The sequence below is a fragment of the Halichoeres trimaculatus genome, unplaced genomic scaffold (assembly GCF_033239565.1).
Source record: "Halichoeres trimaculatus isolate MK-OKI-2021-1 unplaced genomic scaffold, fHalTri1.1 fHalTri1_scaffold_3, whole genome shotgun sequence".
In the NCBI taxonomy this organism is placed as follows: domain Eukaryota; kingdom Metazoa; phylum Chordata; class Actinopteri; order Labriformes; family Labridae; genus Halichoeres; species Halichoeres trimaculatus.
This window is the reverse complement of record NW_027437181.1, coordinates 11,885,619-12,149,958: the sequence shown is the minus strand read 5'-3', so window position 1 is coordinate 12,149,958 and position 264,340 is coordinate 11,885,619. Positions and strand designations below refer to the sequence as shown.

The 264,340-nt window shown below is 41.1% G+C and overlaps 1 long non-coding RNA gene across 1 annotated transcript; it reads right to left on the bottom strand.

Moving 5' to 3' along the window:
- Positions 1 to 133,080: 133,080 nt before the first annotated feature.
- On the bottom strand, positions 133,081 to 264,105 carry LOC141787878 (uncharacterized). Its single transcript, XR_012598096.1, has 4 exons — positions 264,017 to 264,105; positions 135,805 to 136,137; positions 133,437 to 133,496; positions 133,081 to 133,333 (listed from the first exon to the last, which is right to left on the bottom strand). It is a non-coding gene; the product is annotated as an uncharacterized LOC141787878 (long non-coding RNA).
- Positions 264,106 to 264,340: the final 235 nt, after the last annotated feature.

The window sequence follows — 264,340 nt, the reverse complement described above, 5'->3', positions numbered from 1 at the left end:
ATGGAGCTTCTTTACAAACTTAAATAATTAAATCAATGCACACTGTTTGGATGCTGCTGGCAAAGAGTGGCTAAATTTATGATGTGAGTGCCTTTGTTTTCTGTCACAGCAGCACATATATTCTGATACCAACAACAGAGCGAGCACAGCGTGTCTTTACTTGAGGCAAGAGAGAACCTGTTATTAAAACTAGAAAATTTGTTCTGGGGAATCATTTCATCTCATTTAGGGACCAATAAATCTACTATTCATGCTGCTCTATGGTTTTGGCTACTTGTGATTACTGGCATGTTAATTTTTATTGTCACTGTTTCAACAGAAGAAAAAAAGATTTGCAAGAATTATTAATCTCTGGTTCTCTGGAAATGTGGTAGTATTGAAAAGAGATGTGTTAATGACAGAACGCACACATTGTAATGTTTGAACACACTGCTAATGGGACCCAGGAGAGCAACACAGAAGATCCATTATGTTGATTATTGCTGCTTTGATGTAATATGGAGAGAGAACAGGGGAAGAAAAGATCCAGGGTGGCATTGAGATCAACTATTAAATCACATCCTTAGCTCTTAGCCTGGAGAAAAAGACAATCTTATGGCAGCTGTGGGTTCGAAGAATTATTTAGCTGTCTTTCCATGAATTCTGATCTGGTGACATTTGTACATTACACCCAACACGGAAAAATAGTTGAGTACCAATTGCATGTCATGCATGCAAACACAAGAATGTATGCAGCACTGTGCTTTTGCAGAACATATGCACTCTAATTTGCAAGCTGGTTGCAAATCGCAGTGCATAGATTGGCTGTTTTTAATTATCTGCTCAGAAAGAAGGTGGAAAGTGTCATTCTAATTGCAGAAGAGCAAAGCTGCTTTCCGAGGAAGAGGCCTCTTGAGCAGGATTGGGCTCAATTTTTATCCATCCATCCACTTATGTGAGGAAGCTTGGCTAGAAAAGGACACTCAAGTGTTCATCCATCAACCATTCATGAGCAGATGTGTGCTCCATGCCTCCAGCTTTTGATCGCACTGGATACAGTCACTCCAGCTTTATCTTCTTACACGAACATTAGTGATATATCTGTGTCCATCTGCAACAATTGATACCAACGATGACCACCTAAATGAAACACAAGACTCATTTGTTCTACACAAGAAGCCTTTCAGAAAGGATTGAAAGCAGCTGACACAAGCTGGACTGCATGGCCTTTCTAAAAATACATTCAGATACATTTATACCTTCCATAATGGATCAGCATGAAATCCAAGCTGTGGTTGAGGTAGAGAGAAAGGGTAGATGTTTGCTACATCAATGAAATTCACGTCACTGCTTTAAAAATATTAAATATATACAGCAAGAGGTTGTGTAAGAAATACATTTTTTTTTGTTCAATCTTAGTTTAAATTTAAACACTGTTTTTAGGCTAAAGTCAAGCTGGTTTAACAGGCAAACCCTAGATAGAAGTAAAAGATTTCATAAAAGTGTGTATAAATCTTTTATTCAGGTGCAGAGATGGCCCTTAAATTTTAATGCCAGGTCAGACCTTTTACAGCCTGTAATGACACTTAACTGGGCTGTACGGAGGTTTGTGAAGTTCAGACTGAGAGCTGTGATCAGGGGCAAGGTCTACCACCAAGGAAACTGGAGACTTTGGACATATTTTTTTAACCTTGATGGCCATATGTGTGTGTGTTTTTGTGACATAATGACAGCTGCTGTGTCACTGACATAGGTCAGCAAACACTCCTGGATATTCAGATGTGAACAAGTTGAGTGAAACTGCTGACAGTCAAACACAGGGGCTCCCAAACTTTTCACTTTGCAACCCCTAAAATAGTTGGGATGAGATGTGAATACACTAGTAGGCAAATCCAAAATCAGACAAATAATAATAATAATAATAATAATAATAATAATAATAATAATAATAATAATAATAATAATAATAAAAATAATAATAATAATAATAATAATAATAATTAAACAAACAAATAAATAAATAAATAAATAAATAAATAAATAAATAAATAAATAAATAAATAAATAAATAAATAAATAATGCTATTAAAAAAGAACTACAGTGAAACTGGTCACCATAAAGTGTGCACAACTTGCTGTGTTTCCTAAATTAATCTGATGTAATTGATATTGTTATTATCCTGGCCTTGCTCCCTTGAGGGTGTTGGGGAAACAAAGAAATGTAAAAAAACAGTTGACACATTCTTCTGTTTGCAGAGTTTTAAGTCAAATTTAACCCCTATTTTTTATTTATAATTTTTCTACTGGTTAAACCTACACTGTTTTAATTAGCATTAAATGCTTAACTGTACCTCCAAATCACGGGATTCCATGGTTATAGTATATATTTAAAAAAGTGGAAAGTGGTTGTTCAAAGATTTTAACCTCGTCATACGTGGTTCAACTAGAATTTGGATTAAAAAATTCTTAAAACGTGAATTTGGACAGAGTATTATATATCTTAATGTGAATTTTGGTTCCAGATGGCTCCAAAATGACATATGACTGCAAGCATAATCCTTAGGATTATGTAGAGGAGCACGTGTGGAATGAAAGGATGCTTGATATGGATGATCTTGAGCTTGTGCTGATAACCAATAACAACCTGCCCATTATAGCTGCATCTGTTTTGCTTTTTTTTAAATAATGATGGATCACAAACAGCCACCTACTGTGTCAGAATGAGTCAGCCTGTTGATATGTGAGTGAAAGCAAATTGCTTTGATGGGATAAAATGATGTTTTATCCAAATGATAAACAATAAAACATTCCTTTTCCCAGCCAAATACACATAACGCAACTCTTATGGAATATAAAGTGGGTTAAATGCTCCGAAACTTTGCCTAACATAACAACAAAAACTACTTTATCAACAGCAAATCAAATCTGTAGCACAGCATAAGGAAGCATGTTTCTCAGAAAAAAAACGTCTCTTATCTTCTGTCAGATCTAAACTGCGACAAAAGGAGGCCTTCATGTGTGTTGTTGTTGCCTCCTTTCCATTTCTGCTTTTGTGTTCTCTGTCATTAAACCTTCCAAGTCAAAGCAGCGCCACCAGACTTAAGGTTAAGCCTGCATACCATAAGCTTAATGCACATAGTTCCACTCTGAGGCTGGCAGACCGGTAGAGCATGTCTTATCCCTACGCTGACTGTAACTGAAAAAGCACAATGCCATTTATAGATTCACATATTTCACCATACAGTGAAGAAATACAGCAGATACTGTTTAATGACAGAAAAGTAAAATCATTCAGAAGAGATGGATGCTGATTTATGATCTGATTTGACCCACCACCATGTTATGAAGTTTTGCATTGGAGGACAATTAACTGCACACCCACTGTATCCTGATATTGCTGATTTACAATTTTCTGCATTTTCTTGTGTTATTCTGTTGCTACTGCATCATGTGCAGCTTTTAATGCTGTAGTTTTGTGTGGGACTAACTTCACAAAACACATTTTTGTATCTTGGTGGTGTTATGCATGTGTAAAAAATATTCATTCTACGTTAATGGATCTTTAAAAGCCTGCTGTATCCTCTCTACCCTTGGTATTTGCTTACAGTATCTCCTAATAAGAAAGAACTGGAGTAATTAGATGGCAGGGAGGGCCTCTGCTTGGATGGATGTTAATAATGTTTCTTTCCTTGAGGAAAAATTACAACCGGTAACAATTTGTGATTCTCATAACAGGTTTATTTGGTCCTTTATCAGCAGGCACTTTCTTGCAGTGGCAGAGTGTTATTACCTCTCCTCATCCCCCTTCATCCTCCTGTTATTTATTCCTTCACATTACAGTATTTGATCACAGGGTTGATGGTTGTTGCCTTCATACAACCTGCTTTGCTCTTACACAGCCAGTCTCGTCTGCTCTCGCTTTCTTCCTCCCTCCTCCTCCTCTATCTCTGTCTCACACACGCTGCAATCCCGCTCGCACTCTCACAGATTTCTGTCTGCAGAGATACTAAAGATTGATGACAGCTATTCCAGAGCCTCGTCTCTGTCTTTGACACCGCCCCTTCCCTCTCTCCACACTCCTGTCGCTTTCCCCTCCTCACGGCGCTCTGAGGAAGGTCAGCCTCGCTTACTGTGGTTTAACCAGTCCATCTGTCTCTCCGGCTTTCCTGTCCAGCCAGCCTTGGGCAAACTGATGAATCTCTCTCACCGGCAGTTGTTCCAGGGATTATTTACTGCCACTGCTGATGTGTGTGAAGGCGCGCGTGTGAATTATTTCCTTTCCTATTCAGGGGTTCTGAGACCTATTCAGGTCTGTCCCTGTGTGCAGTAATGTAATTAAATTTTGTGTGAGTGTGTGTGGGTTTTCTCACTAGAGTGCAATTGTGCTGCTAAGTTTCCTCTGCTCGTCTCTCTCCTCTTTTGTGCTGTAACAGGATTATCTGTTTTTCATCTCCACATTATCAAGCTTTATTGCCTTTCTCTGGCTCATTCATATTTGGACCACATGCTGCTCGGTTCCTGGCAGGTGCTTGTGTTCACAGTGTGTGTGTCCATGTATCTTTTTTTTCCTCCAAGTACCTGAGTATGAGTGATATACTCAAGTGTTTGGTGTAATTAGTCAGACCCAAATATGAGTTCTTCTATGCAAACTACAGAGTATGATCAAGGAGCAGATGGGAGGGCGGGAGCAGATCTCTGCAGCAGCTCTGAAGTGTGAAGAGAAGATCAAGGGCTTGGCACACAAGCACTCGTGCACAGACACATGCAAACACACAAACAGACCAGTAAAGCTTATAATCCGAGCTGAGATGCAACAGGTTACTGAATCACTGTGACAGACAGGAATGAGCTGAGAGGGAGGAGAAGGGAGGTGAGGGCACAATAAGCAGAACGCTGCAGCTGTGTGGTCATTCTGTTTTATGCACAACCTGCTGACTTTGCCTTGGCGCTCACTGGTGTAAACAAATCTGCTAATTTGCATGTCAATTTATTGCACAAAATTGTCCAAGATTTGCATAGAGAGAGGTTCATAATACTTCTATTTAACATATCTGAATCATGATGCTTCTGCTGTTTATTGCTTTGTTACTCCTGCCCACATTCCTTAATGTGAAATTCCTGTCATGACTCTGTGCTGCAATGAAGTTTACTAGATGGTAAGGTCATATTTTGAGTTGTGACTGGTACATTGTATAAGGAGTAGGGATGTACAGATGCACTTAAACAGAGAAATATTAACTTTGATTATGCAATGCAGGGTCAAAGGTTAAAACCCCCATAAAGGGACCAGTCCTTGACCTATAAAGACACAGTACACTGTTAAGCAAAAACATCCAACAAAGCAATATTTTGAAGTAGTTCTGAAAACATCTCCAGAAATTCACCCCATGACTCTCCAAAAAAGTGCTGACTTTCATTGTAAGCTAAGCCTGAATGACAACAAAATGGAAGATTTCCACAGCCATCCACTAGAGGCCGACAAAGGATCATCATTTCACTACAACAGAAGGAAGGAGGAAGCAGTGTCATGTGCACAGCACAAGACAAGCTTTCTATTCTTCTCTCACACTTCCAGGGACTTCCTCCTTTAACATGCAAACTGCTTATTTTCCTTTTTTCTTGTTTTTCTGGGAATCAATTCAAGTGTCTCACATGAGTCGTCTTGTTAAAGTGAAGAGATCAAAGGTTTGTTTCTATCACAATGTTACAGTGAAACTGTGACAGGGACCTTTGTCCAGAGCTTTCTCTTTCTGTCTTTGTGTTCTCTGACTTTCTTCAATGACAGCTACCCAGTTCAGTCATTTTCCCAGCTATCCAGTCATTTTTATATCTCTCACAAAAGTACATTTGTTTTGAAAAAAAAAAAAAAAGAAAAGAAAAAAAGATGGCCTTGGTGTATAGTTGATCCCTATATTGTTCAGCGTTTGTGAACAACAATTTCACAGTCCCTCGAACTGTCCCTGCAACCCCAGTTTTTATAATGCCCATTTAGACCAGGCCTCCAACTTTACGTACTGTATTTATCAGTTTCAACGATGTGCTATCTAAACACCTTTATCTGTTTGGCGCCTTCGGAGTATTGCTTTATGTTCAATCAGACCTTGGCTTATTCATACAGAAAGATGGAAACCTGTGAAATACAGGAACAAACAACTACAGTCCAGTCAGGCTGTGGCAGTCTAGCCACTTCTCTACTTCTAAATGTGATAAGTTAATCCAGCCAAACAGAGTTGTTTATTTCAGGCCAAATTCAAATCAGAGAACTGTTACTGACTGCAAAAAAAAAAAAAAAAGATATTCTCTTTTTTTCTTTTGTGTTGGATTTTCTTTGAAGTTGCGGCAGATGTTACTATTTTATATTTATGTGTTGTTTGTTACTATTTTTTTGTTGTTCTCATTATCTTGTGTAGCACTTTAGTAAAAGTAGTGCAGTAAAAGTTAACATTTTATTTTTTAGGAAAATCCTGTAGACTCAACCTTGAAATAAGATAACACATTTTGAACAAATATATGTAAAAAAAAAAAAAAAGGCAATTCAGCTTTATTCATAGCACATATAGAAACCCCCTCTTCTGTCTGTATGTTGAAGTCTTGCTTGTTTCGGGACGTTTCCGGGCGGAGAGTAAACATTGTTATATCAGCCAATCACAGAGCACCTAGTGTGCAAGTGACTTTGCTTGTTGATTAGCGAGTGGAAGAAGCTATCTGAGCAGCTACGATAGCGGATGTAGCACGGTGGAAGAAAAACGAAAGGAAAAAAAAGGCCCAACAGATAAAACTTTCTACTAAATGAGGGTGAAGCTTGGCTCAACTTTCATTCACATTCGGGCTGTTGGAAAGAAGCAGAAGACATCAAGCGCTGTGAGTTAGCTTTCTACTTAGCAGGTATGTGTCAGATACCTGTGATTAGCTTGTGCTAACATGCTAAGTCTGCACGGCTCTCAAGACTCTCCCACATAGAAACGCGACTTTGCAGGTGGTCACACTTGGAGGCTGTGGGTGTGCGGTGCTGCTGGCACTGATCCAAGGTGAAGGGGCCCAGTTTGCATTTGTGTTTACTAACAAGTAAAAAAAAATCCTGCAGACCCTACCTTTAATGTTTCATGTCAAGTTTTTAACGGCATATTTTCACAATTAAGTCAAATGAATGAGTTTTTTCCCTTTTCTGTCCCTCCTTTATGTTCTACTTTATTGTATTGTATTCTACTCTGCCATGACAGAAAGTGACTCAGAAATCTCCATTAGTTCGATACAATAGAGCAGCTTGTATATTTCATTTCAAACAGAAATTTTTTCATCACACAGTTTTCTTCTTGTGACTTGGTCAAAGTAAATGTGTAGATATTTTAGCTTGTTGCCTCAGTTTGCTCCAAAAAGACAGCTGATAGTGTAATAACATAGATTAACCAAGAGATGGCACTGTTGACTGCTGGGAAACTTACCTCGGACTTGCTCAGCACTGATATGAGCTCATCAGTGTAGTTGTTAGGAGATGCCTTTGTTATGGGTCTCTTCAAAACAAAGAATAACAGTTATTTGCTTATCTTCTGACATATTCCAAGTTTGTTTGTTTATTCGTCCTCAGGGAGATTTTTTACACGGTGAACTCAGACAAAAATATAAAATAATAACACAAGTGCAAATAATAGAGTGAGTTTAGAAATATATCCCGCCATCCTCATCATACTTTCGCCTTTTGGAGGGGATTCATTAATATGGAGATGGCTCTGTTGAGGTTTCTCCTCTTATATTTAGTTATGACCCTGTAGTGTTGACCTGGTGGGTGCAGCTCATATTGAAAGTACGGGACATGCAAAGGGCCAGCAGTAACCTCAAAGAGCTGTTCCAGCATCAAATGATTCTCTTCTCTGATTTCAGTTTATCAGATTCCCTAACTAAGCTGTGATTCCATATCTTTGTTTGCTTTCTATCACAGCATGATGAAATACTGACAATAACACCATGAGTCTTTACAAAATGTAAAGTCGCTGTTGGTTTTGTACGGCAAACAGAAGTCACCTGGGCATTCCAGGAAAGGTTTGAGTCAATATGTACTCCTGAGTATTGGTAAGACTGAACCTGAGTGGTACAAACATTAAGAACAGGAGGGTAAAGTTCTTCTACGTGACCTGGATCACAAAAATTCCCAGTGTTTAATGGATAGAAAGGATGCCCACAAAGGCTTTTTGTGATTTTTTAAAAAATATATATATTAAAAAAACTAATGAACAGACACATTTGAGGATTTTGAATGAGGAGTAGATGCTAAAGTTTTTCAACTAATTTAATAGAACTAACTTTGTAGGAGAAGGCTTGTCTTACACAATCAGTGTTCCTCTTGGTCATCCATTCCTCCTTTTATCCAACACTGACCCTGTCTCTGAAAATTTCTTGTACCAAGGATGAATCTACAGACATGATGTTAGACCACTTCACTACTTAGTTCTGTAGTTTTATTGAGTCTGTGGAACTGATTATGTGTCAATAAACAGTGGTTCAAACACGATACCTGAAATACACAAATGCAGTGTGACAAGAAATGTTGATTACTAATGAGTTCACTGAACAAATCTGATTAAGTTAGCTCATCAATTGCCTTTTTATTATATATATATTTTAATTGTAAAGAGACTTTGAGGACATCCTGTATGATTAATGTCACAGGGGGAGTAACATGTCTTTCTGTGCATGTGTGTGAGTATATTCTAACTGACATGCTCCTAATCTGCATAGAGAGCGAGTCTCTGTATGTTTGTAAAGTTGGGTTTAAAATATTTGTACTGTAAGGCTTTGTGCATCTGCTTGAATTAATTTCATTACATGCACATATGCAGTGTGTGTGTCAGAGGCAGACGGGTGAACCCCAGGACTGTCGAGGCCTATCGAGCAGGAGGAAATTGTTGTACCGCAGGGTGCCACTACTGCTGCTGCTGCTCCTCCCTGCCTCTCCCTCATTCAAGTTTACATACGGATCTTTGGGCTCAACCGGCTACAGTAAGATTATCAGGATTATATCAGGACACACACCAGTGTGGTCAATAAAAAAAGAAAGACAAACAGAAAGAAAGATTAGGAAGCTAAGCCCACCAAGACAAATGTTTGCTCATTGGTTTAAGATTAATAAGAACATAATACCTCTGCATGAACAATGCTGCTTTTCTTTAAAGCAGAATACATTTCAAAGTTTTTCTTTTTGTAAAACTTCATAGAAAGGAAAATCAAACATCAAAATGACACCACTATAGAAGAAAATATGGCACAGATTTAGTTTCTTTTAAACCCTCTGCAGTCCACAATGTGTGGACCACAGTATTTAACAGAAACTACTTTAGAGTTGGATTGTATTGAAGTTTGAAAAGGTGCTATTTGTCCAATGAGATTATATGTTGGAGAAAAGTGCTGCAAGAACAAATGGTGTTTTTGAATAGTGCCTGATTGAAAAGTGGACTCCTATAAATGGTTCTGTCTGTGTGTGTCTTTGTATTCTGGCTGATCATTAATCTGAGCCATCAGAGCTGATAAGATGGCTCTAACGGGAGAGGAAACTAAAAGATCACTCTTAGCCTGATAGGTGTGAGTCTGTGTGTGTGTGTCTGAATGTGTGTAACTGAAAGAAGGGAAGCGTGTAAAGCTGAAGCACTTTAAAGGACCTTGAGTTTGATGATGGTCATACAGCAGCCCTTGTAAATTTTAGAGGAAGCTCATAATAGACTTCTTATCTGAGCAGAGGAGACAATGAAGGCTGTGAAGAGAGGAGAGCAAATAAAGGTCTATGAGGTGGAGAAATAGTGAGGAACAGCATCCTTACTTGTTCAAACAAGACTTGTTAAGCTTTGGCAGTGAGTTGACACTGAACACAGGGCCGGAATTTCAATTAATAAGTAAATGCATTTAAGAACAGTCAGAACTGTTTTTACAAACATGTATAGTTTAGAAAGGTAGAAATCCTCCAAAACAAGCGTGTTTCCTAGCACTCTGTTCTGAAGAGGGCAATGATTTCTTTATTCAAACACAGATAAAATGAAAAGACATCATTAAACTCAACACAGTCTCATTATATGTCACTGCAGATAAAACAAATGAAATGTTGTGAGTAATTTGTAAGCGACACACTGTGGCATTCAAAAACTAGTTTCCCTAAAATAGATCAATTAATGTTTTCATTGTAGAGCCGTTACCAGTTTAATTGAGATTAAATGATTGGGAAGAAAAGAGGATAAAGGTCGACAGTTTTAAATGCCACTGTTATGTATTGAAAAACAGCATCATGTCAATCATCTCTAGTAAGATGAAAACACAGGGCTTGGTTAGATCATTCCCCCTGATGGTGCACAAGTGACATGACATAAAGCTAAGGAGTCAAAAACAGCTTCCCCCTTCCCAATGCATCTTTTAATAATGCACACACTTGGTGTTTTCAGATTATATCTTGTTCCTCTCCCAAAAAAAGAAATAATAATTACAGTGAAGAACTAAAACTGGCCTATGTGTTTGTTTTTCCAACAGCATGCCACTGTGGGTTCACCAAAAAAATCACTGAGATCAGAATATGTCATCCTCCAGTCAATAGGGGGCAGTAGAGACCAAGAAAAATCTGGAAATACCTTGAGCAAACATTTTACTGTTACTGTAATTTCTTTTACCTGACATTCCTCTGAAGCCACTATGTCATCACAACAGATAAAACAGTATTATGCATTTCAAAAACATCCGTTCTCTTCTTTAGTCACAGAACATCAGCTGATTAAAAAAGCAACAAAAACAGAGTAACATACTGACCACAAACAGAAACAATGAGGCAGACATGCCGTGTGTTTGTAAGTGTGTATGTGTGTGTGTGTGTCTCAGCAAGCAGGTTGGCAGCCTCTTCAGCTTTGTGTTTATGTCCTCCTTGTGTGCATTGAATGACACTGTTATGATTGTCTGTAATGGTTTCTGCCAGTGATAAATGAGGGAGGGATTCAGCTTGCCCAGGACTATTCTCCACTGAGCCAAATATCACTCCTCTGCTCTAAACGGCGGCTGTCAGACATGTTCTTCAGTGTAAATATGTGTGTGTAATAGAGAATGTCTTGTGCTTGACAAAGTGTGTGATTCTAGATGGGCGGTTTAATAAGAGTAAACAAAGGCTGGCAGTCATTTGTTTCTGCTATTACACTGTGTTGTTATGTTAATCCTTCCGTGGTCATCACCCCTTCCTCCCCCTCCTCCTCCCCCTCTTCACCTTTTAGCCTCCACACATTTTGCTCCCTGTCACGTCACCCACTTGCTTCGTGTCTGTTAATGTTGCATCCTCTCACCCTCCAACCTCCAGTATGCGATGTGTTTGCACCTGGCCTATAAGAATGAGCAATGAGTGAGAGGAAACTGTGGAGCGTGTAGTGGCTCAGGGCACACGGTAGCCATTACGGGGCTAAAGCACTGCCAGCGTGCTTGATGAGGGGGAACAACGGAGCCTCGCCCTGGGACACTCCATTAAACCTCCCCCTCTTTGTCTTTCTGTCTCTAGCTTACAGGAACTTACACACAATACACACACACTCACACACACACTCACACACACACACACCTATGGCTCCATAAGGGTACGTGATTTTCCTGTACATGGCCAAGAGTGATGGATTTCACCTGGTTTTAGAGGATAACTCGTCACCTGGACAATGGTGTTGGTAGCACCGTTTCCCCCAGGGTTACCTTTCCTTTTTTCTTCCTCAGACCACTTTGCCTTTACAAGCGAGGAGCAATATATCCAAAACTTTTCTCATATGAAACAGGGGGAAAAACCAGCTTTGAACTTTTTGAGGCAGACAAAAATACTCACATTCTTTTCTCCAGCAGAGGCACAGAAACTTGGTTCAAAATCATATAAACTGATCAATTGGTCAATCCTGTTATGGCACAAAACTACTTGTATTGTAATGTTGAGCATTGTAGATAAAAACAGATCAAGTGATCAGTTGAGTTAAAACTTGGATGGTGGATGCCTTGATGTTGGCTGGCACACTGTCATCCATTTCAAAAATAGGCCCACAAGCACACATTTCACATTTACCAAATTCAAAAACAATACCAAACTGGCAAGGAAAGTTTTTGGAAGAGGGGTAGTGTACCTTGCTTCTCCTCCAACGCTATTTGTGTTCCAGTGAAAGCAACACACTTCTTCATAGCTAAGCTAACTAGCTGACCTCCAAGTCTTCTTCTTCTTTTCCTTCCCACTGTTTCTTCTTCATATGTTCCCTGTTTTACAGTGGGCTCCCCAGATTGAGAAACACCCAACCCCACTATGACCCAATGGTCACCAAGCAGTCCGGGGTTGGGTCAGAACGGTTTGGCTCGGTTCGGTACAGTTAAGCCTGATCCCGTTTGCATTTCCACAGTAAAACCGTGCTCTCTCGTGGTAGGCGGCGTGTAAGCTGGATGCCGCAAGCCCCAGCTGTTAAACAATAGCGTGACGCCGTAGCAGCGCGACACCCCGCTAATAAATCAAATGAAGAAGAAAAACGCGACACAGTAAACAGAGCATAAATGGGAGACATGCAGCATTTCGTCCTCTCTGTGATTGGCATGTAGCTCTTTGATACAAAGTGCAATCAAGCTTTGTTTCAGAGAAGTCTGTGTGCCGCCAGGAGAAATGCAGCCACTGTTGGTGGGTAAGTGACAATTCTTTTGACCAATCAACGGTCTACAGTGTGTTGCTCCACCTTCCGAAAGCGGATCGGTTCAACCCGGCACCCATACGGAAGGGTACCAAAAAAGTAGGCCAGTTTGCCCTGGTTTTTGGGGATCTGTCCCAGGATAAGTCAGTGGAAACGCCACAAAATGCGTGCCGTACCGAGACGACCCAAACCAGGCTGCTTGGTGGAAACGCTGCTACAGAGTGTATGTTTATCAGGTCACATTTTCGTGAAAAATAAAATAAAAATGTGACTGTCAGATCTAAAATTAATGACTTAGGGGTGAAAAACAGCTTCAAATGTGTAATTGTCAAACAAGAAAATGTGGTCAGTCATTTGAAAACTCAATCAACCAATCCATCAATCAATCACTCAATCTTTATTTATATAGCACCAAATCATGACACTTGAGACACTAAGCCACAGTTTTTAAAGTGCCATTCATAGGTACAGTGTTGTTGCTTTTTTTCCATAGAGCAGCATCAGGAAGCAGGAAGATACCGTGGCAGCTTATCTACAGTGTGCCAAATAAGACAAAATAGCAGTTTGAATAAATAACATTAATTCCATTAGCCTGCTACATCTGAACACATAAACATGGTAACTCTAACTGATTTTTTTTTCTTGTGTTTCTCCTTATTTTATGTCTTCTGTGAGTGACAAGTGCACAAATGGATGATGAACCAGTTCTCAGTAGTTGGATTGTATAAACTGCAAAAAAAAAAAGAAAAAAAAGAAAGAAATCTTATTTGTCTTTTTTTGACTTAATATGAGCCACATTCACCTGACTAAGTTAGTTATTTAAAGACAAAAATTAGGTCTGAATTGCTTGTAACAAGTAAAAAAAAAATCTACCAATGAAACAAGAGAAAAGTTGCTTGAAATAACACATTATAATTGTTTCAAGCATTTTTTTTTCTCGTTCCAATGGCAGATTTTATTTAAATTGTTACAAGCAATTCAGACCTGATTTTTGTCTTTAAATACCTTGAAAAAAAAAACTTTTTCTGTACTGATCAGATGAGTGTGGCTTATATTGAGTATGACAAGACTTAAAAAAAAATGTAAAAAAAAATTATAACTATTTATTTAAAATAGGACAAAACACTTGATAAGATTTCAGTTTTTTTTTGTAGTGGTCTGATGTTCAAATGGCTGCATTAAAGGATGTACTTCAAACTTTTTAGGTTCTCATAAATTGATTAGAGGTCAAAGTTAAAAGTATTTTTGAAAAAAATAAATAAATAAGTAAATGATATATATATTTATGTAAAAATTGTGAATTTTGGTTAGTAGGGGTAAGAGTATATGTCTTGGAAAAAAAACACTAAGTAGTGTAAAGATACCTTAGAACCTCACTTTAGTATGGCATTTGATTAGCTGTACCTCACTGTGGATTAATCAAACAAAGTTGTCCATTATGTATTTCAAAGACGAGGATAAACACCAAGACATCTTTAAAAGAGACAGCTTTGTATGGCACTCAGCTCTCCTCATAAACCTGAGACATAAGACAAAGTAAAAATCAATGGAGCTTCTGAGAAAAGCTTGGAGGATCACCTTTCATAGCTGTGGATATTGATCATGAATGATGCTTGTTTGCAAACAGTAAAGCCGGGACTGTTTAATGTCTCCCTCATTACTCTGACAATGTCATTTTTCAGCTGCGACTTGCACACATTTCCTGCAATTTGTCTCAATGAAGAGTGGGCTATGAAAATATGCCTCAGCTATTTCAGAACACATTCCTTGCAGCTAAAGTGACCTGGTGGGCTCCAAAAACAGCCATCTCTCCTTGCGTTGCAATTCTTCTGCAGTAATTAGCATGCTAATGGGTTAATAAAAGTCTTCTGGTCCCTCTCTGCCTTTGGAGTTGAAATATGACAAAGCACTCTTTAATGAGGATGTGCCGGTGTTATTGCTTTTTATTGGACTCATCTTTCATGCTAAAACTTTATCGAAAAACTTTTGCAGAGGATTCCTATAAGTCTATTCGGGAGGATAATCGAGTTTGACCAAGGAGTGATCACCGATTTGAAATATGCTGTGTGAGGAAACTTCGACAAAGATAACACAGGAGCGGATGTACTGCAGAAAAGTTTATCTTTCACTTTTTCGTCCTTTAAGACTAAATTTGACATGGAAAGACTTGAAGCTCCATTGAGTAATTATAAAAACTGTAATTTTTCAACAGCTATAAAAGATAACCTTTGAGACTCAGCAAATAACCTCATGCTGAAAAAACTCAGGTCTTTACAAGCCAAGAAGTTGAGTTAGGCATCCTGACTCTGCAGACTCTGTCTCTGTTATCGTAAAGTCCTGTAAGAGGAACTGATAGATGAATAATAGGAGGATGCAAAACAAAACTTTAGGGTCAGATTAAAACAGTTCAGTCAAAGTTTAAAGCTATACACACTATTTATGATGAGGTATAAAGATAGGTAAAGTTTCAAAGCTACATTAAAAGTCACAACATGAGTAAAGTATCTAGAATCCATAAAGAAAGAAATACTTTAAAAGCTCATACATCACACTGTGCCAGTACCCACAGACCACATAAAATGACACACAGAGATTTTATATCATCATTTATGTCAAACACATAATGTATTTTTCATATTCTGAGCCTCCTGTATGAAAAATATCATTAGGATGTTACAGCACAAAATAACAGAGGGTCAATGACGGGAAAAAAAGAGATGATGATCTCCTTACAGTCAGCATGGAAAGACATCTGAAATGCAAATTTGTATTGACTCATACTCAAACACATCTCTGTAAACTGCAAAACAGATGAGACTTGAAAGCTGGAGAAAAAAATCCCCCATTCAATATGCCGGACAGCTCGCTTCCCTCCGGAGGGTGACAGCCTCAATGTGATACTCATACATCTGTGATCTAACAGCATTTGGCACGAAGAAATGACTTTTCATGAAAATCAGGGAGCTCTGTGTGGACCAGAGGAGCACACCCTGAAACAGAAAGAGCAAACCAGGCAGAAAAAATGTGCTGTTAATCATCATAAGACCGGCTTTATTGATCTGATGCTGGAGCTGCGTTGTGTTTGTGTGAGCTTGTGTTCCTCTGCTTACTGTTGCACTAATTGTGTGTGATAAGGGGATGTGGATGTGTTGTTGGAGAGCTGGATGAAGTAGAGGACATCAGAGGACATCAGTGTGATATTGCCAGCCTAATAATCATGCTAGGCTCATGCTACACATGGGCAATCACCAACATCCATGTAGTAGCATTTTACTGTGCACTAAATAATACAAAGTCAGCTGGTTGTCAGTAAACCACCAGCATACGTTTTCAGTTTTTTAAATGAGTTAGCAAACGAGATATCAGTGCACCAAATTAGGCCAAAATTTGAAATGCTCTTCCTCTGACACGGGCTGAACTTAATATAAAATTATTACGCTCCAGAGAGAACACATGATGAAATATCTGACCTCAGCTCGGCAATAAACCCACAACAAAGAGCAGAGGTGCTATCTCCGCTCCTCCTCCCTCCTTCACACGCTCACTCACACTCCTTTCTATTCACATCCTAAATAATTCTCTATCATGAGTCCTGCACCTGAGTGAGGTTAGGGTGCTCTGGGAGCACCCAGCTTGACTCAGAGTTTCTCCCCTCATGGAATATTAACCAGGGGTTAAGAGCTGCTGAACAGTTGATCCTGACCATGGCTTTGAGAGTGCCGCATTTAAAGCAGCTCTGCTGGAAAATCATGACATGACAGGCATGTTAGCAAGGTTTGGTTCAAAGGACGCAAAGGGATTTGCATGGTGAAGGATGGCTAGTGGTTTTTCTCTAAATAAAGGAGAACAAACCTGAGTTGGTTTACTCAAAATGACAGCTCAAGGAGAGCCCAAGGAATTCTTGTTATGTGTGTCAAGAGAACAAGAGCCAAAGAGGTCCTTAGTGTGCTAACCATGCTAAAGGGAATAGCTTTAGAATACTTCCTCCCTATGCTGAATGTCCTACTCTGCTGTTGCGGTTGATTCTCCTTCTGAGCTTCTGGTGCCCCCAGGAAAGTGGAGGTATGAAGCCAATCTCTGATAGATTTTATCATCTAAGACATGACAGCCAGCTTGGATTATATGATTTTCTGGTTAATTTGGATCGAGGATGATGTCAGTCTGAAGGGCCTTATACACATCTAATTTCTTATTTGTTCCTCTCAGAAGACCTACATGTATCTGTGACCTAAGTTTGACTGTGCTCATCCTGAAGCGATGTGTCTCTCTGTGTTTGGCACTTTTAATGTTCTCTTAACTCCGACCTGTGAATTCCCATAGCTGAATGCTTAACAAGTAGGCGGTAGGAATGGCAGAGCATGTGATCATGAAGAGGAGTTAAAGAGAAGCCTCTTTGGGCTGTATTTCCAAAGTTAATACGTTTTTAGAGTCTTGCCCTTTTGGCTCAGAGAGGAAGTATTTCATGCCCATTTGCAAAGATTTGTATCATTTGATGCACGTTTGTGTGGTGAAAAGTAATAAAAACCATCAGCTACATTTTGTTAGCAGCAACGCTCCATCTCAGATGTTTTCTCTTTTAGAGACACCCACACACAGCTTGTAAATTATGCATGAAATTTAGTGTTTATAATCAATATTAAGCATACAAGCCCCCAGGTTTTATGAGCTCTTCACAAAATCCTATTAAAAGGATGTTTTTTCCAAACTCAGTCAAACTGATTCGGTTATATTGATCCAAAGTGCTTAAAGTCACACTAAGTCCCTTTTCTCATTGCTTGTTAGCCCATACATGACCAGAAAAATGATGTCTGTTTCTGATTTAATCTCACTTTGTAAGTTCAGTTCTTACAGATGCAGCAAGTATAACGAATATTTAGCATTTTTGATGATACCTCCTGTCAGGGCATCACGGCAGCTCATGAGGAAGTAAAGCTCCCGATAAGTGAGAGGAACTGGAAATATTTTAACTATTAAACACAAACTAAAGACTTACCTATTTATCCTGGCTTTTATGTCTTTTCCTTTTAGGTGTTTCTATAACTTTGAGTCCTTGAATTTTAATGTTTCAATGACTCATTTATTTTAAAATATTTTTTTTGAATTATCATTAATTTAGCATTTTAATATTTTTAGTGCTTGCAATTATCTTTAACCTTCATCCTTAAGTTCATATCAATGTAGTCTTACTATTCATAATCTTATTGATTTTTATTTAACTTATTTTAAACTTTTTAACTCTTTAATACACACCTTTTATAAGTCTGCATTAGTCTTTAATTTTCTATCTTTATCCATACTTAAAGAAGTTTGCTTTGTTGATATTCTATTTCATACATTTTTATTGTATTTTTTTTTCAGTCACTGTAAAACAATTTGAACTGTATTCTTTTTTTATGGAAGGTGGTGTCTAAAGAATTTGATTGACTGACTGAAGTCTGACTACAACAACAGCTCTATTCTTCTTACCGAAACAACCAGTTCACTTTTGACTAAATGCACATGGCTTGTCCATTCTGAGCTGCCGTAGGGGACCTGCTCCTTATGTAATTATAAAACGCTCATTATAATTAAACAAAAGCCTAATAATATTTGGATTAAGGTGATAACACACTTGATTAAACACACTCATGAATATAATCTCTACCACACCTGTTTTTGTAGATGTGGCTAAATTTTACCCATTGCACCTTTAATGCATTATTTACGCGGTTAATGTGTTTTGGTATGAGCAGACTTAAAATTTAGGGTGGACTTCTTTTTATGTTGATGTCCTCACACACTCAGATATTTGTGACATTTTGGGAACATTTCCTTTTATTTTACTCGTGGGTTTGTTTTGACGTCAAGGACCCAAAGTCGGCAGAGTAAAGAAGCTGGTAAAGCATAGGAGGTTTTAGCTTTAATGATCCACCATCAATTGATTTATATTTGAATATTTGAAGAGCTGTCTTTGAGTTGATAGTAACAGAATAAAAGCGTGTGTTCCATTGTACCCTAAGAGACATATCCTTATCTACTGAAACAGATGTATCAACAGAGTCTTTGTTTATTTCAGGAGCATCTTTAAGAAACATGAGTGAACTTCAAAAAAACAAGTGTTTTCACTGTGATGCAATTTGTGTTTGTTAAATGAATTACCGCTCTTATGGAAAACATTTATATCAAAGTAATGAGCTCTGAGGAGGCATCACAGCATGATAATAATAAAAGCTCATTTTAGTCTCATTTAATGATATTTCTAATTGAAATCATGGTAAGGAACAGTCCCGTGTTGGTTTAAGTACAAATGATTTTGTGGCTGTAACAGAGGTGTGAATGTAGTGTGTGTTTTGGTGTGTATTTGTGTATATTCTTGCATAAACCACTGATAAAATCCTCCTTCTAATCTCTCTATCTGTGCTCTTGTTCCTCTTTATCTTCTATCAGGACTCAACCGCACTCACCGTGTGTACTCTTGTACTTGTGTGTTAGTTTATTCAAACACACACAAGCACACTGTTTCTCTCACACACACCTTACAGGATGCTATCAGCCAGGTGTCGGTGGAGTGTTTTATTGTGTTTTTCTCTCTAATCTAAACCATCTGGTAATTGTGAAGGCGACTGCTGGCAGCAGAGCAGAGTGCCTTGTAGTGAATTTACAACTTTGTGCATTAGACATGGTTAAATACACCGTGAGCTGCAGCCTGCGAGATAAATGAAGGCTGCGGGCTATTCATAGGTTAGGAAACAGTCTTTTTTGTGTTAGCTGATTTCTTATCTGCTCGAACAGAGAAGGTGCAGGTCACAGAGCCCCAATTTCACCCTTGAAGGCAAATTTGTAGGAACAGGAACCAAACCTAGAAGGAAAATGTTGGGTAAAGAGATTTATCTTAACGAGTCAGAGGTGAAAGAGTTTGGAGGCTGTTAATAGAAATGGCAGATGTTTTCCAGACATTTGAATATGGCTATACTCTCAAGTTATAATTTTCTCCTCAAGTATGATGTGTTATTTTACCACAGCTCGTGCTATAACATTTTGAACTTTATCTAACAGTGGTGTGAAGTAGACTGGAAAATGAACTGGGCCTGTGAGACAGATCATGGCTGTACTGAATATCAAACTATCTTGGAGTTAGATTTTCTCATTTATATCATGATGAATTTGATAATTATGGGCTGTCAGGGTTGTGTTTGTTGTTCTCAGTTCTGTGAAGTCTGAATCAGGGCCCGTAGTCATAAAGCTTCTGTGTCTTAAAAGTTTCACCTTGTGATGAAACGCTGAGGAAATTCTTCGGTCACAGGACCCCCCTTCAAAGTTAAGACTAATTCCCAGAAAAGATAAAAGTTATTCACAAAGCATCTTAGTCCTTAAAGAAGAGTGTTTCTGTTTTCAAAGCAGAGAAGTAGAGGTATGGGTCAATTGGAAGTGTACCCACAGGGGCCAGCTCTACCACATATTTCAGCTAACTTCAACTTTCTCTGACCAAAACACTATTCTTTGTACCATCTATTTAGAAGATTTCCCATTTTTAGCTTTTGCTTCACTCTTAGACACGACTCGTTTGTGTTCTTCAACCTGCAGCTCACAAATCAGCTGATAAGCATCTATTATAGATACCATAAATATTGCTGACATACCTCATACGATTTCTTTCAAAGTTACCACACTACCTCTTTATGAAAGTTGTTAGTGGTAATTCAGAGAACTGTTGAGAAGTGGAGGAGAAAATGGCAAAAACATCTCATTAGAAGTGTTATTTTTACTACTTTTGCTCCTGTGTTTGTCTGAAGATCCTACATGTAACCATGGCTGTATTGCTTCACGTGAAATCAGCTGTTAGCAGCCTGTAGCATGTCAATGCTAACTAGTGCAAAGCCTGATGATTTTCCATAATTTGAGGAGGAAGAGGTGAGGACAACAGGCTGGTTCTCAGGTGTGAGGTAGGAAGTGACGACATCAACCTGTCCTTCCTTCCTTCCATTATTGGGAACGTAAGATCTATCTCCAACAAGATGGACAAGCTAGCTGTGCTAACCCAGTGACAGAGGGAATACCAGAGGGCAGAGTAGCATCATGCTATTCAGACATGGCTAACAGAGCTAACATCAGACACCAAGTATTTTCTATTCTGTTCTATTCTATTCTTTACTATTCTATTCTATTCTATCCTTTGTCACATCCCAGCCTATGGGAGAACTAGACACAACATGATGTAAGCCCCAGTCTTCCTACTCTCAAGAAAATCAGCAAAACAGGTCAAATTCGTTGCCACAGAAAAGGAGTCAGTCTCCTTTTGGTTTGACCTTTTTTTTGCTACAATCTGAATGTTTGGACCTAGAAACAGGGTCAACCAAGTTTCATTCAAATAAAATAGTGTGTCCCCCCCTTGCTCAAAGATCCACTGGGATTGTTTCCAAAACACTCTTAAAGATAGAACTTCATAATGCACTGTTTTAAAGCTGAGTTAAGAGATCTCTAGTGATTCTCTGTGCTGTTCGTGAATACGAGCGAGTGTTAAAAAAAAGTATGTGTAAAATTAATTACGGATACTGCTGAAACATAATTAAAACACTATGTCAAATCCACCTACTTTTTCAGGAGATTAAACCTAAACCAGAAAGGGTCATTAACCTTTACTCCCTTCAGGTCAAAGGTCACTCCTGTGATTAACATCAGTCTTAAACACAGGTCTGGCTCTGAGTGTGACAAACACAAGTTTGCTATAAAGGAGAAGTGCTTAGTTTGAAACAAATGATCTGCTGGGTGACAAAACCCAGAATAAAACCAAGCCTGTGTCACCTCTCCCATCACCTCAATTATTTTCCCTCCCAACCTCCTGATTGTGCATGCCAACACACACCCAAATTCACACACTCACAGACGTACTTACATGCAATTAGTTTCTTCAACACATTTTCTCCTGACCCTTGACCCCTCTCTTTCTTTCTTCTTTGCTAAAAAAAACAGCGTGACCCAGCAGAAGTTCAAAATCTGATGTAATCACGAGCGAGACAGCAAAAGTGTCTGCTGTGTGAGGAGTTTAACCGAGAGCAGCGGGAAGGGTTTAATCAGGCAACATTAACATTAGGCTGAGAAAATACAGACTGAAATATCTACTTAACCTCATTTCAGCTCTCATGTGGTTAGACGATGAACTTTGCAGGATTTTTCATCCTTTGAAAAAATTAATCAAACATATCTGAATGTAAAATGTCAGGCTGTAGTCAAAGTTTTTTCTTAAATTAAAGAAACGTTGAGGAAAAGCATTTACGAAGATAGAAAAAGCTTTTCTCTGAAGGAAGCTTAATTTGTTTTTGATAAATCTCATTTGATGTTGTACAAGTAACAAGACAGACACTTGTTTTTCAGAACTATGTGTGCATGCTGGCAGTCATACAGCTAAAAGGTGTTTTTACCCTCCAGATGCACTGTGCGAGGAGCTGCAGAGGAAAGCTACAAATTACTCTACCTCCTTGTCTCTGTCTTTCCAAAGCTGCCCAAGTGGAAAATAGGAGTCATCTGTCTAAAATATTAATATATTGAATAAGCATGCACACTTCAGGGGTCAGCTACTCTGTGTCTCTGGAATTAGAGGTCTTTATCTTCCTGTCTTTCCATCACATGCCCACGCACACGTGTATCATCAGACTCTACTTTGTAAAACTTGACTTTGTTGTGAATCTTGTTCACAATGCTGCAGGTTATGTGTGCTTGTTTGGTCAGTAGAACAGTATTAAGGCCTTCATATTAGATCATAAATAACGAATGATATGGCGTAAGCAGCCGGCTCAATAATTTATCCGCCCGAACGTCTGAAAATGAGGCTGACGAAGCAGAGGTTTAATTTTAGCTTGCTATAATTTGCAGGGTAAATGGGAGGTTTCTAAATAGCCAAACCTCATTAGGAAACACCATCATGACTCACTGTGGAAAGAAAAAGCCACAGAGGCAGAAAGTGAAATATAAATTGGTGCCATCCTATAATTTTCTTCTTGTACCTGCTGCTGCAATCAATGGGGCCTTTAGAGAGTAAATTAAAATTTTATTTCAGAAGCTTCTTTTAACAATGTGCTTCTGAGAGGGAGGCCATCTCACTCTGAGCACCATCATAATGTAGCTTCAGCTTTCCTCATATTATAATCTGCAGCACTGAAGTATTGTACTGTAATCAAGAAACACAGCTCTTATTTACCTGTTAGGACTCAATCCATCAAAAGCAACTCGCTGAGCTAGCTACAAACTCCATCCAAATTTTCCAAGGTTTCTGGCTCAGCCATCGCGTTACACATGCAGTAGCTTGAATCTGGCAGAAAGGCTGATGGCGTCAGAGCTGGGGGCATTCAGGGTTCAGAGTCCTGCCCAGATTGTACTGTTTACATATAACTCTTACAGTAAGGCTTGTTTGGACAACAGAACTGAAACTGAAGATGTTTCTGGTGAATTTATACAAATGTTAACAATTGAAATCCTGGTTAGCAAAGCCCTGTCCACATACCGTGGTTGTCCTAAAACCACCACTCCTTCGCCAACAATAACAACTTATTCAGTGTATGACCTGAATGATTATAACGCAGACAGAAACAAACTTATAAAACCTCTGGAGGACTCTCCCTAAGGTTTAACTTGATGTATGAGACGGGTTTTAATGGAGCACTTTGGGAAATGGTGAGGGTTTACTTTCTCCTCAATTTTTACAAAGTCAGCACAACAACACTCAGCTATGAGAGCTTAGTGGCTGGGGCAGAATTGCAGATTATTTGGCTCAGAGAGAAGTCTTTCTGACTTATCCTTGAGAAAGAAACCAAAGCTGTAGATGTTGAAATGTGTTTAAAAATGACTCCTTTGGACTCTAGGTGGCTCTCCATGCAACCTAGAGCAGCATGAACCTCTTTTTTTTGCGTTCTTCATTCCTGCTGGCAGCCGGCCTGAGAGAGATGCTAATGTGAGTGCATTATGGTTCTTGACAGCAATATCCAATGGCATGAATGGGACACCATCTTGGAACACCTTATCCAAATCTCATATGACATCCATTATTAGGACAGCAGTTCGATATAGATAGCTGGCTACTTCCTGGAGGATATTAAATAATGAAGTTACCGTCTCAGCGTTTGGCATTGGCTGATGTTTCATCACACAATTATAGCTTAAGGACAGATGAAGAATGCCAGCTTGGGTTTTTAATGTTACATCCCCCAGAACAACCTTGTGTTGTCTGCATGCATGCACTGCTGGAGAACGTCCAAGAATAATTAATTCCACCCTCAAAGACAAAAGGAACTGTTTTCTGCACATAGGGTATCTGTGACTGTAAGGCATTTATCAAAAGTAACTATTTCTACAAAGTCCTTTCACATAAATGAAAGGACACGTTGTTTTAGTGACTTCTAAAGAGGACTATATGACTCACACCGTAAAGCCTGCCAACGGGGTGCTTGATCTGCCACTTCAGCTTGGACTAGAATACCAAGAGATCAACAGGACAGACTGTTCGACACTTACTGCAGATATTCATTAATCAGTGTGAGAGGTGGGTACACCCTGGACTGGTCTCCAGTCCATCACAGGGCTGACAAGATATTCATCAATAAGACTGTTAATCCACTGACCTGAGGTTCACCATCAGCTCAAAAATGAACTTGACTGTTGCTTTTGTTATGGCCAAATGACTCTTTAAGGTAATAATGTCTTTAATGCTAATTAGCACATTAGCATTCAGACATGCAAAGCTTTGATGATGATGGTAAACGACATACCTGCAACCATCAGCATGTTAATGCTGAGTGTCATGTTAAGAAGCTAACATAGGAAGAACTCTACTCAAACCTTCTTTTCACTGAAATAACCCAAAAATTGACACTATTTTCCCTCTCTGAAAAATATGCCTGAAAAAAAAGTGTCATTATGTGATGAGCAAGAAATTGTTCTTTGCTTTTTTCTCATCAATAATGTTTAAAAGAACGAATCGAAGATGTGATCTTTCTTCTATACAGGTGTAGACAAAAGCGATAGATTAACATTTGGCTTAGACTACTCAAAAGATCACGGATAAACCTTGCTACATCTTATTTTTGATGAAACAGAACATAAGGAAGCACATATAATACACACATTTAGCAGCTTCTTTTTAATTTTTTCAAGGGAATTTTCAGAAGCTTTGCACAGGAATTTATGGGAGTAAACAGGGAATTCAAAAAAAAGTAACTGAAATAAAGTTAGGGTATATTGTGGCTTAATTTTGGCTAAAACAACCAGATTTAATGCAAGTTCACTTGAGTATCTTTGCTATCCAGTGGTGGTTGCTGGTCAGTCAAGGAGGGGAACCTACTTTTTTTTTTCCGGCCTACATCATAAATTTGTTTATTTACTTAAATGTAAATTCTACCCTCCGTGTCAGCTTGTTAACAGCTGGAGCTGCTACACGAGACTACGACAGGCTGTAAGTGTGAGTGACAGGAGGAGAAGCTCCGCAGCTGTAGCTGTAGCTGCTTATTGGTGAAAAGAGAGAACATCTTTAAACACAACGCTCGTCATTTTTAAGAAAAGTAAACTTGCTTGGGATCGATAAAGCCTCCGGATCAGTCCAGAAGGGATTCAGCCTCAGACAGATAATCCAATCATCAAGCAGAAGCCCAGCGTCCAGGCCAGCCCACTGCCTCATAGACCCCCAGAGGCGCTCAGCGTCCGATGGCGGGACAAAGCTCAGCATTTATCCAATGACCGTCCAGTTTCCACTGAGGAACAACCCACTCTCTACGCTTCCCGGCTGAAGTCAGAAGACGCTTAGCGTCCAACTGTGTTAAATCAGTGAGACGCTGCGGGGATGAATGAGAAGGAGGTCGAGCCAGTTACCTGTGATAGGTAGCTGATTCTGCACAAAAGATGAAGGAATTCTAGCGAATATTTTGCCAATGAAACGTACCCACAGCAGAACATATCACCACTTTTTTTAGGGACATTTTAGGGGAAGCTGAGCTTCCCTTGCAGTCTTAGAGCAATCACCACTAATGCTATCCCTTCACCGCAAAGCAGCACTTTGCCGACTGCAGGACTAATGAGGCCACACTCCCCTGATGCATGATGCCCACAGCACAAGATCATTAAAGGCACTGCCAACAATTTATTTCAAAGTTTTTCAGAGTTTTACTTTCTGGAAAATTTCATTATCAAAATTTTCCGAGCTTAACTTTTTGAAAGTTTCTAGAAATTTTTCAACCCTTTATGATCTTAGCTTCTACTATATAACAGTATTTTTTTTAGCATTTAAATTATTTTAGTCACTGTATGAAATCTTATGAATTTATTATGTTTTCATCCAAAATCTAGTTTTTGGCATTACAGCTGTATAAACCACAAATTACTTCTTAGCTTGTTACACTGATGATTCAGTAACTACAGCAAATATTTTTGACAACAGATGGGACCATTTATCTGTATTTGTGGTGTACCCCAAATGGCTGAGGCCAGCTGTTACTCACCACTGCCAACTGAGTTAGTTATGATGCTGTTTTTAAGAAAAATGGTTATTAGAGCAATAGAGACTTTTATAACAACGATAAAGCAGCCAAGAAATGTCCAACCAACAGACTGCAGGTAACCTCAATCTTTATTGCATTTAAAGATCAATACAATAAGTGCTTTGATGACACAAGTGGTCATGTGTGATTTAAATGTGCCAATGGGATTTTTAAAATGTTGGATCTGACTTCGTGTAAAACATATTGATGATGTTTTTAGTCTTGTATTCAGGTCAATACACTCAGTAAAGCAGGAAGAAGATACCAAACTTGTCTGCTGACTGCTTTGTTTACCAGGTCCAATTAAATGTAAGACAATGATAGTGAGTTAGGTGAGGACACAGGCGGCTTGACCTTCAGCTTGAAAGCAACCAGTGCAGACTGATGGTGGTGACAGGATTTAAGCTCGAATCTTTGGTTTCTATGCACAGTCATGTGGCCAGCCCTCCTGCCTTATTTGTTATGACAGCACAAAACAGTCTTATTTTCATGTTTCATAAAAGCACAGTCATTGTTTGCTCTACCACAAGAGATCACTTCTCAGGAAGAAGTAAACTGAAGTGATTTCATGCTACTGCTGTAGTGTTTCTTCACAGTATTGTCTGTTTGTCACGTTCAAAACAAAGAAAAAACAATAATCAAGAACAATGGGGCTCAGCTTACAAAGAGTTTCACACGAAGCCAACATTGTGACCGAGTGACTCATTGGAGAAACTTCGAGTGATCCACCCTGTGCAAGAGGAAAGAAACAAATACATTAGATATTCCCAGTGGTGCACACCACCACGCTCCCATCCGTTGAGCCCACACATGTGTGAAATTAAAGCTATCACGACCTTACATCTGAGTGAGAATGCTATTTCTCTTGATAAAACATTTCTACTGCAGAAGTATCAGTGAGGACACATTTTCCTGCTCTGATGACCCACAAGTTGCATGGGTAATAGTCACAAGATGCATCTGCATGAACTGTAGGAGGTGTCGACTGATAAAAATGGAGGGAGAGCTAATGTGTGTGTGTGTGTGTGTGTGTGTATGAATGCACATGTACACGAACTCGCCTATGTGTGTATGTGTATCCATATTCATTAAATGTGCAGGGGAGAATCCAATAACGGTTGTGTCAGGAGAGATTAAAGAGATTGACCTTTGGTGACTTCAAGATGGTCAGTTTGGTGTGTGTGTGAGTGTGTGTGTGTGTGTGTGTGTGTGTGTGTGTGTGTGTGTGTGTGTGTGTGTGTGTGTGTGTGTGTGTGTGTGTGTGTGTGTGTGTGTGTGTGTGTGTGTGTGTGTGTGTCAGAGAGACAGAGAGAGCAAGAGACAGGATGCTGGAAGTGTGCTGGTTTGAGAGTCAGCTAAAGGAGCAAAGAAAAAGGGACGATAGTTCAGGAAAGACGAGGCAGAGATGTTGGCGCCACAAATGGGGTCATTTTGGCGAGCTTATAAATCTTGTCTGCTGTTAATATGATAATTTTCACAAGCTCAGCTTACAACTAAACGCTTAAGAAGGAGAGGAAAGAATATATTTCATATTATTTAAGTAAACAAGTCCTTTAGCCCCCTTGCTGAAAGATAGAGCGTCAAGTCAGCCTTGCCCTTAATTGAGCAAAACTCTTAAGTTTATAATCTTCAAAAATAACAAGTTGTTAAATATTGTGCAGATAAATGAGCATTCCAGACTTACACCATTTTTGATCCAGAATGTAAACATGTTTATTTATGCTGTAAAGATCAGTTTTTTGTTCCTCTATTTCTTCTTCTTCTTCTTCAACTACATGTGCTACTTCTACTACTTTAACATCTACTTGCTGTACTTCTTCTACTACATATCACTACTACTAATGTTTGGCTTCAACTTTTCTCCATTTTGTCTTTAATTTCACATTGTCCATGTTTTCCGGTTTGTTTTACTACTTTCAACAATTTTATTTCACATTTCTTCATTTTAAGCCTTCAGCTTCAGCAACTTACTGCATTTTCTGACAGAAAGAAGAAATGCAGTTTTTGTAGTTTACTTCCAATTCTGCTATTTCATACAAACGGTATTCTTCTTCTTTTGTTTTTAGTGCAGTTAATGATTTGCTCATGGGTGTGCTACAGCTATTGTCTGGCAAAAGTACATTTCATCCAGGCACCAGTGGAAAAAAGAGACATTTTATTTGTCAGGTTAGAAAATATTTAAATTAACTTGTTTATTCTTTATAAATGTAATAATAATAATAATAATAATAATAATAATAATAATAATAATAATAATAATAATAATAACAATAAAGACTTTCTTGCCATCAAGAGCGCACATTTTGCTGTGTATGTTGGCGTATCTTAAAGACTAAATGCAGAAATTTGCAGCAGAATAGGCAAGTTGATGCTTCGTAAATAAATAATAAAAAAAAAAAAAACAAACAAACAAACAAAGGACTGGAGAAACTTCCTTCTTGGGATGTTACCTGTCCTTTTGCAGTCCATTAACAGACTGGGGTTAGAGTGAGTCTATTCTGGTAGTGGAGGAGTTAATGGAGTTCCAGCTTGGATCCCACACACACAAAATGTCAAAATGACATTTGTCCTACTTAAGAAGCACTCTGGTGCTCAGGTGGTGAAGGGGTCTATTTGTTTGTCAGAGTCAGTTAAGGTTGTGGTCATTATTTTGTGGTTGTTGAAGTGGAGGGGGCAGGGAGAGATTCAAATGGGAATCCACTTTCTCTACAGCGTGGAAGCAGGAAACTGTGCTGTGAATGGTGCTCCTGTGAGCTTTTGCACTAACACACACTCACACACACACACTTTGAGACACCTTGAGAGAGCAATAAGATCCAGTGTCTGCTTGTGAGGTGATTTGCAGAGTGTGCTTCTCCCGTGAATGGCCTTTGTTGCTTCACTTAAACGCTGTATCCGAGCTGACTCTCCTGTGACCTTTACCTGCCTCGCTCCACCACTGCAGACTGAAAGTGACTGCAGGGAATCAATGGTCTCCCCTCATCAGACACACAGAAAAGAAATCTCCATGCACACTCTAGTGACATGACCATCATGCTGATATTGTGTGGACGTGTAGTCAGCGCTCGTCTCTTTGGCGTCCCTCCAGTTGCCGGTGTGTCCTCTGTCAGACAGGCTGACATTCAGCACAGCGGTAACTCATCGATCCACATACAACAGGAGAGTGAGGGGGCTGAGAGAGATGTAGGGGGGGTCAGGGAGGTTGTGGAGGAGGAGGGGGGCACTCTGTGAGGCTGATGGCATGATAGCATGCTGGAGCAATAGATAGCATCAGAGGTTGATAGAGAGCTATCAGGAAGAGAGTGGGAGTAAAGAGGCAATGGAGAAACGGCTGAATGATAGACTGGTGAAAGCGGGATCACCTGCCAGAGCTGACAGGAAGTCAGTCAGCGCTGAACGGGAGAGCTCTGCCGCTTTGGTCCAAACTACTATGAACTCTAAAACGGTTCCTGGCTCTTTTTTTTAGACCACTATGATGCCTTCTGTTGGTACTCTGCACTTTGTGTTAGTAAGCCAGGGATATTATTCTCTGAGGGTTAGACTTCAAACTTAAAGGTACCCTGTGGAGTTCTTCTGTAAATAAACACGGGTTTGTTTATAGGCTGGGTTTCTCAGCAAAATAAAGAGCTGTGTGCATCCTTCAGGCCTAAATATGTTGAACACTTTTATTTTTTCTTTTCAAAAAGCTTATTTAATTCAAAAAAGGCTTTTAATTCAAACTTTGACTAAGAAAAAAAGAGACTTGTTTCCATGTTTAGCTCTCGATGGATGAAGTTTGCTGAGCTGCATGAAGCAGTCTGCCATTACCTCATGACAGAAATATTTCATGTCAGCCATGGATTACCAATCAGATGTTTTTTTTGTTTGTTTGTTTTTCAAAACTCAGAATGTTTTGTAATGGTTTTGGCAAGCACTGGTCAAAGGTCAAGTCAACATATTCTCAGAAGATGTCAGCTACTCCCAAGAACTTGCATGCCTTTTATGACACATTTATCGACAAAAACAAAGCATGCTGTAAGAGTCAAAAAACATTCAGTGAATATAATCAACTGCACATGCACACATTTAGTGTTTACACATCACAACAAGCTGAAGTTAAAAATAAGTGAACAAACAAAGCCAGAGGACAAAACATGATCATCAACAGCCTTGAGGTTGACAAGGCCAAGTATTAGATCCAACTGCTAAATCAGGATCATCTTCACTCCCACATGGAGAGGGTGTGGCCCAGTGTTGCCAATTTCTCAGTAAGTAAAGTTACTATTGGCTGTCCCAGAAGTTGCTAAAAGCTGCTAAATGGCGTCATTGTCATTTGCATAAAAATCCATAAGCATATCATTGTCATGGATGCTGTAGAAGAGAGTAATAGCATTGTGGGAGAGAAAGAAAGTGTGTAAAATATGTTGAGGACATGTTTAGGACTTTTATCTGTTGATTCTTGTTTTTTTTTTTAAAGGTAAAAAATATCAACACTACTTCTTTATCCAGGGTTGGGTCCAGCAAAAAATAGACATGGGCATGCACCATTTATTTGTATGCAGGCACCTGCTCTGGTTGCAGCAGGGAGAGACTGCTGTGAGTGAACAGGACTGATTGGCTTGCGATTGTTCTGGATAGGGGAGGGGCCCACGGCAGCACCTGCTGCCTGTTGAAAAGAGTAAGATCAATACTTGCTTTCATGCTAGATTCTCCAAACTCCAGAGAAGTAGCTAGATTTGGAGCTATTGTGGATGGAGGGGTCTGAAAAAATGCTAATTCAGGTGACTTTTGGTACCTCCAGGTGCTGCCAGTCAGATTCCTGATTGACAGCTGATTGTCAGCACTGGACTGTCACAGTGGTAGGTGGGTGTGTTTGCACTGTGCCTCTATAAACAGACAAACCAGGCATTTATTTAGCCCCTGATTTACTTTCACATATGATTATTGCATTGAGGTGCTTTGTTTATTGAGTGTCTGATGGGCCTTTGTGCATGAAACATTTGCAGTTTGATTCAATCCATTGTTGATCTGGTCATGACAGCATTAACCACACAGGAGGTCAATACCTCAGCCTAGCAGTGAAGAGATGATGTAGAGCAATGTCTGAACTGTGCTGAGTCATTTTATGCACGCAATCAAAGCAGCGTCATAAAAGTGTGAGCAAAGGATGTGTTAAAGAAGCTTCGTCTCATAAAGTCCTCTCCTCACTGTGTCAGAGCCAAATCTCTATCCTTACACACACAAACACACACACACACACACACACACACACACACACACACACACACACACACACAGACACACAGACACACACACACACACACACACACACACACACACACACACACACACACACACACACACACACACACACACACACACACACACACACACAAACAAACACACACCCCTCGTCATGCATCACCAAGCTCACATCTTGTTTTGTTTTCTTCCATGGTTAGTGTGATTTTATTTAACTTTATTGTATTTCCCCTGATATCTTACTCGGTCCATTGTTGTTAGAGTGTTTTTTAGGGGCTGTAACTCAGTTTGTCTTATCCGTGCTGTCGTGTCTTCGCCTGTCACCCTGATGTTTTTTATTACTGTTTTGTCTGTTTGTTGTTAGCGGTGAGATTTTTATAGACCCCCTTTGGGTTTTTGTCTCCCACACTCTCTTTTATTGATTACATCTTTCACCTCGATGGTTTTTACAGCCATGATTTAGCGCCATTTTTTCTATTTCTGTCGTCTGACATCATCCAAACACACTAATTTGCACCCATTCTCAAGAAATGTTCAATAACTGTTATTTCTCTTGCATTTATTTTGAAGTTCCAACAAATGTTGGTAACTTTAAGGGTAATGTACATTTTTAGGATGTATTGCTGTGGTTGGTTTTTTAAATTAGATCCAACTTGATGATTTTCTTTTAATCTTGCCTTTTCATCATACTGCCGAGCAGACTCTGTATTTGATCTAGAGCTAGACTATGTTCTTGTCATCCCTTTTTTTGGTTCCCTACCAGACAGAGTGCTGCTAATGACTGCTGCTGGTTCCGTTCACAATCATCCAGGATGATTAGGACTGTGACCTTTAGCAGAGCCAGATAATTCAGAGCTTAGTGATTTTTATCCTCCTCTAAACTCTGACAGAGAGACAGGGAGAGAGACTGGGAACAGATCAGAGACACAAGGTATAGAGGAGAGGATGAGGAGAGAAATGATGAGGAAGAAGGTGTGGAGGCACTGATGGGGAGGGGATCACACTGTGATGCTCACCCTGGAGGCACTGACATTATCTGGAAGAGACAGGCATGGATAGGAGGGAGGCGATGAAAAGAGAGAGCAGAGGAAAATAACGGAATAAAGAGGAGTGAAATGTAGCTTCTGACGTTCCTCAAAAACTCCTGACATTTACCAGCTTTTCATGTGTTCAGGCTAGACAATTGGAGTCCGGTAAAGGCCACCAGTCCTCGCTCTCTGCAGCAGCAATGTCGCCTGTCTGCTGGGTTCCCTCCAATTTCGTCATGACTGAAAACTGCCATGAATACACTGGGAAGAGGAATTAATGGAGGGGATGAAAATGTTGCAAAAGAGGAAGAAATCAATGCCTGATTTTGATTTCTGATTTTTCTCCCCAACAGCTTTTGTGTTATTGAAATTAGATGGAAACCAAATGTGTGTTTAATGTGAAATTCTGAGAATACTGACATGAAAGTTCTGCCTCATTAAGCCTGAGCTGGTTTTCTGTGTTTATCTGGTTTCACTGAGCTGACCTGCTGTTACCTAAGGCGGCCGAGGTCTGTTAGAAAAAGTTAGCTGTGGCTCGAGGGGAGAGTGAGGTTTATCTGTTCAATTCCCTTCTCCTCCAGTTTCCACATTTAGGAATTTCCTGAAAAGATACTAAGCTTTAAACTGCTTCAGAAATTTAAATATGTTAAATATTATAAGCTCCTGTGAGGAGTAAGACTAGGGATGCACAATATCAATGGCACATTATCGGTATCGGCCAAGATTCTCTTAAAAATAAAATATAGAACATCTGCCAACACAGTGAATTCGGCTGATATAATAAACGGATAACACAATGGGCTAAAGCTGCATAAATTTTCTTTTAACTTATTGTGTTTTTTTGCCCATTTAGATTGAGTAGTGCCATATTTGGGTCTCGTTTTACAGACAATTGGACTCGAGTCATAGAGACTTAACTCTAAAATAAATCTATCTGCTGTTTAAAGACTGCACATGAAGCAGAAGAAGTGAAACCAAGCTAACGCTATTAGAAGTATTTGAGTGTGTGCATGTGTGAGTGTTGGTGATATGTAGCAGACTAATCTGCATGGTATTTTTTGACATTTACTTTAGGAAGGTAAGGTTTTTCTCTTCAAGATATAAACCTGAGATATAACCACTAGCTCGACTCAACAACCTTTGTGACAAAACTTGACTTGACTTGCCCACAACAGAAAAACTTGAGACTTGCTTGAGACTAGGACCAAATGACTTGCTACTTGCTTGGGACTCGGATTGAAGGGACTCGTACAATTGTCTGCTGTTTCAATTTAAACTTGTTTTTAAGCAGCAGTCTGTAAGGTACATGTATCTGACTACTTGAGGCACATTTACCATTTACTGAAGTCAACCATTTATTTAGTGTTTCATTGCTGTACAGTTACACTTCTCATATTTTCCCTGTGAACAGAGGTCATGTTTACTCACTCTCAATTATGACACTGGCCAAATTTGCTCTGGTTGTGGGTAATGTTGTGTTTTTCTCAGGAAGAGTGTCATCAAGCTTTTAAGTAGGATTTATCTTCCTTAACATGCAGTTTCAAGTCTATATTTTTCTTATTTTGCTCAAGAAATGAATGTTACATAACAAATGTGATAAGAGTATGTGCCATCATACAATACACTACTTCCAATAGAGAAAAGAGATGATAATCTCTGCAAGTATGTGCACAGGAAAAATATCAGTATCGACTAAATAAGTTGTTAAATATCGGCATATTGGATATCAGCAAAAAAAAAAAAAAAAATGATATTGTGCATCCCTACTTAAAACAGATCTCTTTATGAGCCAATGAGATGATGATTATCATGACATTCCTTTTTGGTTTTGCTATTTTGTACTTGAAACTATTGCTGCAGGGTAGCTGTCAGACTTAAATAAACAACATCCTGCAAAACAGTCTTTGAACCCAAACAGTTTAGAGACTAGAAGAGACACCAGTCTGTCCACAGGGAGTGCCAAAATCAACCCAAACAAAAAGTTCCTCACTGGAGCTTTAAGATAAAAATAATGAAGCTTGCAAGCTAAACTAATCAGTATATTAATGATAAGTTTACATCAGACTTTCACCAGATCTGTGTTTGGTCCGTCTCTGCTATGCTGTGGTTCGGCACCATGCCGCCTCGCTTGTCAACACCCACCAGCTGTGCTTTCAGAGTAGCATGGAGCACCACAAGACAGATGGAGTCACAAGACCGAGGGTTTCTTGGAGTAATTACAGAATCAATGGTTCACCGCGTCCATGATGAACTACTTCTCATCTATGTTTTCGAAAGTAGCTTCTGGAAATCTCTAACCTGTTGAAGAGAAATTTGATCCAAGCAGAGGTTTTAATGTTGATTTGGGGTCTGGCACGACTCATTAAACCCTGTGCTAATACATTCATTAGGTTGGCTCGAGGGTTAGCCTGTTCTGCCGTCCAGCCAGGTCCAAACCTTTTCTTACCCTCTGTGACTGATGGTCACAAAGTGCTGTATTATAGTCATTGTTCAGAGACAATATATTCTAAGTGCTGTGGTATGGTCCAGAGTTTTTCTTTGGGTCACAGTGAGGTTCTTCCAGTTTTTGATTAATTTCTTCATGAAAAGATTTCATTCAAACATTTACAATTTCTTCTCAAGTTATTATTTCTTTGGTGATCTCCCAATCTTTAATCTTGTGCTTTTCTGTGGGCTTCATTACAACAGGCATTTTTAATGGATTCATGGGTTTTCAGGAAAAAAATAAAACATAATACCATGCATTGATGGAGTATAATGCATTAAATCTAGAGAAAATCAGAAGCTGAGGTGGAATAAGTTAATAATTAGTGCTTAAGTTTGGTCGTTGAGTTACACCCATTATCATGTTTCCAGAGGGTGAGTACTCAAGCCTGTGCTCATCCAGCTGCTCATGTGGAAAACCTGTTGGCTTTGCAGTAATGTCTCCTTTCCATTAAAGCAATTTGCATCACCATGAACCAAATGTGGGAAGGGATGCTATTACAGCTCACAAGAAGGTTCATCATTAATTGCATGGTTAAGTCGAGAGAGAGCCACCCGCTGACCCTGCACCGAATCAACGACAATGCCGCTCAGATTCAAAATACCCTTTATTATAAACAGCCGCAGTCAATCCCCCAATTAACCGCCGTACAGGTCTGCTGAATCAGCACTATGCTCAGATCTGTGGGGGAAAAGCAGCTCTACCTCAACGTGCTGGGGCAAACATCATTTCATCATGATTAAAGCTCAATGGTTTGAGACCTTGTCAGATGCCACACAATTAGCGGACATGGCAAACTGCCAAAGCCCAGCATGTGTGTGTGTGGGCACAACTGTGCATGAAAGCGTGTCTCCCATAAGGAGAGCCTGCACTTTGCAGATAAATACTGTTTATCAATCTCAGATGTCAGAGCAGCAAAAGGACACACATGTTTTAAAGAAATCACAGAGAAAGAAGTAATTAAACTCAGTTTTACATATACTTTGTTCAAATCATTCATGTATAGTGCATAGACACTTCTCAGTAATTATATAAAACTGTCACATAAATGCTGCAGAAGATATTCCAGTCACAAAGATGGTCAGACAAATTAAAGCTGAGGTGAACACTTTCCCACTGTTATTGCTGTGGAGTGCACTAAGTGCAAATTGCTGCAGCTACATTATTTGTCTTCTTTACAAAAGAACAGTATTGCGATGTACAGAAATAGCTCTGAGGACCAGCTGTTCTGCAGACACTAACATTAATTGCCAGAGACATACAGAATTGAGTACAGTTGATTTCCCTTGTAGCACTGCCTTCCTGATGAAGAGACAGCTGGAGAGAGTTGTTACGCATTTGACACACTTGAAAGTTGTCATCCAGGATTCATGCATTTGCACTTTGACCTTTTTTTCCCCCAAAACATAAAAACTAATAAACATGGATCTGTGGTGAATCTGCTGCGCTCTGGGAGCGCTCCTCTCCTTCCCCCTTCCCTCCCTGTTCCTCTCTCCCGCGGCTGCAGCCTGCACGGCTGCAGCAGATCTGCAATCAGGCGCCGGCTTCTTAAGACGCTCTTCAGGTGTGGACCGGCGCCAGTGGATTCCGTCTTGCTTCGTGGTAGTTTGGCCTCCTCTGTGATGAGTATACCTGATTTCGCGTTTTTGAGTACCTTTTCTTGTGAAGCTTGTTTACTGATCCTGTCTTTTTGCTGCTTTGTTCTAGTGCCTCCCTCGAGTCCCTGCTACAGCCCTTGCCACCTTCCACAGCCACAACTCTCAGTGTTCAGCGCTCTCAGGAGAGAGCTGTTAGTTACCGGACTCTCATACTCCATTACATTCTCTGTGCAATAAAAACTCTCTAAACCGCTTCCTTGCCTCCGCCTCGCTTTTGGGTCCAGCGAGTCCCTGCTAGTTCTGCTCAGAACTGTAACAGAATCCACTGGCCAGAAGTATGGATCCAACCTCTCCAGAGGAGTTTAAGGAAGCCCTCACCCACCAAGGCATGCTGCTTGGAAGGCATGATAAGATGCTACAGGGGATTTTGGAGACTCTACAAGGCCTGCATCTTCAGATCAACCAGCTCACCCCACAGGCTCCTTCCAGTGAGGTTAGAGTGCCCTCTGCTGACGGCAGTCCTGTGCAGCCTGTCCCCCAACCCTCTGGCTCTGTTAGAGAGCCTTTTGTTCCCTCTCCCGAGCCTTTTTCAGGTGATTTAGGAGCTTGTGCTCAGTTTTTGTTAAACTGCTCTCTAGTTTTTGATTTGCAGCCCTCCAGCTATCCCAGTGATAAAGCTAAGGTAGCATATGTAATTAATTTACTTCGCGGCCGGGCCGCTAAATGGGCCACTGCCCTTTGGCACAGTAATTCTTCTGTGCTTTCTTCTTTTTCAAGTTTTTCATCCGAGTTAAAGAGAGTATTTGATCACCCCGTTAGAGGGAGGGAGGCCACCAGGAGACTTCTAGCTTTAACTCAGGGTTCTCATTCTGTTGCTGACTACTCCATAGAATTCCGTATTCTAGCCAGTGAGTGTGGGTGGGACGAGTCAGCCCTGATGGGTGTTTTTGCTAAGGGTCTCTCTGATCAGTTAAAGGATGAGTTGGCTACCAGGGATGAACCAGTCTCCCTGGAGGATTTAATTTCACTCGCCATTAGGATTGATAATAGATTGAGAGAGAGAGTTAGAGAGCGGGGTGCTAGATCCCGCAGACCAGCCCTGCTAGTTGAGCCTACAGCCCCAGAGATCCCGTCCTCTGCCCCCATGGTCAAGTCACCTAATCCCCAACCCCTGGAAGAACCCATGCAGCTGGGCAGAGCACACCTCCATCCACAGGAGCGCAGGAGGCGCATGAGCAACAACTTGTGTATCTACTGTGGCGAGGCCGGCCATTACATCGCCTCCTGCCCTTCATCGGTAAAAGGGGAGGCTCACCGCTGAGAGAGGGGATCACGGTGAGCCAGATCTCTACCCCTGCCAGTTCCATTCCTCGCATGTTGGTACCTGCTCAGATCCTGTGGGGACAGGAGTCCTCTTCCCTTCAGGCTCTTATCGACTCTGGTGCGGATGACAGTTTCATCCACGAAGGTCTGGCTCAACAGCTCAGGCTGTCACAAGCTCCCCTTTCAGAGCCCAAGAGGGTCACCGCCCTGGATGGCCGCCTCCTCGCGATGGTAACTCATCAATCCGAGCCTTTCACCCTCATCATCTCTGGGAATCATAGAGAGACTTTTCAGCCCTTCATTATCCACTCCCCCACTACTCCTCTGATCCTTGGTTACCCCTGGCTGAAACTGCATAACCCCTCTATAGACTGGTCAACCTTATCCATAACAGGCTGGAGCGCTTCCTGTCATGCAAACTGCCTGCAATCTGCCGTCCCTATTACCAGAGCTCCTCCGTCTTCCTCTCCACCTCCGGACCTGTCTGCCATTCCTCCCGAGTACCACGATCTCGCTCCAGTCTTCAGTAAGGACCGTGCCCTGTCTCTGCCACCTCACCGCCGGTATGACTGCGCCATCAACCTTCTGCCTGGTTCCCCTCTACCCTCCAGTAGACTGTACAACCTCTCTCGTCCCGAGAAACACGCCATGGAGGCGTATATCAAGGACTCGTTGGCCTCTGGATTTATCCGACCATCCTCTTCCCCTCTCGGAGCAGGATTCTTCTTTGTTAAGAAGAAGGATTCATCCCTGCGACCCTGTATTGACTTCCGGGGGCTCAACGAGATAACCATTAAGGATAAGACTCCACTTCCCCTCATCGACCCCTCGTTCGAGCCTCTGTGTGAGGCCCGGGTCTTCTCAAAACTGGATCTCCGCAACGCCTATCATCTGATTCGCATCCGGGAGGGAGATGAATGGAAGACAGCGTTTAATACACCTCTAGGACATTACGAATACCAAGTAATGCCATTTGGCCTCACCAACGCCCCCGCTGTTTTCCAAACCCTGATGAATGACGTTCTTCGTGACATGCTGAACCGCTTTGTCTTCGTCTATCTGGATGACATACTCATCTTCTCTCGCAATCTCCAGGAACACAAGCAGCATGTTCGTTCTGTCCTCCAGCGTCTCCTTGAGAACAAGCTCTTCATCAAACCCGAGAAGTGTGAGTTTCATGTTTCGTCTGTGCACTTCCTGGGCTACATCATCGCCCAGGGTAGACTCCAAGCGGACCCAGCCAAGATTCAAGCGGTTGCAGATTGGCCCCCTCCCTCCACTCGCAAGGAGTTACAGCGCTTTCTGGGATTCGCAAACTTCTACCGGAGATTCATCCGCAATTTTAGCCTGGTGGCTAGCCCACTCACCCGTCTAACCTCTACCTCCTCTCCCTTCCTGTGGACCCCGGAGGCTGAGGCAGCCTTCCACCAGCTGAAGGCGCTGTTCACCAATGCACCCATCCTCCGCCATCCTGACCCGTCTCTCCAGTTCATTGTGGAGGTGGATGCTTCGGACACAGGAGCAGGAGCTGTTCTCTCCCAACGGGATCCATCTACCCAAAGGATTCATCCCTGTGCCTTCTTCTCCCGACGCCTCTCTCCAGCGGAGCGCAACTACGACGTGGGTAACAGAGAGTTGCTGGCTGTGGTATGGGCTCTGCAGGAGTGGAGGCACTGGCTGGAGGGGACTGCTGTCCCCTTCATTATATGGACTGATCACAAGAACCTTGCTTACCTTCGCTCTGCCAAGAGACTAAACCCCAGGCAAGCTCGGTGGTCCCTTTTTTTGAGCAGGTTTGAGTTTACCCTCTCCTACAGGCCTGGCTCCAAGAATACCAAACCTGACGCGCTCTCTCGCCTTCATTCCCCCTCTACGGATTCAGAGGACCCGGATTTTATCCTTCCTTCCTCCTGTTTCGTGGGAGCTGCTCAGTGGGAGATCGAACACGAGGTTAAAAAGGCCCTCAAGGCCCAACCGGATCCAGGGACAGGACCCAAGGATCGGCAGTTTGTTCCCGAGTCCGCCCGTGCCAAAGTCCTCCAGTGGGGACACTCCTCGAGGCTGGCCTGCCACCCCGGAGTGACCCGCACTCTCGAGTTTCTTCAGCAGCATTTCTGGTGGCCCAACATGAGCAAGGACACACGGGAGTTTGTCCTTGCGTGCTCTGTCTGTGCCAGAGGCAAGGCTTCTCACCACCCGCCTGCTGGTTTGCTGCGCCCCCTCCCTGTGCCTAGTCGACCCTGGTCCCATATCGCTCTGGATTTCATCACTGGTCTGCCACCCTCCGAAGGTAACACAGTTATACTCACCATTATTGACAGATTTTCCAAGATGGTTCATTACATTCCCCTGCCCAAGCTCCCTACTGCTTTAGAGACTGCCAACCTTCTTGTCCTCCACGTATTCAAGCTCCACGGTATCCCAGTTGACATTGTTTCTGACAGAGGACCCCAGTTCATCTCGCAGGTTTGGAAGGATTTTTGCTCCTCGGTGGGCGCAGCAGCCAGCCTCTCCTCGGGGTATCACCCTCAAACAAACGGCCAGACAGAGCGGGCCAACCAGAGTCTCGAGTCTGCGCTCCGGTGTGTGGCGGCCCAGCATCCTGCCTCTTGGAGCACCTGCCTGCCATGGATTGAATACTCCCACAACTCCTTCACCAGCTCGGCCACAGGTATGTCCCCCTTCATGGTCTGTTACGGTTTCCAGCCCCCTGTGTTTCCCGAGCAGGAACAGACTGTGGCCGTGCCGTCGGTGAGGGAGCACCACCGCCGCATCAGGACCATCTGGCGGGAGGCGCGGGCGGCGCTCCTCAGAACAGCAGACCGAAATAAGCGTCTGGCTGATGCCCATCGCTCCCCCGCTCCTGTGTATCAGCCAGGCCAAGAGGTGTGGCTCTCTACCCGGGACCTCCCCCTCCTCTCGGATGCACGTAAGCTCTCGCCACGGTTCATCGGACCCTTCCCAGTGGTAAAGGTCATCAACCCCTCATGTGTAAAGTTGAAATTGCCTGCCTCCCTTCGGATTCACCCCACATTCCATGTGTCACTAATCAAGCCTGTCTCCTCCAGTGACCTTAGTCCTCCAGCCGTCGCCCCCCCTCCCCCCCGGATCATCGATGACCATCCGGCCTTCTCTGTCTCCCGGATTCTGGACGTCCGTCCCCGGGGGAGGGGATTCCAATTCCTGGTGGACTGGGAGGGCTATGGTCCGGAGGAGAGATCCTGGATTTCCCGTAAGTTGATCTTGGACAATTCTCTCATTGATGACTTTTACCGTGCCAACCCTGGGAAGCCTGGAAGGACGCCAGGAGGCGTCCGTTGAGGGGGGGGTACTGTGGTGAATCTGCTGCGCTCTGGGAGCGCTCCTCTCCTTCCCCCTTCCCTCCCTGTTCCTCTCTCCCGCGGCTGCAGCCTGCACGGCTGCAGCAGATCTGCAATCAGGCGCCGGCTTCTTAAGACGCTCTTCAGGTGTGGACCGGCGCCAGTGGATTCCGTCTTGCTTCGTGGTAGTTTGGCCTCCTCTGTGATGAGTATACCTGATTTCGCGTTTTTGAGTACCTTTTCTTGTGAAGCTTGTTTACTGATCCTGTCTTTTTGCTGCTTTGTTCTAGTGCCTCCCTCGAGTCCCTGCTACAGCCCTTGCCACCTTCCACAGCCACAACTCTCAGTGTTCAGCGCTCTCAGGAGAGAGCTGTTAGTTACCGGACTCTCATACTCCATTACATTCTCTGTGCAATAAAAACTCTCTAAACCGCTTCCTTGCCTCCGCCTCGCTTTTGGGTCCAGCGAGTCCCTGCTAGTTCTGCTCAGAACTGTAACAGGATCATGGGTTTGTATAAAAGATACAGAATAATGTATAATGATGTTGTTTGAAGATGGTTGTGGAAATTCAAAGTCACAGGCCCATTGCTGTGAGCAAAACATGTATGCATGATTGTCATGAGATACCATCACTCCATGTGATTTGAGGGCCACCTTTAAAGGGAGGTGATCTCGATTGTAAATCACTCCTGCATTTCTGATATAATCCATTGTTGGAGCCTTTATACATTTATACAACAAAGGTAGGGTCTGCAGGAATTTTTGTTACTTGATAGTAAATACAGCAACTAAAGTGTAAACTTGGCTCCTCCTCCTTGGATCAGTGCCAGCGGTAGGGCACACCCACTGCCCCCAACCTTGACCACATGAACACACTCACTAGCCTAGCAACCACCTGCAGCATCCTGTATGTACACGAGAGAGACTAGAAAGCCGTACACCAGACTTGTTATGTTAGCACAAGCTAATCACAGGTATTTGACACATACCTGGTTAGAAAAAAGCCAACTTGAGTCACTCTTTGTCCTGTGCTACCCAAAAGGGAGTGAAAGCCAAGCTTCACACTCCTTAAGAAAGAAACTTAATCTGTTGCCGTTTTGGTTGCTATTGTAGCTGCTCTGATTAGCTTCCATTCGCAATCATCAACACCCAAAGTCACTGTGTGCTCTGGGATTGGCTGCTGTTACCACACTTACTCTCTGCCCGAAAATGTCCTGACACAACCAAAACATCGACATTCAGGCTGAGGGGGTTGAGGCAGACACAGACACTGACACACATGTAAGGACCCGTAAGAAGGGATTGAGCAGGATTATTCCTGTAAAATTTCACATTTCGTGTTTTTTTTTAAGGAAAATCCTGTAGACTGTACCTTTAAGTCTTCTGCAATGTTGTCACTTCCACAGAAAATAAACATCTGTTATATCACAAAGATGGTAATGAACATGTCTCTCAGTTTGTCAGTATATATTTTTGCACCATTTAGCCTAAGTTTCTATTTAAATAGCATGCAAAACAACAATGATTAAATTAACCAACGCACTGTTGCACACTGAAAGGATACAAGTAAAAAACATACAGAATCTCAAAACACTGTGAAAACGAGTCTAGAGGAACACATGACACCTTCAAAATAAATAATTAAAAACACATAGAAACAACAATGAAGAAGAAAGGAACAGACCACACAACTCATTTACTTAGTTTAAAGCCACAAAGTTAAACTAAGTTTTAAGATGGGATTTAAAGATTCTTTGAGGCTTGGAAAAATCCTACAAGAGGGTAACTTCATGGTGAGAAGTTCAGAGATGTATCCCGGAGCTCCACCTTTGAAATATATAAAAACAAACAACAAAAAACAAAATCTTAAAATGAGAGGTAGCCAAAGGAGGGAGGAGAGATGGGATAATGTACTTTCACTCATACGTGCCAGTCACAACACAGGCAGCACTGTTTTGCAAAGGAAGCCTGGTTCACGCCAACATAAAGTGCATTATAATGGTTCAAACAAGTTGAAATAAAAGTACATAAAACCCTCTCAAAGTCGTTTAAAATTAAAACAGATTTAATTTTAGATAAAAGACCAAAGTACTAGGATATTTTGAAGAAAACATTTTAATTCAGATGTGCATCAGAGACGTGTGACACCGATCAGCTTGTATTTGTGATCACTGGGAGCTGCAACATCAATAGCAGTCTTTTGCTTTGATACCTCCGGCCCAGCCTCTCCTGTCCCCCTGAGTCACTGAAGCCTGTGTTTGACCCAAACAACAAAGTTACAAAGAAGATGAGAGACTAAGTTAATTGGAACACATATTCAACAGTAAAGTCTTTGGAGGATTAAATACACCGCAGTGCAAAATAACAAAAACTTTCTCCTGTTTGGCTCTGCAGTGAAGTGCTTCCTGAAAGGCCCTTTGCTTTCTGATAGATGTGTTCTCTGCTGGTGGACAAGTTTCATCTTCAGTCTACATACTGATGTGTGTGTGTGTGTGTGTGTGTGTGTGTGTGTGTGTGTGTGTGTGTGTGTGTGTGTGTGTGTGTGTGTGTGTGTGTGTGTGTGTGTGAGTTCAGGAGCCTTTAAAGCTCCTGAAGATCTTTTAGCTGCTTATGACACAGCCTGAAATTAAAACTGATGCCTCTCCTCTGAGTGACCTTAAAAGATGCAGAAGATGCCATCAACTATATCTTTATAGATGTCTATGACGTCTACGGCCCTAAGTAAGGGTTAGACACCAGATGAAGTGGTTCACTTAAAACTTAAAACTTAAAACTTAAAAAAGAAAAAAAACTTTTCTAATACCTTTAAATAAGATTTTTTTTATTTCTAATCAGACTATTAGAAATAAAAAGTTTCTGACCAAGCTGTAGCCTCCAGTGCGAGAAATGAGGCCTGTGCAAAAGTGCTAAAAACTTCAGTTTGTCAAATGTCCCTTTGAAGCTGGCTCTGTAAATACTGGAAATTTGTTACATTTATCAAATCAGAAGCACAACCCACCTGACAGAGAGGCAGGCATCCTGTAACTGTTAGTGAGGAAGCACCACCTCTTTTCTTTGCCACTTGAGTTTAACACTTCCAATATGGCTACAGATGATTCTAGGCTTAAAAACTCTGTATCAGAAACAGATGGGTGACATCATAGACACGACATCCATTGATTTTAAAGTCTTTGTTTCTTACATGCTTAACACAAAAAATGCAAAGGGAAAAGAAATATGACTTGGTCCAAAGAGGGCTCCAATGTTGGAACTAAACCAACCAGGCTGAGACATAGCAGGAAAAACACAGAAATCATTTGTTGGTCTCCAGTTCCAAGAAAATCTTAGTAAAAACTGAAAAGAGCAGGGGCCACTGCTCTGCTCACAGCCCACAGTGATGGAGCAGACACACTCAGACGCTGATGAGCCAAACGATTCATGTGAGGCTATCTGATTACTGGCCTGACAGGCAGGAAACTGCAATTACCTCAACTCAGGTGGCATAATTACCACTCACCTGGAGCTCAACTGGACTCAATAACTTACATGATAATAAGCTTCAGAAATGAACCCCTCTGAGAGGTCAATCAAGCCCACTTTACTAAACAAGTTACCGTAATTTTTTTCTTTCAATCCAAGGAGAAAAAAGAAAAAAAGATATTTTCACCCAACAAACCTTTAAACATACAAAGTAAACACTGAAATGAGCACCTTGAACAGGAATGTTAGACCACAGAGAGTTACAGATATAAGACATAAATCTACTCCGAATACTGTTGCATGTTATTTCATGGGAAAGAAATGGTGTGGAAAGATTTTTTTCCCTTTATATTTTGTTTGGAATAACTATGTGAGCCTGCTCTTGGCCTGAAAGGTGACCTCAGTTTTAATCTCAGTGAATCAAAGCATTAAATATCTGTCTTGACCTGGATATGTGTGTTGGATCTGCTTGGGGTCTCTGAATGCTGGCCCGCAGCCCACAAAGTGAAATCCTATGATTGCTGTGAGTCCCCACACAGATATCGCCATGCCTATAACACATAAATTATACAGTCAAATCAATCCTTATTGACCTGGTGATCTAGTGTCCCACAGTTGTGATGTGTCACTTAGTGGACATGTAAGAGCCAGATAGAGATTCACTTAGTGCCACTTGTCTATCTTTGTCTTTCTTTCATTTCTTTCTGCCTAAAAGTCACAATAAAACTCCCTCACCCCCTCAGCTCAAGCTTAACAGTACAAGAACAGGAGCTAAAGAGACAGTGTGGGAGTGACAGATATGCCAACTCTCCTTACACCAACTCAAGGTTCTTCAAAATTAATGAGAATTTGTTATCTTAAGACTTACACTTAGCCCTCTTCACCTCTCAAAATTAGATTGGATTTGAAAGGGTCGGCTGGTTCAGATTATAAAAAAGGAAGAGACCCTAAATATATTCCTTATGTGTCTCACATTCAGGGGCTCTACCCTGGAAAGTTTCCAGAGTTTCTCACACCTCCCATTGTAATTCCCCTGTCAGAGGAAAGGGGGGAGTCGGTCCATGGACAGGAGGCAAGAGATTAATCTAGAGAGACAGGACACGACCCAAAAACATGACACTCATTTGCTGTCATATGTATAGTAGAGATAGACCAGTGGCAATTGCTTTAAGACTACAAGGGAAGCTCAGCTTTCCCTAAAATGTCCCAGAAAAAGTGGTGATATGTACTGCCGTGAGTACATTTTATTGTACACAAAGCAGTACATATCACCACTTGTACCAAGGGTAGAATTTATGTTTAAATAAATAAACAAATTTATGATGTAGGCCAGAAAAAAAAAGAGCTTCCCCTCCTTGACTGACCAGCAGCCGCCACTGAGATAGACTGATTTTTTTTTTTTTTTTTTAGGGCTGCTACTGATACTGATTATTATTAGTCAAGGAAGCTGATAATCATTATATTAATTTACAGTAAAAGTGAAAATACTGGCTTCACAATTTTGAACGATACAAACCCCAACACCCAACTTTGTTTAAATGCCTTTTAGCAGATGTTTATTAAACAGCTCCCAGGCTCAGCAGCATGTTTTACAAAGTTAAATAAACACTTTAAAAAATGAATAAAAAATAAAGTTTTTACAAGAAATATCTCTGCATGTAACTAATCAGAGGGTGGGTGACTGTGGGTAGGACAATGTTTGAGACAGTAGTGACTACAGACAGAGAAGCATGGCTTGATATCTTTTAGGCTGGTATTAACCCCTTACTGCCTGAATTAATTAACAATTATAGAAATAGATTGTTTTGTGTGGTTTCGCATTCTCACAGATGCTAAATTATGTGAAGATGATAAATTTGAGTATAGTCCACACAATATTTATAACTAAGATATATAATATGACTCAATAGGTAATGATGAAATACATAGGTCATTTCAGCTGCATCAAGACCTGATAGGGTGTGTTGCAAATTTGCAACAACAGACGTCAAGGGGTTAATGGAAAAAGTCCAAAGCAGATGTTCCTCAAAATGTCCAATATCAGCACCGATAATCAGCCCCACCAATTATTGGTCTGTCCCTGATGTATAGTCACTGGCACCTGCAGTGTTCTGCACTGAGAGTCTTTGCTGATGCTCTCCCTGCCTTGGCTTTTCATGTTTGCAAATAAACATGCGGGGAGGTGTGCTCTCCCAAAAGCAGGCTTGGCATTCCACTTATCATTAAAGAAGGGGGAAGCTCTTAGAACAGAGCTACAGCACCAAATACTACTGTTGTGTCATGTTGTGCTGTCTGAATGGATATTGGTGTTTACTACTTGCTTTTATTTTGAGAAGTAGGACTCCCTGGGAAACCTTCCACTGTGTGTGTCAGTGTGTTGGTTTCTGAAGGACTAAGCAAAAGACAGTGGACGGGTCAGTGTAATTGACACTGTTGGAATGGCTTTGTCTTGGATCCAGTGACATATGGCTCGTTAACCTTTGACACATGATTGGTTAAAGATGGCTGCCTGCTGCTTCATTAGAGCCAATTTTTTCCCAATCAGAAGCTGGTAGCCTCTTTTCCAGCAGCGCACTTCGCTGTCGGGGTGAGATTTCGCTGCTTTCTGCTCTGATCTCAAACCTTGCCCATTACTGATAATTTGGATAATTAGTTGAGGGATAACATCTGGTGATTTTCATTATCCCCTTCTGTTTCCCTGCTTCCTTTTACTCTATTTAGTCCATTCCTGGACATTTTTTCTCTTATTTTCAGCAGACGAGTAGATCCGAGAAGGGATAAAAGTAAAGGAGAGCTGAAGATGAGAGACAGAGATGCATATAGAAAGAGACTGAGTGCGGTGGAAGAAATCATATATAAGGAATTCCAAATGAGAAGATGAAACTAATCATTTTTACCCTTTACCTTGTTTCCTCAGGCTGCCTGCTCTGTTTGCTTATAGCTCGTCAGATGATATGCAGGGTGCACACACTTCAAACTGTGCGCTTCCTCAAGTGCAGGCACTGTGATTAAACACTACAACCTTCTTCATTTAAAGTGAGCCTTTCATCCGTCTTTAATGGTTTTAATCAAATGTTTGTTTCACTGAGAAAATATCAGTCTTTGCTCACACTGACTCCCAAAAACACACACACACACGCACACAGACACAAGTAAACAGAGTCAATTAGTATTTATCTGTGTCCTTTGCTCAAAATGGCGTGCAGACAGCTGGGTGAATTGTCAGAGCAAACAATTTATTATGTTAATTATGAAACAAATAACAAGTGTTAATTTCAACAAACATTTGAGGGCAGTGCTGTCGATGGGGAGCACTTTGGTATCAGTACAAACTGTACAGCATGTGATAGAAGACATTCAAGACATTCAAGGTGGTTTTTCCATGTGACTTTTTCCTGTTGTGACCAAGTGCTCATGACGGATTCATATCGAGTCCTTCCAGACAAAGATTATAGTCTTAATCTGCTTGGATGATTACATTCACCAGCCACTTTATTAGGCACAACTGTCCAACTGCTCTTAACGCAAATTTCTAATCAGCCAATCACATGGCAGCATCTCAAAGCATTTACAAATGTAGACATGGTCAAGACAATCTGCTGCAGTTCAAATCAAGCATCAGAATGGAGAAGAAAGGTGATTTAAGTGACTATGAACATGGCATGGTTGTTGGTGCCAGACGAGCTGGTCTGAGTATTTCAGAAAGTGCTGATCTACTGGGATTTTCACACACAACCATCTCTAGGGTTTACAGAGAATGGTCAGAGAAAAAGAAAATATCCAGTCAGCGGCAGTTCTGTGGTTGAAAATGCCTTGTTGATGCCAGAGGTCAGAGGAGAATGGACAGACTGGTTGGAGCTGATAGAAAGGCAACAGTAACTCAAATAACCAATGGTTACAACTGAGGTCTGCAGAAGAGTATCTCTGAATGCACAACACGTCCAACCTTGAGGCAGATGGGCTACAGCGGCAGAAGACCACACCGGGTGCCGCTCCTGTCAGCTAAGAACAGGAAACTGAGGCTACAATTCACACAGGCTCACCAAAATTGGACAATAGAAGATTTTTAAAAAAAGGTTGCCTGGTCTGATAAGTCTGGATTTCTGCTGCAACATTCAGATGGTAGGGTCAGAATTTGGCGTCAACAACATGAAAGCATGGATCCATCCTGCCTGGTATCATCGGTTCAGGCTGCTGGTGCTGGTGTAATGGTGTGGGGGATATTTTCTTGGCTCACTTTGGGCCCCTTAGTACCAATTGAGCATGGTTTAAAGTCCACAGCCTACCTGAGTATTGTTGCTGACCATATCCATCCCTTTATGAGCACAGTGTACCCATCTTCTGATGGCTACTTCCAGCAGGATAATGCGCCATGTCATAAAGCTGGAATCATTTCAGACTGGTTTCTTGAACATGACAGTGAGTTCACTGTACTCAAATGCCCTCCACAGTCCCCAGATCTCAATCCAGTAGAGCACCTTTGGGATGTGGTGGAACAGGAAATTCTCATCATGGATGTTCAGTCGACAAATCTGCTGCAACTGCGTGATGCTATCATGTCAATATGGACCAAACTCTCTGAAGAATGTTTCCAGTACCTAATCTTCACCATGAAGGATTAAGGTAGTTCTGAAGGGAAAAGGGTGTCCAACCCGGCACTAGCAAGGAGTACCTAATAAAATGGCTGATGGGTGTACAGGGATAACTTTGCCACCAAAGTGTAGCTATCTTTGCTGTGTTGTAAAAGCTATAACTTTCATGTGTTTAAAAAAGTCAATATCTATAAGCTCTGTTCTCTCCTCACCCTCCCTCTAAGATTTATTAACTCCCCTTCTCTCACCGTGTCTTCACTTCCTCCTTTAATTGTGAGCACAAATTACACAGCCCAGTGTGAAATACCCAACACTTCAAGTTACTGTACAGCTTTACTCTCTTTGCTTTGAGGAGCACTTCAGCTGTAAGCTCTGCTCAGTTTTTATTCACATGAATAAATAAAAAAAATGTAACACTGATTCAAAATCAAGGTGTCTCTCCTCAAACACAGAGCACTCTGCCCTTTCTCCTCAAGTCCAATTGTCTGTTTTACAGATAGATGGATCAGGGCGAGAGGGACGCTGTGGATCAATGTGCTGTCGAGAAGAAGGAGTGGAGAATAAAAGAGATGATGGTAAAAAGAGTACAGGACACACACACACACACACACACACACACACACACACACACACACACACACACACACACACACACACAAAGCGATTCTCTCAGACCACCCTCTCAGCATGCCTCACTGCAAGTCTTGCTGTTCTTTTCAATCACACACACGCATACTGACAGCTTGTCTCACCTAAACAACCATACTCCTAACATGCACGCACACGCGCATGGGCATCGGCACGGGCACGGGCACGGGCACAGGCACGGGCACAGGCACGGGCACGGGCACACACACACACACACACACACACACACACACACACACACACACACACACACACACACACACACACACACACACACACACACAGAGGGGGTTTCACTCTTGATTTGAGACACTCCATCAGTCTCTCAGTGGTGATTTTTATTTCAGTTTTTAAAAAAGGCGAAAAAAAGCTTTTTTGTGCTTTTTTACTCTCTCAGACAAACAGCTGCCTGTCAGACACACACATGCATGAACACACACAATCCACTGATAAATCCCTCGCTTGAATTATTGCACCTGTCAATCAAATTCCCCTTCATTCTTTTGAGATTTGCATTTTGTGAAGGTAGGATTTCTTCCGTGTGGGTGGACGAGGCTATAATGTTGGTATTTCTTCACGTTTAACTTTATTTCTGATTTAGCTTGACTTTTAACCCTTCAACTCATATATAAATAAACTGTTCTACTCTTCTGCTGTTTTCTTGTCTTTTCTTTTTTTTGCAGGGAGTTTTCAGCTTTAGTTATTTAACTGCAAACACTGGACTCTTTGTAGATTGACTTGTTGGTTCACCTGATTATATTTTCCTGTCAAAGCTTCACAGTCTTATCAGAAGAAGAAGAGGCAGTCTTTAAGTTAGTGTAATGGAGCTTGGGTTCAATTCTATCCTTTTTTTTGGCTTTTTTATGGCTTTAAAAGTTTCTATTCAGTCACTCATTTCCTTTGCAAAACTATCATTCATTCATTCATTCATTTTCCAAATCACTTATCCTGTTCAGGGTCCCAGGTGGCTGGAGCCTATCCCAGCTGTCATTGGGCGAGAGGCAGGGTACCTCCTGGACTGGTCGCTAGTCAGTCACAGGGCTGACTCATAGACAGACAACTTTTCTCCCACACACTCACACCCAAAGAGAGAGAACCCATGCATGCATGATGAGAACATGCTAACTCCACACAAAAAGGCCCACTGGCCAAGCTGGGAATCAAACCGGTGACCTTCTTGCTGTGAGGCTGCAGCACTAACTGTTGCGCCACCGTGCAGCCCTTTGCAAAACTATAAAGCTCCATTTTCAGCTTGCACTTGACGTGTAATACGTGATGCTCTCTCTTTCTAGCAACCCTGCACACAGTGACAAGATCCAGGCAGAGTTTACCTGTCTGCCCAGTGTGAGAAGGTCATGTACATTTATGAATCCTGTTGTGCTTCAGAGTGTCCTCTCCTAAGCCACACTGTCATCTCATTGTACCTCCCAGTATGTTTGCCTTTCTGCTCGGTGACACAGGTGACAGCCCCAAAAGACCTCCTGTGTCAGAGCTGTGCTCTGTCTCTGGAGATCCCTGCGTAGTTTGGCCTTTTTTTATTTTCAAAGTAGCAGGTCACAACATTTCCAGCCTGCCCTTGGATCCTCAGAGCATGACTGACAGTCGCAGCCCCCTGCCTGCTCTTTATCTCTCACACACATCCCTTCGCTGCTTCTGTTATGTTATACAAGCAAAGAAGCGAGGTGGAGGCTGGGTACAGTAAGAACTGAAAAGAAGACAGTGAGTGGGTTTCGGGAACAAAATTGTCTGCTGATCCTTGAAGCAGACGACACACAGAAAGAGAGCTGTGTCATCTGCAAAGAAAAGCGTGTGTGTGTCTGTTTTTAAGGTTTGACAGCTTCAGAGTGTCTTTGTATACCTACAGGACTCATCTACTCCCTCTGCTGGGCCCGTTTTCACTCTGTGTGTCCACATGGCTCCTCCCCGAGGGGGTTGATTGCATCTGTTTATTTACAGCACCAGGGATGAAGGAGAAGCTGATACTGGAGGCTTGATCAGAGAGGTGATGGTGGTTTCTTTTAGGATGACTCTCCCTAAGGATCTGAAGCCAGGGGCTATTTCTACTGTAGCAGGAGCCCTGATGAGCTCCTGGGGCCAAAATGGTGTGCAGGGTGAGCAGGATTAGGGGGGAGGGAGGAAGGGGATAGCCAGAGTTAAGACAACAGAGGTTTGGAAGAGGTAAAGAGAGTGAACAAGCTTTCTGGCTGACTTTGAGGATGAGTGCGATGGTGGGAAATGTGGCTCTGTGGAGCTGTGTTTGCGGGGGAGTGTGGTTTATTAAAATGGGGGTTGTGAGCAGAGTGTGGCTGTGCAGACCAGCAGATAGAGCCATATCGCAGGCTCTCAGCTTAAAGAGGCATGTTTCAGTCATTGCCACTGGCTGCATCACCCTGCCAGAACACACAGCTGTTGGCATGTAGGTGTGTGGGAGATTGTGTCTTTGTGTGTGTTTATACGTTGATTTCCGAGCCAGACAGTTTGTATTTTTGGCAGCGCGTGTATGTGGGTCTGGCAGGAACGGGGATAACCATACTGTTAGTGAGATTTAAAGCGTCTCTTGAGCGGGGTCATGAAAACAAACCTGCACATTCGAGGGCAGTGTTAAGAGACTGATTCTGTTTGTTTGCAGCTCCACGGTTATACTGTATCTGCAGCAGAAATGTAATCAGGGTTATGTCTGTCCTCTGGGGCTCTTAGTGAAGGATGTTGTCATTCAGTACAGAGCAGAAAGAACTGGTTTTGCCTGAGATGGCCTGATCATTTACATTGACACTGATGACGCCATTAGCCAGCTGCCAGGAAGCCTGTCAGACATGTTTCACTCAGCGATGCTGCAGACGCCACACAGACAGTCTGAGGCACTCTAGCTCCTTCTTTCTGCTGTGAGTATCTTCAACGTTATCTTATCCAACAACTTAAAGGTCAGGATTTCACTGAATGAACGCAGCTAAGAACAGCCATAAGCAAGGTATGGCATTATTAGCAGCGCTGGTCGATTTGCACACTTCGGTGAAAGCAGATGTGTCATTTGCAAAATGGCAGGAGAAATTAGAGATGTCCCATCATGTCTCTAGGCATCTTCAGATGACTTTTAAAGCAGCAAACAGCAATTTATCTGTTTACTTAATACAGACAAATTAAATCAGAGTAAACAGTTTTGATTTAAATAGACAATGAAGTGATGAATGTGGTCATAACGGTATAATCTTACTCCAACACTGCGGGCTGATAGGTAGAAGATGAAGATGACATGCTTTATTTACCCCTGAGGGAACTTCCTTTTTTTCCACTCTGTTACTGAGCATGCTACTCATACATAAGCACATAACGCAAACAAAAACCTATGGACATGCCCTGTTGGGGAGATGTCAGAGTGAGAGGCATGCATACAAGCCAGCATCACAAACAGTTGAGGCCTATTGGTGCCTTGCTAAATAGAAGCTCAGCAGTATCTAGGGTTGGCACTCTTCAAGCAAACAGTCCTAACGCCAATTCTTTAGTCCGGACCATGCACTGTAAAAAAAATGGATGTCATCTTGCTTGGCTCCGAGTGAGGTTGCCACAAAAATTGCCCCCCCTGGTGGCTGGCTGCAATATAGGTCAAAAAACCCCAGCTCCCCAGGCATTCCAGATGGGCTGTGGTCAAACTTAAAAAAAATTGATAAACCTTGTAGAAATGATTCTCATGAGCCGCTTGTTGTGGTGACTTAAAGATAACATTTGGCTGCCTTGTATTCAAGTTCAAATTTTTCTAAAAAGTTTTGTTTTCATGGCTGAAAAAGACACAAACTATAAAATAATGAAGGTAGATATGAATAAATATGAAACAAAAAACCTAAACTACTAAAATAAAAGAAGATAAAATTAATAAATATTAACCAAAAGCTAAGCTTAAAAAGTGTCTTGAGTCTGGTCTTAAAAAAGTGAATGTTCTCTATGGCTCTGAGGTTCTCTGGCAGACTTTTCCACAGGTGGAGGCCATAAAAGTTGAAAGACGCTTAACCATGAGTGTGTGTCCTGACCATAGACTTTATATAGAGTGGACAGTGTGGCTCCGCCATTTATCATTGTACGTATTTGAGGCTAAAATACCCCGGTCACAGGCGCCGCCATTGAAGCAGTTGTGCAGCCGGAGTCTGTGCAGCAGAGACTGTAAGGGATTCTGGGAGAATCTGAGTGGAGCCGGGTGACAAAACTGATAACTTTTTATTTTTTTCGAGAGTCTAAACACTTCTTGACTCTACCTCCTGACATATTTTAATGTCCCCGAAAAAAATACATGAGAACGGCAGCTGTCAATCATCGTTAAATGTGACGTAAAACCTTGTTTTCAACCTTGTATAACTAATAAAAACAAAGCTTTTCATGAAAAAGAGGACTTAAATACAAGGCAGCAAAATGATATTGCCACCACAACAATCGGACCTGAGAAACATTTCTATGAGGCGTATTAATTTTTAAAAGTTTGACCACAGCTGGAATCTGGAATGGCAGGAGAACCGGATTTTTTTTAACCTATACTGCAGCCAGCCACCAGGGGGAGCAGTTTTTGTGGCGACCTCAGCTTTAGCCGAGCAAGATTACATCCATTTTGTTTTACAGTCTATATTTCCTGACTTTGGGAATCACTAGGAACCTGCTACCAGAGGAGCACAGGGTCCATGAAGGTTCGTCAGGTAAAAGCAGTTCCGAGAGGCAAGAAGGGCCAAGACCATTGAGACATTTAAAAACAAGTAGTAAAACCTTAAGATGTCAATTTGATTACAACTATTGACTGCATCTATAGATATCAATTATGTTTTTCAGAGAGGAAGGCAGGGTCTGGCGGAGCTTGTTAATCAATATGAGGCTTGTAAACTACCATAGGTGGCATCGGTGCTCTCTTTGGATGAGAGATCAGCAGACATAAGAAGAAGATGCAAGATGACCAAGTATTGGCAAGAAGTTGTGGGTTGGAAAAGTTCAGGCAGCTTACACCCAAACAGAGACTGTGTGGTGGTAGTTTGGAGAGAAAGAGTGGCACAGTCTTGAGAAAAGATGACTGAGATGGAAGGATGGAGCTTCCAAGATAAGCTCTACAAAAAAAGGGGTGGGAATTAATAAGTTTATACTTCATCCCACTCCTTTTCGAATATGTGATTACATAATGTCTGTTTGTTTGTATTTGTTTCTGTCTTTGACAGAAATTTCACTTTGACCTCAAGTTCGAAATAATAAAAAAAAGTACTTTTTGGTTATTTTTATTTTTGGATAAAAAACAGGAAGCGAGACATGAAACAAGAGAGTCAACTCTTTTTTGGCAGTTTCAGTGTTTACATAGTCGTATTGATCAAGATGCTCTGAAAATTTCTGGCAGCTAATCAGTTAATGACAAATGACAAAGTTTCTCCATCCTAAATGACCACTTTCTCCAACTTAAACAGTCCCTTACATACAATAAGAATCTCAACGTGATTTGCTCCATTTCTTGTATGTAATGCACCTGGTTGGCTGACGCTCACTTCAGCTCCAGCTTTGTGTTAACTTGGTCCCATTAACTCGTCTGCTGAGGTAAGACTGTGTTAGATGGGTGGAGCGAATGGAGTTGAAGTGACGGACAGAGCTGTATTTACTGCCACAGCAGCTGGAAATCTGATGTTAAAGATTGGAGCCTCGACAGAGTGACTGAGCGCACATTGTGGGGTTGTCTGAATCACTTAGGATCTGTCAGATTGTAAATGGTGTGCCAGAAGTCCCACAAATTTACACTTTAAGTTGTCATTGCATGTTAGTCACCTCAGCGGAGGAGATGACATTTTCTCAGATTGTTTTAGCGCGCAAAGAGAGACAGTGGGATTATGACAGTCTGTGAGGGCAGACAGATTTATGAAGAGCTCGGTGGTGCAGGCCTAGAATACATTAGTGATCCTTTTATAGAGCACAGAGCATCCAGATCACAGGGACAGGTCTGTTTTCTGTCCCAGGAGTCAGGACCAGACATGGGGAAGCAATTAATCGCAGGTCTGTAGAAACTCTAAATTACTTTAACTCAAGGCTGATTACCTTTTTTGTACAACACTGAACACTGTGACTCTTTAATGTTATCTTAACACTTTAACATTATTTTCTGTCCTTTGTGCTGACTCACTATTATCTTTACCCAGATATTTGTTAAATTATTTTAGTGATTTTAAAGGTCCTGAGAAGAACTTTGGGTTTGTGTGGGTTCTTGTGTCCCCAGTGGTCAAAGTAGTACCCCTTATATCTTTACTGAATGGGTCCTGTTTCTGGTACAGTCATGTTTGTAACTAAAAGAACCATAGCTATCTACTTTATTGTGACACTCACACACCACTCAAAGAAATTATTTGCTGTGGAAAATAAAGAGAAAGTATATCTCTACACTAGTGGCAATTGCTCAAAGACTACAAGGGAAGCTCCTCTTCCCCTAAGATGTTCCCCAAAAAAGTGGTGATATGTGCTGCTGTGTGTACATTTCACTGACAAAATATGCGCTGGAATTCCTTCATCTTTTGTTCGGAATCAGCTACCTATCACAGGTAACTGGCTCAACCTACTTCTCATTCATCCCCGCCGCGTCTCAGCGCTTTAACACAGTCGGACGCTGGGCATCTTCTGACTTCAGCGGGGAAGCGCAGACTGGGTTGTTCCACTGTGGAAACTGGACGGTCATTGGACAAACACTGGGCTTTGTCCCACCCATTGGATGCTCAGCGTCTCTGGGGGTCTATGAGGCAGTGGGCTGGCCTGGACGCTGGGCTTCTGCATGATGATTGGATGATCTGTCTGAATGCCGAACCCCTTTTTGATTGACCCTGAAATGAGCCAGTCAACGATCTTTAAGTATAAACCTCCACCAGAGCATCTTCTCAGTTGTTTCCAGCAAGTTCACATCTCTGAAAAACGATGAGCGTTGAGAGAACACTGGTAAAATCCCTGGTTCAACAGGGTCACAGATCTTTTCTTGTAAAGGAACGGAGGGTAGAATTTGCGTTTAAATAAATAAACAAATTTATGATGTAGGCCGGATAAAAAATGAGCTTCCCCTCCTTGACTGACCAGCAGCCGCCACTGCTCTAAAATGTGTAGATGGTCACTTTTACTGACACTGGACCCCTGCAATGGTTGAATACAAACAGTTAGCCTTTATGTTTTTAAAGACTCATTTTCTTTCATAAGCCGCGTTTCCACCAAGCAGTCTGGGTCGGTTCATCTCGGTGCGCTTTTAGCGGCGTTTCCAGAGACTCATCCTGGGACGGATCCCTAAAAACCGAGACGAGCCGTCCCACTTTTTTGGGACCCTTTCGTATGGGTGCCAGACTGAACCGATCCGCTCTCGGGAGGTGAAGCAACACACTGCAGACGGTTGATTGGTCTAAAAGAATCGTCACTCACCCCGACAGCGGCTGCATTTCTCCTGGCGGCTCACAGACTTCTCTGAAACGAAGCTTGATTACATTTTGTAACAGAGAGTTACATGAAAATCACAGAGAGGACGAAATGCTGCATGTCTTCCATCCGTGCTCTTTGTTAACTGTGTCGCGTTTTCTTCTTTGTTGGATTTAATCACGGGGTAAGCTGCTACGGCGTCACGCTATTGTTTACCAGCTGCGGCTTCCGGCATGCGGCTTACACGCCGCCCACCACGAGAGGGCACAGTTTGCTGTGGAAACGCAAACGGGATGAGACTTTACTGTCCCAAACCGTCCCAAACCGTACTGAACCGACCCATACTGCTTGGTGGAAACGCAGCTATAGTTACTACAGAGGCATCAGAATTGACTGCAGTCTGTTTTGTAACATGCTAAAAACTCCCTTCTTGATTTACTATGTGAAGCACTGTGAATTTCCTTTCTGCTGAATGGTGTCATAGAAATAACCTGGACTTGCCCAGCTATCCTTTCAGTGCTTCAAAGTGGTAGAATGTTAAGTAGATGTAGGCACTGGATGTTCCCTACATTTAAACTGGTGTTGTTCATTTTTTTTTTTTTTTCCCCCAAACTGTTCGAGGATCACAACAATCACCACTGGGGTTACTTAGAATTTGAACTTCTCTGGGGCGCTGCTGCAGCTTCAAGCGTGTGCTCTATATACGGAGGCTATTGCCCACTTCACAGCGGTGGCTGGTTCAGCCACTGGCTACAGTCATTTGCTACAGATTTTCTTTCACTGTCCCCTATCCAAAAGGCCAAAAATGCCCTCTAAAATATGAAAAATTAATAAGAATTTGCAATTATCTTGCAATAACAGGGCCACACATGCTTTAATGTTGATAACTTGGTTGCTAAATTAATATTAAAGCGCACTTAAAAAACATGTCTTCAGTATAAAACAGAGACAAAGCTGAATGTCTTTTAACCCACTCATTGCACTTTTCAAGTTTGTGATACCAAATGTTCAGCTAAGATTGACATTTTTTTTGAAAACCTGTCCCAGCTGTTCAAAAAGTTGCAGCATTCACTTTCAGTTTCATCTAAAGCTCTAAAGATAAAGTGAAAATGCCTATTTGTAAACCTCACAACCCTTTGACTGTGAAGGTGATCATTATTCAAAATGTACTGAATTATTCAGTCACTGGTCCTGGCCCAGAGACATTCAGGTGTATAACCCTTCATATTTCATGGACACCCCAAGAGGTTGTTTTCCAAATTCATAAATACAAATGAAAAAACAAAGTTGTAAAATGAAAGTAATTGGCTTTATATGGTGATGGTTACAGGGCTTTAGGTCAGCTGTTAATACAGTTGCAGTTATTTCCATCTTCTTCATGGTATTCAATTCTTTATGGTATTAAATTCTTTTGTTAAGTTAATGTCAGTCACCTCCCCAACACTGCAAATAACAACTCTTTTAATTGCAATACTGCGACCTTTGTGGGGGGATTTATGTGCGGGGGAGTTTAATTTAAAAGAGATGAGTCATACACCTCATTAGAAAAAAAACATGTGAGATGATAACTTTGAGCATGAAGTAGACTTAGGCCGGATTTAAATGTAATGGTTTTTCATAGCTCGGCAGCAGAGCGTAGTGCTCCATAAGACTGTCGGCTTCAAAAAGGATTGATAGGAGTCTGAGGCTTATCATAGAGTGCAGAAATAAACTATGGAAGAAACTGTGTTTAATAATCAAACATGAGAGCACATTGTTCTTCTGGGTCACACTCAATGGGATATTGTGTTAAGTTATGACACGTTTAAAGCCTCAGTTTTTTAACCCCTGGTCAGGTTTGGGATCAGATCCATCACCTGGTTTTGTTGTGGTCATTTAAACTGCTACTTGCCCTGAGAAGCACATCACCTTACGTGTAAGTTTATGTCTTTTTACCACAGACAAATGGACAGTCAAGCTACATAGTATATCTCTACATGTATTATGCATCTTGGGTGACCTCACATTACTAAGATCTTCCTCCTATGGGAGCCTGACTTCCTCCTCTGGACTGCGTCTGTATATGTAAATGGAGACAAAGCCAAAAGATGTCCATAAGGGCACCAGGGAGATCTCTGGCCCATTTAACCGGGCTCCATTATCTGCACTCTGTACAACACACACACACACACACACACACACACACACACACACACACACACACACACACACACACACACACACACACACACACACACACACACACACGGCAGCAATGCAAACTATAGCCACATAAAGTAGTCCACCTTAAGTAGCTCCCCTCCACGCCAAGCCATGCATATTTTATAACAGCCAGCATTAAAAGCCAAAGGAATAAGGAATGCCTGGCTTAGCAGCTGGGTTAGCTCTGCGCCCTACTTTTTTCTAGTTCAGTTGCTTTTGTTTTTTTTTGTCACAAACATGAAGAGAGCTGGACTCAGAAAGTGTCACGAGAGTGAAAGAGAGATACAAAAATAGAAAAGAAGGATTAAAGACAGAGAGGAGGACTGCTGAAAATTCCTCACTGGGCCCAGAGTGCACTGCTGACCAGTGATGCCTGAACCAGTTTTATTTCCAACCTTTCCTTTCCTTCCTCCTGTTTCTTCTGTTAGCAGGTTCAAATCAGAAGGGGTGTAAATACGGGAGATCGACCAGCCCATAAAGCTGAGAGACCCATCACTGCTGAGCCAGGAGTGTACAAATGACAACCCCAGAGAGGGGAGAATGGCTATCAAACTGGAAATCCCCAAAACTGCAGCTCCTTGAGTGGCCACTTGAGGCTGGCTTGAAAAGTGAGTCGATTCCCATTTGGTCCCATGTTTAAAACACAAACTTCATAACAAAAACAAATATATTTATAGCTTGGTACAAAAAGTTACAGTAGTTATTTTCAAGTTTATCCAATTATGACAAAAAAGAAAAGAGAGAAAAAACCCTCAAAGGTTTAAAAATCTGCACAATTATGTTGTGTTTTTGGGAGAGTTTGTCTGTCAACATATCTCAAGAAGTAACAAACGGATCTTAATGACATTTTTTGGTAAATGTTCAAAATGGGAAAAGGAAGAAGTAATTAAATAAAGGAGGTGATTCAGATCCCCATCTTGAATTTTTTAAAGGATTCTTTATCATTGTGAGATTTTAACCATGTGTGTATATAACTCCACAATAAATGGTGGGATTGTTTTGCAAAACAATACAAGACAAGGTCATCATAATTTCTGACGGATGTAAAAGTAAAATGCAGATCCTGGCAATATTCTGGATACTCAGATCCGGAATAGGAACTGACACCAAATTATAGCAGACAGTCTGCTGAATGGGAGTATAACATTAAAGTAGGACTTAAGTGTTGCGTGACAATCACAATATGCTTGGCAGAGGTCTGCGCTCTCAGAATGCTTTTCTAGTTGAGATTGTGCTCACTGTTAGTAAAAACGGTTGCTGCAGACTATCTGCGATGAGACATTCCAGCTAATCCAGTCACCAAGTTGAAGCCTGTTGATTTTTGAGACATTTAAACTGAAACATCAACAAATTTCATGACGTGCTGTAAAATGCTTTAGAGATACCAGCCCAAAAAGATCATCTTTTTTATTGAGGTTATCTAGGTGAGTTTGTCATCAATTGATGAATGTGTCCATCACAGGAAGACAAGGGCTAAAAATTACCAGCTAATTAATTAGCAGTGAATATAAAATGAGTTAATTGAATGACTTAGCATTAACCCAGGCCTCTTGTTCTTCTCCATGTTTTCAACATGACTATTGTTAAACTTGAGGCTTCAAAGCAGAAGTCTGCTTAACCCGAGGATGAGGTCACCACAGCTTTATACAGTTTTTTCCAGTCAATGAGAATACATCAAAAATGTCCTTTAGCTAAAACACACTGATCCTGAGAGGGGAAACACACATCCATCACTGCGTGAGGTTGGTAACAGCAGCTGGAGGGCATCTTCAGGGTTGGTTGGTTTTTGTTTGAGTGCGTGCCAGCGTTTGATTGGGTGATTACAGCTCACTCTGCTGAATTTGCCCATGCTTTCTTGTTTGCATGTGCACATCAGGCAAGGTGTAACACCCTGGTTAGACAACATCCCCTCCTGGCAGTGTTGAATATTCTGTCCCTCGCTAGGCAGGTTTTTTCTCTTTCAGTGTGACACTCCAGAGGGCAGCGTATGTGTGAGCCTGTCCCACCATCTCGCTCTTGATGGCGATGAGTGGTGGAGTTTGGGGTCAGTTAGGAGTCAGGACTGTCACACACACCTTAAAAACTCAGGACCTGCTCTGTTCTATTTTTTCCAGCGCTGTTTTCCCCTGTGGATAACCTCTGGAAATTAATATTTCATGTTGACCCTTACTTCATCTTACAAAGCTCTTACCAAATAGAATCTAATATCCGTCTTAATGTGTGAGTGTTTGTGATGTGATGTACAAAGATTTGATATTCCTTTATTTTGTTTTAATCAATTATTAAAATTCAGGAAAAAAAACTGACCAATTAGACAAAGAGTCCATGTTTGAAAAAAACCTTTGTACCAATGATTGTCTTACAGCTAGGTTGAATAAGCTCTACAGCTTTACATTAATTAAGAAAAAGTTTGTGACACTTTCATTAGCTCTTTTTTTTTTTTTTGCTGTTTTTGACACTCTGCCTTTAATGTTAAATAATGTTGCAGTCATTATTGCTACAATTTCATTTCTGCACAGAAACATGCTCACTGTATAACCTACAGGCCTACGCCATCCAAGTGCTTAAGATAAAACCTACACCTGGTCACAGCCCTGATAAATTAATTCCATTGTTAACTAATACTCAAAAATCTCTCTTGATTTATTCAGTCTGCCAATTCTGGCAGGGAATTATAAAAGCAATTTTTAATACAAAAGAGCAAAAAGTTTTTGACAACAAACATATTGAAGAGTGTTGAAGACAGCATTTGTCTGCAAAGTCATAAAATACATGAAGAGACAAGATAACAGAAGTCTTTCTCCTAATCTCCCATTACACAAAATTTTCTTCTTCCTTGTCCGTAGCTGGTCTGGCCCCTTAAACTGCAGTGTTGCAAACTCCTCAGTAAAAAAGTTGCTATTGGCTGTCCCAGAAGTTCCTTAAAGTTGCCAAATTATGTTAAAAACAAGGTTTTGCGTCATATTTAATGGTAATTGACAGTGGCCATTCTCACCTTTTTTTTTTTTTTTTTTACCAGGTTAGGAAAGTACGTCGGGAGGGGGAGCCAAGAAGAGATTAGACTCTGGAAAGCAAAACATATATATCATTTTTGTCACCTGAATCCACTCAGCCACACAATTGTACTGACTGTGATGGGGTTATTTTGGCTTCAAACAGTACAATTGTAAATGACAGAGCCCCACGGTCCATTCTATAGTCAGTCTATGGTCAGGCCCATGGGGCAACCATGAAAATGAAGCTGATGCGGAAGTGCTGAAACTGCAGTTCGTTGAGTGCTCGTCTGAGGCTGGATTCACCAGAGTCACATAGCTGTTAGTAAAGAGGCTACAAGCTTGCCTCAGCTCCACCTCAGAGCCTGTAGTTAGACCATTTAAAAGTTTGCTTTTCCAACATGGCAAGGGATAGTTCTCAAAATTCTTCTTCAGAAACCAAGTGATGAAGTCACTGAGACAACATCCCTGTATTTTACGGTCCATGGTCTGGCCCTAACTGTGCTCAACACCACCCCAACAACTTCTGGTGTTACTGCAACGATTGGACTGCTTTCTTAAGCTTCCAGAAAACTCGCTCTCAATAAGGGCAGAAGGCTCTGTCTGTATTGGTGGCTGGATCAGGCAGATAGAATTTAATATGTGACATGCGCCCATTTTTGTAGTTTATTTCCAATAAACCTACACTCTTGCGCAAGTGAAAAGAACTACACTTCCCAGAAGCCAACAGTAATCTGAAAAAGAATGGGAAGAAAATCAAATCAAATTCAATGTATTGCCTAAAAATTGAAAGAAGGGGAAAAAATGGGAGCATACAGGAATAGGAGTCATTTTACCAGAAGTGGGAGGGGACAGGATTTTTTTTATGCTCTGACTCGGGATTGGGATGGGATAGGTAATATTTTTTATGACTTGTTTTTTTTTTTTTTTTACAAAAGAATTCTCACTTATGAACATTCCAAACTACCTATCCTTTTGCTTTCTTTCTTTCTTTCTTTCTTTCTTTCTTTCTTTCTTTCTTTCTTTCTTTCTTTCTTTCTTTCTTTCTGTCGGTCAAGCGCTCAGAGTTTTGGTCACACTATCTTCATTGGCTTTCTTTGTAAAGAAGCACAGAAAGCCTCATCCCAGTTTGAAGAGGTTCTGCAGAGATCAGGAAGGAGGCGGAGCATCTTGGAACACCTCACCGTCCAAGAGAGCTGTAACCTGGCAGCCTGCACCTCCAGGCTACAAGGCCTCGACTCCAGGTTGGCTACGGAGGTGTGTGCGTGCACATGCGTGAGTGAGTGTGTGTGTTGCTGGCATGCTTCACTACCATCTGCAAGCCCCAGGGATCCTGGCTATGGTGGGCGCACACATGCAAGCATATGTACACATTCTCCAGCACCCCCATGCTGAGCCTTGTCAAAGTTTGGGCGCCTGCATGTGTGCACCAAGTGAACTATAATCACTCTGAATGCAAAAGATCAAAATCCTATTTCCAGAGAAGGAGGGAACGCTAAGTTGAACAAAGCCTTCAGGAAAAGCTTGCTGTGTTTCTCAAGAACACACACACACTCACACTTATACACACACAGAAGTATGTCCTTTAATATTAAGAAATATGAGTAATATCACTGTAGGCACATCAGTTTTATTGGCCAGCACAGATCTAAGATGTTATATTATTCACATCCTCTGTGCCTCCTGAGATCAGCTGGGAGTAAAATCTATAAAACATGAAGTACCAATGTGTGGGATGGTGATGTGTTTGAACAGTTGGTGCTGGGGACATAAAGTTCATTAGGAACATTTAAGTGATTTGGCAGAGATCAATGCGAGGAAACTTGTTTGCCAATCCTGTTGCTGGAAAGTCCAGATGAGCCTCTGAATGCTGCAGGTCTGTTGAAAGTGATTATGGGCTTAACTGAACAAAGAGGTTGGTGATTATACAAATTTAGGTGATGAAGATGATGCCAAAACAGGTCAGGCGTTCAAAGCCATGGACCACACTGATTCTTAGAATTAATCCACGTTCTGCTGTCTCTGTGAAAAGAACATCTTTTTCATGAAATAGTCAAAAATCCCAGTCTTGTTTTGGAAGAGAGTCTTGTTTGTGTGCACAGATGCAAAAGGAAAGAGCAGTTATAGATCATATTTGTTGAATACTCTGAAGCTGATTAGTGAGGACGAGTTGAAGGCCCAAAGCTGCTTTTCCTAATCCAGAGATTAGTAAAATAATAAGAGGCCCGTCTTTCTGCTCACACTCACACAGAGACAAAACACTGCTTTTGGCTCCGTCCTGCAAATAGAGCTGGTATCTCCGCTCGCTCAGAACAGTCCCTTGGATGCTGCAGTGGCAGGCCTGACTGGGGGGAGCCACAGCGAGCCAGTCAGGCTTAATGCCAGACCATCATTTCCAGTGTGAGCCGTGCCTTGGAACCTGCGAGTGTGTTGGGTAATGTAGACCAGCACTGTCTTGAAGATTAACCTAGTAGCACAATTGAGGAAGTTCCAGGCTTTTCCCTCAGACACAGCTGCTTTAAAGCTGAAATATTTTCTTTGTCTACTTTGTTTCACTTGCTCAAATATGCCTGGGAGCCTGCACACAAACACTTGCACCACTACACATCTTAACTCACACACAATTCAAGGCCTAATTGCAGACCTCGAGGGACACTATTTAGCCACACCATGAAAAAAACCACGACAAATTACAAAGACTGCATTTTAACTCGTGATTTCTTCATCAGAATCCCAAACATACCTCACTTTTATAAGAAATATAGCATAAAAAGAGCTCATCTAACACACTTAACTGTGAAAAATGAGACACCAAACATTAAGATGATCAACACAACTATCAAAGCAAGGCTCATGCATAAGAAAAGAGAAAAGCAAAGCAGAGAAAATGGGAAATACAATTATCTGCGTCTGTCTGACCCCGAGGAATTCACGCTATAATGCTGCTGGATCTAATTCACTTGCAAAAGAGTTGAGCAGGATGCAAAAGCTTGATTCACCGTGGACTCAGACCATGAAAAAGCTTCTTTCCCTGCAACCTTTCACACAGACAAAGAGCTGCTGCATCTCTACTCCATGTGAGAATCTCAGCTTTGAATCTGCATATGGGGCAGAGGCGCCCTGGGTGAAAACAAACACTCACCATGAATGAATATATACGTTTGCTTTATCCTGATTGTCCTTTCATGCAAGCAGTGAGAAAGAGGACGGGCTGGCATACGGTCATAAGGACTGTCCAACATAGAGACAAACCAAGGAGCGCATGTATTAATGTATTCTTTTTAAGGACAGCTACTCAGTGGAGCATGAATTGAGCCCTTTCATAGGAGCCCGTCTCATACTGGTGTGAAATGAGGTGAAAATAAGCAGACTTTAAAGAGACAGCATTGCAGGAAGTCTTCCCTCAATGTCTGAGGAGGTTTGCTGAGGTGACCCAAACAAATCAGCTTTTGAAGGGAGTCAAGGGTGAATTCAGCACACTGGGGGAAAAAAACACACACAAGCAGGCTTCAGTAGCTGTCAGCGGATGTGCATGTCAGAGCTTGTGCTGTCATTTTCTCATGGCGAGGCTTTTTAATCACGTGGTTTGCTGCCTTCTGGGCCCTGCTCTTGCAGAACTATGCTAGTCCCCAAACTGCAAACTGTGACCACAACATGCAGCAGGCTGACAGGCAGAAGAACGAAAACACAAGGAACACCAGAAGCACTTTTCCAAACTCGAAATACACAAAATATTTATCCAACATAGATCAACTCAGAGGAGCGCCATAAACTAAATGGCTCCTCTATCTGCTGCAGAGAGCTGTTGCATGCAGGGCATCTGTGTGCTGCATATTTATCAAAGTGACAGCAGGCGTCAGGGATACAGGGGCTCCAACATAACCACTTACTCACTAATGGCTTACACAGCCACGGATCATTATCCCTCACAGCATAGCACAGCACAGCACAACTCAACACAACACAACACAACCCTGAGTTGCAAAGCACCACTCTGCACAGCAACCCCCTCAGTCCCAGCATTACACTGGCTCCACTGCGGTACAAAGTGTGGAGGAGGTTGATTGGATATTTTCCCAAAATGTTTCCCCAGTTTCAACAACAAATGTTCAGATGTAGTACCTGTTGATTTCATAGTTGGAAGTAAGAAACATTTCTTACAAATTTTTGCCCTGTGTGGAGTAACTTCTCCTGTTTGTCCAACTGAGTGTGAAGTCAAACAGAAATATAAACACCAGATCATCAGTCAGGATGAGTTTTTCCTAACATCAGTGTGCCACTGACACTTTCTTGCCACTCACTACTCATGTGTTTATTTTTTGGCCAAACAAATTGTAATGAGATGGACTGGTGTATCATGGGTTGAGATGATCGCATTCAATTTTGGACCAGATCCTTACCTGGATTATCAACATGTAGTGATTAATAGAGTTTGTTAAACCAGATTTTTAGAGACAAGAAGGCTGAGATGTTGTGGACTTCAGTGTTATGCATGTCCTCCTAGTTTTTGAAGTGGAAATGAGGTGTTGCACAGTAACAGCTTTACTGTATGCAACTACAACTTAGCATGAAAAGAGAAGAAATGTGTGATGGTAGATAACATCTTTGTTGCAACAATGATTGGCATTAAGTCTTATACTTATACTGATAAAAAAGCCTGTTTATTTCTCTTTTAGATGAGGCCACATTTATAAGGAACGTGTATTTGATGATGAGCAGCAGAGCTGAGTATGTGGCTTGCGTCTATGAAGGATTTGCCAGATCTTCTCTGCCAAAGCCAAACAGCTCATTCTACTGTTGTTGGATTTGATGACTGAGGTCCGAAGAAACAAGATGTGTTTGAAGCTTAATTATTCAACAAACAGGAGCCTTAAAGCTACAACAGTCTGGCCTCACTTCCTCATCCTGGTCACATGTGTTCAGAGGAGTAAAGGTCCAGACTAAGGGTACCAGAAACCAAAACAAGAGTCATTAGAAACTGCAGAATGAGATGTTTGGCATTGGCAGAGAAGATTTGGCAAAAATGGGAAAAACCCACATGCTCTGCTCTGCTGCAAATCACACAAATACATTTTTCTTACAAATAGTGATGGGTACCTTTCACATTTTAAACAATATGGTACCTGGCAATCAGTATCGGTACACAATGGCACCAATTTTTGATACTTTTGTGTGTTTATGTGTTAAAATATTTCAATTTGTTGAATAATAAAATGTAAATTCTTTGCAATATAACATTTTAATTCTTCAATATATACCCTAGTAATGTTCTGTTCATGTCAGGCATGGAAAATTACCAACTCTTTCACACTCTCACAGTCACAAGGATGCATTTAGGTACTTAAACATGGTACCTTTTCATTGTATGTGAATCGGTACCTGGTACTTTTGACAGAATTTGGTTGGTACCTACAGACGTACCTAATTAGCTACCCATCCTTACAAATATGGGACCATTGAAAGGGAAAAAATGGCTTTCCAACTAAATAAGGTTGATTGGCAAGTATCATTGCTATAAAAAATGAAGAATCCACCAAACCCACCTTTCCTTAATTTTGTGCCAAGTTGATAATGTAAATGGGAGGTGAAAGTTGAACCAGACAGTCATAACTTAAAACTCCAATATTTTCAGCAGAGAGTTTGTGTGATAATTTTACTGTATACCTCAGTGCTTTGGCTAACTCCATAGCTTGTTTTTAAAAAGTATAATCACCTGAAAATAAGAACAAAGTCAGAGACACAGCAGAGTACAATGATAGGGGTGGGAGAAAAAAAAAGTGAAAATCATTCTATCGGGATTTTTTGTTTGACAATATCAAAATCGGGATTGTTTGACGATTTTTTTTTTTCCAAATTCAAATTCTATATTCCAGTCTTTTTTTTAATAAACTGGATAAGATAAAAACCACTTTTCTCCAGCAGAGGGTGAAATGTTTCTCTTTGACTCACTTGATGTGCATTTTATGGGAAAATATGGCTCCTGCTTTAGTCTGTAGACATTATCATCATCATTTAACTTTTTTACAAGGTCTGGTGTTAAAGGAAACACAAAATCGCAAAATGTAAAAATCAAAGAATTGCATTTTAATCGAATGGACACCACAAAAATCATAATAGAATCTAATTTGGAGAATTGCATATTGTCCCAGCCCTGTTAAAAGGTAAAACGAAAAACAGTCGAAGTTGAGCACGATTTACACATGGCTAAACAAGTGATCTCAGGATCTGTAGGTACCAATTATTCTGCAGAATGGGGGTAACAATAGCAGAGCTAGCACCACCAACCTTCAAACTTGCAGGTTATTTTCCAAACCCTTGTGTTAGTTGTGTATTTCTCCAACCAAGAGGTTTTAACTAGTTGTATACAGGGTATATAAAGGGTGTGTTCAGCTTAGCAGCTGATATTTTTGTCACTGGAGTGAGGAGACCAAACGCAGAGGGCTGCCGTGGACACTGAGAAAGAGATAGACTCTGAGAAAACAATTTGATTTGTGAGTTGTTAGAACAGGTGAAAGAGGGACGGTCTATGCCTCACAGGTAGATTGATGATGCAGCAGCTGTGACAGGGTTAGATGTATGGGGGCAATGAAAATGGAGAGAGTAGCGGTGCCCCATCTGTTTGCTACAGGCGAGAGAAATAATGATGGATTCATTGTTCAATTAGAATTCAAAGAGAGAGAAAGAGAGAAAGAGAGAAGAGGGAGAGTGTGTGGCGTGTTGAGGAGCCCCTGTGAGCAGAGTGTGATTTCACAGGCTAAGTGTGAATGGCTAACACAGCTGAGAGAGGGAGGTGTGAGCAGAAGCTGAGGCGACAGAGGGATGGCCTGTTGGAGGGTTGAAGCAGGATTGGGATGAGTCTTGTGCATCTTTTTGACCTGCCATTCAAAGCAAAATGAAGATTTTCTCTTGCTAAAAAAAACTCTGTCCCTCTGCCAGTTTTCATCATCAGTCTCCCATCCCGCTTCTCCATATCTCTCCAGCATCTGTTTACACAACACATGGTTGTACACGAACAACAAAATGACACTGTTTCCTACCATGTGAACATATCTCTTAAAAAGACATTATGTTTACACTTTTCATGACTGGAAGTCAAAAAGCTACAAGCACCAACATGATAAAGTGACTTTTGTTTGCCATAGTTTAGATTTTGTTCTTGGGTTTCAGGTGACTTTAACTTTGAGTATTCATCCAGTTGTTGTGCTATTTGTATTGTAGCCTTTGAAGCTTTGGTAAGCAGGGGAAACTAAAAATAGCTTTCTCACAGAAGTATTGACATGCTAGACTAAAGCTATTTTTAGTTTAGTTAGCTCTGCTCGGTGAGGTTGGAGTTGGTAGATGAGCACTGGACATGGACATGACAAGGATTCTCTAACATTACAAGTTACAAACATGTCTCAGAGCCCTGGGCTGTGAGTAGTGCTAAATATAGCCTACGCTATAATACTACGCCACAAACTGAGTTTACAAAGTTTGCTTGTTGTCACGTTTTGAACAATGGTGCTACGTCATTGTAAACACAATCACCTCGTTGTTTTGTAGCTGGTAAAAGTTATAACAAAAAAGAACATCTAATCTCCATTTATTCGCTTCAACACAAAAACACTACTCAGTAAGGGTCACATCTTTACAGCTGGAAACTAAAGCCCTGTTACCACCAGGCAGTCTGGTTTGGATCAGTATGGTTTGGTACGGGTTGGCTTGGTCCTGGTTGCGTTTCAACAGCCAAACGTGCCCCCTCATGGTAGGCGGCGTGTAGGCTGGATGCCGATAGCCCCATCAGTAACATAATAGTGTGACGCCATAGCAGCGCAACACAGTGTACCCCGCTAATAAATCTATCATAGAAGAAAAACATGACATAGGAAACAAAGAGCAACGATGGAGGACATGCAGAATTTTGCCCTCTTTTTGATTGGCATGTGGCTCTTTGATACAAAGTGCAATCAAGCTTTGACTCAGAGAAGACTGTGTGCCGCCAGATTCTTTTGACCAATCAACGGTCTGCTGTGTTGTGGCTCCATCTGAGAGCGTATCAGTTCACTCCTATGGAAGGGTGCCACAAAGTGGGATGTCTCGGTTATTTGGGGGTCTATCCGGGGATTAGTCAGTGGAAACGCCACAAAATGCGTGACGTGCTAAAATGAACCGAACTGAACTGCCTGGTGGAAACGGGGCTTAAGGTCCCTCAAAGGTTCCTCATCTCTGGAGAAAGTTCCTGAAATGGGACTGGGGCTTTTGAGGACAAAAAGAGGGAACTCTGGAAAAGAACAGGGACAAGGGGTGAGGAAAGGAGTGTGAGAAAAAGGTGCTTGTAAAGAGTGAGAACTGCGATGGGACGTTGGAACAGGGAGAAGTCACGGCCGAGCCTTTTTCCTCACAGCTCTGCCCTCCCAAAAGGAGAGACATAACTATTTATTTGCCCCAACGGGCTGACTGCTTACGCTTACGGCTGCACTGCTCTGCAACACAGGAAGCTTAATGCTGGTGAATGCATGTTTCCGCTGAGACTGTCAGTGCTAATTTAATTAACCAGGCACTTTGTTAGGGCTCTGCAGTACACATCTGTATGCAAATCAACCCTCTTAAAAAACATATGAATTCTAAATGATTACCTCAGCATGCTGCTGAACTACAGAAGAGTTCGCCTGTTATAAAAATCTTAATCTGGTTGTGGCGTGTATATTTAATGCTCATTAAATTTGCATAGCACAAACCAAAGCCTGGAGGAGCCCTGCCGTGAAAAATATTTAACCTTATACTACATTCAGTTGTTGTCCACAACAGCTGAGAAAGGAAAAGCTGATATGTGACTTTGCTCTTCGTCTCTTCTGCCATAAGGGGAATAAAGTCGTACCAGCCCTCAGTCCTTACAGGTCTTTGAGGCCCCAGTCTGGTGGGCAGTGAGAACAGATTCTTTTCTGAGACCAATGAGCCTTGAAGAAGAGAGAAAACGACCACCGAGAGCTTCTGAGATAGACTGAGGACAGAGAGAGGACAAGGAAGGGAATTTAAAGTTACAGCGGAGGAAAGTTAAAATGATCTGAACTGTGTGAAATCCAGCACAGAGGGGAGGAGATGTGACACACACTGAGTCACTAATGAGACTTGTCATGCTGATGATGGCTGGAGAAAACGGGAGAAAAGATGTTTCAATAAGAGGGAAATATTGGAAATAGCTGAGGTGCATTTGGTTGGGCAAATGCTTTGCATATTTTCAAAATTTCCCAGAACGCATCACAGTCATCTTTTGGATCTGTAATATTTCCACTGAGATACACAATATTTCTGACAGGGGAGTCCAGGTGGGCACATAGAAAGAATAAAGAAGTTTCACATGAAGGAACTATGAAATAATTAAAAGAGCAAAAACTACATCAAATAGTAAATTTACAAAGTACATCATCAACCCAAGCTTTTACCGGTCAAATAATCCTCAGTCCATTTCTTTAAATCCCCCTTGGAGGGAGTCTTAGTAGCTCTAACCAAGTGGAGGATCAGAGAGAAATGTCAAGTGCCGATATGAAAAAACAAACAAAAAAACCCCCAAAACCCTGCAGTACCTCAAGTGCCCACTTGAGGTTGACTCCAAAACCACTCACAACCCAATAATAGTCTATGTGAAAATGGGGATAAAATATGTTGACAGTCTGATTTAAAAAAGCAAAAATTGATCTCCTTACTGTGACAGGGATGAATTTTTTTTTATTACTCTTAATTCACTTTTGTTTGATGAGGAAGTACTTCACAGACTGAAGAGTCTGAACTGTACATGGGGGCTGCTTTAATGATTTGCCATCTTCTTAGGATGGTCTGGTCTTAAGAATTTACCTCCGAGAATATCACACAGAATGAATAGTAGGCTCTCTTGGCACTGTGAGGATATTAGTTTTAACGATCAACATATGAAGCACAGATGGACAGCCTCATGACTGTGGCAGCACTTTCATTCATAAGCGTCAAACACAAACTTGTGTTTCCTCTGGTGGGATATTTGACTTAGACGTCTTCCGGCTTGAAGATATTTTCAATCACTCACTATCGATATGCTTTTATGACATTTTGCACCAGGGAAGCCTCTCTTTCCTTTGACGACCAGGGTCGGAAAGAAATAGAAACTTAACCGTACTTACTGTAAAATAGAGTACAATGTGTGTCAGTGACAGAGCTGCACCTCTTGACTTATGGCCGCCTGTGACAAGTTTTTGGCTTTTGTGAAACAGACCTAAAAGAGACCTTTGACAAAGAGAGTCTGTATGTCTATACAGTGAATTTCAATGTCCGAAAAATAGAAATGATTACCAGCGTACATTTCACAGTAAGAAGAGAGCAGGGTGAGATTCTTTGTCAAGAAACACTGAAAAACATACAAGAAAGCAAATACCATTTTTCCACTGGGGGCACCGTAGTCAAATAAACTTAAAGCCACTTAAAGGAGCTGTAACATAGAAAAGGAGTTACATTCCAAGCATCAAATGCAAACCAACCTGTGCTGCTTTTTTAAGCTGTCAGTTGTAATAAAAAACATCAGGCCACATTTTTCTCTGATGAATGATTTTCTGTCCTGATGGTTTGCGAGAGACCTGTGGTTTACTGGTTACTCTCTGGGACATGAAAGCAGACAGACAAAGACAGACAAGGACAGAGACAACAATAGACTGAGACACCAGAGAAGGAGGAATGGAGCAACAGAGGGGGGGGATGTCACTCCGCCCTGCCGTCCTTGCATGAGGCTGAAAGATCATCCGTATCCAGTAGCAACAGATGAGAAGAAGCGGGATAATTCTTCATCCTTTGCACCCATTCTATCACCCACACTCATTTTTGTACGGGCACAGTGCTCCATCATCATCACACAGACATAAAATGAACAGTGGATCAGCTTCATATTCACTTGGTCTATGAATGTGGTGTTCACAGACACATGCCATGCTTGCTAGATATGTCCGTCCCCACGGTGACTGCCATGGCAACCAAGGTTGACAGGACATGCTGGATGGCTGTGAATCAAATCACTGAAAGCCTGATCAACACCCATGTCATTCAAACCCACTTATATACATCTACATACAATACATGCTCTGGTATTGACTGATAGTGTGTTTAATGTTCAGTGTTTACATACGGATTTCATCAGTGAGCTAGACGCATAGAAACTATCTTTTTAATATCAAGTCTCACTTCTATATGGCACTATCTTTAGTACTTGGTATGCATTCAAAAATACAAATGAATGGAGTTAGGATAAGAACATTTCTGTATCAATCTTGAACATATGGCTGCTTTGGAAATGACTTTCTGACAACAGAGGATCAAGGCCACTTTCATAAAAAGGTAATTTTTTAAATTAAGTCTTTCTGCATGAGAATCAAGACAAAACAAAGTCTTAATGTACAAGATTCAAGTCCAAATAAGGTGAGAAATATGTAATAAGCGGTTGAAGTTGAATTAATTTTAATGTTAGAATATCAAAGAGAAAATGGACAAAATTTGTAATATATGAAGTGTTCAAGCTTAAAGTTGAATAAAAGATGTAAATTTGAAAGCCTGTATGAAATTAAAGTAAAAATAAAGTTGTGTTTCCTGTTCAAAGTTAGAATTAAGTCAAAATATTAAGAAAGTAATGACAAAATTGAGCTGTAAATAACTACGATTAAAATGACATAAAGTCTTGTTAAAGCTGAAATAAAGCTGTGAAGTACGAGTATAAAGGTGACACTAAGTAGTAATGTTATGATATTAAAGTTTAAATTTAGTTTTTATTTATAAGATTTATATTCATTAAAAGATGTAATGTAATGAGATTTAACTGAAAAAAAAAAAACTGTTGACACCTGAGGTTAAAGTTGAAGTAAAGCTGTAAATTCTCCAGGTCAAATATTAGGCCCCATTTACACGACAACGTTACATCTGAAAACGCAGTGAAAAAAATCTTTGTTTTCACGAGGACTAAAAACGCTGTAGCAAGCATAGTAAGTGGCGCTATAACTGTCTTGTCCAGAAGCCGCTTTTGGGAGATGTCCACAGAAGAAGAGTTGAGCTGATCATCTGATGGGCAAAAGCTCACTTGATCTTGATTATCAGTGTGAACACGGACCGTGAAAGCGGGGCCTCACGAGCCTTCTGACTTTTTGGGTTTTAAAGCAGGAGGTGTCAGAAAAGTTACCACAGGTTATTGGGGAATACTAAGTGCAGAAGTTCTGCAACAGATGCACATTTTGTTGTAAGGCAGTTAGCAGATTCAGCAGATTGAGAAGCACAAGCACAACACAGTAGCCTGTGACAATCGTAACAACATTACTTTTGTAAGCGCTTGCGCAAAGTCCGTCCAAAGTGGACCGTGACGTCAGCGTTTCCACTGAAAACACCGGCTTACTGTTTACATGGCAATGGTGTGCGCAGCATTTCAGAAAAAATCCACTCTGGAGGCCGTTTTCAAAAGTTTGCGTTTTAGGTCGGCTTCAACACCGTTTCCGTGTAAATGCGAGGCCGAAACACAACAAAACTTTTGCGTTTCACCCTAAAACTGTTGTAAACACCCCCTAAGTTGTAATGTTACAAGATTTAAACCAAATAAAGCAGTAACATTATGAGATTAAAGATGGAATAGAAGTTATAATTTGTGTAATTAGAGTCGAAACAAAGTGGTTTGTTATGTTTAAATTGCAAAGTTTGAAATTTAAGGTCAAATAGTCATAATGTATGAGACTTCAGCTGGAACCAGGGAATATTTCAAAATTAAAGCTGAAATAAAGTTTATTGTACAAGAATGAAATTGAAGTCATATTAAGATTTCTTAATGTTTTTTTGTAGTTGTTGTCTTAAAGCACCTTGGATCTCCAGGTTAAGGAATGATTCTTATTATCGATGTTACAGTATCCCATCATCATCCATGTCTGCTGAACATTTGACACACTTACGCACTGATGTGGAAACATAAACATCTACATGTTCACATCCTGACGCCACACTGAAGATTAACACACATATCTTCATTCATAATGTTGACACATGAACAGCAGCACAATGTAACTCAAGCTTACTTCTTCACATACACACATCACATCCTCAACCCTTTCAAAGACTCATCTTACACACCAACACACACCAACACACACTGGAGCATCTGTTTATCTGGAGCTTAATCTTAATTAGAGCTGCTCTTCATGTCCAGTGGGTCCTCCTCTTGTCTCCGCCCTCCCCACCTATTCCTCTTCTTCTTCCTCCTCCTTCTCTTCTTCCTCCTCAGTCTCACAATCACTCCTGTCTCTTCTTTTGTCCTCTACACACCTCCTTCAGGATTCTGTTTAGTCTGTGTCGAGGCGACCTCTCGCTCTTTCTTTGGCTATCTGCAGGAGATCCAGAGTTCTCATCAAACATGACCTCTCAGCATGGCCTCCTCCTTGTTCTCCCCCTCTCTCGTCTCACTGTCTTCTCTCTCCCCTCCTCTCCTCTGTCTGTCCTTCTCCAGCCCTCCTTTGTTCTCCCCCACATCAAGTGAGAGGGACAGAGGGTTGGGACCTGCAGCGGCGAGCTCTGCTGAGTGGAGGCTTTGATCAGACGGGAAGCCAAGAAAGGTCGCTGACAGACTGTTAGAGCTCATCCTGAGCTGCCTTCAGACGTGAACTGTAGCTCAATCCATTAAATGCACACAGTGGAAAGTGTGTATCATGAGGCAAACAAGGTGCTATTTATGTTAGCTGACATACTCAAAAATAGTTTTGATAATGATGCATAGCTGCCTTCTTTGTGACTAAAAGTAAGTCTCATTTTCAGATGAGCTCTCTCTTTCTTCTCCTGTTGAATGACCAATTTTCATGTTTTGCTACAGATTATATAAATGTACTTTCTATAACCTATAAAAAAGCCAAATAACAGCACGTCAAGAACTAATTTTTTGTTACCCCGTAGCTCCAAATCATTTTGAGAAAGTCTGTTGGTAGCACTTTATTTTAGAGGTATGCAAATGTCATCACACTTACGTAACAACTAGACATTTTTTTCTTATTTCTTTGAAATTAGCACATAACTTCTTTAAATAATGTCCAAATTAATTGTCGCAAGTCACAATTGGTAGGTTACTGTTTCTTTTCCAGTTTCTTTGAAGTTAACTCCAAATTGCAAGGCAACAATTAACAAATAATTCAGAAGTATCCCGATGTTTCTGATCTGCCCTGGTTCATTGTTTCCTCTGATAACTACCTTTAAAATGTTAGGTGAATAATTCCATTTTCCAATAAGCAGTTGATAGTTTGCTATTTGTTATTTAGTTTCACCAAGTTCCTTGGTACCGAGATTGTTGATATACATAATTGAGATCACATGCAAAATGATATACCTTTATGATTAGGCCTATAATGTTTTACATGATACAACTGAAGGCTTGAGATGTGATATTCACCAAGAGTGGGGTCGTAAATTGGCCTTACCTGATTGTGACAGACACTTTGAGTACAGGCGCACTGCAAAACAGAATCTGGCCAGAAGCAATGAGCTAATTTTCCCAAAATTCTCATAAAATTTCGGGGGTAATTTCAAAGAAACAAGAAAAAACTTTGTCTAATTATTACCTCAGTGCGATGAAATTTGCGGGCCTCTTAAGTAAAGTGTTACCAGTCTGTTCAACAAGGACATTTCCAAAGAGACAAATACACTTTTACAACTTAGCAACTTGAGGTCACACACCAGGGTTTCTCAGTATGGAGAGAGGAAAAAACATAACCTCTGAGGTAAAGTTTTGGAAAACAGAACTTAACTTCCCACAAAGACATCTGCTTGGTGATTTAAAGAATAGTTTTCTTCATTCAGACTGAATCCTGCATGACTTTATGCCTTCTTTCATCTACAGTCTATAAACCCTCCCCACGGATTGTTGGACGTCTTTATTTGACATTGTGAATAAGTGAAACACAATGCTATGTACAGCCTCATTGTATTCCCGCAAGCTGTTTGATAATGCGATGTGAACATTCATACAGTTATTTAAAAGTGCAGAGGGCCAATCTTGAAAGAGAAGCAAACTTTCAGTAACACTGGAGGAATCATTAAATGTGCAGTTACAGCCCACCCAAGTTAATTAGTAACTTCATTAAGATGAGCAGCACTGAACTGGGATCGTTTCCTCCCAACATAGAGATGCAGAAGTTGCACTTTGAGTTTTTTGTCTTGTTTAACCTTTTTTGAAGTGGAAGAAATTCAGACTCAGGCATGTATTTCAAGAATAATGCAGATTTTTAAACTCCCAAGTGGTTTTAAAGAAGCCCTGATGCTCTTTTATTTCCTATCACACATCTCAGAACACCTGCTTCTGCTACAAGTTTGCATCCGAGTCAAAAGTGCAGCCGATCACATTGAGGAATTGCTCTTTCCTGTAATAACCTCATAAATATGTGTTAAAGTGAGGGTTTCTTTCCAGGAAAAATAAGGAAAACGAAACATGGAGGTTTTAGCTGATTGATATGGAGTCATCATGTTAGGTTTATGTTAATTTATGTTGAATAATCAGTTCCAATGCACAATAATTATCAGTTCAAAATGTCTATTTTATGATATTATACAGGCTAAATTATTCTAAGAGTGTTAAAAAGTAGAGATATACCAATATGTTTATCAAACAGCTACCAGGCTCAGCCGCATGTCTTATAAAGTTAAATGAAAACTTGAAAAAAAATTGCTTCCTAATGTTAGCCAACCATAGCACCAAGGCTTATTAAACATTTGACATTAGTAAGCTACAGTTTGTAGCCCATTGGTACATTCATGTTAGGTAACAAAAAGAGAGTATATTCAAAATTTGTATTCAGGCCTCCTACTCTCTGAAACTATGAACTAAGTTATTATCACTTTTTTATTTTCAGATGAAAAAACATCTGAAAGAAATATAAGATTACGCTTTCATTGTTGTCCTTGAATGCCAAAGTGATTAAAGTAAATATTCCAGACCTTCTGCAGTAGTTGAAAGGATTTTTTAAATCAATATCAACAACTCTGAGGTTTTATAAAAACTCTTTGTTTCAACTTCTGCCCTGTAAAATAAAACCTGTTGCACAGCCTGCAGTCAAAGCTAAGATTAAAGCAGGATTCAGGATTTTGCATCATCAGTTGTTAAAGCTCCTGTGAAGAGTTTTAAGATGGTTATGAAATAGACTGAAAGTGATGCTGATGCCTCTTTTTGACTGAAAAAACAAGACAGTCAGGAACAAGCTTGTCAATTTTCATATCGTAACACTGAATTACTTTAACAACTGTGAGGAGATGGGTAAAGTTATTTTTCTGTTTTTAATTTGTCCTCATTGAGTCATTCCATGAGTAAGAAATCATTTTTGTGGTTCAAGAGAAAAGTAGTCCAATGTCTGCTGTTGTCTAGAAACTTAATCTTATCTCCATTTCACAGACTGAATATGTGAAGTCGACATCATAGACAGGATGCAAGAGTTGGCATCTTTAGCTCTCACACAGAGAGGCGTTGACTCCACACACCTCTTACAGCTCCAAGGTTATCTACGCATCAAATCCAGAAATACCTGCGCGCTCTGTGTGCAGTGCTTTAGAAAGAGTGTGTCTGTTCAGACATTAGAAATGCTGACTCCAGTAAAGGAAGAAGGCCTGCTGAGACCTTTATCTGCTGCTTTAAAGGTGGGAATGTAAGGATGCTAAGAAAAGCTCCAAGAGAAAGAAGGAACGGGAGAACAACTGGAAAGCAGGAGAAGGGATAGGAGAGGTGTTTATGCCATAAGTGTTGCGGAGGGTTTCCCTCCCACAGGGCAGCACGGGCTGAGTCAGGATTGAGCACAGGTGAGTGCTGGCCCAGGTGAAGCTGTAATTTCCTCTTCATGGTGTGTGTGGGCTTTGCACCTGCTGAGAGACATCCTGAAACACAGCTGCTCATCCTCACCAAGGCTCAGTTCTGTTAGGTAATAAAGATGCTAACGGTGTGACTAACACACACACACCACACACACACACAACCACAGATTTAGCTTCAGTCTGGACTTTTCATCTGAACCGACCGGTTTCCAGCGTGTGTTGACTTCACAGAGCTGGTGGGCTGTTTGGTTCAGCAGGCTGGGAAGGAGGAAGAGGAGGTGCTGGGCCAAATGTTACGCTTGTACTAAACAGCACAGACACATTGGCCTTTTGGTGAGCATTAAGCAAATGCTTCAAACAGGCGGTGGAGAAGAAACCAATCACAGTTGGAGGTTTGGAGAGAATACTAATGACTGGGGTTGAACATCAGAGAATGATCTGTAGAAATCAAATGAAGGAACACTCAAAGTTTGTCTTTAACACAGGATGAGCATTACGACGATTTATGGGATTTTCTTCATCTCTCTATCACCTTTTGAATATTTTAACTGAACATATGTCTAGCCAGCAGCTGTATCTTTAATGGGCTGTGATAGTGAATTGCTGATGTTTTAGCCTCTCCATCCAGAGTGAGCTGATCACTGGAACATCTGGGAGAGAATATCAAATAATCACTGCAAACCCCTCTTTGGTTTGGCATGAATATTAAAACAGACACGTGATAAAACAGTGATGATTGAGGGGGGCTGTTGGATGTGGCGAGTGTCAGGGTTGTCAGCTGTGCATCGGGGAAGTATGTAGAAACATCAATAGACAATGGCCCGAGGTGGGACTGAATAATTCACCGAGTGGGGAAGCGGCGTGTACTGTTTTTTCTCTCCCATTAGGGAGACACACAGAGCGAGAGCTCGGCAGCATCAACTTTGATCATTTCCTCTTTCTGAAGGGGAAACAATTAAAACAATTAATTAACACAGAGTCATTCAGCTCCAGTGATTTATGTTGTTTTGTTCCTGTCAAAGATTTACGATGTGATGGGGTTACAATAAGTGCAGGACAAATCTGACAAAGATCCGCCAAGACAGACAGAACGGAGGGACCGCGGGACACACAAATGTTAGAAGGCCGAGTTGGGGAAAACCAAAAACAAACCACGACAAGCAGCAGCCTCTGGTCTAAAAGCATGAAGCCTTTGTGGAAGTGTTACAAATGGCAGCTCTTCAAGATTCTGCTTGGGGCTGGATGCAGAAGCACAAGAGACAGAAACCAAGACACTTTTAATCAGCAATGTGCAGTTTTTGTGCAGCTGTGTAGCACTTTCAAGAACCACCTGTTTCTTGCTATCCAGCCAGACTACAGTACAGTCGATAAGCTCTACCAACAGAACTGTTGATAGCCCGAGTCACTTTATGTCAGCCCCTTTACTTATTTACTTAAACTGAGCAGTATTTTCAGTCAAACCACACCGGAAACATCTGTGACTAAGACAAAACTCACATTTTAGATGACAATGAATGCATCAGGGTGTCTTCATCCACTGAATCAAATGGTATTTTCTGTGTTATGATACCAGCTTTGTTGTTGCCTCTTGAGAACTATTACAGCTCACTCTTCTTCAATTTACTTCAGGCTTGTAAAAAAGCATCTCAGATAAGAGGACGACATCATTCTCCCTGCACTGATTTCCATCCAGTCCATCTTCTGGCTGCAAACGAAAGCCTTTTTGTGTTTGTTTTTTATTATTTATTTATCAAACAGCCCTCATCCTATTTTCTGATGACAGCCGTTTGTGTTTGCATAGGGTCAGCATTTTTATTTCACTGCTGGCTACATTTCTGACTGCTGCAGGCGGACAACTCCATTGTTTGATCTGCCTTAAAACGACTCAAGTTTTCTCACGCAGAATGCTTATGAGGATCCCCAGCCATCAGCTACAGCATACAAAGGCTTTTGAGGGCTCATGCTCATGCAAACACAGGAACTTTTAACAAGGTGAAAATGCTAAAAGGGCTCTCTTTAGTGCACTTAAGCACTTTTATGTTTATTGCCTGTTTTATTGCTTTTCAAGTGTAGTTCAGCCTTGACTTCCTGTTAATTTCTGCCCTAACTTGTGCACAAATTCACATACAGATGCACAAAACCCCACTCAAACCTACAAGCCTCCTCAGCACACAAAGGAAGAAAAAAAGAAGTATGAATGGAGACAGGCTGAAGGTAGGGGGGTGTTAACAGGCACAGGTGACAGACAGTGCATGAAAGAAAAAAACAGCAGGAGGAGGAGGAGGAGGAGGAGGCTTCACAGTGAAGAGGTGCTCCTGCTCAGAGGAGGTGTGGAGGGAGGTCAGGAGAGGGTTAAGTGGGGTAATTGGCATAGGATGCAGGTGCAGGTGTTTTCTCAGCCTCTCGACTTGAAAAGCTCAGACACACATGCACACATGCACACACTTATTTGACTACAGTCTTTTAAAAGCAAAAGCCTGACTCTGCCAATTAGTTTGTGGTGAAGGTCAGCGTGTGTTCCAGAGAGATAAGTTTCCTATTAATGGGTGAGTACCTCTACTTGACTATATAGGCTATGAGTCATTTCCAGTCCCTCCCCCTCTCACACACACACACATACACACACATACATCGGCACAGACTGGAACACTTATTCTAGTTATTCACTCTGAATTACAGCTTCTTATATTCAGACAGGGAAGTGCTACTTCTTACATTTTTCAATATATCTGAAACTGTACTAATGGCGAAATTAACAAATCTGTATTTATAACTGTAGATAAGTTTCATTTGTCTTTACCATGATGCTCATTTATGTTACATTAACATTATACTTGGATGATTTATCTCCTCAAAACAAAAAAAGAGGAGATGAAACTTCATCACAGTTTGAGGAAACTGAGATTAAATAAAGAAACTTTTTCAATTTAAACTGACGAACTTATTTGCTCTCATTTTATGAAGCTGCACGGTGGCAGCATTTATTAATGTAGGGGAATAGCAGGATATGGGTGTTGTTTAAGTCTGTGACATGATTGGGTGAATGTTCAGTAAAGACTGATGATGCTTTTAGAGCATGAATCATAATAACCATGGAAACTATACTTCCTTCCTTAGGAATCAATTTCCTCTCCATTATAAAGAAATCAAAGAAAACATATGAACACAGATCTTTCAGTGTCACCACAGGGATCCTGATTGGGCTATAACATATAATACATGGCAAATATTTTGTACAGGCCCCAGGATCAGATATTAAATCTATGTCTGTGAAAAACTCTTGCTTTGGTTTTAACTCTGAAGTTTGCATGCTTTTGTGCTTGTTTTTTTCAATATTTATTTTTGGAAGCTTTTAAGCCTTAAATTGGATAAGAGAGAGAAAAGTGGATAGTGAAGGAAACAGGGCAAGAGTGGGGAGTGACATGCCACAGACTGGATTCAAACCCAGGCCACCAGCCTGAGGGCGAACCTCATGGACCATGACCCTAAACCACCAGGCCATCTGCGCTCTGTTTTTGTACTTGTTTTGATGGGAATGGACAAGTGTTCAGATTTAAGGTTACCAACAGTAATGTGACAAATATCTAGAGTCTCACATTTGAGAGCTCTTATGGTTAGAGCCCTGGGTAGTCTTTACAATCTGCAAACTGCTCAGAGAAGAAACCGGTTGCTTTTACGCTTTTAAATACTTGAATGAAAATCCAATAAATAGAAGAGCCATCACCCTGTAAGAAGTTTAATTTTACTAAGATTTGTTTTTTAACCAAACCACCTTTAAAACTAAAAAAAAAAACCTGTGAAATGTAATTATGATACAAAGTCTTTAAATTTTAACATTTAAAAGTAATTACTATCTGAACTAACATGTTCAAGACCAGGTAATATATTTCTTTGCAAAACATCTATTTTAGTTCCGAGGTATATTCAGTATTTGTAGCTTGGATAACATGCACATGTCATTCAGTGGACTGACGTCTGGCAGAATGAAGCCATGTCCAGCTGAAGTGCTTTGATTCTGTTTTTTATTTGATGAAACTTAATATAAAAAGTCAGCAAAAATAAAAGTCTTTTTTGTGACCAAGCACGCTGAAAGCCAATATACAGATGCAACATTAAAGATGATGCATTGTTAATGTATATCCATGTCAAGTCCCCAATTCCTGCAGGTTTATGCAGAGGGCTGCTGTCTCACTCTGAAGCTTGAGTACTGTGTGTTGTGCAGAAATGCACCATGGGCTTCTTTTAATAGGGTGATGCACTCATCAATACTGAAGCGGTGGGATCACAGCAGGTGTCTCATAAACTCAACGTACATCCAGCCCACCTGAATGTTAAATGACCAAACAACTTGGACCCTGTGGCTGAGACACTTGGGAGAAGCATTTCTCTGACTTTTCTGGGGTGCATCCTGATTAGATGTCTGTTCTTCTTTTTTAACAAATTGAACCTGTTGCACTGCTCTTCTTGAAATTACTGTAAAATCTGTGAGGGTAACACAAGCAGGATTTGTGGAAACTCTCTTGGCATTCAGGCAGGAACTAGACTTAACAAGATGGCTCATGAGCACACATGAAAGAGGACACACGTGCCAGCACTTGCTGAGTGAATAAGTCACCAGGCCCTTATACAAAAAGGATTAACAATGACTATTATTGAGTCAGAACGCAGTCAGTATTCAATTTGTACCACAAGTCATCATTGCTTGAGTCCTCCAAGTGCTGAGCTGAAGGACAACATTGCCTCTTTATGAAATGAAAAGTAATCATCAAACAATGATCCTTGTTGTAAGACCACCAAATGTGATCCAGCCATGAAAATGTCACAAGACAGCCAGGGATGTAAGAAGCTTCTGAACCGAGGATCTGTTCAATCACAGACTTTAGAGAAAAACAGAAATATAATATTGAATACCTCAAAAACTCATTTGAACTCCCAGATCATGCAGTCAAGATGTGTCACATAGGTACAATCGATACGCTTACATGAACCACAGACCTGCACAGTGCAAAGCCTCTATCAAACAAACGTCACTCCTGCTGTAGTTCTCTCTCTTCCACAGCCATAACAAACATAATAACACCATTTCCACCCATTTTTGTTTTATCCCTCTTTTATGCATCCTGCCACACCCTCTTTCATCTCCTCCTATCAGCTAATGTAGCTCCAGTTTGCACCAGCTGGTCAGAAAGCAGTGGAAGGGGGGAATCAATAGACTCTTTACCCTGCCCTGTGGCAGGGCTACAAATCAATGGCAAAGGGAAATTAAGCTGTAGTCTTTGAATAAATTGAAGACACTGGAGGATGCTGAAAAAAAAAAACAGCTCTGTGCAAAATGAGTAAACCTGGTGAGATTAAAATGTAAAGGATGTTTGTTGGGCTGCGCTCTGGAAGGACTTTGATTGTGAAGAACTTTATTTTTCTTCGTGTAATGTCTGAGGAGAGATACTCAGGTCTTTGTAGTGTTGGTGTCCTGGAATAAAATGATAACCAGTACAGTCAGTCTCCAAAGAGGACAGAGCTGCACGAATCAAATTTTACTTTGTAAAACACAAAACAGCATTTGACGATACAGGTAATGTATGCCAGCAAAGAGAGGCCCATTTACAGAGAGGAGAAGACAGGTTTGTGTTTTGACTGGGCTGTTTCTCACCTGCTGTACTGACAACCCAGACAAGCTTAAAAGAGAGAAGAAGAGTGTTCGCAGAAGACAAATAACTCCCTCTGGGGTTTGTATTAGTATGATCGAGGAGTGTGCAGTTTGACATCGCTTCAAGTGCAGAACACAAAAATGAAATAACAGAGAAACTTCTGCAAGTAAATATTGTCTCGTTATGTGTGAAGAACAAAGACACAGGTCAGAGACTCAGTCAAATAAGCAAAGGAGCATGGATTAAATGGAGGAGTGTGGAATAAAGTTGATTGTGTAGAAGTCAGGAGAGGAAATGGAGCATTGATGATTTGGTGTGGTCTTTTCCTTTTTGCTAATTAAAAGATAACTGTAACCGACTGCAAGGCGTGATTAACAGGACTTTAACTGTCCTCTAAAAGTCTGCACCGTGATCAATAATTCATTTCAACCCTGGCAATTTATTCAAATCAGTCAGCTTGGAAAAACAACATAAACAGAAACGGGGGAACCAGAAAGAGACAGAGGGAGATCGAAGAAGAAAGAAGGAGATGAAAAGACCAGAATGAGAGGGAACGAGAGAGAGACGGGCCGTGATGAGAAGAAAGTGAAAGTCAAAGCGAGGAGCTGACAGCGTGTTGAGTGAGACAGAAAGAGTTTAGAGAGAGGTAAGCTCTGTTATTTCTCTGAGGACCCGAGTGAAGTAGCTCATACTAAGGCCTCTGGCACCACATCACTCCATCCAGCCTAATTGCAGTCCGACGGGAGTGAAAAAGCCTTGTACAGACCCAAAGGAGTTCTGCATAAAACACAACCAGAAACCAGCAACCTTGTGTTGCATAACCAAGTCAAACTTCTTTAGCTTCCAGGATTTTGATCATTTTTTCTGCCTTGAGTTTTTCAAAGTGATGTTGGCATTGTTTACTGGAGATGGCTGAGGTTATAACGGAATATGATCAGAAAAGTTAATACAGGCGGTGGTGCTTTGACGACAGATGTTTGTATGGAGGGGAGGGATGGGGTCAGGAAGGGCAGGGTTTTATTTTTTTAAGGTGATAACCAGAGAAAAGGTTAAGTCTTTCTGATTTCATAGCAACAGAAACCTGTGATGAAATCCAGGGAAACAAAAAGTTAGAAGACCCAAATGCAGATGAAAATAAAAAACGATTTATTGAACTAAACTCAAAATCCAAAGTCCCAACCAAACAGCATACATAGACAGCAACAATGAACTGACAGAGAGCGCAAGGAACACAGAGACTATGAGAGCGTCTCAAAGTGATAAAGTTCCGTCCTTCCTTCCTCCACTTGCCTTCACTTGTGTCCTAGTCTCTCCCACCAAAGATGCATGAGAGAGACATGAGGAAATGAAGAGAGGAGAGAGGATGGAGGAGATTCTTTTTAGAGCAAAAGGACATCCTCTCCTCTGAAGCATCACATGAAGCGGCGGGTTTCACTGATGACGACGTCAGCTGATCACCTCTGGATCATCTGTCAGTCAGGTCTAACAGCTGTTTGTGTGTCTGCACATGTGCACTGTAATAACTCTAATAAAACATAAACAGTAGCAGTGATTTGTCTGTTCCTTTAGCCTCTTTAACAAGCACGTTACAAGAAAACCTGCTCTCTGTTTATTCTGTGTGCTGTTTAGAAGCACACGGATCACTTTACCAGTAAAATGCGAAATTGTGAGATTATATATTTATGTCAGTGAAAAGACTTCCGGAAAGCCAGCTTTCATGTTTCCTCGATCATAGCTTCTCCAGTCAGTCTCCTCAATCCTCTCTCCTCTGAGCACAATTATCATTTTGGGACATTCTTCAAAATGGCGACTCTGAAAGTACTTCCGGTAACGCGGAAGAGAGAGGAGAGAGGACACATGAAATAATAGCTTTGAGATGCACCCTGTATAGAGAGGGGAGTGATCAACACAGGTGTGAAACAAAACACAGGTTAAACACAGGAGGAGCAGTCAACTATCAGGGAAACACAAGGGGAACTAAACCAAACATAGGAAAAACTCAAGGCAGACTAAACACATCTAAAACACAGAAACACTAAGGAAAATCATAAAAAGACATATACATGCCAATAACTAAATCAAAACCACAAGAAAAACAAACTAAAGACCAAAACAAGTAACACAGGACACTCAACAAGAATAACTAAGATAAACACAATACAAGAATCACAAAAAAAAACCAAGAAACTCAAAATCCAAACCCCAACACACACCAACACACACCAACACAACTGAAAACCCAAACCATGACAGGAACCAGTCAACGCGTTTACATACAGTTAGTAACCCTTTCATATTCAGAATATTAGCAATACCCCTTTGAAAAACACCCCTTGGGTACTCCTTTTCTTACCTGAATATTTGGTCATGCCTATCGGAATATCCCTATCGAAAGGAACATTACATTGTGTACTGTGCTGTTTGCAAGGAATCTTGGTCTTTTGAGTGCAGGAAGTCCACCATGCTGCTGCTGTTGTTGTTGCTATGGATACAGCAAGACAAAGTGAGATGACGCTTACCATCCATCGAGATGTTGCCCATGCATCGCCATTTTGATCGGGATACCGTGTAGACAGGAAGAACTCTGTTTGCTCATGCATGTTAACGGGTTACTCCAAACGTTCCAGAAACCGTAATACTGACCTTAACCTGAATGTTGACTGCATATAAATATAGTCAGTGATACAGCCCTAGTAACAGCCAGTTTTGAACTACTGTGTGAGGGTTTTTTTTGTGCTTGGAATGCAATAAAACCCATTTTCTCAGCAGTGAGGATCATAATCCTTCAAGGACTCACATTCAAAGGACTGAAGGTGGTCATCTGCAGAGGAAGACGACAGCTTTTGCTTTGATTGGGGCGAAGTGCTGAAGAGGAAGAGTGGGAGGCAATATGAAATAGCAAAGTCATCACCCCAGTTACTCAATATTCATTACTGTCATCCCCCCACATACAGACATCTGTGACCTGTGGGCTACTGGTCGCAAGCCAAGGTCTGAGGGTGTGTGAGGGATTCGTGTGGTTTGATGGATAGCTGGGGTTAGAGATGTGAGTCTGGATCAGTGACAGTGTCTCAAAGGGGGGTGGAGCCATGATGCACAGGCGTAGATATGATCATGTGGCACTGTAAGCTCATTAACATAATGATCAGCTGAACAGCTTCATCCAAAAACAGTGTTTTTCTGTCGCCAAACAACAACACCTGCAGCACAGAGGTCAGCTTGTTCACCAGCTGGAGTTTTTCCTGGCTGCTTCATTCTCGTGGGTGAGAATCTCAGAGTAACAATCATGCAGCAGATGCCTGCTGAGGAGTTATCTAATATCCATTTTGAGCTTCCCTCCACCCACAATATGATACCATTTTGAAAAATGTGACACAGTGGGTGTGAAGAGCGGGAGAAAGGAGGGGAGGGGGTCTGAGCCTGGGACACATTAAAAAGAGGAGAAAACTTTGCTGATTTAACGCAGTGACATAGCACCACACACACACGTCCCCTCCTGAAATATGGATTTTGAGAAGGCGTGGCTATATTTGGATAAAGAACCTAACACCAGACTGTATCTGCTCAGAATGAGTGTTTTTTCTTCTTGGCTCTCAATGAATCCAGTCTCTGAACTCTTCAACTCTTTCCAGGATACTTTGGAGAAATGTGACACAATAAATACTTGTAAGTGTTGGATGCTGTGATCTGATGGATGTTGGTGTTGTGAGGTGACAGCAGGTGTTTGTAGAACATGTCCTCGATATCTCTAGGTCAGCTGAGATCATCAATACGGCAGACAGAGGATTAATTCTGCTCTTTATTGATTTCTCTGAAGGTTTCTGACACCTCTTCATCTGCAAGAGTGAAATTCTTTACACAAACATACGCTCCCTATCTCTCTTTTCTTTCTCTTTTTCCTTTCAGCCCCCTCCTTTTTTCCTTTCTCTCACTATCTAACACTCTATCACACATATGTCTCTCTCTGTTCTATTCTTTCTTCCTCTTCCTTCTTTCTTTTCCTTCCTTCTGCCTTTCTTCTCTCATCTTTTTCTCTCCCCTTTGTCTGTTCTTTCTTTTTCCTCTTTCTCTTTCCCCTTATTCACTTTCTCTGTCTTCTTTTTTCTTCTTTCTTCTTCCTTCCATGGCTAATCTTGTGATTTGGTTGAAACTGTGGAGTTTTCAGGTCTGAAGTCAAACTGATTACAGTGATTAAAAGTTTTCAAGAAAAGCAGCAGACATTTCATCATCTTAAATTATGGTCTGTCAAAGTAAGAAATTAAAAAATTAAAATTAGAAGCAAAAAAAAAAATTATGAACAGTGTTTTAAAAAAGTTAACTTGGGGGACTTTGGTAATAAAGATTGGCAAACTGTGAAGATACTGAGGGGGATCTTTGAAATGAATACGGTCTCTTTATGGGCTACAGACATGAACACCACCATGACAACAGACTTTTTCTTTTAGACTACTAAACCTGTTTTTACCTGTCTTTTAAGTACTGTAGCAGGGTCAATGCAACAACAAGATGATTAACAAAGAGCTAAAGATGAAGCCCTCAGTTACATTTCCAACAGCAAAGATCAACATACGGTAGCAGAATGCAAAAACACAACATTCGTTTCAGAGAGCGCAAGACTCCGCCAAACATATTGTGATTGTCACGCAACACTTTAGTCCTACTTTAATGTTATACTCCCTTTAAGCAGACTTTCTGCTACAATTTGATGTTAGTTGCAGGTTTGTACGATAATTTGTTACTTGTCAGAGTTGAAAATTATGATGACCCAGTACATATTTCATACTCCAGATTTTAGTATCCAGAATCTTGCCAGGATCTGGATCGTACTTTTACATCTGTCAGAAATTATCGTGTCCTTGTCTTGTTTTTGTTTTGCAATCCGACCATGTGTCGAGGAGTTATATACACATATGATGAAAACGGCTCTATCTCACAATGATAAAGAATCCTTTAAAAAAACCCTGGATCCAGACAGTGATCCAGATCACCTCCAAAATGTAATCAGTTCTTCCTTATCCCATTTTGAACGTTTCCTGAAATTTTTTATCCAGATCCGTTTGTTACTTTTTGAGTTATGTTTTTCACAGACAAACAAACCAGCAAACTCCAAACCGAAAACACAACTTCCATGGTGAAGGTCATAAGAGCACAAATCATTAAAGTATTCATCAAGGATTCTTTTCTTAATGTGGAAAAAGTTTTGACAAAGTAAACGGTTGTATCTTGTGAGAGTCTGAATGCCCTTGAGGTCGAGAAACTTCTCAAAAGTGTTTCTACTGTATACTTCAAGAGTGCTACCGCCTGCAGGAAAGCACATATTGCACATGCACATTGAAGCCAACATTAACTGTATCATTAATTTGAATGTAATTAACAGTGATTTACACATACATCCAGCTCCTTATTTGAAATTCAGTGACTTACGCTTAACAATATGTAAAACCTCACCAAAGCCAGTCACTTGACCTGCAGATCTCTAGCCTGTAGAAAAATTCTACGAGGAAAGCCCAAGAGAGAAAAAGTGAACTCTGCATAATATAGGAAAAAAAAGATGACGGGTTTCAGATGAGGACCTTTTATTCAGCAAGGCCGCGCTGCTGACCGCTGAGCGCTCAACACTGCAGCAGTGTGTTTTGAGTAAGTATTTGAATAAACACAAGTTTGAACTTGGTGTCTCTCCTGCTCCAGCTGTCTTTATACCATCTTTATTTTAATATTTTATTTTGACTTTTTTTTTTGTCCAAACTCTCACAAAGAGCACTGAACTTTCACGGTCAACCACTCTTTCTCACTGTATCTTAGTGTTGCTTGTTGTCTTGTTCTTTTATTTATTGCCTGATGCTTGTGGCCGTATCGTCCTCTTTTTCCTTGAGCCCTTCCACCAGCAGGCTCACTCTCTGTCTCACCATGTCTCGACCTTTTTGAAAAAGAAATGGAGCACTGCTCAGACCCTGCCTCTGTCCTCCAGCCAGTGGTGACCCTGACTGTGTCTTCTTTACAGAGAGACTCCAACCAGAGGGATTCAATGTTCTTTGTTGTTACCTTTCTTCTCCAACAGCAGTCAAACAACTCACATTTTTCTGAAAAGTTTAATGCAGCTGCAGAAAATTGTTTGTGTTCTGCGCCTGGCCTCTGAACCGAGTTCTCTTTACAGATTTATTTTGAAAGCAGATATTTTTAAGGTGCAAGAATCTTAAAGCCCCTTTCTGGAGCTGGCAGGTGGATGCTGGGAGGTGGTTGGGGCTGAAGGTTTAAGCTACTGTGGGAAAAGGTGGCAATGGCAAAGCAGAAATAGAGCCTGGAAATCTTGCAGCTTAAATGTGTCTTCCCAAATCTGGAGGATACATTTGTTTAGTGACATGAGAACACTTCAAGTGGGAAAAACAGCACTGCTCCAGTAGCTTTCAGGTGTTTGTTTAGCTCTTTGACCTACCTGGAATTGTGCTCTGCAACTGGATGTGGAGCATGTTCTGCATGAACTATCAAATATATATCTGTTTCTTCTGTTCTTACAAGCAAACATTGACTTCAACACCTGTTTTAGGTCAGATTTGGATTCTCACACCTTTATTTGACTCATTTCCTTCTACACTTCCTTGCCTTGTGGTTGGATTATCCCACAAAAACCAATAACAGTTTCTACATTAACTTGTGATTCATTTTTTCATCAGATAAACAATATGAGTTTCAGCTTGGATTTCATTTGTTCTGTTTAACAAACGTCATCTCATATTTGTACGTATCACCCAACGGTAGAGTAGAAATGATCATAATAACTGAGACACATTATTGCAAGACGCTAACACATTTGTGAGGTTGCATCTACATGACTGTGTTTGTAAATCAGTTCATCCTGGGAGTGGCAGACGATAATGAAATGCTGTTGTACGTAATCTGTGTTTCTGCCCCCTATGCACATATGCATGTACATAAATTACATCTCCTTGGGTTGTTTGTGTGTGTGTGTGTGTGTGTGTGTGTGTGTGTGTGTGTGTAGCATATGTCCACGTGGGTGCACATTAGAAATGTCTTTCACTGCAAATTATGGAGGAGAAAGTTAATTTAGTTAGAAGCTAATTAGTATGAATAAAAGATAGCTGGAGTCCCTCAGGCTACCACACACTGTCAGCTTTTCCTTCAGACTCACTGCATCTCACACATCCCTTCTCTCCTCCTCCCCTCGCTTCCCCTCCCCAAACTGCTTCATTCAAATTCATTTTGGATTGTTTTATTGTGATTATGATTATGGTTAAAAGGTGTGTTACATCTGGCTGAGAATCATCACACACGTTATCTGGCTGCTGGTGTTATTGTCCTTCAATGGACCAAATGAAGAGTCAATCACACCATCACACGTTTTAAAATGTCAGGACACTGGTCTTTGGTGGAAATTTAGTTTTAATCAAAGCTGCACATCTCACACTCTCTCTGTCTCTCTCTCTCTTTTGATTAGGGGTTCTGCTTTGTTTTAGGGTTTATGCTGTCCCTCAGGTAGGGATGGGTACCTTTCACATTTGAAACAATACAGTACCGATGCCTGGTACCTGGTAATCAGTATTGGTACTAAATGGTACCAATTTTTAGTACTTTCTGTGTTTATAGGATATTAAATATTATTTTTTAACAATAAAATCTCTCTTTCTTTCAATTTAACACTTTTATTCTTCAGTATATAACCCTGCAATGCGGTGTCCATGTCCAGCATGGAAAATCGCCTACTCTTCCACTGCCTCACGGTCACAAGGATGTGTTTAAGTACCTCAACATGGTACCTTTTAGCCGCCACCAAGCAGACCGCTTCGGTTTGTCTCGGTGCAGCATGCATTTTGCGACGTTTCCACTGACTTTTTTTATCACTTAATTATCACTTACCCCAACAGCGGCTGGATTTCTCCTGGCAGTGCACAGACTTCTCTGAAACAAAGCTTGATTGCACTTTGTGTCAAAGAGCTAAATGCCAGTCACAGAGAGGACGAAATGCTGCATGTCTTCCATCTATGCTCTTTGTTTACTGTGTCGCGTTTTTCTTCTTCGTTGGATTTATTAGCAAGGCAAACTATGTCGCGCTGTTACGGCGTCACGCTATTGTTTAACAGCTGTGGCTTTCGACACCCGGCTTTCACGCCGCCCTACAACGAGAGGGCACCGTTTTGCCGTGGAAACGTAAATGGGATCAGGCTTGACTGTACCAAACTGTGCCAAACCATACTGAACCAAATCGGACTGCTTGGTGAAAACGCAACTTTTGATTTTATGTGAATTGGTACCCGTTACTTTTGACAGAATTCAGTATAAAAGTACCTACTTTGGTACCGCTCCCTCCCCTCAGGTACCACTATAGTAGCTCTAAATGTTTTACAGCTAAACAAATCTGTATATTTCTCATGCTGGTATTTAAGGAACTTCTATTTCAGCCTGAGTCTGAAACTATTAGTTTTAGATGCTGTCTTTTTAAGACTCCCTGCTCCACAAACCCCCTTCTTTCTGATTGGCCAGCCATCTGGAGGCCTGTGAGAAGCAGAGCTATAGGCAGGCCTTGGTGTTTGAGGCCCACCATTACAACTTGCCATAAACCAGATGAGTCTTATGCCATAACCATTTTAAGCAGTTTACAGAAAAAATTTAGGGATATATACAATCTATAAAAATGTAGCTGTTCGAGGATCAATACACATTTATCATGGACATCCAGTTTTGTAACATCACATCCATGTTTAAAATACAGGAGAACATGATAACCCCTCTTTAAGTGAGAATTATTTAGAAAAAGTTTTTATCCAAAGAGATGTTTTCCCAGTTCAAACAGACTGAGACCAAACCTGATGCTTCTTCATGACCTACTCAAGCAAACAAGACCATGGAGGATAGTTTTTTCCCTTTAGTAATTTATAACATCCATTATTGCTGCCACCATATTAGTGTCAGACTGAGCAATTTACCACACCCAGACAATTTCCGAGGAAGAGATGAGGTAAGTGATATGTTTGACTGCTGAAAGACAGCAGGATGAGACTTTCTATAGAAATCACTATGAATGCATTTACAGGGCGAGATCGGCAATAAGATCAGGTTTATTGCTTTGTCCACAGGAGTCACTAAGACTGGCACACATACAGCTCCTTGAAGGGGCCTTAACAACAAAACTGAAACAGTGAATTTTGTCTTTGGACAAAAATGTGTTTGAGTTTGCGTAAGTATCTTGATTCCTTAACTTAGCTGGATAGTTGAGCCAAGACACTCCCCCAATTCAATGGTGCTATCCTGTTCCTGCTGGTTTAAGGTAAGAGGATATTTCATGTGTGTCTTTAATGAAAAAAGGTATTTCTCTTTCTGAACCATACCAAACTTCAGTGATTTAGAGTTGATCAAACCCATGAAAGGTCTCACTGAATATCCTCTCACACGTATCCTCATACAGGGAAAAATTGAGGTTGTGACACAGGTTTTAAAGCTACGAAAATGTAAATGTAAAATATTAAACTGACATCTTCCTGGAAGATGGTTGTACTTTTTTCCACAAACATGAACTAGGAAAAGAAATCATTGATGAAATTGAGAAAGCTGCATGGAGGAAGAGATAATTTGTTCCAGCCGTGCGCTTGTTGCAAATAAGTGACAAAATGAACACTGCACCCCTAAACCAATTCAGCTTGTTACAGGAGTATAACGCTGGACAGACAAATCAGATGCACAGTCTGGGAAATAATCATAGATTTGAATGTTTTCCACTTACGTTTCAGTCCAATCTCATCTTGTTCACAAAACAGAACTGATGTTTGTCACAGTAAAAATGATCTGTGGTTTATTTTCTGCTCGTCTTTGTGTCGTCTTTTTCTTTGTCCAAGAACAAAAGGTTTTCTGGAAACGTTTACCGTCATGATTTTACAAAATAACACTAACTTTCAACAACAGTGCATTGGGGTGCAATGTTCTGACAAACCAGGAAATGTTAACAGCTAATGTTTTCCTTTTGGTTTACAGATAATTTTGGGGGGGGGGAAGTTTCTTTGAATCTTTCTGTCCAACAAAGAAATTTCCGTCTGTTTTTACATTATGTGACATATTTATCCAACAGCTCTGTCTGCTTTGTGTTGATCTATGTACCGCTGATGAGGCAGAGGTCACCTAAACTGTGGAGTGAAAGCCCTACCTGTCAGTCATGTGACTTTGTGTTTACAGGTCATTCATTTGTCATGACTCAGTGTAGAGACTAAATCAACTGAAGGCAACAATGAGTCTTTTTTTTCCTCTTTGCTCTGACCCAAAGGAGACAAACTACAGGTGTCAGCACAGTGGCCCAGAGTGTGTGAGCGCAGCAAATTGAGGGGTTGTTCCCAGCAATGAGCCTTTCATTGTTCATGTTACGAGTCAGCAGGAAAACACCTCCCTCTATCAGCCTCTTCCTTTCTCTCTGAGTTTCTCTCCTCTCTCTTTAAGGTGTGGGTGTATGGACACCAAGACCAGGGAGTACTGTCCTTTTGCAGACATGAAACTGCTCTGATCTTTTAGCAACCCACCCCAGACAAGAATCTGAACGCTCAACAATTACTGATGCTCTCATGTCTTTTTCTTTTCATGAAAATGGTCACTACTAGTAACAAACCATAAAGTAATACCATCCGACACAGCATTTCTCCTCATCAGACCAAACTAAGGGCTGACTTAGTTTCATGAACGGTGTAATGTCTGCTCTAAAGCAAGTGTGCTTACGTTCCCACAGCTCTATGTTCCCACTTTTCAAAGATTTCTTGCAAAAATCAGGTTTAGTTTGTTTAACTGAAGGAAATGAAATCAAGGGTTTTGCATCTATAAGCTCGGTCTATCTCTCTTTTATTAAATCTTATTTTTTCTTATAATGATTGTGTTTGTGATGATTTCTGGACAGTGGGAACATAGAGCCTAAATGTCCTTGGAAATAAAGTCTTAGGAATGTGGGAATATAGGCTTGTGGGAACATAAGGCTGATCCCTGCTAGAAAAAGCACTGACTGAAGGAAACAGGCCTTGAGAAAAAGGAAAGTTACTATCAGAAACATTGTAATACAAGCCCTCAAGTTCATTTTCACATCTGTTCTGTTTCTGATGTATGTCTTTTAGCTCATATCTTTAGTTTCATGACTCAAATCTTTAGTGACCATGTTCATGAAATGGCCATTTTCTTCTGACGTCACTCTTGGAGTGGGGAGCTTAAACGCAGTTGCAATGTGAAACTACTCTATCCTTAATTGTAAGACCTTTCATGGGCACTAGTTGAATTCTGATTGGACAAAAGTTCCTATTTAAAAGAAATGCTATTGGTTTTAAAGTTTAAAATATACTATAGGAGGATCGCTAAAGTTAGCGCCTGAGCTTTCATTAGGCAACACATACAGAAAGCATCTAACTCTACTAGATACACATTATTATGATGGATGTAAATTAAACTTTAAAGATGCAAGGAGGAGGATCTGTTTTAACTGGACTGCCTCGCCACCTACTGGCCGGAGTCTCGCGAACACTGTCGTAAATTACTTTTAGTGAGGCGTGTGTTTGTTGTGGAATTAATTGGAGATCGGCACTTATCAGAACAGTTACGTCGCGCTACAGTTTGAAATGTGACATCAAGCAAATGTTGTAGTAGCTGGCTATATGTAGCGCTGCTAGCAGCCTGGTGCTCTAACATATCTGTAGGCTAATGTGACAACAAGTCAGTTTGTAAGTAGTTTAGCAGCCATCAATATTTAGTACAGCTGACCGACCAGTGCTCTAAAGCTGCGTTTCCACCAAGCAGTACGGGTCGGTTCAGTACGGTTTGGGACGGTTTGGGACAGTAAAGTCTCATCCCGTTTGCGTTTCCACAGCAAACTGTGCCCTCTCGTGGTGGGCGGTGTGTAAGCCGCATACCGGAAGCCACAGCTGGTAAACAATAGCGCGACGCCGTAGCAGCTTACCCCGCGATTAAATCCAACAAAGAAGAAAATGCGACACAGTAAACAAAGAGCACAGATGGAAGACATGCAGCATTTCGTCCTCTCTGTGATTTTCATGTAACTCTCTGTTACAAAGTGCAATCAAGCTTCGTTTCAGAGAAGTCTGTGAGCCGCCAGGAGAAATGCAGCCGCTGTTGGGGTGACTGACGATTCTTTTGACCAATCAACCGTCTGCAGTGTGTTGCTCCACCTTCCGAGAGCGGATCGGTTCAGTCTGGCACCCATACGAAAGGGTCCCAAAAAAGTGGGACGGCTCGTCTCGGTTTTTAGGGATCCGTCCCGGGATGAGTCTGTGGAAACGCCGCTAAAAGCGCACTGTACCGAGACGAACCGACCCAGACTGCTTGGTGGAAACGCGGCTTAAGACATGCCCATAACATGTACATCAGTGAATCCTGGTTATGTCCTGCCAGTCATCTACCAAGCAGAGCTAACGTAACCTCACTTTTCGTTTTATTGATAGACTCTCAAGTTTGAACAGACCACTGCAGAATAACTGCTTCATGTGGGTTGGAATAAACATTATCACAAACAGCTTAGCCCCTGTGTTAGCCTTTAGTCCGTGTGCTGTAACTCTCCTGTTTAGCTTTCCTCTGCTCTTCTGTCCTTTTATTGACAGTTAGGCTCCTGTGTCCATCATCACTACAAAATTAACCAGAGAAATAGTCTTCAGCAGAGAAAAACACAGGCTTCTCTTTTCACTACTAAACTTTGTCAGCTGGCATGGTGTTGCCATTGAGACCTAGAGCTAAGAAGTAGAAATTTAAGATAACCTGTAACCTGTAATATTGGGGCTGATAATCTCATTATAAAGTGTGGATTACAATGAGGAATATATATAGAGGGGAGACTTTTTCAAGATCACTTATAAACTCCCCACACCCCCTTTAAACAAATCACATGTTGTTCTGTGATTGCTAGATGTATTAACAGGGAACCGGCAATAAATTTGCCATAAAACCTGAAAGGCTGTTAATTTGGCAATAATTTTCTTCAGCTTATCTCTTCTACCCCAAAATGACAGTAAAAATAAATTAAAAATCTGTGATCACAGATTTTTCCAATTGAAGGCAAGAGTATAGTTCAGAGGCACACTTGTTAATTTAAGGAAACAAATAAAGTAATTAGACATGGGCTATTTATTTGGCCAAATTATGCATGAGAGACTACAAGAAACATGGAGAAGTAATGATTATGAATGAAAATCCAAACCATGTGGTCTCACCACAGAGTTACAGCCATTCTTCAGCCATCCAGTGAAGTTTGTTCTCTGATCTGTCCCGACCTTGGTCATCAGTGGGTTAAAGATCTGATATAAAACTGAAAGCTATCACAGCTATCACAGCAGCTCAATGAGTGGTTGTAATTCAACACTTGTTTTATAACTATGTCAAGCCATGCTGTGATACTCTAAGTTGCTCCATATCTAGAACAAACTACCGCTTCATTATTCGCCAACAGTAATACAGTCAGGCATATAAATGCTGATTACAGTTCTGTATCACCAGGGGGGTCATGCTAACGGACTTGGAGTAAGTTTTATGAGTCTAATTACAGCCTTGTAGCTCCAGGAGGGTAATGTTCCCTAGCGTGGGGAAGCAACAGCAGATGTGTGGGGTTTCTGCCATCGTATCTCATGTCTTATACGACGATGTGCCTGATAGATGTGATTTATCTGAAGCATTGGGGGAAGAACACTTCTCCCCTCAGACATTCACACCAACCGCACTCATACCAAACACGCGCAACACCACGTACGCGCTCCGCCGTCTGTTCGCAATTCCCAGCACTGACATTTTGTTTCCGCTGTTTCGCATTTTCTGAACTCTGCAGAGATAATTCTCGCTCTCTCCTCCCTCCTGCCTTCCCTCCATCCCAGCAGGGACACCACAAGGTGACAGCATCCATCACCCATCAAGCATCACATATCATCTGCTGACTGCTGTCTCAGAACGAAGACTCTTAAATAAAAAGTCACATTCATTTCCAGGAAATGGATTTGAAACTTTGGGTCCGTGTGTGTGTGTGTGTGTGTGTGTGTGTGTGTGTGTGTGTGTGTGTGTGTGTGTGTGTGTGTGTGTGTGTGTGTGTGTGTGTGTGCATAAATATCTCTATGAGTGTGTATGTGAATGCACACCAATCAAAGTGTGTTTTGGTGTTTTATCCCCTGATAATCTCCCAAGATACTCCAGTTAACACATGCCAGATTCTCTATCTCTTTGCCCTTTCGCACACACACACACACACACACACACACACACACACACACACACACACACACACACACACACACACACACACACACACACACACACACACACACACACGCCTGCCCTTGTCACTTAGCTGTCAATTTTGCCATTGCTTGACCTCCATGTCTGCTTGCATACGTTGTTCTTTTGCTTCATTAGCATGATCAATACAGACACATAATGGCCTTCTGCATGAGAGGATGAGCCAAAGTGTGTATCCAGAGTGTGTAACCCAGAGATGATAAAGGTAAGAGCAGAAGCACTGTGCCTGGAGTTCAGTGTTTCAGAAGTTTTGATTCTCCCTGTGTCTCACACACACTTGACAAACAAATATAACAACCTTGTTGACTGTTTTATGAAAATAAGTATGATTATACCTTCAAAATTACACAAAATTGTGGCTTTTAAGTGTTTCTGACAAGAAGCAATCAGGAAACTAGGACTGTCCAAATGCCTTTGGCGAAGAGGCTGCTGCGTCTAAGAGAATTATTGTGTTTTTGTCTGCTGCCCAGATGAAACAACAGCCCCCTGACAGGCTGAATGGAGCAGAGAAAGACAAATTCTTACCTTCAGTGAGAAGCAGACAAACAAGACCCTGCTCTATACAGAGCTGAATGTGAAGAAGCCCAGAACAGAGTGGAGAGAAAGAGGCTGAGCCAAATGAAGTCAGCTCAGAAAAACGACAGAGACAAGGTGCACATGACGGCTTAATTAGCCCCTTCAGAGACTAAGTGTCCCTAACCTGGCATCATGGAGCCCAGAGATACACACGAGAATGATGTGTACAATAGACAGGCAGATGCAGACCAGGGAAGAGTTATCTGTAGATCCACTGAGCCACACTTCTGACAACCTTTCAGCAATGCCCTAATGTCGCACAATAAAAGTGAAATACACACAGGAGTCTTCCTGCTGAACTGAACGACTCTACGACTAAAACTAATGGTTCAAACTGCAAGTTTAGCAACAGTAAACACACACAGTCTCTTTTCCAATAGTATCCACACTAATTTTTTGTGTAAGTCTGGGTGATACGATAGACCTGGACAGGTCCCTTCTTGTTCATGGGACGTGGTCTATGAAATCCCTGTGATATTGTTTGCAGGCGTAACTTCATCTTCTTAGTTTGGCGGCTGGACCCTTTTAAAGAGATTCAGTTGAAGGTTTCAAGCAGGTTTGATGGGAAAAGCATGGAGGTTCAACTGCTTTGGAAAGAAGTTAAATAAACAAAACAAACCTTGGCATTGGTAACCCTGACTGAACAATGATAATGCTTTTTGGTCAGAAACCTTGGGAAGAAAACTCAATTTTTTTTTTCTGTTAGAGCTGGTAAAGGGTCAACAAAAACACAACTTTGATGCTGTTCTGGCTCTAGCTTAACAAGCACAACAACAAAAAACAAACAAACAAAAATCAAAAATGGAAACAGCAGCACAACTTAATGTTTTAAAGGTGCAGTTTTTCACAGAAAGACAAATTCTGAAGCTACCATCTGTAGAAATCCAGACTAGTCAGCCCAGGCAAAGTTTCTCAGTCTTCTATTGTCCAGTTTTGGTTAGTCTGTGTTAATTGTAGCCTCAGTTCCTTTTCTTAGGTCTTCTGCTACTGTAGCTCACCTGCTTTTAAGTTTGACGAGTGGAATGTTCACAGATGGTCTTCTGCAGACCTTGTAATGAGTGGCTATTTTTACCACTTTTTTTTTTTTATATCATCTTCAACCAGTCTGGCCATTCTCCTCTGACCTCTGGCGTCAACAAGGAATTTTCGCCCACAAAACTGCCGCTCTCTCTGGATATTTTCTCTTTTTTCAACCATTCTCTGTAAACCCTATAGATGGTTGTGTGTGAAAATCCCAGTAGATCAGAAGTTTGTCAATACTCACACCAACCTGTCAAAGACTAAGTCTCTTCAACCACCTTTTTTTCCCCCTATTTCTGCTGCTCAGTTTGAACTTCAGCAGTTTGTCTTCACTGTGCTTACAGCCCAAAATGTACCAAGCTGCTGCCTTATGATTGGCTGATTAGGCATTCACCCTAACTAGCAGTTGAACTAGTGTTCCTAATCAAATGGCAGATAAGTGTATATTCTGTATTTAGTGACTAGCTGCACAAAATGTGCCAGATGGAAGGAGAAGAAGAAGAGATTGTTTTTTTAATGATAAAAACTTGGCAAATGGAAGATCACAGAAGCTTCTTGTCCTTGAAGGCCACTGTAGCTTCACCAACAGGTGGGATGAGCAACAGAGCGTTCCGCTCTGGAATGTAACAGGTAGATATTGCAGAATATTTTCATTTCTGAAAACTGTTCCCTTGGAAAAACGTTGAAATTTTAAGCTCTTTCATGTTTTAACATTGTTCTGCCAGCTGTTCAGCTGAGTTGGAACCAAAGTCTCACATTTCAAGTGAGTTGCTCAGAGGTAGAATCTAGGATTAGGGTTATTTGGCCACAAAAAGGCTCATTCCATCTTGCCTTGGAGATGTGGGAGGGATAGAAAGATGAACTGGAAGGAGGCTTCAAACTTGGATAGCCTTCGACACAGTCACTCTTAAAAAGCACCCTCCTGTGCCCCTTGATGAGGACACAGCTGTTGTTCACATTTGCTAGTGCTTTATAAAGTTGTTGTGAATGTTCTGGTATTGTCACAACCCTAAGCTGGAGTTTCGTTTACTTGGTTTGAGTCATGTCACTTCTTTGCACCAGTACACTGTTCAAGAGCTGAAGCTGCACGCTGCTCCTTTTCACAGAATCTAATACATATGTAACCAGTTGTGCATTTTCTCCCTGCATGCGTATGTTCTTTGAATCTTTGTGAATAAATCTAGTGATATATATACACGTGTAGAGCGCTTCATGAATAAAAAAAGGTACCAATTCGTCTTTAATTCAATGCACTGGCTCTCACGCTCTGTTGAAGCTGTGTCTGTTTGTGTGTAACTTTCAAAAAGATTTTTTTTTTATTGTTGTGCTTGAAGCAAACTGTAGCAAGAGTATGCCTCATTTAAAGTGACTGTGTGTGTGAAGTGGATGCCCTTTAATGTGTGTGTTTGTGTGTGTGTGTGTGTGTTTTTGTGAGGGACTCTCTGTATCAGCTGGAAGGCCAGTGCAGCCTCGTTTCCCGGCCCAGAGATGGGGAGTTACCCAGAGGGATCACCTGCTCTTTAAAAACAATCCACAAACACACAATCTCTGTCAGTGGAACACAAACACACAAACACAGGGTTTCTGATTAGAGAAAAAGGGATACTAAAAATGGGATGAAACTATTGAGAGGGAGAACTGAGAGATGGCATGAGGAGGGATTGAGCTCAGCGCTGGTATTCCCAAGTGTGTGAAAGTGTGGAAATGGAAAAAAGATTAAAATAAGAATTTGACAATTTGCTGTCCCCCTTTCTGCTAAAATGCCCACTGTGGAAACATCACATCACTTAAAAAAGAAAAAGGAAAAAAAAGACAACAGAAAAAAAAGCCTTCACATAGAAATTAATCAGAGAGCACATACTGTTTCATTTTCTAACAAATCGACTCAGGTGTTGTTGTTGGCATCCACAGGAGATTTAAAAAATCTGCTTTCTCCTTTTTGATGTGTTGTATTTTAGACCCTTTACTGCAGGGAGTTGCTTTCTCTAAATTAAATAATTATTGTCTGTCAGCCTACACCAGTCCCTCTTATCCTTTACCTGCATTCACACAGCCTGTTAGCCATCAGGGGCTGTGAAGACTCAGCTGAGATGGAAATGAATGGCCCTCACCTCCTGTCCTATATTAAGGTTCTCTTCAAATCCACTGGAGAGTGACGTTCCCCGAGAAGAATCTCAACAGCGGGCTAAATATAACCATGATTGTTCTTCTAATAAGCACTCAGAGAGGAACCATGAGCAGGTTGTGGAGTGGGGATGGTAGTGAGTGGAGTGGCTGGTGATGAGGGACGAGGCAGGGGTTGTTTGGAGGAAAAATAATGGTGAAAAGAAAGGAAAGAGTTTTGTGTTTTCATACTACTTGTATGACACATTGTTTTAAAGGGGTATAAAGGCAAAACTACAGTGGCTGGGAGACGATTTGCAAAAACCACAATAGAACAGAAGTTTGGAGGCTAGCTATTTTGATGGACGGAAAATTTAGTGATGTTAATGTTATGACATGAATGATTCATAAAGCTATATATAAAATGACACTCTAACAGTAAATATAGGAATAAATGAATGAGTATTTTATTTCTAGTACAGAATACAAACGTATGTGTTTGGGTTGTTTTTTTTTAAATGAATGAATGAATGAATGGAAGTATTATGAAGGATAGCAAGGGGTGAGAATGAATTGTGAGCTAAATTTATTTACTGAAAGTGCATCACTCCACAGTCCCATGCTATTTTGGCTAATTCCAAGGGATGACTAGTGATATGTTCTGCTTTTATTTTTGTGATCATACGCAATTTCACCTTCTGACTGAGCCTTTTTAGGCTCCATTTCACTGATCTGACTGCAGCTAAAAGAACATCAGTGACGATTCAGACGCATTTAGATGGTGCAGATGGTTTGACTTGCTGCTTGCTTGATGCAACCGGTGTGAACTACATGTTACTGTCAGGTGCTGTCAGAAAATACAGAAAAAAAAGATTCCTCCACCCCCACTTCACCTGTCAGTCAGTGACACAGCCTCTCAAAGCTCTCAGATCACAGTGGGCTTCAGTGGGCTTATAGCACCACAGCTTCCCCTGGTGACTTTCATCAAGGCAGCCAGCTGCTGACATCCAGCCAATAATCTGCATACATTAATATTTTCATAATGCGCATATGTAGTCCCCCTGCAAGAGGGCCTCTGATTAAATTACACATCCACACATAGATCACTGTCACATATCTTGGTGAAACACTGTCAGAAGAGAGCTGGCATCTCTGTAAAGTTTCTCCTATTCTCTGCTTTGGTGTGGTGGAAACCCTCCAATCAAATCAACTCAAATATCAACACGAATTAGCATTCATTAAAAGAAAATCTACCCCGTATTACCGTCTGCCTCGAGCCTCCAAACATGACATATTCCACTATTTAGCAGCAGCTCTTTAGCAAAGAACACGTACAATTTCTCACTGCACACAGGAGCTAAACTCAGAATAATTACCCAAGTCAATGGGTGCCTCTATCTCTGTGATTGGTTGAGTGCTCAGGCGAAAGCTATTAAGTTTTCTGTCTATTTTTTTTTCATAGGATTTCAATTAAATGCTGTGTGAAAATGGCGGGCCTATCTTAAAATGATAGACCAGTAGAAATCCCTCCCTGAGGGAGGACCTATTGTAGTGTCCTCATCAACACTCCAATTAGAGCCTGCCTATTATCTTTTATGATAAAAAAGGGTATTAGCACAAAAGCACCTTATCCCCTTCTCTTAGAATAACTCTTTAGCTTTTCACCCCATAATTTCATTACAGGGAGATAGTCATTCATCAATTAGAATGGTAATTCTCATTAATGTGGCCTGGACTCTCTGAATATTGAATAAATGGCCCATTCGTTTGGATATGCAGCTTTGGTTCAGTAGTATCTCATGAATATAGTATGAGATATGAATACAAACACTGGAACATCTCTGTGGATATGCAAGGACAACTGAGGGAAGACTAGAGACAGAGAGAAATGTGGAAACACACCCTGAACAGATCCTTCAAAGTGCTGATAATGTATTCTTAGCAGGGTTAGCTTAGAATTCCTCCTCTAGAAACATCAGTCTAACAAATCATCCTGTTGTACCAAATGTTTTCATTAATATGGTTTGACCTTAAATGGTCTCCCTCTCTAACACCTCCTGAACGTTGGTAAGTGCATTACAATTTAGCAATTAAAACTCTCACCTCGTGTGTAATTTTCTCAATCACTGAAGTTGATTAAAAGGGCAGCTGGTGCTCAAGTATTTCCCGCTTTCGTGCCTTCAGTAGTCTGTAATGTAAAAAATGTTTTAATCACAAGCTTCTGACACATGGCTCTCAATGGTAAGAGCAGAGCTGAATGTGGAAAACTTGTGACTGTTGAGAAAAGTGTGTGGTGATGCTGTGAATCAAGCTTGATTGTTCTGCAGCCAAAGATTTTAACATATTTACTGCTGCTTTGGATGAAATGTCGTGACGCTTATAAAAAGTTTAGAGAGGTTTGAAACGAAGAACTGTGCATGTTTCACCTCACACTGTATGTCTTATTGCTACCTTAAGGTACCTTAATCTCTTGTATTCAGGAGTGATTGTGTAAATATCTAGCATTACAAGTCAATGACCATGACTGTTAATACTTGTTCATATAAAAGGATCATCCAGCTCAACTAGCGCACTTTATCAAATTTAGCTTCATGTAGATTTTCAGGTCACAGAAACAAAAGCTGAACTACTGAAGGAGAAGACGTCAAAGGGGAGGCATGAATCACGTTGCTGACGACTCAATAAATACAGTCAACGAGTTAAGGATTAATGAAGGACTGCTGCCTCAGACACACACACACACACACTAAAACAAGGGGGTGTGTGTTATCAGCGGTGACACACACTGCTCATTTGTTTGTCTCTAATAATGTTCAGCTCAGCTCTCTATTCATCCGCTCTGATTTTCCTCCACGCCGCTTGGATTTTATATGCACATGTATTCATCTGTTTTTGCGTTAATGGGTGTTTGTGTGTGTGTCCTGCTGAGGCACCAGTCTGGGTGTTTATTGGTTTCCCAGAGCTAGGCTGTGATTCCCTGAATCAGTCGCACATCATGTCCCCAGAGCAAACTTACTGTCCCCATCGAAAGCCACAGTGAATGGCTACAAGTCCAAGAGTTTAGAGGAAGAGTAAGGAGGCACAGAACTCAAGGTGTTTTAAGTCAAGAGCAAAGTTTCTGCATCCTAAGCTAGCTTGAGCTGTCATGTCATTGGCTGATGTTGATCCACTGAGTTTATTAAGTCCAGAGTTAACACAGCTGTCCACCAGGAGAATCTAGACCACTTCATACTTTTATCTGCAGGCAAGCTTCAGGTAGACGCTGACTTCCATCGCCAGCAGGACAGAGCACCTACCCACAACGCCAAAACTTCAATGAAATGGTTTGCTGACCATGATACTACTATGCTGGATTGTCAAGCTTAAGAGGATTTGCGGGTTGTTTGTCAAGAGGACAATAAGAAACACTTGGTACAAATATGAAGACAAGCTAAAGGTTGCTATGCTACAAACACAGGCATCGATAACAATAAAGCAGTGTCACAGGCTGCACCCCAATTTCACGTAACTCAGGATAAAGGGGCCCTGACCAAGTAATATGTGTATAAACCAACTTTTCACTTGCTAGATATTTTTTTTTGTGTATTAAATATCCTAGTATTATTAAATTTTTGTTTTTTCCTTCTTGTTCTTACAAAATATTCAAAAATTGAAATTCTGGATACTATTTTTAATTTTCAAGAGCTACAAGCCAAAATCATTCAAATATATACAAACTAATTAAAAATATTTCATTTTCTGCAGAGACTTTCAAACGGTTACATGATTTACAGTTTGCTTTGCTTTTAGGAATGGTGGTTGCTAACAAACTTATTCTTCTCACTTGGAAATCCACCTCACCACCTTGCTTTTTGCACTGGCTTAAAGACATGCTTTACGTTATTCTAATGGAGAAATTGCGTCTGCACAAACCCAACACAGGGATTAAATTTGAGAGAGTTTGGAGACCTTTTTTGGCATATTGTGACACCAGCTTGCTTTCATGAGATCGTTTTGGTGGTCCCGAGGTTGTGTCTCTTGAACCATATCCTTATGTCGCTTACCTCATTACTGAAGTGTTGCTCTTGTGTTAACAACTTTAAAACTTTTTGTACTATTACTACTATGTAGCATGAACTGGCAGCCACATTGTTTTTGTTTTTGTTTTTTTTGTCTTGGTTGTTTGTTTTTCTCTTTTTCCTTTAATGTCTATGTGTCCTGGATCTTTGTACTTGTGTTTATTTGTGTATTTTATCAAATGGGTTTTTGTGTATTCTACTACCAGCATATTGATTTTTGTAAATTAAAATATCTGTAAATTAAATATAAAGAAAAAAAAACATTTTAAATGAGAAATGTTAGAAATTTAAGAATATATATAAGTTTACTTAAATCAAATAGTGAAAAAAATGTTTTCTTTTACACTTTTTTCAATTTGTTTAGATGCACCTAAATCCTAAAGAAGTCTAAGCCAACAGATTTGACTTTGTCATGAAAAACAAACAAGCAAAACATTTTTATCATCGTGCCAAAAAATTTGAATGTATTACCTCTACGCAGCTCCTTAAAAAAGTAAAAGCCACAGAAATGAAGCCAAAATGAAAATCTTATCCCTCCACTCCTGATTTTCAGATAAAAATTTGAGCAAAACTCAATTTTCACACCTGTCACCGAACCCGCCCCAGCGTGATCCTGTGATAAATGTTGCATTAAGACAAGTGCTGGCACAGCCCCTGACCTCTATGACACCTCAACCAGTGCAACCACACATCTATCCATCACCTCCATGACATCCTCCCTTCACAACCTCAGAAGAGAAACACCTTCCCCACCTGCTTCTATTTCCCCGGAGAGTGTGGAGGAGAGCCCACAGTGGAGGAGGCTTGGGCTGAAGATGTGCTACTGGGAAGAGAGAACTATCTTCCACACATCCATCCCTGTGCTGTCAGAGAGCATCTTAGTGGAACGCTGACGATGGAAACCTCGGTCCCTCCCCACCTCGACACCTGCTGCTCTTCCATCTGCTGCAGCCTCTCGCTTCTCCTGTTTATCCCCCCACATCTACACATCCATCCATGCACTCATTCATCCTCTCTGTCCATAAAAACAAAGAAGTTCTGGTCTGCAAAGAAGTTGTTGTCTTCTCTAGAGTTGTCAGAAAGCTGATATTGTCAGTGTGAAACTCTTCAGCTGCTTCTGCAAACTTTTAAAGGCTCTGCTGCAGCTGCTCCGGGATCAGGGTGCTTATTCAGGGAGTGTGACACCCTGAATTTACAAGTAGTGAGTCATGCATTGAATTTACACACGGTGTGGTCACACACTGATGGTGAGACCCAGGTACCTGTCAGCTGCAGCCATTTGCATCACTGCTGCCATCTGACGCAAATGAGGAGGAGGAAGAAGAGGAGGGGAAGACTAGGTCAGCACATAGAAGTTTGTGTGTCAGCAGAGAGGAGGGGGCTCCTAATTTTGGAAGGGAATATTATAGCAATGATGTCTCAGAGGAACTGCTGAAATGTTCATCCTCAAGGGAAAGAAAAAAAGAATTAGAGCTTTTTAGAAACACGCTTAGCACTCTGAAAGCTGCCTCAAGAAACCCACTGTTTGTGAACTTAGCAGCCCCGAGGCTTTAGAAGAACAAATGGCATTTTTTATGTCTTCGCCTGTAGCATCTGCTCTGAAAACAATCTGGGTCCCGGTCTTCCAATATCGAAACATCAGGTGTAGCCAGAGCTTCAGTCCATCACAGGCCCTAACAAGCGGGTGTATTGTGGGGGAGACAGATGTGAAAGTGCTGCTGTTTGAAGAACATAGAATCCATGAAGAATATGCCGTCTCAGCTGAACAGGGGCAATAAGAGTATCAAAGTTTCTTAGTGTTTCTGTTAGTGGCTGTAAAAAGCTGCATGGCTTCAGTTATCGTCCATTAAGTCTGAGATTCAAGGATCTAACAGAGGCAAGATGGAGGCCATCAAGGAATATCATTACAGAGAGGGTGTGTATCTGTTTGTGTGTGTGTGTTTCTGACAGGTCTGGGTCCCCCTGGGTTGAAAACTGTAATATCAGGCCTGAAATGTGAGAAAGAAACAATTAGAGTGATTAATTTTATAACTTCAGGTGGTTGTTTTTGGACCAAAGCAAACAGCAGGAGTAATTTTCTCATGAATAATTTGCAACGTTTTCAGACAAGCATTCCAGATTTTTTACAACCGAGAAAGTCACAATTCATTATTAAAGTGAGATTAAAAATTCATCGCAACCTTGTGTAGAAAAAGAATGATTCTGTTGTTAATTATGAGCTTTAAACTACATCCTGTTTGTACAGTAAGTCCAGGATTCATTCTGAGTGGAAATGTTGTCTCTAAAAACCTGATTTATTTGCTCTTGAATGTTCTCACAGGCACAAGAGAGGTGCTTGAGATGATGACAGTACTGGCAGTGTGAAGTGTGTAATTTTTTTTAAAAACTTTCTGTTTAGTCTGTGTGCCATTTTGCTCGTCGCAGGGAAAATAAGTCTGAATTTTTTGGCATGGGGTCTGGCTGAGGTCACCTCTCCTGACTGCGTCTGTCTGAATTCCTGCTTTGAGGTTCCTGAAGGAGAAACTGATCAGCTGATTCTGTTTCCCTCAGGTTGGTCTCACTGGTTCAGGGGTACACACACACACACACACACACACACACACACACACACACACACACACACACACACACACACACACACACACAAAGGGGCAGTGACAGGCAGAGATGCCCTCAGTTTGACCTGGGAGCATTGCTCCATGTAGAGTTGTCTGACAGCCTCGCTGAGCCTCCTCGTATCATGGCTGGATTATTTAGCAACACACTTCCAACTGCAACCACACAAACACATGCGGCCGGTTCATTTCACAGCAGCACTTGTAACTCTTTTGAACCCCACAACAGCTTTTTAAGCAACCTGCTAATATCAGCATAATATTAGCTTATCATGACAATGCTGACTGCATTCACTGTCTGCCTGCAAGCCTGCCACTTTGAGCATGGTGACTTAAATTTTAAGCTCACAATGGTTCATGGGAAAAGTCAGTGTTGACAGAAGAAATATATTTCCTGTCACACAATCGCAGAGATTTGAACTGAACAATTAGTGCCTGCACCAGTATGAGCCATCCACTGCAAGCAATTGAAGTCTAAAAATGTAGGGATCATTTTTTTCCAATCTTTAGAAAATATGAGTCAAAGCTTTCGACAATACAATTCCATACATACATTTTCTTTAGCGCTTATCCTGTTCAGGGTCACGGGTGGCTGGAGTCTATCCCAGCTGTCTCAGGGTGAGAGGCGGGGTAGACTGTGGACTGGTCGCCAGTCAGTTGCAGAGCTGACACACAGAGAAATAACCTGTCATGCACGCAATGATTGAACAAGTTTGAAAGGGTTTGGAAATAAGTCCACATTACCTGCAAAAACTAATCACAAAGTTAGAAACAAATAAGTATGTAACTGTTGAAATTTATTTGATTATGTCCTTGTGTGTGTGTTTATCATAATGATAGTGGATTTGCTAATACTCCTGGAACTGGGTTGAAAAAGTGTGACCCTCTTATAATCCTTCACAAATTTTCAGCTCTTGAATGCAGATTTTGTTCAAAATTTGTTCTTTTTAAATGAAACTTTGCTTGAGCCTGGCGGTAATGACTCAGTGTTCAGAGAGAAGGCACATCAGACTTCTTCCATTTAAATATTTTACTTTAATGATTTTCATTTTGAATACTTTGTGGTTTTACAATTTCATTTTTAGTCTCTCACCTCAACAAAGTTCCCCTAGAACACTTCATCTTCTTTTTCTTCTTCCTCTCCTTACTTATCCAAATTCACCTTGGGGGATTAATAAAGTACATTCTATTCTATTCTATTCTATTCTATTCTATTCTATTCTATTCTATGTCTTACTTAGATTAGAGGGACTCTTACCAAGGAGACCTGATGTCACTTAAGTTACTAAACCACACAATAAAATTAGATCTCACATTTCTAATAATAATAGCTAGTAAGAGCCATAAAGTGGTTGTGTAATCTGTGTTTTTCCTTTCTTTCTTTTTTTTAAAATTTATCTGACTGGTCCGTTTATCATTTCTGTAACCAATGACTTGTCAAGTATCAGTAAAGCTAAGGAGCTGCAGCTTTATGCAGTTTAATATTTAATATTTGCTCAAACTCAAACTTTTGTTTTTCAGCGATCCTTCAGTTAACCTATTTCTGTGATGGACTTGACAGATAGTCCAAATAGTTTTGTCTGATAAAGGCCAGAAACTTTCCTAGTAATAGTAAAAAAAAGGTAGATTACAGCTGAGTTCCCTTGTAATACAGCCATTTGAATACGTCATCATCACGATCAAACCTACCCTTCTCCTCTGCTGGCTCGGCTGTTTTTCCCTCTCACAGTCCAGATGCTAAGTGTGATGAGCACCACTCTAATGACTGTGCTGATTATTGTGCTGCTGATGGCCTGGAGGTCACAGGCAGCAGGTGCGCTGAGGAGCTGGAGCTGTGCAGAGCTAATGTTTGGTCTCAGTTTCACACGAGGATGTGTCAACATGACCGGAGAAACCCACCGGCCCTTTCTCAAACATCAATAGCCTGTGTCAGTGTGTGTGTCCCAGTGTGTATGTGCAGGTGAAAGTGTTGAGTGGGGGTCATGTTTAAGTCAAAAAGACTTTGAGCGATTGAATTCAGGACCATTTTTGTGTCCTTTTGCTGTTTTTAAACCAAGCATTAGGCTCTGCTGGCTAAATATGCAGACAAAATCAGAATTTTGCATAAAATAAACTGGTGCTTTCTGCCTGTATTGTGAGTAATTCCTTGAATCTGCCTCCAAACACGAAAAATGTGTTGTTTATGAAACACTGATGTGACCTTGCCTCAGTCTGACTGTGTGGGTGCATATCACCGCACAGTTAACAGTAGCAACTTGGCATGTGACACGCGGCTTTGTCTTCATTAGAACAACATCAGGCCGTGCACCATCCTGCACAATGGCTTCATTTAGCCAGCGTTCTGCAGAGAGCTGCTCTGTAATAACACGGGTCAGGACCTGAGTGGGAGCAGAGCGTCGCACTACCCCTGCCCTCTCCTGTGATGAAAGACACTGTCAACAATCCCCTTTTGCTGCTGCGCTAATCTACGCCTCTAATACAGCCGTCTCCATCCCTGGCTCTAAGCTGTCTCTCTTCTTTGCACTCCAGACTCTGCCTCTTTATTTCCTGTCTCTATTTTTCTGCAGTTTTACCCTCCTCTCTTCTCCTGATCTGTGGTGCTTTATCACTCTTTCATACAGCAGTACTAAACATTCCCCCATCGTCTCCTCATCCTTTTCTCATGCTTTTTTTTTTACCCGTTTTCTTTGTGTTCTGTTTTATTTTGTGTTCAGTCATTCAAAGTTGCTTTTGCAATGTTTTCCCCCAAAGCCTGTAAGTTTTTTTTTTTTAAGTTTGCTCTTCAGGGTAAGCAGGAAAAATAAGGCTTCAGCAGTAGGTAGGTGTACAGCTTCAGGCCTCTTTGTAAGTATACTTCTGTTTGGTCTGTTTTCTATGTTAACCTGTATGACTCCTGTACCCTACAGTTGTACCATGATCTTACAACCTTGTGTCTTTTAGTCAGCCTCCATTTATCTGCAGCCTTCAGTGAATTTCCTGCCACACAAACACCGGTGTAAGTCTCGTGCTTCATGATAGCTTGTGGTTCAGTGAATGTATTTCCCATTTGATGTGAATTAAATGGGCTGTAATCATCAAGTAGGACTCTGTGGCTTGTAAAGTTCGCCAATCAAAGGTGAGTGAGACGCTGCAGACTAGAGAGCATCTTCCACATCTGAGGAAGCTTAGAAAGATTTCCTCTCTACCTCTCCTATCTTTGTGGTTTCAAAGTAGTGAACATTTCTCTTAACTGTCTACTATCAACTCCTTCAGCAAATTGACATCTGTTTTGCCATATTTGGTGCTGTCATTTAGATACCACTATCACACAACTCAGGACAAAGACATATTGCTCCATCACTATCTGCATTTGTTCCTCACACCTGCTGTAAGTGCTGTCATGAAAATTAAAACACAAAATGTGTAATTATGCTTCTTATAACTCAAGAATATGTCTTCCTCCTACTGCAGAAGTGAAGTCTAAGTGTTTGAGACTGTACGTCACACCATATCACAGTCGGCCTGGCAAATCCATGTTCTTCCTCTAAAAAGAAAAGTCCTGACTGGGTTTGTTTTTTACTCAAATGCTGCCCAACATCCAAAATCCGCCTGACAAAGTAAGTGAAGCGTTTAGACGTGATGTACGACTCCCCTCTCTGCTCCTCTGGTATGATAGGTCCGGTCTGAAAATATCAGTCCTTTTGTCTGCATTAATTACCCAAACTGTCTGTCATATGAGTCTGCGCCGTGTGTGAGGCATCTATCATCGTGCATCTCTTTGCTCAAATGTGTGTGTGTGTGTGTGTGCACCTCCAAAATCGTGCACATGTACATCAGGCTGGATTGTTTCTACTCCCTGATGGATTAAAGGGTTTCATCCCAGATAGTAGCTTTCATGGAGATTTATGAGCATGCACACATGGACACACACTCACACACACACTGACAGTAGGAGAGATGGGTGAGCTTGAAAGGCAGCCTGGGTGTGGAGGAGAGACGAAAGGCAGAGGAGATTGGAGCAGAAGGCGACCTGTGAGCTTCGAAGATATAACCAGGTGACTGATTTTCTGCTCCTTCTCAGATTGTTTCCTCGTCGCTCAGCCTGGCCCCGCTCCTCAGAGAGACGGGCTGGAACTGCAGCTCCTCACTAAGCAGGCCTGCTCGACTATCTAGCTCAGACATATACCTCAGCTCAGCTACCGTCGCTGCTTCCTGCACTGCTGGCTGCTGTGCGCTGCTGGCCAAGCTGTTAAAATGCACAGCCTGATTCTCCACTCTGAATCGCATTAGCTGCGGGGCTGTCGTAACCTGATACAAGCAACGGTCCTTCAATGTACACACACACAAGTAAAACACACTTTTAAAAGCACACACTCTTTCACACACACACACACACCCACATGCACATTTGCTCTCGGGTAATTTTGCCATGGACAAAAGCAAGTAGAACCATGAGAAGTATCCTGGAGAAGCAAACGCTCTGACCTTTAGAGATATAAATCTTTTCCCTCTAAGCACTTTTGTTTCTTCTCCTTTTTCCATCTGATTTGTCAGGGGGAAAATTCAGTCAAGGGATATTTAAGAGAAATTTAGGAGTTTCGTTCCATATGGCATGTAGATCATATCAGAGAAAACCATCATGGGCTGTCAGGGAAACACCTGCTGGAGGTTTAGCTACCACATGGACTGAATGATTTCCTCTATTCATCTCACCTGTTTCCCTTCTTTTATTAATATTAATATTTCAACTTTTAGTTTTTTTTATGTCTCCTCTACTCCTGGAACTTCCTTCTTATTCTGCTCTGATGTGTAACCAGGAGATATTGCTCCTGTGGTGGCTGTAAGCAGAGCTGTTAGTTGGTTTCACTTCATTAATATTTGCATTTACTGTAAAGAAGTTATTCTGAAGACAAGTAAACAAGATCAAACTGGTTTACAAAATGTAGCTAACATTAGCAAAGCTAGTGCTAGCGTGTGGTCCAGTTTCATTCATTCAGTTTCATTTCATTTAGCAGACGCTTTTGTCCAAAGCCATGTACAACACAAGCAAGAATTTAGACAGAAGGAAAACCTAGTTGGCGCAACAACAGCGTTACAAGTTATTTGGCTGTACGTGCTGCCACTGAGTGCAGGATTTTTATTTTTTATTTTTATTTTTATTTATTTATTTATTTATTTTGGGGGGCAATCAACAAGCCAACAAACCACAATTAATTGCTGCAACAGTATACTTCAACCTTTAACAACATTCAGTAATAGTGCTAAAAAATCACAAGAGCTGAGTCTTAGACCTTCTGACTCATTCGACACCTGAGGGCAAAGAGGAGAAGGGTTTAGCTTAAGTGCACAAGTGTTCCCTGAACAGATTAGTTTTCAGACATCTGTTACAAGTAGAAAGGGATTCTGCAGATTTACAGTTAGGTAACTCATTCCACCATTTGGGCACAACAGAGGAGAAGAGTCCGGCTAGTGATTTAGAGCCGCACTGGGCTGGGAGCACCAGGCGTCTTTCACAAGCAGAGCGCAGTGGGCGAGACGGAGTGTAGACCTGGATGAGGGACCCCAGGTATGCAGGAGCCATTCTTGTTAATGTTTTGTACGCCAGAAGAAGAGCTTCAAATTTGATTCAAGCTGCTACAGGAAGCCAGTGAAGAGAGATGAACAGCGGGGTGATGTGCCGTTTTGGGCTGGTTTAAGACCAGATGTGCTGCTGCATTCTGGATCATCATCAGAGGCTTAAATGTAAACGCACGGAGGCCTGCCAGGAGGGAGTTGCAGCAGTCTGTGCGTAATATCACAAGGGCCTGTACCAGAAGCTGTGTGGCCTGTTGTGTCAGGTAAGGTCTGATCCTTCTGATGTTATAGAGGGCATATCGACAAGACCATGAAATTCAGGCTACATGAACCTTGAAGGTCAGCTGGTCATCAATCATGACACCTAGATTTCTGGCAGAGTTTGTGAGCACAAGTTGATTGGAATCAAGCAGGATACTGTTATGTGGTTGAACCGAGGGACAAGCAGGAAGGACAGTGAGCTGAGTTTTGGACAGATTTAGCTGAAGGTGGTGTTCCTTCATCTATGTGGAGATATCAGCCAGACATGCTGATATCTGAGCTGAAACAGTTATGTCATCAGGTGGAAAAGACAGGAAAAGCTGAGTGTCGTCAGCATAGCAGTGGTAGGAGAAGCCATGAGTGTGGATCACTGCACCAAGTGAGGTAGTGTATAAAGAAAAGAGTAGGGGACCAAGCACTGAACCCTGGGATATCCCTGTTGATAAGCCATGGGATTTAGATACTTTTCCTTGCCATGACACTCTGGAGGATCTGTCTGTGGGGTAGGACTTGAACCACGAAAGTGCAGATCCTGAGATGCCAAGTTCAAAGAGTGTGGGGAGGAGGATTTGATGGTTTACTGTGTCAAAAGCAGCAGATAAGTCAAGCCTAAGTAGGACAGAGGACTGACCGGCAGCTCGAGCCAGTTGCAGCGATTCTGTGACTGACAGGAGTGCAGGTTCAGTATGAGTTGCCAGTTTATCCAGACTAAGCCTATGTTCGCCATTTGTCATCTGTTTACATTCAAGTAGCCACAGATTGTGGTATTGTGGCAGAAGCCATTAGCTGAGCTACAGCCTCAGGTCATGGCAGATGGAGCACAACATATATCAATCACTTTACACCAGCATTTATAAAAACATCAATTGTATGTTAAAACAACTAGTTCTGGTGTGAGAGAGATCTAATTATATAGTGACATGAATGGACTGAGAATTAATTGTATAATAAATAGTTTCATCTTGAGGAACTTTCTGCTTATTTTCAGGCAATTATGACACAGATCCATCTTCAGCTGAAGATTTATTGACTCTTTAAATGAAAAAATACAATGAACTTCTTAAGTCTTTTTAGCTTTTTAAGTTCTTAAGTACTAACAATAAACACAGCAAGGTCTTTCAATGTTTTCATTTCCAAGCTTCGACAATTATTATTAAAAAAAAAAGAGAGAAGAAATGCTTAGAGCAAAAATGTGTTTTTAATTTTAAGGAGATTTTGTTATCTCTTCATTGTATTATGCCAGGCGCTACCAGAACCATTTATCTCTTTCCTGGGCTCATCCTGGTTATTTTTTTTTGTTTATTCTCTGACCCCCCCAAAAAATCTCACTTTTTTGATTGTTCAAAGTTGTGTTTTTAAGCATTTTCATTTTCTTAACTGGATAAGTCAGAAAAGGGACAGGAAATGTGGGGAATGGAATGTTGAAAGACAGTTGGTGTCTCATCACCCTCCCTTTATTCTTCACAAGACCATGAAAACTTTACAGAGAGAACCTTTGAGCAGTGCACAACAAATGTTCTCAATAGGCACTTAGCAGCATTTGGATGCATTAGACATGACTGTAATAGAATAGATCTGTTTACGAGGAACTCTTATGCTACGGTTTATCATAAAGTCATCCATCTTAAGATCTCCTCATTGAAGCTTAAAGACAAGTAGATCGCAAGGATAACACTCGCCACAAGTCAAGCGACAGCAAAAAATAAAACCTTTTATTTTCCTTGACGATCAAAGACAGCATGCTTTATAATACCCTGGCATAAATCCAGTTGATGTGTGTGATAAATGGCACTTTGAAGGCATGTTAGATAAAAGTTTGGCTATACAGCTGTAGCTACAGCTGCTCGCACTCCGCATGTGTGAGTGTGAGTGTGTGTGTGTGTGTGTGTGTGTGTGTGTGTGTGTGTGTGAACATGGTTGTGTGTGTCCTGTGTGTGAGCGCATGCTTGCCTGCATATATTTAGTAAATCCTTTTAAACTTGTGGGTGTTTAATCTTTTTTGTGTTTCTCAATTAAAACTCCACCTCAGGGATTACATCTGTTAAGAGGAAAATAGATGTTTGTTTCCAGGTAAAATCAGAAGCTAACAAATACAAGATGTTTGAACAAGGATTTGTGTTGAGAATGGGTGCTTTTTACTCTCTCAGTGCTGTCTACAGGAAGCCACAGTGAAAAGCCTGAGTGAACAAACAGGCTGGGACAACAGGCAGCCTTTCAGACGGAGTGGCAGTGACACCTCTCTCAGCCAGTCTCCGAGCTGTCAGTCCCAACCGGGCCGTCACCTCCCCCCTCTCCATATCATTGACTTTCCACTGACTTAATCGCACTTTTGCCAAGCCCCTCTGAAATGATGCATTGTGTTGAAGGAGTTATCTCAGAGGACAATATTCTCCTGAAACACAGCCTTAAAGTGGGCCTGAGAGAAAGGAGCTGGCTGCTTTACTTTCTCTCAGTGGTTGCTAGGTTAGCTCTCCACACAGAATCAGTGGGGCCTTTATTGGCGGCTGGCACCGTCTCACTATGCCCTGCCTCCGACTGCTCCCTGAATGTGTGTGTGCATGTGTGTGTGTGAGAGAGGCAGAGGGAAAATCATTCCTCTCACTCAGGGTGGCGTGCTAGGACTTCCAATACTCCTGCCACCCCTCGTGCCCCCCGTCTCTCCACCGGCTTTCCCACAAGTGTGCCTGATGTGGGTTTCTGCGGCCCCGCTCTCTGGCTCTGACCTCAATCCGTCTCGTTAAACCGTAATTGGAAATGAGCGAGACATTTACCTCTCTGGATATATATCTGTGAACTCGCCCTCCTCTGGGAAATCTGTACCTGCTTGCCCCCTTTCTAAATCAAAGGCTGGGATTTCTCACCTACAGCAAAAATCATTTAGGCAGATCTGAGCTGAGGTGAAGGTTTGCACTGTCACTGAGAGATATTTCAAAGAGTTTGCCCCAAGGCGCTACTTTACAGCCGCAGAGACAGAGGGGCAAAATGACACTGGCTAACACACTGTACTCTTTTGGATGACAAATTGAGGTGTGATGCCACACCCTGCACTGCAGCTGTTAGCCATCGTAAATCATTGGTAGGAATGATGTGTAATCAATGCTCACTGGTTTACTGCTCATTCTGCGACAGCAGTCGTACTGCTGCTGCTCAATATTCTGCTCTGCTGCATATTACATGAGGAAATGTCCCATTGCAAGAACAAAGGGGGATTCTCATTACCCTGAAGGCAACACTCATACCAAAAAGCACACACTGCAGTATCAGACCTCTGCTTTTTAGTGGTCATTAGGTAATCTTTACTGAAGTGGGTCTGTGTTTCACAAGTGTGCAACCTCGTGTCATGAATGCATAAATATCTCTGTGGCTAATACTCTAAGCTGAGGACTAATGATGACTAAGACACATCTAATAAGCTCTTTCAATGCCCATGCATGACATGCAGTACATTTTCAGTGCTGCTGCCTCAGACTAATCCAGCATTTACCTGCAAGCTGACCACCTCCACCAGGGGATCGATGGCAAAGTCCTTGGAACTAAAACCACAAGGTTAGTTCTCCTTATCTCTCCTAGCTCTGGCTCAGAGCTGTTTGTATATGCACACTATATGCAGCTTCTCCAGTCATGTATGTATGTATGTGCAAACACACATCCATGTGCCTTCTGAAGACTCGGGAGCCAGCAAAGCTAACCTTTGCACCCCTCTTGCTCTCTGACTTACAGTAGTGTTCCTTTGAATTTTTAAACATACTCTTATATGATCTGGCTTTCCTGAAACAATATGCGGAAAGTGTAAATGTTTTATCCTGAAGGAGTAGGTATAAAGCCCATGATGAAAAGGAAAGCTATAAAAATAATCTAGAAATTCTTCTATGGGTAGTAGTAGTTTTGTGTTTCTGAACTCAAAATGTGGAGACAGTGAAGTGCCATCTGAATGGAAGAATCTCTGAGAGCTAAATCAATACTCGAGTATGAAGAAGGAAAAAAGAAGAAGCAATTCTGCTTTCTTCTTCTGCTCCACATATTTCCTTTCCATCTGTTGGAACAGCTTCTAAAAATCCACCTTTATTGAAAAAAAAGGGAAAACAATGGGTAATTGTCAAACTGCGAATAACTGATATTGTTTCATGGGCATAAAAACATAAAACAATGACTCTTTTATCCTGATCTGAACATCAAAGAACACTGCTTTCTATCAGGGTGAAGCACCCTGAGATGAAGCTCATGCTTGAATAATAATCAGCACATTTTTCTAAATATACGGACCTGTTTATCCCCATGGCTGAGGAAAATACATATTTATATGCACATTTCCCTACACTCATTCACAGTGTATGATGAATTCATATCCAATCCATATTTTGTCTCTATTATTATTTAGGCCGTAAAGAATGCTATTCAGCCCAGAAAATCCCTATATAAGCCACAGTGTGAGCATTATCAAACAGGTGGAGTCAAATAAAGCCATGATTGGTACGTGAAATGAAATTTATGTTTGCTCCCTCAGCACCTTTACAGTCTCCAAGAGCATGACATATCTGAGCTGTGTTTTACCATGAGGGAATAGCTCGTGTGGGTATGGTGGTTGCATATAAATGGACTTTTATCATATCTTAGCTCTCTTGTGGTCTTTTGTCATCTTAGTGAGCGCGCAGCACCACACAAACACAGGGGCACAAACTGTTATACAACAGCTAATTACACAGAATCTAATAACTGCTCCCGGTTATTAAAGCGATCAAGGTTTAATTGACAAATTTGCGTTCAAGTGATTGCTAATGAATAATCATAAACCGGGAGCATTAATGACCACAAAGATCTCCTTCCTCCTCCATCTTAGAGGCAGTGGCTGACCTATTTAAACCTCATAATGATGATGACGCTGCCAACCTAATGACCATTTCCCCATTGCATTAGAGAGTACTTCCCCTCATTGTGGAGTGACGGCGTCGGCTAAATGCTCGGGCCAGCAGCAGCTGTCTGAGACAGTCATCCACCCACAGGACGGAGTATGAAGGCTACTTAAAATGACTCACAGAAGATCATTCTATAGGAAATAAAAGTGTGTTAGTTTCATCTCATCTCACTGTTTGTCCTGCTCTGCAGACTTCTTGGATTGGGATATAGATACTGACATTTCGTAGTACAGAGCCAACACAAAGACAAGAACAACAGATTTCAGGATAAAAACTGAAAAGAAGAGATTTCTCTTGTGTTTTCCATATTTCTACACAGTGGCTTCTGTCTTCTATCGTTACTGTATCAGTAAGTTGGTGGTTTGATCCCCAGCTCCTGCAGTCTGTGTATCAAAATGTTTTTGGACAGCACTTATGAACCAAAAATGCTTCTTTGGTACAAAAACAGTTTGGGTGTTATTGATGGGCATCTGAGGTACTGGAACCATACATAGCAGCTTCTTCATCAGTGTAAGAATATGTGAACAGAGAGTGAGTTTGAGATAATATAAAAAGTGCTTTGGGCTCCCAGAAGATGTAAACAGTTCTGTTTAGTTGCAGTATACTATCTCTAAAAGTAGAAAAAATTCAGCACCCCTTTGAGAGAGTGAACATATTTTTGTTTTTGCTGGCCAACTATGACTGGAAATACAGTTGTAAATTATAAAAATAAAGTTAAAGAGCAGGATCTATTTTAAACGGACTGCTTCACCACCTTCTGACCTGGAGTCTCATGTACACTGTTGTAAAGATGAGACTTTGAACCAGTCGCACTTTGTTACCGGATACAAAGCAACAAGGTAAGGTATTTATTAGTACAGTTACATAACAGTGTTGTCAGAAACGTGACAACAAGCAAATGTAAGTTTGTATCAAACGTCAGTAGCCTGCTTTATGTAGTGCTACTGACAGTCTGGTGCTACGACCTATCCGTAGGCTAATATGACAACAAGCAAACTGTCAGTTCATACAGTAGTTTAGTAGCTGTCCATATGTAGCGCTAACACACTGTTGCCAACTTAGCGATTTTGTCACTATTTTTAGTGACTTACTGGACTTACTGGAGAAAATTAGAGAAAAGCAACTAGTGACAAATCTAGCACCTTTTTTGGTGGTCGGAGGCTCCAAAATTAAAAAGCGCTTTTTTCTCTCTTTCCCTATCCGTGCATGGCGAGCTGTAACTACAGGCACAGCTGTACTGTACTAGACGGGCCTATAGCTACTTCTGATGCTGAGGAGTTGGCAACACTGCGCTGACAGCCCAATGATGTGAGACATGTCCGTAATGTGTAATGTTAGTAAATCCTGGTCATGTTCTGTCAGTGCTCATCTACCAAGCAGAGCTAACATAACCTAACTCTTCATTTCATTGTTGGATTCTCAAGTTTGAACAGACCACTGCAGAATAACTGCTAATTGTGGGTTGGAATGAACATCATCACAAACAACTTGGCCCTTTTAGCCATTAGCTCAGGCTGTATCGCTCTCCTGTTTAGCTTTCTTCTGCTTTTCTGTCCTTTTTCTGTCTGACAGTTAGGCTCCTGTGTCCACCACTACTACAAAAGTTATTGAAGAAATCATTTTCAGCAGAGAAATACTGTTGCTTCATTATGACAGAACCAAACTGCTATAGCCAATTCTTGGTGTCCACTGCCAATCTAGTTATGAAACGTCAAAAACACAACTTTAGCAGTCAAATAAAGACAACTGAAGTAGACATCATCAGATTTCGTTAGCAGCCTGCCAACAATATGTGGATAAAATACATGTAAATAGTTTATCAGGCTGAAATTGCACTAAGTTGAATTTCTCAACATCTGACTCACAAAAATAAGGCGGCACAGAAGGGGATTCAAATTGTCGTGCTCATAGTCTGTACAACTCAACTGGTCCACCAGACTTTAGGGAAGGTGAGCTGCAGAAATGCATAGAAAGAAGGCAGATTCCAAACAAAACTTAACAAGACAAAATTTATTACATGGTGAGATGTTCAAAAAGTACAGTCAACATTCTACAAGATCACCTCTTGCTAACTGGTTTAGGTGTGTGATGTAATAGGTTGACTGGGTAATGCTTTAGTACCTTGCTGAAAGGTGGCATAATGAAAATCGAGGCAGAGACAGATGTACTTTTGTCAATAAATTGGTTCTTGCTGGTGCTTGTAAGGAGAGTGGTCCATTAAATTGCCTAATCGAGCTCTAACCATAGCTCGACTTAATGGTGCTTGTAAATGTTCTGAATGGTTTGAAAACAGACAAATAGCCACCATGAGACTTTTCTCATGATTAGATAGAAGGATCAGTTCTGTAAAAGAAAACAATCTACGTATTTAACCATGCTCAATAAAAGCCTAATACCACAACAGTCAAGGGAGAAACTGATCAGTTGGTATGAAGATCATTTCTTACAATGTTTACATATTCAGTACAGTGTACATAAAACTGGGATATAACATAACCACGCTTCAATTCTTTCTGATTTACATTGCTCCACATAACACTCCAGGAAACTGGAAAAAAGGCTGACATGCCCAATATGATGTGATACTTCACTCTTTGAATAAAAATATGTTTCAGCAGCAGAGCTGTTTGTCATTTGTGGATTGTATCTGATCGTGCCGTTAGACACTGTCACTGTCAATCTGTTGCTGCTTTCTCAGTTTCCTCGCCATATTGACAGCTGATCTGAAGTCCTCTCATCCAGAGCACTTCAACTGAGCGGAGCATCACAGACGTGGACAGACAGACGTACTACATCTGAAGTGACGCAGACTGTCACAGCTAGAAGAGCAGACACAGGGGCCTGAATCAGATTATTCCGTTTTTATGTGTTTAGCTACTACGCAAGGGATCAAAGTGGATGACATACGTATACCCAAATACTAAGGAATGAGTGACAGAAACTGACACTTTCGAGGAGGAAGTGAATGGGTTTTTGTTGAAGGGGACCTGGATAGGGTGAGGTGAGGGGCAAACATATTGATATTTATTTGGCTTTGTGTTTGTTTTGTGCTGTAATTATAATTTGAATTATTAAAACTTTTCATAAACTAGCAGTGTGGATTATTTCAAGTTACATATTCTTAAAAAGGTTTAGCAAACAATAAATAATTAATGAAATAATTCTGTTGGAATCACTGACAGACTAGAAAGAGTAAAAGGTTTCATGAGGTCTCTTGGGCTCAAGGGACTCACACTATGAGTGCAATCAAATACTGGACAAAAATGTTGCCTCTTGAGTCCATTGACCATTATAATCTATTTTTCAATTCTGGCTTTTTGGAACAAGTATAACTCAGGTTTGGATGACATGTGGCGTGACATATGGTAAATTTTATCCATACCTGTGCCCTCAGTTTGACACAGAGGCTTAAGACATGGGAAGGTCAGCTGTCTTTGCCAAGAGAGGGCACAGTCACCCTTTGATCACTCCAAAGTATACGTGTTCACATGTTATGTATAAACAGGATATTTCTGTACATCTGACTGAAGAACCAGGAAGCAGAAGATGCAGGGCTCATGCTATCTGTGGAGGACTTTCAACTCATCACAATATAACACTTATTACCTTACTTACAGCACTTTAAATACAGCTTTCACAGGAAAGGCTACCTGGAGGACACTTTCACCTTTTTAAGTGGAACAGCCATCATACAGATCTATACATAGAGGAACAGTCAATAGTAAGACACACAACAATCAGGTTAACTAGTTCAATTTTCTCTACCATCTTGTATCTTGCACCCTTGAAGATAGGATGTGTATCTACTCAAAGACCAACCTGTCAACAATGTGTTATGTTTTCTCCAATAACATGCGCTTATCAACAAGATGATATTTGTCTCTGTCTTTTTACTCATTAAGGCTCCCATCTGGATAAAAGGGCACTGATTGAGCATCACTAACCCATAGTTACCTTTCTTTAAGCCAAACAGGAGGTCTAACAGAGGACAAACTGTTCCCACCTTCCCCCATCAGTTTCTCTCTCCATACTAACCATTACTTATTCCCTTCAATCCCAAATGTTCACACAGTCTCAGCCCAGACCACTGGGACGGTTCTGCATGCACATTTCCCTGACGGGAGCCATCTGCCTGCTTCTCCCCTCCTGTCATTAGCCCATCTCTGAGATGATTCCCAACACATATCATTGGCTGCAATCTGTCTGTCTGCCTTTACCGCCAACCAAACATCTGAACAGCTGAAATCTCTGATGGGTGGAGGGCTGGAAACTTCTCCTGCCCGTCTGCCTGCGCTGCTTTACCTCCCCCTTCCTTTCTTTATTCCACCTTTTCATCTTTTACCATCTCTGGCTGAAACTTTTTCTATCTTTGTTTCATCTTTTTGGTTGTCTTCTTTGATCCTGTTCATTTTACTATCTCTCTGTGGCCCTCCCCACTTCTGTTTTCTCATTCCTCCTCCTCACCCCCTCCTCACCCAACATCCCATTTTTGTTCCTGCTGGCAGGGTGCAGCCATATATTTGCCCGCTCCTGCGAGGGAGTGAGCGATGTGCGTGTCGCCCATGGTGGCAGAGGGAGCAGCAGAGCCTGACGTGAACATACGCTGTGAGAGCTCCCATTTATAACTCCTTCTCCTAATGAACAACGCGCTGAATGCAACACGGATGCAATTACCTTCAGGAACTCATTTTCATAAGGATAAACAAAAGTGTTGCTCTTACCACGAAGTGGAAAAGTCAGAATGGATGCTGATGGGCTCCTGGCAAAAATAAAAAAAAACTGAGGAAATTGAACTTTGATGCTAAAGAGGCAACACTTGGACAGCAGAGCATTTTCAAGTCTCCAGCTCCAAACCTGGCAACCTGAGGCCGGGGGAGTCGCAGCCAGTTTCGCCATCTGCATCTCTGACCTCACATTGTGTGTCGGCAGGGAGGATTTCACCAGCGTCAGTTTCTCCACTATCACTGCCATATTACCTCTGCTGATATGACGTACATGAGATTACATGTGATATGATCAAACACTCGAGATAATGGCCGAGGGCTATCTTGCGCAATACTCCTGAGCTTTAATATGCTTTACGTTTTATGATGATGCTTGAACTGATAATTGGAAAACCCACCTGCTGTGAAAAAATAGGGCTTACTCATGTGATGCTGGTCATGATCCACCGACTACAGAGCCCTTACCCAAAGAATTATTGTCCATAAACAGCTCTAACTCTAAAACTTTTCAACTTCATGTTCAACTTGATAATAAATGTATGTTTCATCAGGAGCTCTTGAGTAAAGAAGCTTACAGTGCCACAGGGTTAAAACTGATAAACAAGAGTTGAACAGATATTCAAAAAAAAGCCACGCTCTCCCTGCTTTCTAAGGAGGGATTTTGAAGCCAAACAATGACAGTCACAATTTTCAAAATGCTGACTTGACCTAACTTTAGGCCGTAAAAGAAAAAACAGGTGCAAAGGGGTGAAGTTTAAGCTGGTCTTAAGCCTCCTAGCAAAAAGCTACAGGATGCACTCCTGTTACTGAACTTTACTGACTCCCTAATTGTGCAAATCTATGCATAAATCTTTGACTTCATATTGGAATTGATCCCCTGTGTGCAGAAAAGGTATATTTTGAGCCAGGTAATAGACACGAAATATCCATCTTTGCTAAAAAACATTTTAACACAGGTGTTAATGGGATTTCCTGGGCTCTGGGAGCATCCACCTTGTGGACACAGAAGGAACTGCAGGTTTTTGCACATCTGCATCGGCTTCATTTTTAAATACTCAGGAGGTTTGCTGCTTTTAGATGCATCAAAAGACCTCATGAATGGAACAAAGGGAATGGAAAATATTCCATCATTATATAGTACAGGAACCCATTGTCTAGCTCTGATGAATCTTTTTAGACAATTTTGCATGCAAGTTCAGCTAACAATGCACTGAACAGCGCCAACTCCAACCATGCTCTCTTTTTTTGAAGCTTCCAGTAGGATTGTAATCAATGGCAACCCACAGAGAAGGAAGTCTAGGTTTGAAATCCTTCATTACTAACCTCTGGCTACAGCAGAGACCCCAACAAGTTGGCTCTTATTCCCAGTGGCTACATTGTGGTCAGGCCATAGTCAGTGGACCCCAAGATAAATGACAACTTAATGTATCTAGACTACAAAGCCTGGACTTTATTTTTCACATTTTTATACCCTGGAAGAATTTGGAAATAACAGCGCTCCCAGGAGCTATAGTGAAATATTGAATGGATGCTCTGAGGTAACAAAGGTCCAGTGAGTTGTAAAAAGTATGTTGTAAAATGTAAGTAAAGAGTAAAAAGTTCTGCAAAGCCAAAAAGGTAGATTTGCATGTGTGTAAATAGATGTAGCCAGGAAGAAGACAAAGCGTTAATGATCCTTCAGCTTCAGAGCAAGATTGGCCAGTTGTCAGTTTTCCCCTCTTCACCTCCAGCTGCACATCTACCCCATCCACCTTCTCCCAAAATTTACACAGTAAGGAGGCGTCAGCAGGTTAATTAGAGGGAAGAATATGGTTGGGGGCTTAGAGACGGTGGAGACAAACAGGAGGCGCTCTCTCCCTGGCTCTTCCCTCACTGGCAGATGCTGCCCCTGCCAATGCCACGACCCCACTCAGCACACTTCTGGAGAGGAAAATCAGACACTCAGAGGGACAAAGAGATGGTTGGAAGAAAAGTAGCTCTGGCTGCGTCATAAATGGCAGACTTAAAATTTTATCCACCCCTGAAATGGAAATTGTCTTGCAGTCAAGCTTCTCTGTGGACTAGTGTTGGTCTACGAGTCATCACCATATGGCTGGTTTGCTTTGTGGGATACTCTGCTGAGATACAGGGAGAATCCCCAGATGATCTCTCACACTGAATGCGCCATAAGACTGGATCATACCAAGGTCATTCAGTGGAGAACATGCCAACATGGTCGGGGACAGCAGATGATTAAGTGATGGAGCAGCAGAAGCAGAGACGGCTGTTGGGTACATATTCCACGATGATAGTAATGAGCCACAGTGAGCTATCGTGTAAACAACACATTTCATACAGAAGGTACAGTAAGATCGAAGGTTGTCCTTAAGCTGTGCAGTGTAGCTCAACCTCAGCTTATTTCTACTGTCTTTTTAGGGAGGAGCTGGGAGGTGGGCGGCAGGCAGTCGGAGGTCTGTGATAGAGTGGCTTCATTACCTCAAGTGAAGGGCAATCTGGCTTCATGTAGAGAGGGGCAACGAGAAGGAGAGAAAGTAAGGAAGGAAATAAAAAGAAAGGGAGGGTGAAGAGATCAATATGAGAGGAGATGAGGTGTGATCTGTATGACTTCATTTCGGGTTTAAGATATTCCACCAGCCAGCAGGCACAACTAACAGAACCTGTCCTTGTGATAAACAAAATGCAAATGCATACAAAGTAAATCAACATAACCCTTACCTTTAAAAATGGGCAGATGTCTGCACACTGAAATTTAAACTTAAAACAATGTTTCCCTCTGCTGATGACCTTGTAGGTGCAAACTGAAACATTTGTGGAGCTTAGATTTATGTTTTGAATATTTCCTCTCTGTTGTGTTTCTTTCACACTCACACTCAAATGGGTTTTGAAGCACACACCATCCACATTTACTGTTTGTGATGTTTTAACACCACACTCAGGGGATGCTGCATTCATAGATCGCTGGTTCAAATTGCAAACTATCTAAGGTGTTCACATATCCATTGGATGCCAAGCAATACTGGCTTATTTCCTTACCAAAATTTGTTCTGTCCCATTTTATTTCCCTCCATTTCTTTTTCATCTGTTCCATTCCATTTTTTCCCCATTTCATTCTGTTCCATTCTTTTCCTCGCCGCTCTGTTTCATTCCAGTATTTCTACACCTAACCATTTCATTCTGATCCGTTCCATTTGTTTCTTTTTTGTTAGAATTAGGGATGCACTTTTTAAGTCCTGATGCTAATACTTATCTGATCTGATACAAGTATTAATTTATCATTCTCTATTCCTTTATACAGGATGAGACTGAGCAGTTTTAAAAACTCCAGGCTTTTCCTATTTTAACCAAAATCTAATGAAATTTTAATTTAACAGACTATCATTATCTTATGGGATTATGAATGAATAGGTTTGTGGTGATTAGATCTCAAATGCTGATGGGAATCAAAATTGTGTGATCTTTAAACTTTAGCAGTGGATGAGTGAGAAATTAAACTTGTAATACTTGTAAGTATAAAATACATTCTGTTGTAATCACTTTCATGCTAATTAAACTATACTGAGCAAAAACAATGCACGGATAAACCAACCTGGTGAACACAGAGGAGCATAGCAATGAGTGAAATAGATCAGACCAATGGATCATCACTTTTTCATCGTTACTTTTTGAGTCCGTATTGGGCTGATACCGATGCATCCCTAGTTTCATTTCATTATGTCGTGTTCTTTTTTTGTTTAGCTCCATTCCAACTCATTCATTCCCCCCTTTTAATTACGTTCAATTCTGTTTGGCTTGATTCTATGCTAACTCTATTCTTCTGTCAGTTCCAACAAGTTTCACTGTTTTTCCATTCCATCCTGCTCTTGGCAGTTGTATTCTATTCTATTTAGTCCTGTTCCTGAATTTCCTTTTGGAGATTAATACATTCTATTCTATTCTATTCTATTCTATTCTATTCTATTCTATTCTATTCTATTCTATTCCAAACCATCCCATTTGATTCCACTCCACCCTGTGCGTCTTTGGTTCTTTTTCACCATGCTATTCTGTTGTTTCTTTGTGGTCCATTTCATTTAATTTGATTTCATTCAGTTTTATTCTATCTTCTTCTGACTATTTTTGGTTTAATTCTATCTCATTCTGTCCAGGTTTTTCATCAAGCCCAACATCACTGCTGCTGATCATTGCTATCTTTGAAGTTTATGCTCAAAAATATCTCAGTGGAAGCAGTCCAGAGTTTTTCCACAATGACTTGGCATCAAGGATTTCTCAACAGGATATGATTAAAAAGTTACAAACAAAAAGAAAGAACTCAGATTATAATTATTCTACCATGACAGAGCAACTTATCATCATGACAATAATCACATCCCACTGTCTTGAATTCCTGCAAACAAGAATTGATTTTGTTACAGGCATTACCCACTATAACTGTAAAGGTTCCGTTACATTATCATGGGCGCACACACACACACACACACGTAAAATGGAAAAGTAAAGCTATACCTCAATGGATAAAGCTCTGTGGATGGAGTAATGGGCTTTCCTGATGGCAAGGGACCATAATATCCTCTAAAGAGGTTAGAGCTGCAGCCTGAAGAATGAAGAGTATAGTGAAGAGAGGGGGGATGGGAAATACCAAGACAGACTGTAAAACACCCAGAGACTAGCTTCAGTTTAGCATTTACAACACGCTGATGTCTTTGTCTTTCTTTCTACTTACTTTACTGCCTGTCCTTGCCATTAAAAAGGAAACAGCTCACTTGGCATACTCAGCAGAGTAATGATCTGTCCATCATTACTCGGCCAGTGGCCACAACTCAGTCAACCAGAGAAACAGTTGGACGCTGGAGGATAGGAGGGAGCGAGGGAGGAAGGCAGAAATCTAATGGGAATAATCAATGCCATTATATCTGATGACTTCATCTACTCTGCCTGTTTGCTTTGATTTAACAGTTCATAATTCTAACAGTGAATACAGTAAATACAGCAGTGAATCAATAAAACTACAAAGCATGCTGAAGAAAAGCAGTGTGGTCAGCTGGAGGGTACACTTGGGTGGGATACGAGCAGAGGTGGGCAGGGGAGAGCGATATATGAGGGCGTTCTCATCTCTGCTGGGCTCACGCTCTGCTGAACATCATCAGTGTCGAATTACACCTCAAACTGAATCAACACACAGCACACTGCTCAGGACCTGCCTCCACCTGCCCGCTTTGTTCCTGCAATATCAGTCATTATCACTGAACAGAGTGAAAGTCATCTGAGGGAGATGACTTACACCCACAGACCTTTTCAATGACGTTTTAAAGCGGGACGAGTTGTAAAGAATATGACACTTCAAGTTGTTTAATTTGTATTCATTGTTAAAAAGTTTGAGATGTAACACCATGTTTGACAGCTCTGATGACAAATGTAGACACCTGCAGGTTTTTTAGGGAATTAACAGAGAAGAAGAGATATGGAAACACTAACACAAGAGTCATTGAACCTTCAATGACCACGAGTATCTGCTTCAAACCAACACAAGAGTCTGTTCTCCTGTGAACTCTGCCAGCCTGACAGATCTCTGGTGACTTTTCAGTGAGTTAAATGTGTGTTTGGTGTTCATCTATACACTGCCCCCAGAATACTAGCACTAAATATCAGCTCCTATCGGGGAGGTATTTGGCTTCACTTATTTTCTACAATGAGAGGAGAAAGTGTTGTGCCATCCAACCTACCATCCAACCGTCCATTATCCATACCACTTATCCCATTCAGGGTCAAAGGGAGGTTGGAGCCTATCCCAGCTGTCACTGAGCCAGAGCCGTGACATCAATATGAATATACAGCCAATGTTCCTGACTGGCTAGTGGATGGTGTTAACACTGTAAGCCTTGGAGGCAAGAAGTACACTTATTAGCACTGCTAAGCCAGCTCTGGGAATGAAGAAACCTTTTGAATAAAAAGTAATAGGTGGTCAAAACTTAACCAAGTCCAGGTACTTTTTGGAGTAGACTTTTAATTTGAAAAATGTCTATAAATGTGTGATGAGTTTATCTAACTACTAAAATAATACCAGAACCATCGTCATATTTGCCAAGTATCTCCATAATATATGGAATTTTATGCCATTATTTTAGAATGATTATTTATTTAAACTACGCTTTCTCTGCACAACATAATAAACAACACTAAAAATCACTACTTAAACAGACTAACTAAACGAAAAAAAAAATATCAAAAAAATAAAAATAATAATAATAAATATATGTCAGTTTAGTATTGATTGTGCAACTAAAAAAATGTGCAAAAAAAAAAATTGGCAAGGAGAAGAACAGGTCAATGTGACCACCAAGAAAGTGGTCAGTATAACACACAACTAAAAAAAGCATCAGACATTGACACTTAGGATTTTTTTTTCCAAAACTGTTAACTCACACTCAAAACAACTGCTATCAGGTTACTGAGGTGAGATTTATCAGAATACACAACCACAGGAAATAAGGTGTGAGGGTGACTGAAAGGAGGTATCCTTTTATTAAATAATGAAACAACAAAAGACCAGTGAAAGGGTGTCTTGGATGAGTGTTGGTGTGTGAAAGTTGTTTTTGCACAGGTTATGAAACCTTCACCTCAAAACAGAAATGGGTGGCAAAGAAAAAGGACAAAATGATGCTTCAGTTTGCTTAACAGTGGAACAAAACCCATGACAGGGCTGATGAACAAACCAACATTGTGATGACGCTCTTTTCAAGAGCTGCAGTAACTAAGACTAAATGACTGCTCTGTGTGGCTAGAGCAACAGCGTTAGGAGAAAAGTCTTAAGTGGAAACTTCAATAAGATTTAAATGTTTATTTGTTCATTTCTTTGAGACGGCCTGAGTTAGGCAGGAAATGTGGGGAGGAGAGGCTGGGATTCAGTCTTGAGGGCTGATAGCCATAGCGTGCACACTTTAACCAGTAAGCCAAACCAGTGCCCTGTTCTGTGTGTTTAAAGTTTTTTTTTTTCTCTTTTACTACCTTAATGTTTCTAGAGATGATTAAAAGGCTGAACGGCTGTTAAAGGGTCTGAATTTGTCGGCTGTTGAACAGAACTTCACTATCCAAATGAAAACTTCGTGCCCTGACCTAATGACATTTTGGAGTGTATAATTTTTTGGCTGTAAGTGAAGCAGAGTAATGATGCAGGCTCAATATGGCATCTTCTGTGCATCTAATTTCACAATGGATCATAACAAAATAACTGAACCACAGACAATATGAAATCCAAATCTTTTGTGGAAAGCTTTTTTTTCCACCATGCTCAGTGGGAAGCAGGAAGTCCCTAACCATGCATGGCATTTAGAAAGAATAATAGTAACGTGGTGTGTTCTCCTTGTGAATCTCGGGGCTGGTGCGGTACAATTCCATTAGCCGTCCTCCTCCAGCTGAGAGCTCTCTGTCTGTCATTCATCAACAGCTGCAACACAATACCGAAACAACAGCGATGGAAATTAACTTTCCCCGCCCTGCTCCTCCATTCCTCCATCTCTCTCCATCTCACCTTCTTTTCCCCACACGCTCGAACTTTCTCCATCTTAATTAACCTCTAATTCCAGCAGTTTCTATTCAGTGTGTGAATAACAAATGGGAAACAGTGTCTTCCCATGACATCTGGCCACAAGCTGCTGTCTCTTGATAGTAAAATTGCAAAGGGGAAGGACTGAGTATCAATACCAACAACACCCGCTCCAATCTAATCCTCTCAAACTGTGCTCTACTCTTTTTTTTATAAAAGTTTGACTCATATAAGTAATTTCAAATAGCTTTTTGAGAGACTCATTTCTCTTTGTGAAATTCTCAAACAGTAGAGCTGTGCTTGTGAGGATGGAAAGTAAAGTGCCTTTCACTCTTACAGCTTGAAGAGCCGCCTGTTTCTCCACGCAGAAGAACACGCAACAGAGTGTAACTCGATGACAGAGTACCATCACAAACAGCTTAAGTCAAAAACACTCTAAATTCTCGCGGCTTATGTCGGAATCAGAGCTCATTTCGTGTTACCATCCTCTCTCAAATTCACATTTCCTCTTTGTAGTGGTGTTTCTTTTTCCTACTCACCATCTCACACCTTTCTTTCTCTCTCCTTGTATCTCTCCCCTTACCTCTCAGTGTCCTCCATTAGCTGTTTGAGTGACAGATTTGGTTCGTGGTTCAGACGGTGAGAAGCCGGCTCTATTTCACAGGTTTCCGTCTATTCCAGTTGGGTCATGACTCTGACGGTGGCAGTGTGATCTGGGTGTCTGAACCGCCTCTGTAATGTTGTTTTAGAGTACAGTAAGAGCCTGTCTGGTCGCCTGAAGGCCATATATGCTAGTGCTGCCCCAGGCTGCAAAGATGTCACAGCATATGCAATGAGATATTCTGCAGACAAAGGAGGAACAGCCTATTATAGCTAATAGTCCCTGGGAGGAAACAGAGTATCACTGACTCTTTATTCTGTTTGTTGTTTTACATAAGCGCTCACCTGTATTAGGCCCTTCAGGGTTTTGATGGCTTTTTCTTTGATTGTTGCCACATGAAATGCCTGATGAAAAAACAAACAGAAAAAAAAAAAGTTTTACAGTTTGGTTGTTAAGAGGCTTCACTTTCTGTGTACCAGATTATCCAGCAACAAAGACAAAATAATCAAACTTGGATGGCCATGATCTTTGGCCCTCAGTCAGTACTGCATTAAAACTGACATGACTCTGAGGTGGAAATCACTGCATGGGGTCACATTCCTAACCTAATTAGTCCCTGCAACCACATATAGGTCACAAGATACACAATTCACAAAAAGGATTTACCTGGTGGCTTTTTTTCTGAGCATGAGCACATTTAGGATGAACTGAAGCGGTGATGAAACTTTTATGGGACCTACTCAGTTAGTTTGGTATTTTTTTTGGAAATTATCAACAACAAACCCTCCATTATAAAGAGGAGAAGGACAGCCAAGCTTGTTTTCAATTTTCCTGCACAACTGGGAAGGCATACTGAATGCTAAACATAGAGGTTTTGGAGATACATATTGTATGGATCCATCCAGACATAGAGGACATAGGTTAATTTAGCAAGACGGAGCCAAACCACATTCTGATAACACTATGGCTCTTCTATGTAGCAGAAGAGTCCAGGTAGTAAACTGACCAGAAACTGTTGAGCAGCTGAGATCTGTGCAGTTTTGTATGGGTCGGATCGGATAAGCCTGACCCTGTTTGCGCTTCTGTAGCCAACCGTGCCCCCTTGTGGCAGGTGGCGTGTAAGTCAGATGTCAATAGCCGCATCAGTTACGTAATAGCATGACGCCAAAGCAGCAAGACACAGTGTACCAATACCAGTGTATCCAATGAAGAAGAAAACGTGACACAGTAAACAAAGAGCAACAATGGGAGACATCCAGCAATTGGTCTTCTTTGTGATTTCCTGTGGTTCTTTGTTACAAAGCGCAATCGAGCTTTGTTTCAGAGAAGACTGTGTGGCGTAGGGAGAAATACAGCAGCTGTCGCACAGTAAGTGACATTTAATTCGACCAATCAACGGTCTGCAGTGTTGTAGCTCCACTTTCTGGAATCAAATCGGTTCAGTCTGGCACCCCAATGTGGGACGGTTTAACTTATTTCACTTATAAAACTCTGGTATCTGGTCTTTGTTATAATGTTACACAATCACAAACAAACCCTGTCTCAGCTTTGTGTTTAGTGTTAGCTGTGTTTTAATTCAGGGGCTGCAGCCTTAGAGGGCTGGTGGTGTGTCTAAAGCTCCTGTCCTTCTTTTCCCGGCTTCAGAGGATACCACAGGAACATCATTCATCGCCCAACATATCCCATAATTCTTTGAGCCCTTGTTGAAATAAAATGTTAATACAGTCTTAGAAAATGTAATTAAAAAAAAAAAAAAAAAAGCTGTTCAAATGTTGTAAAAAACAAACACATTGTTCCTTAAGATTCTTTTGACAGTGTTGGTGATGGTTGTAATATTTATGTGACCCTAATGGCGAGGTTAGCCGTTGCAGGGCAGCAGTGTTGCTGCTATGTGACGCCAGCTTACAAACTGTAACATTTGATAACGTCGACTGAGAATCCTCTGTAGACTGAACCGTCTCAATGCAGTTAGGCTTTAGTGATCTCTCTTTCCCTACATGTTTACATTGGGGCTGTAGTAATTGCTTTCTAACTCCTTGATTCAAACATGAATTAAAAAGAGTTTGTATTGAGCATCTGTTAAAACAGCCATTAACCCTTGCCACATCTCTGAGTCATTATCTGTGTAAATGATGTGTAAATGCAAAGATAAATAGTTTGTTAGTTATGTACTTACACTTTATAAATGATCTTATGAATCACTGTCACCTTCTAGATAACAGATTTGTAACTGTTATATTTATAAATGTGAATTCATCATTTTAGAGTAAAAATACAATCGTTCAATGGAACATAGTTATTTATAATCTAAATGCAAAAATAATTAATTAGCAACAGCATTTTAGATTATTAATGAAGTAAGTTTATATCATCATTTCTGAATGCTCAACAGACAGGCTCGGTCTATTACACTCTCTAAGGTCTATACAACATGGGATACCTGAGGGGATCATTATTTTGAATATCAAAGATAAGGACTTGCTGGAGTGATTGATTTTGTTTTTAGAACTTCAAGGTTGTGAAGTGTTGATTTTGAAATTTCTGAATCACATTATTTCCACTTCCTGGAGGGACTGTTTCTGCACAAAGACACACACACGTCTGTGAGTACCCATTCAGCCCACATCAAGTGAGGCTTTCTTTCTTCATAACATTTCCCTTGTTTGGGTTTTATTGTGAGTTTTATCACTGGAATTCATCTGTTTTACTCACCATGTGTGTTTGAAGAGCGTAGATGACCACTGTGTGTGTGTTTTTGTGTAAACCCACAGCTATAGACCTCACTCGCTCCCTTATGGGCCACTGGATAGCCATAAACACAAGGACACGTTAATTAACAGTTTGAATGTGTGTGAGGAGGAGTGTGGTCCCAGAGCGGCCGTGCATCCATGTGTGTACGATGGGGAGGAGGGCCGCCGTCTCTGAAGGGCAAGAAGCAGAGCGCTCCCTGGCATCTCAGGAATGGAAGTGGTCCAAACAATCCTTTGGCCCTTTGTTGTGCAGGATAATCCAAAAACTGGCAACCAGCAGCAGCACCAGGTGGTCCTGTCGACACACAGAAGAAGATGGACTGAAAGCAAGAATGGAGCATGCTGGGCCAGCCCTGGGGGACTGAGGGTGTCTGGGCAACATCAGCTGACACCGGAGGACTGATGTGTGGAGGTTCAGTGTGAAATGAGATGTCACATATTGTTTTTGTTACAGAGGAAAAGCACATGGCTCTGTTTGTGTGTGTTGTTGTTTGGATGTACAGCAGCAATGGGACACTGAGAGAGCAACCTGGCTTTCTTGGACTGTGCAGTTCACATTAAGGATGACAGAGACCTTGACATTAAAGTTTAACACTCACATAGACCAAGACTTAGGGGATGGGAATTGAGAACAGGTTCCAGATGAGAACCGTTTCCAATTAGGTTGAGTTATTGACATAGTTTGCCTTAATGCTTAACGGTTTCCTTATCAATGCTCTCCACTTAGTTCTGCCTTGTATAACAATGATGTGAGGCATCATAAGAGGCAGACAGCAATAGCAACAACTAAGAAGTCACAAAAGAAGCCTCCCTGGACAGAAGACACATGACAGAAATGGTCTTAACCACTGTATTACATTGTATGTCAATAGTGTTGAGTTTGCCCTAAAACAACAGAACAACACACAGTTATTGTAAAACACACTTGCTTTGCTAGACCACAAGCAATAAACTTGTGTTTTATGATTTTTAATGAATTTCTGTGATAACTAAAAAAAAAACTTTTATTTCATGGAAAAGACTTTTATTATCAGAGACTGTTTGGATCCAAACCCTTTAATACAAGGGTAACCTGTGTTAATGTTGACTGTGGTAAATGGAGGCTTCCATCTTTGCTTTGTTTATTGGCCACTATGAAGCTGTATCTGAAACAGAGGACCTGAGTGGAGTGAAGGGGCAAAACTATCCACCCCTAGCTCCCAAAGGTAGGCCTCAGTTGCTCCCCGCTCAAAGGTCCACCATTCTGCTCCACCTATTGCTACTCAGCACTCAACCAGAACTGCGCCCCGCTCCGCACTCGTTTAAAAAAGTATCTTCTGATTCTGATTCTGGGTCGGGTTTGAGCATGCTTCAGACTTATGATGTGAGGGTAACAGGTCAGCCCTATGTTCCCACGTTTCTAAGTTGTTGTTTTTTTTTCCCCTCATGAACAGTTGGGCCTATGTTACCACAGCCCGCAAACTGTCATAGTCACAAAAATCACCAGATTGATTGAAAACAGTTTTGGCTGGTGTAGAGCTTATTGATGCTGATTTCTTGATTTAGTTTCCTGAAAGTGATACTCCGGGATGGAACAAGTTGGGTCCCATCACAAGGTTTAGGGCAGAAATTACCCCTACAGCAGTGTTTTTGTGCAGCAGAAGCCCAGAGCGCTTGCACCAAACATCCCCTCCCTGCTCCTCTGCCGGTTTCCTCTGCACTCAGACGGGGCCAATTTTTACTTTATCTAAAACACAAATGAACGGACTCCCACCGAAAAAATCTGATGTCAGTCTGCATTCACGCTTTATTTAGAGAATTTTCAATTTTCACGTTCACACAAAAACACCGCTAAATGAGGCTCTTGTTCTCATAATGTCTCTTCGTCCTGGCAGACTACCTGCGTTTGTTTATATCTGGCACGCCACGCGTGCGGACTGATACACTAAGCGGCAATTGCCTTGGAGATAGCGCCGTTTTACGACACGATGAGAACTAGAGCCTTATTTAGAGGTGTTTTTGTGTGAAAGTAACGCGCTGAAAATTCTCTGAATAAAGCGTGAATGCAGACCAATATCAGATTTTTTGGGTGGGAGTCCATTTATTTGTGTTTTTGGTCAAGTAAAATGTGGCCCCGTCTGAATGCAGAGGAAACAGGCAGACAAGCAGGGAGGGGGTCTTTGGTGCGTTCGCCCTGGGCTTCTGCTGCACAAAAACACTGCTGTAGGGGTAATTTCTGCCCTAAACCTTGTGATAGGACCCAACTTGTTCCATCCCAGAGTATCACTTTAAGTCAGACAAACAAGACAAAGTATTTGGAAAAAAAGAAAAAAATCATAGACATGTAAGAACTTAGCGCTGCAGCCTCACAGCAAGAAGGTCACCGGTTTGATTCCCCGGTGGCCCTTTCTGCGTGGAGTTTGCATGTTTGCCCTGTGCATGTGTGGGTTCTCCCCCGGTACTCCAGCTTCTTCCCACAGTCCAAAAACATGCTCATCAAGTTAAGTGAACACTCTAAATTGTCCGTAGGTGTGAGTGTCTGTGTGAAAGGTTGTCTGTCTGTCTGTGTCAGCCGTGTGATTGGCTGGCGAACCAATCCAGGGTGTACCCCACCTCTCGCCCAATGACAGCTGGAATAGGCTCCAGCCACCCGCTACCCTGAACAGGATAAGTGGTTCAAAAAATGAATGAATGAATGAATGTGGGAACTTAGAGCTGTGGGAACATGGGACAATGGGAACATTGACACATAAGCCTGCTCTGATGTGCAATCACCTGTGATGTTTCAGCCTGAAGTTAGGCTTTCCTGTCTAATGGGAGCGGAGAAGGTGATAAAATTAGTGTTTTCCTCCTTTTTCACACAAAAACAACAGGAATCGAGGGAGTCAAGAAAGAATTGGACCAATTAGCAAAATAGAAATTCACATCGGTATCAATTCCCATCCCTACTGCCACTGTCTGTATGATAACCAATGGTCGCTGGGACAGAAGTGAGGCATTATAACATATTAAGAAACAACTTTATACTTGTTGCTACCTAAAGTGGAAATTTGTAAGAACTTTTAAAAAAACACAGCTCCAGGAATTAGGAAATAAAATGGATGTCAAAATGTCTTTTAGTGTCAAGGGTCTGAAAAACTGAGTTCAAAAACATGTCCCACCATATTTTAAACCAGCCAACACTCCACTCTGTGTCTGAGCTTGTCCACTCAGACACAGAGTGTTTAAATTTATGCAGTATTTACAACAGGGAATTCACTGTTATTGTCACCTTACAGAAACAACAACCCATGGACGACCATAAGATATCCAGCTCATCAGGTCGGGATCAGCTGTCCATTGTTGTTCACACCACAGGCAAAAGTGATATATGACTCACATGTGACTGTGATCTCATTCTAATGACAGCTTGAGCAGCACAAGTCACACGTAATCTGATCTTTTCAAAATCTAGTTTTATAGCCTCCTTGGTATATGGTCATAAATCAGATACTGGTCTGATCTTGTATCATGAAACCTCAATCTGAACGGCCAGGTGGGAATAGGTATGACTATGTGGGAGATAGAAGAAAATGACAAAATTTGCCTCGACCAGGTTTTGATTCCATAACCAGTGCACAAAGTCTACAGCCTCGCAGGCACCTGCTTTACAAACTGTGCAGAATTAGAGCCCACTCAAAGATTTGCATGTTGCAAATGAGTTAAAAGCATTCCCCACACTTACATCACTGGCTGCCATGTTTACTTGAATAAAAAATGTGCAAAGTGTGACGTCTTGGTTGTTTTCTTTGCACATGCAGGTCAGTTCAGGACCATGAACAGCTCACATGACACGAGACACATTCAGAAAGTAACGTGAAGAGATAGTTTAACACAGCTGAACAGTGTGATTCTCACAGTGTGAATGTAGAACAAAAAAACACTTGTTTAGAAACAGTCATGTTCGCATCTCGGCAGGGGAGACAGCCACTTTGAAAAAGGTGTGAAAGGAGCCATTTTTGTTGAACGAACAGTGGCTTAGCTTTGTCAGATGAGCTGTGAATAGTTTGTTTCTGGGGTCAACTTGGTTTAAGGGAAGGATTTCTTTAGAAAGTCATGGGGAGCTGAATTACATATACATTTTTTCACCTCTTGAAAAACAAGCAGTCAGAGCTTCAGTTGAAAACACCTCATGTTGATGCTCTGACACAGATGGTGCACCTTGGCAGGGCTTCTTGGACCTCTGTGTTATTGACTTTAGCTTATAGCTGACTAAATTCCTTTACAGGGTAGGATGATGTAGGTCAAAGAGAGAGTCACCTGGCTGGAAAACTAAAGAAAGACATTGGGAAATGATTTCAGGCTGAACAGTCAGTACAGAAAACTCTGCTGAGATTTTGTCGTACTGGTTAAAGGGCACACTGCAGGTTAAAGACAACGGTTAAGAAATTGATAGAAAAATAACTTACAATGTCTTGAAAAAAAAATCCTAAATTAATAAAACACATGGTTTCCTGGAGATATTTTAGTATGTTTTTTGGACTTCTGTGTTACAAAACGGCATCTGAACGTGACATCAAAAAAGGGAGGCCACTGCTCTGTTTAACATTAAAAAATATGGATCCAACTGCCAATCCTGTCAATAAAGAGGAAGAAAATCTGTATTCCTATACATATGATGGTCTCCAGGGTTATAATTATGAGCCTGTTAGGAATGGAGACCAGAAACAGAGCAGGATTAGGAGGAATAAACACCATATGAGAGCTGTGGAGTTGTGGTGTGAGGAGAACAAGAGGAGGATGGTGCAGGTGTCCCAGTGAGTGAGCGCTGTTAGCTAGATATGTAGCCTAACGCTGTGTTCACATCAACACATTTAAAGTTTGAAATCAGATACACTGACTTAAAAAATAAGTAGTATGTGTGAGAGCTGATCATAAAGCAACGCACTTTGAGCCGTCATGATAAAGACCATAGAGAAAAAGACAGAGAGGTCTATCAGAGGTCTATCCAGTAATCTAGAGTCAGAAAACCAAGACTTAGCTATGGCGCTCTGCTTACATTTCCGTTGGGTCGAATCTCGGGCTAGATCTCTGACAAATCCTTGTTTACGTCTGCCACTGGCGAAAAATTAGGCACCATGGACGTCTGCGTTTTTTGTGACCAATGCACAAAAAAAGATTATCAGCTGCACAAAATGAATTCGAACACAAAATCTAACTCACCGAGTCCAAAAAAGTGGACTTCATGTTCTGTTAAGCTAGTATTTCTGCATCATCCATCCAAACACATTTTAATCAATGTAATAAATGGTTAAATTAAATAATACTTTGGAAGAAACACAATAAACACAACCTGAAATGCCTGATCTCAATCATGAAAACCTGTTATTCACATAAGCTCAAAGCGAAATAAAGGAACGCGAGTCCCTCTTGTTACATTAAATGATGCAATGTTGAAAAAGAGCGTTTTGAACAGCTATACCAAAAACAGCCACTTCTTCCTCTAAATTTGTGCCTTTTTTGTTGAATAACATGTAAAATCAGTGATCAACCTGTTCTTCTGCCACTATCAGAGTATGTTAAGTGTTAATCAAAAAAAATTAACCTGCAATATGCCCTTTAAAAACTAATAAAGGAATAAAAAGTAAAAGCTTTGGCATGAGCAGCCAAATCCAACAGAACTGGCCAAATTCTGAGTTCTTGAAAAACGTGGATCTATTCCAGTGTCTGTGTGTATTTGTGTGTTTGTATGTGTGCAGGATGTTTTTTTTCTGTAAATAAAGATTGCTGTGTAAAATTGCTTTGACAAGCACTGACTGGATCCGGCCTTAAGTGGGTGTGAAGGACAGAGTGATCTCCAGTGAGAGCTGAGACCGTACCACGTTTCTGCAACCTCAGGGAATGTCCGCTGCTACAGCTAGTAAACACAACAACACAAAAAGAAGAAATGACCTACATGCATAACAAGTCTAAATCCAGCAATTCAAGCTGCTGATGTGAGCCGACTCTGGATGAACGGGCAGCAGAAAACAAGAGCGGGGGACAAGAAATGGAGCTTTGAAGCAGATGGCTTTTTATAGGTCACATGCTTCTGGATTTTCCTCTACATGTCTGCTGGTAAAGCAGAGAAAGGGAGAGTTTTGCCCTTCAAGAGGTCATAGCTTGATACATCATGTCTGAGTGTGGGCTTGTTTTTACCTCTCTGTGTTTGTGTGTGCGTGTGTTTGTGTGTGCTCAAACTAGCCTTGGAGTGTCTCTGATGGCTTTGAGATACATATGTTTGTTCTCAGCCTGGCCCAGTATAAATGATCCAGCCGGGCTGAGCTCTCATTGCTCACAGGCTGTGCTCATATACCATCAGTCAGCCCTGATCGTCTGGATCTCCACCTCCCTCCCTATGAGACATGCAGGAGGAGAAATGAGCAGAGATAAACAACCAAAACAGCCAAATTCAAAGTGGAGAGAGAGGCGCACAGAAGGGAGGAATGGGGGTGGCTGTGAGAAAAAAAAAAAACAGCAAAGATAAAGATACAAGAAGGATGAGAGAGATGGAAGCGTAGTGAAATGCAAATCATTTACCTGGAGAACAGCGGTGTTTTTCTTCTGCTCGTCTCTGGAGAAAATAACTAATTGATCTGTCCACTGTGCGATTACCTCTCATCACGGTCTGATTGACTGTCTGTCACATGCACTCACTCTGTCTGGATGCTCAAACGCACAGGGCATCCATCTCTATCACCCTCACAGAGAATGTGTGTGTGTGTGTGTGTGTGTGTATGCGCAAGTGCATGGAAATGCATGGACTCTGACAGGCTCCTATCACACCCCAGCATCTCTCTGCTCCTCATGCAGATGGAGAGGGAAGAGACAGATCGAGGAGTTTGACAAATGATGACAGCATTGTTTAGATCGTGGAAGTCAAGATAGTGACTGAGTGGGTGTCCTGGGCATGCTGACACATAGTGTGGGGTAAGGGATGTCCTGAGTGGGGAGGGGTTTGAAGAAAGGACAAGCTGAGACATTTTCAAACTGTATCGGTCAAGAAAATGAAAATACCGGCAGAGCGAAAGCCTTCAATTGAGAACTCGGATTAATTCACCTCCTCTCTGAAGGTTCAGGTTTTATTACCTGACCTTGTACCAACAGCATTTTCAAATATAAGAGACAAATTAAACAAAATTGTTTTGCTTTAAACGGGTAGTTTTATGCAGCCGGCTGAAAATGGGTTGACCCCACAGCCAGTCTGAGGTCAGCTCCCCTGTTTTGGGGTCAAGTGAGCCGAGGTTGTTTTATTTTGAAGGAGTGGTGAAGCAGCCTCGCAAGCGGGGAGCTGAGGAAAAAAGGAGTAGCAGAAAGAAATCCATCCCCTGTCGGCTAAAAGTGACCCACAGAGCTGAGACACAACAGCATATTTCATACTCCTGGCCGTGTGTGGACCACAGAGAAATTGAAGTCACACACTCTGATGATTTATTTCTGATTTTCACCACCGCAGGATTGAAATGTGTGTTATCCAGCGAGCTCTATACTTCACTGAGTACATATTTGTGTTTCTATAAACACACTTGTATGATCAAAGTTTGGAGACAAAAAGAAAGCTGGGTTTGTTTTTAAAAAAAAGCAGGCAGCAGTGAATTTTAAACACTGAAGTGAAGCACTGTAATGACATTATGGCTGGGTTTGGTTTGATGTCTGTTGACACTGAAAATCTCAGCGTCTCAGCTCTGGCATATCGCATGCTTCATGCTCCACTGTTCATAGAGGCAGAGTAAGTTCAGGGGATAGGCTGTCAGAGGCTCAGCCCATCAAGATGACTGTAGGGGTCAGAGGTCATGTTGAGGCAGCAGCGTACAGTGCAGCATTGCTCAGAGCTGAGTTTGTGGGCGGACGACAGGCCATACTGACTGTATTTTTTGTTTTTTTTCATCGCTCCCCTCTGCACACAAGACTGTTATCATCCAGGCTTATTCAGTCTGAAGGGGCCCCGGTGGATGGTGGATGTAAACCATCCAAGCGTACATGGATGGAGGGCTGCCCTCTTGAGAAGAGGCAAAAGATGTAAACTGAAAGTGACCTGATCTGACTGGTCGATTCCTAGTCTGCGTAATCTTGTTTTGCATTTCAGAAATAGAAACCACAGATGCAGCGCTTCTCTTTTCCACTGCTAAGAAAAGCACAAGAGCATTGCTACTACATTACTGATCATTTCTCTCTTAATTACCAGTTATTATTTCTGTCCCTTTCTGTTGGGAAGTTGAATAAAGTCTAAAAAAGACAGCAGCTGTTCAATCCCCCCTACTATCATTTGAAAAACCAAATAATAAAAAAAAATCTGCTTGATAATGACAATAATTATTGTGCTCTGGTTTGTATAGAAATTTCCCAGCCTGTGCATGCAGAGTTTTTTTCAGGAAAGAAGAAAACAAAAGGCAGAGAAAGGGTTTTTAGTTTAAGTAACACAATGCACACATCTGGCATCTGTTCCCTTTTGTAACTTTGCCAAAACTTTTCCAAGGATAGCGAAAAGACTGGAACTTAGAGGGGGTATGCTTCAGTTCCAACCAGTCTTGTGAAACAGGAAGGAAAGAAAAACAGATAATGAATGGGAATGCGCAGAAACACAAAGCTGTTCAATGGCAATTACCACGCAGTGCCTGGCACCCCTGACAGTCTGAGAGAAGCACTCTCAATGTGTTTTATTATCACGAACAAAAGACTAAAAGATGTACAAGAGCTCAACTGTCAGCGCAGCCAACAGGCCTTGGCATGTCTGGAGAACTGTAGCCACTGACCCCATAAACGACCTCCATGAACCTCCTCACAGCACTCAGGGTGGAGAGCGCAGGGGCTGCTACAGAAAATACTGCTGTGTTTGAGGTTAGAGATCAAGCTGTTCATCAGACTGATCATTATTATATGAATACACTGAGCATTATATGAGCATTATATTATATGAATACACTGAAAAAAACGAAATCAACAAAAAAAATCAATCAATCAATCAATCAATCCTTGGGGACCATGTCAAAGTAAATTATTCACTGCCTAGCCAAAAAGAAAAAGTCACCACCAAAAAAAAGATCACTCACTCCAATATTTCCCTAATATTTTTCCATTCTCAATGGGGTTAAAGATTGGACTCTGTGGTGGCCAATCCATGTGTGAAAATGATGTCCCATGCTCCCTGAACCACTCTTTCACAATTTAAGTCCAATGAATCCTGGCATTGTCGTCTTGGAATATGTCCGTGCCATCAGGGAAGAAAATATCTATTTATGGAATAACCTGGTCATTCAGTGTATTCAGGTAGTCAGCTGACCTCATTCTTTGAGCACAGACTGTTGCTGAACCTAGACCTGACCAACTGCAGCAACCCCAGATCATAGCACTGCCCCCACAGGCTTGTACAGTTGGCACTAGGCATGATGGGTGATCACTTCATCTACCTCTCTTCTTACCCTGATGCGCCCATCACTCTGGGACAAGGTTAACCTGGTCTCATCAGACCACATGACCTTCCTCCATTGCCCCAGAGTCCAATCTTTATGCTCCCAAGCAAACTGAACCCCTTTTTTTTCTGGTTAGCCTCAGCGTTCAGACTCAAGCATTATCGATGCAAGATCTTGGCAAAAAAATTAATGCAACACTGAATGGAAATACATCTTGAGACATTACAGAAGTTGATCAAAGCAGTGACCTTTTTTGGCCAGGCAGTGTATTTGATAAACTATTGGTCACCATTGGACAGTCTGCATGTAGCCACTTCCCAACAAAATTTCCTGTTAGCTAGCCCACTCAGGCTCATGCGGCAACCTCTGGCCTCAAGAAGTTAAGCCAATGCAGAAGTGCCACAAACTGCATTTTTGTCCAGTGTCCACTTGAGACAGGCAACATCAAATCCATTAGAGTCTTGCCCACACTACAGGATTTTTAGGCCAGTGTGACCTTGATTCAGCCCTCGCACCAATTGTGGAGAAATCTTAAAACCCCATAATCGTCTTACTGACTTGTTAGAGCAGACAACGGACAACAACTGGACAGAAAAGTCATGTTGTCTGCGCCTCCCCAACCATGTCTTCATCAAGATGTGTTCTTTGTCCATTTCTCACAAATAAAGGCAACAGCCAGCAGCACCGCACTTATCTCCGTTATCTCCGTTTTTTCTGTTTTCAATGACATCCACTTCCTTGTAAGATGAAGTAGGATCACCGGGGGGGTTGCTCCGATAATCTTGACAAATCCTGCATTGTTTGTTAGCATTGTGTGTGATACAAACATAGACTGTATGTAGAGTGGACAGCGTGGCCCCGCCATTTAACATTGTACAGTTTTGAAGCCAAGATACCTCCGTCACAGGCGCAGCCATTGGTAGCAGTTGTGCAGCTAGAGTCTGCGCAGTAAAGACCGTGAGGGATTCTGGGGGAATCTGAGTGGAGCTGGGTGACAAAAATAATGATTTTTTTTTTTTCTTTCGAGAGTCTAATCACTTCTTGACTCAACCTCTCGACATATTTTACAATCCCCGATAGCTGTCAATTTTTGTTAAACATGATGTAAAACCTTGTCTTTAACCTTGTATAACCAGTGAAGATAAAATTTTTCAGAAAAAAAGGACTTGAATACAAAGCAGCCAAATAATATATTTAAATCACTACAACAATTACATGTGAGAAACATTTCTATGAGGTGTATTAGTTTTTTAAAGTTTGACCACAGCCCATCTGGAATGACTGGAAAGACAGATTTTTTGACCTATACTGCAGCCAGTCACCAGGGGGACTTTAAAAAAAAATTCTGAATTTTACAGCAAAAACAAAAATATTTACAGTCTTTTTTTGCTGTTGTTGTTGTTAATGGTTTGGTTCTAATTAGCTCATTTCTCCACCAGCTCCACACTGTTATTTTCCAGGCTATTGAGCTGACAAGTTTTTCCAATTCAAGGTCAAGACTTACAAGGAGGAGCCATGTAGCTGTGGGGGAAGAGGCTAAAGGCACACCTCTTTACCTTATATAACCTTGATCAAAGTTAGTTTCAGGTCAACATTTCCAATGAAAACCACCAACAAAAGTCTTCAAAACTCTGTATCAGAAACAAATGAGTGACACCACAGAGGCCTAGTCTATTATACCATGGTTTTGACCACACTCAACTGTTTACCAGCCAAGAAGCAGGCCCTGCAGATTCCCACTCTGAGAAGGATGTCAGGAGAAAATGGCCACCGTGTGAATCTGATGAAATTTCTGGTCCTTTTTACATGTTCATCAGTCGTTTGACAAGCTGTGAATGAGCCCAGTCCTGCTGTCTTTGTCTCCCTTTCAGCCCTCTTATCCTTCAGAACTGCCACCTCCACCATTTTTTGTCACCATGGCATGCCACACCAGAATCACAAGAAACAAAGTGAGAATCAGAGGGGAAGCATTGGTGTGGGCTGTCTCTCTGCAGCGACCACTAATGAGCTGTAATCTGGAGCAGCGGGAGGCAACGCCTGCTCGAGGAAATTGCTGCTGCTCGGTACATTCGTTTGCTAACAGAGGAGGAGGCATGAGATCTGAGGTGCTCATTTTCAGAGAACAAAGGAAACAGAGGGAGACAGCGTCAAAAAAAGACCGTCTCCCCAAGGTGCTGCCTGTGACGTTATTATGTGGGATGGGAGGTGATCATACTGGGCAGGTGGGCAGAAGGTAAAATCCTTGCTGCTCTTTGTCCAGGGATCTGACTCTGTGCCCTCTTCTATTTTTAAATCCCTTTGCTGAATTTACCCGCAACCACCTCAAAAACCCCTCTTTCACCTGCCAGACCCCACACTGTTCCAACTCCCCGCCTCCCCACCCTGTGTGTCCTTGTGTTTCATCACCCACCAGGTCTGTCTTCGTGTTTTCCATCCGGCTCAGATCTGCTCTCAGAGGGAAACAACAGAAACAGTAAACAAAGGTGATACGTTTCCACAAAAAAACCCAACGAGCAAACAAAAAAAATGACGTCAACTTGAAATCATCCCTGCTATTCATCTACCACAGCCTTGAAAATATGACACCACCTGTGTGAGGTGCGCGGGAAACAGAGGTAATACGTTTCAATGACAGCACTGACTGCACTGGAAGGAGCAAGGTTTATGTCCACAGCAGCAGCAGCAGCATGAGGAGAGGAGAAATAAATTTACTTCACTTCCAACCTGCTTCTGTGAGGAGGGGGGAAGGAAAAGGGGGAGTGTCACAGGGATACCAAAGGAAAACAAAATGCTTCGAAGGAGAAAGATGAAACGAAGAGAGAGCAAAAAAAGGGGAGTTTGAGAGAGGGAGGCTCAGCAGCCTTTTCCACCTCAGGGTTCGCCTGCTAAAAGCTATCTGTTCCCCTGGTGACAGAGCACAGCACAAGTTCTGAGGTTGGAGAACAGATGCTTAAGATAGACTCACACACACCCACAGATACACACACACACTCACTGGTACACTCCCCCTTTCCTTCATCAGTCCATTCTTCGCCCCTGTCCTCTTTTCCATCATTTCCTACACAGAAGCAGGGCCTGGCCCTTCACCTCGCCTGTCAGCACTTCATTAGCAGGCATCTGTTGGTGTGTAATCTCATCTTTCTGCCTGAGAAATCTCCAGTCTCTCCCCCCTTTTCTCCACCTCTTTCTCTCTTCTCCATCCCTCTGTTCTTCTCCCTAAAAGCAGGAAACAACAAGGCCGGCACTTGCGGCTTCAGCCCCAAACAGAATCACTCCCTCTCTATTACATGTCAGCATCTCTTCCTTCATTTTTTTGTCTGGGGAAGAGATTACGCCCCGGGCCAGAGAGGAATGAAGCAGCAGCAGGAGGGGCTAAGGGGAAATGGGAGGATGAGTCAATGAAGAGAGGAAGAGGAGGGAAAAGCTTTGGGTCCCTCATTGCTCAAACCACAGGTGCTGCTTTAATACACTCCTTGTTGGGTGTGATGAGGAAACAAGAGGGAGACTCCCCCTTCTTCTTCTTCTTCTTCTTTTTTCCCCCTCCTCTTCTTCATCTTCCCCCAGGATTCCCGGCACCCTCTCTAGATTTTTCTCCACTTTAGACAAAGCCAATTTCATCTCCACTTTGCAACATATGGCGCTGCCCTCCCTCCAACGGGCCTGTCACAGCTCACACAAAAGCCACTTTTTCAATATATTCCACACTAGCTATTACAAGATTCATCAAAAATTAAAGCGACAGTCAAGGAAGGCTGCAGGGGGACGCACAACTCCTGAAGCGGGATTCACACCGCAGATAGGAGACCGAGGAGATGAAAATCTGCTGTGTTTTTGCATATTCATACACAGCCACACGTCCACATATGGTGGAGAAAACTCGGTTGACCTGTTTGTAGCTGACAGGCTGTTATGTGTGACTCACTGTGTTCATATTCAGCACCCGGTGCTGCAGCCTCCCACCCCTCTCTTTCTTTCTCATCTCACTTGGTGATAAATACGAGTAATAAAGCAGATACATTAGCAGAAGATTGTCTTTTTTTCATTTAACTGGGAGACAGAGATAGATATTGATCATGTGGTGAGACATTGTCTCGCTAGGCCAATCTGTCTTGCACTGCAACTGGTAACACATCAGCGGTAATGTAGAGCGCTGCCGGAGGAGAATCACTTCTGTGCGTGGAGGTTTTCTTCACATTTTGCATAATGTCAGATATCAGACCTTTTTTTCTTTACCCTCACACAGAGTCAGTTCAAAGGGAGTTATCTATTTTCTACCAGCAATCTGCAGATAATGTCTGTTGGTGTGAGATCATGAGGAAAACATCTTGACCTTGCGCCACTCTCTCTGCGATCCAGTTATCTGCATATGCTCTTATTAATGCACTGCTTCATATTCATGCCGTCTAAAACTTGGAAACATAAACTTGCTATGATCCAGGGAGTCTTACGCAAATACTTCTGCAGAAAGATATTTGTAACTTGTTTCTCCTGTGACATACTGTAGGTAAGCATCCTCTCTGCTCTTTACTGTAGTTTGTTTTATGGAAACTCTTGGTGTCAGTAGACACTCATAGCTTCACCCAAACTAGGTTGATCATGTACAGCTTCCTAGATTTTTCCACTGCTGAGTCTTACAAAACATCAAATGGAAGAAAAGGATATTTCACAGATATTCCATCGCTCTGTGGATACAATACTTATACAAACATAACCAGTGTTCATGCTTTATACCTCATTTCTTTAAGCTGACTATCTCAGGAACAGAATGTGAAAAACTGCTTCACAGAAAGAAGCTAATTGCTAAACACATTTTTTTGACAAATTTGTAAGTTGCCACATAAATGAGAGAGGCTTCCACAGTGCTACTGAGAAGTGCCATACAAAGATCCAGAAACTCTTATAGAAAAATCACAACAGATTCTTCCCTGTTTTGTCAGGGCACTGGGTCTAAGAGGTTTTTATTTGAGACGATGTGCTAACTCCGATGGCCCTGCTCTCTTGTGTTCTGACTGGTGCCTAAAATACAGCAGATACGTCTGCAGTGCAACTCCATCGTGCTGTGTCTTGACTACGTTTGTCGACTTATGACAAGCTGGATGATTGATATACAGCTGGAATCACGAGACTGAGGAGTTCCCGCTTCCCTCACCATTGATAAATCTCTTCATTTATGTTGGGCTGTAAAAGCTTAAGGTGATACTTTGGGATGGAACAAGTTGGGTCCTATCACAAGGTTTAGGGCAGAAATTACCCCTACAGCAGTGATTTTGTGCGGCAGAAGCCTAGAGCGCTCGCACCAAACACCCCCTTCCTGCTCGTCAGCCGGTTTCCTCTGCACTCAGACGGGGCCATATTTTACTTGACCAAAAACACAAATAAATGGACTCCCACCAAAAAAATCTGATATCGGTCTGCATTCACAAAGATGTGACAAACATTTCTACGAGGTGTATTAATTTTTTAAAGTTTGAACACAGCCTATCTGGAATGGCTGGAAAGCCGTATTTTTAAACCTATACTGCAGCCAGTCACCAGGGGGAGCAGTTTTTGTGGAGACCTTACTTCGAGCAAGCGGACGTCCATTTTTTTTACAGTCTATGGCACAGATCTGATGTGCATCCAGCAGTATGCCAAGTTGAAAAAGGTAGACCAGCTTAGTAAAAGTTGAGGTCCAAGTGATGAGAAGGGTGTTACTCTGGTTTTACGAGCCTGACAAATTTCCCTGAACTAAACCATTTATTTTCATGTATTCTTAAATGTGTAATGAGTCAACAGCAACTGGTTCCTGTTGCTGAGCCTATTGCCTCTCTCGCTGCCAATGAAGCACTCCAGGGCTTGATTAGAGCTGAGACTACCTCTTTAAAGGGAGATCTTGGCTCACTCATTTGTTCCACATCAGAGTGTGATGATGTGATCACATCAGTCTAAACGACCTGGAGGGAAACGCCCCCACATTCAGAGTAACTTCTACAAATGATCCAGATGTGGAAGCACCCAAAGCGTACCCTTAGGAAGAAATCAGCAAGTTGATTTGAGAGAAATTTCCTTCCTTGATTATGTGTTGCTTGAGTTTTAAAAAAAATCTATTTGTTGTTGGGCAGCATTGACTTTACTCTTTCAGAGCACAATAAAAATGTCTCTTTTGCATCACATACAATTTTTAATGACTCTCAATCATTTACCTATGTAAGGTACAAACACCAAAAACTCCTTTATGTTGTATTTTTGTAATTAAATGATAACACAAGGATGAAGTAAATTCACAATCAAGGTAAACCATGATCCTTTGGTGAATTGACTTCTAAAGTAATACGTTAGAATATTTAGAACAGATTAAAGGCTGCTTTATTTCCTCTCAAGCCAACACAATTCCGGAAAGATGAAAAACGACTGTAGATCTTTCTAACAAAGACTAAACTCAGGGAAAATGAGCACAGCAGTTTGACGGCTGATCTGGAAACAGAATGTGTTCTACCAGGGAGAAGGAGGAGGAGATTATGTGGGAACAGGCAAAGACTTTTACAGCTCGAGCAGCAGGAAGCACCTGCGCCACAAGTGACCTGCCGGATGTGTCTGTCAAATCTGCGTCCCAGGTGGCAGCCGAGCGTGTGTGTGTGTGTGTGTGTGTGTGTGTATGAGTGTGTGTGTGCACATGTGCATGAAAGCACTGTGGTAAAGTCTTGTTGACTGAGTGCGCACACCTGTCTGCATTTGCAGGACAGGCAGATCTGTTTGTGTGTTTATGTGTCTGTGTTTGTCCAGAGGTGTTGGGGCTGTGAGGGATCGACAGAGCTCACACACAGGTCAAGCCTGAAGGCAGCCAGAGGGATGTGTGCACTGGGCTGTGACCACCAACAGTTGTGCAGGCCTTTACTGTCCCCGTCCCTTCATCTCTCCTTCCTCAACATCATCCCCTCTTTTCAGAGCCAGCGAGGACACAGATGGTCTCAGTCTATCAGCCATGACTGTCCAACAGCAGAAAACATTTCCTTATTTACTGTCCTTGGCTCAACAGGTGCACCTGGAGACACAATTTCCTGAATGCTGACAGAACGCTGCACCTGTACCTCTTACTGTTCATACTTGCTGTAAACACTCCAGTTTCTACACATGTCTGTCATATTTAAGATGCTATGAGGAGGATCTGTTTTAATTGCACTCCCTCGCCACCTTCTGGCCTGGAGCCTTCGCACACTGTCGTAAATTACTTAGGGTGAAGCTTGTTTTTGTTTTGGAATTATATGGAGATGGGATCAAAACAAATTTTCTTCATTCAAGACAACTCTTTATTGGATACAACGTGCTGAGGTAAGGTATTTATCAGTTCAGTTACATGGTGCTATGGTCTGAAACGTGACATCAAGTAGATGTAGCAGACGGCTATATTTAGCACTGTACGCAGCCTGGTGCTCCGTATCTGACGTATCTGTAGGCTAACATGACAACAAGGGAACACTGTCAGTTTGTAAGTAGTTCAGCAGCTATTAATATTTAGCGCAGCTGGCAGTCCAGTGCTCCAAGACATGTTCGTAATGTGTTGCTAGTAAATCCTGGTTAGCTATGTCCTGCCAGTCATCTGCCAAACAGAGCTAACTTAACCTCACTCTTCATTTTATTGATAGACTCTAAAGTTTGAACAGACCACTGCAGAATAACTGCTGACTGTGGGTTGGAATGAACATTATCACAAACAGCTCAGCCTCTGTGTTATAGAGTGATACAGCCCAAGCTAAAGGCTAATTAGCCTTTAGCTCGGGCTGTAACACTCTCCTGTTCAGCTTCCTGCTTTTCCGTCCTTATTCTGTCTGACAGTTAGGCTCCTGTGTCCACCATCACTACAAAATTAGACATAAAAGTTGTTTTCAGCATAAAAAAAACCCTCTATGTTTTATCTCTTTTCACTACTAAACTTTGTCAGCCGGTGTGGTGTTGCCATAGAGACCTAGATGCGCTGTAAATCCATCCGGTCCTGCTCGACCAAAATTGGAAGCAAAGAAGTAGCAATTTAAAATAACCACCTGTAACCATAATGGGGCTGATAACCTCTTTAAAAGTGTGGATTATGATCAGGCATATATCTAGAAGGGAGACTTTTTCAAGATCAATTTCAAACTCCTCACGGTCCCTTAACCGTAAATTGAAGTTTCTTTTTTTAGTGGACATATAAATCACAAAAAGGTTTGTGTTTACAGAAAAAAAACGTGCAAATTATCACTGATATCCAGATATAATTACATGTAAAATATTCCTGAAGCATCTTTCACATTATATGTTCACAGGCAATTAAATGCCTTTTGCACATGTGAAATTATTTTAATTTACCTGAGAGCAGAAGATCAATACATAAATGGCCTTCCTGCTTTCCCTCTCCATCTTCATCTTATAAACAATGTTTGTGTCAAGCAGTTGCAAAACTCAGAATACAGCAGCTACCACCCCTCTTGTTCTCCCCTTACATTGTGCAAAAAGTTTTGTGATTGCAATCCATGGAATGTAAAAAATGGTGAAAAAAAAAACGATTCTTTAAATAAGCAGCACTCACAGAGGCAGAGATGTACTATAAACAGACCAGACAGTACCAGACAGTTCATAGTAAACAAAGACCAGACGGAATAAGAAGTGTATTTTTCAAAAATAGCTGCTGCTAAAAGTCTCGAAGGTGTGGCCTCACAAGAAGACAGAGAATATTCAGTTTGTCCCCTGGAGAAATATGATGGATTTCTTTATATACAAAATATATCAGATTTTTATGCCTTTTTAACCGCTGTGCTCTCACCCGAAGCTCGATGTCTGAACTTTGCAAACTTTCTCTTTCTCACTGCTCTGGGTGGTGAGAGATACTCCACATTTTTGGACGAAATCCATTTTGGCTGTCAGGCAAAGGAAGGAATGTTCTACACTCATCACTGTGAAGGCTTTGTTAGAGAGGCAGTAGCAATCCTGAAATGCTGGATTCACACCATGTGTGTCTAAGTGTGTTTCTGAGAGTTTGCAATATTGTGCATATGCCATTTGGAGAGGTTGATTTAGATGTGCTTGTTGTAAAGAATTGTGATTTTGTATTTCATCAGGTTTTAATGCTACATTAACAGTTAAACTAACAATTAATTAAAGTTTATTTTCAATAAAAGATTCTGTGGCATATTTTATTTCTTCAGTCTAGAGACTGTCAGACCTACAGGCAGTTACACCACCTGGCTAATTTTCACTCATGCATAGAAGTCAATTTTTATTTATGCGACAACATCTCAGTCCTCCTCCTCCTCCTCCTACACACACACCTTTATCCACCCAAGCATCTTTCTCCTGCCTGAACATAAGGGGAGTTGATTTAAATGGATTCTTAAATGATATATAAAGCCGTAAATCTTCATGCGCAGGGAGCTGCAGAGAGCACACGATGAATGCCAGGTGAAAATAAAGGAGGGGAGTCAGGAGATGATGTTATTTATGGTGACGATGACACTTCTTTTTCCAGCTGAGGAGATCGTTGGTGAGCTTGAAGTACACACAGCAAGTAATGAGGAGACGTCTTCAGGGAGAAGTTTCCATTCAGGGTTTAATTGTGGAACACTGACACACATTTGGACGCGTACAAAAATACACACGATAGTGATACACCCGTAGAAAAATCCCTGATACTAACCTGTAATGTTTCAAACTTCTTGCTCTAATGATAAATATATAATACCATTTCAGTTATTTGCACACTGCTTAAAACTTTGCTCCTCCTGGTTTGTGTATGCTTTAGCTGATCCAAACTTGAAACTACCCCTCTTGTATTTCAGTGCACAAGCCATAAGTTGCCTTTAAATAAACTCAGATCCACCAATACTCCGGTGGCTATATGTAGTACAGCTGCAAAGCAAGGCTGATAGGTGTCAGAGATCATATTCATGCCCCACATTTTAAAAGCCATATCAATATTCCATGTCCATAGGATCGTCTGGCCGTGAGAAATGATTGATGTGTTTCTATGGCAGTGCTTAGAATCAGAGCCTGGGGAGACACGGGGGCAGCAGTGAATGAGCATGCCCGCCTCAATAACGCAGAACTCCATTTGCCCATAACACAAACACAAGACGGATCACACAGCTGGTCACAGCATTAACTACTGTGTATGCATTTGTGTGTGTCACTGCTGATGGATGTATAGAGAACATGCAGATGGGGAATATGCTGACGCTTGGCTGATCCGGTGAACAACGTTTGAAATGTTGAGTTATTACGTATTCATTTAACCATGCTGTAGATATTACTGGTTCCTAATAGCTCCTTAGATGACTGTTAATATTTAGTATTCTGGAGATGGTGCGGCCCACCAGATTAATTATTCACAAAAACTATTACACGCATGCGATCCATGTCAGGTTCCCTGTTCAGAATGGACAACCAAGGCTTGGGCTGTATAATTACAATCATTTGTTATTGATGTTTGCAACATGTCAGAGCACGGAGTATAAAATATTAATACACCAAGGAACAATTCAATCATCTCCATGGCACTGAAGGTAGAACATGAAGTTTACAGTCATTTATGTTTGTAAGAATACTGGCCAAAAAACTCAAGTATTACCTAAACATCTCTCACTGCAGATTTCTTTTATCGCCACGCAACACAGGCAGCTCTCCAGCTGATGTAAGCTTGTTTTGAACATATCTGGGTGCATTTGTCTGGCTTCACCTGAGGCCATTCTGCCTTGGTTAAGAAAGAAACAACGTGTCACTTGAAATTGTTTTGATAAATATTAAAGTACAGCAGAGCCCAAAGGGTTCAGAGCGAGCCAAGAAAGCACATGGTAAAGTGAAAGGCAAGAGAGGGAACGGGGCAGTCATCACGGAGAGGAGCCAACAGTAGGCAACATTTATAAAGCTGCTTCTCAACATATAAGAGGAGGTTTAAACAGCAGTATGGGTAAATCTCTCTTTATATAAACAAGGGATCACATCTAATCAATAGATTTCGTAGGGCATTAAATATGCATTGAGCCTTTAAAACCTTGTAGTTTTGCCAGCAAAAATAGAATGAGTTTCTAAGTGAATACTCTGTACTACATAAAAGTTTTATTCTTGAATTGATTTCTACTTTATTACGCCAAGAGGGGCAGCTTCTCTAGGCAAGGAAAGGCAGAACCCATTTGTTTCGAAAGCAATGACCTTAGTTAGTCTTTGTTAGACTGCAGAACATTTTTACCCAACCACTCGATGAGGTGTTTACTCAGGGTTTGAATGGGGCCGAGACACTTTGCAACATTTGTATGAATGTCTTTGTGTTGTCTGAATGGTTAAGTTACTCTTATTTTCTTTATTTCAGGCCAATTGAAGTCTGTACATGTTAAACAGAGGGGGCCTTGAGATTGAGCCTTGGGGTACTCCACACGTGATGACTGTCTACTCATATTTAAAGTTAGCTCAGGATACAAAGTAGTCCCCTTTTTAAAAGACAGATCTAAACCAGCTGTCTTTTGTCTTCTGTTGCACAATCTAACATATACATCATCACCAGTCAGAGTAAGATGTAGTAAGTCTGTAAGAGACTTCCAGTGTCTCACATCAAGTCAATTACTTTTTTTTGCTGAGACAAAGTGCAGCATTGGTGCCCCCCTTCTCCATCTACTGGAGATTTAACAAAGGCGTTGTGTCCACACAAACATCATCAAGGACCCTCATAACCCTTCAAATGGTCCCTTTACTCCCGTAATGTTAAAAAAGAGCTTTGGTTTGTCGGTTCTAGATCTAGCAGGTCACTTGACATTTTCTTCCCTAGACAGTGAGGTTAAGAGACTCTTTTTTTGGCACATCTTTGTCATCTCATTCTGATATTTCAGTGGCTCTGGCAGAAACATGTTGAGGATTTATTCCCCAAATGAAATGTCAGGTGAAGTTGGGCAAAACATCATTGTATTGATTTAACCTTTGACTTGCTGAATGAGTTCCCTAAAGGGTATGTTGCGTGTCAAGTTGAGGGTTGGTATCTAACTCCTTGGGAATGAGACTAGGCTGTTCATTCATAAACTGTGACAGTCCCGTTACAAAACCCATCACCTTTACCCTGACCAGAGCTGGAATGTACTTTACTTTGTTTTTTAGCCTCCATCTACCACTTTTGGTCTTATCCTGTGTGCAAGTTGAGACTTCCAATTCGGGTTCGGGCTAAAAGTCTGTTGCTGCAGCACCCCCTTCAGTTTCACCTGTCACCCTCGCCCCTTCACCCCTAAGACTCCTAATGTGGATTCTCATCTTCATTGGCAGCCCCTGCGAACAGTCTTACTCTGCCTATCTCCAGTGACCTCTCCGGGACCCAGGAAGCCCTCCAGCTTTTAATTAGCTTCCACAGAGCCCGACTGTTCTGAGTCACAGCACCTCAGCCTCTGTTACAACCTTGGGCATCAAGAATGGCTGTCCACCCACACATGCCTCTTCGTATTAGCTCCTGCAGGATGAAACCCCACTTACTTGGCCTTTTTCCAACTTGGTCAACTCTGCTTCATGCATTTTCATCGGTCTATGCACACTCTACCAAAGACTCTCATGCCCTGGCCTTGCAGTCTGTGTTGGCTTGTCCTTAGGTTCTCAACACTCACATGGCAAAATTCTCAGTCTGCCTTGATCGCTAGTGCCCTTGAGCTTCCATCTCCTCCATCTTTCTTTTCTCACTCCCAGTTTGCCAGTTCTGGTATTCTTTTCTTTCCTGTCTTGTTTGACTTGCCCTCCATTTGCCCTCGGTGACACCCCCTCCCCATGAGTTCTCCTGACCCAGTCACCTGCCTACCCAGCTGCTCCTCATCAGCCTCAGTGTGCACTGTATATAGATGTCAGTTTTCAGAGTCTTTGCCAGATGGTCTGTGTTGCCAATTAAGCTGCCATTGCATTCCAGCCATCCCTGATACCTGAACCTGTTTGCCTGCTCCCTGCTGGTATCTGTTCCTTGCTTCATCATGATGCCAACATCCTCCCGCCATCCTGCCCCTGCCTCTTTGTTTACCCAATTGACCACCTGCCCGTGAGCTCTTACTCTTTTTAACCCTTGGATTAAGTGGCTTGCCTTCTGGTGTAATTATTTTTTATATCTTCATTGGAGACCTCCAAAGTTAACACAGCAACAGTGTGACATGTTTGAGCCATAAAGTCTCATCAAGATATTTCTATAAGACTAAAAATAAGTCAGTCTGAAACAATCAGTCCAAGCAGCATAAGACTTGTTTGCAGAATTAAAATAGCACATAACCCAGAGTATTTTAAAAACTGTACATGTTGTTCTTTTTCTATGATGAGCATTTGCATTTTCTTGTGGAGAGACAGTGGCAGGAGCTGTGTACTGTACATCAATACTTTACCCTGCCTGAAACCAATCTCACCCGCATATACCTGCATGCTATCTCTGGCTCCCACACAAATATGTTATACACAACCTTGCAAGGTCACGGGGAAAAAAAGGGAGGAGAAGATTGTGTGTGGGTGTGTATGTATGTGTGTGTGTGTGGGTAAATGTAAATGAGACAAGGGTATGGGAGTCAGAGGGAAAGACAAAAACAGAGAGAGAAAAGAGAAAATAGTGCTTTTTTTATTACCAGGGCTAAAAAGCAATGCACTTGTAGAATATCACTTCATTCTTTTCACTTAGATGTTTGGCCAGTGCTCCAAATTTAAATTTGTGCCCTAAATCCTAGACACAAAGAAAAGTAGTTTGGTTCGAAGTCTTTCATAGAGAGTTTTCTTTCCAGCTGTGAAAAGTCCTCAGTAAAACCTGGACTAATAAATGTCCGTACTGCTGTGTTAGCAAAAGACGGACAGGTAAGAATATAAATCAATAAGGGGTTCAGATGAGAATATTTTGGTACCTTTAAACATCAAGCCTGCTCTTCCTATTCTTGCTTATGGAAAAGGATACAAATATGAAAATATACACATATATGTAAAAACCATAAACTGTATAAAACCATGGACAGGACAATACAGCTACCCTGAACTCACTCAAATCCTCCATTATAACATAACATAGGTCGAACTCAAGAAGATTGTTTAACAAATACAACTTTTATTAACAACTGATATTAGCTGTTTTCAGGTTAAAACTATTATTCTACAATGTAAAACACTCAGGCTGATACCTTGTTGTAGATTTATTTCCTCTAATTATGCGCTAAGAAAGCCCAAGTACAGCTTCTTTCAGATCAATTGATCCTGATGGAAGGAACTATTTGTGGAAGCGCTGCTTCCCACAGTCATTGTTTTAGCTACAGAGCTCTAATTAACATAGCTCGATACTCAGCGTTACCTTAGCTGTGATAAATAACACTAGCTTTATCTCACACACTCCTTTTCCTCTAATTGAATCAACAGAGAAATTGACATTTTTCGCTCAGGCTGAACAGGACATTCGATTTGTCCTCTGGTCAGAAGGTGGGAAACGCCTCGGGGACTGAGGTGGTCAGATGACCTTGGAGGTGAAGGAGGTGATGGACTCAGAGAGCAAGAATAGGCAGACGGATGAAGAATACAGTTTGAGATGTTTCTGAGGGCTTAAGGGATACACTTTCAGTCAATGTGCTCCTGAACTCTGTCTGAACTTCACTATGAGCTGTGATGGTTTGATTAACATACAAGATGAATAAATTCATAAACTCACTGCCGGCTTATTAAGATAGCCTTGTTTAACCCATCTATATTACTAACCCACTTTAAAAACTGACAAGACAGAATACTGACAAGAAACCATGGTTCTAAATGAAGCATTTCTGCGTGATTATTAAGGAGAGGTCATTTTCAGGGAGTTATCTGTTGTCACAGGGCTCAATAGTGATAAAAAGCCCTGTTGACCGTAAATGCAGCTATGATCCTTTCTATGGGGATTGTTGTAGTTTGCAAGTTCAGCTGATAGACAGTGACAGAGGCTAGTTAGCCTAATGTAAAGATTGAAAAATGGTTTGCCGGGTGCAGCCATTCCATCGCCTGAAAAAGAGTCTAATAGTATTTTTCTAATATAACCTAGTTTCTTTAATATTTAATTTGTGAGCAGATCCTGTCCAGAAGGATGTCACTGCAGGGTCAGTGGACTAAAACTGGTGGAACCGGGACACTGAGTGCTGAATGATGTGGTTATCTCTTGATAACTAAATTATAAACCTCTCCTCATTTAATATGTGGATGTGTCACCAGTTCAGCCATGCAACAGCCCATCACATCCCACATGTAGTGCAGATGCTTAAGCAATCTATGAGGACACAAGACAGCTGTGGCTGTTTTCTGCCCATGTGTGCTCGGACAGAAAAACAAACATTTGTGATGCTCTCTCATCCATCCTTAGAGCCTTTGCTTTGAAGAGGCCCTCACTTCCTGTTGAGATTACCGGATTTCTTTACATCCTCTTTACAACCACACTGGGATTAACATTTCGAGCAAAGGAGGAGCTGTTTGTTACTCCACAAAACGGGGAATTTCTATCCCGCATTTAACTCAGATCCAACCTACAATTAGTGGAGTGTTTTGGTTGTGTAAAGTGAGAAGACGAGCAACAGTTCAACATTTGTATAGATCTGTTGGAGCAGAAGGACAAAATACCTCGAAAACAGTCAGTGCTAAATTTATGGAGCTTTAAATAAAGGGCTGCCACAACAACCTGCTTTTCAAATTTTTCTGCTTTAAGATCTGGAAACTCCATTTACACCACCACAGCTATGCACAGGAAGTGACTGTTTAACATGGCAGAAACTATAGCAGAAAAAAGAAGAGGCCAGTTTATACAAGTATCCTTCTGCAGAAACAGAGTTAGCTTCAAATGTTATACTTTGTCAATCAAAACGATGATATAATTCAATAAACATTTTCCATTAAACCATTCGTCCATCTGCATTAAAGATGACCAATTCACTTCAAACAGTTGAAACTACATTTAACTACTTATATAAATACATTCAAACTAAAAAAATCTACTTTTAACAAATGGAAACTAGGGACGATAGTGTTTTATGTTTTCATATTCATCTTTTTCAAATTTAAACATATAAATTATTAAGAATGTACCTCTGTGCCTGTGGCAAGGTGCCTGTTTTAGAGACCTGCTTTTGTTTCAACAAACAGCTACTGTGTGAGACAGGTTGAGGGTGCTCATATAGCTTTTTTGAGAACAGACTTTACAGACTTGATTGTCTGGAAACACATGTACAGTATACTACACACAAGTAATCAGGCATAAACAACAAACAGAAACACTGAAATGTCTTGAGTAAGAAGTGGATCACCTGAAATGACTTAAAATCAGACTGTAAAATAGGGACTTTTTGGTTTCTGAAGAGGTATATGAGGACAAATTATAGCAGATAACGTATTGGAAAAACTGACTCAGCCTCACTTTTGGTCAACCCAGGAACAGACAAAGAGAGTTGAGACTGGTCATCAGCATTCTGGGAAATAGCTTAATTACTTCCATTGAAGGTATAACTCTCAGTAAAAACATCTTGTAAACAGTTCAGTTATTAACAAAAAAAAAGCTTCACATGAACAAATACGTTATTCAGACTAAAACCCTTTTTTTACTTCCAGACCAACATAGTAAACTTGTTAAATTCTTGGTATCTGACCATTAATGCTCTGCTTATGTCCTCTAACATTGGTTGGATCAGACCCAGCTACCTCTAAGAACATGCACCCCTTCCATCCCTCATCCATGTGCCCCTGAAAGGCGCCTGGTACTCTCATCACATCAGGGCCCTAAGTTACTAACCAGACTCTTCTCCCTCATGGTGGTGGAATGAATTACCCAGCTCCAGCCGACCTGCAGAGTCCTTTCTACCTTATAGAAAAAGATAAAGTCAGAGCCCTTCTGGGAACACCTACACACTTAAGCCAGAGTCTTCTCCTCTGTAGTCTCTGCATTTGATCCACACAGTCCCTTTCTAGTTCAGAGAAACTTTTATGCCAAGCTCTTTGCAAACAACTCGGCAACTGGTAGTTTGGTGCAAGATGATGTTGACAACAAAGGCATTGATGAAACTGGGTATACAGTATGTTGTCTAATTGCTGTGGTGATGCTGATATAAGCGAACAACTTTGATAAAGGAGGAAAAACTTACTAACCTCTATGCTATGCGGCATCTGAGTCTAATCACACTGGAAGTTGTTTATGCCCTTTGTGTTTACCTCTGCCAAGGAGTTTATGTTTTTGGGAGAGATTGTCTGTTTGTTTGTCTGTCAACTCAAAACTTGATGAAATTTTTAGGAAATGTTTAAAATGGGATAGGGAAGAAGAGATTACATTTTGGAGGTGATCTGGATCACTGTCTGGATCCAGGACTTTTTTAAAGGATTCCTTATCATTGTGAGATAGAGCCATTTTCACCATGTGTGTAGGGAACTTCATGATAAATAGTTTCTTTCCAAAAGAATACAAGACAAGGTCATGATCATTTCTGACAGGTGTCATAGTAACGTTCCAGATTCTGGCAATATTTTGGATGCTGAGATCATAATTTTCAACACTGTCTGGTAACAAATTATCGTAAAAACCTGCAACTAACACCAAATTGTAGCGGACTGTCTGCTGAAAGGACAGAAATGTAACATTAAAGTAGGACTACAGTGTTGTGTAACAATCACACTATGCTTGGCAGAGGTCTGTGCTCTCTGAGTGCTTGTTGCTTGTTGTAGTCGCTCACAGATATACATTGCTTTGGACAAAAGTGTCTGCTCATTGAAAATTCAACATTGTTAAGTGGGATTCCTTGGGAATAGGCCAGCCTCAAGTGGACACTCATGGAATTGCAGTTTTATGCACTCTACACTTTTTCAACACTGGAGGTTGCTGCTTGTCTAAAATTTAGAAACATTTTTAATTATTATTGGAGAATAGTAACAGACAGAAGCATCATACAGCCACACCAACATACAACTGGCTTGAAAGAATTACAGCATGTGTTTTAACTGCAAAAAAACACACTTTTTCTCTCTCTCTATCTCACAGTCACACACTCAGATGTACAGATGGCCTCGTGGAGGCTTTCACTGATGGGCTGTTGGGCAGAGGGAGGGCACAGCTATGGAAAAACACACGCCAAAACAATTTCCGTCACAGCTGGCCTCAAAGAGCCAGTCAGCTGTCTCTTAACCTGTTAGGAAGATGTGTGTGTAAGAGATACGATAGCCTTTTGCGCCTGGAGTTCTAATATTTTAAAACACACAACCAAAACAATGTGATGCTTTTTTTTTTTTACTTTTTTTTACTTTTTTTTTTTTTTAAACTACGTCAATCAGGTTTCTCAGGTTGGAATCACACTCCTGTTTCAGGTTGCATTTTCTGGCAGCACCCAGGCTGGCAGAACGTAATCTATCACAGCCAGACTATCTACATTAGTTAGTGCCTGGCATTGGCTTGGGCCAGGGGAGCGGAGATGTGGCCTGGTTTGTCTCAATAATGTGTGCAGTGGAGAGTTTGAAGGTCTGCATTGTGCATGCATGCAAACAAATAAAGAACCAAAATGGGTTCCTCATGAGGAAGATAATCTAAGGCTGTGTGTGTTGCAGCGAGGGGATGATGAGTTCTGTGTTTAAGATGGCTTGCCATGTCCGTTGTGTTTGTTGGTGAATTACTCTTCTCTAATTCCTCTCAAGTGGCACAGCAAGATCAAATAGTCATTCGCAATAATAACATCATTGCCCATTAAACAAGACCAGTGATTAGGTCTGGGAGCCATTTGGGAGATCTCTAAACAAAGTCATCAGACTTTTCTCCATTTCTCATGACAGGCTTGGCTCTGCAGCCTTCCCGTCCATGGCCAGATTTCCTGAGTGCACGCAGACCGCCAAAGAAAGTCATTACACCCCTCAGAGAGGCAAAGTGTAAATGTAGAGGTGCTTACAAGGGAAAGCCAGCCTTTAAAGGTTAAATATAGTCTCCATGGTCTGGTTACTTCTTTTATGTTCCCCAGACTCAATCATAAACACACTTCACAGTCCCACAATAGTCGCTGGAATTGAAACGTGGACAATTATAGTTCAATTTGCTCGAATGGGAAGAAATAACTCAGCAAACCACAAACTGACCAAATGAGTTTTAGAGGTTTCTGTGTATTCCAAGTGAATTCAAATCAATAAAGTGGAAGCAGTTATAACTTTTTGGCTTAATCTTTATTACATCACATCACTTAAATGAATCTCCTCATCTCGTCTAAAATCTGTGAAAATACATCCAATAAATGAGCACAAATGACACTCCTCTGCCCCGGCCTATAATCTATCCTACTTCAGGATCATTTACTCCTCTTTCACCTCTTCCCCCTAACACACAAATGTTCTCTCAGATCAGATAGAAACATTTATCCGACTGTGTGTTTTCAACATGCTCAGAGGCTCCGACACCAAGGACGCAATTAAATTAAGCGAGGCTTCAAACACGATCTAAACAAACAGCAAAGCAAAAACAAACAACAAGTCCAATTACAGCAGTGTTAATATGCAGGGTAAGGCAGCATTAGAGTACCACAAGAGTGGGATGGGATGGGAGGAGGAGGAGGAGTAGGAAGAGGAGGAGAAGGAGGAGGAGGGCCGGGCTGCTTTGATCCAAGCTCAGAGATCCAACATTAGCCCGACTGCTTGGTTCAATTTGGAGTCATATTGAAGAAGAAAAAGTCTTGTTGTTAATTTTAGGGCATGTTTCAGCGTTAAAATCAACCATTAGACAGCAGAAGTTTTCACTGACCCTGAAGACAATAGACTCACAACTCCCCCTGCTGACTGGTCACAGGACATAAACCACATCTCCGCCATTCTTACAAGCTGAACAAGGGGTCAAGCCAGAAAATTAAAGTAAACATCAAATGATTTTTTTTAATCATGGTTTCTGTATATGCATCTCATAGTGCAATAAAGCCTGCCATTGCTCTACTTCACCACCTACAACATCAACAGCCCACCAACTTTTTATGCACCTGTAGCTAATCTCAAGTTTAACAGCCCTGTTAAGGTTACTAAATATACATAAAAGGAAAATCTGGCATAAAATACAGATTTAACTTTTGTGTGGATGAATTCATTCAACAGCAAAAGTGCCAGCATGATATACATGCTTCATATGAGGCAAGAATAATGAGTTGAGAGTGATAATTGTTATCACTACATGTAAAAAAAAAAAGAGGTATTCTCATATATATATATATATATATATATATATATATATATATATATATATATATATATATATATATATATATATATATATATACTTTTTAAACTCTTTTGAATTTTTGATATTTCAATCTTTTTTACAAACTTTTGAAATTACATTTTTTGTGCAATTTTTTGAAATTTCAAACATTTTTTAAATCATTTTAACTTTAAAAAGTTTTATTTTATTTTTTTTACATTTTTTTAAAATTTTTGCAGTTTTTGAAATTTAAAATTTGGGGAATTTTGTGTTTGTTTTTTTTTTTTTTTTTTTTTTTTTTTTTTCAAATAATAAACTAAGACATCACATGTTAAATTGCATACATTAAAAAAACAAACTACTTATTTAGATAATTAATCACTAAAATTTAACTGTATAGATTTTTATACACTTTATAGTTTTTATAGTAAAGATAAATTAGATTTTGTGGCTTCAGAATGACTTGAATCCAGGGGAGCTAAGACAAAATGGTCCTTTGAAAGTAAATGTTTCAGACCCTTGGTCAAATACATAGTTGACCTTAAACTGTTTTATTAATCAGTAAAGACATACACCAAAAAAAAAAAAAAAAAAAACGATAATAATCCACTGAAGACTACACTTCTGTGGTACAATAAAGTAATGTTCCAGATGGACTGATGTTGCTTTGAAGAAAACCCTGTGTTGTTTGCTACTCATTCCCCACAGCTGCCTCTCTTGGTAATCCCTCTGTGTCACTGTTTTTCAGAGCCTCTAATAATGCCATAAGTGGGTTTACATTATGGTGGAGAGCCAGGTGCCTCTCAAACTGAAGCTGAAGGGTTTCTTGTTCGTCTAAGTTTTAAGTTGTGAGTCATTAATAAGCATTCTTGGGCTTGGCGGGGGGTTGTGTTCTCGGGGCTGTGCGTATTTGCAGAGAGGCAAAAACCTAATCCAGATTAATTCCCAAATTTTGTTTCTCCTTGACAACCATGGTTTGCCAAGGAAGGCTGACTTTTCTCATTCCAGGTTTGCTTTGTTGCCTCCTTCTGTGCCTTATATAGATCCAGTGTAACCTTTAAGATCTGTATTAGACACAACTGCTGCAATCTCAGATCCTTAGAGCTACTTATCTTGCTGCCATGCCTGTGACAGGTCAAGTGATGAACAAAGAGCACTGAGAGTGTGTAGAAAGGGGGTCAGGGTGTATATGTTGGTCAAATACATTACTTTGTACCTGAGGTTATAAAACAGAAGCAACAGTGGTGATTTTCTTGCAGCTAAGAGCATATGCGGGATAGAGAGCAGAAAATAGACACAGAGAGAAGTAGTGATAAGGCATCTGTGTATCACAGTCTATGAATGAGAATAGGTTGGATAGTTTTCTTGAATCCCTTTCAGCACTATGTACTCCACTCCTATTGATCTCTTGTACACCTGCCCTTGAACCAGTAATGGCTTTATGGGATTGCTTCTGCTATATTCTCTAACTTTAAAGAGGGATCCACTGATATTGTCAGACCAGGGGATTATTGATCCTACTGATTGGATGGCAGGGTTATGGGATGCAGAGTGGGGGACCTGTGATCTATGGTCTTCCTGGTGTGTTAGCGTTAGCACAATCACACTCACAAATAGATCCACAAGCTGGAGGTTTTCCCCAGGAGGGAGCAGATGTGATGTGATATAAGAGTGGATTGTTTTGGCTTTGTCTCTGTTTTTTTCTTTATAAATGAAACAATAGCAGTCCAGTTGCTGGCTGATATTGGGTTATCTTAGCGCCGGAGGCCACGTCAAACTGTGCCATTACTCCATAACAGTGGAAATGAGCAGCACACAGTATAAAAACTGCCCCGAGCCACGTCTAGCCAACTACTGACCCACACGAGAAGCTCATGTGTGTCAGGCTTTTCGTCCTCTGAGCTTAAATACTGTCTTTATCTGCATCAATGTGTGTTCCCTTGGAATATGTAGGCCAAGTGTGGCCTTTTGAGTTTCATTTAAATCAAGATTAATAGATGTATACAATTTTTTGGGAAAACTCATTTAAATAGTGAGACTCTAAGTTCAGTGTGTGTATCTGTGTGTCTAAGCGTGTTATCTTTGGCCTCATTAAAAGTGAGTTGATGGGTTGGCAAGGTTAATAGAGATTCATAATCTGAGCACAGCTGCAACCCCCATGCTTTTATAGGCTGCTTTGAAATTGAAGTGTATGTGTGACTGTGTGTTTAATCTCCATGTCTGCTTATAGACATAATTTTGATGTGCGCTCGTCTCTCATATTTGCGCGGCTCTGTGTGTGCTCTGTAATCTGGTTTACAGGAAACAAGCCACAGCCAAACACATGGTCACTTTCCCCTCCAGGCTCTATCATTAGCCCAGGGCCTAATCCTTAGTTATAATTCAGATGATGGGCCCTGCCAGCAGGAGCCCGTAACAGGTCACATAAATCTCAGTGTGAAGCTGAGGCTGGGTCGAGGCCCAGAGAAGTCGGCCATTTTCCCATCCTGCAGGCGGGAAGATCTCAATGTCACTTGATTACCAATAAGGGCCGATGAAAAGTGCAGTTACACACACTTACATGCACACACACACATGTGCAGAAAGAGTGGTAATCCAAAGCTGTTCATGCTTTGAATACTAAGTGTGGTGAAATACCAAGGGAGTGCAGCTGAGCAGTCGGGGGTGATCCTATGTCGGTGTGTTGAATATGGATCACCTCATTCCAGCAGAATTATTCACTTTCCTAACAAAACTAAACACTTGTGCAAATTAAGGATAAATTAAGAAAAACATGAAATTAGAAAACAAAAACCTCAATCTCTAATTTGTTTCTGTTATTCTGAAATCCACTCCTCTCCAGCTCATCCATTCGCTTACTGACATTGAGTCACCTTGAGGTAATTTCCAGCTTTTGTTTCACGTTGTGGGAAAAGGTCATATGTTAGGAACAAGATTAACAGCTGTGGTCTGATACGGGATTATCACAGCTCTCTTGCAGTCAAGGGATGCTTGTGGATTAGATCTCACACCAGAGAGTAATCCTGGACAATCTGCTATGACTTGATTTTGTACAACGGGATTATTTCTCTGACATATGTTTCCACTATTAAAGATCTGAAACTACATTTTTAAAGATTAACACAGGAGACGCAATTTTCCCAGGCCTCACTAACTAGCCTATTGGGATTTGTTGTAAGACTTTGTTCGACATGCTAAAGGCGAGAGAATTACATTCCCACTCAGTCTCGCCTCTTTTCACAAAGGAAAGTTTTCACTTCTTTTCATTGTTAAGTCAGTATGAGCTGGCCTCGCTTTACAATGAGTCTGTTTCTAAAGGAAAAGGGTTTCTCATCCTGCACAATGATGATGGAGAAACAGAGATCCACCTGCTTTGTTTGGAGTTATTGAACAACCTGTAAACTAATTGTTTCCATAAAACATCCAAGTGTGGTATCTTTTTATCTCTATAAACAGATTCCATACATGAGCGATGAAACTTTTAATGTTGTTTGCAGTTCGATCTCTGTTTGCAGTGTGAGTCATGCAATCCGGAGGATACAATGTGTGTGGAGAGATGAAAGGGTGGAATGCATCAGTCGTAACGCAATTTCCGTTGCCCTAGCCTATCATTTTTAAATAATTTGACTTTTTATTGATCTTTTTTTTAAGGGCACAGGCAACAATTTATTAGTTGGCTCTCATCACCAGCTCAACTTGGCTTTTTTTTCCATGGAGTGGAGGGTGGGGGATGACATGACATGATCTGGAGTTGAATCAGTAATCACTGCTGCAAAGACTGCAGCACGAGTACATTGGGCATTGGAGAAAGAACGTAAAAAAACACCCTAAAAATATCTATTATTCATATTCATTTAAAGTCCAAAAAAGCTCACTTGGTAAAACACTTTCACCAAGTTAGCCAATGCATGGCTTACTTGGATAAACAATCACCTGTGAAAGTGGAAGTGGATAATCAATACAGGAGAGAAACACTAACACAAGCACAGAAGGTCAAACAAAACTAAAGAACAGGGAAAAGATTTACAAAATATAACATGAAACTGAAGACTTGACAATGAAACAGTGTGGAAACAAGGCATGAACACTAAGACTAAAGCTGTGTTCCAAATCGTGCACCTCTGTAAGCACATTTGCATGAAATGCACTGCGTACACTTACAGGAACAGTACACAAAATCATACACAGTAGTGTTGTCCCAAATCAAACACCACTGCTTCACAGTAACCGGAAACTTGAATAGCATTTCACAGGTGCTCTTCTGATTTTCATCGACTACATCCATCAACCATCATTTGATCAGTTCCCTTCCCTTCATCTACATGGCCAATATGACGACCATTGAGAGTCTGCTGTACACTCAACTTTATGACCGTTTTGTGTGCACCAGCTGAGAAGTCAAAGTACGCTGCATTTTTCTGTGCTGTCAGTGTGAACACACTTATGCACTCACAATAGTGAGTATAACGGCTAAAATACACCAGATGCGTCTGCAGTGTATTTCTGTTCCATTACAGCAAATGGATCGAAAAGGTTTCCATTCTAGTCAATGTGTCAACTTACACTGGATCCGTTCCATTGCAGTGCATCTGCGTGGCTAGTCCGTCATGTTGCAGGTAATATGCAGCCATCCTACTTTTGCCGGCAGTGGAACTGTGACGCACAAAATCAGCGTACGGAAGATCAAGGAAGTCACGACCGGAAACTACATGTGACTTTAAAACTAAAACAAACTGTACCAAAATCAGTTCACATTTTGCTTGACTACGATGACAAATGGACATAATGAGTAAAGCCAGACCTGGAGTCAACAGGTCTGAGGTTTTACGGCCCAACATGAATGAAGAGAGGCTTATCAATGGAGTGAGAAGTGCCGGGATCCCTCGGCCTCTTGACTCCAGCTGTCTGTCAGTCATGCAGTTTGTCGGACTGAACATGCAGGCGGTGTGAGTTGACAATCACAGCCAACACGCAACAGAGCGGGGTTGCACTGCAGATGTATCTGGTGTATTTGAGGCGGAAGTGCAGAAGTACAGGGTTTGGGGACTCAGCATAAAAACATACAGGATAACTCAGAAACGAGACAAAGACACGCAAGCAAAATCTATAAGACAGGCTAGTATATATATATATATATATATATATATATATATATATATATATATATATATATATATATATATATATATATATATATATATATATATATAAAAGACACCCCTGTATGAGGACACAGATATTAACTCAAAGCAAAGAAGACGAAATAACATTCAGTAATGTAACATGAATACTGTGATTATACATAATTTTGACTCTTGAGTGAGATGTTCATACTTTGCCCATCATCAGGCGATAGTGAAGGATCTTATAACATTTTTCTACTCACTAATAAGCTCATCAAAAAGGTGCATGTGATATAAGAACAGATAGACAGACATGTACTTCCAACTTAGAGGAAGTAGATGTCTTTCATGACCTGTTTAACAGCTACCCTTCCACTGTAAACGCAAAACCATCCCCCTCCTGTCCAAATGAGTATCCCTACATTCACATAAATCAGCTTTTCATGCATCGCAGAGACAGGACTGTCCTGGTCCATCAGGAAAAAAACACATTAAATGAAACAAAGGCTGAGCACTCAGTCATGCATGGTACTGAGACTATCATCTGATGTTATCTGTGCTCATGTACGACACATAGGAATGGTTAAAGTTCAGGAGAATGTATTTAACCCGACAAGCATCCCATTCGCCCCAATTACACTTGTGTGCAGCTGCTTCTCGAAGAGGGCCCAACTTAGCTCAGCTCTCTCTATATGCACTGCCTTATACATTGTTCCTTATGGTATATTAGCTTCACATTGCTAATGGAAAATCTCTCTGACAACAAACCACTTCTACCGTTTATTTAAATCTTCAAAGGCTTCTCTTTTCTCATTTTTTTTTCATAGAGGTTATCGCCCCAAACAATGAGTGTTTACTTTTATTTATCCTTCTGCTTTTGTGTTCTGAATGTTTTAAAAATAAAATACTCCTGCAACAGAGGATAATGTTTTTGAATTGACTGCAGAGTTTATGATTTACACAAGCCTCTATGAACTCATTTCATTTGGCTTCCCATTAGCTTGTACTGCATTAAAAGGCTCCAGTCCCTAAACACATCACTTAAGAGGCTGTTTAATAGAAAGTCGTAAAGCTATAAAAGCTCTCTCTCAATTGAGCCAAAGACAACTGACAACCTGTCGGGAAAGTTGCCCAATCAAATGGATTCCAAAGCAGCTTTTACTCTTATTTATCCACTTTATAAACTTTACTTTGAAATCTGGAGCAACATTTTGTTGTCATATTTTCTTACTTTTTTTTTTCCGCAGTCTTGCTTTGCTGCTCATGAATTTCTACTAATTTCTGTCCTTTTATAATTTGGACTTTGAAAGAAAGCTCTCTGCTGTCTATTTCAGTTGCTCTGTTTTCCGGTTTCATCATTTGCTTTTCTCTATTGCACACATGGTGCATGCATCCAGCCCTTCAAAGCGTGTGGGAGTTGGCTAGTGAAATATGAGCTTGCACTGATACACAGCAATGTGGGCCTATTTGTTGCTAAACAAATCCATTGAACAGGATTATGGACAGTGTGTCCTGGACATCTAAATCACCGAGGACTGAACAGAACCGTCCTCCCTTTATTTAATGCTTCATGCATCAAAAGCTGACCTGGTTGGCCCTCTAAACTCTTCCAAATTGGTGCTGCAGTTTTTATTATCCCTCTTTGAAAAATTTGGACAGGATTTCATTTTTTTTTCTGACAGCCATTCATGCATTGGACAGTTACAAATCTCTTGGTCAAAAGTGACATCAGCTGTGGCAAAAACAGTCTTATTTTACTCCAGAGTTGTCAGATATGACAGCTTGGTCAGTTACCCAACATGTAGGTGTTTTATGTAGCTATTTAAACTCAGCCCTTAATATTTTCTAACCCTAACCACAATGCTTTGGCGTGTAAACTGTACAGGTAGTTTCCGTCTCCTCAGCCTGACTAAAACTATAACAGCCTGGTAATGTCAACCACATGTTTATGAGTTCTATGTGTCTGTAACAAGTGGTAACCTCCAGTCACAATGCTGAAGTGCCAAAACTTGCTGTTTCTTGAGTATCTGCTTGAGACTGGCTCTGGAAGTACCAGAAGTCAAGTACACACCAAGCCAAAAAAAGCTGATGCCAAATTACATTATGCCCAGATTATAGCAGAATGGCTATGCAGTAGAAGAGTCCTGGTGCTAAGCTGGCCTGACATGTTTAAAAGCATTCAGTGCATCATGAAACAAAATAATATGAGAAAGATGAACCCAACTGTTGAGCAGATGAAATCTTATATCAGACAAGAAATGGGCAATATTTTGCTTTCAATACTCCAGAACCTGCTCTTTTTCATCGTAAAGTATTTCCAAAGTGCTGCCAAAATAAGAGGTGATATTACTCAGAGGTAAACATGGATCAAATTGTAAACTGGAAAAGCACTCAGAGAGCACAGACCTCTGCCAAGCATACTGTGATTGTCAGGTAACACTTTAGTCTTACTTTAATGTTATACTCCCTTTCAGCAGACTGTCTGCTACAATTTGCTGTTAGTTGCAGGTTTGTACAATAATTTGTTACCTGACAGTGTTGACAATTACGATGACCCAGTACATATGACATAATTGAGATCTTAGTATCCAGAATTTTGCCAGGATCTGGATCCTACTTTTATATCTGTCAGAAATGATTGTGACCTTGTTAGGGCCCGAGCCCCGGGAACCGGGGGCGAAAGCCCTCTTGAAACCCTTGCGATTATTAGGGCCTGAGCCCTGGGAACCAGGGGCGTAAGCCCTATTGAAACCCTTGCGATTATTATTTATGTTTCTTTCCGCCGCATTAACCCCAAATTGCGCGCCGACGCTTGGCGAAAACGCGAACAGACGTGTACCCAAAAATTACATGCCCCAAAAAATTTATGAATTTGCAACTTGCACAAAAATGAACGCTCCATAGCGCCCCCTAGTGGCTTAAAACTGCAGCCCCTAGGCCGACATTGAGCTACAGCCCTGAAATTTTGCACACAGCACAAGCATGCCCACACGTTCAAAAAAGTCTCTTATGAGTTGCGTGATTTCTGAACACGAACTTCGCTATTTGCACCTAAACTTCGAAATTTAGCGATTTTGGCCTACGTATTTGAACGAACTTGTCCTAGGGTTTTTGACTTATCAACTCCAAACTTGGCATATGTATACAATCCACAGTGAGGATTAAAAGTTATTAAAAGATTGTTTTTATCTTGATGGGCGTGGCTACGACGTGGGCTCAAAGTTCGGCATTTCCTCAACTTTCTCCGATATACACCAAAACGGACACACATGTTCAGTGTTGCGCCCCGGACACAGCCATGTAATTATTTCCTCAAAAAAGTACAGCGCCCCCTACTGGCAAAGGCCTGAATTTGGAAAAATTACATGTATAGGGTACGTATTTGAACGAACTAGTCCTAGGTTTTTTCTCAGATCAACTCCAAACTTGGCCTGTGTGAACAACACATGTTAAAGAGTAAAAGTTATTAAAAGATTGTTTTCAAATTTTTGGGCGTGGTCACAAATGACCGTCAAAGTTGGCCATTTTTCCACTTTTGGAAAATCTTAATAATTCCCCTGTACAATGTTTGATCAGGACAAAAATTCACACACGTGTTCACTGTCTGATCCTGATTCCATTTCTATCATTAGTTGCCTTAACATTAATGCTCCATAGCGCCACCAAGGGCCTGAAAATTTTGGCTTCCCGACTACTTTGAGCTACAGGCCTGAAATTTGGTACGCATAACAATCATGCCAAGACCTACAAAAAATTGTATTATGACCATAGTCAATTCCGAACAGGAAGTTCGTAATTTGGCCATAAACATCGGATTTTGACGATTTTTAGCCTCAGACTAAATGGAACAATTCCTTGGTTTTTCATCCGATCAATGCCAAACTTGGCCTGTGTGAACAACAAATATAAAAGATAAAAATGTATTAAAATATTGTTATAATATTTGTGGGCGTGGCCACAAATGACCGTCAAAGTTGGCCATTTTGCAACTTTTTGAAAATCTTAATAGCTCTCCTGTACAATGTTGGAACAGGACAAAAATTCACATACATGTTCACTGTCACAGCCTGATTGTATTTCTATCATTATTTAAATTAAAGTTAATGCTCCATAGCGCCACCAAGGGGCTCTAAATTTTTGTCCCCCTGGCCACATTGAGCTACAGGCCTGAAATTTGGTGGGTATAACAATCATCCCAACGCCTACAAAAAACTCTATAATGACCATAGTGAATTTCAAACAGGAAGTCCGCTATATGGCCATAAACAACATATTTTGACGATTTTTAGCCTCAGATGAAATGGAACAATTCCTTGGTTTTTCATCAGATCAACTCCAAACTTGGCATGTGTATACTACACTCACTGACATTGATATGTTCCAAACGGATTTTTGCTACGTGAATGGGTGTGGCCACAAATGAGGGTCAAAGTTGACCATTCTAACTGTTTCATCAAAACCTTAATGGTTCTCTAGTACAGTGTTGGATCAGGGCCAAAATGCACACAGAGGTTCAGTGTCAAAGCCTCAGTGCATTTCTATCACTGGTTGCACTAATATTAATGCTTCATAGCGCCACCCAGCAGCTCATATCTGCAGCCTGTCCAGCTACTTTAAGTTATGGGCATCATAAGTTTTGGGCTCAACTCTCATGCCTAGACCTATGGCTTTTGGCTGAGCCACATTTCGTTGCTCATGCGGCAGCTGGGACATGCAGGCAATGTTATGGAAACACTGTGGAGACATTCTGCTGTCTGCAACATTGTTTGCAGAACCTGTTTGACAGTGAATCATAAATGCTGTGGGTTAACATTTTTTGTCTGAGGGCTGCATACCCCTCCATGTGCTCACCAGAGGGACACTGACTGCCATTCAGTTCCAAGATTTGATCCTCATACACCTTGTGAGCCCATGCACACAGAGGCTCTGTGTCACAGCTTCACTGCATTTCCATCACTGGTTGCACTTACATTAGTGCTACATAGCACTTCATAAAGTTGTTTCTTTATTTAAACATAAATTCTACCCTCCATTCCTTTACAAGAAAATGAGCTGTGACCCTGTTGTAGCAACCTGGTGTTTTTTCCAGGAGTTTTACCACTGTTACTCAATTACCAGCACAGCTAGACTGCATAAACACCCTTACCCCATTGTGTTGCAGGTGTAAGACTTTGAACAGGGCAAACTCCTCTCAACACATGCAGGCTGTCAGTGTTACTGACATGGCTGAAGCTCCGCAGCTATAGCTGTATCTGCTTCTTGGTGAAATCAGAAAGAATCTTTATACACAACGCTTCTTCTTTATAAAACAGGTAAACTCACCGGACATCAATGAAGCCTCTAGATCACTCCACAGCATCTGAATGTAGGACTCACAAGATGCTCCATTGGAACGTGCCTAAACCTATGGCTCTAGGCTGAGCCACATTTTGCAGCTAATGTGGCGGTGGCTGACCCACAATTCGCTGCTCATGCGGCAGCTGGGACATGCTCCTATTGGCAGGCATTGGGCAAGCACATGTGGCGGCTGCGACACGCTCCGACTGGCGCACACAGGGCGAAGGCCCGTTCAACGCTGCTCGCAGCTTTAATTATTATTATTATTTGTTTCCGTGTAAACAACCCCAAATTGCGTGCCTTTCGCCTTGAAAAAACGTGAACGTGCGTGTACCCAAAATTCGCAAGCCCGTGAAAATTTATGAATCTGCAACTTGCACAAAAATGAACGCTCCATAGCGCCCCCTAGTGGCTTTAAACTGCAGCCCCTGGGCCGACATTGAGCTACAGCCCTGAAATTTTGCACACATAACAAGCATGCCCAGACAAACAAAAAAGTCTCTTACGACTTGCGTGATTTCTGAACACGAACTTCGCTATTTGCACCTAAACGTCGAAATTTAGCGATTTTGGGCTACGTATTTGAACGAACTTGTCCTAGGGTTTTTGACGTATCAACTCCAAACTTGGCATGTGTATACAATCCCCAGTGAAGATTAAAAGTTATTAAAAGATTGTTTCTATCTTGATGGGCGTGGCTACGACGTGGGCTCAAAGTTCGGCATTTCCTCAACTTTTTCCGATATACACGAAAACGGACACATATGCTCAGGGTGCCATCCCGGACACAGCTATGTAATTATTTTTTCCAGAAAGTACAGCGCCCCCTAGTGGCAATGGCCTGAAATTGGCCAAAAATGCGTTCATAGGGTACGTATTTGAACGAACTAGTCCCAGGTTTTTTCTCAGATCACCTCCAAACTTGGCCTATGTGAACAACACATATTAAAGACAAAAAGTTATTAAAACATTGTTATAATTTTTTTGGGCGGGGCCACAAATGACCACCGAAGTTGACCATTTTTCCACTTTTTTCAAATCTTAATAGCTCTCCTGTACAATGTTGGATCAGGACCAAAATTCACACACAAGTTCACTGTCAGATCCTCATTCCATTTCTATCATTACTTGCATTAATAGTAATGCTCCATAGCGCCACCCAGGGGCTCAAATTTTTTGCCTCCCCGGCTACTTTAAGCTACAGGTCTGAAATTTGGTAGGCATAACAAGCATGCCAAGACCTACAAAAAATTGTATTATGACCATAGTCAATTCCGAACAGGAAGTTCGCAATTTGCCCGTAAACATCGGATTTTGATGATTTTAAGCCTTAGAAGAAATGGAACAATTCCTTGGTTTTTCATCAGATCCACTCCAAACTTGGCTTGTGTAATCTACACACACTGACAATGATACATTCCAAAGGGATTTTTGCTACGTCAATGTGCATGGCCACAAATGACTATCAAAGTTGACCCTTCTGGCTGCTTCATTAAAATCTTCATTTCCCTCTTGTGCAGTGTTGGATCAGGGCCAAAATGCACACAGAGGTTCAGTGTCACAGCCTCAGTGCATTTCTATCACTGGCTGCACTAACATTTAAGCTACATAGCGCCGACCAAGGGCTCATAACTGCAGCCTGTCCAGCTACTTTGGGCTACGGGCATCAAAAGTTTTGCCTTAGCCCTTGTGCCTAGACCTATGGCTTTTGGTTCAGCCACATTTCGCTGCTCATGCGACGGCTGGGACATGCTCCACTTGGCAAGCCTTGAACGAGCGCATGCGGCGGCTTGCACACGCTCCGACTGGCGCACACAGGGCGAGGGCCCGTTCATCGCTGCTCGCAGCTTTAATCTTGTATTGTTTTGCAAAGCAATCCGACCATTTATCGTAGAGTTATATACAAATATGGTGAAAACGGCCCTATCTCACAATGATAAAGAATTATTAAAAAAAAAAAAAAATCCTGGACCCAGATGGCGATCCGGATTACTTCCAAAATGTAATCACTTCTTCCTTATCCCATTTTGAACATTTCATGAAAACTCTCCCAAAAACATAGGAGGTAAAAAGCAAAATAAATAAAAAAAATGCCAGTTGCAACTTTTAAAACATTGTCTTTGCACTATTTTCAAAGAGTAAAGGTTACACAATATTTTTGTAACTTGCCACTGCTGTCCTGAACATGCCAACCAATGCTAGAGAACCTGGGTAGCTTTAGTTTGTAGCTTACATGGCAGTGTGACAGCTTGAAGTGACAACATTTTAATCCAAAACCAAGACAAGGACAAATTTTCATTCCTCCTGACAGTCAGTTTTCCACTGGGCAGTGGCATATGTTTTGTTCGATGGTGGAATCTGCTGTGATGAGAAACAACTATTTAATTAAAGAGGCAATTAAACTTGGACACAGACAAAGCAGGTTTAAACTGCCAGGTGTGCCCATTACTCACAGAAAAGCTGGAGTGAAAAAGTGAATCTAAGAAAATGGAGCAGAACGGCGCGAGCTAAGTGACTGCGGGAGTTTGTTAATAATGTTGGGTGAGAGAAAGAAGCTCCTGTAATGAGTGAGCTGTCCAACACCTGCAGCTCACTCCAGAGATGTCAGTTTGTAATTAGTGGATGATATTTCAAATGATTGAAGTCTTTTACAAAGTCTGCATCTTCAGGCTCACTTCTCCAGAGTTTGTTTCAGGAGTTTGTGGATTAAACAGCTGCATTACTAGCCTTGTCAAGGCCGAGGAGAATGATGAGCAGCAAATTAGCACAACATTAATTCGGGTCATTATTAGAGCTGCTGAGTTTTCACAAGTGTCTGCTGCTCGCCTCTGCGCCTTATGAGAGGGTATTTACAGTATAATGCTAACTGACATATAGAGGTCTCCAGAGCAGTAGTTACACAGACAGAGGAGGATTAACTGGATGCCTTGACTCTCTCGCTCACGCAAATATCCTTCTCTCTTTCATTAAGTGAATAAACCATCCCTTCACTCAGTGGTGCGGAGCGAAGAAGTAGAAAAAAAAAAGAAAGAGGGGGTGTTTTTTGAGGGCAGTCTGACATGACAATAAAGAGGCAGAAACTTGTTTCAGGGGCAACACAGGAAGATTCAAACTTTAATTTTCATAACGGTGGGATTAGGTTAATCCTGAACACGGAGAGTGGATCTGACAAACGCTTTATGTGACTCAACAGGAATTAGCGTGTTAAGCATTTTAAATGGTTACTATGGCTCAGAGAGAAAAACTGGGAGAGAAGAGAAACCTGAAGTATGGCTCGATGGTAGCATTATAAAATTTCTTTTATGTAAATTAACATACACAAAAGTTCATGCAAGAACCACTGAACTTTTTGATGTTTGGACGAGGAGTTCTTCTTGTATTGGTTTGCACCAAAATATAAAGGCATCAAGCATCCATCTGATTACACAACAGAGAACAAAGAGCTAAGTGCTACATGCTGAAACAACTAGTTGAACAACAGTGGAAGAAGTCTTCGTGTTTGGTGCAAATCTTGAAATGCTGAAAACATTCACACAACCCACCTCCTCATTGATCAACCTCACCTATGCCTAACCTTTGAAAAAGTTATAGCTTTTGGAAGCAGAGAAAAAAGACTTCTGGCTTTGTGTTGTCAAAATAACAGGGAAACAAACTGCTATAGATGTAAGAATGGGGTTAAAGGAATGGAAGGCTATAAATTTACATGTATCCAGTAAAGAAGCTTTTGAAACATTGTCAGCTCCAAAAACTGCACTACAGGACATTGATTCCTGCCCCTTTTTAACTCCACATGGACTTTTTTTTCCCTGCTGAAGTCATCTGAAAGGCTAGTCAATGATTACACTCAGACTACTTTCACTAAGTTTTACACATTAATCCTGCCATGGACCTGTGGCTTTTGCACGTTTGAACCAAATTTGTGAATAAATAAATAAATTATGACACCCCTTACACAGGCGTGAGTTAAAAAACTTGATCATGACTGGTCAATGCTCCATAGCAATAGTCCACTATTACAGATTGATCACACAGCAGTCTGCAAAAAGGATTCTGGCATGTTTCATCTCTGCCCATAGACACTTTGGCAAAATGATCATTAGTTTCTCCTGACATTTCAAATTTTTAAACATCGAAAGGATTTTTTGATTGTTAATTAGAATTTGTTTGGGCTGTATCTTTGAAGACCACCAGTTTATTAAGATTATTTTTGTTCCACTTCCCGTTTTATTGTGTTAACTTGTGTCAATCGTCTTTTCTAGTTCCTGTCAAGTTCCTCCCTCCCTAGTGTGTTTCACATGTGTCTTGTTTTGTGCACTCCCCAATGCTACTGAGACCAAGGTGTTCCCTTCACTCTCTGCCAGATTATCACAAGTGTTAACATTAATTTTCTAGCGTATTATAGTATTCTGACTCCTCATGTTTGACCTGGTCTGATTCCTCGTTGTAGTACCAACCTGACTGACAGATTTGTCACTATACCAAACCCTGTTTTGATACAAAGTATTGTGCTTTTTGACTTGATCTGGTTCCTGTATCTCAAGTCCTGTCTGTGAATTGAAAGGTACAGTGTGTATTAACCAACATCTAGGACTCAGATTCTCCACTGAAAAGCTCGGTCACTCCTATCATTGGTGATGCAACAATGGACTTTGATGACAAGACGCTGGTAAATATAATCATTCATCAATATTGTCTATGTGCTAGAAACATGGAGGTACAAGATGTCAGCCATTGTAGAAGGGGATCAGCTCTTTATAAAGATCTTAAAGGCTTATATTAAGTTAACAGGTCTGTTCTGCTGAATGGTGCTGATTACAGAACAGTGGACCTTTAAGATTTGAGTTGGATGGATGATCAGCCAGCAAAGAAAAAAGAGTAGGAGAGTAGGAAAACAGCACAGAGATTGTGAAAAGACACAAGGAGCTGAATGACAGAGATGGTCAGCTAAGAGTATGGCTCTAATCAGACTCTGAGGGCCTTACAGAACCATATAAATACACAGAAAGAAGTCCAACTCATTTGATTTCAGTCTGTTTATGCAGGAAATACCTAAAAGAGTGGACCCCAGGGTAAGACAAGACCCATCCTCTTGCTTTAGGTTTGCTCACCCTGTCAGAGTTCTAATCAGCTCAAAAGATCTGCCTATTTTATATTATCTCTTATAATAACTCATCCTCCCTCCTATCAAAAGTTAAAGGCTAACGGGAGTACGTACAGCTCAGCTTTCTGATGTTATGAATAAAACTTGATCTCGCTTTGTTCACTGCACATGTAATCACTTATTCAAATCTTTGCATATTTCCCAGGGGGAATGATCTCAGGAGCTGTGTGGGAAAAGGAAGGAAATTTTATCGAATATAATCACAGCTTTGGCAGCACACAACGAGGTGCTAATTAGACTGCAACAGAATGTCAAAAAATGTGTACACACACGAACATGGACACAGAACACCATGACAGTGGCTGATTGCCAGGTTGTCAATAATAACCAAACTGGCTCATCAGGAAATGCAGTCGTACCTTAGATTTTAGTGTCCTCACTTGAATATGCCTCTAATGAAATTATTCTGATGCCTGAGAGTCACCTGCTGTCATGACTACAAAGCAGTAGAATCATATTGCTTTTACACTCCAGAAATCTTAAATAATAAGTCATCACTTTCAATTTCACCCTGAGCTTATCAACAAAGGAAGAGAAAAAATGAAAACCATCACTCCATGGTGTAGTGTTTGGCTGAATCCGAAAGTCAGTGTTCGATGAAGATACTTCTAATTTTCTTTCTGCAGTCCTCTATACTTCTGTTTTGTTTTTGTTTTCTTTTTCAGTCGGGCTGGTGTCTTTTGTTTGCATGTTCTCCAAAACATGCTCATGTGGCTGAATTGTCAGGTGAAAAGGTCTGTAGGTATGAGCGCGAGACTAGTTGTCTGTGTCTGCTCTTGGCTGGTGACCCGCCTTGTGACAGCTGGGGTAAGTAAGCAGTAAAGATGACAGATAGATGGATGGACCCTTTACTCAATCAGATCTATTGAGGCAACAGTCAGTCTCTTCCTTTTTTGATAGCTTTCTGTGTATTCTATTTTGTAAATATTGCACAAGTTGAAGAAGGATTGCACCTTGAGCAGGACTGTCAACAAAACCCTGTCTTTGACTCGATGCTATTAAATGTCTGTTGACAGAGCTTCCCAGTTTGTTCATGTGCACCTTTTCATCATCATTACATCATGCTTATTTGCAGGAATCCACAAACAATACCACACCCAATAAGACAATGACCACATCACTGAATCATTTGTCATCTACTGAACTATCTGTTGTATCTGAGAAGTATTCAGTCAGAACGTAGCAGTCATGACCAACATGGTTGCCTGAGAGAGAAAAATGTTGATGAGCTGATGTTCCTCTACTGGACCTACAGCTGACAGCCTGGGAGGAGCCGACTTCTTTCTTAGTGTGAGACAAGTATTTCTGAAATTGAAGCTAAGGAACCTCACCAGCTCACAGTCATGCTAACAATTCATCCTCATTTAGTTAATGAACATCCTCCTACACTTCCCATCCCTTTTGTCTCGCCCCCTCCTCCTGCGCCTTCTCCTCAATCTCTTTTCTTCTCCACTCCCCATCTCAACTCACTTTCTCTCCTCCTCCTCCTCCTCCTCCTCCTCTTCACCGTCTTTGTCAGTTTCTCCAGCTCTCTTACTTACCTCTCACTGTGGCTCTGTCTTCAATTTCCCATCTCCTCGCCCCCGCTCCAACAGTCCTTCTCGTAATGCTAATTATGCTAACATGAAATCATTAGGCTAGCCATCACAATCTCTGCCATGGTAATTCCATAATCATTACTGTCTCAGCCTCCAGCCCTCGCAGCCACAGAGAACTCATAGAAAAGCTGGACTACCTGACTCCATCTGCACACAGAGGCAATTAGTAAAGCAGTTTTGCTTTAAGGATCGACAGTATGGTAGCAGTAAACAATGGAACTAATGTCCATGTGTTTGTTCACATTATACCGAGGGTATTGTCTCTAATGCAGACTGTCAGCTCGAGCAAAATGCAGGGCTTGCTAATGGCCCTGCAGACCAGTTATTTAAGTACATTTATATGTAAAAGAGAGGGGTTGAAACATTATTTAGGACATGAGCATCCTGGTGAATCAAAGCTAAATACACTGTGATATAACTTAAGGACTTCTGTGGGCTCTGCTGATGTTTTTCCCTAACTTCAGGTGTCATTACATTTCAGAGCTAATAGGAAGAAACTAGAAAATCCTTTTAAAATCCCCCCTGGCCTTTTATTGTTGAAGACACCGCTCCAGACAGTGTGTGTTGATCTCCACAGATTAGTTTTGGCACTCCCGGACTCATTTATTCCTGTTTTTTAGAAACAGCCTATGCACTCCCTGGTAAATGAAAGCAGAGCCAGTGAAAAAAAGATTAAACCGGGAATCCTGTTTCTGTGTGGATTCTTTGGATTTTACGACACGTAATTGCCTAATTAATACATGCAAAGTCTTGATTACTTGATTAGCGGTGATTAGCTGATTTCTAGGATGAGACGCGGGGAACAAAGGATGAATACACTCAGTGAATAATGGTGTGTCTTTCTGACAAAGACCAGCATAATGTGCAGTTGGATATGCTGGTGTAGAGATGACCCTTCTCTCTGCATGTGTCCAGGCTGGCCATGGTTCTGCATACATTACCCTTGAGTCGAGGCAGCCAGAACAGTGGAATTTAAAAGAGGCTCCCTCCTACTGACATCTTTGTGTATTCTCCACCAAGTGCCGCTCTATGAAATTTCTTACAATCCAATTTAGGTTTCATGAGGTGTCAGAGCCAAACACAACAACCAGGAGTAATACTGTCTGCGGGGACACAGAGGTCACCTGTTGTGTGGACATTATGCAGGGTCTCTGCTCACACACCCACACTAGTAAACACAACTATGTGGGAGCATTGGGGCTTGATCATGACTGGCAGGTGTCTGAGGCACTGGCAGGTATGATGGAGATGACATATAAATAACATATTAAAGCAGAGAGTCAGCTAATGTTAGCTGACAAACTGCTAGCTCACCATATGCCGACCTGCTACAGCTCAAGTTACTGCATGCCTGTCACATCAGGTTTGGCTCGCTTATCCTGGCTCTGACATTGCGTTTCTCCTTCAGTCTCCCAGGTAATAATTGGTCCTGAGCTGTAATCCTGGTGTAAACCCAGGCTCACCCTCGGTTGAGGAATTAAGATGACAATGTTGCCACAAGTCATGCGTCCACTCTCTATCTCTCCCTTTCACACATCTGTCCCCAGTCTGTCCTCCACTCTGCATGTTCTGCCCTCTATCTCTCACTGCTTGTCCCCACAAGGAGTCACACACACGCAAACACTCTCTGCACATCAGTATTAATGGCCCAAAAAACTCCTGTTGACCATTTGTGTGTTTGTGTGTGTGAGTCTGTGCACTCTCCTCAGCCCGGTGCTTACATCAGGTGGGAGAGGATTAAAGGATGAGAGAGAAATAATGAAATGTGTTTTTTGACCTCTACGGGACACGGAGGCGGCAGCAGACATCACATGTTTGATTCTGATGCTGTTTGTATTAAGCTAACTTTTACAAGGAGAGCCAGTGATCCCTTTATTATAAGCCAGGTGCTGTGAGCCTGTAGGAGCATATTTACAGGCTCAGAGGTCTCTCTGTTAAGCACAGCATGTGCATTAGCTTGATGAGATATGACACTTCATTGATCTGAGTGGAGAGATTTACAACAATAAATAATACAGCTCAAACTGTTAATTATATAGTGTATAACAGCTGGCTGTCACCCCCAAAAGTGTCAGAATTGGCAGCTTGGCAGTGCATCAGATTATGACGCAGCAGCTACCTTTCAGAAGTCATTTTTTAGATGCTGGATTCTAGCTTGTTGTTTTGAAGTGACATGAGGTCAAGTGATGTAGCATAAGAGCCACTCACAGTGCAGGCCATGGTTATTAATAGATCAAACCCGTTATTCAGACAGTGAAGTGAGTTTACAGAGATTACTACATGAAAAATGAAGTTTAGTTCTTTCTTTGTTGAATGAAACACCAGATATTCTTGCCCCAATGCAGCAATGAGCATTCAGTGACGAAACCTCAAGTCCAGCCTAGTAGAAAGTGACATGAGTGACACATCCTGTGCTGTCCAACTCCCGGTAAAATGACTCCCACTCCTGTGCTGCTCACATTTTGTCCTCTTTTCTTAATTTTTAGGCAATACATTGAATTTGACTTAATTTTCTCCCCATTCTTTTTTAGATTACTGTTGGGTTCTGGGAAGTGTAGTTCTTTTTTACTTGCATTAGAGTGTAGGCTTACTGGAAATAAACTACGAAATGGCAGCACATGTCACATATTACATTTTATCTTCCTGATTGGTTCCCGCTGCTCCCTGTAGCTTTTTATCCTGTACCGTCCCAATCCCGTGATTAATAGTGAAGTTGACACCCATCCCACGGGAATCCCATTTCCCGCAGGATACCCCCCAAAAATGTCAGCCTCGACAGCCCAGGAGGCAACTTCTGGTGCTTGAGAATGAAGCCAGTAGTTCCTCGAGTGTCCACTTGAATCCTGAACTTTTAAAGTCAAAGAATCCCCATGAAGCCTCATGTTACAAAGACCTCTCTTTACAGAAGAAATACAGCCTATCTACAGTCCTGTACTACAAAGTTTTATTCCCAATCGCTCATTTCTGCAGTAATATAAACTGTGCACAGTGACGTTTTTCATAACTCCTTCATTTTGATTATCCCGAGTTTAATAGCTGCACATAAACTGGAATACTCAGGGTCACAATGAGTTCACTGGTGGGCTGTTCAGGACAGCCGAGGACAACCTCAGCCTTACTTCACTCCCACATGATAAGCTCCATAGTCAGTCACATGGCCCTTAGTGGCCACCACAACCCAAACAGCATTGCCAACCACAACAAATCCAGGGAATCTCCCCACTGGACTATGTGGCCCGAATGGCCCCCATACCCAATATCTAGCCATGGGATGAGACAGGCATCCAAAGGCAACTGATTACCAGTATGATCCAGTGTAATCCAGTGGGCACTTATCTTCACTGGTGTTTCCTAAAGTTAGGTCCCAGGTCAAACAGTTAGTGCTCAGGTCACTTCCCCCTCCAGCACTGCCATCTTCATGCTGCATTATTACCTGACTTGCATAAACAATGCCAGAGGCGGACTGATCATGTCATGTCAATCCCTGGTAAAGAGTTCAGAGAGTTTTTCTTCAGGATCCTATTTCCCATAACTACCACTAACAATAGACTATGCCTTACTTAACTACACTATGCACCATGATTAAGTTATGGACCTGTGCTTGTACTTGTACAATTCAAGTCAAAATCATTTTCTATGACCAAGCCAAGTCTGAGTACTTTATTTTGTAAGTGTTTTTGGGATGTTAACCTTGTGTTAGTTGTCCTTGCAAGACCAGAAAAAATAAACTGTTAAAGATTCAGATAGCTACATTTTGAAAACCAGACCTGTTTTTGTGTTTTAAAAATTGTTGACTTTGAGGAAAAAATATAATAGATCATTACCCTGGTATTACTTGGTAAATCCCCACAAAAAATATAATTTGAGTGATTTTAGTTTTTATTTCTCTCCTCACCAGAATTCACTGAAAGTACCTAATACTGGAAATGTCTAAAACACATGGAAATCATATCACTAAATTGTAAAATAAAACCTTTAATTGGTTACAAGGTTTCTGAAGACTTCATCATCTTTGATGTAAATCATATTTCTTCTCTTTACAATAATAGTTGGTCTTCTCATTATGTTTTATGTGAGCTGTGCTGACTGACTGTTGGGCACTGGTTTTCTTTAACAGGGCATAAGAGGCAAAAATAAATATAAAGTAGCATAGTCATTACATTGAACTCTATTAAAAGTCTGAACACGTTGCCAGAGGAAGTTTCCCAGCTAAAAATTGGTCTAGTAGCAGTAGTTATCGGGAGTTCACGGAAATACATCAGACCACATGCAGTGACATCGAATGCAAAGTCTGAAAATAATGACCAGACATAGCCGTCACCAGGGGACACTGGGAGACAATGTGAACAGTGTTGTGATAAGAGCTATGAAGACTAGTCCTGAATCGACCCCTTATTTTAATCCAGCGCTCAGGGACTCTGCTGTCTATGTGTGTGCCCTGTGTCAGTAACAGAATAAGGATAATCCAAACCAAATGCTTCCTTCTCATCTTGGACCATCAAACAGACTTGTGGTGAGGTGTGCTCCATCCCTGATGCTGTGCCAAAGCTTCACTCAAAGACACACAGCCCAGGGCAGCACAAGAGTGGGGAGGCAGGCGCAGAGCAAGGGGAAGGGAGTGGTTTTGGCATGAGCGTCGTTATATTAAGGCTTCCAAGTCCTCCACATCTGAGGGGAGGACAAAAACAGAGAAACCCTAACCACATTTTCCTCCAGAAGAAAGAGGAGGAAATGTTGAAGGCTGCATACATTTCCTCCCCAATTTCCATTATCTAATAAAAGCACAGAGAGAGCAGGAGGCAGGTTATGGAAAAGTCAATTTTAAATGCAACAAATGACTGGCAGGTTTTCCTGTTTGTACAACGGGTGGAAGGACACACAGCTATCATGCACATACACCCACTCAGAGGTATCTGTAACATGCCATACAGAGATCTAGCATTATTGGATAAAAGCACCAGAGGGGAGCGATCCGCTCTCTCCTCCCTTCCTCCCGCCTTGAATTCCAGGGGGAGGAGAGTCATTGATGCCTACTTAACCTGTCTGGTTTACATATTCATAAGGAGATGGAGAAGATGGATACGGCCCGATGTCCCATTCGCTCTAACTCGATTCTCCCTTCGGCTTTCTCTCCCTCTCCGTCTGTTCCCTCCGTCCCCCTCCTCCCCATCCCCTCAAGGGTGAACACACAGGCCTCCCCAGCAGGAGGTGAGGGTGACAGACATCAGTGGCTCCTCCGCTCAGACTTTTGCCAGTCACTGCATGTCAGCATTCTGCACCAGCAGGCAGCAACACAATGAACGTCACATGAGCGATGATGCCGCTCTGCCACTCACACATGCTAACTCTGTTATATATGGAAATGACTGTGTTGTTTTTCTCCGGGATTGAGCCGGGTGTGTTATTCATGAGAAGCTTTGTTCTGTTTGTCTGTTGATGTGTTTCTGATGCAGCAATTTCTTTCCCTTTACTTTGGCTTTAGAAAGATGAGTGTAACTCGAGTCTACTTTTTAAAACAACCAAACTTTTCCATCACAAAGCGACACAAGGGAAATAAAGTACGAAAGGCTGACCGGAATATCAAGATATTGTTTGACAAAAAATCATCTTATTTTTAAGTTTTTTTTATTGTTCAGAGAATTCATAAATTTTATCAGTAGTTAATATAAAGTATATATTGATAAGTTTTGATAGAGCAGCACTGTCTGAAGTGAAAACAAGATTTAAGATGCTGAGTCATGGGCACTGCAAGTACAGAGCAAGAAAGAAGTAGCTGTTGTAGTATACAAGGCATGAAGACACTAAGTACACTAAGAATTAATTGTCAGTTAGACAAGTTATTTATGCATATTGTAATTACTTTTGTCTCAATATGCAGTATAAGCTGCAGTGCTGCTATCTACCACTAGCTGGAGCTGTACCTGCCACAATACTGACAACATTTTGATCTTGAAAATGGGTACGTATCCCACTGAAACAAACATTATTTAGCACAGACATGTGGACGTAAAGCTGCAGGGACTGAAGGCTGTTAGTGCTCTGCTAATGTTAGCCACACTCAACATACCTTTAAGCACTTTTTTTTTTTTTTTACCTGTGCTAATAAACCTGTTTTCACATGTGCTGGTTCGACTGAGCAAAATTCAACACTTTTCTGTGTTTTCTCAATTTGAATTTCAGGGTAGACCAGAACTATCAGGTAATCTTTTTAATCACTTATTATTTGGTCCCTTTTGGCAACCTGTAGATAAGCCTTTGCTGAATTTTTCAGCTGTCTACCGCTGCCGGGATGTAAACTAATCGGTACACTTACCTGAACCCAGTGGTCCGACTAAGGTCATAGCTCAATCCTAAAGTCACAGCGAGGGATCTAGTCGTGTCTGTGTATACATGCAGAAAAGAGCATTGGACCTCTGGCCAAGAGAATCTCTCTCCATTTCCACTGGCAGCGCTGTGTCCTTTTTGAAAAGCGAAGCTGTGTGTAACTAGTTTCAGTTCACCCAAAGAGGAAGCAACATTTCGAAAAGTTAGATGAGACAGATAGATTTTTACGTTTCCTACATAATGGGCGTGTTGATTCATTAACATGGTGTTTATTTGCTGTGTTGGAGTCCAGCGACCCTATTTATCATGGTCATCTAAATCATCCTTCAGGTGCACTGCAAAAAAAAAAAACTGGAATCTAACAAGTGTTTTTGTATTATTTTCAGTAAAAAAAAACAAAAAAAAACGTTTTAGACTCAATATGACCCAAATTTACCCGACCAGTCCAGAAAAATGTCTTATTTCAAGCTTTTAAGGGACAAAAATAAGGTCTAATTTGCTTGTATCAAGTGAAAAATTCTGCCAGTAGGATAAGAGAAATGTGCTTATGAAGATTAGAAGAACGTCTTGATACCAGGAACTTCTCACTGACCACACTGGCAGATTTTTTAAATTTATTTTTATTTTTTGTTACAAGCATTCAGACCTTATTTTTCTCTTTAATTAACTTCAAATAAGACATTTTTTTCTGGCTGGTCAGGTGAATGTGGCTCATATTAAGTCTAAAACGAGATTTTTTTCCAGAAAATAAGACACAAACACTTGATAACAATCTGTTTTTTTGCAGTGTGGAGTTTGCTTTCGCTGAAAGTTGAGGCATACCGGGTCCTGCCAAATCCAACCACAGTAAAATAGCAATCACATTATCTAGGTGTTACTCAAGCTACTCTCAGTCTGTTCTCAATCCGACTAAGCTGTTTACATGCGTTTTAACGGTCCAATCTCGTGCTGACTTTGCCATTATTTTGGAGTACGTAAACACAGATCTGTGGGTAAAAATAAATAAGGGAAGTTAACCACATTGCTTATTGAATAGGTACAGTTGATTCATCTCACTTGATTCCCTAAAAAAGGACACTGTTAAGCATGGCATGGTATGGCTATGGCTTTGAAAGACTGTTTCCAATGCAAATTAATGGAATCTAAAATGTGATTAAAATGTGCTCAAGCATGATACAAATAATTGTTTGCTTGATGGCCCTGTTAATATAGCTTTAAGTGTATATATAACACTTTTCACTTCATGAAAAGGTAAAAAAAAAATAAGAAAAAGAACATATGCTGTTATAAAATGTGATACATCTACAAAAATAACAGCGAAATCAAAGGCATACCAGAAATAGGATAAAAAGAGAGGCCTGACAAAACTGATGTTGACAAGCACTATTTAAATGCCAAACCAAGCTACCAGGATTTTGGTAAAATTTTGTTTAATTTAAGAGAGACCAGAGACCCTTAGGAATTTTGAAATAATATTAAAGTTTAATGTCACCTCCACGCATTTTGAAATGTGTCTCAAAAACCACTCAAAACCCTGAATTTAGGACCAAGGCTTGGCTTGGTTATCTGGGGATGCAGAAAATTTCAGAGTCTTACCATGCAGAGTTCTTTAAGTGAGCAGCAAAATTTGAATAAACCCTAAATTTAACAGAAAGCCAGTTCAATGAGATTAAAATAGGTGTTATGTGTGACCATCTGTCAGTGCGTTTTCAAAAATGAGCGGCGTTCTGGGCAGATCTAAGCGGTTTACTGCAGTTTAGATGTTTTAAAGACTAAATATGAGGTTAGTCATGTTAACATGCAGGTTTTTGGCGTGAAACTGCCATTTTTCAGGAGGATTTGGTAAAAAGCTTTGCCATGTTGTGTCACTTTCCATTTTGGGTCACATGGCTTTCATCTATGCAAACCTATCCTCCCATAGACACACAAATCTGTCAAGAATTACTCACATCTTCCAACTCACTGGGTGTCTTGTTTTTCTATAAATGGACAGCAGGCGCAGAAATGCCTAAAAAGACCCAAACAGAGTGAGAGACAGGAACCAGAGAGAGATACAAACTGAGCACGGGCAGAGTTGAGGGTTAGAGCAGAAGGAAAGATGGCGTGTCCTGGCTTGGCATTGTAATGTGTGCAGATTGGTGGAGGAGGCGGAGGCCCATAACTCAGCTTGATAATAACCGAGGCCAGAGACCATAGCTCACCTCACTGCAGCTCTGCCACTGCCTACCTTTGCTGGCTAAATGCTTCTCATTTGCTCTCTAGACTCGTGCAGCTTCCCCACACTAATCAACTCAGTTGTAGTTCTCAGCATCCATCAGTGGGCAGATGAGAGGGGAGACACTGTTCATGCACCATCCCTCTCACAAGGGGAGAATGGATTCAACAGTGTCAGCTTCCACTTGAAGATGCAGAAGTGTGGTTTAAACAGTTAGTGAAGGCTGGTGGTAAGAAGTTCTTCAGGGAAAAAGACTGACTGAGCTGTGGTCAGTGCCGAATGAAAGCTATCCTTCAGGGAAGTACAAGGAAACACTTTTTTCAAGAACAAAGCATTAAAAAAAGAAAAAGTAATACTTAGAAAAGTCTTTGACAAGACTTAAATAGTCTGAAATAATTACATTTTTATAATCTTAAGTACATTTTACATTTAATACGCCCATTTTTTTCACTATAGCTTTGTTAGACTTCACTCAAGGTTTGTTGGTTGATGATGAGTTGAATAGATGATCTCAGCCCACTTTAACCAAGGAGAGAAACAGCACATTTGCAAACTTCCCATCATGCACTGTTTAGAGCCAAATCTCCTGAGACTCTCTTTGATGTAGAAAACATATTGGGTTGAACATTGTTGAGTGTATTTGATTCATGTTCCTGTGTTTCTTATTCTACTTAGAATTATATGCCAACCATAATAAGGAATTCAAACAGCACAGTTAACAACATGAGCAGCTACAATTTACAAGATGATCATTTTAAATTAGTTACTTAGTAACACACCTCATTTCACATTTTCAGCAATGGTTACAGTGTTGTAATGTTTGAAATAGTAATTAATTAGAATACCTGTTACTGTAAAAAAGAATGACATTTCTAACGCTGTTAGTTTTAACCCTGTTATTCCCAACACTGGTCTTAACTCTTTCCTGGGCTTGCGGATGATTTTGCTCTTTCTTAAGTCATATATGACATTATTTTTCACTTCATCTGATTGCGGATCAAATATCCTGAAAGGGGCTTTGAAATAAAAAGTTAATTAAAGTTTTCTGATTTAGGGGACTTCTTTCCGCTGTACATTTCAAATCTCAAAAGACAACATAAACGGACTTCATCTTAGGTTCACTGACCTCAGATTTCAGTGTCAGCAGAGTGATAATTCCTTTTGTTAAACCACCTTAAATAATTTGTGGAATCTGACATTGTGAATAAAGAGTTTGCATGTGATCAAGTTGTGCAATTTGAGGCCAAAGCAACATTTTCATACATGCAATTTTTGTTGCTTGACCCATATTTTCCACAAAAATTCAAAATAATGTTTGCAGGTTTTGAACCTTTATTGGATTTGTCCCCATTAAATCCCTCTATTTAGGTATAGTTGTCAGCTAAAGGAAAACTTTACTTTGTGAAGAGGATAATTTACCTTCCCTAGAGACTTTTTCAGTGACTTCTCGCTTCATCTCATCCATTACCCTCCACTCAGCTGCTCTACACAAAGACAAAAATATATATATATATATATATATATATAAATAAAGGATAGGACAGAGCGTTTCAGCAAAGCCCCAAGTGACATGATTACTGGAGTAACAGCATTCCCTAATGGTATCTTGATAATTAAGGTGGACTTTAGGTGATGTCATTGTTAAGCTGCAATATCTCAACAGAAGAAAGCAAGAGTTAGCTGATTTTATACTGTTTCCTATCCTGTTTTTCAATGATTACAGACCATGTCAAAATCAGATCCTACTTAGCTTGACTATGATGGTAAATGGACATAAGGAGTGGAGCCAAATCAAGAGTCAACAGGTTTGAGGTTTTGCAGCCCAACATGAATAAAGAGAGGCTTATCAAGGGAGTGGGAAGCACAAGAACTCCTTGGTCTCATGACTCCAGGGCTCATTCCAAACCGCCCCCTACTCACTCTCCCTACACACTAACCCTCAGTTTGCGCGTTCTCGCGGAGGGTCCGCCACATTAAGGGCCGTCCCAAACCACGTAGTGAGGAGGAGGAGTGGACTGTTCAGCCCTTCAACAGCAAGCCTGCATCGATGCACACTTTCGACAACTTTGACAGGAAGTGCAATGGCGAAATGGAGGAGGAAACAACATATAAATATAAGTGCCACATTTGTAAAATATGTTCCCCACACCTCTATCACAGAAACTCACAAGAAGCATGGTTTAAAAAGATTAAACGAAACAAGCATCCTCACTCATCCTCACTCACCTAAAATGTAAGCACACTTTGCAGTATTGATTCATTTGTTTGATTGGAAATGTCAGATGGTGATAGCATTGATAGACATGTGGGATCACTTCAAATTATTAAAAGTATAATATAGTGCCTGTCATTGTAACGGCTTCTGATTTTACGATTGTTAAGAAGAAAAAAAAACGAGACACACGGTGCGGCTCCAAACTGAGAATGAGTCTCCACGAGTTTCAAGTTTCCTCTGTGTCTATCTAAGCGTCATTTTGGAAACACACAGCTCTTACCAACCCTGCACAGTGATATAGCGACTCGCAGTCTGTGCCTCAGCGTAACATCCACACACGGGAGCGTCTCTCTGTTTCGATGGCGAAGAGGTTTTCTGTTTTCCGGTGAAGTGAAGAGGGCCTCCCATTTCTGCCGGTGATGTTTATACCCTCCCCCTTCAATTAATGTGCCCTCCACAGCCGGGAGTGTGACTTCATTTGAAGTGACACTCGGTAGTGAAGGGGTAGTGTTTAGGGGGTGGTTTGGGATTGAGCCCAGCTGTCTGTCTGTCACACAACTTGTTGGACTGAACACGCAGCCGGTGTTGCACTGCAAACGTATCTGGTGTATTTCAGGCGTGATACAAAACAATTATGTCAACAGTGCTTTGTAATTTTGAAAGTCATCTCCATTTGGATGTGTTTTACTTTTCAAGTGGACACCATATAGTGGACCTGGTCTCAGTGATGTCACCCATTGGTTTCTGGAGAGGAATTTTCAGGCCATGGAGCAGCGATCCCCACACCAGAGATTCTGACTCACGTTTGCATCCGTCAATCAAGCAACCAGCAAAAAGGTGGAAATTATGTGGGCTCTTAGTCCCCTGGCAAACAGCTATGACATACCCACCTTTTAGTCAACTCATCCATGCCCCTAGCTATGCACATGTATGAACAATTTTAGCCTGGGGCACACTGGTTTCGCTCTGCGGTTAATTTGTGCACTCCTTTGCCACGCATCATTTCCCACTCACTCCCTCTAAAGTTCTACCTCAAAATTAAGGGAAAAAACATCAGAAACAAACCATGTTGTCTTAACAGATGTGTTTCTAAAAATCTCCCCCCTGTAAAATTTGTATAAATTCAGAAATGTGCCACATAGACAGAAACCTTTATTTTAAACCAGGCTGTTTGTTTTGACGTGAAGTTTTAACACGGGGCTGAATGAGAATTCTTTGGTTTTTAGAGCCAGCCTCAAGTGGATGCTCAGGAAACTTTTGCAGTGTTTTCAGTCTTCATCACCAGAGGTTTCTGCTTGTTGTGCAAACACACAGTAACAAATCCAGAGGGGATTTCATGCCACGGCATGGAAAGATACTCACGGATATTTTCGAAATCACACACGCAGGTATCTTCTGAGTGACAGCGACACATGACACAGACTCCGCCCTCCCTAAAGTGATATTTTGGCATAATGACCCTTCAGAGAGTTGCATCAGGCTATTATTGTCCTAATGACTCTTTGTATCTGTGCACACTGCCAGTTGCTGTGTATGCAAACAGCTCTTGTGTGTGTTTGAGCGAGTGTGAGGTTCCTGTGGGAGCTCCCAGTACGTGCCTGCTCAGTGCCACAGCCAGGATGGATGGCAGCTCAATTGAATAAAGGGGCTCACCGCTGCACAATACAGCCAACGTGCAGAATCCACAATGAGCACTGGATTTACACCCCCCGTCTGTGCGTGTATGTGAATTAGCATTTCTAACCCCGTTTCCTCCGTGTGTGTAAGTGTGTTTGCGTGTGAATGTGCTTTCATCTCCAACCGGGACTTCTCCATAAATGCTACAGGCAGTAAATCGCAAAACCCCAGGGGGACATATTGGTCTTGTTACAGGGCAGCGTCCGTGCTTTAGTGGACCGCAGCCCACACTGAGAGTTTGAGGAAGAAAAGAGGGAAAGATGCCATTGTTGGAGCTATCATATTCAGCCTGCTTTCATGAAAGTGGGTTGCTGTGGATGTGGCGAGATGGAGTTCCCTACAAAGACGCTTGGTGGAAAATGGAGGAAAGACTGCAGATGGAGAGGAGGACTGAAGGGCTAATTTAAAGCTTTGGCATGTAAGAATAAAGTCAGCATTTTTTCTGGAGCGTACAAAACACAAGGTGGATCTGACAGTCTGTCATGGCTGATGCAGGAAAGAACACGGAGGCCAGCTTCCTAACACGCCTGCAAAATCTTCTCACGTGTGTTTAATATTCATGACATCGCAGGCCAAACAGCAGTCCCCAGCTGACATCTTTGTTGAGAAGTTTCTATCATTTCATTTCAATACTGAAACTTGCTCCAAACTTGAAGGAAGATTGATTTAAACAAGAAAAATCCTCCATGGCAGTGGCGTGAAACAACAAGAGAGCAGTAATTCCACACCTGCTTTCATTATGCTCCTGATTTCCATGACTTCCTCATATCCTCTATGACAAAAACCACACAAAAGGCTAATTGCCTTTTGCAAAAGCAGCCGCTCGGCTAAAGATTTCTCAGTGGGTTGATGCTCAATTTTCCTCAATTTGACTCCACAGAAGAAGAAAAAAACTATAGATTAGCTCTAATAAAATCATTTGAGTATCAGCGAGTGTATCTTCACTGCTGAACTGACAGATTTCAGTATTATTCTCACTTACAAACGACTGACCGAGAGAATGAGGGGATCAATTTGTCTCAGTTGGTTTCTGGTGTGAACGGAGCCCATATTCCTTATCTCTTCCAAACACTGAAACTCCCTGCCTGCTCCGAGAGGAGATGCTTTCATTATTTGCCCATGAACCAGTATGCAGGGAGGGGAAAGAAAGCCAAGAGAATATGGCATTATCTGAGTGGTGCTAAACACTCCAGCTGTGTGATACGGAAACTTGGAAAGCTGTTTTGTCTGTGTGTGTGTGTGTGTGTGTGTGTGTGTGTGTGTGTGTGTGTGTGTGTGTGTGTGTGTGTGTGTGTGTGTGTGTGTGTGTGTGTGTACATGCACATGTGTGGATTTGCATGCATGTGGTGAAAAACAGAGCAGTTCTGGGGCAAGTTGGTTAAGTGCATCTACACGAATCCCATCCAAGGAATCTTTCTGTGCACACACACGCACGCACACACACAGAGTTCTACATAGTACACTACAAAGCAAAGGCAGCACTCTTGAGTCAAGACTCCAGTCCTCTCCTTCTCTTTTTCCCTCCCTGTCTCCTTCTCTTCATCCATGTCAGTGGAGGCTGTTACAGCTCAATCAGGCTCACAAAGACGCACAGGAGCACCTTCTCTTTGTCTGCCGTCACACTCGCTCAAAAGTAAGTCACCTTTCCTTTTTTTTCCACCTTCGCTCTTTGCTTTCTCTCTTCTGAGTTTGCATTTTCTTGTCCGATAAAACCAAAGAGGTGAGAATAGGATGTCACTCTCCTCATCCCTCCTGCTCTCTTTTCCTCTCTGTCCTCTTTACTCTTCACTCTCTGTTTGCTATCTGGTATGACGAGCTCGTGCGCAGACTGATGAGCAACCGATCTATATTCTGTGGAGATTACAGGAGCTTTGTGAAAGTGAAGGCGAGGAGAGAGTCATGAGAAATGTAAACAGGAAGACATTGATTTGAATTCTGAACCCTGGTTTGGATTATGGTTTTATCAATTTGTCTGTGATTCTTTGTGCCTGTCAGTCAGACGTCAGGTTGTCTGCCTACAGGCTTCAGACTATATTAAAGTTTGTGGTGTCACAGCAAGAGAAACAGATGGTAAGATTCAGCTGCATTAAGAGAAAATTAATACACTGATGAATATAGAAGTATTGACATATGTGCTTCACTTGAGTGATTATTTCCAGGAATTGTTTTACTTGCTCAGTGCTCTGCCGGTAACAAGGACAACCTAATCAGGTTGCAATTGCAAGCACCGCAGAAGTACAGTTTTGCATCTCGTCCCTTACTTCATTGACTTATGGTTGGGAAGGCTGGCAGCCTATCAATGCAGAGTAATTACAATAGGCTAGTGTGAGGTTGAATAATTGATGCGCTTTTTCAGAGCTGATGTATGCTGAAAAACCTATCTGCTGAGAGTCCGTCAGTAGTTTATCACGGGGTGAGAGAAGGGAGAGTGCAGCTTGACTGCCAATGCTTAGTGCTGTAATAATGATGCCGGTCTGGGCCTGTCAGCACCGGGAACACTGGGAGTTAGCTCCCATGCTGGTTGAAGCTCAGCTATCAGCTACAGTCTTTCCTCTGGATCAATACCTGCAAGAGGAATGGTTCCAACAAAAGACACTCCCAAACTGTAGGGCTGTAGATCAGCCTCCTGTTAGCAGTATTAGACGTACATGAGGATCTTTGCTGCTTCTTTCTTCAGATAAGTGACACAGAAAAGTGTGTTTTGAGTGTGACTCAGTGTTGGAACAAAAGGGTATAATGAATACTTTAACAAGGCTCTGAAACAAAGAGAGGCGTTGTGTCAGTGGGGGCATTTCAGGTACCAGTGAGACACTGAAATACAGTCCAGAAAGCCCGGTTTGAGTTATGGATCCCTGAGTCTGAAGGTTTTCCACTTGCCAAGAAACTTCACAGTGGTTTGTCATTCCATGAGACAGGATTTTACAACTCTGTCGAGCCACCAAGGCACCCATCATTTTACCCTCTGTCTCAACTATCGCCAGGGAATATATTAGATCAGCCATACGTAGCCTCTAAATCTGAGCCCTGCTCATATCCTTTTTCAGGACCAACCTGCCTTTTCTTGTTGAAGCACCGTTCATCCGTTCAAACATATTGGACTAATGAATGTATAGCTTGGCTTCTTTGTTTTGTGAAGTAAGAAGTCTCTTCTCTGAGATACAGAGTGACTGGATCAGTCACTTATCTGATATTTGTAGAGCTTGCAGAGAGATCTGATCCACCACAGACCTTTATAACGACATTCTGAAGAGAAACTATTCAGCCACTTTTGGACCCTTGATTCAGCACGTTGTGAATCTCTGCCTTTTATTTCTAACACAAGATCTTTCTCTCACCACAGCAGTCTTTGAGGTTCAGTGGGTTAGACATCATTAACAGTTTGCAGACACCTACACTGGTGAGCTAGTGTCTGTTGATCAAGAAGTCCAACCACAGTGTTTTTCTTTTTTTTATAAACAACATTTTGTTCTCCTTAGGGATGAATTACTTCCTCTTCAAGTGATTTAAATGGAAAGCCTTGTAGATTCTTTTGCCCATAAAGAAATCACATAATGTTCCTTTGGACAGTCATGCATGCAGACAAGGAAAATAATCCTGCTTAAACTGTATGTGACCCAAAGGCTGTATCAGAGCATGTTTATTAACTTTGGATCAGAATAGTTTCCGACGATAAATATTTTTTGGATCCTCTCTAAGATTTAATGCACACTTAAACACTTCTATGTAATGTATTCACTATCACTGTGTGCCAGACGGGGTCACAAACAGAGGTTTTGCCACTGTCTACCATGATTTCTTCTCCTCTCCACTGAGGCGAATAATCTCTCTCTTTTGCTCAGTTGCCAAGGCTTGGCTCAGACTCTTGGTCAGTCTGACGCTCTCTATGTCTCTCTTTCCTTCTCTTACTCTATCTCTCTGCAATGCCCACAAGCCCCAGAGCCAAACTCCACCCAGACTCACTCACACAGCATCCATTATGTATGGGCCAAAAATTGAAGAATAACAGGCTTGGGGCGAAGAAGTACAACATAAATAAAGTACAACAAATTTAAGAAAAAAGAAAGCAACATTGCATAAATCTATATTTGGTATGCTGTGTATCTTTTTTTTTTGGCATCATTATAACATAAAAGAGTAGGATTATAAGATAAAATATTATGTCTTTATAACTGCAAGAAAAGTGCAAATGAAGTAATAAAAAATGTGTTAAACTTAAAATATTGAGGAGAGTGTAATTTATAGGAGGTACATGAAAAAAAAAAAAAAAAAAAAAAAAACCTGCTCTGTTTAATATATATGAAGAGCTACTAAATAGATCAGAGTGTCATCAGCATATTGGGTTAAGCTGCAACCCAATCCTGTCAATAATTTTAAGCAACACATTAGCTTACAGTGACACAGCTATGCACATATACACACAATACCATAGTCATTATAACCAAAAATGAAAAATGAAATTCCATTCAGCTGAGAAGTAGTTTAAACCTTTCCATTAATCAATCCATATAAATTTGTCCGATTCAAATTAAGATTCTGATTGTCAATCGGCTCTGTTGTTGGGGAAATCCCAACATCTAGATGCGCATGCATACTAGCAAACTGTTTTCCCCTACTTACAGAGAATAATGGCTTCAAAGTTTGAAAGACAAAGTCTCTGGAAAACACCTAAGAGTTTTTTTTTGTAGACATACAAAAAGGAAGTTATATAACGCAAAACTGAGACAGTAGGAAAGTACACAAGATAGATATAATAGAAAAGTCCAGTGTTGAGGAAATTTCAGGGACCTTGTCACTTGATAAAGAAGACTCAGGAGACTCAAATGGCTTAAGTTAAAATTGCTCATAATGCTCAATCGAGGAGAAGTGACTGACAGTACACATGGGTGCCCAGTGTAATACAGAGTCAATTCTGACAAACCAGTCTGTGTGCTCAGTATTTATCATTCCTGAGGTTGGGATTAACTTGTCTATCTGTGAGCCAGTGGGTTCAGCTTAGCATGGGATCTCAATGTGTGAAACAGTGTTCAGGAGACAGGAGCATGTGAATCGGATCCAACTCAGACTAGAAACATACGGTGTCTGTGTACAGATAACTTTAAGGCCAAGTACAGGTTTGTGACTATTTAACACATAAAGAGGCAATTTACAGAATTAACTAAGGAAAGGCATAAAGTCGTATGAAAAATCCACCACATCCACAAACGTCAGGATAGACAGGTACATTTTTGGGAGAGGGAGGTGGTAGTAAGATAATGTGATGCCTGCCAGCGGTACCTCAGGCCCTTCTTCTCTACTGGCTCTCAGTAGCAGAGACTTGGTCGATATCAAACTGTTGCTTGAATAAGAGCAGCAAAGTAACAGCTACTACTTTACCGAATAGATAGTGGATACGAAGCATCAGGTAAAGAATCAGAAAAAGAATAACATTTCTATTGAGTATGCCACACAGCTGTTCTGATTCAATTTGTTGGTGCTTGTAAAAAAACAGACCTGATGAAATGACCTGCCATGTCCCTTCTTGAGCCAGTATCTCCATCTAGAGTTATTTCAGCTGGAATGAAGTGATACTATCCATGTGAATGTGACTATTGAGATGCAAAAATGGAAAGAAAAGCTAGTGTTGCCTCTAGAAAACCTTTGGGAGGCTAACAAAAGAAGGCTAAAACAAAACAGAAAAGTTTTAATCTGGATTAATCTGAAGACACCACCTATTTTGTGGAGTTGCTATTAAAAGGTAAGAGCACAGTCTGCCTGTTGTTTTCTCTACTTCACTCCTTTCACTGGAACCACATGGAGTAGGCATATAGACGATCCTTTTTCAAAAACTGTGTATTAATTTCCTGGATCACTCTGCTCAGACCAGCTTTTCTTCCAGGATCACTGCCATGCCACTTCACATTTGGCTTTCATTTTCTCCAAGGAGAACCAACAACCACATGGTCCATCCTCCCGCTACTGGAGCTGCAGCTTAAACAGCCTACATGACACATGGAGCCAGAAAGTGTCCTCTTTTGGCTGGAAAAAGAAGCTTGTTCATATTCACACAAACAGGAAATTTGAATTAATTTACAATTCAAATTAAAACAGGCACAACTTTGTTCAGACAGAAATGAAATATATTGCAGGATTCGACTGATTATCCTCCATGGCTTCATCACAAGCTGAACTTCTTTTTCTCTAAAATACATTAACTCAAGTCTTTGGCTGTAGCAACACAGTCTCTTTCAAGAAGCTGCGCTCGTTCCTCGCTGTACAAAGAAAAGCGATTTTGTATCTCCTCCCCTTCTCATCAGCACAAAGATGAGGTTAGGAGGTCTGTGCTGCTCCATCTTTCATCTGATAAAAAATAGCAACTACAAGGTTTCCTCTCTTCAAGGGGAATAACATCCTCTTAATACATTTTCTGATACATTCTTTTGTAAGTCCTTCTGCCTCTCTGATATACTGTGTCCCACATTTAAGGAAGGTCTTTACCAGGGCAACTGCTGCAAGGCAGGAAGGCATGAACATAGCATTAAGAAGGCAAACTGGCAAGAATACACACACCATGCTTCTTTCAAAGACCGTAAAAGAAAATGAATCAGCCATTACAGTAAGCTAAATGATCCACTTCTGTAAGGTCAATCATTGTAGCTGATGTGAGACATACTTCTGGGAGTATTGACAACAGGCATCTTTGTGTCTAGAGTCTTTCAATCTGTTTATACAGACTCAGAATTAAGATAGTGTGTCTCTCCAGAGCTGTGAGCATTTACTGGTCAAAGAAACAAGATGAGATTAACATGAGAGGTGATCGTCCAAACACTTTGTTCCTTTATATTTGATGAAAGTTTGCAGCATTGTATGCCACCTTGTCAATTTCCTGATTAGTGTTAACCCAAACAGATCAGACATCATTTCACAGAGGATGAACTATCCTCTGTGAAATGATGTCTGATCTGTCATACCTTCAGTGTAGTCATACCTTCAGTGTATATTACAAAGGACTGTCACAACAAAACTGAAATGCAATATCAGAGTAAATGTGATGTCCCTGACTTCAAAGTGAGATGTTAAAGGTGAGGATGATCCTGAATTGCCAGGCTTTTCCCGAGATAAAGACTCCATTTCCCATGAGCACTATCACCCGCTGTCATAAGATGGAAATTTTGTATCCTATTTGTTTAGGAAGCAAATTAATGGAGACTGGATTAACTTTCCTTTGTCGGAGACAAATTTTTGCGGGATGCAAAACTATGATGAATTAATATATATAATTACGTGACCCATGTTTTCATCTTTAGCCCATGCTCTATCAATCTGTCAAATAAATAGTTTAGGAAAAAAGAGATCTTGCTTCCCACTGCTTTACTTTGCTAGCCAACGCAGTTTTGTCTTAGTGTATTTCGGTCTACATAACTAAAGTGTTTTCCATGGTAGGGTAACCCTATTTTAGATCATGGATTATGAATAGACAAACTGTGTCAATTCTATTCCGTTTGTGTCAATTCTGGCGCCCCCTGTGGACAGAGAAGTGCAACTTCTCCAATAACTTTGCCCTGAACTGCATCACCCACTTTGAATCTTCGCCTTTTTCAAAGTGCTGTGTGTCTAACACATAAAAACTACTCAAGGAAGCCTTAATGGCATTTTTTTCTGAAAGATTTAAAGTTGAAATAATTTGAGTCAAACAAACATGACAAGAGGTCTAGTAAGTTGTACAAAATCAGATAAGTATCATGTCTGAGAGCTACTCTTGACTTTGATACTGTGAGTATGTTTCAAACTCTGTCCTTTCAGTCTTTTATCAGTAAAGATATTGAACCAGCACTTCCTCTTCAGCCAGAGTCTGTCTTTATTTGAGTATCTTTCCTTCTACCTGAGTAAAGAAAGTTTCAACTGCTGTCATCACAGACAAGAAAGAGGAAATCCAGTTAATAGGTAATGTCACTGAAGCTAAATTAGCTCTGTAGCTCTGTTTGTCTGCCTCCAGTTTACTGTGCTGACTCAGCAGAGCAGTCTCTGATAAGGACCGTCTAATGCCAACCACGCTGGACCCTGGAATAAACTACAGACAGTATGTCGACCACAGACACCCGATGCTCGCTCAGTGGTGTCTGAGTGCTATACAGCCACCTACCTTCTTGTTGTTTGGATGCTCTCAGAACTGTTTATGTAGACATCACCACCCTTTGTCTCTACCCAGACGTTTCTCTGTCTCTAAAGAACTCATTATACCTGTCATAAAGGTGTCTGGTCAAATCCCTGTATCTCATTAGAGCTATCTCTGGTTAGATATTAGCTTTTTATTGCAAGACCCAGGTTGTGTGTGAATGAGGGGGGCCTGCAGATAGAGGAGCAGTGTGATGAGGAAGGCCTCCCCCTCACTTCTAAGACAGCTTTATTGCATCTTTATTTCATTAACAGCAGCTCTGTGGGGTCCATATGTCTTTCTTTTTTCTTCTGCAAAAGGAAAAGTCATACAAGTTTCTTAATTAGCTTGAGCCGAAAACAGCAAAAGAAGGTAAAAAGTCAATACTGTGCTGCATTGGGGACTGGGGCTTGTAGATTTAATGTCTTTGCATACTGTAGCTGTTCAGCAATAGATCCACTTTAATAGCAACACATTATGGAATATAGAAGGTGGTTTAGCACCACCTCTAAGTCTGCCTTTCTTACATTAAAAAGTTTATTAGAGCTAATGACTTTAGCATATTTTCCTGTCTTTGCTTGCAGATATAAATGTCATAAACATTTGGCTACTGTATGGCTCAGCATTATTTATGTGACTCATTACAGCCGGCAAAGTCATTTGAGGCATCAGCCAGATTCTGCAAAGGTGGCCTTTGATTTTTATTTATAGGCTGTTTTTAATATATTCATAGACAATTCTTAGTCTCTGATCATCAATTACATGGATGTGATTCCAACATTAGAAATACCCTGGGGCTCTAGATTTAAATAATAAGCCAGTGACAGTAAGACTAACTTTTTATGCACTCTGTTATAACTGACAGTAATTTAAAGTATGATCCATCTATTGGGTGCCATACTGCAAATTTAGCAAAATGAGCCCAAAACAGTGAAAGATTAGTGCATGTGAAAATAAAGAGCAGAAAATGTGTGTTCCTGTTGTAAAGAAGGCTGGAAACAACATTAAAGGGCCTCATTGCTCCTAATGTCCATTTCTTCCAAGGACACTGTATGCCAAAAAAAATTTAAATGGAAACTCTTTGTGCATCAAATGTCATAAAATAAGATTATTAGACATAAAACCTCTGCCTCTGCAGCCACGGTTAATAAGGATTCTGTTTCTCTTTTTCCAAACAGCTTAAAATAGGAAAATTTAAGATACCAAAAATCAAATTTATAATTCCAGGCAGACTCTTACTGTAATGTTGTGGCATGCTAAAAATAATTCGCTTTCAGACAGCCTAATAGCATAATGTAATGTATGGTGCACTGGAGGCTGGACAGGAAATTTAATCTGTGTTTACATTTAGAAGCCTCTGCTGTGTGTGTGTGTGTGTGTGTGTGTGTGTGTGTGTGTGTGTCTGTGTGTGTGTGTGTGTGTGTGTGTGTGTGTGTGTGTGTGTGTGTGTGTGTGTGTGTGTGTGTGTGTGTGTGTGTGTGTGTGTGTATCACTTGCTTATAAGCTGAGAGCAGGAGACACCAGCAGTCCTGTCCTCCAGCAGAGGAAAAAGTCAACGTGACTGCTGAATGGCTGAGGCCTAAGGAGCAGCTCCTCATCTTATCTCTGCTGCCTCTCAGTAGACCTCCAGCTCTGACCCAGATCCAGGTCATTTAGAGCACAGAGGGCACTTCTACATCTAAGAAACTGGCCTCCTGGATTGTTCACTGTAACCTCAGAGGTACTGATTATATTGAAGGAGAAATGTCAGCTGTGTGGCTCTATACTTCTGTCACTCATTGAAACAAGGATCTGACATATTCCCATGTCAGTGTCCTTCTAAGTCTCCTTCCTAGCTCAGCGAGGCAAGACAGTATGTCCACTGTTGACTGTTTTCCATCCACTTAGGTGTTTATCCATCCAAGAAAGTAGTCAACAGTAATTTGGATAAAACATTAACATGATTTTTGGGTGATCAAGCTTTAATTATGTCTGCTAACATCTGGCACATTTACACATGGACCTGGTACAACCACCTTCCAACAGTGGGTCAGGGATTAGACCCCAGGTCCTGCTGTCCACATGGCAAGACACTTCCTCCCAAACTGACCCAAGTACTAAAGGAGAAAGGTGCTGTATGAACACAGTTCATTTACCATTTATACATGTAATTGTGAGCAAAAAGGGAGCTATGATGCCCAATGTTGAATTGTTCTGTGGAGGCCTTCTCCTGAGGCTGAAATCATTGTTGATGGAGTCTTTATTGAAGAAACTGGGAATAAAACATTACTATATGACATAAACGTGGAATGAACAACTGATCTGGATCCATACTTTTCATGTTAATGAGTGTGTTTGTAAACACAGATTGTGTTGTTTTTAACTGTCAGCCAAAAAATAGGTAGGTACATTTGCTTTTACAGAGGATGTTGGTTTAGACAAAACCACAATCACATTGCTCAAAGCACATGGTTCATTATCGCCTTCAAATGTGGTCAGGTCTTGATACCCAGAGAGTTATATTTATAGCTTAATAGCATAGAAAGCAATAGGACAAATACTATGACAACAATTTCATCATATCTACCTGTAAAAAATACAGATGTCAAAACATATTTTGGTCTTGCAAAGGATTGTACAGAACTCTAATGTCATTCTTCATCACATAAGTGTTGCTCCTCATTAGACAGACAACTACCATACAGCTCTTGAATCTGTAAACCTGGGAAACATGTTGACACCTTGTGCAAACTGGGCTGGTCATTATCAAAAATCACCCAGGAGATGAGTGTGAGTGCGACTTGAACAAAAACAGAGTTTTGTTAACGAAGGCTCCATCATTGAAGCTGAGGAGTACATGGTTTTCAGTGCTATCCTACAGCCATGAAACCACAAAAGATGGACCTCTAAACTGTGTGTGTGTCTGGTGTGTGTGTGTGTGTGTGTGTGTGTGTGTGTGTGTGTGTGTGTGTGTGTGTGTGTGTGTGTGTGTGTGTGTGTGTGTGTGTGTGTGTGTGTGTCTGTCTGTCTGTCTGCATGTTTTTTATTACACACATACACACATGCATGTGAGTCTTAACACTATTGCAGAGAAGACTGGATTTGTGCTGTTTATTCAATATTGCTCAGAATACCATTGCTTAAAGCCACCTGAGTAAACAGGTTATTGCCATATCAATCATGTACAGCGACATCCAATGGTCGGGACCACAGACAATATTGACCAGCTGACTGACAGAGATTAATGCTGCAGCTCATAAAACAGGCCGATCCACCAACTCATCCTCTCTCCAGACTCCATCTATTTCTCTTCTCCTCTGTTCGCCCCGTCATCTGTTTTCCCCTCCACTCTTTCAATCACCTTTTTTTCTTTGTGTTTCTTGCTCCTCGTCTCTTTTATTATTATTTTTTATCTCTCTTATACTTGAACCAAGAACAAGGACAATTCTCTATAAGTGGGTTATGACTCACGTCTGACCCTTGAAGCCGCAGAGAGTTGGATTACATTAAGCACCTACTGAAAAGAGGGAAAAGAAAATATAATGAACATAATTGTTAATAATTATCTCCAGGTGACACCAGCTAGTTCAGGTGAACATGAAATTTTGATTGAGAGTGTGAGGGCACAGTCTGGTCCCAAGTGACGGACATAGGCACAGAGTTTTCTTGTTCTTGAGAAGAAGTACTGCATCAGTTTGGACTCATTATCAAACAAACTCATATTTATGTCTGCAACGCATGCAGTTATCAGGAAACAGTGGTGTTATGTTAAGGATTAGAAGTAAATAAAACAAAAACATGGCAAGCTCTGACAAGATCTGCATCCACGTTGAAGTAAACATGTCTGTATCACATTCGCTAGCTTTGATGAGAGTTATCATTGAAAAGCAATTTATGCAAATCTGAGCTGTAGCCAAAGAGTTGACAGTATTTTTAATGTCAAATTAGGCAACACTGAACAGTAACACTTTTCTGGCCTAGCAGACACTTTTGGAACTGCTGTGAGATTACATGTCAGACTACTGCACAAAAACAATGCACCTGCAGAATTCTTAGAAATTAAGGGCCTGTCTTGTACCTGAGATATTAAAGATGACCACACAAGAGAGGCACTGATATCACCGCTAATAAAATTAGTAACAAGGTTTTAACCCAGAGCAGAAACATACCTCACCACTGAAAATGATCCAGGTGATCAAAACTTTTTTAAAAAGTGTGAATAAAGCTGTTTCACAAGAAAAAAAATCTGTTTTTTCCAGCTCTTGTATATGGATCAGGGCTACCAGGATCTGGATCATACTTTTACATCTGTCAGAAATTATGGTGACCTTGTCTTGTATTGTTTTGCAAAGCAATCCAACCATTTATCGTGGAGTTATATACACATATGGTGAAAACGGCCTTATCCCATAATGATAAAGACTCCTTTAAAATAAGTCCTGGATTCAGACAGTGATCCAGATCACCTCCAAAATTTAATCACTTCTTCCTTATCCCATTTTGAACTTTTCTTAAAAATTTCACCAAGACCAGTTTGTTACTTTTTGAGTTATGTTGACAGACAACTAGACAAACTAGACCCTCCCAAAAACATAACCTCCTTGGTGGAGGTAATAAGTGGAGACAGAAAATAGTCATAGGTCAATATATTAGGTCAATAAATTATCCAAGTTAATGTGAGAGCATGCATACTTTAAACCACCCTAGCACAGGTTAGTACCCAAGTTAAAAAGTCTGCACCCACCCCTGGAAAAGAGGGTACTCTAGTTCAAACGCATGGCTGCTAGAAAACACAATAAATGAGAGTCTTGCTGTCTTATAGGTCAAACGTGTGACCCTTGTAGGTTGTTAAAGAAGCCTGTTGTCATTCTGAACTGACACATAAGTAAGAAAATTGTTGAAATTTAGCATATAACTGCCAAATGTCATTTGACTGACGAGAATCTGCATTGGGTTATGTCCAACATCTAAATAAACTGACAGCAAACAGCAGCTGTTTTTGCTCAGACGTCAGAACCTTAGATGAACATGTCGTTCATTTGCTGAGCTTCAAACTATAAAACTGCACCCAATTTGAGACTAAAGGTTAATGTAAAATGTCTAACATGTACTTTAAAAAGTCGTTCATGAAGTGGGAGAGTTTAAGAAAGCCATAGTCATGTCATATAAACCCCTCCCATTAGCTCGGTGATTGGGCCGGCTTCCAGCTGCCAAGCTCAATTATTACTCGATGGCTGTCGTCCAGACTGAAATTTCCAAGGCTGACTTTCAGAGGATAAGTGATATCCATATTTTCAGAATGACTTTACTGGAACGTTCTTCATTTCCATGTGCCTTTCATATTCAAACAACCCCACATTTTACATACTGTATCTTCATGACGGTCACAGAATTACTCTGAATTTTCATTTTAATTAAAACTGGTTCCATGTAATTTGTTTTCTGCACAGCTGAGCTTTCTGCCGGGCCACTGTGTTTCCTTGCTGAATACATCTCACCAAGAATAGAGTCACCGTCTTACACTATTTCACATTTCCTTCATTGGTACTTCCAGGGGATTTTTTCCATATGACTGCTTTTTTTTACTGTAACAGTGAATTTGTTCAGCGAGAGGGGAGAGGAGGAGGAGAAATTTTAATGATAATCTGATCCCCCTGTGGGTGAGGATCTAGATGAGAAAATCAAGTGAAACCAAGTGTTAAATGCAGGAGAGAGGAGCTGATAAATTATTGATGACCCGTGGCATTGCATGACCAACCACACACACTAAACACACATGTTCCTCAAACTCATCGACACACATTAATACATGACCAAGGCATAAAAATACACACCAAATAAAGTCCAGCTTACTGTATAGACAAAGGCTCTTGTTCTGTTTGTCTGTCAGGCAACTAAACTTTTAATGAACGACACGTTCTCAAAATATATTGCCCTAAATCAGCAAAGGCTGCAATAATGACATTTTCGGCAAATATGCAGTTTTAACACTTATTATTCCTCTGAAAATGACTCACATTGAATCATAAGTCACAGACTAATAGGCCATTGTCAAAGAAAACCTCATTCTCTGGAAGTCAGCTCTCTGCTTTGCTGTTTACTGTTGCAGAAATTAATGGAATTAATTTGGTTGAAGAGAGACTTCTAATCATGTCGCTCCCCTATTTCATGCAACGGCACAAAAAAGGCCCCAAATTTTCCAATTATTTCTCATTAAACCTTGTCCCACCTCCTTTGAGTGACTTCCTCTTAATTGGAATGTGAAATTAACATATTCTCATGAAATAGCTGAAGGGATCCAGGAAAAAACGACCCCCTGAAAATAAGATTGTAATGACACATCCTGTCATCAATAAAAGGTGAGGCAATGACAGAGAAGAAGGGTGCTCAGGGTTATTTTTAACCTCTATTTACCCTGCTTGGAGTACCTTGTTATTCCAATTTTAAACTGTGCACCATCACACGGGATCTCAGCTGAGAGCTTATCGACAGATCCATTCACAAAACTCACAGCTGTGTCTATGTACCATGCTGGAGGGCACCAATAAAAGACCAATAACACAAAGAAACTGTTGCATTTCTCCTTTCTTCTTTTCACCTGGAGGGGTCTGCTCTCCTTCAAGTGGATTCTATACCTCTGCTAACTTCCACTGAAGGCCGGAGGAGTGTTTGGACAGCAATGTGTCACCTCTTACGCACATATCTTTACACCTGTCAGAGAAGAGGTTTACTGGAATAGAGGTCAGACAAAGATAGCACTGAGTTTAAAAAAAAAATTAAAAGCACTGTACTGGAGACTCAAGATGCTTTGAGACAGTATTTTATGCAACATGTAAAGACTCAATGCTTTGTCATCGAATGCTTTGAACATTTGTCTCTGATTTAGTACATTACACACAAGAAACCTCCGCTGTGAATTTTCCTGTCATATTTCTTTAAAACTTTAAGCATGGTAGCTTTGATGTTGTCAAAACCTAAAGACAATCTTCACTGCTCAATGATTATCCCGTTTTTCACCAATTAATCATCTTTTCTAGGATGTTAAGTGCTTCCAAGGATGCAAGAAGTTGTATGATGTTTTGTAATTGGATTTTATTTCATAGCTCCTTGAAGCATGATGAAGAAAAGACAACAGAAAAGTTTTCCTAGCGAGTACAAAGTCACGCTGTACCCTCCACTTACAGCACCTTCAAGGCTTAAGCTGTTTACATTCATAGACCACCATTTACAGCCACACACACACGTGTATATACGAAACAGGCAGGGAGGGGCTGTGAAGAAGACAAAGGGAAGAGTTCAGTGATAACAAATTAGTGGAGTTAGCGCTGTGGCAGAACAGTGGCTCCCTCTGATTATGTCTAATTAACCTCTGTGGAATTAAACAACCAGGCACAGAGGGATTAACGCACAGAGGCATGATCTTTTATGCATGCGCACTGTTTGCGTGGTGTATGAGTGCCAGTCTGTCAGACTTTGCTTCTGCTACACATCCATCACACATACCTGAGCTGTCTTCCCACCAGCCAATACACATAAACACAAACCTACCCCGACAGAGAACATTCACCCTCAGGAAAAGTCAGTGTGTAAAAAAACCAGTGGGGCTCAGATTCACATACTCACACCCTCTTATCACTTACAAGAAAACCACATTCACAAAAAAGCTCTAATATTACCACTGTAAGCCTAACCGGAGCACTAACCCTACTCCCTGGGGATGTAGACAACCTTTCTCTTTGACCGTACCTAACCTTTGACCTTATCATAAACATAACACCGGTCATGACCCTCTAAAAGGGATGTTTACATTTGACTTCGCTGGATCCCCATTGGCTAATACCCAGGCAGGAACTCATCTTCCTGGGATTCATTCATGTAAATCTGTAATTATAATCCACACTGATCACATAATTACAAATCCAAGGCACGATTTAAAAACCATAACGACAACAATAATACTTAACTGACAAATCAACAATCCAGTTACACTACATCTGATGTGAATTCTTCATGTTCAGAGACTTTTATTTTGAAAGGCAAGTTGTTTTCCTCCAATGCAGAAGTCACTGCTTATGTATTTTGCGTTGCTGTGAGATCATAAGACACTCTAATTTCTCTTTATGTTCGGGTGATTCATATTTATTGTATGACATTATATCATTTAATAACGGTAAAAGCATGTTTGCTTTGTGCATACTGTTTACCTCTAAGACCTGCACATTTCATTTGTTCCAATTACTGTTCTCATTACTGTGCTCATTATTCATAAACATTTGTTTGTGATGTGATTTAGTTCAGCTGCTAGCCAAGTTATGCAACATGTTGTACCAACATCAATCAAAAGATCTGGAATTTACCTGATGATTGTTTTCCTAGACCAGAGCCCAGGAGTGGTCAATTAATCTGAAACCTAGATTTACGGTCTAATACCCAACAACGATAAACACAAGACAAAAATGTGAGCTGCAATAGCATCAAAGTGGGAACAATTAATCAAGTGGGGAGGCAAAGCAGCATTCCTCCTGTCTGCTGTCTTTTCTGACGCTGATCAGCTTAAGACTCACTTGGTTCACATTACTTCAAACTATGGTTACATGCATACATACATACATACATACATACATACATACATACATACATACATACATACATACATACATACATACATACATACATACATACATACATACATACATACATGCATTTATGAATAAATAAATAAATAAATAAATAATTAAATATGGAGAAAGGAATGATGCAGGTGCATGAGCTATTTTGGAGTGCAGGACACACTCTTTTGCTTTTGCTACCGTGGTGAAATAAATACATAAATAAATAAATAAATATATATATTTAATTGACGCTAAACTAAATGTAAAAGCATCAGAGAGAAGGCTGGAGCTGGGTGTTTGTAAAGCGTAATGTTACAATGCCAAAGGGCTCAGTGGTCAATTACAATCAGCCATCGACTACAGAACCTTAAGAAGGTGAAAGTAAATGAAGAATACTTAAAAATAAAAAAGATTTAAAAAAAAATAAAGGTGAAAATGCCCTAAAGCTCTAATATTGTCATAAGTGAAGATGACTTAAATACAAAAGAGCTTCACCGGTGCCAGGACACCCAGTTAGAGGCCACAAACATTTATTGGATGTGTCATTAATTTCTGTGAGTGCAGTTTCCAAAGATCAACATGGCTATAAAAGTGGAATCATGGTTTTGGTCACATTAAAGCAGGGGTCACCAACGTGGTCCCCGTAGGCACCTGGGTGCCCCCAAGAACCACTTTAGGTGCCTGCAAGTCATGTCCCAAAAAGCAGCACTGCTCCCAATGGAGCCCCTTACTGCAATCATTGTTCTGTTAATCATTAATAATAATTATAAAACAATTAACATTGATCTGTGAGCAGTCTCTTCACATAGTATTACCACTTCTACTGTGATTAGTGTTATTTAAAAGTGATCTGTACATTTTTTTCAGAAAGTTTTTATCGGACAAGTAGCCCTTCGTGCCACTCACTTGCTGTCAGGTAGCCCTTGGTCTCATAAAGGTTGGTGACCCCTACATTAAAGCATAATCTCCTTTTCCTGGTATTGATGCACCATATGTCCTGTCTGCTCTTTGAGCTTTGAACGGCCTGCCTTGAATTACACATCACTCAGGGACTATCTACTTTCTCAGAGTCAAAGACAAAGGAATACACTTGGTGCTGCTTAGACTGCCAATTACAGGAGCTGTACTGGGTTTAGCGCTGATATTTTATCATGGAGACCTTGCCGAGGGCACTAAATGTGCTAGGTCCAGACACAAACGAGTATCCACACTGCTACATCTCACCAGTTCAATCACAGTTCCATTTTCCAACTCTCCCTCACATTATATAATCTCAGTGACTAAGTCAACACTTGTAACACCTCTGGCTTCTTTATAAAAGCCTGCCAAAAAGGGAAGCTTTTAATAGGAGGCATTGCAGGAAGTGCTGCTGCTCTCTTTGAAAGAAGGTCAAATAATGGAGCAAAGTGGTGAAACCAAGCTAAAACTGATTTAAACCTATTACATGCAGCTAAGAGTGACCATAAAAATCTTTTTTTCAACAGCTGAAACTTTCTGCTTAAAAGAAAATGGGGGCTTTCATTTTAGTCATTATAGGCAAATAAGTCAGTGAAGGTAGCAATCCGGCATGAACACTCCTACCTCGGAACATGACAGCCAGAAATAGACTTAGCAGGTGTAAAATAATAAAACAGTGATGATGTTGAGGCACAAATTGAGGAGAACACAGATGGACCAAAATTGTGCTGAAAAAAAGTTACTGGCAACCTGCCAAAAACTTTGAGGAGAAGGGAGGGGGGGGTTAAGTGTGAGAGGATTTAATTGGCAAAAAAGCAGTGATTCAACAGGGACGTGTCACTCCAAATTGCTGTGTTTTTTTTTTCCTCCATAATTGTTGTTTTTTTTTCTTCCTTAACAATTACCCTGGAGCCTATAAAGACTAGTTCTCTCTGGTGAACTGGTCGTGTTTGTGCCAGATAACTATAACCTACTGTATAAAAAAATTACCAACTCCACACATGTTCTAATAACCCCCCTTAAGTAAAACAGCATTACTATGGCATGTTAAATGCTGGATTCTGATTGGTTGAAACCCTGTAATAATCTTCTTTGGTTTATAAGGGACAACCTGATCACATATAAAAATCCATCTGCTGAAAGGAGTCCACATTTTACCTCTGCCTGTTGACACTGTGGCAGAAATATTAGTTTCAATCAGCTTTCTTAACACCGTGACAACAACCTTTGGCTGGTCTTTAGAGTGAGGAAATGACAGGAGTTGCTGTGCATGAATGTGACAACAGGTTTCAGATTATACTCAGCTCCAACCATCACTGAGAGGGAAAAGAGGAGGAGGAGCTTGATAGCATTTCTCCAAGTTTTTGATAAGCAACAACATTAAAAGATGTTTTTTATTCAAATAAAAAATTATCAAATCAATATTTTATGTCAACTTCTTTTTGTCTTCGGTTAGTTGGCCAGGTAAAAGCAAAGTCTTTGTGCCTAGGCTAACTCTGTGCAGATTCTAACCATCTTTTAATGACACACAGATACATGGAATTAGGCCTATTAGTAGACCTGCATTGACTCATAATCTGTTACTAGAATGATTTTTAGGGTTGTATCATCGTACAAAGACTAAACAAAGTAAATAAACTTGGATTCAAAGTAACCTTGTTGAAGTCTCCTAACTATAAACAATCCTCAATACAAAGTAAAAAGGAAGTTGAACTTTGAGCAGTTTCACCTGAGTATAATCTGAGTGGTGCCTTAAAACAGAGAATGTCCGGAGGGTTCGTAACCTGAGATTAGGCTAGCTTGTTTGGCTGTACAAAATCTATTACAAAGTAAGAATCCTTTTTTCATTACTCAAGATATTTATAATTTAGTTGATTTTAAAATATATAAGCCTGATGTACTGATGCTAACAAAAAGAGCTAGCTTGGTCATGAACTTTAGCTTGCTAGCAGTCAAACATCAAAATTCCTTTTTCCTGTTAATGATGCAATAAAATCAGTGCCGGCTCAGGTGGAAAGGCAGAAACAGCCAGTGGGAAATGTCTTATGGATGTACATGTGACTTCTAGGTAAAACTTTACATGTGTAAGTCCTAAAGCTAACACACGTAGGCTAATATGTATAGGAACTGCTGTATGCATAGATGATAAGAGCAATGGAGAGTGCAAGTGTCATATCAGACTAATTTAACAGACAAAATCTGTTGAAGCTCTACTCCAATTATACACACACACACACACACACACACACACACACACACACACACACACACACACACACACACACACACACACACACACACACACACAGATACAAGACTGTGTTTGCCAGATCCCCAGTGCAAAGCATGGTGTGTTTGAACAAGGCAGCCTGTCAAAGTGTCTGATTAGACCCCTGTTTGAACAGAAAGAGACAGCAACCTATCAGCACGCAGTGAGGACCAGCCAATCATCGCAGTGGCTCATGTGTTGTGCTTCCTCTGCATCTAGCTGGCTCACACACATGCATCATGCCTGCTCACACAAAAGCCACATTGGCTGACACAATGACAAAGACGTCTACATGGACAGAGGGGCTGACACACCCACACACACAGCAGGTTTCTACCCATAATACATTTAGGCATGCTCAGATGGGTGCGGAGAGAAGCACCCAATTTACACTGATTCGATTGATAATGACCTTCTCACTGTGTAGCAGGTGTGGGTCACTGTGCAAACAGCTGGCAGCCAGGGAGGAGGCAGGGTTGTAATCTTTGCTTTTTCTTCATTTATTGTGTTTTCTGAATTCCCAACTGATTTTGGATTTACATGTTAGTTGCAATTTAGTTATACGGCACTCAAACCAGGCCTGCATGATCTAAGGAAAATGCGATGTGCAGGTTATTGTTTAATAAAGAGGGTTAGTAGATAGACAAGTATCTAAAAAGCATTTACCAGATTTTGATTTTCTTGAATACAAATTATTTGTTAAAGTCACTTGTTGAAATTTGGTTGCTGATGGTTTGTTTAACCTTGAAACATGGCCAAAAGCTTCTCTAGATTTTCACACTATGATGTGTTTTAAGCATCTCATCAGTTGTTTTCTAGATTGGCAACATTTAAGCAGCTTGTGAATGAAAATAAAGCACACAACACCACAGCAGCATCTGAGATTTGCACCCTGAGCATTACACAATGTAGAGAAAACATTTTCACTGTAAATAATGACTGGAACCCTGTTTTGGCCTCTGTCCCGGCTCCATATGTTTGTCATGACGGAGGCGGCGGCAGGAAGAGCAGATGAGGCAACAGCTACTGCCTTTGCCATTTATGTCCCCTCATCTGTGCTAATGAAGTTGTCACCGTCGCAAATTAATCAGCGTTCAACTGACAGTGACGGATGATAGGTACAAAGCAGGTGACACCTTTTATCATTGTGTCTTTTGATTGTTTTATGCTCATATTAGATATGGATTTCACAACAAGTCCCCAAAATTAAACATCAAAATATGACATTTGGACTCAGCCTATTATCGTCTGAGGATTCGGCACAGGTGTTTTTCTTGTTACCTCAGTATAAGGTGAAGTTTTTTGTGACATTTGGGATTTTTCAGCCCCATATGTGTCTCTTAGATACAAAAAGAAAGGGCAGGTGAGGGGAAATATTCAGTTGCTTGCAATTTGCAGTGTCATGAGTCCTTTTTGCAAAGTGCTTCTGTAACAGCAACATAACCATGCTTCACTCTCATACCACTTATAAACGTGTAGTGGGCCCAACAACAGCTTAACAGTGCTGTCCCAGTGTGTGATTTACGCAGGATTACAGTGTAGCAAAAGCAAAAGTAGTGCTACTTGGGGACATGCAAACTCACTTAGACACACATTCATACAGCACTAATCCACCTCACAGACTTTGCTGTACACAGACGCTGTTTCGTCTCAGTTAAACTGTATCTATCTTTTGTGTTGGCTCTCAACTTTGTCCCCTTATTCTGCTACTGAGCCTTCTACACTCAAAAGGAGCAAAAACAGTTCCACCTTAAACAGAAGATGTTCAATGCGTTTAAATCCTAAACTGACCATCCTGCTCATAGTGTAAAGAAAACAAGGCTCAGCTTGGTTTTGAAATGAGAAATTAACAAAGATTTTGTTGCTCTGGGATACATCATCAAAACTAAAACTTACCATAGGGACATGTGCTTCCAGTAGTATAATGTTTTTAGTACAAATTAGAATAGAAAAACCAGCAATGGCCATTTTTAATCTAGAAAGAATGTGATTTCTAACTTTCTTTGTCTATGTAATTACTTTCAGACATTACATCTGTCACTACCAGACTGTGTTGTGTTTTGTATTGTTTTTGCGGGATGTTCAACCAGTGCAACATCTCAACCAAAATCCATTTCAACACTACTACAGCCATTTTCTTTGCCAAATACTTTTTGGAGGAAACACAATTTCTCTTTGGATTATTTTCACTGGCAAAGTTTTAGAAGGGATTTGATGGCAGCGATTCATGTGCTGCAGCTCATGAGCTGTGAGTTTTAGGCTGCACTGCTTTAAAACAGGGTTTACTTATTCCACAGCGATGAGATTTCTGCTTTACTTACTTTTTACTTTGCTTTTCTTGCCATGCAAATGAAAAATAAATAAATACAAAACAACTTTGCTATCATAAAAAAAATTGTTCTTAGAAACTCTTTGGCAAAGTATAAATAAACAATTTTAAGCCCCATCCTCCCAGCATTCACTTGTAGGCTCTGATCAGTTCACCCCTACTTTTCTGAAAACTCAAGTAACACAAGTATTTGGATTAATTCTTTTTCAATAATTCAATGTTTCTTCTAATAGCACACATTAGTGGTGGTGTATTTATTTATCTGAATGTGTTGAATGACCACTTTTTGCAGTTATTTGTCCCTCTCTATCCCTCTCTCCAACCCAGCACAGCTGTAGCAGATGTTTGTCTAGCACAAGTCTGGTTTAGCTTGAGCTTCATGCCTGCTAAAGGAATTTCTTCCTTCTTGATAATTTAACATGCTAAATGCAGCAAAGTGCTCTGCTCATGGTGGGTTAAGATAAGACAAGAGCCCTGCCTGTGAAACAGTAGTTGGTCTTATCCTGTTTTGAAGTTAAGTTGTTGTAAATCATAAAACACAGAGTACCCTCTAGACCTACTCTTTAATTAAGCCTCCTGTGATGACTTTAGTTGTGAATTGGCTAAAGGGTTTAAGATGTTATGTCATCACTTCTTAAATTCTTCATGTAAAGTTAATCTTCAAGGAGAGATGAGATTTGGAGCCTGGTCACCAAAGACAATGGTTATTGTCCAAACCGCCTACTACCATAGTAGTGCCTACTATTTTGGCCGAAATTCAGTATTTAGAAAGCAGTATGTGAAAACTTGCAAAATCTGCACTATGCCAAAAACCCCGGCTGTCCTACTGATCCAGTAAAATTTCTCAGTATGCAACAAATTAGTCTACCTTGCATACTGTTTCCCACAATGCACAGCGCCAACGCTGTTTGTCTGCGGGTGTCAGGTTTTGGTGAATTACCGCCATCTACTGGAATGAGTTGGAATTGTAACTGCAATACATCAACACTATAGTTCGACAATCTGTGAAATAGAAATGAAGTGATGCGCATGAAACTTGGTTGAATCCTGTTGCTTCTGGTCCTTAAGGAGGTTTTTACTTCCACAAATTTATCACAGCCCATGTAAACCACTAACTCACTTTTTTAACCCATACTTGGACTACATGGAAGTGCTTTTTTACATATTTAAAAAAAAAACTAAAGATTTAATTTCAGTCAATGGTGTAATTCAAATATGATGATTCCGCTGTATGATAAGATTAATAAAATAACCAAAATGCCAAGATGTGTCATAAATAATAAAGACAAAATAAAATCCATCACATGTAGCTCCATTTTCTGAAACTGAAAACCTGAGTAGTATACTACAAAACAGACCCAACAGAACAGTCATAATACATACTACATGCAAAAGCATAGGCAATATGCATTGCCCACTACATAGTACATTCACATGTAGTGTGTAGTGGGCAGTTTGTAAAACAGCCATGGTTATACTTCTGCATTGTGAGTTTGCTGAATGAAATATGCAGTTTCCACTTTTCTGCAGAGACCAGTTATAAGGACATTTAATATGACTTCTTTTTTTTTACGTTGATTAATAAAGTTTTTTTTTCTGGTTTGATGCAAGGCTGTGTGAAGTGTTTGATCAGTGCTTTTAAAATGTTTCCTATTGTCTGCGAGTTTGAGAGGACGTATCTGGATGTTGGGGGATGGAATGACTTCTCCTTGACTGCCTCCCTCTATCTCTTCCTGATGGTCGTCTGGACCAGCAGCTGAGTCTGTGTCCCTAAACTCCTTAGTGCAGGAGAGACAGCCAGTCTGTCTGTGTCAGCAGGCGCTGCTCCACTCTCAGCAATGACCCTTCACATTTAGCCGTCCCCAGACGGAGCCTTTCTTAGCCCCTCACCGTCGACTTGTACCTCTATGCCCCTCACGCCCACATCCACACAGAGTTGCCACATTGACTCGGTTTTCCTTTTCTGTCATAAAGTCACCCCACCCTCCGCTGTCACTCCAGCATATAACCTTTTGTTGTTTTTTCTCTCCCCTCTCACCCCCTCCGTCTCTTCAGGTAGCCATAGTAACATCATTAGGTGTCATTTGGCCAAAATGGACCAAACATAAGCAGTCACTGTGTATCCATAGCTCAGCCTTTTTCAACCTACGTAAGTGGAATGTCAGTCATTCAATTGGTGTGTCTGTCAGCCTAATCGCAGCAACTTTTAATTGCTATGTCCGCAGCGCACGCAGTCATTTCTATCCGTCTTCGAGCTAAATGCTCATTATTAGCTGACTGGGGTTTCAGGGGCGGAGAGCCGAGCTAATGACTGATAGGAATCTCTTTGTTTTGCTCTTGTTATAAACTGGCTTTAACTGCAGGAGGAGGAGGAGGGAGGGTTCGAGGAGGACCAAGTGCTGCTTAATAACAGAATGATGGACTATCAGAGGGAGAATAATCACTACGCTTTATTCAAGCCCCGGCATTTTCAGGTCATTTAAAACTTTATCTGATGAGACTAATAGACAGCAGGCGATGGAGGCATACCAATTTGATTGAAAAATGTGCATAATTAGGTTTTAATACGGAAACTTTGCACGCACAGTTGTGAGTGATTGCAGTGGCTCCTCTTTTGTTATGCACATAGATTAGCCATTGGCTATACAGGCAGACATTTTGACAAGAACTCTTGAAGCATTTGTCTCAACAAAAGCCCTCTTAACATGAGGGCATGCCTAAATTTGACCTAGGCTGGAGAGAGCTGCAGCTGGGAGAGTGAGCAGGAGAATTTTCTGTAAGCAGGACAAAACCTCTGCTTTGACTACATTTACACACTCAAACACAAGCATCCATCCTTTAAACATCTAATCTCCTGACACAGAGCGAATGTATTCCTTTAGCTCGTTTATAATTACTTTGAAAGCAGTTTAGAGTTGGTTCACCCCCATGACATAAAAGCTTCATTTCTGTTTCAGTTTTTGGGTTCTGAGTGTGTAGTGACATGAATTGCGTCTCATTCAATGCGTCGGATCATTGTGTCATCGGAGCTGACCATTTTATTTCCCAGTGTTTTTTAAAACACATATTACGCCTTTAATTTATATTTAAAAAAAAAAAAAAACAACCACCAACAAACCTGAATAAAAACAAATAATAACAATTCAGCTGATGGCTAATTTTGATATGCTTTGAACATGATGTTTTGAAAACTGGAAACCAACATGCAAAATTGTCCAATACAATATCAGTTGTTACCGATACAATCACCCATACGTCACTCCCTTAGCACCATGCTGCTTCAAACACATGCCCACACAAACAAGGTTCCCGCTTTATGAAGCATTTGACTGCTATTAACCTCAAATACAAAACACAAACACCAATGACAAAAATTATGTTAATAGTCTGCCAAGGAGGTTAGGTTTTTGGGAGAGTTTGTTTGTCTATGAACAACATAACTCAAAAGTAACTAACGGATCTTGATGAGATTTACTAGAAATGTTCAAAATGGGATAAGGAAGAAGTGATTAAATTTTGGAGGTGATCCGGATCACCATCTGGATCCAGAATTTCTTTTTTTAAGGATTCTTTATCATTGTGAGATAGGGCCATTTTCACCATATGTGTATATTACTCTACAATAAATGCTCGGATTTCTTTGCAAAACAATACAAGACAAGGTAACCATAATTTCAAACAGATGCTAAAGTACGATCCAGATCCTGGCAATATTCTGGATAATAACATCCGGAATATGAAATGTGTACCGGGTCATCATCATAATAATAATAATAGGAAACAAATTATCGTCCAAACCTGCAACTAACACCAAATTTTAGCAGACAGTCTGCTGAAAGGGAGTATAACATTAAAGTAGGACTAAGGTGTTGGTGACAATCACAACATGCTAAATGAAGGTCTGCGCTCTCTGAGTGATTTTCTAGTTTTAAGCGTGTTTAGAGGATTGTGAAGTTAAAAACCAATCCGAACCGTCTTTATGCATGTGTGTGGTCTCTGTTGATTTTTAACAGGATTAATTATACTTTAGCATGTCACAAGCCTTTGTTGTAATTGTTGCTGTGTGTTTGGAATTGTGCTTGGAGATAAGATGCATTTAAATTGTTTGTTTTAAATTTGTGGCTGATTTTCTCAGAAACTTTGTGATAATGGCAACATTTCCCTTTACATTTCACTGCAAAGAGAAAATCAGCTTCCGCAACAGATGGTTTTTGTTGGTCAATAAAAACATCTTCTCTGAACTGGTAGTCAGATTTACTGGCTTGCCAGCACTGAATTGGTGAGACAAGTACACATTATCTGTATCAATGGGGGCGATATTAGCTGATGGCATGTTCAGTGGCTACACTGGTGTATCCCTACAAAAAAGTAAAAGATGACCAGTAAAAAATCACTTGCAATGGGCTAAGCAATACATCTATGCACCTGATGCTTAAAAAATAAAAAGTGTATAACTAAAAAATCCACTGCAACATGTCTTTATAAGGAGCAGTGTCCCTGTGTCTTTGGGAAATCCTCAGAGTACAGTCAAAAAGTTTTCAGAGCAACTGCTGAAAGTCTCTTTTGGTATAAAGTGACTCTTTTTTTTCTGTATTCAGAATATACCAACAAAGTTTCATTGACACCCTCAGTATAGAATCGATTCAAACTTCTTGTATAAAACCTGAAAACTTAAAAGAAGGATTGAAAAATGCATCTGACAAATTAAACTCTTCTTCCAGATCTCATTTGACACGTGTCACTGAGTTTACTCTGATCCCTGAAAGTGACCACACATCTCAACTCAGGAAGAAAACAAAAGAAAATGTGCTCAGAGAGTGTGATCTTTACACTCGGCCCCTCGATCACCACCAGCCACAAGCAAACAGAGGAGGATATTGTGCCCCAGACGCAGCTGCTCCAAGGAGGCGAGCCTGCTTTTTCTATTTCCCCTTCACCAGTAAGAAAGAGCATTTGATACTGGTCCCCACAAACACTCCTGTTCCTGTGAGTCTCATTCACCCACAGGACACACCCCACCCGTGCCTCTCCCTGCACTAAATTTCCTGCATTCCCCTCCGCTTTGTGCCACTCCCACTCTCATCCTTCCTTCTCCACATACCCTGCACATGCCCTCTCCTTTCCTCCCTGTGGTCATCTTAACTGCCCACGCCGAGGAGCTGGAAGCATCTCTATATTTACTCCATCTCCACCCTGGCAGCCAGTCCTATGCATCTTTCATCTGCGGAGCTGGATGACCTATATTCTCGGTCTGGCCCCGTGCAGCCATAGTTCACCGCTGCTCCACTCCATCCTGCCGCTCTGTCTTACTCTGGCCCGAGGCAGCAGCAGTGGTAGCAGCAGCAGATGTGGGTGTGGCAGCCGGGCTCTGAATTAGAATGGGCACTGCATGCTGGCACAGACGCCCATTCAGAGCAATCTATCTTTGCTGTCTGGTGCACGGAGAAATTTAAAAAAACAGCAAAACAAAACACACTGCACAGCGGAGACAGCGGAGACAGCAGGAACAAGGGAGCAGGACGATACTGGTGGCATAATAAATATTTCAAAAATTACTCTGTTCAGAAAGAGTCGCTCTTTTGGATTCTCTGAATATAGGTCAAAGCAGTTCTTATAGCACATGACCCAGTTTACCTGTTTTCCGACAGTGTCGTAATTGCATCCCCTAATATGATTCAACTAATTAACACTTGGTATGAATTTTCTGTAGACTTATAAATACACAGGCAGAGCAGATCAAACAGGGCGTAAAGAGGATTCTGTAATGAAGCTAATTTGCTAATCAACAATGCAGTCTAGAAATGCCGCTTATAGCCCGCGACACATTAAGTTTGTTTTTTTTTCAGCAGTGAATATGCAATCAGACTTCCTCTAATCCAGGTCAGTAGGCTAAGATTCCTCTGTGCTGCCGTGCTAATGCAGCTCCACCATTTCTAATCACGGTTATTAGTGTTTGTTCCCAAATGAATCTGCATGTCGTCAGCTATGCACAACAGAAGGAACTGACCGTAAAACTTAGAAAAGGTAACACAGAGGGCGTGTTATGAGACTACAAAGTGAGGCGGTGACATTTGTAAGAGTGTTTAAAAATGCTGAAAATGGAACAGGACAGATATCTGCCGTGCTTTTGTGTTCCAATCTGACCATGCACGCTGGACGAGACAGCTTGGCAGCAGAGAGAACGCTGACACAGAAACACACAAACACACACACGCCGCTAAGCTTAACTTGTTTATCCTGCTAACAGGGTTTAATCATTTATGTTAATCCACAAAAGCTGTTCAGAGGGTTTTCTCTTTTAAACAGATGTCACCACACTCTGCCTGTTTATATTGCCGCCTCAAAGTCCATGTCACCACACGAGTCAGTATTTTGTTTATCCGACAAGTCAGCGAGCCATCCGTCCATCTTTGATTCATCCATCTAAAAGCTTTCATGTGAGCTCAACCTTGTGGAAAACAAGAGAATCATGTTAAGTGGACGCTAGATAGCACAAACAGCTGCAGGGGGGGCTCCATGTCGATGGCTGAACAGTTCAGAACAATTTGTTAGATGTATGCTGTTTCCACATGAAGAGATAAAACTGCTCTTTTAAAACTTCGGACCAGAAGAGCTCAATACTCAACATGAAAAGTGAACAACATTGATCCTCTGGACTGGAGTTTTTGAAAGCCAAATTCCCTTAAAGCAGAGCACCAACACGAAAAATAAAACTCAGTTGCATATTCCTTGCTTCTTTCCCCGCTTGATATGATTTGTATTGCTAATGTAGTCGCCCTCTGCTGAGTCACGGTTGTTCCCATACCCCGGGAGCTGACCTCTCTTTGGGATGGAGACAGGTGTCTGCCCCTTCCCCCTAATGGCCAAACCCCTCAGCCCCAATGTCACACACACACAGACATGATTACAAACAGCGAAGGCAGCTTCCGGGTTGTGGGGTCAGTGTGACATGCACAGGCCAAGCTGTCATGTCAAGCTTTATTAAGAGCCGGGGCGTCTGGGAGATTTAATTAGCGTGGTCTGTGTGAGGTAATTCCCCCGTGAAGACGAGGTGCTGGGCTAAGGTAGGGGCTAATAATATGTCTCTGACTGGAGCAGGGCCAGAGCTGGGCCATGCTTGGTTAAAGCTCAGAGTGTTCCGGTTACACACTGGCTGAGCTTTTCCAGTGCAGAGGGTTAACAGTCCACTAGCAGCTGAGGAGGGATGACGTGGAGTTCATGTGAGGTAAGACTGAGGCCAGGTGTTAGCCAGGGCAGCTAACCTAGACTTACCTATATTCCTGTAACCACTCAAAGATGGATGGTCACTGAACCAATAAAGAAAAACACGTAGGATAAAGACACATGTCCTGGACTGTTACAGTCCAAGAGTCAAAGACTCACTGTATGATGCAGATATGCACTGATCCAAAGGCATGCATGACAACAGTCCTTCAAATCAGAGGCCCCCCCACCGTGTGTGGACATCGTTCAACAGTGATTAGATACATATGCCATTCAATTTGTAAACACATTTTAAACAGCCCTTCACAAATATAGATATCACTGCAATAAGGAAAAAATACCACCTCAGTGCAGATGCAGCTCCCGTTGGTATTTAAAAAGCCTTGTGCTGGTCATCCTCAGCAAGTAAAAAAATTAACATCATAGATTTTAAAGCAGTGTCTCTACAAAGCAGTTCCTGAGAACATGTAACGAGAACACATGATGAGAACACACGTTAAATGTGATGTAGCACCTGCTGTAGCATTCATGACTGATGGATGGACATCCAGAGCTACTGATGTAGTTTTATTGTTTTGTCTGACGGCTTAAAAAAGTTACTTCCTATAAAAGAAAAAAAAAGAAAGAAAGGAAAAAAGTGTAGTTTTATTTCAGAATCCTTTACTTCAATCTTGTTTTGGATACCTTTTGAGAAGGATGTTGCAGTTTATTCTATTTTGTAGTTACATTTTTTGCGTGCCTCACTGAAAATGTCACATAGAAGAAATCTGAACAGCCCTACATGCCTAAAATAATGTTGCCATTCAAGTCACAAGTCAAAGATCCTTCCCTTTGATCTTACAGGGCCTAATTCTGAAGATCCTTTAAGATCCTTAAAAAAGGAAAAGACAGTCCCATGTGTTGCTTCTGTTTTCCTCACTGTAATGAAAGTGAACTAAACTTGGGCCTCAAATCTCAGGTCCAGATCATAATGTGTTCTGTGTACCATCAAACTCCTATTATTCACAAGGCAAAATTGAACTCCTCCGCTTGCTACCTTTGTCTTAATATATTCTAAAAAGTGAAAATGAATGTGCTTTCTAAAATAAACATTAAATTTTAAATGTCCAACAGAAAACTACATTATTGCACACTGACTTAATCTTGTATATAATAACCATATTTTCTAAATATATGTTCTGTCTAGTTACAGAAACCAAACTTTTCACAAAGACTCTCAAAATTAAATTCAGATAGTTAAACTTAGTGCCTGACTCATGTGCATACTGAACAACTAAATGTGCTCAAGAAAAAAAAAAACTTCTGGTGTCCTTTTGGCTCAGCCTTAGAGAAAACTAAATTTACCCAGCAGAGTTTTAACATTCAAGTTTTTCAACTTTAAATTGCTTTAACTGCAACAGAACCAGTCAAGTTTTAATATCATTGGACAGACACTTGAGCATGTCACCGAGTGGCCCCAAGTGCAAGAGTTCACAGTTATAAGAACACTTTGTTTGGGATGTCAGTCATAAGTTTTGTCTCATACACTGTTCTTCATTTCAAAGCTACAGTGCATTTCATTTTAGCTACAGCCATCCTGCTCCCAGCTCTCTTCTGATACTGTACCAGTGAATGTGTTATTGCAGGTGATGCGGCTGAGTGTGTAACACATGCCTCTCCAGAGACGACTTCGTCTTTGATGTAGCTGCCAGCCAGCTAGTTGGATGACTGATCAGCTGTTTCCGAAATGGGGACGAGAGGCTATCAGGGATTTTAGCTCCACAGTCACAGGCAGATGGTGTTGTGTACACAGACACATTCACACACACTGGCATGGACGTAAATTTCAAGAGACTGCAGAACACACACACACAAACAATCAGCGTGTACGTACAAGCACTCACACGTGCAAACACACAGAGACAACTGCTATACTAACCAACACACTAACAAGCAGATCTATAGACACACAACATCTCTCTCAGGAGGCAGGAGGTCCAGCATGACTAATTAAACACACACACTCACACACAAACAGAGACAGCGCCCTCTTAGACATTGTAAATTACTGTGGCAATAATTGCATTAGTGCAGTAAGTAAATTGAATGGCTTTGCGCCCTCAGACTCTGCAGCAGGATGAGGATGCAGGTCCCTTCCTCTGTACTCTGCTCTGCTGCTGGTTGCCCTCCCAGTCTCTGCCATGTTGTCAGCTGCTCCGCTGTCACACACCATTACCTGCAACTAGCTACCATTCCACAGACACACCTGCAACTGCTTACACACACACAAACTCACTCACACAAACACACACATAAACCACACATGCAGGCAAAAGCAGACCTTTTGTAGCTTGTACTGGAAGTTTATTGTAGATTTTCCTAACTGTGTCAAGATGTAATTCAACAGCACATGTATTATTCACAGCTCTTTGCCAACTCGCCCATTTCTTTTCTGCTGTAGCTACATGCAGCATACCACACAACACCTGGGAATACTAAGTAGGCAGCCATGCAGATACAGCACAGATGGATAACACTATAGCACACATGCCTGCTTGTCATTATGTCCAGAAACACACACACAGACACAGGAAAGTTGTAGTAAGCTTAACCGGGTGTAGGTGTTGTAAGCTTGATGTCAGTATCAGGAGTTAGATCACGTCAAGGGGGGCATCTGGTCAGAAGCTAAAAGGCTTAGCCAGCTGGAAGCCTGTGACCTGTTTAACAGCTGATAAGCTGTCTCTGCAGGTCACCTGGTAAGCTGTGGCCATGTTACAGAAAGGATTCATAAGTCAGGAAACTTTCAATTAACCAGTGCCTTTCAGCATCCTTCAAAAGTTACCAAAACTATAGTAAAGTGGAACTTAGTGTTAGAAAAGACATAAACCAAAAAGACTTTGTAATTAAATTCCATTAAACTACACAGGTGTTCATATGCCATATACAATGACACAATATAAAAGACTGGATTAAAATGTGTTTGATTAAAACATTGGAAGACAAAATGCTCAGAGAGAACCAAACACAGAAAATACTCAAAACATAAGAGGTTAAAAAACATAAAACTTGAGTATACGATAATTTGAGTCCTTGCTTAATCTGAACCCAAACTGAATTGTTTGTCTGTAAACAGCATCCAGAAAAAAAACTCAGTTTAAAGTTTCAGAAATGAAGCTGACGCAGAGGTCACTCAAAACTGCAGTCCCCCTAATGACCAGCAAGGGGGCATCTCAATGGAGTGCAAAACAAGCTCCATTCCTTCAGATTCCACCTCTACAGCAAAAAATAAATAAATAAATAAATCCACAGGAGAGCTTTCTCTGTTTTGACTTTCCACTTGTTGAATTCAAAGGTTAGAAAAAAAACAGATTCCACAAATAATCTCACTTAAGGCTGTGAAAGAGACAAAAAAAAAAACAAGAAAAGAAAGGAAGAGGTAAACAAGAGGTCAAAAATGGTATTTCTCCACTTTGGTAAAGTTCTGACAGTTTTCACCTAAAAACCAAGTGAACAAACCAACAGGAAGTAGACATAAAAAGGAGTTTCAATCCATCAGTCATTGATAATATATGAAACATGTATCCCTGCTTGGTTATCAACATTAGCTACAAACATACATTTCAGTTTAATCTGTCAACATTTTCTCAATGAGTTACAGGATGACTTGGTCCTATCATCACGCCTGTGACATTTATATTGAAGGAAAGACAGTACAGGGACATAAAAGTGTCTTATTGACTAGGTCACATCGGTCAGCTTACATGAAAAAGGGTTATTGTCCGCCCTGGGTCTGTTGCAGGAAGCTGATCACCTAGCTGACAAACATTTCACCCAATCAAAACTCAAACCCTATGTGGGACTCAGACATTTGGTTGACTGTGTTAGGTTTTCTTCTTTGCTGAACTTGATATCTGCTGGCATCGGTCGAAAACATACAGCTATCATTCAGTGTAAATCACAGCAGACATGTTTTCGTGGCAGCGCTGTCCAGCAGACAAGCTGGGGTAAAGATATTGATTTGCAAATGGAGGGTAATGGTTGGGACTAATCAAACCGAAAGGGAGCTTTCAGTATTGGGGGTAAAGCTCAGTATCATAAAGTGAAAGCCATCTAAAGCCAGGGGAAAAATCCATACAGTAGGTAAGCTAATGGGAGCAGACTGACAGCAGTCCACATTTGTGCTGTCAGACTGAGTAGAAGAGAGGTCATGATACCAGAACTGTCCAATCCCATTTCGACGCAGGGTTCTGGGCTTCAGACAGTGTCGATGCACATGAGCTGGAACGAGATCAAAGCAAGAAAGCAGCCACAATTACCACCACAGCCTGAGCTGGCTTACCTCCCAATGATTATGGTGCCATCTGATGCAGCTTGAGCACAAACGGTGGAATAGATTTGGTTTGGAAGGCAGTTGATTCGGCTCATGGCCAAAAACTATTGATTGAAAGAGGCAGTCTTCTGGGGTGTGGCAGCTGGGATACTTTTCATTGTTTCTGTTTGCTGCTACCTTACATTTTCAGAAATAATGAATGTTTTCCTGTCCTAAGAAAAAAAAGACAAAATCAGGATCAAAGAGAAGGACTTTCTAGAAAAGCAGGGGTCTTCCAGGGGATAATATTTTGGGGAAATGATCGCCACATTTTGCTGAAGTCTCTTTTCTCTCAGTGGAGTCTCATTTACATTTTTCTCCAGGATTGTCTCCTATGGGAAGATGGAGTAATTTATGCCTCTTGTTACTGGGCTGTCTGCTCCAGTTTTGAACTAAATATGCTATTGTGGTATGACTTTCTTTCTACTGTCATGTATGAGTGTGTGTAAGGATGTGGGTGTGAGTGTCAGTGTGTGTTAGTGAAGCATCTGAAGGTGTCTTAATGCCTGCGGCAAACTGGCACACTCAGCAGATGGGAGAGAGACTGATCCCCTGATTGTTGACAGTGCACTTAACTGCACGTGTGTGTGTGTGTGTGTGTGTGTGTGTGTGTGTGTGTGTGTGTGTGTGTGTGTGTGTGTGTGTGTGTGTGTGTGTGTGTGTGTGTGTGTGTGTGTGTATTCTCAAAACCTGAGATCATAAAGCAGCTCTGATATTCGTTGTTGTTGTAAATAAACCATAAACAAGTTGCTCAACTGAAATGAACAGTCATATCCTCTCACTTCTATATTTAAGCGTGTGTGTCTGTGTGGGTATCTGTGTGTGTGTGTGCGTATGTTTGTGTGAGAAGAACTGAGTTTCATATAAGAATGAATTATTCACTTCCATTGGCAGAATTCAATCTGCAGGAGTCAGAAAATAAAACAAATCTGATGTGGAGTAAAAATAAAAACAGCCTAAGATGCACACAGGTGAGTAATTTTAGTGCTTTTATCTGATAGAAAGAAACAGTGAGTAAGGCAGATAGACAGACATAGAGAGTGATGGAGAAACAGAAAGAAACGACATCCATCATGAATGTTTCATCAAGCTCTCAGAACTGTGAAGGATTCATCCAATCCAGAGGGAGGTCTTTGGCCTCCGTACCACTCCCTGCTCCTCAGTTCGTGGCTTCTATTCTTTGCCTTTCTCTCCCACACTCACTCACACACACACACATTCACAAGGGTTATATATGAGCGTAGATAGAATCAGCTGCACTGTTATCATCATCCAGCATTTCATTTACCACTCCTATTAGCCCCATTACCCTCTCAGCCAGACCCTCTGTTGGCCCTTCTGCTCCCTTTCCACTGCAAAGACCGTGATTATCTCTCTGAAAACTCGACTTTCTAACTGCATTCATCTGATGAATACTTGGCTGGACATTTCTCCACTGGCTAACATGCTCGTTTGCTAGCTGGCTGGCAGGCTGGCGACATAGCTTCATGGTGGCAGTGCGTCCTCGTGGGTCATTTAAGGTGCCTAAATGATGGATTCCACACTGGATGCAGAGCAGGCAGATGGCTTGGCCTTCGTACACCCCGTTACGTGAACACGAGGGGAGGCGGGGACATGAACTGACAGTGGGGCTCTGTCTTACTATGCACCAGAGCTCAGAACACAGAGTGAGCAGAGCACAGCACGGTCCAACACATGCACATTAGATACCCATGCACTCAGTAGAGAGATTATGAATAATTATGTTCAAAGATCCCTCATGGAGATCAAAGCAAGCTGGCACCAAATTGGTCACGTTCATTAGAAGCCATGTTTAATGCATGTGAGATACTCGCACACTGAGCAGCGCTATATTCACTGAGAGCTGCATGTTTAAACTGGTACAAGAAACACAGCTGAATATAAATTATATAAATATATTTGTGTTCACATCCAATTACGTGATAAGCATTGGAGTGAAGAGCTGGATACACAGTTACTTCCATGTTGAACACAGGTGATTCTGCTCATTGTGAGCTAATGTGAAAAGCCAAGGGTCATTTAAGAACTCTTACGGCCATAATAAGGCTGATGTAATCTCTAATGATACAACTGTTAATCTGAGCAAAGGGTCACTTCAGGAAGCAACAAAGACAAGCTCAGCCCTGGGAACATCAGCTGATCTAAACACCAGGCTCTCATCAGACAGCTCAGGTGATTACATCCACACATCCAATTTGTAAATAGCAAAATGGGCTTTCTATTTAACCTCTCAATGCCTGTTGTCGCAAATTTGCAACATACCCTGTCAGGTCCTGATGCAGCTGAAATGACCTTTGTGTCTCATTATTACCTAATGATTCATATTCTATACAAACCAAAGATCAGAGCCACGATGAACTTCTCATGTCCATACACAGTTTAACTTAGTTATAACTATTGCGTGTACTATACTCCAATTTACAATCTCCACTTAATTTAATATCTGTAAGAATGCCGAAACACACACAAAAAAAAAAAAGATTTCTATAATCGTTAATTAATTCAGGCAGTAAGGCGTTAAAGTGCTTTAGCCTGCCAACTTTTTTTGCTTCCCCTGAAAACTTTTTTAAAACCTACCTCCAGTCCTGCACCTTCTTTCATGCTGCATCTGAATTTGCCATCACAATATGTGTTGCCACTAATGCCTCAAATACACCAAGTATCTCTGCAGCATAGACTGTATAATTAATGGACAAAGTCTCCCCAACGACACCCGTCTGTTACTGAAATGGATTTTGAAGCATATTGGCTATCACGGCCATATTGGAAGTGGCAAGTGCTTTGAGTATGGCGCTGCCAGTCATTTTCAAACCAGGCTGTAAGGTTAAAGGTTAAATTCTTCTTTGAAAACAGCTTTTTGGTTTGGTGTGTATGTGACTTCCGGTACTTCCAGAGCTAGCCTCAAGCAGACACTCGAGAGACAGCAGATTTTAGCACTCCCACATTGTCTCATATTCTAAGACAGGAGGTTGTCTGTTGGTCTACAGTCTGGCTCTGCTCCATTACTTGTTGACTGCGTTTGTCAACTCACACTGGCTGCATGTTCAGTCCAGCGAGCTTCATGACTGACATACACTTGGAGTCACGAGACCAAGGAGTTCCCGTGCTTCCCACTCCATTGATAAGTCTCTCTTCATTCATGTTGGGCTGTAAAACCTCAAACCTGTGACTCCTGGTCTGGCTCCGCTCATCATGTCAAGCTAAATACCAATCGATTTTGACACGGTTTGTTTTATTTTGAAAGCCACTGGGTTTTTAAGGTAGTTTTTGGTGACCTCTCTTGTCCTGCTTGATCTCCCCTGAGTTAAATTTATGTGCCACTGCTCCGCATCCAGCAAAAATAGGATGGCTGCATATTACCTGCGACCTGCCACACCAGTTTCGCAGCAACAAAGTGGATCCAGTGTAAGTTGACAGACTGACTTAAAAGGAAACTTATCTGATCCTGTACTGTGACGGAGCAGAGACGGATTGCATCTGGTGAATTTCAGCCATGATGCTCACTCCCAAAGGGACCTTTGCTGATGCTCTTGCCCCCTTGACTTTTTAAACACAGCAAAAAAAAGTCAGGCAATTTGTGTTAAGTAGATGATTTCATCGTTGGAACAATACTTCTCTGTGATAAATCTTATACCACTGGAAAGTCTGTCTATTTAACTTTTGAATGGTGCCTCATTTGTGAGGAACATACATTTGTGGGATGAGCAGCAGAGCTGAGTATGTGGGTTGTATCCATGAAAAAAAATTGCTAGATCTTTTCCTCCAGTGCTAGAAAGCTATTATGCAAAGCTATAGAAGAAAAAGGAAAAACAGGTAATCAATTGTTGAACATTTCAAAGATTAATCTCTGGGAAAAAAAATTGGATTAACATCCATAAATTGAATCAAAGTTGCTGTGCAAAATGTTGACATCATGCTTGGATTTTGCAGAATCTTCCTGCGCTGACACGGTGGTATGCTGAGTTGTTCATTTTCACGCATTTGACACATCGGTGCCTCCTCTCCTCTACTGCTTTTTACCAGGAGCAGAACATTGTCTTACAGCTTGTTGTGACCCCTAGATATTGAGGTTGTGTTTGTTAGGGAAGCTCCAGAAAAGTTACATTAGATGGAAGAAAAGGGGAAAAAAAAGCAATTTCAGCACTGAAACAAACAGCAAGTAGTAACACACAACAGAACAGGGAGGCCAGAAAAAACAATGTCTCCCAAACACAATCAAGATCGATTTTGCTTTTATTACGTATCATGTACGTTCAACATCTGCTTCACCTAATGTGGTCATGGCTGCACGTGTGCTGAGGAGATCAGCCCCAGGAAATTCAGCGCTTCAAGGTGTAGCAGCTCATCATGATGGTTGAAGTGCCTAAACCTAACCATCAGAGAAGGGAGGTCAGAGCTTTATTCACACAGTTGACGCCTGAGGGCAGAGGACATGCACATTGTACCTTAAGACCTCTGTATTTCTCTCACAGCCCCTGAATATTCCAGGGTACTATCCCTGCTGATGAGATGTGGAGGAATGAGTGCTGAGGACACAGACAGAGAAAAGGACCTCTGGAGTTCAAATGCAAACCAGCGTGAGATAGGGATATGGATCGGTTAATCTTGTATTGCAGACTTACAAAGGCAAACAAACAGCCCGTTAAATCTTTAATGAAACACGAGTACTGTAGTGTTTCTGTCTGGCCGAGCTCGTATTGTTCCTCTGAAATGTCCTTTACAAACATTTAATTTAGCCGAACTCTGCTTGTCCCTCTCATGGCTGAAAGTCTATCCTACACACCAATAAAAAAGCTAAATGTCTTTTAAATGACAGGGGACGCTTTGAAGGGACGTAATGGCCCCTCTTTAATGTACAAACGGACAAGTCTGATGGAAGCTGGAGATCAATAATAAATTAAAGACTGCTTCAGCCACTTCACACCAAAATGAGTCCCTGCGGGGGATGCCAACAAAGTCTCTTTATCTCTCCTAAGGAGCTCCCTTTTTGGTTTTATCTTTCTTTTCAGTAATCTGTGTGCTACTGTAAAGAGACATGCCCTGCTGCAAATGTTACACAGTACAATGCTGGTTTCTGCCTCAAATACATTAGGCAGACATTTTTTGGCTGTATTCAGGTGTGCGATTTAAAAAAAAAAGTCACTCCTACAGTCAAAGTCAATATAAGTTATTTCTAAATGTGCATTAAAAAGAACCCCAAACCTGACCAAAGGAAAATGTTCAAAGCCCCTCTTTGGTACTTTCAGTTTGTGTCGATTTTGGCGCCCCCCTGTGGACAAAATGTTACCTATTTTCCCTTCTGCTGATTTTGTCCCATAGGGCTCTAATTTCGTAGACCAGGCGCAAGCGTAGGCGCACCTGCCCTGCGCCGGCCTTCGCGTGTGGACAGGGCGTGACCGGCGCACTTTGCAAGTTTCCTGCAGTGCCAAGAGAGGCGCAGTCAAGGCGCAGAGGAGCGCAGAGGAGCGCAGAGGAGCGCAGAGGTGCGCGTCCACGCCTCCCTGGCAGAGAGGGAGGAGAAAAGCCGTGAGTGATTTTAACACAGCCGAGCGCTGTTTTCACCAATCAAATGAGCACCTCTCCTCGCCTTTAAATGCGCTGCTCCTGAGACAGATGTAATCTGTTCCTTTGTCATTAATAGGAGTACAAAATTAAGAGACAGTAACACAGCTGGCTTATCCATTCAGAATACTTTTGATCTACCTGCACTCCTTGTTTGTCATCACCAAATAGCAGAACCTTTGGTGATGTACTGTATACTCTCCCGGTGTCTCCACCTCATCCTCCTTACAATAATGTACTCCATCTTTTTAGATCACGTTACAATAAAGACTAAAACAGAGAAATATGGGAAATCACGGGTAAATCCTGAGTGACATATATTTATTTTGTCTCTTTTTTCTTCGTCTTTTCTCTCCCTCTTTTCTTTGAATTAAATGAAATGAGAGAAGCCAGATATATACTCAGTATCAGATGCTAAGCCCCTGTTTATTGTTTAATTGTAAGATGTGCATCAAACTTCCAGCTGCCGTCAGGTTAACTTTCCATTATGACAAACGGCTTTAATCTGACATCAGATGTGACGGGACAGTTAATATAGATACAAATGTATATGCTGGTTCAGACGGTTAGATTAAAGAGTGACTGCTGTGATTGTTTAATGCATTAAAATGTGCCTGACACTCTGGAAACCTGCCTCTGAGGCTTTGTTGACATGTGCGCACTTGTGCGCCTGTCACCAAATTACAGCTGCGGAGGGTGCGCTCCACTCTGAGCAGAGGATAGAGAGCTGGCGAGCTTTCAGCGCACTTTTTTTGGCACGAAATTGTCACTGCCCCAACATGAATCTGCTGACACCTCCCCCTGGTGCGCCGTCAACTCCCCCTGGCGCGCAGTCGCACCCATCTCTGCGCAGACGGTCTACCAAATTGTCAAATTGGCAGCGCACAGTGGTGCGCTGCACAAAATTAGCGCTGTGCATGGTGTGCCAGGCTTGCGCCCCCTGCGCTGCGCCACGAAATTAGAGCCCATAAAGTTTTCTGGGAAAAGTTTCATCCTTCTTCCTTTTAACCATCAAATCTATCACTCACTGTAGATGTTATGGAATAAACAAACAAATTCTGTTAGTGTCTCGTCAGACGCTTACCCCCTTTTCAGAAGTTACAGGCATTCAAAATTATTATACAGACCCTGTCAGTCTTGTTGATGATACCCCTTCATGCTTTTGTAGGCTAAAAAAAGGAACCAGTGTTAATATCTGTCTGTTTCATGAACAGTTTTAAACTCCTCGTGGTCGCTTTAAGACTAAATAGCATCATGTTTGTAGTGCCAATCTTTTTTCACTGCTGTGCTTTGGATATTGAGCTACTAACAATACTAGGGTGTACAACTGTGACATAGTAGGTGTGGAACAGTGTTAATGTTGACAGCAAATTCTGATTTAGTCTAAGTCTTAGTCCTGTGAATAACACACCATTTAGTTTTAGTCATATTTTAGACACCTAAAACCTTTAAGTCTTAGTCTAATTTTAGTCAATTTAATACCAAAAAGTTTTAGTTTTAGTTGAGTCTTAAGTCTTTAAGTCACTGTTTCTTTTTTATCCCCCTGCTCATCTTGATGAAAAAGTTACATAGTTTGTGTCATGTGGATGTCGTCAGGTGAGAATGCAATGCTTTTCTGTTGTTATTTCTTTCCTTTTCACCGCCTTTCGCCTTTATACCATTGACTGTTTAATAATAAAGGTCTGTGCTCGTTCTCGTGATCCTTTGACAAGCACTGCTGTGCATGCACATGCGCTGACATGTTGTCAAGGTAACAGCCGGTTGCATATAAGTGAAAAAAAGATGCAGGTGCAGGCATCCCGGGGACAGCATTATCAGCTTCCCTGATACATTTCAAGTCAGTGCCACCCCTGGCTTACGTCCCTCCAAAACATTTTCAGTTCGTCTGTATTTGTTGACGAAAGTGTCAGTCATATTTTGTCACAGTCTTGCGCATCGTGTCTGACTTTTTGTTTAGTTTTTATTTATTTTTCATCTGCAAAAAAGGTTCAAAATTAACACTGGTGTGGAAGAATTAATAACAACTTAATGAAATAATAATTGAACCAGATAGAACCATCTTTTCAAATGTGGTCCCCTTTTGAAGGCCATGACTGCCTAACACCTCCAGATGAAGCCCACTGCTTGTTCTCTTTACCGTCTTTTTTTCTGGAAGCCAACAGATACGGGCTAAAATTAAAGTACCAAAAAAAAACCTTTGGGGCAGTGTAAGGCAAGCAGCAAACAATTTAAGCAAGAAAAACTTGACAGGAGGAACACTTTGGAAAATGATTTACTTTTTAAAGAGATTTGGTGAGTTGAATAGAACATATAAAACTCTGATGTTGCCTCTGGGATAGATAACTTGGAGAAAAACACATAAGATCTGAATGATTGTTGAACATGTCTATGAGCACAAAGTGAGAAGGGCAGGTACAGCATAGGTAGATAGGTAGATCAAAATGATGGTAAAACTAAATGAAGATAATTTTGTGACAGAAGTGGGAAAGGAAAGGAAAAACTTTTTTAAGTTGAACATTTTTTTTTTAGATGAAGACTCTTTAATCAGTCATTTGTCGTGATTCAGCTCTCATTCAGATTATTAGTGGAATCAAAGGCTGCGGGTGAACTCAGCTTTTAACTGACATTGTAAAGATGATTTTGAAGCACATGTTTAACTAAATTATTCTATTTTGTCTTTAACATTTTCCAACTGAGTGGGCTCAGTGTTTGGAGTGAGGACTCTTTACTGTGTGATTAAAAGAGAAGAGGAGAGAAGCTGTTATTGTTAAAAAATGTTCTTCATTCACTTAGAAACAAATCTCTCTCCAGCTGTGGTGTTGTTTGAGGTCACCTGCTCTGCTAGCCCTGTCCTCTAAGCAATGCATTCATATTCAAATCATACAAAACACCAGAAATTTACTGAAAAAGTACATTCTCTTTTTAATTGCTTGCTTCTTTGCTTAAATCATGCATGAAATAATCACAAATCTGGCAAGCACTACCAGGCTCAGTAGAAAAGTGGGTCATCCACCATTCTGGAGGTCACAGGTGTGAACACCAGCATGTCAAAATGCCCCAAAGCAAAACATTAAACCTCAAGTTTCCTCTGATGAGCTTGTGAATGTGTCAGAAACACCACATTTGGTTTTAAAAGAGGAAGTATGAAGTCATCAATTGAGCATAGCATTAGTTCAGGCAGGCCATGACGTCAAGATTTGTTTAAATGCAAAACTAATTTCAGAGACACGGCTCTGTCCCCGCTGACCAATCTGCTTCAATATGCTCTTTCTCTCCCTGCTTGTTTTCTGCGGTGGTAGGTTGTTTACTCCGTGGCCTCTGTGTAACTTGTCTGTTGGCCCCCTTCCAGGTGATGTCACTCCCTGAAGATGACAACAGGCCTGCAGGACGAGCTGAAGGCTGCCAGGTGGCCAAACATGCAGAGCTGAGCCTCTCTGAGCTGGGCTGATACAGAGGGCTTGCTCTGGTATTTGCCAAATGTATTACCACAGTGTTCAGCATGTGGTCATGCCAGCAGCTTATTGTTCACATGGGTCAAACCTGGCCGCGTCAGCCCCGTCAGGTCCGTGCCACATCTACATGAGGTAGCGATAAGACAGCTGACAGGGGAGGTCATTAAAAGAGGCACAACACCGCAGCTCTCACTCAGTCTGAATATGAATCACGCAGCCAACTAAGAAATGTGAATGTGGAGACACTTCTGATTCTCAGGAGAAGCAGCCTTTGCCTGTTGCTTGACGCTTTGGCGCTCTTCTTTTTCTGGCAGGAACCATTGAAATGCAGACCAAGGGGTGTGGATAATGGACTGTCCCACAGTGGCACAGGGCTCCACACACTCTCTGCCATTCCCGCAGACAGCCACTCCTGCTGGAGTCTGCACTACACATCCCTTCTTTTCAACCCCAGGGAGCCACTGGCAGGTGGCCAGCCATCACTGAGTGTGTGAGTGACTGCTGGATATGTGCGTGTGTATTTTTTCGTTTTCTTTTTTTTTCTTTTTTTTTGTGGGAATGTAGGAAGCGCTCCCTTGCCAAGAGCCATGCTTATTAATGCCCTACAGACTAAGTGCTCTCCCTTTCCTCTCATTTTGCTCTTTCATCCACTCCTTTCCTCCTCTCCACATCTCTCCAGCATTCCGAGTGGTCATTGCTGAGAGAGAGAGGGAAGAGGAGGTACTGGAAGAGAGGGAGGTAGAGGAGGAGTTGTGTTGAGGTGCTGGAGGGAAGTACAGGAACAAAGCCGAATATGAGAGGAAGTACACTCGCAGGCTTCGACAATGCTGAGATCTCCTGCTGCCTCCCAGCTGCCTCTCCTGTTTGATGCTGAGAGCGATCAATAAGGCCGACTCTGAGCTACGCCTCAGATTGTCTCACACCAGTCACGCTAACCACATTAATAATCCACCAACTTTCAGCATATTCAACAATAAAAGAACACAGGGCCTCTGCCAGCACACCTGGTTACCTCAATTCAAAAGCCAATTTTGCACAAACTGTAACATGAATGAGTCATACACCCTCACAAAGACTCTCAGTTCTTTCTTTGCAGGATTCAGCAGAAGCTCCCCACAGTTCTAGCTCATGGCTATAATACTGTTGAACGCACTGAAACAGGTACACAGGCATGAAAATTTCTTATGGCCTTATATTTATGTTAAGCTGAGACCATAATTTTTAAGTGTGCATGTGTGCGTATGAAAAGCGGGGGTTGACTTGTGCTTTCATAACCCTCATAAAACACGCACAGCAGTTCTGAAAATTTCTTGACATTACCATTTGCTAAAATCAGTTTGTTCGCTCTGAGCTGCAGTGGTCTGCTTCATTGTGCAAAGCTTTCTGGGACACCTGTGCCGATCTGGCTGGCAGCATTGTTTTTAGCAGCTTTTCTCCTTCATTATGTAAAAATCCTGTATTTAAAGATAGTGGTGGTATGCTGTTGAGTAAATAAACCTTGCAGGGTGCTGGTTTGATTGAAGACTCTTCTGTTTACGGAAACAAGCGAAGCAGTCGAGGTTGGACACCTGTACCTGTGGGCAAATTGAACTCACAATAAGAACAAAAAAGGCCACGTCTGTTGATCTCTACCCAGACCCAGACTTTTTGCTATTAGCCGAGTGCAAACACTGTTTAAAGTCAAGGTGAGCTAACACATGAACACAGCAAGTAGGCATGGCAACGACAGCAAGCCTGAGTTACACTGCTTTCCACTCTTAATTTCTCGTTGCAGATATATCCTCATACATGTTGTTGCAGTCATACTCCTGCACACTCTACTCCGGTGCCTCATCCATCCTAAACCAGGAGAGTGTTGATATAGTCTGGTCAGAAGTTACCGAAAAGTTGTTGAAAATTGTTTGGAAAGCGGTCTCTAAAGAAGCTGAGGAGAAATTTCCTTTTCTAACTTTTTCAGAGTTGTAATCCAGCAGTGAAAACTCAAATGGGTCTCTGTGATTCCCAGGCTGTAAACTGGTAGATTGCGCTGAAGTCAAAAAGCAGTGAATACAAATATAATACCAGGTACAGAGCAATAGAATTTCAGAGGTTGCTTTTGTGCTCGGGCCTAATGTTATTCTAACAGTTCAGCTTACACCAGCTGAGAGTGTCATTACTCTATATGAGTGTGTTCTCTGGGTGTGTGTTAAGGTGGCGGTGTAATGAGACACCTGGGGCGAGGCATAAAGAGGCCCATAGCTGCTGTCGGAGAGACGGAGGGCAGAGGGAGCAGAGCTGCTTTAAGCATATTTAAGGGCACCATAAAGAGAGCTGGGCCTCTTCCATCCACTTGATATATTGCTACAGCTCAGTCGGGTTGTTGTTTCCCCTGGCTGGACCGCCATCCTTTCACCCATCCAGTTTCCCTCCACATCCATCCAAAATTATCTCACTCTCTTCCTCTCTGTGCTCCTCCCCTGCATGGCGTTCTGCCACCTTGGCCCCTGCGCGCCCTCGTCTGATTAAGGAGACGAGGGTTTTGTGGCCATGGCATCTGGCCGGGTCAGCCCACATATGAGAAACAATGCCGTATACATTCTTCAGGGCTGGGCAAACACAGAGAGACGCTCCTACTGGACCTCACTGAAAGAAGCACATGAATGCAAACAGAGCCGGCACCGCGGAGTGGACCCCCTGAATGAGGGGTCCTGTTTGATTTAATCCCAGCAATGCGCCCTGAACCTCACGCACACACAGATTTCACAGGCATTACGCGAGGCTGCTGTTTGCACTGAGGCTATAACACGACAGAGAGAGGTAACCCACTGAGGATGCCAAAGGTTTAGATTTTCCCATGATAGCAACCCCTCTCACTGGATAGAGGGTGAGTAACCAGGAAGGAATCTGTCCCCCTTTCAATGGCCGCTGAAAAGGGAGCTGTGAAATTGTCCGAAATTTTCTCTGTGTGTAAACAGAGGAGCGCGGAGGGAACCCGAGGACCCTGCCTGTGCTAGACTCAACTGCTTCCCTGGACTCTTTCTCTTCCTCTCTTTCACTGGCTCTGTCTTTGCCCCTCCTCTCTTTTTCACTGCCGGCTCCTGTCTCAAATTAATTTTCATTCTGTCTGTCCCTCTTCCCTACTGTGAACAAGTCCCACACTGCGAGGACACAGGAGCATTTTTGCACGCTTTCCTCAGATGGCATTAATTAGTTCTGAGCTTTTCTTATCTAGAGACAGATGCTAAATACTTAAAAAGAAGCAGAGCGCAGACTGTTTACCTCCCAAAGCAGAGTTTTGCCTTTTGAATGGAGACCAAGAGCTGAAGACACGGACAAATCCACCTGTCTAAATGTATCTATTCTTGTTTCTAACTTCTCCTGACAGAAATGATCGCAGGTGTCAGTCTGTTGCCCTGGTTGAGCAATTCGAATCATCTTCTTCCTTTAGTGAGCGTGACCACATGCAGGAATGTCCCCTAAACTTCTTCTCTGGTTGCCGGGTGACGGCTTGAGCTCCTGTGAGCACGCTGTGTGAATGAGGAGGGGGTAACTAATGTCTTCACCCAATGACCACGCTCTCAACAGACTGCTCTTGTCCAGTTAAAAACAACATTATGCTGCTTCCTCAATACAATCAAACACAGTGCAGTGGGCAGGCTGAAAAGCACTAATACCCAACATGTGCTGTCTGATGTTTTCAAAAGTGAGAAACTTTGACAATCCAATGGCCCCTGGAACATGGGAGAGTCGCTTAAGAGCCCAAGACATTTTGTCTTCTTGAGTTTTTAATCATATACGGGAATAAGCAGAGGTGCAAGATACTACTGATTATTATTCAAACAAAAAAAGGTTTTCATTTTGAAATAAAACCTGCCCTTCTTACAAGTCCCAAAAGGGACTAGTCGTAGCCACTTCTATCAGCAGAATTCCACCAGATCCACGTCTGGTTCGTCTCTGCTCCATCATAGCACCACATCGGATAGATTTTTTTTGTGTTTATATCTCAAAATCCTCTGGCTCTGCTCATTTGTGTTCTTGCTGCTTTTCACTGTGTCCAGATCAAAGACTGTATATAGAATGGACGGCATGGCTCCACCTTTTACCACTGTATGGTTTTGAAGCCAAAATACCTTCATCTGAGGAGCCACCAGATGCTGTGCAGTAGAAATTTTACTGTTTTCCAAAGAACTACGCAAGAATGTCAGCTGTCAATCATTGTGAAACGTGTAACTTCTTTTTTTTAAGTCTAATAACTAATGAAAAAGAAACTTTTCAGGGAAAAAAAAGACTTGAACACATTTAAATAATCACAACTAGTTGTATACGAAGTACTTCAAAGCCATACTTGAGTAAAAGTACAGATATTTCACTTGAAATCTACTCCCGTAAAAGTGAAAAAGTTACCCACTAAAAAAATAACTGGAGTAAGAGTCTTAAAGTTGCTCATATTAAATGTACGCAAGCATCAAAAGTAAGAGTACAGCAAAACAAAACAGCGAGAAATAGTTGTTCCTCTGAAAATGAATCTAAATAAAGCTTGTGAGCTTTATTTTATTAAGATTAATTTTCCTCCCTGGCTCAACTCCCTTTGCCTCTTGCTTCCTCCTTTATTCTCCTCTTGCTTCGTTCCTGACCCCCTTTCCCTCCCTCTCATGTTCCTTCTCCTCTTACTCCCATTTTTACATTTGACTATGAGTTTTGGAAAGACAGTATTTTGTTGTTTTTCAGAAAACACAGGAGGCCCTTCACCCTGTAGGATGAACCTTTAATCCAGACAAAAGTGAAAATGTTTTTTAGATATGGCAACAGGTGTCCGTCTTCTTCTGAAGCAAACCTAGCAGGTGGTGGTGTGGTGGTATCTCTGTTATCCCCAGTGGACGAGGTTGCTCCCATCATGCTTCAGACACTGAGGAATATTCCTGGGATGACTCTGTGAGATTAGTCTCAGCTTGATATGAGAGTACCAGTAAGAAAGAATATAGGATAAGAAGAATATATATATATATATACATATATATATATATATATATATATATATATATATATATATATATATATATATATATATATATATATATATATATATATATATATATATATATATAATTATTATATATATATATATTTTTTTTTTTTTTCTTCTCAATTTGTGTGTGTGTGTAGGGGGGTGGGGGGGTGGGAATGAGGTTAGGGTTATGAATGTTTTCTTTTTTGTTACCAAAAATCTGCTAATAAAAATGATATATTAAAAAAAAATGTTTTGAGTCAAAACACAAACTTGTCACTTCTAAAAAGAAGATTTACATGCTTTCTTTGTAGGAAAAAAGCATTAAGTAACAACTGATTTGGGCACTGATAATCTCATTTTAAATCATGAGTTTAAAACAAGCAAATAAATAAAAGTGAAACTATTTCAAGAACACTTATAAACTCCTCAAAGGGCATTTAAAAACAAGTAGAGAAATAAATAAAGGGTGATAAATTTGTCCTGACAGGATGAGGTCTGTGGACTGTGGTTTGGTTACTCATCATAACATTGTACTGCCAGAATCCTTTCCTCAATGACACCATGTAGTTACTTACACATATGCACACACAAAGGCATACACACACATACCATAGACGCAAACAGGCTGTGAGGGTAACTCTAAGAAGTCAAGACGAGTGGATTTCAGAGAGAGAAACAAAACTGTCTACCAGTCAGAGTGGTGGACGTCTGCTATCAGCTCCTGCAAAAGCTCCTCATCTGTATTCTGAACTGAGCCAATGTTTCGCCCATTTGCTTTAAAACATACATTTGTGTCAAATGAATGACGCCATAATCAATCTCCCAACCAATGTCAGAGCCAAGGGGAAAAACAATCCTACTCTTCTTTTTAACTCTACTATTTACAACCAGAGAAAGGAAAGTGCTAAACAACCACTCTACCTCATAATTTGAAGCACGGCAAGGCAGCCCTTCGCTCAGTTTACCCCCTTTAAATGCATTTAATTCATCTTAACGGAATAAATATGGCAGGAAGTATGAGAAATGACTGGAGAGTCGGGGATGTGCTCCACAGTGAAATCATATTTTAGTGCACTTACTATACCTCTAAAAGCCTGCTGATTTGTCCTCGCAGCGAGAGCGATGGCTCATGGGACTGAGAGGTAGAAAGAACAGCTTGAGACTGCTCGTTACAAACCTTTAAACCAACCTAAAATGCCAGATGCTCACGCTCGAATACGCCTTCAAAGTGCTTCTGCCATCATTTTTTTGTGCCAAATGCTCAGGAGGCTTAGTCTCAGAAATATCATATCCATATCCTTAAATATGCCTTCAAGCAGTGGATGTTTTTTACTGCCGTAATACTGGACCGACAGCTTTCTCCTAATGAATGAAATATTTGACATTGATCTGTTTCAGGACGAGAAGACTAAAGAGATTTTTAATTGATGAGGAGGAAAGTGACTAAACCCTACTGGAATTCTAATTTTTCAGACACACTGAGACAAATGTGTCTCAGTGCCATCCAGTCTCTTTTTTTATTTGGTAAACAACAATTTGTCTGGGCTTTGTGCCAGTAATCTTTAATACTGATGGCTTAACTCAGCTGAGGGTGTGGTATGCAAATTTTCAAGATGTTCCTGTGGCACATGTTAGTTTTCAACCACCCTTTCAGGGCTGCAGCAGAAATAGTGAGCAATGTTTTGAACTTGATCAATAATTTATTTGATCATCATTAGATCACTGTAACTGCTCCACTGTTCTGCTGTTTTTAGGATTTATACAGATTTTGGGTGAAGTCTTGAAAAAGAAAAAAATAAACTACATGCAGGCTCATGATAACCCCATTAGGCAGTTACTTCTACAGTAAAAAGGTTTTGAAGGTGGTCACAGCTGAAGTATGAGAGGTTGTTCTGAAAGTCATTCAGAGGCTTTAAACCTTTTTCATCTCCTGATTTTTTTAACATGACTTTTACGTTTTGATTTATTTTTGTTCTAGCTTTTGTTGCACTTCTAAACGAAGCTATATGACTGTTGAATATTTAAAGGCTCTACTTACCCAGGTATGTTAAGCATTCTGTGCTCCTGTAATGACGACACCCGGTGTGTGATTACACACTGAGGCAGCATTGTAACAGCATGAGTTGGTTGGGTGTAAAAAAAACACATAGTTGGTGTGCTGAAGCTTCTGTGGGTTTATTGAGTGATTAAAAAAACAGTTTTGTCCAAATTTAGGGGCTATATCCATCAAAAGGTGCATTTCAAGACTGATTCCAACACAATGGTACTTTGACCACTATCTACTATGTGGTCAAAATTTACTTTGACCGCCAAAGATACAAAGAAATACACTTTTAAATGAAGGACTTGGTTTAAAGATGCTAAGAGGAGGATTTGTTTTCATTGCACTCCCTCGCCCCCTTGTGGCCATAAGTCTCCACACGCTGATGTAAATTACTTTTAGCGAGGTGTGTGGTTTTTTTTTAATTAAATGGAGATCGAACTAAAACAAATTTACTTTGTTCAAGACAACTTTTTACTGGATACAATGCACAAAGGTAAGGTATTTATCAGTTAAGTTATGTGGTGCTGCGGTTTGAAACCTGACATCAAGCAAACTTTGTAGCAGCCAGCTATGTGTTAGCTAAACGCTAATTAGCCTTTAGCTCGGGCTGAATTACTCTCCAGTTGAGCTTTCTCCTACTCCTCTGTCCTTTCTCTTTCTGACAGTTAGACTCCTTTGTCCATCTTCACAACAAAATTAGTCAAAGAAAATGTTTTTAGCAGAGAAAAACACAGATCTATGTGTTTTATCCCTTCCCACTACTGAACAGGGTGGTGTTGGCCTAGACATGCTGTAAATCAAGTCCTGCTCGACCAAGTTGGAAAGGAAAGAAATAGCAATTTTAAATAACCTGTAACCAGCTTAATTTGTGCTGATTATCTAATTTTAAAATGTGAATTACAATCAGGCACATAAGGGAGCCTTTTTCAAGATCACTTGCAAACTTCTCACAGCCCCTTTAACTCAGTCAGGAGGCTAACAGTACAGGTGTTGAAAATCAAAAATGGTCTTGAAGTTTCATATTACTTTTAAAGTAATCAGTTAGGTTGCTGAAGTCATGTGGAGTAGGACACATTGGAAAAATGAGTTTCCAAGTTTCCATTTATGAACATTAGTATTTAACCCTTTAATAACGAGTCAGATATGGTAGCCCAAAAAATATACTAGTTTTTTTAAGTATCCCAGCCTCTATTTAACCATCAGATGACGCTAAGTCCAACTTCCAAATTTGAAAGTATTTGAACAACTCAAAATTGGAAGAGCAACCCTCAACCAAAGAGTTCAGGTGGAAACTTCAACAGGAAATCCTTTGTAGACCAGACCATCTCATCTTACTTCAGCCTGAACATTCTGCACAGGCCAGGGGATGCTACCCTTAAAATGGGACACAGCCTACAAGACTTTCAACTCAGATATCTTGATTATGGGCGACTAACTTGACAAAATATGGGTGGTAAAGACTCATATACTGGCTGTAGATTGTTATATTGTCCTCCCAGATAAAGCTCAACAGTGTCATAATTACGCATCAGCCCTGTGGGTTCCACCACCCTGTTACTGTGGATCAAAATAATGAGATTTGGAGAAAATATTTGAACTGGCAATATCTTTCTATCCTTCAATTTTTTTTTCTTGAGGAGGATTTTGCCATTTTCTTTTAATCTGTCCAAAAAATTCAGAGTCTGGTGATGAAAACAGTCCTGCTGGTGGAGGGTGCTGGATGTGTTGTTAAATTTTCCTTCAAGTTCAAACTATAAGACATTTTTCAGCTCATCTAAAAATGATTGAATTGCTCAAGGGATCTGTGGGTGTTTGAAGAGAAGACGGTTTTAATGAAAACTTGATCATTTTATGAATGTTAACAACACGGCTCTTTTTTGTCCTTCAGATTGTAAGCAAACGTTCTGATTTCTTAACACATAAACCCACTGTGTTGTCTTTTTGTATCTGGGTTCAAATGTCGTTGCCTGAAGTGTCGACAGGCTTCCTCAGTGTCAGTCTAATTTCTGATGAGCTTGTTTCATGCTCTGATCACTCTATATTTTCTCACTGAAACTGGTCCTCCGAGGGCTCGTATGGTGGCCACATCTGGCTGACTTTAATCCAGACTCCTCCTCTAACTTCTGATATGCTTATTTTTCCTTCTCTTATCTGGAGAGTTGCTCTCTATAACAACATTTTTTAAAGCAGGCATTAAGAGGCTTAGCGGCAGCAGTGCTTTAGCAGCCAAAAGGTCACTTTTGCAAATTGGGTTCATTAATCTTCTAGTGTATGGCAGCCCCAATGGGACACTCTTCATACACAGTCGCAGATTAAAATGAGGGGAAAGCGTTCGTAGATTAGCCCTAAAAAAACCTCTTGAAATGATAAAGACTCTTCAGACGAAGTTGAGACTTGGCTCTCTAAAGTCAGATTGCCAGTTTCACTCATATCAGAGGGAAAGAGAGCGCTGCTGAGCGAGAGAGAGGGGATATATGAGCCCAGAGTGGAGTTTGACTGAGCTATGATTATACCATCACAGATGATTATAGTTAGGCATTCCTCTGACCCAGTGCCTGACAGAATCCCTCACTCTTCTCTCTCCTTTTCTCTTTTTTTTTTACTCTCTCCAGATCTCTGGGTTTGTGCCAGCTCCCCCACAGCACTGAAGCACCTGCTCAGGCAGCAAGAAGTGGTATGAGCCCCTAGCTGCTGCTGCTGCTGCTGCATGGTACAGGTAGGGAAGTCTTCAAACAGAGCCAGTGGCTGCAGAGACAGTGTAAAGCCTCTTTGAGTTACTTCAGGCACAAAGGGCAAAAATAAAAATAATTTACACAAGGATGAGATTTGAGCGATGGTTGCCAACATTTCTTGTCTTGATGCATTCTTACAATCCTATTAGATCAGCCCCAGTGCCCCCTCGTGTTCCAAATGTGTTTACTTCAGCTAAGCAGATGTGAAGTACCAAAAATAAATTGGGCTTTCTCTCTGAAATAGAAAATAAATGAAAAGCATATTAGTAAGACTTGAAATACTTTTACACAAATCATCTAATATCAAGAACTAACAGTATGAAACAAGTGTGGTAATGTCACATTTGGGGTATCAAACAAAGGCAGAGGACACAAATGCAGACTGCTGTAAGTTCATGTCATCCAAAAAGGCGAAAAAAAAAAAAAAAGACTTAACTCTCAAAGTCCAGAGACCAAAATCTCCCATCAAAACCACATGTGGAGCCTTAAAGAAAGACTCTGCAGAAACACAGGAGATCACTGAAGCAATGCAATGATCTGGCACAGAAGGGAGGAAACACAGACTAAATACAACAAGCAAATCAACCACAGAAAAGACTAGCGATGTGTCTCACTACGTGGTCCAGTTTGGTCAGGTTTAGCTTGGTACAGTAAACCCTGATGTTGCCTAAAACCTGGAGAATTGAATGTCCTATTTGCAGATCTTGGCCAAAAGAAACAGAAAAAATGTACACTGTTGTATGTGCTTTGTGTCAGCTCAGTTTAAATCTATCTTGGCATGTAAACACATCTGGAATCATTTCACAGTAAAAGCCTTTTTTTCTCTGGAGAGACTACCCTTGCGTTCAGGTTAAGCTTTTATTCTGAAATTATGCCAAGGACAGTTTTTTGGCAAAAATTAGGAAGTACTTTTTTAGGGTTTTATTTAAGCCCACAGCTGGGGAAAAAAAAAGTTGTCTTGAAGTCTGTTGGCTGCAGGTAAGCTATTTTCATCATTCAGTAACATCAGACTACATTGAATATTTGTCTTGTTCAATTTCTTTTTCCCTTTACATCCATCTCTGTGCTCCTTTCTCTGCTCAGCTAGTGCTCGTTTTTTAAGCAAAACTTTTTCTTGATGAAGCCAACCCAGAAAACTGTAAAATACACAAAAAGTAGATGAAACAGCGCCATAATTAATCAAGGTACTGGGTTTCACTCTAAGAACTACTTAGGGATTATACACCATCTAGATACAGTTGGTACCCCGGCAATAGGATGCCCAAAAGGTAGGATGGTCTGGGGGGATTCTTTTGGTAACTTTGCCAACTTTGGATAGAAGAACCTTCAATGACTGTGTACCACTTAGTGGAAATGCAGCTTAAAAAAAGCCTCAATTTACAATCAGGGCAGGGCACACAATACAAAAGAGAGACAACATGGGCAGCAAAATTAGACCAGACACATCAGAAAATACCGAAAAAATAAACAGGAAACACCAAGGGCAAGGGAATTACCAGCAGAACAAATACTATAAATTAAATACAAGAAACCACACCCAAGGCACCTGATGCAGAGCAGAGGGGTCTTGTCACACCCCATGGTCTTCCTTCAAATGTAGACATTAAGCATTCAAGTCCCCAGCTTTATGAATCACTGTGAAAGATTGAAGACAAACTCTACCCAGCTTTGTTGTATTTACATCACAAAACAAGTTTCGAAAAGACGTCGTTCACTCCTTCATTGTCCTCATAAACCTAATCCAACTCCATTAAATTTTTACTATATCATAAAAGTGAAGCACATTATCATAATATTGTAATGGCCACGCTGTGAACTCAGAATCTTTAAGGATGCTCGTGAGTGTGTTGCACTTCCAGCGTCATTATCACCGTCTTGACCCTAATCAGTCTCCGGCAAATGCCAGAGAAAGGCCGAGTGAATTAGATCCAGGCCTACTAATAAACTTAATCAAAATATCATTTATCCATTTTGTTCTGACAAACCTTCGTCATAGTCCAGATGGCGTTGTGTGTTTTCAGTCTCTGTTCAGCCATCATGATGCTTATTAATAATTCACTTCTCATAAATGACTTATGAGCTCCTTCTTCACTTGTCTTTTCTCTCTTATGTTATGGTCTCCTGCACGCTATGGATGGCCAGCATTGGTCCACTAAACCAATGAAAAGCATGCCTGCTAAAAAAAAAAAAAAAAAGAAGGAGCTATAAAACTCGACTTGGTAATAAATGGTTTGTTTTGCCACTCATGGAAATGCTTTTGTTAGATGGTCACAACGCCTGGATTTTATGTCAAGCCACACTTAAAGTAGTCGTCTAATGTGGTTTTCTGTGCTGATAATAAAACACAGGGGATTCAGGCTATGACAAACTAGTCATCGCTCACATAATGAAAATTATTCTCACCTAAACATTGTCATTAAGGAGACTTTAAAGCCTCTAATGAAACTGAACTCATAAAGCCTTCTTGTAATGATCAGCCAGGGTGCAGATGGGATTTGATGCTGCACACTATCTCACATACACACAAGACGCACACTTGCATTCAGAATTCGTATTTCATATTCTATCTACTGGGTGTGTAATGACGCCCGTTATTAAAGCGGGTAATTGTCTTACAGTGGTGCTGCGTTATTGGATCCGGGGGCAGCTCTGCAGACACTCAGAGGCAACTGGATGTAAAGTCGCTGAGCAGTGAAATAGGGAGCAGGGCTGAGCACACACACACACAAGATGGTATCAGCATCAAAGGGAGATGCTAGCATTGTGCTGTGTGACCCTTGTGAATGGCATTCAGCCCACCTGTTACCCTATCCCCCCTGAGACTCCCACTCACTCTGTCCCCTTGCCTCCTGGAACCAGACACTGGGTCCATGTGATTACAGCCGCTCCTCTCACAGAGGGCCGCGACGAACATCTCCGCACAAAGGCATCTAAAGATAAATAGCTAATCCGTTCTCTCTTGTCAGAAGACCTACTACGAGTACAGGTCGTTATTCACAGAGGAAGAAAATGCTTTTCTTCTTCACTGGCAGACTTATTTAAGTCTTCAGGATCCTTTGCCGTCTGTTAGCTGAATACTGAAGCTATCTGAAGAGGAATATATCCCCCTGCTTTTACCACCGCTTTTAACTCAACCCTGCAGCCAGACTGCCAGATTTGCCATTCGACTGCTGTCATTACATTTCTAATCTGCTCTGCCAGACTCATCCCTGTGTTTCACATCTTACTTTTTCCTGTTCTTCAAAGTAGTATTTTTATGCTCTGATGAAGCCGGCCTGACAGTCTGATTCATAAAACACAGGGTTTCACTCAATTCAAATTGCACACAGTGAAAACATCCAGACTTTGTACACTGCTTATATGTTAATCATTACCATTAACCTCTGTAAATGATGATGCCATGTGCACATTGTCATACGTTGTGAAAGTTGTGAAACAGAGGTGGGTTAGATTATGGAACTATGATGGTTTGGTTTCATTTATAAAATCATGAAGCTTGAGGGTTAAAAATAAAAATATAGATCCATTCATAGCCAGCAAAAACATGCATGCTTTTTGAAAACAGAAGTGGCATTCACTCCACTCATCTAGGCGAAATAGCAACCTTCAAATTCTGAATCAAGAATTTTGCCAGCTTATAAGTGCAGTTATTGAGTGGTCGGATGTTGGAATCAACTATCTAACCCTGGGCTCAAGTTGCTCAAGATTTAGACGGAATCACAACTATTTCACAGCAGCCTGTGTGTTGGTTTAAAGAGTGACCCTGTTAAATGGCAGCTTACAGCTGAATATACTAAATCAAATATTGATAAACAAGTACAGTTTAGCAGTTAGAACGGTCACCCTTTACATCAAAAGTCTGGTGTTGACTGAGCAGCGGCAAGCTATAAGACAAAAGGGTTGTTGTTAATCCTGATAATCCCCATGTTTTCACTCTGATTAGATCGTGAAAAAAGTTGCTTTCAAGCCAGAAGAGGAAGAGTAAGTGACAGTTGTAATATCAGTTAACAGGGGAAGAATTCATGTTAATATTACAAATATAACATGACAAATATTAGAAAAGCACTCAGAGAGCAAAGACCTCTGACAAGCATATTGTGATTGTCATGCAACACTTTGGTCCTACTTTAATGTTATACTCCCTTTCAGCAGACTGTCTGCTACAATTTGGTGTTAGTTGCAGGTTTGTACGATAATTTGTCACCTGACAGTCTTGTATTGTTTTGCAAAGCAATCCGACCATTTATCGTGGAGTAATATACACATATGGTAAAAACAGCCTTATTTTACAATGATAAAGAATCCTTTAAAAAAATTCCTGGATCCAGACAGTGATCCAGATCAAATTTAATCACTTCTTCTTAATCCCATTTTGATCATTTCCTGTAAATTTCATAAAGATCTGTTCGTTAGTTTTTGAGTTATGCTGTTCACAGTCAGACAAACTCCCCCCAAAAGATAACGTGCTTGGAGGAGGTAATAAGTGTGCTGGCTAGAAAGCCAAACACAAACACAATCATTCTCCATCCAGAGTTAAATGTTGGATGTCGTTTTCTAGCTTACTCATTGTGACCCAGGTCTCATACACGGTGGTCTTGTGTGCTTTGTCTGTACATGACTACTTGTAAAACAGTAAAAACAATGAATGCTTGATTCCTTTCTAGTCTCCATGCTGGGCTGCTCTTTCAAACATGTTTGGCGTGTGAATGTTTGTCCACTTGCTATCACACAGGTCAGATTGATAACAGTTACAGCCTTTCTTGGTAATGATAATCCCCTTGTGTATCTTGACAATCTCTTTCACTCAGCCGTACAGCACACGGGTCTGTGATGAAACCAAATTGAGTGTGCAAAATGAAACGATTAAAATAAGCTACAATGGAAAGCATCTGAATGATGTTAATGGAAGGAAATGATGTTTACCCACCCTAACCTTGTATTTAAAATTACTTAGACATTAAATCGTTCAGAGGTAGATGACACTGGAGTGTGCGTTCAGCCTTAAAAGAAGTAACTACAGGATGAATTATTGTATTATTGAATTAAACACTCTAAATTACCACAGCTCCACCATAAGACAGCAAAATGTTGCTCCCAGCAAACAAACAGGGTTGTGATTTACAAATCTGACATTATCTGAGAAGCATAGCACCAAGAATGGTCCCAGTACACAGGTAAAGGAGCTGAGAGATTTGTAAAATAAATCTGTTCCTGTAGAAATGAGCACTGTTCTGTAATCTGTCTTGTAAGCTTCTGACAACACCAACTAGCTGTGTATCTGAGGCTAAAACACTTCAATATCTTTAGGATGACTGCAGTTGACTGAGTTTAAAGAGTGAATGTGTTTTATTTTTTTTCTACTACCCATATCTATTTTAAAAGGCTCTGGAAGCCAGTGACATTAGAAGATATGATACATACAAGAGGATTTAAACTATCATCAGGGAAGGAACAAATGAAGGCAGTCCTTAATAAGGAGAAAACGATGATGCACCATCTCTAACCCTGGATCCATGGCACAAGTCAAGATTCACTTTGAGATTTGCCCTTTCATTGCCTCTTTGTCTTTAAAACAACAAATCCATCCTCCTTTACAGCGTCTTTGAACCCTGGCCCCACAAACAACATTAATCTAGTTCCTGTCCAGCTGTGCTCAGTGTGAGGCAGAGCTGGCAGCAGAAGAAGGAGGAGGTGGACTCAGACAATCCCAATACCCTGCGGTCTGCGTGAAGCCAGACAGCTGGTGTCATTGGAGCTCTCCTGACTTAAACCGCAAAGGTGATTGCTCAGTGGGGGCCGGGGATTGGGATAATAGTTTAGTATCTTAAACACAGCTCTTAACGGGAGTCATTTTATCAGCAGGGAGCTTTCGGGAACAGGAACAGTCCATGGACACACTGTTACAGGAACAGAACAGCTCAAAGCCACAGGGGCACACACACACAGGGACGTAAAATTATCTGTAGCTATATCTAACCTTTTTAATTAGAGTCATCATGTTGGTGTTAGAAGTCGATGAGGAGGGTACTTTGTTGCAGAGGCTGATGGTGTCTCCTTCTCGCTTTTAGGAGAGCATGAGGCAGGGAGCCATTATGCCTGTCTCAGTCTGCTCAGCAGACACTTTAAAAACAGTGCTCCTCAAAAAAGTGTGAAAGCTGTGCCCAGAGGAACAAAAACACAGCATCCAACACTCAGGAAAGTTCAGAACTTCTTACCAGGAAAAAAAAAGTTCCTTATGAGGGCAAAACTCTCCGTGTGGATTAGGCATATGTGCGAGCACTGTAAAAACACCACGCTGTGTTTTGCTAACGCACAGTGGCACACTTCTTCCAGTATTTACATAGCAACTGGAAAAGCCAAGCTCCTTCCTCTCCTGCCAGACCAAAGGCAGCAAGGCACGAATAAACAGGCCTTTCAGACCGTCCTGTAGAGATCTGTTTTTCTTTTACCAACCGCCACATGGATGTTCAAATATAAAGGTCAATGTCAGGATTTTCTTCACCCACATAATGAACAGTAGGGGGTTCATTGCCTGCCGTATTGACAAATTCAAAACCATTTACCCCTAAATAAGACAGAAAAGGAAGAGGAGCAGGGAATAAAGGAGGTTTACAATGCCAAATATGAGCTGGGCATTTAAAGGAGCATTTCTTTAAGTGCCTGTTTCAGTAGTGCAAAGTCAATGCATAAAAAATTGATGTTTTGACGTCCTCAGTTATGTCAGAGTGATTACAGTAAGAAGTTAAACTCTGTCTGCGTGGTCGATGCCCGTTTCTGCTCCGTCAAGTTTTTGGGAATCTGTGTGATTCACCCGCCAAGCATCTTCCCATCTGCTCCATTCACCTCAGTCACATCCTTCACATCAAGCCCCCATCTCTTGTCTCATGAAAGGCAGTCCATTACTGCATATTAGCAGCAGAGTGAGGCAGGGAGATAAGGGAGGTTGCTGATCAAACACACAGACAAATCGCCAGTGACAGAAACACACATTTGTTGCTCGACGTTTAGCTTTGATCTCTGACTCTGCCAAGAGCCAAAGAGAGAGGAGAGCCTCAGCCTTTGAACTGGGGCTTTTCAGAGAAGGTCTCCCTCTCTCTTACCCTTACAGAGATCTGTGTGTACACTTTACATACTTATCAGTTGCAATCTCTCTCCACGATGGATCGCGCCTACACATTCAGCAGGACAGTGAGGGGTTGGATGTGGTACAGGGCGGAGCAGAATATCCACATCACTGACAGAGAACATGACACAGGTGATGTTGATGGTGATTATTTGAGACGGAGGGCCTCTGGTGGGCTGACAGAGGTCTATTATGATGAAGGGAATGTTCAAGGTTTAACAGCAGTGTCCTTGTAAAACCTTCGCTCACTTTTTAAATCACATTCGAAGCAGCTGTGGTATCAACAGGTCGTGATTGGAGGACTGGGGTGTAATTATGTTTCAATCTTAAGTGCAGACAAACACATAAAGTTCTGATTAGCCTTTGCTATCTTCTAATCTCCCAATCTCCAATTTGTTGTCATACCTCGTTTCATTTTGTTTTGTTTATATCCATGCATATGAGCACAAACACATGCATGCATGCACACACACACACCGCAGAGTGTGAGATTGTTTTTGCTGCATAGTAATAACAGATAAGTGGCTGCTGTGTGTCTAAGCTGTCAGCCATGGATCATCTCATTTCCTGACCGGACTGCCCCGGCCCCATGTGTGTTATTACAAACAGCCTGGATCATGTGACAGGGGAGGGAGATTACTGGAGAAACTAATTGAGGCTGCTCTGTGTGTTCTCCGCTGGAGAACAGTGGGGGGACTGTTTGGCCAGGCGGACTGATACTCGACCCTCCTGAGTCCCCTGCAACCACAAACTGGCCATTACAAACGATGACCCTGTCGAAGCTAACGGACCTGGCCAGCCTGTCGTGAACCAGATCGCTCTTTTGAAGCTTGGGGATTCCCCAAATGCTGTAGGGGGTGTATGGGTATGGGTTTAGAAGGGCACACACACACACACACACCTGGCTCCACATGTAATCTGGCTGGCGAGCTTTTGAGCCAGGCTCAGACTGCAGGAGTTTCAGGCCAATTAGGACTGATTTGCCCCGTTAGAGAATTGAAGGAGACGTTTGGTTTGGGTCCTCGGTCTATACCAAAGTTTGGCCCTACAGATGATTCAGTTTCACAGATTCAGTCTAAAAACTGCCAACAGCTCAGTGAGAATGATCAGATGTCTTTGGTATCAAGGATTCAAACTATGAATGCTTTCAGGATATTTCCAGAGGATAACCAGCAGCCTTATTCAAATTGAGCCTCTATAATGCCTCGCCTTCGATACGAACATCACAGGGGTGTGATGGTGCCACCTAATTGAGCCAGATTCAGAGGTAGTAACAAAGAAATTACAAAGGACAACTGAGTGTGTTTACCTCTAATGTTTCCACAAAGCTGTAATGCGATGCGAGCTCACACTTTGGGGTCTAATATTGAGCTGTTGAAGGGTCAATATAAAGTACGAAGGTGTGATGATAGTAGAGCCCCTTTACACCCAGGCAACATCTGGCACTGGAAAATTAGATTAAAGGGGAGATTCAAAAAACTGCAGCTCTTAAAGTGTTCACTTAACACAAGCTGCAAAACCACTACTCAGTAAAAACATGTTTAGCTTTGTCCAATGTGTGCTTTTTTTTTCAAAAGCCTGTATGGGGCATGGGTTAAAACCCATCTGTAAAGATAACATATAGCGTGAGAGTCACACTCAGTTTAAATAACTATAGGTGTGGTTTAGTTGATTGACAGCCAGATGCATTAAAGCTGATTGACAGCTCCAAATTGCCTGCAAAAGTTGGTCTGAGTCAGTAGACACTTTGTGACTCCAGAATGTCTCTGTAACCTGTAGGTTGGACACAGAAGTGAACTTCCAAGTGAGCATGTTTTATGAAAAAAAAAATTACTTTGGCTCTTGCTCTGGGGACATAGAAATAAAAGCACATTAGCTGAGTGTGGATGCAAACTGCACAGTATCCCAGTCCAGTGTGTTCAACACTCTTGCTGTCTTATACACACTGCAATGTCCGTGAACACTTGAGCTCACTGCAGGAACCATTGATACCAACCTACAAATAGTGACCTAAGTGCATGGACAGAAGTCTGGTGTGATTTATTGCATTTTTATTGTATGCTGCCGCCTGGCCCGGTTACTCTTATAAAAGATTTTTTTTTTTCTCAAGGAGACTTTTTACCTTGTTAAATAAAGGGTTAATATTACACAATGTCATTATTTTCTGTTACTAAGTTTATGTATTGTGTCATTACTTTTTCTCACCTTGAAATACATAAAAAAAATACAGGCACATCAGCCTAGCATGGCTGCAAGAACCCTAAGCTGCCCAAACTGTCTGCACAAGTTGATGTCATTTCAACCGCTAATGAAAAGAATTAAATGAAAGAGATGCTTTTCTACATAAATATTAATAACATTACTGAAGAAAGAAATAAAACACAAAGATTGCAAATAAATAAACATGGCAGTAGGTGTGTCAGTGACTTTAACTATGCTAAATAGTGTTTATATACTATATATCTCCCATCATTGAGGTCCCACATGTTTTACAGTCTAATGTTATGGTGCCTTGTAAAAGAGGCAGAGAGTGAAAGAGAAGAAGGGACAGAGTTAACAAAACATGTTAGATTTGTGGTTAACATTTTCTAGCTTTCTGTTGACAGGAGAAACAAAATGGCACAAATTCAACTCTAGTTCACACTAAAGAACAGACATCCCTTTTTGGCAGCTGTTCCTTTATTTTTTCATCAATGTTTAAGAAGCTACCAGGTTTTTTTTTTTCCTTACAGTAAAGTTTAACTGGAGCGTTTTGTAATCAGTCTACTCTGTTTTGTTTACCTGTAAGATCATAAAGTGCTGCTAAAGCGGTAGGTGTTGCCTCTGACCTACAGGATAATCTCAATGACTTTCTGTCATGGGTGATGCTTTTTTTTCGAAGAAGTCTGTATATTTGAGATTAGAGAGGAGAATGTCTATAAAGTTTCCCTTGTGTGTGACGCAACCAAATTTGAAAGTGGTAGGGATTTAAAAGCTCCTGTAGTCCAAGCACGGCTTCGTTCACAGTGGGTTTTAACTGTGATCTGACTGAAAACACCCTCCTTTATAAAATGTGAAAGAGACATAAAACACAAAGTAATATTCTCTGGACCTCACTATGCCAGTGCAATGTATGCATATATACTGATGTGAAGTCAGCCTTGAACACCACTTTCAGCGTCATCCTTTCCCCCATGTCTTGACCCAGCTACATTATTGATGCTGAATGTTACTCCTGTGTCCGTGTACGACAACTGCTCCGGTCATAGCGTCACCAGCCCTGGCTCAGAATATACAGTGGTATTGTTGCCAGTAGTACAATGGAGCAAGAAAGAGGCCACAACCGGCAGCTAGAGCCCACTGGTCCTTACACAGGAACAACTGTCAGCTAGGATTTACTCTGAGTGAAGCAGTATGGCTGTCATACTGAGCTATTATTATGACACAGCCCTGGGTCAGGCTGGGACTCCAGGGTGAAGCAAAGTGATCCCGTGCCATCACTTTCAGCTCTGCTTTTTCATAATACAGCATACTGTAAGGCCACAGCAAAGGCACATCCACATTAAGAGCTGCAGAAAAATATGTCTTGACAAGATGATGTACACCTGAAGGTATGAAAAACGCAGGCGAGAAATTCATTCTGTGTTCATGAGGAGGCTTGGAAAATATGATGGCACGAGACCTTCTTTTTTAACAACACTTACCCGCTGACCCCTAAAACCCTCTACCCTCACATAACATAAACATTTATGTAAACAAAGCACTTTTAAACACCAACCCAAACACAGTTCCCGCTAGAGAAGATCCAGGCCCTGTTCACTGGAGCAGACAGTGGGGGATGGGTTTGAAGAAGCAGAGAGGGATTGCATTTCCACTCAGGATATGGCCCCTGTGTTTTTTATGTGCAGCCGGCCCCAGGCGCGGCCCAGTTCCAGCTTAGTGCCAGTGCCAAGGCTAGCACAGGCGCCGAGGCTGGCTGGACAGGTCTGATAGCACTTTTACAAGTGGGAATCTGAGAGCCACTGTGCTTTTAGAGCCTGGCTACTTGTGCTGCATCTCAAATGACATCCTCTCGCCACCAATAAAGCAATAATCTTGACCACTCCTGTGTCAAGTGGCTCTCTGGTCATAAGTAATGCACTGTGTGTGAGACTGGGTGATTTGATCTGGGCTCTTGGGAGCGATCGCCTCTCTTGGACAGGGTTCTGAAGTTGGTAGGATTGGAAATGGCTCATCCGCACTGGTCATCAGTGGAAGTATTTGCTGGGCAGTTGAACACTGGATGGTGGCCTCATAAGCACAAACAACCCAATCTATCCAGCTAGTGTCAGATCTTGTGGGAACCCTAGCTTTGACTGAATGGCTTGTATGCGATGGCTGCTTGAATTAAACCCTTCAGAGTCCACTCAGGCTTCAGTGATAGTGATAGAAACTGAACTACACTGAAAACATACAAATTGCAAGCCACACACTACACTGCACAAACCACAGCGGATGAGATTTCATGCACAACATGCTCGAGCATTACTTCCCTTTCAAATGAGGTGACTTAAAGGGACAGCATCATTTTGAAAATCATGCCAGCAAAATAAAATGATTTATTGAGATCCCAGCTAATTTCCTCTGCTCACTGGTGTTCCAGCCCACAGACTAACTGATGATTATGCAAGTTGAAAGATACAAGTGCAGTGGGCTGAGTAGCAGTGGATCTGAAACATGAAGGTAGTCCAACAACCATTAACTGAGAATCGCTCTCATCCCTCTGATGCACCATCATGACTGAACTTCCCTACGCTTGTCATGACTACATGAGACAGATCTTGACATATCATACGGGTATGTATTACACTCCCCTGAGGTCTGGGTGGATGGCAAGACAAAGTTAATCTAGCAGAGGTTCATGACCTCAGTTAAAGCTCCGACTATGGGCCATGCCAAAAAAAATGAATATACTTCCCATGATGCTCCTCCCAATAGTATCTAACAATTGATTCCTAACCTTCTCTTTTACAGATCAGTCTTTCAGTGATTCTTGTCTGTTGGAATATACAAAAAAAGTCTGAAGGCAAGTTTGATTGGAAGCCAGAAAACCTTTCATGGAGAAATTGATAGCACACAAAAACCGAGAATTGCACATGTACTTCATCATCAGAGGCAGGTAAAAAGAGGTGAGATCTCATTGGCCACCACAAAACTCCTGACAATGATTAGTTGTTGGTTTTGTCTGAAGCAGGACTGCAAAACACTTTGAAGTCATAACAAATGCTGCTTAGCTTTCTTTGCATTTGTTATGACTTCAAATTTGACTTTGCGTGAAATTATTAATCAGATCCTGAATAATTACACGTGTTGTATGTTTATATGTTGCTACTTTGTTCAACTGCATTCATTTAGACATTAAGATTTAGATAAGACAATGTATTAGATGATAAAAATGTGATCTAATTAAAAAGATAAAGATTGGCTTCTGTTTTGGACATTTGTCTGCTTTACTTCCACAGCCAAGAAAAAAGCTACATTTCTCTGATTAATTATGCTGACATAATGTGTACGCATGCAACCTTGTCCACTTTACAGACCTTTGATTCAGTGGATAATGCATCCCATCACTTTATTACCCATGCAAAACCTCCTACTCATCACTGCATTTTTTATGATCTTGTGGTTGGTGTAAAATTGATTTTATACAGACGTCACTGGTATATTTCCATTAACAAACTAACACTGCTGGGAAAACCCCCATCTTCTTTCTTTACTGTTCTTTTTGTTGACTTCACTGGAGTTCCAGTCAGGACCCTTTAATTTTTTGCTCTTCACTGTACCTACAATTTTGACTGATACATACCTTATCCTGAAATGCACCATGTGCTTGGATTAATCTTTAGAAGGAGCTCAAAATAGACATATTGATATTACTTCACAAATTTAAGGTTATCATAAAAGATGTGGTGATAGAGGCATGTGGTTGTTTTTCTTTCTGAAACATCATTGTATATTTGAATACTTCTGTTCTTTCCTGTGATTTTGTATGATGTGCTGTGTGTGCCTTTTATAATTCTGTATGGCTGCTTTTTTGCCTTGAGTTTTTATCCAATCAGATTTTGCCCCTTTGTTGTCTTTTGGTCAAATAAAATCTGACCTAACACCTGTAAGGGTATGATTAAACACCCATTTTTAAATCAATTAAATGAGGAAATTTCCATATTGTTGTCAGATGAGATGATTAACGGCTGGCTAAAGAAATATAGATTCTTTTTAATATTTCACACTGAGTGACACATTTGATGATTAAAAATTTTTGGGGGTTAGAAAATAATTCTTACACATGTCAAAAAACAAACAAAAAAAAAAGTATGAGGAATGGTTTGTCCAGAGGGGGCGCCAAAATTGACACTGGCAGGAATATCTTTGCCGCAGCTTTAAGAAAGCAGGGGGACAAAGTTTAAGAACATGATATAATTGATACACTAACTTAAGTATGTTGGAGGTCAAAGTAAGCATAACTAATACTATTTCATCATCTGAGTGTGTCTGCCACTTCTGTATACGTCACTGCATGACTTGGGCCCCACAATCAAGAAAGTCTAGATTCGCCCCTGGTCACCATGTCACATGAGTTTGTCTCCTCACAACATTAGCCCCAAGGAAACAGCACAGATGGCTTTAACACAGTTTAAGTCACCCATCCATTAGCCTTTTTGTCCTTCAGAGTTAATTGATGAATCAAATAATCAAAGCTAAGAGGTTCACAGCTCACATCTACCTGCATCTTGGATAATGTTACACGCTGACAGCAGCGTTAATGCACGGCTTGTATTTCCGACCCTTGAGGCACTTTCATTATCCCATTGGATTGATGTGAATGAGTTAGCGTTTTACACAGATTGGACATATTAAAACCAGCATGTTCAAGGATGTGGTGAATAACTGGCAGAGACAATTAGAGCAAATTTGCAGGTACACTCCTGGTTCATTATGGAATTATCGTCGTCATTGACCATTCAGCAGCACCGTGAAAATGATAACACCCCATTATGAGGAATATTGTGGAGCAGCTAGTTAGTATGCCGCTGTGTGGTGAAGTGAATTTGTTTATTTACGGCTGGCTGGCCTTTGATTACTTAACATTTGACAAGAACAAATTCACAGTCATGCCAATTTTCTTCTGAACCATCCAGCGTGATAAAGACAACAGGGCTTTGATGGATTCTCTCAGGGGACTGATCATGTCAGCCAGATAACAGAACACCCGTTAAAAGACACATACCGCCTCTTTTGAACACATTTGATTAGGTTTGTAAATTACTTGCGTTCCTTGTGGAGTTGCCTTCAGGAAACAGAACTTGATGAGCAAATGGAAGTCAGCATATGATTGCATCTTTGCATGCAATTATAGTGAGTTGTGGGCCTCCTTTCTGTTGACTTTTAGGAAAATCGGCATCACTGGCACATATATAAGCAACCTATAACGCTGACAAATAAGCTTCAGTACAGGGAAGGCACAACTAGCTGCTTTAATGGAAGAATCATACAACCTTGATGTATTATGAGCAAACAGCAAATGAATCAGGCTGAAAAAGGGAGAGGGAATTAGCATCGAGATGGCCCTCCTCCCCCCCAGCCCTCCGCCAGCCTCCCATCATTCATTATGATGATCTATGGCTGCTCTTTATGTCCTGACTTGATATTTCAGACTCATGCGAGGTGTGGATCATTAGGGAAAGCTTTTACCATTAATAAGCAGACGTTGTTTACATGACTAATACTCTACGAGGCAATGAGGTTGAAGCATTTAGAGAAGGGCATTCATCTTCCCCACACCAGTAAATATCACCCAGATGCTATTGAAATTTACTGGGCTATAGGGAAGACTGCTAGAGTGGACTGACTTCATCATGTCAGGTGATGCTAAAGGAGAGGGAGGATAGAGGGAAGGAAAGGATGGAAGGAACTGAAAGCAGTAAACTCAGTGAATCAGAAAAGGTTCATAAAGATTTGTTTGCTCAAACCAAAGTTAATACCAGAAACTTCACACAGGTTTAAAGGTATCAGAGTATATTTGGACTAAGGAGTGGCCCGGGTTTGGCTGTTTGCTCAGAACGATAGTCTTTTTTAGCGTTTTGGTTAACGCAATTAATATTCAACCAGAGGTAAACAAGCCACAGGGCTATCAGCTTGCTCAGATACCAAGCAACAAGAAACACTGTCGGGTTGACTCACAAGCATCCACACATGCAAACACATGCAAAGCAACTGTGTATGTTGGAGATATTTTTATCCTCTAACAGTTGATCGGCATCAAAGATCTCACACAGGCAGAAACAAAGAAAGAAAACTGAGCATGTGAGTAAAAATACATTGAATGCAGAGGCATCAGTGCAAACATGAAGGAATTCTGCAAGACGGAGCTACATAGATATTTTCAAAATATTTTTTCCAGTGAGCCAGGTGCAAACATGTTTGTGTTTGTAGACATGTTGGAATGCATGAACTATCATGCTTTTGTTTCTCAAGCAGGTATTTGCTGGTTACATGTAGTAGATCCAAAGTTTTAAACTGTGACTTAGGGCACAGTCACACTGGCAATTCTAACCGTGCTGTATTCAGGCAAGATTGTCCCCCCAGCAGCACCGTTCCCCCACTGGAGAGGACAGCTAGCGGCCACACAACTCCAGACTATGATCCAGACTTTAGCATTTACACACATATGGCCCGCCTACATCATCATGAAGCGTCTGTTCACACAAAGCAGGATCTCATCAGAGTCAGCACAATGGGACACAGAGAGCAGTGCTACAACTTTTTGGCTTATGGTAAGTTGTTTTGTTCTGTTACAGCCCTCTAACACCTCCCATTATATTTAAAATGATTGTCAAGAGGAGCAATCGCGGCGATCATACATTATGGATAATAGCTCATGGCTGCATGCTTTCACTCATGCATGAAGTGAACCGTGCTGAAGCCCATCTCTCAGAAACATGCCGTAGCAGAGAAAGGAATCATGCTTAGGTACAGTACAGTTGCGGTCACACTGGCCAAATGAACTGGGCTTTAGGGCTAAAGCGTTTGCCAGTGTGACCACATCCTTATATGCTGTCTTTGCCAGATCTCCCTATATCACAATGTGTTAGGACAAACTCAGACAGACACACATCGTGGTATTCCACTTGCAGCTGTTTCCAACAGTTTTGTCAATTTCATAATATCACAAAACCAAAAATGCCGTCTTACCTTTGTGGACCAGTGACTGTGCAAAGTGACAGGCTTTTGGAGAGTGTAGCATTGTTTCAGGCGCAGTGAAGCAGGACACCATTGTCTGATCATTCTTTGCACTCTGCTTATCGCTTCAGATAGACTTCCAAAATGGAAGACACTGGCGTCACCTGCAAGGAACACAGAGATGTAAAAAATTATGCATGCTCTACTGGCTTTGAGGTCAAACATGGTCAGCATTTTGTTTACCTGATGGACAAACAGAAAATAGTATGCAAACACTGACAGACTGGGGTGACTTACAAGTTAGGGGATACAAGTGATTCAAAAGGTTTTGAGAAG